The sequence below is a fragment of the Hylobates moloch genome, unplaced genomic scaffold (genome assembly GCF_009828535.3).
Source record: "Hylobates moloch isolate HMO894 unplaced genomic scaffold, HMol_V3 SCAFFOLD_2, whole genome shotgun sequence".
Classification (NCBI taxonomy): Eukaryota; Metazoa; Chordata; class Mammalia; order Primates; family Hylobatidae; genus Hylobates; species Hylobates moloch.
The window spans coordinates 38,365,133-38,653,490 of record NW_026652277.1 but is presented as its reverse complement, the minus strand read 5'-3'; the positions used below and the strand labels follow the sequence as shown (position 1 = coordinate 38,653,490).

The 288,358-nt window shown below is 37.7% G+C and overlaps 3 protein-coding genes, 1 long non-coding RNA gene and 1 pseudogene across 7 annotated transcripts; 1 reads left to right on the top strand and 4 right to left on the bottom strand.

Annotated features, from left to right (window-relative positions):
- Window positions 1-63,738: 63,738 nt before the first annotated feature.
- Window positions 63,739-105,883, bottom strand: LOC116474904 (uncharacterized). The gene is made up of 8 exons (XR_004249770.1): window positions 105,798-105,883; window positions 105,090-105,150; window positions 103,943-103,974; window positions 102,932-103,056; window positions 83,514-83,649; window positions 71,557-71,699; window positions 64,682-64,812; window positions 63,739-64,020 (listed from the first exon to the last, which is right to left on the bottom strand). It is a non-coding gene; the product is annotated as an uncharacterized LOC116474904 (long non-coding RNA).
- A 27,367-nt stretch (window positions 105,884-133,250) lies between these two features.
- On the bottom strand, window positions 133,251-133,920 carry LOC116476465 (high mobility group protein B3-like; annotated as a pseudogene).
- A 10,706-nt stretch (window positions 133,921-144,626) lies between these two features.
- Window positions 144,627-230,506, top strand: SMARCAD1 (SWI/SNF-related, matrix-associated actin-dependent regulator of chromatin, subfamily a, containing DEAD/H box 1). 4 transcript variants are annotated; one of them, XM_032138527.2, is made up of 24 exons: window positions 144,627-144,759; window positions 145,367-145,605; window positions 163,449-163,626; window positions 171,903-172,071; window positions 174,919-174,985; window positions 179,174-179,274; window positions 187,978-188,079; window positions 189,072-189,153; window positions 190,938-191,329; window positions 203,273-203,472; window positions 209,242-209,332; window positions 212,459-212,558; window positions 213,563-213,622; window positions 213,720-213,795; window positions 215,172-215,307; window positions 215,859-215,996; window positions 217,293-217,388; window positions 217,488-217,605; window positions 218,114-218,235; window positions 219,783-219,971; window positions 220,663-220,781; window positions 221,994-222,176; window positions 224,012-224,121; window positions 229,160-230,506. In XM_032138527.2, the coding sequence occupies exons 2-24, from the start codon at window positions 145,416-145,418 to the stop codon at window positions 229,219-229,221; spliced, it is 3,081 nt and encodes a 1,026-aa protein (XP_031994418.1). In that variant the 5' UTR covers window positions 144,627-144,759; window positions 145,367-145,415; the 3' UTR covers window positions 229,222-230,506. The 4 variants fall into 4 exon arrangements, with proteins under 4 accessions (XP_031994418.1, XP_031994501.1, XP_058288877.1 ...); XM_032138610.2 differs by lacking the exon at window positions 144,627-144,759 and adding an exon at window positions 144,889-145,094; XM_058432894.1 differs by lacking the exons at window positions 144,627-144,759; window positions 145,367-145,605; window positions 163,449-163,626; ... (1 more) ...; window positions 174,919-174,985; window positions 179,174-179,274 and adding an exon at window positions 184,742-184,758.
- Window positions 224,590-225,130, bottom strand: LOC116458876 (large ribosomal subunit protein eL21-like). Its single transcript, XM_032753814.2, has one exon. The coding sequence runs from the start codon at window positions 225,102-225,104 to the stop codon at window positions 224,622-224,624; it is 483 nt and encodes a 160-aa protein (XP_032609705.1). The 5' UTR covers window positions 225,105-225,130; the 3' UTR covers window positions 224,590-224,621.
- Window positions 230,507-233,268: 2,762 nt separating the features above from the next.
- On the bottom strand, window positions 233,269-280,010 carry HPGDS (hematopoietic prostaglandin D synthase). Its single transcript, XM_032138410.2, has 7 exons — window positions 279,979-280,010; window positions 277,058-277,241; window positions 268,789-268,930; window positions 252,202-252,294; window positions 242,998-243,107; window positions 236,522-236,620; window positions 233,269-234,007 (listed from the first exon to the last, which is right to left on the bottom strand). Exons 3-7 carry the CDS (start codon window positions 268,919-268,921, stop codon window positions 233,843-233,845), a joined length of 600 nt encoding a protein of 199 aa, XP_031994301.1. The 5' UTR covers window positions 268,922-268,930; window positions 277,058-277,241; window positions 279,979-280,010; the 3' UTR covers window positions 233,269-233,842.
- Window positions 280,011-288,358: the final 8,348 nt, after the last annotated feature.

The window sequence follows — 288,358 nt, the reverse complement described above, 5'->3', positions numbered from 1 at the left end:
TCAGGTTCTACTTCTAATTTTAGTTCTCTTGCTATTTCACCACATCTCAGTTACTTCCTCCACTGAAGTACTGAATCCCTCTAAATCATTCATGGGGGTTGGAATCAACTCTGTCCAAATCTCTGCTAATGTTGACATTTTGACCTCCTCCCATAAATCACGAATTTTTTTTTTTTTTTTGAGGCGGAGTCTCGCTCTGCCGCCCAGGCTGGAGTGCAGTGGCGCGATCTCGGCTCACTGCAAGCTCCGCCTCCTGGGTTCACGCCATTCTCCTGCCTCAGCCTCTCCGAGTAGCTGGGACTACAGGCGCCCGCCACCACGCCCGGCTGATTTTTTTTATATTTTTAGTAGAGACAGGGTTTCACCGTGGTCTCGATCTCCTGACCTCGTGATCCGCCCGCCTCGGCCTCCCAAAGTGCTGGGATTACAAGCGTGAGCCACCGCGCCCGGCCACGAATGTTTTTAATGGTAAATCCTTTCCAAAAAGTTTTCGATTTACTTTTCCCAGATCCATAACAGAAATCGCTATCAATGGCAGCTATAGCCTAAAGAAATGTATTTCTTAAATGTTAAGAGTTGAAAATCAAAATTATTCTTTGATCATGGGCTGCAGAATGGATGCTGTGTTAGCAAGCATGAAAACATCATTACTCACCCTGTATATTTTCATCAGAGCTCTTGGGTGACTAGGTGCATTGTCAACGAGTAGTAATATTTTTAAAAGAATCTTTTTTTGAGGAGTGTGGATCAAGAGCGGGCTTAAAATGTTCAGTAAGCCAAGCCATGAACAGATTTGCTGTCCCCCCCAGGCTTTGTTTTCCTTTATAGAGCATAACTAGAGTAGATTTAGCTTAATATGTATGGGTTTTGGGATTTTCAGAATGGTAAATGAACACTGGCTTCAACTGAAAGTCACCAGCTACATTAACCCCTGACAAGAGAGTCAGCCTATCCTTTGAAGATTTCAAGCTAAATGTTGACTTCTCTCTAGCTATAAAAGCTAATGGATGGCATTTTATTTCGATAGAAGGCTATATTGTTTACATAGCTATTCTTCGTTTAGTGTAACCACCTTTATCCATTATCTTAGCTAGACCTTCTGGATAACTTGCAATGACTTCTGCATCAGCTCTTGCTGTTTCACCTTGTACTTTTATGTTATGGAGACGGCTTCTTTCCTTCAACCTCATGAACCAACCTCTGCTAGCTTCTAACTTTTCTTCCGCAGCTTCCTCATCTCTGTCGGCCTTCCTAGAATTGAAAAGAATTCAGTCTTTACTCTGGATTAGATTTTGACTTAAGGGAATGCTGTGGCTGGTTAGATCATCTATCCAGACCACTCAAACTTTCTTCATATCAGCAATAAAACTGTTTTATTTTCTTATCATTCGTGTGTTCATTGGAGTAGCACTTTAAATTTCTTTCAAGAACTCTTCTTTTACATTTACAACATGGCTATTTGTTTGGTGCAAGGGGCCTAGCTTTGGTCCTACCTAGTTTTCAACATGCCTTCCTCACTAAGCTAAATCATTTTCAGCTTTTGATTTCAGGTGAAAGGTGCGTGAATCTTTTTTTCACTTGAAGACTTAGAGGCCATTATAGAGTTATTAAGTGGCCTAATTTCAGTATTGTGTCTCAGGGAATATGGAGGCCCCAAAAGAGGGAGAGAAACTGGGGTATAGCTGATTGGTGGAGCAGTCAGAGTACACACATTTATCAGTTAAGTTTGCTGTTCTGTATGGACAGAATTCATGGTGCTCCAAAACAATTACAATAGTAACATCACATATCACTGATTACAGATAGCCATAACAGATATATAATAGTGAAAAAGTTTGAAATAGTGTAAGAATTACCAAAATGTGACACAGACACAATGTGAGATAAGCTGTTGGAAAAATGGTGCCAATAGACTTGCTCAACGCAGGGTTGCCACGAATCCTCAATTTGTAAAAAGGTCAGTATCTGCCAAATTCAATAAAGCAAAGCACCATAAAATGAGTTATGCCTGTACTTGGGGATTGGAAGCCATCAAATCTTTATACCACCACACACAACGACTGCTTGATTTTACATTTGTGCAAAAGGTAAGCTGCTGCAGCACAATGCAAACCATGGAGCATGAGGGAGTCGTGTGTGTCTGTGTTCAGACAACACAGAGAATGGGTGCTTCACCTGATACAAAAGCTCCTACAGCAGCCTCTCCATCAGTGCAGCTCCCTCTCACTCCACTGCCTAGATGGAGACAGAGACTGGAGATTGGGAGTACCAGACAGAGAAGGAAGTTCTCGTGTCATGTCACTCAACCACAAAACCTTGATTGCTTTTCCTCATTCTTCACCACTCTCCCCTGTTCATACAGCTCTTAATTCTCCAGCTTGAAGGAGATATTGGAAAGGCTGTGAATAAGTGTGTGTGTGTGTGTGTTTGTGTTTATGTGTGTGTGTGTAATAAAAACACAAGAAGCCTCCATTAATTTCCACAATCTCATATTGAGAATACATGAAAATAGAAAAGTCTGAAATTAAACTCCCATGCAGCAGTTAGTACATATATAAATACCTAGCTCTAGTAACAAGGTCTTGGAACTGGAAACTTTGAAAAGTCATGCAAGGCCCTTTTTTGCGCAGATAGGTTACATACCTTATCCTGATGAGAAGGTGGACAATGTCCATGCTGTCATGGAGAAAAGAAATGTGAAAAATGAACATGCAACTATAATTTACACGTGCTTCCATGATTTGGTTTAAAATATACAGAACCTATTATGTGTTGGTCATTGTACTGAGTGCCAGGGATCTAGAAGTGATGGAGACAAATACCTGCGTTCAAGAAGCTTACTGTCTAACAGGAAAGGTAAAAATATAATAGGACGTTTCAATAGATAGCATTAACCTCATAAAAGTGGCAAGAACTAAGTACCAAAATATCGCATAATGACCCTGAAGAGGGAGGCTGGACCAGAGAATGCTTCACATTCTAAGACTAGGTCTTGAAGATAAATGTTTCCCAGGTAGACAGGAAGACAAAGTTAATCTAGAAACAGAGAATATGTAGAAAAACAGAGAAATGAACCCACATGGAACTTTCAAGGAACAGAAAATACTTCTATAATATCTGAGCATGTATTTGACCAGATGAAACTAAGCATACTACGGGATGTTGTAGAATAGTGAAATAAGCCCTAGAAGTTTGGGATTTAGGAATTAGCTCTGCTACTTTGTAGCTGTGAGCCACTGGGCAAGTCAGTCTCTCAGAGTTTCTGTTTTCTCTGTTGTGGAGACAATAATTCCTGCACAAGACATATGGAAGTAAATATGGGCTACTCAATTGAATTTTAGGCAAGGGTACCTTTTGGGGAAGTGTGTGAGTCTGAGACCAGAAGGATGAGAAGGTGGGATAAAATGTTGAGGCTGAGACATAAGGCAAAGCTGAGAAGTGAAATAGAAAACATGGCACTTTCAAAGGGTTAAAAGTTTAATATGGCTGGGTACAGTGGTTCACACCTGTAATCTCAGCACTTTGGGAGGCCAAGGAGGGTGGATCACCTGAGGTCAGGAGTTCGAGACCAGCCTGGCCAACCTGGTGAAACCCCATCTCTACTAAAAATACAAAAATTAGCTGGGTGTGGTGCTGGGTGCCTGTAATCACAGCTACTCAGGAGGCTGAGGCAGGAAAATCACTTGAACCCAGGAGGCAGAGGTTGCAGTGAGCCGAGATCACACCTGGGTGACAGAGTGAGACTCTGTCTCAAAAAAAAAAAAATAAAATAAATAAGTTTGATATGCCTGGAGCATGAAGTAGCAATAGTGAAAATTGAAGCTGTAGTGGTTAACATGGAAAACCATGAGTTGGGACTTCAATCAATAGGCTAGTGGTAAAGTACTGAAGTTTTTTTGTTTGTTTAGTTTTGTTTGGTTATGTTTTGCTTTGACTTTACAGCAGAAAAGTGATTGAATAAGATGATCCCTTTAAGGCCAACAGGTTCCAAGATGGCAGAATAGGAACAGCTCCAGTCTGCAGCTCCCAGCATGATCCATGCAGAAGACGGGTGATTTCTGCATTTCCAACTGAGGTACCTGGTTCATCTCACTGGGACTGGTTGGACAGTGGGTGCAGCCCATGGAGGCCGAGACGAAGCAGGGCAGGGCATCACTTCACCCGGGAAGCACGAGGGTCAGGGGACTTACTGTACCTGGAAAAAACGGGACACTCCTGCCTAAATACTGAGCTTTTCCAACAGTGTTAGCAAACGGCACACCAGGAGATTATATCCCGTGCCTTTCTCAGTGGGTCCCACTCCCATGGAGCCTTGCTCACTGCTAGCGCAGCAGTCTGAGATCAACCTGCGAGGCAGCAGCCTGGCTGGGGGAGGGGCATCCTCCATTGCTGAGGCTTGAGTAGGTAAACAAAGTAGCCAGGGAAGCTTAAACTGGGGAACTGGGCAGAACCCACTGCAGGTCAGCAAGGCCTACTGCCTCTGTTGACTCCAACTCTGGGAGCTGGGCCTAGCTGAACAAAAGGCAGCAGAAACTTCTGCAGACTTAAACGTCCCTGTCTGACAGCTCTGAAGTGAGCAGTGGTTCTCCCACCAAGGCATTTGAGCTCTGAAAATGGACAGACTGCCTCCTCAAGTGGGTCCCTCACCCCCTATGTAGCCTAACTGGGAGAACCTCCCAGTAGGGGCCGACTGACACCTCATACAGGTGGGTGTCCCTCTGGGATGAAGCTTCCAGAGGAAGGATCAGGCAGCAATATTTGCTGTTCTGCAGCCTCCACTAATGATACCCAGGCAAACAGGGTCTGGAATGGACCTCCAGCAAACTCCAAAAGACCTGCAACTGAGGGACCTGACTGTTTGAAGGAAAACTAACAAACAGAAAGGAATAGCGTCAACATCAACAAAAAGGACATCCACACCAAAACCCAATCTGTAGGTCACCATCAAAGACCAAAGGTAGATAAAACCACAAAGATGGGGAGAAACCAGAGCAGAAAGCTGAAAATTCTAAACACTAGTGTGCCTCTTCTCCTCCAAAGTATCACAGCTCCTCACCAGCAACAGAAGAAAGATGGATGGAGAATGACTTTGACAAGGTGACAGAAGTAGGCTTCAGAAGATCGATAATAACAAACTTCTCCGAGCTAAAAGAGGATGTTCAAACCCATCGCAAGGAGGCTAAAAACCTTGAAAAAAGATTAGATGAATAACTAACTAGAATAAACAGTGTAGAGAAGACCTTAAATGACCTGATGGAGCTGAAAACCATGACATGAGAACTACGTGATGCATGCACAAGCTTCAGTAGCTGATTCGATCAAGTGGAAGAAAGAGTATCAGTGATTGAAGATAAAATTAATGAAATAGTCTCGGCGCAGTCGCTCACGTCTGTAATCCCATCACTTTCAGAGGCCAAGGTGGGCGGATCACAAGGTCAGGATATTGAGACAATCCTGGCTAACATGGTGAAACCCCATCTCTACTAAAAATACAAAAATTAGCCAGGCGTGGTGGCGAGCACCTGTAGTCCCAGCTACTCGGGAGGCTGAGGAAGGAGAATGGCGTGAACCTGGGAGGCGGAGCTTGCAGTGAGCCAATATCGCGCCACTGCACTCCAGCCTGGGCAACAGAGCGAGACTCCATCTCAAAAAAAAAAAAAAATTAATGAAATAAAGAGATAAGTTTAGAGAAAAAAGAGTAAAAAGAAACAAACAATGCCTCCAAGAAATATGGGACTATGTGAAAATACCAAATCTACATGTGATTGGTGTACCTGAAAGTGATGGGGAGAATGGAACCAAGTTAGAAAACACTCTTCAGGATATTATTCAGAACTTCCCCAACATAGCAAGGCAGGCCAACATTCAAATTCAGGAAATACAGAGAACACCACAAAGATACTCCTTGAGAAGAGCAACCCCCAAGACACATAATTGTCAGATTCACCAAGGTTGAAACAAAGGAAAAAATGTTAAGGGTAGTCAGAGAGAAAGGTCAATACTCACAAAGGGAAGCCCATTAGACTAACAGAGGATCTCTCAGCAGAAACTCTACAAGCCAGAAGAGAGTGGGGGCCAATATTCAACATTCTTAAAGAAAAGAATTTTCAACACAGAATTTCATATCCAGCTAAACTAAGTTTCATAATTGAAGGAGAAATAAAATCCTTTACAGACAAGCAAATGCTGAGAGATTTTGTAACCACCAGGTCTATCTTACAAGAGCTCCTGAAGGAAGCACTAAACATGGAAAGGAACAACCAGTACCAGCCACTGCACAAACGTGCCAAATTGTAAAGACCATCAATGCTAGAAAGAAACTGCATCAACTAACGAGCAAAATAACCAGCTAACATCATAATGACAGGATCAAATCCACACATAACAATATTAACCTTAAATGTAAATAGGCTAAATGCCCCAATTAAAAGAATAGACTGGCAAATTGGGTAAAGAGTCAAGACCCATCAGTGTGCTGTATTCAGGAGACCCATCTCACATGCAGAGACACATATAGGCTCAAAATAAAGGGATGGAGGAAGATCTACCAAGCAAATGAAAAGCAAAAAAAAAAAAAAAAAGCAGGGGTTGCAATCCTAGTCTCTGATAAAACAGACTTTAAATCAACAAAGATCAAAAGACAAAGAAGGCCACTACATAATGGTAAAGGGATCAATTCAACAAGAAGAGCAAACTACCCTAAATGTATATGCACCCAATACAGGAGCACCCAGATTCATAATAGCAAGTCCTTAGAGACCTGCAAAGAGACCTAGACTCCCACACATAGACACTTCTCAAAAGAAGACATTTATGCAGCCAACAGACACATGAAAAAATGCTCATCATCAGTGGTCATCAGAGAAATGCAAATCAAAACCACAATGAGATACCATCTCACATCAGTTAGAATGGCAATCATTAAGAAGTCAGGAAACAACAGATGCTGGAGAGGATATGGAGAAATAGGAGCACTTTTACACTGTTGGTGGGAGTACAAACTAGTTCAATCATTGTGGAAGACAGTGTGGCAATTCCTCAAGGATCTAGAACTAGAAATACCATTTGACCCAGCCATCCCATTACTGAGTATACACCTAAAGGATTATAAATCATGCTACTATAAAGACACATTCACACATATGTTTATTGTAGCACTGTTCACAATAGCAAAGACTTGGAACCAACCCAAATGTCCATCAGTGATAGACTGGATTAAGAAAATGTGGCACATATACACCATGGAATACTATGCAGCCATAAAAAAGGATGAGTTCATGTCTTTTGCAGGGACATGGATGAAGCTGTAAACCATCATTCTGAGCAAACTAACACAAGGACAGAAAACCAAACACTGCATGTTCTCACTCATAGATGGGAGTTGAACAATGAGAACACTTGGACACAGGGTGGGAATATCTCACACCAGGGCCTGTCAGGGGGTGGAGGGCTGGGGGAGGGATAGCATTAGGAGAAATAGCTAATGTAAATGACGAGTTAATGGGTGCAGCAAACCAACATGACAAATGTATACCTATGTAACAAATCTGCACGTTGTGCACATGTACCCTAGAACTTAAAGTATAATAATAATAATAATAATAGATTATCCCTTTAAAAAGGAATTTTCTCATAGGCTGGAGAATTAATTGGAGGAGAATCACACTGGAGTCCAACATACCAATGACAGCATAGTTTCAGTCAACCAGGTAAGACTTGAAGGTAGATTAAACTAAAGTAGCAGAAATGGAGATGTGAGTGGAGAAAACTAAAGGAATTTGAAAAGAATTTAGAAAACCTTGATAATTTGTTAAAGGCAAGTGTGAGGGAAAGAGAGAAACTAAGGATGAAAATCAGTTCTCTGGGCTTAGGCAGGTGGACGGATAGTATGCCATTTACTACCTAAGAAATGGAAAGCCGGAGGTGGAGCCAGTTAGGAAAGGAAAATGAAGAGTTCCATTTCAAACATATTGAGTATGAGATATCTGTAGGACTTCCAAGTAGCACTATCCAGGGGGCAATTGAATATATAAGTCTGAACCCAGCAGAGGGATCTAAGTTGAATGTAGATGTTCAAAACCTATTAAATATATATATTTGTATTTATATATATGACCCATATATATAAATATATATATAATTACATATGATATATATAAAAGAAATATATAAGGATATCTAAGGGCACAAATCCTTGTATGACTCTATACATATATTTATATTTTTATATATATTTATATTTATATATATATATGGAATCACACAAGGATTTGTGCCCTTAAGTATCCTTTACAGCTTTAGAGTACAATTACAATACAAAATAATCTTTACCTCCTTAAAGTATTGGGGCCACACATTTTGAGTCGTTTATCTATTGTTCATCATTATTTACTTTTAAAACATAATATAGGCTTCTTAAATATTAAACATCTAAGTTTACATCATATTTTCCTCAAAATAAAAGGTCAAGGTCTCCATGTAAATAGAATATAGAAGCCAGACTTTAATTAAGTACAGCTATAGTTAGTCTAATATTCTTACCTCTAAATTCTGGGTTAAAATTTTCCTGTTTGTTGTTGTGAAGTAACTTGGTTTGTGCATTTCTTTATCTTGAAAATTCATATTACTACTGTAACATTTATTCTTTCTAAAGATTTTCAAGTGGTAAAATCACAAAAGCTTAAGAAAAAATTTCATTCACATACTCCAATCAAGGCTCTTCTTTCTCCCTCCTTCCCTGCATACCATGATCACCTGCACTCCCAAAGTATAGTTGATCTGCACTTTGTGTCTGCTAAACTTCTCCTTGAACACTTTCAGTATGGGGCAACTCTCATACTCCTCCCATTTTTGGAGGATATCTTTAAATTGCAAAAAAATTCTTCCATATAGTGATCATAAATCTACTTCTCTATAATGGTGTTTCATCGGTTTTTCTCCTAGCAACATAAGGAACCATAAGGAATAAAGTTAGCCCCATTTATTTTAGACAGCCGTTGAAATGTGTGTGTGTGTGTGTGTGTGTGTGCATACAATATAATCCACTTTGTAGAGCTCACATTGCCTTGGGTTGTACTCATTTTTGTAATCAATCTTTTGTACTTTTTCATAACATTTAATTAATAATCAACAAAAAATCGTAAGCCCAAATTTCATTTGTTAAAAAAATTCATTTCAACAAGTATATGTTTCATATGAAAATTGCTAAGGGGTATATAGAGCATATAGAAATAAATGAGAAACTTCTTTTTCCAACCATGATGGAATAAAGGAGACCAGAAACAACTGAAACAACTAAAAATCTATATAAAACACAAAGAACATTTTCAGACACTGGACCAAAGACAGCACCAGATAGTTAATCCCTGAGAAAAGTGAAGCAAATAAGATTAGCTTGGCAATTACACTAGCTTACTGGCTGGAGAAAACTTCCAAGCCACAACACAAGGAGGAGAAAACCAAATAGACTCAATTGTCTCCCTAAGATGAAGAGAAAGAGTTGAGAATTGAGGGAAGTTAGGACAGCTAGAATTCACAGTACAGATATGAGATCTGCAGAATTCCCTTGAATCTTCAGCTGAGTGCTAATTAACAGATATAGAACCTAAGACCAGTGTAAAACCTTCAAAGAAGATCAAAGGAACTGTCACTGTGCTCACTAAGAACCAGGAATAGCTCATGTTCCACCAGATAAAGTTAGAACAAACCTTATAATACATGGAGCACTAGGCAGAGTGCTTAGTAGAATAGTGCCTCAATGGAGGGAAAAATTAGCCCTAGACTGAAATCAACTCTGAGACAACATGATAAAGTTTCAAAGTAAGCCTCAACATGATCAAACAGTTTCCAAATAACTTAATTGCATTTCAAAACAAAGCTCAACAATATTTAAGAAATATAAAAATATTCCTAGCACCCAACAGGGTGAAACTAATAATGGCTAGCACCCAGTCAGAAATTTCCAGGCATACTTCTACACAACATAGTATTGGAAGTCCTAGTCAAAGCAATTACGCAAGAAAAAGAAATAAAAGGCATCCGAACTGAAAAAGAAAAAGTAAAATTATCTCTGTTCACAGATGACATGATCTTAAATGCAGAAAACTCTTAAGGATTTTACAACAACAACAACAACAAAACCTGTTAGAACTAATAAACAAATTCAGTAAAGTTAAAGGTACAAAATCAACACAAAACTCAGTTGTATTTCTATACACTAACAATAAACAATCATTAAAAAATTAGGAAAATAATTATATCTATAATGACATTAAAAAGAATAAAATACTTACAAATAAACCTAAGTAGGTGAAAGACTTGTATACTGAAAATGACAAAACATTGTTGAAAGTAATTAAAGAAAACACAAATAAATGGGAAGATATTCCAAGTTTGTAGATTGGAAGACTTAATATTATTAAGATGTCAATACTATCCAAACCAATCTACAGATTTCATACAATTCTTCTTGAAATCCCAATTTTTTCACTGAAATAGAAAAAAAAAAAACCCTAAAATTCATGGAATCTCAAGAGACCCTGAATAACCAAAACATTTTGAAAAAATTAAAAAGTTGGAGATCACACACTTCCTGATTTCAAAACATATTTCAAAGTTACAGTAATCAGAACAGTGTGATACTGGAATAAACACAGACATATCAACCACTGGAATAGAACAGAAAGCCCAAAAATAAATTCTCACATGTACAGCCAGATGATCTTCAAGAAAGATCCTAACATCACTCAATGGAGAAAGGACAGTCTCTTCAACAAATGGTGAGAGGAAAATTAGATACCCACATGCAAAAGAAAAAAGTTGGACCCTTATATAACACCATATACAAAAATTAACTTGAAATGGATTAAAGATCTAAATATAAGGCCAAAAACTATAAAACTCTTAGAAGAAAACATAGATAATTAGGTCCATGACATTGTATTTAACAGTATTTCTTGGGTATGACACCAAAAGCACAGAAAACAAAAGCAAAAATAGATAAATAGAACTACATAAAACTTAAAAACTTTTATTTATCAAAGAACGCAATCAACAGAGTGAAAAGACAATCTGCAGAAGGCAAGAATATATTTCCAAATTATGTATCTCATAAGGAGTTAATATCTAAAATATATAAAGAACTCCTACAACTCAATAACAGAAGATCAAATAACCTGGTTAAGAAATAGGCAAAAGACTCAAATAGACATTTCTCCAAAGAAGACATACGAATGACCAGATAGGCGTTGTGGCTCATGCCCATAATCCCAGCTCTTTGGGAAGCTGAGGCGGGCAGATCACTTGAGGTCAGGAGTTCAAGACCCAGTCTGTCCAACAAGGTGAAACCCTGTCTCTACCAAAAAAATACAAAAATTAGCTAGGCATGGTGGCACACGCCTGTGTTCCCAGCTACTTGGGAGGCTGAGGTGGGAGAATTGCTTGAACTCGAGAGGTGCAGGTTGCAGTAAGCCAAGATTGTGCCACTGCACTTCAGCCTGGGTGACAGAGTGAGACCCTGTCTCAAAAAAACAAAAAAACAAAAAACAAGATATAGAAATGACCAACAAGCATATGGAAAGATGGTCACCATCACTAATCATTACAGATGTGCAAATAAAAATCACAATGAGATAGTACCTCACACCCATTAGGATGGTTACCATCAAAAAAACAAAAAATAACAAATGCTATGTGAGAAGTAGAAAAAGATTGGAATCCTTGTTCAGTATTGGTGTGATCATAAAATGGTGCAGCCACTATGGAAAATGGTATGACAGCTCTTTAAAAAAATTAAAAATAGAACTAACTACCATATGATTCAGCAATCCCACTTCTGGGTATGTATTCAAAACAATTTAAAGCAGTATCTCAAAGGGACATCTGTAAACCTATGTTCATAACAGCATTATTCACAACAACCAAAAGGTGGAAGCAACTCAAATGTCCATCAAATGATAAATGAATAAAGAAAATGTGGTATATACATACAATGGAATTCTATGCAGCTTTAACAAGGACGGAGATCCTGTCATGTACTGCAACATGGATGAATTTTGGGGACATTACATTACATAAAATAAGCCAGTAACAAAAAGACAAATACTATATAATTCCACTTATATGAGTATCTAAAGTAGGTATATGCTTAAATGTGGAAGGTAACCAGTAGTGGTTACCAGGGATTGGAGGAGGCAGGACAAAAGAGAGCTGCTTTCTCATGGATATTGAGTTTCAGTTCTGTAAGATTAAAAAGTTCTGGAGATCTATTCCACAGCAATTGAATTATACAATTAAAATGAGAAAAATGGCAAATTTTTATGAGACGTTTCTTACCACAATAAAAAAAATTATCAGGCATGTAAATAAGCAGAAAAGTACAACCCATAATGGTGAAAAAACATCAATAAATAGAAACAAAGCTTGTAACACAGATTAACCAACTTTAATAGAAGAGCACACTTATGATAACTATATTCCATCTGTTCAAAAAGGTAGAAAAACAATGAGCATATTAAAAAGAGATATGAAAAATGTTAAAAAGACCCAAACTGAACTTCTAGAAATGAAAAATGCAGTGGCTGTGATACAATAGACATGAACAAAGCTACACCAAAACACCTTTTTGTCATATTGCTTAAAATTAGTGATTAAAAGAAAAATTATTATTATTTTTTTTTTTTTTTTTTTTTTTTTTTTTTTTTTTGAGACAGAGTCTTGCTGTCGCCCAGGCTGGAGTGCAATGGTGCGATCTCGGCTCACTGCAGGCTCTGCCTCCCCGGGGTTCACGCCATTCTCCTGCCTCAGCCTCCCGAGTAGCTGGGACTACAGGCGCCCGCCACTTCGCCCGGCTAATTTTTTGTATTTTTAGTAGAGACGGGGTTTCACTGTGTTAGCCAGGATGGTCTCGATCTCCTGACCTCGTGATCCGCCTGCCTCGGCCTCCCAAAGTGCTGGGATTACAGGCGTGAGCCACCGCGCCCGGTGAAAAATTTTTTAAGTAGCTAGAAAATATACATTGCATACAAAGGAACAAAGTAGAGAAGGAATGAACTTCTTGCCTTAAAGGATGCAAGTCAGAAGACGGAAGAACGTCTTTTTTTTTTTTCGAGATGGAGTCTCGCTGTCACCCAGGCTGGAGTGCAGTGGCGTGATCTCGGCTCACTGCAAGCTCCGTCCCCCGAGTTCACGCCATTCTCCTGCCTCAGCCTCCAGGTTAGCTGGGACTACAGGTGCCTGCCACCAAGCCCGGCTAATTTTTTTTTTTTTTTTTTTTTTTTTTTAGTAGAGACGGGGTTTCACCGTGTTCGCCAGCATGGTCTCGATCTCCCGACCTCGTGATTCGCCCGCCTTGGCCTGTCAAAGTGCTGGGAGGAAGAACGTCTTTAAAGAACTGAAAAAAAAGTCAGCCTAGAATATCATATCATATCATATCCAGCAAAATTATGTTTCAAAACTGAAGGCAAATATAAATGTTTTCAGATATACAAAAACTGAAACAATTCATCACCTGCAGACCTGAATAATGCTTTACCTATTTTTAAAAATGAATTCATAATAAATATCCTCCCAGCTTTGAGATAAATGAGACATATTATCTACCTTCCACAAATGAACGAGCTAAGACTCTAGTTTGAGAGACAAACATGCATAAACACTTCCAATACATGAGAAATTTTTTATAAAACTTAGAACACAGGTAGAATCTTGAGAATATGGGCAATAAAAATAATAACTCCAACTGAGAGAAAGCTTTTTTTATTTAGCCACTACTAACCAAGATCACCCAAGCCTATCTGCATTTATCCCCATCTTTGGAAAGTTTAAAAGGCGAGAGTCCAGAGGAATTACTAATAGATTTATGATTTTTACAAAAGACAAATTTGGTTCAGAGCAGCTTTCTAATCTCAGAAACTTGTATCTTAAACGAATTTAAAGGCCCTGCCTGATTCAGACCATCTGTATTTTCTTTAACATAAAAAAGAACATCTTATTTTCCTCTTTTTAGAGAAATCTTGTTGATTTCTATTAGTACAAAGTGTTCTAACCTTTTTAATCCTGTAGCTGGATCTCATTTGTTGGCAACCTGCTATGATAAGTTTGAGGCTTCTCCAGACTTGATAAACTCAACATTAATGATTTCATCTAAATCACTGATTTTGAGCAGTAGACCTGGACATATCACTGGAGATATCACTGAACATATTACTGGAGAATGTAAAGAAATGTTTATTTCCTATTGGTGAACTGCACTCACACTCTGCTTGCTGTCTGCAGAAAGTTAAACCCAAATCCCTACTTAAAATTAATGATTTTTGGAGTTCTAGTAACAAATGCAGGATATTCCTGTCATTAGAAAAAGTAGACAAATGAAATTCTCTCACAACTACCACAGAAGGAAAAAGTATAGTAAGAAGCATTTTAAATGATAAAAATATGATGTGAAAATGTGTTAGGCCTGGGTGGTTGCACTGGAAATGTAAAGGAAAAGATTAAGTATGCAAAATTAAGAAGGCTTGAAGGCTGAGGCAGATGGATCACCTGAGGTCAGGAATTCAAGACCAGCCTGGTCAACATGGTGAAACCCCGTCTCTACTAAAAATACAAAAAATTAGTTGGGAGTGGTGGTGCACACCTGTAGTCCCAGCTATTCAGGAGTCTGAGGCAGGAGAATCACTTGAACCAGGGAGGTGGAGGTTGCAGTGAGCCGAGATCACACGACTGCACTCCAGCCTGGGTGACAGAGTGAAACGCTGTCGCGAAAAAAAAAAAAAAAAAGAAGGATGATTGAATTCTCAGAGTATGGTGACTCGTTATCTATGGGAATCACTCATATACAGTTATCAAGGAGGATATGAAAGAAGCAGCATGCCTTCCACCTGGCCTCTCTGAAATGTGGTTTGTCATGGACAGGCTTACTGCAGGCCCTTGAAAGTACTAACAAATGGATGTGGAACATGGAACTGCAATACAACAACTGTTTTTTTAAGCATTAATATAGAGAACACATCAATACTGATGTAATGCCTCAAGTTTTAGAGTTCTGGGCTCCTCAGTTCCTGTGAGTGCATCCTTCTCTGGCCTTGGAACTGAATTCACTCACTTTATATTCTTAATCTTGTGTATCTCCTTTATACTTCCCACCAGCTGGTTTAAAATAAAATAACCTAAACAACCTAGTCAGCATCATCAACCAGGCCAACTGGTCTTCAAACCCATAACAGCCTGTGTTCTGTCCCAGCTTACTAGGTTCCCCCTTCTCCAATCATGGTGCATGCTACTATTAGACTAATAAATTTAACACTATTTACGTGACACTCCCTAGTCAATCATTAGCACTTCCCAACTTATAGAATCCAACCTAAAGCCTCTGCTTGTTAAACACCATACTCATTCAAAATTATTTCCCACTGGTTCCAGATAAAGATCCTTTACTCTATTCTGTACAGGTCCCTATCTGTTACTGTAATTGGGTCTTGCTCAGTCTTACCTCTGCTCCTGTAGTCACGCTCACCATCTTGAAGGCCTTTCCCTATTCTCATCCTTCCAGATCCAGTTTAACTTCCACCTTATTTAGAAAGACTTTCCCTGGCAACCAGAGTGTGATTGATATCTTGTCTCAAAAATGTCTACAATATTTGAAAATATTCATAATAAAGAAAAGAATATTTTTAAAAATTTACCTTTATCTAAACCATGTAACTTGATCTTGTGTTCTTGCTCTTTCATATGTGCTACTCAGGTCTCACTAACTAGACCATACATTTCTTTTTTTTTTTTTTTTTTTTTTGAGACAGAGTTTCGCTCTTGATGCCCAGGCTGGAGTGCAATGGCGTGATCTCGGCTCACTGCAACCTCCACCTCCTGGATTCAAGCAATTCTCCTGTCTCAGCCTCCCAAGTAGCTGGGATTACAGGCGCCACCACACCCAGCTAATTTTGTATTTTTAGTAGAGATGGGGTTTCCCCATGTTGGTCGGGCTTTTCTCGAACTCTTGACCTCAACTGATCCACCTGCCTCAGCCTCCCAAAGTGCTGGGATTGCAGGCGTGAGTCACTGTGCCCAGCCTAGACCAAACACTTCTATATGTGTAAGTATATGTCTTCCTTCTCCGCCTCCTATAATTCTAACCATAAAACAAAAGCTCAGCAAATATATGTTGGTTGATTGATTGATAGATTTATTATGTCACTAAAAATAACGATGTTCCAAATTGGTGAGAGGGAAATTTTGGCTTTGTAATGGAATGTGACTCCCTTGGATCATGGTTCATTTCTGAGTTTGCCACACCATTCTTGAACATTGCATTATGTCTACTGGAAATTGGTTTCTTGACTTTCTCTTTGTGACTTTCTCTCCTTAACATATTCGTTCCTCTGAATATGACTTTTCTTTCCTAATACCTTGACCTGTCACTTACATTCCAAGCATCCCTCATAAGTTGGACTAACATACAATAGGTAAATAGTTTCATTATTATTAACAATGTTTAAAGGTTTAGCCATCAGTACAAAACTACAAAAGTGTGATTTCTAATAGTAGATTCTATATGCACTCCTTTATAATATTATAGATTTTATATATTATGAAATCTTTTTCCAGTCCTCATGATGTCTTTTCAATAAGATTTGAACACTACAAAGGCAGACATTTTTCAGCTATCTCTTTTCTATTTTGTAGCACTTCATTATATTTTTCTGCTCCTTGTGGATTCTTTGCAAGTAGAAATAAACTGCTAAAATATTTTAAACCACCAATATTCTAAGGACCAGGAGTAGGACATGGGTTTATTGTATAGTTAAAACTTTTACTCTTGATCACTCTCCCTTCTATTTCTATCTCTTTCTCTCTCTCTCTCTCCCTCCTTTCCTCCCCTCCCTCTTTTTTCTTTCTCTTTTTTTCTGGAATTTTAATTATAACTACCTCATCTCATTGTTTACTTATCACATAGTAAACTTTTTATTCCTTGGCTTGATTCTTGTTTCTTTCCTTTACTTAATTCAACCTAGATTCATTGTTTTAATTTTCTTTAAAAGTCTTTCACATTAAAGTGGAAAATGATTATAAGTATTGTGCAGCTACAAGTATATTCAAAGATATACAAGAGTGTATTGGCAACCAAGAGAAATATACAGCATATGCCCTCACTTGCAAGTTGCAATATCTGGTTGATTAGCTTAGAAAAGTTGTTCTCAATGTCTGTACACTTCAACAGTTATTATGCAAATTTTGCCCAAAGCAACATTTTCATATAAATCCTCCTTCATTTATAGGACTAACTTATATTTTGCATTTTTATTGCTCTTTAGGGTATAAGTCTTTACACAGTAAATGCAAATTTTTCAAAACAGTAGCTGTACCAGGTTTATACTTGCTCTGGAAGAGCAGGGTCATCAAGGTTATACCAAATTGCTTGATGATGGATTATCCTAGACAGCATTTCCCAAAATCTTTATACAGTATGTCACAAGCAGGTCAAAGATCATGTCACTCTTCTGCTGAGACCTCCTTCTAGAGATGCTCACTCTCACTCTGAGTTATGTACCAGAAGAAGGCAGGAGGGTTTACAAAGGTTTCATATAAGTCACAGGAAAAGTCCTAAGAATGCAGGCAATTAGATTGCAATTGTAATGTTCCCTACGAACCTAGCAACATACAGCAAGTCAAAGGCAAACTAAGACATAAAATAATGGAATGGCAAATATTAAACAAGGTGGGCCTCCTTGATTCAGCAAAGTGACAAGTGCTTTTAAATTGACTCATTATTTAAAGAAAGCAAAATAGTTATTTTATCAAATGAGAAAATACTGCTAATATAAACTTTCCTTCATTTCTAAGAATCAATACTCTTTCTATGGTGCACTATTTTACTGTGATATAGTATGCTGTTTCCCTCCTAACAATTCCACATGATTTAAAGCACTCCCATATCAAAGTTTATGCCTTGATGTTACATAAAGTGTTTTGAAATTGAAAAATAATAATTTGACATTTATTAATTTTATGTCATTTCAAAGTTTAAAAAGGTGTCCTATTTTGAAACTATTTTGGTGAACTATTTTCAATATACTTCTAATAGCAGCTATTTTGGTCATACACATTGGAAAAAAAATTCCTTGAATTATTCCAGGTAACACTTCACATATACCTACTGAATCTCATATACCTCCGAAATACAAAGAATGCTTTGTTCACTTCTCAGTGACACTGCATCAAACAGGGCCAAAAATTGCTCCTTTATCTCATTTCGGGAGAAAGTAAGTTTATCTTACTTATGTTCCTAAATAATCAGCATAGTTTGCTCATAAAAACGTTTTAAAATTCTTAAATATATGTTCATATGGATTCTATTTTTCTATCATCAAAATGAAACATAGCATTAGAAAAACTTTTATTTTTATTTTATTATATTTTTATGCCAAAACTGAAAACACTAGATATTTTATAAACACTATGTTAGTTTTGCCAGTACAGAAACAGTCTTTGTGCTTTCAAATTATGAGATTAAGTGTCATCCCTGACTTTTTAATTGTCTATAAAGCCATTTAAGTGTTTACTTATTTATGTATTATTAGTCTTCACTCTATTCTTCTTAAAAAATTAAAACCACACTTCAAAAGATATAAGAAATAACTCATGTTATATATTTTATCTATAGTATTTCATATTACAATCAAAATTTAAATATGTATGTGTTTTCAAGAGTAAGGAATCTCATCTTCAAGTTACTATTAGAACAGTGGTTCTAAAGAAGTTGATGCCCCTGCGGTATGCCCAAGGCTGATCAGCCTCCCCTAAGCTTTATACTACTGTGAGTCGACCTGCTGGTATTGACTAGACACTGTCCAGAACACTATACAGAGCCTGTACTGAGGTGGGTGGAGGGGTGCAGATACTATAAAGTAGTCAGAAGCACAGACCTGAAGTGACTACCACCTTTTCTATCGCTGCTCTACCGTTTGCCATACATATGATCTACAGCATGTTACCTAACCTCTCTAACATTCAGTGCCCTCAACCATCAGTCAGAGTTAATCATTGCACTTTCATCTTAGGCTTATTGTAAAGATTTAATAAGATAATCCATGTGCCACACACTTGGTATAGTGCTTAGCACAAATTATAAATAGCCCAAGTAGGGAAGATGCTAATTAAACATGAAGTCCAAAGTCCTTTGTGGCTGTAAAGTTCTGAAAGCTACTCACTTTTATCTTTCAGGGAATATTAATTCTGTAGGCATAAAATTAGTAGTGCATACTGTCCTTAGTGCAGCATCTGAATATATACATGCAAATTAAAAGTCTAGTTGTAATCAAAACATGCTTTTCTCTATTGCTTTATGGAGAAATAGAGCTGACCCACTTCAATAATGTAGCAAGTGAAGAGAGAAAGAAAGTAGTCAAAATCTCAGCAGATTAATGGCAAGACTGCTCCCCTAGTAATCTACAATTACTACACTGTTCTTTGGAGATATACTATATAAATTCAAGTAAACAAATAATAACCCAAGAGTAGGAAACTTGTTTTATTCAAATTTCGTTTCTGTGGGAGGATTTGGCATTTTATTCTTTATACTTGGGAGTGAAGATAGTAATGGTAAATAATTGCAACTATTTATTGTGAAGTTACTATGTCTCAGGAACTATGTTAATCACTTGGCATACATTATCTAGTACAATTTTCATTAAAATCCTACGATGAAGGCTCAAAAAAACTAAGTAATTTTTTTTTAATTCGCAGTTATTAAAAGGTAGAACTGGGATTCAAAGTCAGATGTGATGAATTCCAAAACCAGGCTTTTTCCACTATGCCACTTAACTCCCCAGTAATAACTGAACAACTTGCATCTGTCACATGACAAGATACTATCACGGCATTGAAGACCAAATGAGACAGGAGGTGGCATTGGGACTGCCAATGTTGTCAGCTCTGGACACATTTATGGAAGCTATTTTAAGACTTTTATTTTTTCTTTCTTATGATGGAGAAAAAAATTACATCAAAGGGAAGATCTGTCTTCATTTACAAAACAGAAACAAGGGAAATTTAGCTAATACCAGAAAATTATTCAGCTTCATTCTTTTCACCCCAATTGTGAAGACAGAAATGATTTTTAAATGAAACAGAAATTTTGTTTCCAAGCTTGACTTACTCTCTCAAGTTTCTATGTTTACAATATCAATTGTCTTCATCTATCTTGTCATTCCTCACCACATGTACTATAACAAATAATTTCCTTCAAACAAAGTGCTCTAAAGCAAGAGTTACTAAAAAGACTGGTCATTTTTACTATTTACTGGCATTTGAGATAATAAAGTAGATAGATTCCTAGTCTGTGTCCAGTCTTCCTGTATCATTCACCACTTGCCTGTATACTTCAGGATAAACAGAACTAGGGTGACTCATTGAAATTCAAAAATGTCAAAGATTGTCTCAACTCATTTACAAATAACACAGTTATCATTCTGATCCAAAACAGTTAAGAAGTGCAACTCAATTTACATTTCCTCTTATCACATGAGGGCCAGCCCACAGAATCTTCAGCTTATTCTTAATCTCCAAAGTGTCATTTACTTTGAAGTGTCTTGGTTTCTAAAACTAAGTGGAATTGCAACCTACAAACAGCAACCAAAATTTCATAACTTAATTCAATTATTCCTGCATGTGTTTAGGTGTCATCTTTTTAAACAATAAACTAAATGTTTATGCAATTATAGCTGATAAAAAAATAAAGCTGTATTAATAAACGTGTTAATGCCTATGAAGAAAAAAATTATATCAAAGTTTATACAAGCAAATATCAAAATATTTGATTGCATTTGCCTTCCTATTTATTTGACACATATTTATAGAGCCTCTAATATGTGTCAGGCATTGAACTTGGCACTAAAGATACAGAAACGAACAAAGCTGATGTTATCTCTGCCCTCCTATTGGCCTCTTCTCTGAATGATAAAAGAGAAAGGGTACTATAAGTAAATTCTTTTGTCATAATAAAAATGATGAAAAGAATGATAATCATAAAGATGTGAACTTCTTGCCAGAAAACTGGAAATAAAAATCCAATGGGTCTTCATACACTAGTATTTGTACTCATACAGCAAGGTTTAATAGATTTTTTTTATTTTAGGGTAGAAGACATGTCAAATCAGTTTACATTTCTCAGACAGTAATTATATTTTCTTACGAGTGGCTATTACATTTTTAGAGACAGACACAACAAATAATAAGAGGTTTTATTTGAAAGGAGAAACAAGCATGTGGGGTTTTTTTTAGATGAAAGGGGTATAATAAATTTATGAGACCTCACATACAGCCATAATATAATAAATTAGAAGGATTAATAGAATTGTGAGCTACAGTAACCTGCACTAGTAGAATGCCTATTTTATGGAGCTCGATAATACAGTTTATCATTGACTCCATGGAATTCCCACAATATATTAGCTGTGGTGTAACAATAAAGTACACACAGTAAGGGGCATGTCCCTTTTGACACACATTCTCTTCCCACACTTATTTTACCAGGGAAACAACTCCAGTGCAGTTTAATTAAACTGCAGTGCAATGAATTAGTCCAGGTCTTAGCCCTCTGACAGAGAAGGGCCTGGCAGTACCACAGGGGTTTGTCCCCTTGTGACACCAAAGAGACTTCAGAAAACCTGGGAAAAAAAAAGTGTAGGTTCCCTCAAATGACAGTGTCACTGGGCAAGCCTAGAGCTGTCAATCAGGTCATCTAAGGAAGCACTAACCCCTTTGGAGTTTTTATATTTTGCCATTTGCTGACTATGCGTCAGTGTTTTGAGGAACATCTAAATGCCTTAGGAAAGCTCTGTTATATTTCCGTACTTGGGGACAACACCATCCTTGCTCACTTTAAACAAAAATAGCCTTGCTATTTTAAAGTCCACTATGTATTCATAGCTAGCTTTGGAAAGTCAATCCAGAAAGTAATAACTTGAAATAAACTTAGGATGATGATGAGTTCAAATAATCTCTATTGGAAAGAACATAAAAATAAAAACATTTTGTTCAAAATAAAAATTATCCAGCTAAACATGGTCTAGAATATCCAACATGGAAGTGTATTACAGAAGAAATGTTATTTCCCCAGAGTTTGTGATCGACAATGCAGTAAGGTTATATCCCCACCCCACAATGACACAGAAAATCTTGCATTATTGATGAATATTCTTATTTTATCTGAATGCTGTTTATTAATTCATGAGAGTGTTTTGGAATTGAAAAATAAAAATTTACAAAACAATTACATTTTTAATAACTGCTTCTAGCCTTCATACATTGAATACTTAAGTGAACCAATACACAAAGACCTCAAAAGAATTTATTAGACAATGGCAATTAGATCTCTAATAACTCAGCTCCGCTGGAATTACTGAGCCCCATTTAAATGCCAGACATGGCACCTTAGTGATGGGTACACCATGTCGCCACCCTGCCTTTGGCTGGGGACCCTGAGAAATGACAGTCCCATTAGGTGTCATGTAAAGCAGCTGACCTCACACTCTCAGTACTTGATCTTTGCACTGCAAGTGACCATTTGTCACTGTTGCCCAGAGATGGAACTCAGGTGATTCAGTGTAACCATTGCCTTTTCAAAAGGATAGAATAATCATTATAATTTTCTTCCTAGCACAGATGTAAATTCGCTTAGAAAAAAAATGGATAGGCAAATTAATAGCAAAAAATATAAATTTTTATTAATAAGAAATATACTTTTAATCATTACAAAAATTATCTGGACCTGTAAATTCTGTCCAAATGAAAGAAAGAAGATGTATCATTGCCTGAAAACTTTCTCCTATTGCAATCTTTTTTGTGAATAGGTAAAAGTATTTCTGTATTAAAAGTATTTTTACTAGGGCAAACACATTAACAAGGCAACCATGGAGACTAATTCATAAAAAGTAATGTTTCTCTTTCCTTTTCAAACAATGCTTAGTTTTCTGTAAATTGAGGATCACATAATATAAAAACACCTACCACAATATTTTTAAGCTATAAGGATAATATTATTTCCTCCATTTTTTTTTTGTACTTTAGAAATCCCAGAATTTGGACTAGTTAGTTCAAAGAGATGAATTTTTTACATTTCCAGTCTTTTGAAGCCTTTTTCTCTTCAAGTGATTTCTATAAAACTCTGTGTTGATTTCATAATAGTAGCTATTACATATTAGTGATCATTATATGCAGGCACCATGCTAAGTGCTTTATAGAGTATATATGGTTGTTTCATTTTTATTCTCACTAGACTCATGGAATTTTTTTATTATTATCATTTTATGAGTAAGCGAACTGAGGGTAAGTGAATTTAAATGATTTGCTCAAAGGCAACAGAGCTAATAGGCAGTAGAGCTCAGATTCAAACCGAGTGATTCTAATATAAAAACAAATGCTGTTAAGTTCTTAGCTACACCATATTTTGAAGTTAAAAGTTTGTAGGTATTTTAGCACCAGTAAATATTTTCTTACCGTATTTTCTTTGAAAAAAATCACACAATTTTTTCAACAGGATTCTTAAGAGATTGAGTTTATCTCTTGTTTCTCTAGACCCATCCTATTATGTAGTGACAAGGCTAAAATATTGTCCTTGTTGATGAAGCCACTTCTTTAGTCTGAACTCACTTCTCTTTAGAAATAAGGTTTTTCACATACATTGTGCTCTTGCCCCTTCCTTATGCACCTGGGCCTCCACAGGAAGGGAGAAGTAGAAAAATTTCTTTCCGCTGGACATGCATCTCTAGCACCGAAGAAAAAGTATTGTCTTCATTGTTGCTGGAAGAAATCTAACTCAAATTCAAAGTTTTGACAAGCTACCTATAACTAACTTCCTCCCCATCATTCCCTTCCACCTTCCAAAACAACCTTCGATTATACAAATTAGGATTGATTTACAGTGGGAATGTATTATTTAATCATTTTTTAATTTATTGGAATTATTATACAATATCAAGAATCATGTGTCGGTGAATTCAGCATCTTGGTTTTAATATCCATGGCCCTTGTTTTCCCCATTTTTTGTATTCCCTTCTTTGCTCACTTTACAGTATTTATGAAACAGTGTTTTGTATCATTCCTTGAATTTTTTATTCTGAAATGCCAAGTATGTTAATGAAAAATAAACATTTTGACAATGTCAAAGTTTTCATATATTTAGAACTGACATTCCGCTGATTTTGCTACATAGTGACCTATACAAAAACTTTTTCTAAAATAAAATATAACTTAAAAATATATTAAATGCTAAGAACAAATATAGCAGGAAGACAATATATAGCTGATGTCCAGTGAAAGAAAGAAAAACATTCAGGGGTCAAAGAGGAGCCAAAGCAGGCAGCTTACAAGATAACCTGAATCAGTCAGAGAAATGTGGGCAAGTTATATGACCTAGATAGAGGCCAGAGGCCAAGGTTTTAATTTCCATACAGAGACAAGAGATGTGGCCTTGACCTCATGCACCCTAAAGGGGTAGAAATGAGACCCTTTCATGAAGTTAAGATCCTAAACAGGCTGCCTCTTAGGGAGAGATAAGGACTCCATCCACTAGTTCAAAAGACACAAAAGGAAATTGTCTTTCCAAGAACACTTTCCAAGGTTTTTAAAAAACAAAAATTTTAGTAAAGATTCAGCCTGTGTTGTTTTATGGCATACAAATCCCTAAGCCAGAAAGTTAGCACAAAAATTCATTCCCAACTATTCAATTTTTGAAATACATGGTAGAAGAAAATGTAGGACTACCCTGCATTCGTATATAGAGGTCTAAATTGACAATTATTTTCCTTCAGCATTATTATCTGGATTTAGACACACACACACACACACACATACACACACACAGTCATCAATAAAGCTGATCTGATCTTCAAAAAGTGCAAATCAAAAGAGGAAATACTCCAAAATGAATGAATGATAATAAGCAATATAACAACAGGGTAATTAGAACCCAAAAGCTTCAGATAATAGGACAATATGAAAGAAACTATAAAACAGGTAAATTTTAAACTATTGAGACAAAAACTATAAGGAAAGAACAGATATTATTTTTAAAATCAAGACAGAAAACTGAACTTCAGGAAAAAGAAAAATGTGAGGATTCAATATTCAAATTAAAAACATAAAGGATGAGTTAAATAGCAGAGTGGATGGAGCTCTAGGGGGTTTAGATCAAAGAATTGGAAGATAGTTCTGAGGAAATTATCCAGGAAAAATGTAGTGAGAGAAGTGAAGGGATGGGAAATTTGGAAGAGAAGAATCACGGAAAATGAAAATGTCCAACATATAGAATATAGGAGCTCCAAAAGGAAATAATAGAAAGAATAGAGTAGAAACATATTCAGTGTGACAATGTTTGATAATTTTTATAATTGATGAATCATAAGAATCCTGGTTTAAAGTTTATTATTGTTATCTTCCCTTTGGAAAAGACCAAGGCATACTAACAAACATAAATCTACTCCAAACACCTTTTGCTGCAACTACAAAATACCAAGACTAGAAATAAAATATTAAAAACAATCAGAGTGAAAAGATAGATAGTCTGCAAAGGAACAATAATTAGTCTCTCAATAGACTCATAATCAGTCAAAAATAGAGGTCAGAGAATAATGCTCAAGAAAAAACACTGTCAACTTAGAATTCTGTAACTAGTTAAAATATCATTCAAAGGTAAGATGAAAAAGTTACAGGAAACACAAAGAATAGCTTAAAAGATTCTATGAAGAAGTAATCAAACAAATCCAGTAAATGGATCATTTTCAAAACAACTGGTCTGATATCTTCAAGAACTCAATGTCATGAAAATAATAGAGGGAAGATCTTTTGCTGGATTTAAAAAATTTCTGATATATAACAAATAAAGATAGTGTGTAGTTTTGGTTGGATCCCGGTTTTAAAAAAGAGGTTAAAAAACTATTTTGGAACAATTTAAAATATGAATATATAGTGAGTGTTAGTTGATATTAGAGAATTGTTGCTTATATTTTATAATAAAATTAGAACTATCCCAAGTTTATAGAGGCACATTGAACTGTTTTCATTTCAGGGTATGGCAGCATGATAGCTGTACATTTATTTATTTCTTTATTTATTATGAGACAGTCTCGCACTGTCTCCCAGGCTGGAGTGCAGTGGTGTGATCTCGGCTCACTGCAACCTCTGTCTCCCAGGTTCAAGCCATTCTCCTGCCTCAGCCTCCCCAGTTTCTGGGTTACAGACATGTGCCATCACGCCCAGCTAATTTTTATGGGGGTTTTTTGGTAGAGATGGGGTTTCACCATGCTAGCTAGGCTAGTCTCAAACTCCTGACCTCAGGTGACCCACCCGCCTCAGCCTCTCAAAGTGCTGGGATTACAGGCATGACCCACCGTGCCCGGCCTATTTTTAAGTGTTTTAGTTAAAGGGTGTGTGTGTTTGTGTCTATAGAGAATGCATGCATGGCAAAAAGTCAAGTAATCTGAGTCTATTATCTAGACTCAAATTGTTGTTAAAATCTAGACTCAACAGTCTGAATCTAGATAATACAACCACGGGTGTACATGGTTCTAATTTTTTCTACTCTTCTATATGTTTGAACATCCTCATAATAAAAAAATGTAAGAGAAAGTGTGATGTAAAGATATTCTCATTCAAAGATTGAGACAGCTTTTTGCCAGTTACAAACTGCACCAATAGATTTATTAATAAGTGAACTTTGGTAAGAAGGAAACTGAACTCAGGAAACAATGGAGAACAAAAAAATTAGTAAATGTAAAATATCAGCAATGACAGTAATGACTACTAGAAGGTAGTAGGGAAAACAAAGATGGAAATAAAACATTCACTTGGAAGTTTGAGGGGTGACGCAAATAATGTATGCTAAAATTCTGAAAGTTTCTTACAAGAAATGTAAAGATGCTTATTAACTTAAAGATTTTTTAAACATGTATGAATATTTAAAAGTTGAGGTATTCGTTAGAATGAAAAAAATATAACCACAAAATAAAGGAGAAAAAAGGAAATAAAAATATCCAATTATTCAAAAATCCAAAGCAGGAGGAGAGAAACAAGCAAGAAAAAAGTAAATGAAAAATTAAATATAAAATAGTATAAATTAATAAAAATACTTCAGTTATGGTAATAAGACTTAAATAAGGAGCTAAAGAATTCTCAGATTGAATGTTTACAACTAGATGCTATTTATGAAATAGGTAACAACTATCAAAAACTTAACATTGAGTTTTCTAAAAGTTGCAAGAGAATAAAATAGTATAATACAACATATAAACTTTTTCTTTCTTAGAAAGGAGACTCCAGGAGAGATACAAACTTTTAATACGCACATAAAAGCAACACTAACCACATAATATTATTCAGCCATCAAAAGGAACAAACTTCTGGTCATTTTTGAAAAGATAAAATTACAGATTAGCAGTTGCCAAGGGCTAGGGATAAAGGATAAAGGGTGAAGCTGTAAAGGAGTAGCAAGAAGGAGATCTCTGTGATGATGGAATAGTTCTGCATCTTGATTGCTTGCACAAATCTACACATGTGATTAAAGTAACAGAACTATACACATATGTAGTACCAATGCCATTTTCCCAGTTTTTATATTGTATTATAAGTATATAAGAAGTAAACGATAGAGGAAACTGGGTGAAAGGTACACAAGCCCTCTCTGTTCTATCCTTTTCAATTTCCTGTAGATTATGAATCTATAATTATTTCAAAACAAATGTTTTTTTAAATACTCTATGTTGCTTTAACTAAAGATGTATGTAGTGAAAGTATTAAAATGTCTTGGTACTGTTTGAATATTTCTGAAAGTTATGTGTTTGATACTTAAAATTTACAAAATAATAACAGCAGTGATGCAGGAAATAGAAACTGTAAATAGCTTACAAACAAATAAAAATGTTGGGCCCTGATATTGTGTCAAAAATTGCATGCATGTACAAATTAAACACATATTTAGACATTCTCTTTGTTTTGTGATCATTCTTCATTCATTTCACTCCAGTCTCAAACTCAGAGGGAATTGTGGTATTCCAGTTTAAGCAGGGAATACAGGCATTCCTGACTCAGCATGGTTCCCATATACATGAACTTCAGTTACCATGGATTAGTTAAATAACAACTGTCCCCCAACAACATGATTCAAATTTCAGTTACCACGGTATATTAAATGTGAGTAATTGCATAAAGTATAAACTTCGCTGCCAGCTCTTCAGTCCACAAATCACTACATAAATAACAGATGTGTACCATGATCAGTGAACAATCACATCACTTCTTTCAAAGTCCGTTGGTGATCGATCACTGAGCATTTGTTATTCAGGTCACACACAATCATGTCGTGTCCTTGTCTCACAGCGACAAACAGGTGACTCTTTACAAAAATGGATAATCAAAAGAAGGAATTAGCCAACAAAGATGCAAGTGCTGGAATTATTTAAAAAACAAAACCATAAAGCTGGAAGTGAAATTAGAATCACACATAATGGAGTTATAGAAGAAACAGTTAATTGTGTGTGTAGACAGTTGCCATTAGAGAGACTCTAGCAAGAGGCCTTAGTGAAGGCAAACAAATGAGAAAAACGATTGTAGTGAAAAGGATGAAGATGTTCATATCCCAGAGGAAGTCACTCCAGCAAAAAGTTTCACATGAAAGGAATTCTCAGAGATAATTTACGACATCAAAAGTGAATAGAATAAAATGTTGAAAGCTGAACCATCTACTTAAAAAAGGTGTTTGGAAATTTGCCAAGGCAACTGTAAGTTATGCAACAAGAGGACAAGCACTGGTCAACTACAAACACATGAGAAGCTTTTACAAACAAATAATTGATTCTCAGTATTTTTAATGTTTTAAGCTTCAGTGCACAAAATATTAGTTTTACTCTTTTTTAATTTCCCTATACATGTATAACCATGTATATATATAACTTTATGCATCATAACCCTATATATACATATATAACCAATAGTAAGACAGTTTTTAATGTTTTGAGGAAAATAAAGATGACAGAACAATTTTCGTTTTTCCTATTGATTATTAAAATCATTTTGCACAGTTATTTTTATTGCCCCCATACTCCTGTGTAAAACAAAGACTGCCTGTATACAAAGGGGAGAATCTAGTTGTGCAAAAATTGAGTAAGGACTCCCTTCTCCTTTTTAAAAACATATTTTCTTTCTGACTTGTGAGGAAAGTAACACAAATAGGACCTACTTATGCTTCTATATTAACCCTTGATGGTGTCATTTGCCAGTCATATCCCCTTTTTAATGGTCCTTCAAATATTTTAAGGAATAGAGCCCTTATATCAAGCGAAACCTGAAGCGGAAGAATTTATTGGATTATACTTAAGGTTTTTGGTTTATGAAGCTAATTAATGAGAATTTTGATGAACTGATGACTATACATGAGTACTGTAGTCCATTTCTCACGTATAGTCATCAGCATCCATTTTTTCCCTGCATTTTATCTTCATTATTTAAAGCTATATAGGCACAGCTGCAAATGCTACCAGTTCAAGTTACCCTTGAAATCTCTGAGTACTCAATTAAGCTGAGATGGCTAGTCTACCTATTTGAGCACATGTATGAAACTTTTCATAATCATAATCATAATAAAATCTTCCCTGGCAGCTTTAATCCATAATATGCACAAAAAAGTTAACTTAGCAGCACAATTCACACATTGTAGCTATTAGTGTTAAACAATTTATAGCATACATGAATTTGTGTCTCTTTTATAATTTTTAAGTAAGCTAAAAAATTTTGTTAAAAGAAAACATTCTAAGAACTGCTGAAGCATTGAGGAACTTTAAGGAACAAAATTCAGAATTCATTATGCATACCTCTGATAAATGCACTTGGTGTCAAAAGTAAATTTTTACATAATGGTAAAGAAGTATTCTTAATTTTTATTTCACTTGATACTTCTTTCACAAGCTTCAATCCCTGTATTGCAATGTTATTCATTTCTGATTGACTACATAATATCTAGCCATCAAGGAGAAACTGGTTTCACCTTGCTGTGAAAGAAATCATGGTTTGTTTTTAGAGGATCTACATATAATTCATTATTAAACTTTTTAAGTATATAATTTGAGATTCAATTATTAAAATTAAAGAAAATATTATAAAGAAGCTATGTTATAAGGAAAGTAAATTTGTGTAACTGTTCCAGAAGCAGTTTGACAACATGAATCTAAGGTCTTTAAAATCTTCAGTCCAATGACCAATGTTAGCATGAGGCATTTATCCTGAGGAAAGAATCTGATATATGTAAAGACATGGACATATAAGGTTCATTGTTGTGAAATAATTTATAAAAATCGGTCACTACCTAAATTACCTAATATTAAGGAACTGTTTAACTAAGCCATGGCATTTATATACAACGGAATGGTATATTGATAAGAACAGATGTTCACAAAACATATATACCGTCATATAAAAACAGAATGATAAGTAGTATTAAACTTTAAGTGTATTTACCTGCAGGTGATGTAATAATGAATGATTTTTCTTTCTGCCTGTCTATATTTTATATTTTTCTGTAGAAAACTAGAACATATTGTGTTAAAATTGTGTTTAAAATAAGTAATAAATGGATTTGTTTGTTCATTTGTTTTTAATGAAAAAGAAAACTAAAGGAAATAGCAGTAACTCTATATAGGCAGAACCAAGCCCTGTTCTACATAATCTCCTTATCCACAGGAGATATGATTGAGGGTAAGGGGAAAGCAGGAAATTGTGCAGTTCAGTTTAAAGATGTGTGGTGATTCTAACATGTCTTTAAAATACCGGCCAACTCTCATGGAAATGACATTTGAAAGGTAAGATGTAATATTATACTTTAGATGTTCAATGAACAATAAATAAATGAAGGTTTAATTCCAAAATGGGTAGGACTAAGACTGTTAGTATCAAACTCTTTTTTTTTTTTTTTTGAGACGGAGTCTCGCTCTGTCGCCCAGGTTGGAGTGCAGTGGCGCAATCTCGGCTCACTGCAAGCTCCGCCTCCCGGGTTCACGCCATTCTCCTGCCTCAGCCTCTCCAAGTAGCTGGGACTACAGGCGCCCGCCACCACGCCCGGCTAACTTTTTGTATTCTTAATAGAGATGGGGTTTCACCGTGGTCTCGATCTCCTGACCTCGTGATCCGCCCGCCTCGGCCTCCCAAAGTGCTGGGATTACAAGCGTGAGCCACCGCGCCCGGCCCAAACTCTTTTTTAAAGTGAGTAAAACAAAAAAAAAAAGAAAGAAAGAAAAAAAGTGAGTAAAACACTAACAACAGAAATTAAAGATAATGTCACAAGGCTTGCCAAATTTTGAGTATTACAGAAGTACCAATTATAAAATATAAGCTTCCTAAAAAGCCAAAGAGCTGCTAATATTGGTTTTAATAAAAGTATAGGCTGGGTGCGGTGGCTCATGCCTGTAATCCCAGCACTTTGGGAACCCGAAGTGGGCGGATCACCTGAGGTCAGGAGCTCAAGACCAGCCTGGCCAACGTGGTGAAACCCCATCTCTACTAAAAACACAAAAATTAGCTGGGCATGGTGGCACACACCCGTATTCCCAGCTAGGTGGGAAGCTGAGGCAGGAGAATCGCTTGAATCCAGGAGACAGAGATAGCGCCACTGCTCTCCAGCCTGGGCGATAGAATGAGACTCCATCTCAAAAAAAAACAAACAAATAAAAATTAAAAAGAAAATAAAAAATAAAAGTATAGATGGCCTCTCTCTCTTTTGTTGAGGGTGTAACAGTCATCTGTGTAACTCAAAGGACCATCCATTTAACTTAAAATTGATTCCAAATTTGCTCTTTATATATTAGTCCCAATATAATTTTTAATGGCTCTTAATATCTAATTATAATAGCTCTAAATGCCATAACACCACTTGAGGTGGTGTTATGACTTTTCCTCTTATTTGTTCATTTTCCATCTGAGGGAAAGATTGTGTGACCCAGGAATTTAAAAGCTGAAGATACCACTTTTCTTCCAACTCTGCCTTTTATAAGTCACTGGTGACTAAAAAAGAACAACTGATTTCCCTACATTCATCAGGGGATGAAATCAGAAAGACTAGATTAAGAGAATAAATATAATTTAAAAATTAATTGTTTTTTTAAAGATTAATCTTATTAAAATGAAAAATAACATTTCTGCTTATACATTTAACAAAACCATTATTGATAATTTCATTGGTAAATTAATACATTAATACATTTATATTGGGAGTGAATTTGTAGACAGAAGACAGATACATATACAGAGGCAGATGCTGTTTATTTATTTGATTTATATATTTTGATATTGAGGTGTGTATATAGAGACAGATATATACAGATTTATAGGTATTTATCTTAGAGTTTCTCGAACTCAGCACCATCGCTATTTCTGGAGTGGATAATTCTTTGTTGTGGGAAGCTGAGTGGTTAGTAGCTTCCCTGGCTTCGACCCATTAGGCAGGAGCAGCAGTAGAACCCCCAAGTCATGACAATCAAAAATGTCTCCAGGTAATGCCACATGCCTCTTGGGGAGGAGGGGAGGACAGAGGAGCAAAATTGTCTCTGGTTGAGAACCACTGATATAGATACATAATGTATAAATATATACATATATATATATTCAGACCATTTCAAATGCTCATGCACTTTAACCCTAGTTATTCTAAAACTAAAACTACTAAACATTCTTTTCAAAATTAAAAAAGGTAAGCAAAATAAATAAAAATGATAATCAGGATTATAAATAAAAATTATTAATAAAAAGGGCTTGTGGTGGCATTCTTTATAATGGCTAAATTGTTTTAAATGAAATTGATTTAAATATCCAAATTTAGATGAATGATTACCCAAATTATGATAAATTCATAGTGAAATAGTAAAAATCCATGAAAAATGTGTAGGAAAAAGATTTTAACAATAATAGGAATGCATATGATAATTTAAGCACTAAGATGATGCATGTAATATAGGATTTTTAAAAATGCACTAAAATACTGAATGGTTATATCATGAAATAGTAACACTTGCCTCTGGATGGTAGGATTGTATTTGACTAAGATTGATGAACAGGATTGCCTTTTGCTCCCTTATGCTTTTCAGCACTTTCCAAAATATAAATTACAATAGAAGTATTTTAAAATATTTCTCTAATAGAAATTTCATAAAACAAATAAGCTTCTTCTAGACTAGAAGTGGTTCTCAAAGGACCCACGTAACTTGGATGGCAAAGCAGGACCCTTCTTGGTGAGGAATTTTCTGAGACAATTTACTTACATTATTGTTAGGCTACATCTTCAGAGCCTAAGTACAATAAGGAAAGACAGAAGCCCATCATGCCCACCAAGACCACTGTCAACAAATCGCAAGGTAACTCTATGGCCCCCCTATCGTTGTACTCACAATGGAGAATATGCCAGAATGGAATTTGCCTGTGGCTTTTTTTTGTTATTTACTGTTTTATAACAACTTAACATAATGGAAAAATGCAAACACATTTCTGCTAAATTTGGTTATATTTTATATAAGACTTCTTTAGTAAAATAGTATAATTTTATAAAGAAAGGATCAGGACAAATCTCTACAAAACAAAACTAAATAATCAAACCAAACCGAATGAAAAGAAATAAAATTAGAAAGAATAGAAAATTATCAAGTATAGGTTTACCTAAGTCTTTTCTTAGGGAAGTTAAATAATATTAGTGTATCAATGAGCTTCTGTTTCTGTGTTTCTCCATATTCCCTTTATTAATAAGTTGGTGGTCTATAAAAATAGCTGTTTTTCAAAACATGTAACTGTTTATTTTTTTAATGCACATGATTTTTTAAAAATAAATTCAAATAGACTGAAGGCAGCAAAATAAAAATAAAGAGCTCACTCTACTTCAACCTCCAGTCTCAGTCTCTGAATATTAATAGTTTCTTGGGTCTCATTACAGAAATGTTGGGTACATATACAAATTACAAATATGCAGACTCACAAACACACATATACTTATTTTATACATGTGGAAATATAACGTGCTTGTTGTTCTGCATCATCTTTTCTCCCTTAAAAATACATATTGGAAAGCCTTTCATGTTGGCACAAAAAACTAGACTTCATTCTTTGCAATGGTGAAATGTTATTGCACGTATGGTTTTACCATAATTTACTCAACAGTTTCCTACTGATGTATACTTGAGTTGCTTCAAGTTTTCATATTATAATTTGCTGAAATGAGCATCCATGTACAAACATTTTTGTACTTTTTTGTAATACAATGTTTTGTAATATTTTGTATTATTGATTCAAGTAGGATAAAGTTGCAGATTGCTGGGCCAAATACATTTTATTTTAATTTTGAGAGATATTACCAAATTACTCTATATGTAAATTTACACCAACTGATACTCCCATAAACAGTGTATAGAAATAACTCTTCCCACAACTTTATCTTGCAGGATATTCTATAGTTATAAAGTATTTATGCTGAAAGCAAACACCAACACCATTTTATTTAGAGTTAGCTATCACACTTTGATCATGTATTCTTCCATGTTATTCTTGCCATTAGAAGTGTTTACCTTAGTTATATAGTTGATATTTAAATGTTCAATATTTAAGGAATAATGGGCATTAAGGCATGGCTTGGGCATTAGCTACAAAATCTAGTAGTAACGGATTTTGTCACTCCCATTGTAATGGAGGAAATAACTATATAATCTAGTTTCCAGAATCTTAGGTGGTATGTTAAAACTAGTTCTGATGGTACTTCCAAATGCAGTAATCAGAGAATTCTTTTCAAAAAAATAAGAAAGCGGTCATTCATTTTTAATGGGATTCTTTGGTTTCCATTTATATCCTTTTTTCTAAAAATAATTTCAAAATATTTTTGGCATTTCCTCATGTCCCTCTGAAATAACTTTGCGATGTTTACCAGATCTTTTACTAATATCTCCCAAAATGTGTATTTTTCAAGTGTTAGTAAGAAAAAATTAGCCTCCTAATTGTTAGCAATGTAAGGATAAATAATTTCTTACCTGAAATTCTTGAACTTCTCCAATACCTCTCTTAAAAGCTCTACAGAGTAGAAGCTGTTAAACATATGCTACGTCCGAGAAAGACATCTTTAAATTTTGGATGCAAGCACAAAGTTGTTGCTCTTTTAGGAGACAATTTTCTCCACTGCAAACCAGCAGTGGGCACAGTCTAGTTATAGCCCTCAGAAAAGCTGTGCTGTGATATATTAATTTACACCTACTGTGCCCTTAAATGAGAAGTCAAAGGCCACATACTGAGCACATAACTTTTACTCCAACATGAAACAGATTTTATGTTTACTAGGACAAATATTTGAGGTATGATGCCTGGGAATTTGCAGTATGACCAAAAAAACAAAAAATTTAAAAAAATAAAACAGAGAATTTATGGTACAATTAGCTAATCCATGAGGCCAGAATGTCCAAAATAAACAGTGGAAGAAATCATCAACTAGACCTTGAAAATTTAACCAAATAATGAAACAATTGTTAATTACTTAATTACAGCCATGAGTCAAAGTTTTCACATTAAATTTTTGAAGTTAATGTAAATAAATCAAGACTTTGTGGCTAAAAAACTACTATGCTTATTCTTATTCCATAAAGTAGTATTCTTCATTCTGTACATACCTTAAAAAGATGGAGTCCCGTGGCGGGCGCCTGTAGTCCCAGCTACTCGGAAGGCTGAGGCAGGAGAATGGTGTGAACCCCGGGGGGCGGAGCCTGCAGTGAGCCGAGATCGCGCCACTGCACTCCAGCCTGGGCTATAGCGAGACTCCGTCTCAAAAAAAAAAAAAAGAAAAAAAAGATGGAGTCCCATATCTCAGGAACAAAACAATAAAAATTATAATTTCCTTATTAGAAGCAGTCAATTTTAATTACAATAGCTGCGCTATTTTTACTTGAGAAAACATACTTCCAAGAATAATATGCTATTACTAAAGCACCATTTATGCCACCCATAACACTGACTACTTCACCTGCAGCAGCACATGATGATAGTTTCCAGAATGCTGACAATTTTAGGTAGCAAATACCCTGAGGAGGAGACACCCTCATCCAGTGGGTAAGAGTCAGTTGATAAATGTCTCCACATCCCCGCCTACTGATGGGTGATTTTAAGAGGAGCTTCTTGGAGGATCCACAATGGGATGTGACCATAGCAGTTACCCACACATTACTGCATTCTTTATTACCTTATCTCTCCTGCCTTTGCTTCGTAAGATGACTTCCCCCAAAAACTAACTGCATGCAAGTCCTTGCCTCAAAGTATGCTTTACAGGTAACCCAAATCAAGAAAAACAGCTTAAATGTGATAGAAGCATATTACTCATTCTTTGAACAGTTCAGAGGCATATAGTCAAAGGCTAATAGGGTGGCTCTGCCATTCTTGACCTGTAGCTTCTGTACCCAATTACAGGATGGCCCAAGTTGACCGGTCCACTTCTCACCAGCTCCCAAACTGTGGAAAAGGAAGAAAAGCAGAGCCCCCAAGACAATTTCTTTTAAGTGCACAGCCCATCCTAGAAATGGTACATAACACTCCTGGATCTTTGGTAAGGACCTAATCACATGGCTACACTTGGCTACAAGGGTGGCTGGGAAATGTAGTCTCTGTTTGGCAATCATGTACACAGGTAAAACTTAGGAGTTCTATTTTGTAAGAAAGGGATAAAGGATATCAGTGACAAATACCTGCACCCGTATAATGCCCTGTATTACCTTAGACCATTTATATTTCATGTGATTATTGGTAGGATTAGGTTTAAATTACCAACTTTAAGTTTGTTTTCTATTTGTCCCCTTTATTCTTTGTTCTCTTTTTCTCTGACTTCTTTTGGATAATTATTTTCTATGATTCCGTTTTTTTCTTTTTTGTTTTGTGAGCTTATTAGCTATACATCCTTGTCTTATTATTTTAGTAGTAGCATAAGGGCTTATAGAATCTATCTTAAACTTACCACATTTTGCCCTCAAGCAATATTATGCTACTTGACATACAGTGTACTACCATTTCTCCCCTTCCAGCCTTTGTGCTATTTTTGGTATACACATTAATTCTATAGACATATAATCCCCACACTACATTAGTATTTTTTGTTTAGACGATTATGTTTTTAAAATTTAAGTAATAAGAAAAAAGTCTTATATATTTACCTCTGCAATTGGCATTTCCATTCCATATTTCTGTCTAGTGTCATTTTCCTTCTTTTTTGTTTTTTATTTTTTACATTTTTATTCTCATAATTTACATTCTTTTTTGCTATTTCTTGTTAATCTTGTGGTTTTACCACATTTTCCTTCTTTATAAAGTACTCCTTTAGCATTTCTTGCACTGCAATCTAGTGATAATAAATAGTTTCAGCTTTTGTGTATCTGAAAAACTAACTCACTGTCATGTTTGAAAGACATTTTTGCTAGGTACAGAATTCTAATTTTGTCTTCCAGTACCTCAAAAGTGTTCTTAACTGTATTCTTCCTGGCATTGTTTTTTGAAAAGAAATCTGCTATCACTCATTTTTTTTCTCTGTCTATAATGTCTTTTTATTCTGGCTGCTTTTAAGATTTTATCACTGGTTTTCAGCAATTCGATAATGCGCCTTTGAGTCATTTTCTTCATGTTTCTTGTGATTAGGATTATTGAGCTTCTTAGATCTACAGTTTTATGGTTTTTATCAAATATTTAAAATTTCATCCATTATTTTTTCAAATATTTTTATACACCCCTTTTCTTCAGGGACTTAAATTACGTGTATATTAGGTGTCTTGAAGTTGTCCCATAACTCACTGACTCATTGATGCTCTTTTACTTTTTCTTAAAGTATTTTCTGTATGTTTCATTTTGGACAATTTTTTAAAGTTGTATTTTATCTTTAATTGACATATAGTAATTGTACAAACTTATGGGATACAGTATGATGTTTTAAAACATGTATGCATTGTATAACGATCAAACAAAAGTGTTTAGCATATTCATCATCTGAAATATTTATCATTTCTTCGTGGTGAGAACATTCAAAATTTTTTCTTGTAGTTATTTTGAAGTATATTATATTGTTAATTATAGTCACCCTACTAGGCACTACCACACCAGAACTTATTTGTCCTATCTAACTGTAATTTGGACCCATTAACCAATTTCTTCCCATCCTCTCCTCCCCACTATCCTCCTTAGCCTCTGGTAAACACTATTCTACTCTGTACTTCTATGAAATCAGCTTTTGTAGATTCCACAAATGAGTGAGATAGTGCAATATTTGTCTTTCTGTGTCTGGTTTATTCTACTTATCAAAATGTCCTGTAGGTTTATCCACATTGCCACAAATAACAAGATTTTATTATTTTATGGCTGAATAATATTCTACTGTGGATATATATCAATTATTTTTATCCATTCACCTGTTGATGGACGCTTAGGTTGGTTCCATACCTTGGTTATTGCAAATAGTGCCACTGTAAACATGAGAAAGCAGATATCTCTTTGACAGATGGTTTTCATTTTCTTTGAATAAATACCCAGTAGTGAGATTGCTAGATCATATGGCCATTCTATTTTTAATTTTTTGAGGAACTATCATAGTTTTCTATAATGGCTATACTAGTTTACATTCCCACCAACAGTATATAAAGGTTCAGATTTCTCCACATCCACACCAGCATTTGTTATTTTTTGTCTTTTTGATAATAACCATTCCAATGGGGTAAGGGGTGATACATCATTGTGGTTTTGAATTGTATTACCCTGATGATTAGTAATGTTTGGCATTGTCTAATATATCTGTTAGCCATTTGTATGTCCTTTTTGGAGAAATGTTTATTTAGGTCTTTTGCCCATTTTTAAATCAGATTATTGATTTTTTTTGCTATTGATTTTTTTCTTCTGTATAACAGAATAAAGTTGTTTGTTCTCACATATTCTAGATATTAACCCCTTGGCAAATGCACAGTTTGCAAATATTTTCTCCCATACTATAGGTTTTCTCATCATTCTGTTGATTGTTTCCTTTCTTATGCAGAAGCATTTTAGTTTGATGTAGTTCCATTTGGTTATTTTTGCTTTTGTTGTCTGTGCTTTAGAGTTCGTATACAAAAAATCCTTGCTCAAACAAATGCCATTAAGTACTTCCCCTATGTTTTCTTCTAATAGTTTTACAGTTTGGGCTTTTACATTTAAGTCTTTAATTCATTTTGAGTTGATTTTTAAATATGGTGAGAGATAGGGATCTAGTTTCATCCTTCTACATGTGGATATCTGGTTTCCCCAGCACCATTTATTAAGGAGGCAGTCCTTTACCTCATGTGTGTTCTAGGTGCCTTTCTTACTAATAAGTTGGCTATAAGTGCATGGATTTATTCTTGTGTTCTCTATTCTGTTCCATTGGTCTACATGTCTATTTTTATGTCAATACCATGCTGTTTTGGTTGCTATTGTTTTGTAATATATTTTGAAGTCAGGTAGTGTGATGCTTCCAACTTTATTCCAATTGCTGAAAATTGCTTTAGCTATTTTTATGGTTTCATACAAAATTTAGGATTGTTTTCTCTATTTCTGTGAAGAATGTCATTGGCATTTTGATAGAGATTACATTGAATCTGTAGTTATTTTGGGTAGTATGGACATTTTAACAATATTAATTCTACTAATACATGAACAAAGAATATTTTTCCATTATTTTTGCCCATTAGCTGGGTGGGGACATAACCAAACCATATGATTCCACCCCTAGCCCCTACCAAATCTCAAATCCTCACATTTCAAAAAAATCATGCCTTCCCAACAGCCCCCCAAAGTCTTAACTCATTCCGGTATTAACTCAAAAGTCCACAGTCCAACGTCTTATCTGAGACAAGGCAAGTCCCTTCCACCTATGAGCCTATAAAATCAAAAACAAGTTAGTTACTTCCTAGATACAATGAGGGTAGAGGCATTGTGTAAATACAGCCATTCCAAATGAGGGAAATTACCAAAACAAAGGGGCTACAGGCCCCATGCAAGTCCAAAATCCAGTGGGTAGTAAAATTTTAAAGCTTCAAAATAATCTCCTTTGACTCCATGTCTCACATTATGGTCACGCTGATACAAGAGGTGGGTTCCCATGGTTTTGAGCAGCTCTGCCTCTGTGGCTTTGCAGAACACACCCCTCCTCCTGGCTGCTTTCACAGACTGGCATTGAGTGTCTTCAGATTTTCCAGGAGCACCGTGCAAGCTGTCAGTGTATCTACCATTCTGGGATCTGGAGGACGATGGCCCTCTTCTCACAGCTCCATTAGGTGGAGTCCCATTTGGGACTCTGTGTGAGGGCTTCAACCCCACATTTCCCTTCCACGCTGCCCTAGTAGAGGTTCTCCTTGAAGGCTCCACCCCTGCAGCAAACTTCTGCCTGGACATCCAGGCATTTCTCTACATTATCTAAAATGTAGGTGGAGGTTCCCAAACTTTAATTTTTGACTTCTGTGCACCCACAGGTGCAACATCACGTGTAAGCCATCAAGGCTTGGGGCTTGCACCCTCTGAAGCAATAGCCTGAGCTGTACATTGGCCCCTTTTAGCCACAGCTGGAGCTGAAGCAGCTGGGATGCCGGGCACCATGTCCTGAGGCTGCATAGAGCAGGGGGTCCCTGGGCCATGCCCAGGAATTTTTCCCTCCTAGGCCTCCAGACCTGTAATGGGAGGGGCTGCTATGAAGGTCCCTGACATGCCCTGGAGACATTTTCCCCATTGTCTTGGTGATTAACATTTGGCTCCTCATTACTTATGTAAATTTATGCAGCCAGCTTGAATTTCTCCTCAGAAAATGGGGTTTTCATTTCTATTGCATTGTCAGGCTGCATATTTTCCAAACTTATATGTACTCCTTCCTCTTGAACACTTCACCACTTAGAAATTTCTTCCCCAGATACCCTAAATCATCTCTCTGAAGTCAAAGTTCAACAAATGTCTAGGGCTGGGGCAAAATGCTGCCAGTCTCTTTGCATAGCAAGAGTGACATTTACTCCAGTTCCCAAAAAGTTCCTCATCTCCATCTGAAACCACCTCAGCCTGGACCTTATTGTTCATATCATTATCAGCATTTTGGTCAAAGCTGTTCAACAAGTCTCTAGGAAGTTCTAATCTTTCCCACATTTTTCTCTTTTTCTGAACCCTCCAAGTTGTTCAAACCTCTGCCTATCACCCAGTTCCAAAGTCATTTCCACATTTTTGGGTATCTTTACAGCAGCACTCCACTCTACCCTTTACCAGTACCAATGTACTGTATTAGTTCATTCTCATGCTACTATAAGGACATACCCAAGTCTGGGTAATTTATAAAGAAAAGAGGTTTAATGGACTCACAGTTCCACATGGCTGAGGAGGCCTCACAATTATAGAGGAAAGCAAAGAAGGAGCAAAGGCACATCTTACATGGTGGCAGGCAAGAGAGCTTTTGCAGGGGAACTGCCCTTTTATAAAACCATCAGATCTCATGAGACTTACTCACTATCCTGAGAACATTATGGGAAAAAGCCCACCCCATGATTCAATTACCTCTCACCAGGTCCCTCCCACAACATGTGGAGTTTATGGGAACCATAATTAAAGACAAAATTTGGGTGGGGACACAGCCAAACCATATCCATAATCTCAATAGATGCAGAAAAGCATTTGATAAAATCCAGCATCCCTTCACAATAAAAACCTTATACAAACTAGGCATAGAAGAAACTACCTCAAAATTATAGAAGCCATATATGACAAACCCACAGCCAATGTCACACTGAATAAGAAAAAGTTGAAAGCATTTCCCCTAAAAACTGGAACAATAGAATACCACTTCTATTCATTATAGTACTGGAAGTCCTAGCCAGAACAATCAGGCAAGAGAAAGAAATAAAGGGCATCTGTATTAGTCCATTTTCATGCTGCTGATAAAGGCATACCCTAGACTGAGCAATTTACAAAATAAAGAGATTTATTGGACTCAGTTCCATGTGGCTGGGAAGGCCTTCATCATGGCAGAAGGTGAAAGGCATGTCCCACATGGCAGCAGACAAGAGAAGACAGCTTCTCCAGCCTGGCCAACATAAGTGAAACCCCATCTCTACTGAAAATACAAAAATTAGACAGGCATGGTGGCGCATACTTGTAGTCCCAGTTACTTGGGAGGCTCAGGCAAAAGAATCACCTGAACCCAGGAGGCAGAGGTTGCAGTGAGCTGAGACCACACCACTGCACTCCAGCCTGGGTGACAGAGCAAGACTCCATCTCAAAAAAAAAAAAAAAAAAATGAGAGAGAGAGAGCTTGTGCAGGAAAACTCCCCCTTAAAATAACCATCAGATCTTGTGAGACTTACTCACTATCACGAGAACAACATAGGAAAGACCTGCCCCCATGATTCAATTACCTCCCACCAGGTCCCTCCCACAACACATGGGAATTCAAAATGAGATTTGGGTGGGGACATAGCCAAACTACATAATTCCACTCCTGGACCCTCCCAAATCACATGTCCTCACATTTCAAAACCAATCATGACTTCCCAACCATCCCCCAAAGTCTTAACACATTCCAGCATTAGCTCAAAAGTCCACAGTCCAAAGTCTCATCTGAGACAAAGCAAGTCCCTTCTCCCTATGAGCCTGTAAATTCCAAGCAAGTTAGTTACTTCCTAGATACAATAGGCATACAGGCATTGAATAAATACAGCTATTCCAAATGGGAGACATTGGCCAAAACAAAGGGGCTTGCAAGTCCAAAACCCAGTGGGGCAGTCAAATCTTAAAACTCCAAAATGATCTCCTTTGAGTCCATGTCTGTCATCCAGGTCAGGCTGATGCAAGTGGTGGCTTCCCATGGTCTTGGGCAGCTCTGCCCCTGTGGCTTTGCAGGGTATAGCCCCCATCCGGCTGCTTTCACAGCCTGGCATTGAGTGCCTGTGGTTTTTCCAGACGAATGGTGCAAACTGTCAGTGGATCTACCATTCTGGGGTCTGAAGGATGGTGGCCCTCTTCTCACAGCTCCACTAGGTGGTGCCCCCATAAGGACTCTGTGTAGGGGCTCTGAGCCCACATTTTCCTTCCACACTGCCCTAGCAGAGGTTCTCCATGAGGACCCCACCCCTGCAGCAAACTTTTGTCCAGGCATCCAGGTGTTTTCATACATCTTCTGAAATCTAGGCAGAGGTTCCCAAACCCCAATTCTTGACTTCTATGCACCTGCATGCTCAACACCACTTGGAAGCTGCCAAGGCTTGAGGATTGCACCCACTGAAGCAACAGACTGAGCTGTACCTTGGCCCCTTTTAGTCACGAGTGGAGTGGCTGAGATGCAGGGTACAAGTCCCTAGACTGCAAACAGCATGGGGACTCTGGGCCCTTCCCACAAAACCATTTTCTCCTAGGCCTCTGGGTCTGTGATGGGAGGGGCTGCCGTGAAGACCTCTGACATGCCCTGGAGACATTTCCCCATTGTCTTGGGGATGAACATTCAGCTCCTTGTTACTTATGCAAATTTCTGCAGCCAGCTTGAATTTCTCCTTAGAAAATGATTTTTTCTTTTCTGTCACAGTGTCAGCCTGCAAATTTTTTGAACTTTTATTCTCTGCTTCCCTTATAAAACTGAATGCCTTTAACAGCACCCAAGTCACATCTTGAATGTTTTGCTGCTCAGAAATTTCTTCCACCAGTTACCCTAAATCATCTCTCTCAGTTCAAAGTTCCACAAATCTCTAGGGCAGGGGCAAAATGCCACCAGTCTCTTTGCTAAAACATACCATGAGTCACCTTTGCTCCAGTTCCCAACAAGTTCCTCATCTCCATCTGGGACCACTTCAGCCTGGACCTTATTGTCCATATCACTACCAGGCTTTTGATCAAAGTCATTCAACAAGTATCTATTGAGTTCCAAAGTTTCCCACATTTTTCTCTCTTCCTCTGAGCCCTCCAAACTGTTCCAACATCTCCCTGTTACCCATTTCCAAAGTCACTTTCACATTTTCAGCTATCTTTTCAGGAACACCGCACTCTAGTGGTATCGATTTACTGTATTAGTCCATTTTCATGCTGCCGATAAAGACATACCCAAGACTGGGCAATTTACAAAAGAAAGAGGATTACTAGACTCACAGTTTCACTTGGCCGGGGAGGCCTCACAGTCATGGCAGAAAGTGAAAGGCCCATCTCACATGGCAGCAGACAAGAGAAGAGAGCTTGTGCAGGAAAACGCCCCCTTATAATAACCATCAGATCTCATGAGACTTACTCTCACAAGAACAGCACAGGAAAGACCCGCCCCCATGATTCAATTACCTCCCACCAGGTGCCTCCCACAACACATGAGAATTCAAGATGAGATTTGGGTGGGTCATTGCCAAACCATATCAGCATCCATATTGGAAAAAAGGAAGTCAAACTACCTCTGTCTGTTGATGATATGACCTTATACCTAGAAAATCCTAAAGACTCCTAGATTTTGTGAATGAATTCAGTACAGTATCAGGTTATAAAATCAATGTACACAAATAAGTAGCACTGCTATACAACAATGACCGATCTGTGAATCAAATCAATAACTCAATCCCTTTTACAATAGCGCCAAAAAAAAATAAAATACTTACAAATACACTTAACCAAGGAGGTAAGATATCTCTACAAGGAGAACTATAACACACTGTTAAAAGAAATCATAGATGACACAAACAAATGGAAATATGTCTTTTGCAGAAACTTCAATGGAACTGGAGCTCATTATTCTAAGTAAAGTAACTCAGGAATGGAAAACCGAATACCACATGTTCTCACTCATAAGTGAGAACTAAGCTAAGACAGGTATATTGGACATTGGAGACTCAGAAGGAGGGAGGGTAGGAGGGTGTTGAAGAATGAAAAACAATCTATTAATGTATAATGTACACTACTCAGGTGACAGGTACACTAAAATCCCAGAATTCGCCATTATATAATTCATCCCTGTAACCAAAAAACACTTGTACCCATAAAGCTATTGAAATTTCTTTTTAAATTTGTTAAAGAAATGCCACTGATTGCTTGTATGTTGATTTTGTATCCTAAAACTTGACTAAATTTGTTTATTAGTACTAACAGGTTTTTTGGTGGAATCAATAGGGTTTTACACATAGACATCACACCATCTGCAAACAGGGACAATTTGACCTTGTCCTTTCCAATTTGGATGCTCTATTTCTTTCTCTTGCCTTATTGCTTTGGCTAGGACTTAGATCTTGGAGGAAAATCTTTCCATTTTCTCCCATTCAGTATCATTTTAGCTATGGGTTTGTCATATAGGACCTTTATTGTGTGGAGATGCCTTCCTTCTATGCCTAATTTGTTAAGCTTTTATCATGGAGAGATGTTGAATTTTATCAAATGCTTTTTCTGTATCTATTCAAATGGTAATATGGTTTTTGCCCTAAATTCTGTTAATGTAATGTATCATATACATTAATTTGCATATGTTGAACCATCCTTGCCTACTTGGGATGAATCCCATTTGATCATGGTGAATGATCTTTTTAATATGCTGTTGAATTTGTTTTGCTAGTATTTTATATCCATGTTCACCACAGATATTGACCTGTAGATTTTTTGTTGTGTCCCTGTCTGGTTTTGGTATAAGGGTAATGTTGGCCTTGTAGAATGAATTTGGAAAAATTCCCTCCTCTCCAATTTTTAGAATAGTTTGCAAAAGATTCATATTAGCTTTTCATTAAATGTTTGTTAGAATTCAGCAATGAAGCCATCAGGTCCTGGGCTTTTCTTCGGTGGGAGACTTCTTATTACTGATTCAATCTTATTAGTCATTATTGGTCTGTTTAAATTTTCTAGTACTTCATGATTCAATTTTGGTAGGTGGTATGTGCCCAGGAACTTATCCATTTCTTCTAGGTTTTCCAATTTATTGGTGTACAGTTGTTCAAAATAGTCTATCATAATGATCCTTTTGATTTTTGTAGTATTAGTTGTAATGTTGCCTTTTTCATCTCTGATTTTATTTATTTGGATCCTCTTTCTTTTTTCTTAATCTAGCTAAGTGTTTGTCAGGTTTATTTATCATTTCAAAAACTCAACTCTTTTTCTTTGGCCTTTTATACTGTTTCTTTAATCTCTATTTTGGTTTTTTTCTGCTCTGATCATTTTTATTTCCTTCTACTACTTTTGGGTTTCATTTATTCTCATTTCTCTAATTTCTTAAGGTGCAATATTAGGCTGAGATCTTTCTAATTCTTTGAAGGAGGCATTTATTGTTATAAACTCTCCTCTTAAGACGACTTTTGCTGTATCCCATAAATTTTGGTATGTTGTTTTTTTCACTTTCATTTGTCTCAAGACATTGCTTTTAATCTCAGAAATCTTTAAAGAATATGGTATATCTTCAAGATTATAAACATTTGTTTAACTTTTATTTTAAGTTTGGGGTACATGTGCAGGTTTGTTGTATAGGTAAACTTACATCATGGGGGTTTGTTGTACAGATTATTTCATCACCCAAGTATTAAGCCCAGTACCCATTAGTTATTTTTCCTGATCCTCTCCCTCCTCCCACCCTTTACCCTCCAATAAACCTGTGTTTCATTTCCCTCTATGTGTACATACGTTCTCATGTTTTAGCTCCCACTTATAAGTGAGAATATGCAGTGTTTGGTTTTCTGTTCCTGCGTTATTTTGCTAAAGATAATGACCTACAACTACATCCATGTTTCTGCAAAGGACATGATCTTGTTCTTTTTTATGGCAACATAGTATTCCATGGTGTATATGTACCCCATTTTCTTTATCCAGTTTACTATTGATGGGCATTTAGGTTGATTCCATGTCTTTGCCATTGTGAATAGTGCTGCAATAAACATACACATGTGTGTGTCTTTATGATAGATTGGTTTCTATTCCTTTGAGTATATACCCAGTAATAGGACTGCTGGATTGAATAGTAGTTCTGTTTTTAGTCTTTGAGGAATTGCCACAGTGTCTTCCACAATGGTTGAACTAATTTATACCCCAACCAACAGCATATAAGCATTTCTTTTTCTCTACAACCTCACCAGCAAGTTACTTTTTGGCTTTTTAGTAATAGCCATTCTGAATGGTGTGAGATGGTATCTCATTGCAGTTTTCATTTGCATTTCTCTACTGATCAGTGAGGTTGAGCTTTTTTCATATGATTGCTGGCCACACATATGTCTTCTTTTGAAAAGTGTCTGTTCATGTATTTTTCCCACTTTTTAATGGGGTTGTGGGATTTTTCCTATAAATTTGTTTAAGTTCCTTATAAATGCTGGATATTAGACCTTTGTCAGATGCATAGTTTGCAAATGTTTTCTCCTATTCTATAGGTTGTCTGTTTACTCTGTCGATAGTTTCTTTCGCTGTGCAGAAACTCTTCAGTTTCATTAAATCCCGTTTGTCAACTTTTGCTTTTATTGTGATTGCTTTTGGCGTTTTCATCATGAAATCTTGGCCTATTCCTATGTCCAGAATGGTATTGCCTACATTGTCTTCCAGGTTTTTAGTTTTACATTTAAGTCTTTAATCCATTTTAAGTTAATTTTTGTAGATGGTGTAAGAAAGAGGTACCGTTTCAATCTTCTGTGTATGGCTAGCCAGTTATCCCAGCACCATTTATTGAATAGGGAGTCCTTTCCCTGTTGCTTGTTTTTGTCAGCTTTGTGGAAGATCAGATAGTTGTAGGTGTGTGGCCTTATTTCTGGGCCCTCTATTCTGTTCCATCCGTCTGTATGTCTGTTTTTGTACTGGTACCATGGTGTTTTGGTTACTGTAGCTGTAGTATAGTTTAAAATTGGGTAGTGTGATGCCCCAGCTTTGTTCTTTTTGCTTAGGATTTCCTTGGCTATTCAGGATTTTTTGGTTGTTCTTTCATATAATTTTAAAGTAGTTTTTTTCTAGTTCTGTGAAGAATGTCATTGGTAGTTTAATAGGAATACCCTTGAATCTATAAATTGCTTAGGGCAGTACAACCATCTTAATGATATTGATTCTTCCTCTCCAAGAGCATAGAAAGTTTTTCCATTTGTTTATGTCATCTCTGACTTCTTTGAGCAATGTTTTGTAGTTCTCTTTGTAGAGATCTTTCACCTCCTTGGTTAGCTGTGTTCCTAAGTATTTTATTCTTTTTATGGCAGTTGCGAATGGGATAGTGTCCCTGATTTGGCTTTCAGCTTGATTGTTGCTGGTGTATAGGAATGTTAGTGATTTTTGCCATTGATTTTGTATCCTGAGACTTTTCTCAAGTTGTTTATCAACTTAAGGATCTTTTGGGCTTAGACTATGGGGTTTTCTAGATATAAGATCATGTCGTCTGCAAACAGGGATAGTTTGACGTCCGCTCTTCCTATTTGGATGCCCTTTATTTCTTTCTCTTGCCTGACTGCCCTGACCAGGATTTCCAATACTATGTTTAATAGGAGTAGAGTTTCCAAAGTTATTTCTGCTATTGATTTCTACTTTCAGTCCATTATGGCCAGAAAAGATGCTTGACATAATTTCTATTTTTGTAAATTTGTTGAGACTTGTTTTGTACCTAACATGTTATCTATCTTAGAGAAAGTTTAATGTATTGATGAGTGGAATGTGTATTGTGCAGCTGTTGGATGGAATGTTCTGTAAATGACTGTTAGAACCATTTTATCTAAAATGCAATTTTTTTTTTTTTTTTTGAGACAGAGTCTTGCTCTGTCACACAGACTGGAGTGCAGTCGCATGATCTCAGCTCGCTGTAGCCTCTGCCTCCTGGGTTCCAGTGATTCTCCTGCTAGAGTGCAATTTAAATCCACTGTTTGTTTGGTGATTTTCTGTCTGGCTGATCTGTCCATTGCTGAAAGTGAGGTGGTGAATTTCCCTACTATTAGATTGAAGTCTATGTCTCTCTTTAGATCTAATGATATTTACTTTACATATTTTAGTGCTCTGGTGTTGGGTGCAGCTTATTTGTTTCTTTTTTCTTTTTTTTCTTTCTTTACTTTTTTTAAATTTTTTAATTTTTTTATTTTTTTGAGACAAGGTCTCACTCCATTGCCCAGGCTTTTTACAGTTTTTGACTTAAAGTTTATTTTATGTAACATAAATATAGCTACTCCTGCTCCTTTTGGCTTCCATCTTCATAGAATATTATTTTCCATCCCTTTACTTTCAGTCTATGTATGTCCTTACAGGTGAAGTAAGTCTCTTGTAGGCAACATATACTTGGGTGGGTTTTTTTTTTGTAAATCCATTCAGCCACTCTATTTTAACTGCAGAATTTAATTCATTTACATTTAAGGCTATTATTGATAAAGACAGACTTATTCCTACAATTCTGTTAATTTTTTTCTGGTTATTTTGTAGATCTTTTGTTTCTTTCTTCCTCTCTTGTTTACCTTTGTGGTTTGGTTTGTTTCTATAGTGATAAGCTTTGATTCCTTTCTCTTTCTCATTTGTGTATCTGCTGTAAATTTTTTCCTTGTGGGTACTCTGGGGTTTACAAAAAAATCTTATAGTAATAAAAGACTACTTTAAGCTGATAACAATTGAACTTTGGTCACATACAAATATTCTAGACTTTTACTCTCTTCCCCACAATTTGTAATTTTGTTATCTTAGTTTATATCTTCTCATATTGTATATTCCGTAACAATTTATTGTAGCTATGGTTATCAATGACCACTTTAACACTTAACCTTCACTCTAGAGATTTGAAAGATTATATACTATCATTAAAGTAATGGATTATTCTGAACTTGATTATGAGTTTACTTCTACCACTGAGTTTTATACTTTTATATGATTTTATAGTGATTAACATCTCTTCACTTCTGTTTGAAGCTCTTCTACAACACTCAGTCTTCCATTATTCCCAGCTCTGCCCCCCCTTCCCACTGCTTGCTGCTTCCAGTGTATTTTTTGTCTTAGAAATTATAATTTTCTTCTCTCAAAATTTGGAGAAATTTTCATCTCTTTTATGTCACAACACATCCTATCTTTCCTTTAGCTTTTTTAATTTATGGCATATAGTTCTAATAACTGTCCTTAGCTGCTAATGCTAATAGCTGTGTCATTCTGGATGAGTTTTGATTGATCTTTCTCCTCATTATGCATGATATTTTCTTGCTTCTTGGTGTGCCTGGTAATTTTTTATTCAGCCCCAGCACTGTGAAATTTATCTTATTGGTCACTCGATATTTTTTGTGTTCTTATAAACATTTTTAGTTTTATTTAAACTTTTGGGTCTTGCTTTTAAATTTGTTAGGTGGGGCTAGAGCTATGTGTAATCTAGAACTAAACTACTTTATCCAAGACCCTATAAATTAGGAGCTTTCCTAGTCTCACTGAGGTAGCAGGCCCTATTCCTACCCTTACGTGAGCCCTGGGTATTGTTACCTCTAATCCTTTTGATAGATTATTTCCCCAGCTTCAGGCAGTTTCCTCACATGCCTGTGCTGATCAATACTCAGCTGAGGATTTTAGAATGACCCTCTGCAGATATCTGGAGGTCACTGTGCAGCTTTAATCTGGTCAGATTTCTCTCCTGCAAACTAGCCACTTCGATCTCTCTGACCTTTTAATTCCATTTCCTTAACTCTAGGAACATGCTAGGTACCACCTGAGTTCTCCCATCCTGTGCCACAGCCTGGCAATTCTCTCACAGCAATAAGCTGAAGCAGTCCTAGGGCTTACCTCTTGTTCCCTCAGGTATCATTGTCTTTTGTGGCCTTATGTCCAATGTCTTGCAAATCATCGTTTCATGTATTTGTCTATTTGGGATTTTTATTTTAATTACTTCCAGCAGAAGGAAGTATCCAGTCCCTATTTATACATCTTGATCAAAGGTGGGAAAAACACTGTACAGTGTTGTAAAATAAACTATAGAGTTTATTTCAAAATGATATAATTTTATGTTTATTCTTACTAATGGGATTTTAAAGATACCATCTATTACCCATCCAGAAGGAAAGAAATGAATCTCTAAGAAGGAGTACCCAAACCCCCATATAGTGCTATAATTAGGAAAAGGAAAAAAATGTCTATTTTAATTATATGGAAAGATAATTGCATCATCTCAAGTTGTATGGCCTACTAGTGAGAGGAAGAATATATTGCTACTCTTTAGCTCCTACACATGAAAGGTGGTAATGAATGCCTGCTGCTTATGATAATGGTAGATAAGATCAAAAGAGATCTCTTTCAGTTTTCTTAATAATAAGATACATATTCAGGTTTTCAAACTGAAAATATTGAGATTTAATAAGCTTAAGGATAAATACGTGAGATACATGTAGGTATTTGTTTGGTAATATCACATACCCTCTCTACCTAGATGACTAGTACCCCATAGCAGTTTGTCACTTAAAGGACTTGCCCCTTGCCAAGGACCATATGACAACATGCAAAGGTTCCTGTAGTTTCTAAAATCTCCTCTCAAGGGAAACTAGGATTCTGTTTCCAGGCTGGCATAAACTACTAATGATTTATGAGATACTTTTCCTATGCAAGGGCAATGGAAACAACTAGCTTTGCCACAAGACTACTGTCTCATTTTTCTGAGAATTATAACATCCGGAGAAAGAACAGTAAACCTAATATAAGACTTATTGTTTTTAGCAGAATTTTTTTTGAAGGAAGCAGCTGGCTAGGATAGCCAGCAATGTCATAGCAAATGAAAAACTTGTTCCTGCTTTATTTTTTTAAGTCAATAACAAAATCATCAAGTAACTATTGTTGAAATAAGACCAAAAATCCAGAAATTTTGGCACATACTTTTTGTTGTTTACTTAAGTCTTCCATGCAGGAAGAAATGAGAGGGCTTGACTACCAAGTAGAAGTTGGTGACTATGGCACTTAGTTCTAACACAGCAGTTTCACGGGTTTTCTTTTATACTGAGTACAACCCTACATCCCCCACATATAGATTTCCAAGAATTGTTTGTTTTGGAACCCACAGGAGAGAAAGGCTCTTGTATTCACATGTAAACCAACTTCAGAAGATTGATATTACATGTTTGAAAACTGATGAGGTATATATTTTGAAAGCAAGAAGAGTCACAGTATATGAGGGAAAATACACATCTGAATATAGATTCAGATATTCATATGAAAAAACATACAGGATTTGCAGTGTTTGTTTAGAAGATATTGAAAATATCTAAAGGATTCAAGAGATTTGTTCATGGAAGTATAATATATATTATAGATTCCTTTGGTTATTAAAATCTACTTTTTAAGAATACCTCTGGTAATTTCTTATGGCTGCTGTAACAAAGTACCACAGACTGAGTGGTTTAAAACCAAAGAAGTTCATTCTCCCACTGTTCTGGAGGCTTGATCAAAATCATCATGTTGGCAGGACCAAGCTTGTTCTAAATGCTCTAGGGAAGGAGTCTTCCCTGACTCTCATCTTCTGATAGCTTCAGGTATTTCTTTCCTTGCAGCAGCAGAGTCCCACTCTCAGCCTCCATCTTCACATGGCCATATTCCCTGTGTCTCTGTCCTCACATGGTGTTCTTCTCCTTCCAGTGTGTCTGTAATCTCTTTTGGTTTTTGTTTTGTTTTGTTTTGTTTTTTGAAACAGGGTCTTGCTCTGTCACCCAGGCCAGAGTTCAGTGGCACGATCTCAGCTCACTGCAACCTCCACCTCCCAGTTCAAGCAATTCTCCTGCCTCAGCCTCCCACCAAGTAACTGGGATTACAGGTGCCTACCACCACACCCAACTACATTTTGTATTCTTAGTAGAGACGGGGTTTCACTGTGCTGGCCAGGCTGGTCTCGAAGTCCTGACCTCAAGTGATTCACCTGTCTCAACCTCCCAAAGTACTGGGATTACAAGAGTGAGCCACGGTGCCCAGCCTGTTTTCTTTTTGTAATAAGCACCCCAGTTATACTGGATTAGGGCCCACTCTAATTGAGGATGGCCTCGCTTACATCTCAAAGATGCTATTTCCAAACAAAGTCACAGTCACAGAGAAAACATGTTAGGACATCAACATGTCTTTTTAGAGGACAAAATCCAACCCTCAACAATACTTAACATAATTCTTTTGATTATGAAGAGGTAATTTTTTTCTTCATTATTGCATATCAGCATTCAATGCAGTGCATTCCCTGAGTTACTGTGCCCATAGTTTTATTTTCTTTATAAACAGATAGTCAAGAACAAACTTTATTAGAAAAATTGAGGGAAGATTCAATGGAATCAGCATTAATATTTCAGATACAAATCTATAACACAATGATAAATGATCCCACTGGATTTGGCCTCTATTTTTAAAAATTTATAAGGAAAACAGAAATGTCCCATTGGAGTAAATGAGGAATGTGAATATTTGGATAACCTTCTAAGAAATAAATTATAACCACTAAGGCAGCGGGCATTAAGGCAGTCTGGAAGGCAATTTTCTAGAGTTGCAGGAAGGACACTGATGACTGAAAATGGTCACTACATGTATATAAAACACAGGCCAAAAGTGAACAAAACAAATCAAGGCAACTGGCTGAAATAATTAAAGCCAGAAGTTACCTGTTGAAAAAAGCTCCCTCTCCATTCCTTAGTCCAGTGCATAGGTATCATAGCTAGATGAAGAGAAAGAATTCTGGGACAGAATCCAAGGCTTTATTCCTGATCTTCTTTGAAACTGACTCAGAGAGTAAGGACCAGACAACCCAGCAACCAGGGATATCCCGACCCATTCTCATCTCTGAAACACTCTATTACCACCTTTGTAAAGGCTGAGCCACCCAGGGGGAAGAAAGGGATATCCTACCTCTAAAACAGGAGGAAATATTCACCTGTTAGAAGGGGAGAAGGAATTAATGTGGGTGACTGAGATGTTAAAAGTTCCCTTTATTCATGCTCTGATCACATGTGTCTGGAGTTCTAGATACTAAGTGCAGGTACAGGAACCATGAAGCCTCAGAAGAGATGGTAAATCATATGTGGGAGTCACTGCCCTTTGACAAAGTGTCACAGCACACACATGCCCTGTTACCCCGCCATGCAGCCCCAAACTCTGAAGATGAATTCTTTGACTATAATGGACACTTCTGCAGGAGTCCACAAAAATTTAAATAGAAAAGTAGGAGGTGCACAATGGACCTTTTACCAGATTAACTGACACCAGGGATTATTAGTAAAAATAGTATTTTTCAACCTCCATCCCCAAAACCTACTTAAATCAATTGATGTGTCTAGGAGGTTATTTCCTTTTTGGTTGTTGTTGTTGTTGTTGTTAATAGAAACATAGAGTTTGATATTGGAGCAAAGCCCAGGGAACAGATGAGGAGACAAAAAGGAAGGGTTCAGTCTGTCTCCTACTGAGACTCAAAGGCTAGGTGTTTTTGCCCTCTGTGGAGTGGGCTTCCAGAAAGAAATTATCAAAATTTGCTTTAAAAGATTTAGAATACAATTAAAGCTACTTTAAGGCAAAAAGAAATATATTCTATCTGACTCTTTTTCCAACAGAAGGACAATTTTTAACAATTGTAACAGTAAGTGTTCACAGGAATGTAAGGAAACAAACTCCCATGCAATGTTGGGAACATGGTAAATGAATGTTTTTGGGAAGACCATTTAGCAGAATATTCTAAAACATTTAAGGTACTTACTATCTGACCGAACAATTCCTCCTAGGAGCCTCTACCTGAAGACTGTCATACCCATACACAAAGATGTACACATAAGTATTTTCATTGTGTTAATGCCTAAAGTAGCAAAAACTGAGAAAGGCACTGTTATAGGCTAATGTGTGTCCCCCAAAAAAGATGTGTCAAAACCCTAACCCATAGTACTTCAAAATGGGTCCTTGGTTGGAAATAGGCTCATTGCAGAGTAGTTCAGATAAGGTCATACTAGAGTAGGATGGGTCCTTAATCCAATATGGCTGGTATCCTTATAAAAGAGAATACCTTGTAAACACAGGCATGCACAGAGGGATGACAATGTGAAGATACACACTGAGAAGATGGTCATGTGACTAGAGTGATGCATCTACAACCCAAGGAAAACAAAGGATTACTGGCAAACACCAGAAGCTAGAAGAGACAAGGAAGAATTCTCCCCTAGACCTGTCAGAGAGACCATGATCCATTGGGCACCAGGATTTCAGGCTTCTAGCCTCCAGAGTACGTGACAAATTTCTCTGTTTGAAGTGATTCAGTGTATGGTATTTTGTTACAACAACCCTAGAAAATGAATACAGTCACTTACTGTATAAGGAAACAAGTAAATACACAATGGTACAATTATACCAAAAAATAACACCCTTAAAAGTAGACCAACATGCAGGCACAGCAATCATAGCACTTAATTATTTTCAAAAAAGGCAAGCCACTGAAAAACACATATAAATCAGACAAATATATATACACTACTTGCATATATCTGTGTGTGCATGTGTGTGTGTGTATATATATATATACCTATTCATATATATGGATTATACACAAACATGCACACACATGCATACACACACACACATACACACACATATGTATATTTGTAAGTGGATTAGAAGGATCTAAACCAAATTTTTAGCTGTGTTTCATGCTATCATCTACATTGTTTCAAACTTTAACAATAATAATGTAGTTGAGCTGGGTGCGGTGGCTCACACCTGTAATCCCAGCAGTTTGGGAGACCAAGGTAGGCAGATTACTGAGAGTCAGGATTTCGAGACAGCCTGGCCAACATGGTGAAACCCTGTCTCTATTAAAAATACAAAAAAAAAAAAAAATAGCTGAGCATGCTGGCGCACGTCTGTAGTCCCAGCTACTTAAGAAGCTGAGGCTTGAGAATCACTTGAGCCCAGGAGGCAGAGGCTGCGGTGAGCTGAGATCACACCACTTCACTCTAGCCTGGATGACTGGGTGAGACTCTGTCTCACATAAATAAAGAAATAAATAATGTAGCCGTAAAATATTCATATAACTTTAAAAATAAAAGTATTTTCTTGAAACTTTTTAAACAATTTTATATATTGTTGACTAGATTGACTGGCTACTGTAAAACTAAAGTCAAAAGAACCGTACATAAACATTACACCTAGATGGTAAAGTCATTTCTCACGGGAATACGGGTTAATAATTCTGAACTGCTCCATATGTATACTGGTTGAACAAATAAGTAAAAAGTAGCTGACAGTAGAAGCCAAGCTTCTGCTTGTTAGAAAAGAAGGAAATAAAAATGCAAGAGGCAAAGGCAAGAATGAACTACATGGTACTAGGTTAGATTTGAAGACATCAGTATGAACTCGTCTTAAGTTAACAGGATAAATAATTATAGATATGTATGTATACACAGATTAGTATACATATACACATTTTCCAGTTCTGTTCACTGAAGAGGGCCTAGAAACAATGACACCCCAGTTGCAACAAACATATCCAGTACCCAGAATTTGGTTTCTACTACTACTTGTCAATAAAAGGAGCCAGGGATCCATTTGTTGAGGAGACTGTCCTTTCCTGCTTGAACGGTCTTGGTATCTGGGTTAAAAATCATTTGATCATACATGCGAGGGTGTATTTCTGGGCTCTCTATTCTATTCCATTGGTCTATATGCCTTGTCTTTATGCCAGTACCACACTGTTTTGATTACTTTTGCTTTGTAATAAGTTTTCAAATCAGGAAGTGTGAGACATCTAATTTTGTTCTTTTTTTTTTCAAGAATTTTTTGATTATTCAGAGTCCCTGAAATTCCATAAGAATTTTAGCACAATTTTTTATAAATCTAAAAGTATTCTAAAACAAAAGTATTCTAAAACAAAAGTTTTATTTGTAAAATAATCTATTATTTGTAAAATATTTTATTATTATTTGTTAAATAATTTATTATTAATGTTTTTTCTGTCAACAAATAGATATTGCTATTTCTTTTAACAACTACAAAACGCACTATTGTACGTATGCACTATTTACACAATTTTTTATTGATGGAATTGGGTGTTCGCCAATGTTGTGCTCTTTAAACTGCTTCAGTGAACATCCTTATACATACACCTTTTCTAACAAGTGTAATTATCTTTTCAGAAGTCAGTGCTTGAAGTAGGATTACTAAATCAAAGGATATGCTCATTTTAAATGTTGATTTACACTACCAAACTGCAGTATAAATTACTATTATCAGTTTATATCCCACCAACAGTTCATAAGAGAGATTGCCCTTCTCTCCATGTAAGTTTCATCTTTTTCATCCTTGCAAATTTGATAGGCTAAAATTTGATATCTCTTTCTTGCTTTAACCCTCTTCATTTAAAATCAACTAAAACCTTAAAGTTGAGCATTACATCCTCAGATTGTCATATGAACTTAAAGCTTTAACTTTTTCCATTTTCTCCAGTAGAAATGTTTTCAGAGACTAGCTCTTGATCTAGCATAAAGTTATAATTTTATAGAAATCACAATGAGGATTCTTTGCTACATGCCTTAGAAAGCAACTGTGATTAACTTTAGCAGAAGATAACATATTGAAAGCATATCATAAGGGTCACAGAAGTGACAGAAGGCTGGAGAATTAGTTTTCTTAAAAAGAGGGGCAAGGACTCCTAAGAGTAAAGCCACAAGAACCCTTAAGCAAGGAGAATGTGACCAGCATATTGCCACAGATGTAATGAATAAACTTCTGCAATCCTTTGTATCTTTCACTCAATACTCAAAAGTCCTGAGAGAAAGTCTGTAATTGGTCAGGTCTAAATCACATGGCTATCCCTGGACTGCACCAAAGAGAGGGAAAACTGACCCCTTCAGTTTCCACAGTGTCATTGGTGTAAGTACATTATTAAACTAACTTATTTGATGGGCAAAATAAATAACCAACAAATCTATTTAAATATACTAACAGGCTGGGCACGGTGGCTCATGCCTGTAATCCCAGCACTTTGGGAGGCCGAAGTGGGTGGATCGCCTGAGCTCAGGAGTTTGAGACAAGCCTGGCCAATATGGTGAAACCCTATCTCTACTAAAAATACAAAAATTAGCCAGGCGTGGTTGCACATGCCTGTAATCCCAGCTACTCGAGAGGCTGAGACAGGAGAATTGCTTGAACTCGGGAAGCAGAGGTTGCAGTGAGCCAAGATCACACCACTGCACTCCAGCCTGGGTGACAGAGCAAGACTCTGTCTCAAAAAAAAAAAAAAAAAAAAAAAACCTAATAAAAAATTAATTATATTTGACTTTATCAATAATCATGAAATATAAATTAAAATATTTCTAATTGGCAAAGTATATTTTTAGCTCTGAATAAGTAATTCAAAATAGGTGAATATGTGCCTGTTATATATAACTCAAAAAGAATAAATTCAATGTGAATCTCTCCAAATCATTTATGTAGTATTATTACCAAAAATAATTAACCTGAATTTAATTATGAGATAATCAGAAAAAACCCAGATTGTGTAACTTTACATAAGACAATTGACTGGACCCTTCATAAACACAAAGATCATGATAAAACAATAAATAGTGGGAGCAGGAATATTCTAGACTAGAGGAGACCAAGTAGTGTCCTTTAACCTAACTATATGCAATGCACTATCCTTGATTGGACCTTGGATAGGAAAGAAGGAAGGAAGGAAGAAAGGAAAGAAGGGAGGAAGGAAGGAAGGAAGGAAGGAAGGAAGGAAGGAAGGAAGGAAGGAGGAAGGAAGGAAGGAAGGAAGGAAGGAAGGAAGGAAGGAAGGAAGGAAGGAAGGAAAGAAGGAAGGGAGAAAGAGAGGGAGGGAAGGAGGGGAAGGAAGGAAGGAAGGAAGGAGAAGGAAGGAAAGGAGGGAGAACGGGAGGGGAGAGGAAAAAGGGAGAAGGAAAAGGGGAAAGAAAGGATGGAAAAGAGGGAGGGGGAGGGAAGAAAGAAAGAGGGAAGAAAGGAAGTTATAGCTACATAAAAGGCATTTGGGGGACAACTGAAGAAATCTGAATATGGACTATATATCTATAACTATTATTATGTTACTGTTGAATTCTTTTAAAAATAGCATTAAGATTTTGTAGAAGAGTTTCTTTGCTTTTAGGAGACACAGGCCAAAATAGTTGAGAATGAAATATCATGATATCTGCAACTTACTTTCAAAAGGTTCAGCAGCAAAAGCAACAACATGAGATTCCAATACGAGGCATTAATCACATTAATACTTATAATACAAAAATAATGGTTACAGTCCAAATGTCGTTAGTGGAAATGTCTATGTAATGGGATTACAGACATTAAAATAATTTTATGATTTTGGTTATTTTGCCTCCAAATAAAATGTATTATTTAAGGGGATCTTTTACAAAAGGTTGCTTTTTCAAAAGGAAATATTTTTAATGTGATTTCTTTGAAATACAATAAGCACAAAAGAATCACCAAGCCTAATGCAAAGAATAATACATTTTTGAAGTAGCATTCCAATATTTTATTCATCAATTCTTTCAGATTTAAGGATTGCATACAAACAAATCCATTGGCAAGAATGTGATTTTCAAAACTTATATGGTTTCTTCTAACTTTGGTTTCTGTAGTCCAAACAAGAACTAAGTAGGAAAGACAGAAATGAGAGAGTGAACAGCCAGTTATGTACTATGCAGGTTAGGATGGCTGAAATCATAGATTTAAACACCCTTTAAGATATTTTGGAATAGGTCAGACACTAACCATTTATCAGCTAACATTTTACTCCTAAAGGGCAAGAAATATTCAAGAAGGGAAACCATATGGAAGAGTGCTGAGGCATAAAAAGTCATAAAGATAAACTTTACCTACCACGCTTTTTTCCTAGGTTCAGTCCTGGTATTTACATAAAACCCTCCCTAAACTCCTTTCCACTGTACACTTAACGATGATCTCATGTTATCTTTGGTATATGTGCATAAGTTACTGATTTGTTCTATCTCCCTGTTGCCAGACAATAGGAAGAGTAGAGAGTTGAGTTGCAATGTCTTAGGTCTACAGATGAGACCATTTGGAAAGGCATTTTTCCTGTGGAACCTGTCTTCTCTGACTGAAACTTATTCAGTAAGATTGTTCATTCCTGACCTCCTGGCCCCTTGACACTGATCTGTCCTAAAAAGGATGGCAATATATTGCCTGTCAAATTTATATTAGAAAGCCACAGCATAAGGTCCTTATTTTTATATTGCACACAATGCTTTATGTCAAAGTTTGATAAACATGAAATCACATTTTCAAAGGCTAAAAAAAAATGTCAGTCAGTCAAAAATAGTTGACCACTGTGAGTGTCTCACTGGTTGACCTTGAACTCCTCCATGACTCGGAGGTCAATAATATGCCATTAAAGAAGAAATTTCTTATAGGTTTGTGATAAGCTCATTTCTTAGACTAAGATCTTGACATTAGAAACAATTTTAAGTTGTCCATCTTTAAACACCTACCTAGTAAATTAAAACATAAACCTATAAAGGGATCAATCTTCCTTTCAATTGTGTAATGAACTAACAATTTTCATGCAATGAAATTGATGTTAGTAGGAGTTAAACATGCGTATCTACTACACAAAGAACACTAAGATTTCAATAGAAGTTCAGACCCAATAAGAGAGGCAATAAAGTAGAAGAAAAATAAAGAATGTCCGACATTTCGCTTCTATTTTATTTATGCATGATAGAAGAAAGTTAGCAGGTAGTATTATGCAAGCATCTTCAAAAGTCTGAAAGAATTGTGAAGTTTACCATTTATGATATTATGTCTATTATATACCATTTAAATATTGTTCTTAGGTTTATAATATATCACACAAATAGATTAATTAATGCCATTCGAAGATTTTCAGGATCAGTTTTTAATATCAGATATTAGGGAATTAAATGTAACCCAAGGCAGGCTTACTCTGTTTAGATAGTAGAAAGTATCATGTACAATCCTTAATTACTTTCAAAGTGCACTTCTTTCCTAGAAATAATGAGTTTTGTTTGCTAGTTTTTTGTTTATTTGCCTGTTTGGTTTTGCCTTTCTGAAAAAAAAAAAAAAAAAACAGACAAAAGGAATTAATTTGTATTTCCCTTTCTTCAGTTTCTCCTAATATCAAAGTCATGAGCAGAGATTTTAAATGAATAGCACAGATCTGTTACAGACATTTACAGATTATTATAATGACCATCCTTTTGTGTTTTTCATCCTCTGAAGGCTAAAAGTTAGCTTACCATCCTCCCAGGTATGTACAATGGACACAAAACATATCTTATAATTTCTCAACTATGATTTTTTAAGAAGTTATATCCACCTGAATATTCTGCAGAAGTACAAGGGTATGGATATAGGTTACTGTCCCTAAATATTTGTTGAGTATGTTTTGCAAATGTTTTCAACCATGTGATATTCTGTACTGTGTCTTCCATATCAGATGAACTGTGACTGAAAATGCTGGGCAGCTTTATGATTATTTAGCAATCAGAATTCTTTATCCTACTTGAGTTTCCAATTCAGATAATCAAGTTCACTACACTTTAGTATCTATGTACATTTCCTTACTCCCATTTGTTTAGACTTAAGTAAAGACAGTCACTGAGGGGAAAACAGCCCTTAAACCTTATACTCAGTAACTTTAGACTCACATCCACTTTCAGGAGAAATACATGACAGATCTATTGTTCTGTATTAGCAGGACATTGTCCCAGTATATGAACACATGCAAACTACTCAGGAAGGCCTTTGAATATTTAAGGCAAGACACTAGTGGCTCATCCCAGTGGGAACCACAGAAAAGGGGAACCTGATTAAATTTAATGTCATTGTCACTTTTTTTTTCATTGGGAAGAATTATATAGGTAGCCATAGCTACCACACTGTTCAGACAGCATGACCACAATATTCCCCCTCAGAGGTTGGCGTCAAGGACTGAATTATTCACTCAAAGAATGTGATTCATTGCTGGATCTGGTTCTTACAAGATTAAAAGAGTCATCAGTACATAAAATGCATATACATACTCTAGAGTAGAAGTAAAACAAACCATCGCAACCTTTTGATCACTGATTAGGCCTTTAAAGAATAACATGTTAAAAATTATAAATAGCTATTTTATAATTTAGACTGTGAGCTCAAGTATTTCCTTTTTTCCCATTTAAAATCAATTTAAAGTTAAAAAGTTTTCATACAAACTATTGGAGGAGTTTAGAATGAGATCCTTTTCTTATTCTAGTCCTTCTAAAAGGAAAGTTATTGACTCGATACTTAATAATGCTCTTCTATGGTATCCAGTATCTCTGGGTAAAACCTAATTCATAAAATTGTTTGTTCAGCAACACCAAGAAGCATTATAATAACAGTGTTTATCATATACATTATCCTTTATTGAAATGTAATTTCTCTTATGTCCCTAAATTTACAATTTTCCTTTGCTTGGATATGTATTTCTAAATGTGCAGTCATTTCTAAACATTAACACTTCACCTGGATAAACCAAATAAATATGTTTTTTAAAGTAAAACTGTTAAAAATTAAAACTTCAGAGAGTTTTTATTTATTCATCTTATCTAATCAAATAGTATTATCTCTTACAGAAGAAAACATGCTATTATTTAGCTGTCTATGTTAAATTTCTTAGGTGTCATGCCAAATTTCATATTATTTTTTATAAATATCAGGCCCTGCTCTTTAAAAGGTGATATAAAAGTGAATGCTAGCTGCTGCATAAGGTAGTCCACCAAGGAAGTAATTGATGGCTTTTGATAAACTCAAGGGACTAATAAGAAGCTTCTCTTGCAGAATGTCAGTTCATCAGTTTAAACCCAGTCTATGTGGGCCTGAGTGAAAGCTACATCACCTGAGTGTCACTCGCTGGAGTTTATAATGTGAACTGGAGGCAGACCCAGTCTGATTAATCATGGACACAAGTCTACAACCCAGCACCCACCATCATAATTGGCTCCCTCGTTTGAAGTCTCAGGAGACTGAATGGGCTATGGAATTTGAACTACCAACTCATTCTGGTCTCACCAGGGATAGATGAAGGCTCCCTGGTGGGAATACTTGGAGAAGCTAGTAATGCTGCTATTGTGCCTTAAACCTGTCCTATAGATAGAGAGCTTCCTCTGTACAAGTACACACTTAAGCACCTTTAAAATACCAAATAATTCGCTCTGCATACATAGGCTTAAAGCAATATTATTTTATGGTTGCCTAAATAAAAATGTATGTGAGCTCCTTTATTTTTTTAATCTGCTTGGTAACAATTTTTTAAGATATTAATTATATAATGAAGACCTTAATTTGTACTCTAAAACATAATCACAGTATCATCCAGTAAAATTTTATTTCCTGAGATTGACCTCACATCTAGAATTTTTTAATACAATCTTATTCCACAGTATAAAAATATGCTAATGTCAAATTCAGAGACTATAATTATTATTTAAATTAGATGCCTATAGAGAAATCACCTTATGGAGAGTAGGTTGTTTACCATGGAATTTATGAGAAGACAACTGTAAACAGAGAAAGCTTTGCAGATGCAACTTTGCCCCTGAAATACCAAGGGATATTTTCCTCGGTGAAATGTTAAACAATGTGCCTTCAACAATAAACTGACAATGCCTTTCCTGAGGCTTGTGGTGTGGTCACGGTGTTGATCTTGCCTTTTCTTCTTAATGTGCTCCCATACCAGAGACATTACAATGGTCATTCACAAAAACTACAGTACGGAGAAGTTTAAGATGCTTTTTCTGTAATGTTTCTTTCTTCCATCTGCAGCTGGAGATTTACAGCTGGTGTCTTTTTTTTGTTTGTGTTTTGGTTACCTGAATGGCTTTCCGTTTAACTGTACCAGCTTGCCATTCATTGCGGCAATAAGTCCAATCAGAATATTTTAGTGTCTTCTGGCTTCTGAGTTACCTTTTACTCTTCAAACAGTTTTAAGGCTAGTTTTGCTAATGTGAATATTTTGTTCTTTAATGTCTTAGTAATATTCCTTTATAATTATCTGAAACCCATATAATAACTAATACTTGCAAACAAAAATGATTGAGTAAATTTTAACTAGGGTCTATGTGTAGGAAAATTTTCTTTTCAAATTGGCTATAAACAGAAAAGAGATTATTAAAAACAGAATTAACCACAGATAGCTTCCTAATATTGCAGCTGTAAATGTTTATGATAGTTACAGAAATTGGAAAAAAAACGAGGCATAAAATAACTAAAATTAGGCTCTCTGCTTCTTAGTCTATATTCTATCTGGGACTAGCGATGCAAATGACAGTCCAAGGCCACTACTAGGATTGTCCAAAACCAAATACTAAAACACCATAAACAAGTGTTTTAATGACTCTATAACATGCATATTCATAAAAACAATCGCTACCATTTATGAAGTTTTTCCTATGTGCCAGGCATTATATATAATACTTTAGATTATTGTATTAAATTAATTCACACATTATAAAACCTATTGGTGTATATATAAATATGCCCATTTCACACTGAGGAAACTACTGATTAAGCAGGCTGGGTAAATTGTCTAAGATCTGAAATGATCAAGTAGAATTTGAATTCACATCTTCCTAACTTCAAAACCCTTGCTTTTGTATGCTGTATTATACAGCTTCTCCATATGTACATAATTGGGTAGTCATCACCTGTGGATTTTTTATATACTACTATCCAAATATTTTCCCTTGGAAGATTTCCCCTGGCATTTGTTAACATTGGCTTTGATTTACTTGACAAACTTAATACTTACCTGATAAGTGACCTTGGGTATCATTTTATCTCTGAATTTCAATATCTCTCTGATCTCCAAAACAAGGTAAATGAACTGGATAGGTCTCTAAAAGTCTGTATCAGTTAGCTTCTACATCATAACAAACTATGCTAGAAAAAAAAAAACTTATGTATGTATTCACTCATGATTTGGGGGTAAGAAAACTGGGTTGAACTCAGACAATGGCTCTTGTGCTAGTCTTGGCTGGGCTCAATCATGTGTCTGGGGTAATTGACCATCTCAGTTTTCCTGCCAAATGAAGATGAGTTGGACACCCTACATGTGTCTCTGATCAGCTGGTATTCAAAGTTTTACTCTCATGTAGGGAGATCAGTTGGTTGTCTACTGAAACAACATGGTAAGTGAGCCATGAACCTGATCACCCTGCCAGGCTTGCCAGGCTCATTGATATTGTAGTAGATATAGGATTCACAAGACCAGCAAGAGAGGCAAGCCCCCAAAAGCCAAGTTCCCTATCTCTATTACATTTGCTACTCTCCTACAGTTCAAAGCAAGTCACATGGCCCAGATTCAAGTCATTAAGAAATAGATTCCACTCTTTGTGGGAGGAAATGCAACGTTACACTCTAAAAAAAAAGGTGGGGGGAGAGTATAAAAAAAAGCGGGGGAGAGTATATAAATGGATGGAAAGAATTTGTAGCCATTTTTGTAATCTACTACAAGATCATTTCCCGCCCTAAAATCAGGATTTCTATGTTCATCTACAAGCTCTATGTCAAAACACCCATGTGAGTAACAGAATTTAAATAACAGCAATTATAGTTCACTTCAGCCAGTTCCAGCTGCTATAATAGAATACCACAGATTGGCTAGTTCAGACAACAGAAATTAATTTATCACAGTTCTGGAGGCTGGAAAGTCCAAAATCATGGTGCCAGTATGGTCAGATTCTGGTGGGGGTCCCTTTTCGGATTTGCAAATGGCCTTCTTTTTGTTGTATTCTCACACAGTGGGGAACAGAGAGAGGGGGGAAGCTCTCCTGTTTCTTCTTGTGATGGCACTAATCCCATTCATAAGGCCTCCATCCTCCTGATGTACTCACCTTCCAAAGGCCCCACCTCCTCATTCCATCACATTGTGGGTGATTTCCACATATTTCAACGTACGAGTTTAAGAGAAACACAAACATTCAGTCCATAACATAATCTGTCTGTGGCTATACTGCTCTAAATAATAAGTAAACAATGTAGCTAGTTAACTTGTCCCAAAACTGGTTATTCCATTTGATGAGTTTGTTTGGACCCCTTATGTGGGAACTGGACAAGGGTTAAGTTTGCAATTATGATCTTAACATCATCTTTCTTCTTTTAACTTCTGTTAAGACTAAGTATGAAAATATATTCAAAACCAGGATATGTACACTGAGTAGCATTTTTTATGTAGTTTACAGTGTGATCTAAAGGGGCCCCAAAAGGCTCAGGGACCCCAGGCTCATAACTGAGGGCAACACAACAATAATTGCTTCCCCAATTAGAAAGTTCTTTGCAACATGAAAGGAAAAAAATGCTAAAAAGGGAGTTTTTCGTAAAGTGAAATGGATTGGATTATATTTATAAATAATGTATAAGTATACAAGTACCATATATCTACACATACAAAAATTTATGTATATTGCATATATAACATATGTTTCTTTTTATATGGTGCTTATAATTTATCTCACTTGTTATACAGCCATCAGGCAGATAATGCAAATGAGTGAAATGAGAGAAGTATCTTGGTGCAATTTTTAAAAACAGCGTAGGGGGATATAGCAAAATGGAAGCAGAAGTTTCATTTAAAGGAAGAAACTAAGTCCTTGGTCTAGGTCATTATTTCCAAATAGAATCAAGGCTCATTGTTCCTTTTTGTTTTTAAAGAGTAGCCAGAGCCGGGCAAGGTGACTCACACCTGTAATCCCAGAACTTTGGGAGGCCGAAGCGGGTGGATCACCTGTGGTTGGGAGTTGGAGACCAGCCTGACCAACTTGGAGAAACCCCATCTCTACTAAAAATACAAAATTAGCCGGGCGTGGTGGTGCGCACCTGTAATCCCAGCTACTCAGGAGGCTGAGGCAGGAGAATCACTTGAACCTGGGAGGCAGAGGTTGCAATGAGACGAGATCCTGCCGTCACACTCCAGCCTGGGCAACAAGAGCAAAACTCCAGCTCAAAAAAAAAAAAAGAGAAACCAGAAGTAGACATTTTTTGTGCCAGGAATAATTTCTCAATTTTAAGATACTGAAAACTGAATTTTTTAAACATGTTTTTAACAGTGCAAGCTAAACAGTATACATCTAGTGCTGAATTCAGGCCACGGGCACCAGTTTTCAACTTCTATAATAGTTGTTACTGTGGATTATTTCCTTACTTGTCAATGTAGAAAGTTGGGACAAATATTTTGAGGAGATTTATTGGTCTGTGTAGGTTTTCCAAGCACAGTATATTTGTTATCTCTTGCTATGTTATGTATTAGTACAAATTTAACAACTTAAAACACCCATTTTTCTTACCTGAATCCGTAGTTTAGAAGTCCAGCATGGCACTGCTGGTTCTCTGTTCAGTGTCCTACAAGGCTGAAGTCAAGGCATTAATCGGACTGCAATCTTACCCAAGTTTCAGGCTCCTTTACTAAGCTCACTTGTTACTAGCAGAATTCAGTTCCTTGCAGTTGTAAGCCTGAGGTTCTCCTTTCTTGGAGGCTGCCAAGTGGTGGCCCTTCTCAGCTGTCACCCAGGCTGGAGTGCAGCGGCACGATCTCGGCTCACTGCAACCTCCACCTCTGAGGTTCAAGTGATTCTCCTGCCTTAGCCTCCCAAATAGCTGGGATTACAGGTGCCTACCACCACACCTGGCTAATTTTTGTATTTTTAGTAGAGATGGGGTTTCACTATCTTGGCCAGGCTGGTCTTGAACTCCTGACCTCGTGATCCACCCATCTCAGCCTCCCAAAGTGCTGGGATTACAGGCACGAGCCACCACGCCTGGCCTCCTTCTCAGCTTTCAGAGGCATCCCACAGTTACCTGTCACGTGGCCCTCTCCACACCATGACAGCATGCTCCTGTAAGGCCAGGAGAAAAATCTCTCCACCTTATTTAAGCACTTAACTTCATTAGGTCAGGCCTACCCTCAATCAACTGACTAGGGACCTTGATTACATCTGCAAAATCCCTTTTGCCGGGTAACAAAACATAATCAAGGAGTGACATCCCATTATATCCACAATCAAGGAGTGACATCCCATTATATCCTCATTATATCCTGAGTCCCAGCCTCAGGCAAGCAGAGGGATTATTCAGAACGTGTGCACCAGAAGATGGGAATCTTGAAGGACATCTTAGAATCCTGCCTACCACATATGGCAAACACTAGTTTATAATTCTCTTGTATAAGAATTTCTATTCTTCTGTTTTGTCATTAGCTTTTAGTGAAAAATGATCTAAGATACAGTCTAAAAAAGATACAGTCTTTTTTTTTCCCCTTGAGATGGAGTTTCACTCTTGTCTCCCAGGCTGGAGTGCAATGGCACGATCTCTGCTAACTGCAACCTCCCTGGTTCAAGTAATTCTCCTGCCTCAGCCTCCCGAGTAGCTGGGATACAGGCACGTGCCACCACATCTGGCTAATTTTTGTATTTTTAATAGAGATGGGGTCTCACCATGTTGGTCAGGCTGGTCTCGAACTCCTGACCTCAGGTGATCCACCTGCCTTGGCCTCCCAAAGTGCTGGGATTACAGGCATGAGCCACCATGCCTGGCCTAATCTAAGATACAGTCTTTTAAAAAACTGTTTCTTGGCCGGGTGCGGTGGCTCACACCTATAATCCCAGCACTTTGGGAGGCTGAGGCGGGTGGATCATGAGGTCAGCAGATCGAGACCACGGTGAAACCCCGTCTCTACTAAAAATACAAAAAATTAGCCGGGCGTGGTGGCGGGCGCCTGTAGTCCCAGCTACTCGGAGAGACTGAGGCAGGAGAATGGCGTGAACCCGGGAGGCGGAGCTTGCAGTGAGCCGAGATCGCGCTACTGCACTCCAGCCTGGGCAACAGAGCGAGACTCCGTCTCAAAAAAAAAAAAAAAAAACTGTTTCTTGGGACAGGTGCAGTGGCTTACGCCTGTAATCTCAGCACTTTGGGAGGCCGAAGCAGGTCACGAGGTTAGGAGATTGAGACCATCCTGGCTAACATGGTGAAACCCCATCTCTACTAAAAATACAAAAAAATTAGCCAAGTGTGGTGGCACATGCCTGTAGTCCCAGCTATTTGGGAGGCTGAGGCAGGAAAATTGCTTGAACCTGGGAGGCAAGGGTTGCAGTGAGCTGAGATGGCACCACTGCACTCTAGCCTGGCAGAGTAAGACTCCATCTCAAAAAAAAAAAACACTGTTTCTTTATGTTTTGTTGCAATAAGAAAAAGATTGCCCAAACTATATTCTGTTGTCCCTTTATGGAGCTCTATGTGAGAAATTTCTTGTAAAGCTTACTAGGAGACGTCTTGCTTTTCCTGAAAAAATAAGATTTTTTTTCTCTCTTACACTAGAAATATATAATGGACTTTATCTCTTTTCCCTTTGGCTGCCTTGAAGCTCAAAGCCAAAGGTCTAAATGGACCTTTTTTGTCTGTATATGGTGGAGGAAAATTCCTCTCTATTCTTAAATTCTTATTCATATTTTTATAGTGCTGGCTTTAGTTCTTGATTTTACATATATGTTTTCTCTGTGCTCATCTCAAATAAAAAAGAAGAAACATGACAAATATATAGATTAGATAGATAAAAGAGGGATAGAAAAATAATAAAGATAAATGAAATAAGGCCGGGCGCAGTGGCTCACGCCTGTAATCCCAGCACTTTGGGAGGCCGAGGCGGGCGGATCACGAGGTCAGGAGATCGAGACCATCCTGGCTAACACGGTGAAACCCCGTCTCTACTAAAAATACAAAAAATTAGCCGGGCGTGGTGGTGGGCGCCTGTAGTCCCAGCTACGCGGGAGGCTGAGGCAGGAGAATGGCGTGAACCTGGGAGGCGGAGCCTGCAGTGAGCCGAGATCGCGCCACTGCACTCCAGCCTGGGCGACAGCGAGACTCTGTCTCAAAAAAAAAAAAAAAAAAAAAAAAAAAAAAAAAAAGATAAATGAAATAAGTAAGTAGTGATAAGAGAAAGAGACAAAGTAATGATCATGTATTCTTCCCATTTTATAGGCTACCTATTCAATTCCATAAATGTGTATACCTGTCCTTGTACCAATATCCCACCATTTTATTTTCATAGTGCTATAAGACTTTATTGTCTAGAGGGCCTTGTTTTCACATTGCAAAATTTTTCACAAAAAAAAAATCAGTGATAAAATCAACAATAATCAATGACTTTAAATATTAATTTTAGCATTTAATATTCACTAATAAATTATTTTTACTTTGAGCTCTCAATCAATTTTGTACTCTTTTGGAATATATTGGGTCTGATGCCTTATAGATATGACTTGGCCAAAATTTTGGAGGTATGATCCTGTCCTTGCTACATTCATATGTCTCTAGATGCATTAGGCCAATTTTAAATCCACAGAGCTTATATCTTTTTCAGACTATTTCTACCTTGCACTTATATTACCATATTCATTTGGCATCAGACTCCAGCCTTTTATTGTATGTGAACTGTTCACCTCATACAAGGTCTCAGAAGAATTTAAGCATTAGAACTGGGATGGAGAGAGACAGAATGGACTTGAAGGAATTAATGGTGATCCCATAATGAAAGTGGAGCATTTCACACAAATTTGGGTTCATCTATATACTTCTTGGAGAACCCGGTGAGAATGCCAACTCACAACAAGACATTGTTTGGGACAAATATGTTCTGGGAAACAACTAAGCTCAAACTTGTTTGCCATCAGTTTAGTGATGATCTTGGAAGGAAGAGTAATTTTTCCTTTAGGGTAATTTTGAGGACCAGCCAAATCTTAAACCTAACAGGTAACCTGCTAAAGATTTAACTTCTATTTTCTCACCATTTTTATAGATAGTTGGTTGAGTCTGCTGACTGTTGGGCAGGGTAGTGGCGAGGGACAATAGGCACAGAAGAGCAAATACAGATAATAGTATTTCCTGACCCAGGGAAACCAAAAAGGCAATTTGAGTGCCCAAGATCTAGGCCCTTCTTGTCTTTAAGAAAGATGTAAAGAACTTTATGACTTTCTAAGTCCTCCTTTTGTACTCAAAGACCTGGAGGAGATGTGTATACATAGTAAGGAGGTAATGAATATTATTATTATAAAAAATATAATTATTCAAATCACTCTTCTATAATATACACATACCTATAGAAAAAGTATCAACACTAACTTACTGTACTCCAACTTGAGACCTTACTTAAATATCCTATTAATACTTCTGTATTGTTAGAAGAGTTGAACAGTGAAGTGTTCTACTATTAGGGTTTTCTATTTTTTTTTTTTTTTTTTTTTTTTTAGACGGAGTTTTGCTCTGTAGCCCAGGCTGGAGTGCAGTGGCGCCATCTCGGCTCACTGCAACCTCCGCCTCCCAGGTTCAAGCAATTCTCTGCCTCAGCCTCCCGAGTAGCTGGGATTACAGGCACCCACCACTACGCCCAGCTGATTTTGAACTCCTGACCTCGTGATCCACCCGCCTCGGCCTCCCAAAGTGCTGGGATTACAGGCGTGAGCCACCGCGCCCGGCCAGGGTTTTAAATTTTTAAGATATTACTGATTGCTTAAGGAGAGCATCCCCCCTGACAAGACATACACCAGGCTGCTGCCCTGCACCCTTGACCTAATTTTTTAGCAGGATCCAGATCTAAACACATTCTAACTTTCATCAACGTGCAGCAGTGTATCTTACCTCTAACTTTTAAAAAGAATTGTGAGGACTTCATTTATTATTCTCCTCAATGCCTAGAATGATGCAAACCATATTCTTGCTGCTCAGTTACATTGACTGCCAGCAATTTTTTTTCTGGATGATTTCTGATACAGATACATTTCCTAGAAAATGAGAGGGTTAAAGGTAAAGTCTATCAGTAAGGCAGAATCCACTTAACTCTTAGAATTCAATGGAAATAAGTTATAGGACAAATTATAGTATCTCTACCACACTTTCATCTTTCAGATGAGGGGAAAAAGTGTTTTTTGAGGACTCCAAGTCCCCAAGATTTCTTCATTTCTAAATGGCCCTTTGGGCTTTTTAGTGTATACTATTAAATAGTTAATAGTGTATACTATTAAATAGTTAATAGTGTATACTATTAAATAGTTAATAGTGTATACTATTAAATAGTTAATAGTGTATACTATTAAAGATACTCATAGAGACGCTAGAATTTACAGACAAAATCTGTTCTTAGATCAGCTTTTAGGAGGTGTCAGAATTATCTCGCTTTGTTTACTTGAGCCCTTTAAACAGAGCCATGTTTGGATTAATATATTTCTTCAAGTTTCCTTGGGAAAATTATCACAAATTGTTTAACTTTCCCACTTAATGAAGTATTTAACAATAGATGCTACATTTGTGGGAAAAAATTACTAGGAATGAAAAACAGTAATTTATTTTGATAACCTCCTGTTGTATATATACAGATTATCTAGATTTACTAATCAAAGTAATTGCATTGATTTGTTTGTTTTTTGTTTGCTGTTGTCATTGTTGTTTTAGATTGAAGATCTGTTTGATATTTTCCTCCTCTCTAGAATTGATTGGCCAATAGTTTAGTTTAGTTTATGTCAGTTACAGAGAGAAACAGGGGCGAAGAAGAGTCTTCCATACAGGTTACAAAGAAAGGGGTTGATCTGAAAATTAATTTTCAAAACATTAATTTAGAAAAAAATACACACTGGCCAGGCGAGGTGGCTCACGCTTGTAATCCCAGCACTTTGGGAGGCCGAGGCAGGCGGATCACGAGGTCAGGAGATCGAGACCACAGTGAAACCCCGTCTCTACTAAAAATACAAAAAATTAGCCGGGCGTGGTGGCGGGCGCCTGTAGTCCCAGCTACTAGGAGAGGCTGAGGCAGGAGAATGGGGTGAACCCGGGAGGCGGAGCTTGCAGTGAGCCGAGATCGCGCCACTGCACTCCAGACTGGGTGAGAGCGCGAGACTCCGCCTCAAAAAAAAAAAAAAAAGAAAAAGAAAAAAATACACACTAAGAGGTAAAATTCACTAGCTACTTCAACAACTGAAATCAGATTAGGTGCAGTTTTTTAAATTCACTGCAGATTTCTTAGTGATTAGATATAGTGATCAAATCCTCAAAAGATTTTGGAAGTAGGGAAAACACAGTGCCATAAAGTTGTAATTCTTCTAGGGAAAAATTGCTTAGGTGACTGGTAATCTGGAGGAAGACAGAGAACTGGCCTCACACTATCACATGATTAAGATACATTATTTATTTTATATTATCAAATGCTAATCTCAGATTACATTTCCATGGAGATGTCATAAATGACAATTCACAGCTACATCAAATACTTGTGGTTCAAGTTCACTGTAAATATTCTCAATACTTAGTAGTCCTGTTAGCCTTGTTTCATAACATGGAGTGGGAGCTTGTGGGATAATGCCTTGTACTTCTCCTATTTCTGTCATTTTTTTTCCATTTTAATGATCTCTGAAAACTTCAGGTTACAAGTGCTGTAATCTCAGCACTTTGGGAGGCCAAAGCAGGTGGATCACGAGGTCAGGAGATCGAGACCATCCTGGCTAACATGGTGAAACCCCATCTCTACTAAAAATACAAAAAAATTAGCCACTGACATTAATCTGAAAAAATAAATGTCAGTGTCTCTAAAGACAATTTAGTCAGTTTCATTCAACGTAGTTTTCCAAAAAGTTAAGTTACTTCTCCTTATTATATTTTTTAAAAATTGGCCTTTCTATGTTTTTCTTGAGAGAGGAAACAGAGAATATATATACAAAATGAAAAAAAATGTAAATTTAAAAATGAAATGGTGGGAAGAAAAAAGTCTTTAGCTGTCATCACAGCACACACACACACACACACACACACACAGTGCTCCAAAATGAGGGATGTTAACTCTGACTTGATCTTTAAAGTCAGCAAATATAACTCTCTGTACTTGTGCCTAAGAATCTCAGCAGAACTTTATAACGTACCACTACTAAGCAAATTTTGGATGATTAGGCATATCATAGTAGGAGCGAAAGAATGTAAGGGAAAAGACAATTGAGTTGGGGTCCTGTTACCAGATACAGTAGCATCTGCATAAAGCTTGTCAGGAGTCAAAGTACTGCTTAACTCAGCAAAGGAAGTGTGGCATCTAGTGGACATTTAGTTTCTGCAATATTTTTCTGTATTTTGCAGAGAAATAGATCGGACACATGATAGATCTTTGTGGTTTAATGGTTTTGTTGTGATTGTTTTTGTTGTTTTAAACAAGTCATGTTTTTATTTTCCACATTAAGTCTGATATTTTTAAACTAATTTGGCAGTAAAATTCAAGCTGCTCATATAAAAATAAATTGTTTAGGACCTATAGTTCTACACAGTGATACTTTTCTGTGTGCTTACTTTTTATTTTGAAAATTATTGCAATCTAAGTTTCTTAAATTATACTTACATGACATAAAATCTTTTTATTTTTCTTAGAATATTTTCACAAAATATGAAAATGCTTTCACATTTGTTAGAACATTTTGTGAACTACGCAAAATGTACTGCTTCATATCATGAAAATCTTACAAATCAGAGATTTCAAGTAATAACAGAGATAGTGAACTTGAAATTCACAGAGTCCTAAGATACACATGAACTTTATTTTGGAAAACAATATTTTCAAACCATGGCATTTTAAATTACAGAATTACAAAAATGTTGTAGGCTTTATTAATTTTAAGTTATTCACTGATAAAATTGTCCCAATAAACAACATTGTTCCAATAAAATCTCATGTATAGTTATCATGACCCCAAATACATTCATATACTACATTATGGAGTCATATTTCAAAATTCACCTTCATCTTCTTGTCAAATAAGTCAAGTGTTTTTTAAAAACATATAAATGTGGTATTTATTAAAAGTTGAGCAATCTCAAAATAGTTTATTGTTTTTGTAAGAATTGATAAACTTTCAAGTTATCAAAGACTCTTGGCAAGCTTTAGCTTTACTCTAAAATATTATGTCTAATATTGACTCCCCAATGTTTTCATACATTTGCTTGTATATCCTGATAGAGTTAGCCTTTTAGAAATAGGAAACACTGAAGACTAACTTGTGATTTCAAGTGGGCCATATGAAATGGCTTGGGTTTTTCACCACTTGGAGGAATAATAGAAGCATATATTCTGTTCGTGGTTTGGTCCCCTCTAGTGGACATCAAGTAACACTGTAAATTAAAATTCTTACATAATAATCCAGTGGTCAAAGTAATAGAGACTAGTTGTAGGTTAAACTGAGGAACTAAAATGGTCATGTACCTGTGATACGTGTGAATTTTACAGTTCACACATAACTTAGTATCTAACCATTTATTGTTCAAAATGTGGAGGAAAGACCCTTAAATAATCTGTAAACCCATGAAGAAAATTATATACTCCCAAAGTTAATGTCTTAATGACTTGAGAAAATTTGAAATAAGACACTTATTTATTTGGAAACCCTCTTGTTTATTTCCAAGGTAGATAAATAATCACCTATACATTGTTCCATGAGACTTTCGTAAATTTGGAAATCTCTCTTCTACTTCCTAAAAGACACCTCACTCTAAAAATTTTGCAATGGCTTTTAAGTGCACAATAGTATTTCTTAAAGGGAAAGCTCTTTGTTCCCTTATAATAATATCCCTTTGCACATAATCTTCCACATCTTTCTGAAATAAATGAATAAATGAGAAAATTTAATGGAAAGACTCAGTGAATGTTTAAGGTAATATTTGTGTTTAACAAAATTTGCTGTTAATCTACCATTTCTAAAAAAATACGTTATTCCTGACCTTAGGGACATACAGTAAACTAAATGAATAGTACTTTTATCTCTTTAAATTTAGCAGCCAGGCGCGGTGGCTCATGCCTGTAATCCCAGCACTTTGGGAGGCCAAGGAGGGCAGATCGCCTGAGGTCAGGAGTTCGAGACTAGCTTAACCAACATGGTGAAACACTGTCTCTACTAAAAATACAAAAATTAGCCAGGTGTGGTGGCAGGCGCCTGTAATCCCAGCTACTTGTGAGGCTGAGGCAGGAGAATCGCTTGAACCCAGAAGGCAGAGGTTGCAGTAAGCCGAGATTGCTCCACTGCACTCCAGCCTGGGTGACAGAGCAAGACTACATCTCAAAAAAAAAAAAAAAAAAAAAAAAAAAAATTAAATTTAGCAAACATTCTAGCTAATTTTCACAACTCCTTACCAAAAAAAAAGCAGAAATAGGTTTTTTAATGATTTCAAACTTTCTGAATATTCAATTTACCTTAGAAAAGACAATAAAAGGGCTGGGCGCGGTGGCTCACGCCTGTAATCCCAGCACTTTGGGAGGCTGAAGCGGGCAGATCACGAGGTCAGGAGATCGAGACCACGGTGAAACCTCGTCTCTACTAAAAATACAAAAAATTAGCCGGGCACGGTGGCGGGTGCCTGTAGTCCCAGCTACTCGGGAGGCTGAGGCAGGAGAATGGAAATGGCGTGAACCCAGGAGGTGGAGCTTGCAGTGAGCTGAGATCGCGCCACTGCACTCCAGCCTGGGTGACAGAGCAAGACTCCGTCTCAAAAAAAAAAAGAAAAGACAATAAAAATAGTCAAAAAGTTTACAGTGGTAAGCCTGCACATTAGGGTCTTGGAAAGGTCATCTTCATAGAGCAAAAGAATTCCTAGAAACAAGACTTTAGGACAATTAAAATTAGCAAAATTTAGTTATAATGACTATAATGTTAGCAAAGGTATACTTTGAAAAAAGGTGATGGTCTCAAGCTATGAAAATATTCATACACTTTTTCTTAAGAATTGTTGTCTTGGAAATTTGTCCCAACAGAAAGAAAATTAGAGAGAATGCTGTAAACATCAAAATATTGCTCACAGCATTATAAAGTAAGAAATTAGAAACAACCTAAACAACAAAAGAAAAATGATTATGTGATTATGAAACTAGGTGAAATTTACTAAAATATCTATTATTATGAAAACTAAATAGCATTATAAATAAACACATTAAAAATAAAATTAGGCTATTTCTTGGGAATTAATTTTAGAGTTTTTTTTTTTTCATTTCTTTCACCTTCAGAAAGAAAAAGTTAAAAAAAAAAGCAGGAAAAAAAGACTATAAAATACTTAGGTTAAGTAGGGTTTTTGTAGGTAGTAGGAAAAAAGTGATGAACTGCCAGAGCTTGTGTTTTCTTCAGCATCCAAGAAACATCCTCTGCACCAGAAAGTCAATGTTTCTGTAGCTGATGGAGTGATAATGAAAATGAGCACACAGGGCCAGGTGCAGTGGCTCATGCCTGTAATCCCAGCACTTTGGGAGGCTGAGGCGGGCAGATCACTTGAGGTCAGGAGTTTGAGACCAGCCTGGCCAACGTGGTGAAACCCCCTCTGTACCAAAAAATACAAAAATTAGCTGTGCATGGTGATGCATGCCTGTAGTCTCAGCTACTAGGGAGGCTGAGGCAGGAGAATCCCTTGAACCCGGGAGGCAGAGGTTACAGTGAGCCCAGATGGCACTACTGCACTCCAGCCTGGGTGACAGAGTAAGACAACATCTCAAAAAAAAAAAAAAAGAAAGAAAAGAAAAAAGAAAAGTGAGCACACAGCACATGGTTGTCATATAGCTAGACTATGCTCATGAGTTCAAGGCCTGCATACCCTTAGTTCACGATGAGATCCCCCAAGTATATAAGATGTTGAAGGATGAAAAGAGAAGGAAAGAGGAAGGGAGGGCGGGAAGGAGTGAATGGAGTTGCTCTGTGACATTGGGAATGGGAGGGATTGCTCTACTTTGGCCATTTCAGCACTCTCCTATGCAAGCAGCCATCGCAAAATGCTGTAACATAACACAAATGCATTTTATACACATAGCTACAAATTATTTTAGTATTTAGTATTAGCTGGGGCTCAGAAAATACTACCCCAACAACTTTGAGCTGAAAGAGATTGGGAGGGCCTCAGAAGCAAGATGGTCACCCTGACCTTCCCCTACCTTTCTGTGTGAGAGCTGGCCATAAAGAAAAGAAAAGAAAAGAAATTCTCTGACCTACCTTCTGTGAAAGAAGGTCATAAGACCCTCCTTCCAGGGAGGTCCTGCCCCATACTTTTTTTTTTTTTTTAAGACAGGGTCTCACTCTAGAGTGCAATGGTGCCATCACAGCTCACTGCAGCCTCAACCTGCCTGCCCCATACTTTTTTTTTTTTTTTAAGACAGGGTCTCACTCTAGAGTGCAATGGTGCCATCACAGCTCACTGCAGCCTCGACCTGCCTGCCCCATACTTTAGGGAAAGGAATCCTACACAGAGAGGCCAAGAAGATTCTGAACAGACAGGCCTTCCTGAGTTTCCCGTGCTCAATCTATTACCATTAAATCATACCCTTTTATCCAATCACATTTCTACACTGCTGTTTATTCTTCATCAAACCTAACCATAGAAATAAACAGTTTTCCCTGGGTCTTTGGGTCTTCATTTCTGAAGGCACCTGTGTCACATAAAACTTTGATAAAGTAAATGTGTTATGCTTTTCCCTTGTTAACCTGTCTTTTGTTATAGGAGTTTCAGCTGTTACCCTTATGGTGAATTAGGAAAGGTGTCCCACATTGGGGCCCCTACACCACAGGATTTCTTTAGGCCTCAAGTATGAGAGCCTTATGCAATGTCTAAAGCACTACACAAACATGGTAGCAGTATTAGTAGAGTAGTACCCACTTCTTCATGGAGGATATATTCCAAGACTCCCGGTGGATGCCTGAAACCATAGATAGTACTGAATCCTATATAGACCATGTTTTTCCTATGCATACATACCTATGAAAAAGTTTAATATCTAAATTAGACACAGTAAGAGATTAACAATAACTAATAATAAAATAGAACAATTCTAATAATATTCCAGCATCACTTCTCCTGCACTGCAGGGCCATTATTAAGCAAAATAAGAGTTGCTTGAATACAACAACTGTGATACTGTGTCAGTCAATCTGCTAACTGAGAGGGCTAAAGCAAATAACAGGCAGGCAGCCGATCGCATCTGCAGTGTGGATATGCTGGAGAAAGGAATGATTCACATCCTGGGAGGGAGATAGCAGGATAGCAAAAGATTTCATCACACTATTCAGAACAGTGTGCAATTGAAGACCAAAGAATTTATTATTTCTACAATTTTTCATTTAATATTTTCAGACTGCAATTGATCACAGATAACAAATAGCAGAAAGCAAAACCGCACAGAGGGGGAACTACCGTATTGCTGTTTTTGCAGCAGCAATAATAGCTGGGACTTAGAGAGTGCTTACAAAAAAATATAGATACAGTTTTAAGTGGTATACATACCTAAATTAGTTCATTTAATCCTTACAACAACCTTACAACGTGGGTTCTATTTTATCCTTATTTTACATATAGGAAAATGAGGCACAGAGAGAGGTTAACTGCCCAAAGCCACACAATTAGGAAATGGTAGAGTAAGGTTTTAGCCAGTAATCCTAACTCATAAATCTGTGTGCTTCACCGCTGAGTCTCTTGAAAATAATATTAGTAATACAGGAATAGTAATAAGAATCTGATACAGAAATGCAGTCACTGGCTACAGAATGACATTTCAGTCAATGATGAACCGCATATACGACAGTGGTCTCATAAGATTATAATGGAGCTGAAAAATTCCTATCACCTAGTGACGTCTAGCTGTCATAAAGTTGTAGCACAGTTACTAGTTTTACAAATTTAGCGTAGCTTAGGTGTACAGTGTTTCTAAAGTCTATGCTAATGTACAGTGATGTCCTAGGCCCTTACATTCACACACCACTCACTCACTGACTCACCCAGTGATACAATCTGGATGTTTTCCCCTCTAAATCTCATGTTGAATTGTAATCCCCAATGTTGGAGGTGAGGCCTGGTAGGAAGTGATTGGATCTTGGAGGCAGATCTCTCATGATGTGGTGCTGTCCTCACAATAGTGAGTGAGTTTTCATGAGATCTGGTTGTTGAAAAGTGTGTGGCTGCAGGGAGCTATGGCTGACGCCTGTAATTGCAACACTTTGGGAGGCTGAGTTGGGCAGATGGCTTGAGCTCAGGAGTTTGATACCAGCCTGAGCAACATGGCAATACCTTGTTTCTACAAAAATAAAACAAAATAGCCGGTCTTGGTGCTGCACACCTGTAGTCCCAGCTACTCAGGAGGCTGAGGTGGGAGGATTATTTGAGCCTGGAAGTTCATGACTTCAGTGAGCCAAGATCATCCCACTGCACTTCAGCCTGGGCAACCAAGCAAGACCCTGTCTCAAAATAAATAAATAAATAAAATGTAAAAAACATAAAAAGTGTGTGGCACATTTTCCCCCCACCCCCCACCACTGTCTCTTGCTCCCACTCTTGCCATATAATACACTGGCTCCCTCTTTGCCTTCCACCATGATTGTAAGCTTCCTGAGGCCTCACCCAAAGCCAAGCAGATGCCCGGCACCATGCTTCCTGTATAGCCTGCAGAACTGAGAGCCAATTAAACCTCTTTTCTTTATAAATTACCCAGTCTCAGATTTTGGGGGTTGTTTTGTTTTATTTTGTTTTGTTTTGTTTTGAGATGGAGTTTCCCTCTGTCGCCCAGGCTGGAGTGCAGTGGCGTGATCTCAGCTCACTGCAACCTCAGCCTTCCAGGTTCCAGCAATTCACCTGCCTCAGCCTCCCAAGTAGCTGGGATTACAGACACATGCCACCACATCCAGTTAACTTTTTGTATTTTTTGGGGGGGAGATGGCGTCTTGCTCTGTCGCCCAGGCTGGAGTGCAATGGTGCAATCTCGGCTCACTGTAAGCTCTGCCTCCCAGGTTCACGCCATTCTCCTACCTCAGCCTCCCGAGTAGCTGGGACTACAGGCGCCCGCCACCACACCCAGCTAATTTTTTTGTACTTTTAGTAGAGACAGGGTTTCACTGTGTTAGCCAGGATGGTCTCGATCTCCTGACCTCGTGATCCACCTGCCTCAGCCCCCCAAAGTGCTGGGATTACAGGCGTGAGCCACCGCACCCAGCCAATTTTTTGTATTTTTAGTAGAGACAGGGTTTCACCATGTTGGCCAAGCTGGTCTCGAATTCCCGACGTCAGGTGATCTACCTGCCTTGGCCTCCCAAAGTGCTGAGATTACAGCCATAAGCCACTGCGCCCTGCCTCAGGTATTTCTTTATGGCAATGCAATAATGGCCTAACACACCCAGCAACTTCCAGTCTAGTAAGCTCCATTTATGGTAAGTGCCCTATACAGTTCTACCATCTTTAAACTTTTATATCATATTTTTACTGTACCCTTTCTGTGTTTAGATACACAAATACTTACCATTATGTTATCATTGCCTATAGTATTCAGTTCAGTGACATACTGTACAGATTTGTAGCCTAGGAGCAATAGGCTATGCCATGTAGCCTAGGTGTGTAATGGACTATGCCATCAAAGTTCGTGTAAGTACACCCTATGATTGATGTCCACATGACAAAATCACCTAACAACACAATTCTCAGGATGTATCCCTGTCATTCAGCAACACATGACTGCTTCTTAAGTGTATACAGTAGAACTAATTATTATAACCCAATTTTGGATAAATTCTACTTTAAAATAACAAATATCACTAACATACATTGTAGACACTGATATTATGTTTTAGATTCATTTTCACATTTGAGAAACCAACCAGCAAAAAAATGCCCTCTTGCAGAATCACTGTTTCTATATATTAATATTTAAAATGAAACAAAAAATATGAAAAGGCTCTGCACCAACTTGTAACAAGAAAATAATGTATTTAATCGAAGATCTTCATTTATTTATTTTTTAAACTGGTTTTTTTAAGTCGTGAACCCCTTATAACCTTTCAAAGACATTGGATTAAAGGGAGATTTATCTTTTTCTTTAAAAACAGCTTGCATGTAAAAGTTTGGAAATTCCCCAGCTCTGGGTGATAAAAGTTCAAGTTTATATAAATGTATCATCCTATGAATGTGAATTAATTACATCAAACATTAAATAATATGAATTTCAATGTATTTTCAAAGTAAAAGTATCAAATCTGCATATTAACACCATTGAAACAATTTAGCACCAATCTATGTTGTATTTGCTATCAATATTTTCCCTTCAATTAAAATGTTTCCCTATTTTATGATTAATTGATTTAGATTTATCTACTATAAGAACATTAATTTTAGTTATATGTTCTTATATAGAGCTCAAGTTACATGAATGTCTTATACCAGAAAGGATAAAAATTGATCTTTTATAAATTTTATCTTTTGCAATTGTTGTGTTTCTAATTTCTTTATACACAGGCTTGTTTTTAATAAACCTCAAAAATATCAATATAAACATTAGCGCCAACACCAAAACTATGACAACAGAGTATGTTTTTCAAAGAATGAATGACTTTTGAGTAATAGAATAGAAGCAATAGAATAGAAGCAACAATTATGAGGTACCTAGAACTGCATTAGATATTTTAATGTATCATCTTATTTCCATGATCCTCAAAGTGTGGCTACTAGTGCACCTACATAATCAGCAGGCTACTTGTTAGAAATGAAAATTCTCAGACTTACTCAATCTGAAATGCTGGAGGTGAAGCCCAGCAATCACTGTTTTAACAAGCCTTCTAGAAAACAATTCAATTTAGTCTTCACAATGACTCTTCGAAATTAATAATTTCTGCACTTTATAAACAAAAGTTAACCAACATTGCAATGGTACAAAATGACAGAGAGAGAGAGAGAGAGATCCAATTGTATGCTGCCTATAAGGGACACATTTTAGATTTAAAGACGCAAACAGGTTAAAAGTAAAAGGATGGACCTGGCAAAGTGGCTCATGCCTGTAATTCCAGCACTTTGGGTGGCCTAGGCGGGTGGATCACCTGAGGCCAGGAATTCGAGACCAGTCTGGCCAACCTGGTGAAACCCCATCTCTATTAAAAATACCAAAAAAAAAAAAAAAAAAAAATAGTTGGGTGTGGTGGCGCATACTGGTAATCCCAGTTGCTCGGGAGGCTGAGGCAGGAGAAATGATTTAACCCAGGAGGTGGAGGTTGCAGTGAGTGGAGACTGTGCCACTGCACTCCAGCCTGGACAACAGAGTCAAACTCCATCTCAAAAAAAAAAAGTAAAAGGATGAAAAAGATGCTATACATGCTATACGATTAATAGCCACAAGAGAAGTGGAGTGGGTATGCTAATACCACACAGAACAGAATTTAAGACAAAAGGTATTACTGAAGACAAAGAGTCGCATTTTATAATGATAAAAGCATGAATTCATCAGAAAGATATAACAATTATAAACATACACATCTAACAACTGAGCCCCAAAGTATATGAATTTAAAGAATTAAAGGGAGAAAGAGACACTTCAAAAGTAATAATGGAGGACTCAAAATCCCATTCAAAAATGGATAGAGCAACTAGATAGAAAAATCAACATGAATATAGAAGATCAGGATAATACTGCCAACAATCTTGACCTGACATTTACAGCAAACTCCAGCCAACAACAGCAGAATAATGCTCAAGCGCACATGGAACATTTCCCAGGACAGACCATATGTTAGTTCACAAAGCAAGTCTCAGTTAATTTAAAAGAATTGATATCAGCCAGGCACAGTGGCACACACCTGTAGTCCCAGCTACTCAAGAGACTGATGTGGGAGGATCACTTGAGACCAGAAGTTCAAGGCTGTAGTGCACTATGATGATCGTACCTATGAACAGCCATTGCACTCCAGCCTGGGCAATTCAGCAAGACATCATCTGTAAAAATAAAAATAAGAATAGAAAAAATTGATATCATACAAAATATATTATCTGACCATAAGGGAGTTAAGTAAGTCAAAAACAGGAGAAAATATGGGAAATCTACAGATATTTAGAAATTTTAAAATGTACCTCTGAATAACCTATGAATCAAAGAAGAAACCACAAGAGAAATTAGAAAATATTTTGAGCTAAATAAAAATGAAAACCTGGGCAGGCATGGTGGCTCTTGCCTGTAATCCCAGCACTTTGAGAGGCTGAGGTGGGAGGATCACTAGAGCCCAGGAGTTTGAGACCAGCCCTGGCAACATAGTGAGACTCCAACTCCACAAAAAATTAAAAAATTAGCCAGGCATGGTGGCTTACACCTGCAGTCCCAGCAACTCAGGAGGCTGAGGTGGGAAGATTGTTTGAGCCTGGGAAGGTGAGGCTGCAGTGAGCCATGATCACATGACTGCACTCTAGCCTGAGCAACAGAGTGAGAAGAAAGAAAGAAATCAAAAGAAATAAAAGGAGAGAAAGAAAGGAAAGAGAGAAAGAGAGAAAGAAAGAATGGAAGAAAGGAAGTAGGGAGGGAGGGAAAGAGGGGGAGGAGGGGGAAGGGGGAGGGGGGGGAGGGGGGGAGGAAAGGAAAATAAGGAAAGAAAGGAAGGAGGGAAGGAAAGCAAGCACTATATATCACAATTTATGAGACAATAATTTAATTTATCACAGCTTAAATCAGGAATAACTAAAATGTGTAGAAAAGCTAAATAAACCTAAGAAGTAAGGAAATTGAACTAGTAATTAAAAATCTTTACACAATGAAAAGCCCAGGTCCAAGAGGCCTCACTGATAAATTCTACCAAACGTTTAAAATACGACATCAAGGGCCGGGCGCGGTGGCTCACGCTTGTAATCCCAGCACTTTGGGAGGCCGAGGCGGGTGGATCACGAGGTCAGGAGATCGAGACCATCCTAACACGGTGAAACCCCGTCTCTACTAAAAAATACAAAAAATTAGCCAGGCATCGTGGCGGGCGCCTGTAGTCCCAGCTACTCGGGAGGCTAAGGCAGGAGAATGGCACGAACCCGGGAGGTGGAGCTTGCAGTGAGCCAAGATTGCACTACTACACTCCAGCCTGGGCAACAGAGCGAGACTCCGTCTCAAAAAAAAATAAAATAAAATAAAATACAACATCAATTCTTAACAAAATTCTTCTAGAAAATAAAAAAGGAGGTCAAACAGTTCAATCTGTGTGGTACTATCTTCATAGTCAAAGAGAAGAAAAAGTGACCAAGAAAAAGGAAGATACAAATGACCAAATCAGAAAAGAAAGAGGAGACATCACTAATGATGATAGGGAAATACTGTGAATGATTTTATGGCAACAAATTAACTTAGACCAGGTGCAGTGGCTCACAACTGTAATCCCAGCACTTTGGGAATTCAAGGTGGGTAGATCATTTGAGGCCACGAGTTCAAGACCAGGCTGGGCAACATGGTGAAACCCTGTCTCCACCAAAAATACAAAAATTAGCTGGGTGTGGTGGTGCATGCCTGTAATCCCAGCTCCTCGGGAGGCTGAGGCATGAGAATTGCTTGAGCCTGGGAGGTGGAGGTTGCAGTGAGCTGGGATTGCACCACTGCACTCCAGACTAGGAGACAGACTAACACGCTGTCTCAAAATAAAAATAAGAAAAAGAAAAAGAAAAGAAAAGAAATAACTTAGAGGAAAAAAATTTTTTGAAAAAAGAAAAATATTACTAAAATTGACTCAATAGAAAATATGAATATACCCACAGTAAAAAAGAAATTGAATTTGTAGTTTAAAACCTTCCCACAAAAATAAAGCTCAAGCATAGATAACCTCACCGGTGAATTCTACCAGACATTTAAAGAAGAAAGCATATCAATCCCTCATAAACTCTTTCTCAAGATAGAGGAGAAACTTTGCAACATATTGTATGAAGTCAATACTACTTTCATAGCAAAGCCAGACAAAAATATCACGAGAACACTACAGACCAATATTCTTCATGAATATACATACAAAATCTTCAACAAAATATTAGTAAATCAAATCCAAGAACACAAAAAAAAGAGAATGTACCATGACCAAGTGGTATTTAAACCCAAATGCAAGATTGGTTTAACATCCAAATATTAATTCGTATGATACCTTACTAATTAGAATTAAAAATGCACTCACACAATCCTCTTAATAAATGCATGAACATCACTTGGCAAAATCCAAGATCCACCCGTGATTTTAAAAGAAAACTATCAACAAATAAGAAATAAAAAGAAACTTCCTTGCTCTGATAAAAGAAATCCACGAAAAACCTAAAGCTTTCCCCCTACTGAACTATAGGGAATAAGGCAAAGATGTCTGCTCTCATCACTCCTATTTATCATTGTACTGGAAATTCTAGCCCAGGTAATCTGGCAAGAAAAAAATAAATAAATGAATGAATGAATAAATAAAATACATAAAGATTGGGTTAAATCTTTATTTAACAAAACCAATAAGTTCAGCAAAGTTGCAGGACAAAATTTCAATATACAAAAATTAATTGTACTTCTAAATATTAGTTATAAACCCAAAAATAAATTTTTTTAAAAACTTCCATTCACAGTGGCATAAAAAAACAAATAAGAATACATTTGGCCAGGCATGGTGGCTCATGCCTGTAATCCCAACACTTTGGGAGGCCAAGGTGGGTAGATCACTTGAGGCCAGGAGTTCGAAGCCAGCCTGACCAACATGGTGAAACCCCGTTCCTACTAAAAATACAAAAATTAGCCGGGCGTGATGGTGCCCACCTGGAATCCCAGCAACTCGGGCGGCTGAGGCGGGAGAATTGCTTGAACCCAAGAGGCAGGGGTTGCAGTGAGCTGAGATTGTGGCAGTGAGCTGAGATTGTGCTACTGCACTCCAGCCTGGGTGACAGAATGAGGCTCTGTCTCAAAAACAAACAAAAAAAAGAATACATTTAACAAAAGATGTGCAAGACTTGTACACACAAAATGTAAAACATTGCTGAAAAAAATTAAATATCTACATAAATGGAGAGATATGCCATGTTTATCAATTGGAAGACAAGATTATCAACATGGCTATTCTCCTCAAATTGATCTAAATATTCAACACAATCCCTATCAAAATTCCAGCAAGCTATTTTACAGATGTTGACAAGCTGATCCCAAAATGTATGCAAAAATGCAAAGGATTCAGTATAGCAAAATAATCTTGAAAACAAAGCAAAGCTCATACTACCGCATTCCAAAACTCTCTATAAAACTACTGTAATCCAGGCAGTGTGGTTGGCATGCAGAGAGACATTTAGGTCAATTAAACTAAGTTGAGAGTCCAACCATAAATATTTTTGGTCTATTGGTTAAAACTAAGACAAAGGTGCCAAGACAATTCAATAGGGAAAGGATAATCTTTTTAACAATTGAAATGTACATACAAAACAGTGAATTTAGACTGTTAGCTCACACAATAACACAAAAATTAACTCAAAACTTATCTTAGCCCTCAACACAAGACTAATTAAACATAAACTAAAAATTCTTGGAATAAAATATTTTAAGAAAATTTGCATGGCTTTGAGCTATTCAAACTTTTTAAGCTACATCAAGAGCATGATCCATAAGAAAAAAAAACTGGAGACAGATTCAAGATGACTGACTAGAAATATTATTTGCCAGTTCTCCTCAGAAATAAGAACCAAAATTACAAACAGATTATCATAACTTGAATAGAATATCAAGGAGAGAGTACTAGAACCCAATGGAGAGCTCATGGGGAAAAATAAACTGAGGCCCAAAAAAAAGAAGGAAGGAAGAGGCCAAGTCGGGCCATCAGACATTGTCTGGAATCCCTGAGGGACCTGGCATTGGGTGGAAAGGGTAAGTGGGAGGGTTTGGGCTCCCCTCACCTCTATGGCAGACTGCTGGTATATAAACAGGAGAGCTCCTCTGCACTCATGATCCCAGACACTAGTCAGGGCGGTGATTTGGAGACTTCTTGAGGGCATTACACTAGACAGTGATCTTTTGCAGGGGCACTTGCCTTTTGCCCAGACTCGAGTATCTGCAGCGAGGCACCATTGTAGGGGCGCAGCTGTTGGGGGACTGAATTCTGCCCAAGGAACCTCAGCCCTTGTGTTTCCATGTCCTGGAAGCTCCCATAGACATTCGCTAGCACTCGCTAGGAGGGTGATAATGGCACAGTAGTGTCTGGACCCAAGGGAGCTTCAGAGTTCCCAGTCAGCTTGAGAGGTGACAGCATGCTGGCAGTCCTCACAGCCCTCGCTCACTCTCCGTGCCTCCTCTGCCTGGGCTCTCACTTTGGTGGCACTTGAGGGCCCTTCAGCCCACCGCTGCCCTGTAGGAGCCCCTTTCTGGGCTGGCCAAGGCGGGAGCCGGCTCCCTCAGCTTGCAGGGAGTGTGGCGGGAGAGGCGCGAGCGGGAACTGGGGCTGCGCGCGGCGCTTGCGGGCCGGCTGGAGTTCCGGGTGGGCGTGGGCTTGGCGGGCCCCCCCCACTCGGAGCAGCCGGCCGGCCCTGCCGGCCCTGGGCAATGAGGGGCTTAGCACCCAGGCCAGCGGCTGTGGAGGGTGTACTGGGTCCCCCAGCAGTGCCGACCCACTGGCACTGCGCTGGATTTCTCACCGGACCTTAGCTGCCTTCCCGCAGGGCAGGGCTCAGGACCTGCAGCCCGCCATGCCTGAGCCTCCCACCCCCTCCATGGGCTCCTGTGCGGCCCGAGCCTCCCCGACAAGTGCCACCCTCTGCTCCACGGCGCCCAGTCCCTTCAACCACCCAAGGGCTGAGGAGTGCCAGCGCACGGCGCGGGACTGGCGGGCAGCTCCACCTGCAGCCCCGGTGCGGGATCCACTGGGTGAAGCCAGCTGGGCTCCTGAGTCTGGTGGAGATGTGGAGAACCTTTATGTCTAGCTCAAGGATTGTAAATACACCAATCAGCACCGTGTCTAGCTCGAGGTTTGTGGATGCACCAATCAACACTCTGTGTCTGATTGCTCCAGTGGGGCCTTGGAGAACCTCGGTGGGTGTGTATCTCTGTATCTAACTGATCTGATGGGGACGTGGAGGACTTTTATGTCTAGCTCAGGGATGGTAAATGCACCGATCAAAACAGACCACTCGGCTCTACCAATCAGCAGGACGTGGGTGGGGCCAGATAAGAGAATAAAAGCAGGCTGCCCGAGCCAGCAGTGGCAACCTGCTCGGGTCCCCTTCCACACTGTGGAAGCTTTGTTCTTTCGCTGTTTGCAATAAATCTTGCTACTGCTCACTCTTTGGGTCCATGCTGCTTTTGTGAGCTGTAACACTCACCGCGAAGGTCTGCAGCTTCACTCCTGAAGCCAGCGAGACCACGAGCCCACCAGGAGGAACGAACAACCCCAGACGTGCCACCTTAAGAGCTGTAACACTCGCTGCGAAGGTCTGCAACTTCACTCCTGAGCCAGCGAGACCACGAACCCACCAGAAGGAAGAAACTCCCAACACATCCGAACATCAGAAGGAACGAACAACTCCAGATGCGCCACCTTAAGAGCTGTAACACTCACCGCGCAGGTCCGTGGCTTCATTCTTGAAGTCAATGAGACCAAGAACCCACCAATTCCGGACACAATCTAACCCTCCGTGGAGCGCTGCTCTTAATGGAAGGGAAAGTACACCACACCAATGGGACAGCTCTTGGGACAAAGGAAACCAAAGTATATGTTTCCCAGTACCCAAAAGCTCTCTGCTTGGGGCTGTGATTGGCAGCCCTCCTTCCAACAGACACACTCTATGCTGGGCTCTGCAAGTGAGGAATGAAATCCCATTTCACCAGCTGAGCAGCCTCAGTACTTGAGCCTGACATAGAGAAGGAGATTTCTCCTCTCTCTCTGCTCACAACTGCTGATGCGACTGTCGCTGCCAACAAGAAGTTAGCACAAGCAAGCAGAGGGGGCAGCCTGCCTGGGCCTGTGAGGGGAGACTGCATCCCCACGGGCAATGTGACCTCTGGGCCCAGATTAGCAAGAAAGGCAGAACCCCTTCCTCTCTCTGCACAGAACTGTGAAGGACAATAGGAGGGCCAAGGAGCTGTGTGTTTGGGACTCTGGGGGAAGACTGCACTGCAACCATTTCCAGACAGCACAGAGGCTTAGTGTTGAGCCACAAGGTAGGCATCGCCTACAGTTCTGGGCTACATTGCAGCCTAGTAATAAACAGCTGTGTCTGACCAAACTGAATATCCAGAGCATCTGGATGGAAACATGACAGAGAAATAAATCGCCGGGCGCGGTGGCTCACGCTTGTAATCCCAGCACTTTGGGAGGCCGAGGCGGGCGGATCACGAGGTCAGGAGATCGCGACCACGGTGAAACCCCGTCTCTACTAAAAATACAAAAAAAAATTAGCCGGGCGTGGTGGCGGGCGCCTGTAGTCCCAGCTACTCGGAGAGGCTGAGGCAGGAGAATGGCGTGAACCCGGGAGGCAGAGCTTGCAGTGAGCTGAGATTGCGCCACTGCACTCCAGCCTGGGAGACAGAGCGAGACTCTGTCTCAAAAAAAAAAAAAAAAATCACATTAATGCATGCTGAGGCCATGGTACTGGGACAGCCCCTAACTGCCCTGCAGAGAGCTCAATGTTTCACCAGGGGTCCGATGACTCCTCTGCCACCTTTGTCAGGGCCGCTGCTTGCACCCACCATTGGAGGACCAGAGGGCAGGCCTGCCTGGTCCAGCTCTACCCAGCTTCACCGTCACCTCCCTGAGGATGAGCATGGAGCCCAGGCCACTGTGCTTTCACAGACCAGTCCATTACCAGAAGCATCAGAGAGCTTCTCCCAGTAAATAAAGATCTTCCCGTTAACAAAGCAAAGTTCCTACTGCTACTGCTGCAGATAGCTGTTACCTGCAGGTATCAGTAACTGACCTGGAGGTTGAACTACACAATCCAATACAAAATACGCTGACACAAGTGCACAGTGCTTGGGAATGAGATAAGCTTCTCAAAACCTCTGCAACTCCAGTTCTTCAGGAGGTCATGAGCCTGCTCACATGCCCAGTACACAACTACTACAACCAACATTTGATAAAGTCACCACACTGAGGCTATCTATAAAGAAGGAATTTATACAGTATTTTTGCCACTGAAAGCACCCAGAAGCAAAGCCAAACAACCCTACTTAATGTACATTGCAGTCACGTACTCAAGGGGAATAAAAAGGAGTCATGTCCAAATGACAGTAAATTCAAAAATAACAAGAAATGAATTTCTTCAGCTGAGAAGCAACCAGCATAACAATTCTGGAAGTATGAAAAAACAGGATGTTACAGCACCCACAAAGTATCACAATAACTCTCCAACAGTATATTCTAACCAAAATGAAAATTTTTTGTTTTGTTTTATACTTTTTCATTTTTTATTTTTCCAAATGAAATTTTGGAAATACAAAATAAAGACTTCAAAATACTTATTTTAAAGATGATCAGTGAGATCCAAGAGAAACCTGAAAACCAATACAAAAAAAAATTAGAAAGTCAATTCAGGATATGAATGTGAAATTTACCGAAGTGATAGATTAAAAGAAAAGTACTTCTGGAAATGAAAAATTCATAGAAGGAATAACAAAATATAGTTGAAAACTTCAACAATAAGCCAGGTGCAGTGACTCACGCCTGTAATCCCAACTCTTTGGGAGGCTGAGGCAGATGGATCACTTGAGGCCAGGTGTTCAAGACCAGCCTGGCCAACACAGCGAAACCCCATCTCTACTAAAAATACAAAAATAAGCCGAGCATGGTGGCACATGCCTGTAGTCCCAGCTACTTGGGAGGCTAAGGCAGGAGAATCACTTGAACCCAGGAGAAAGGAGTTGCAGCAAGCCAAGATCAGGTTGCTGCACTGCAGCTTGGGTGACAGAGCAAGACTCCATCTCAAAAAAAAAAAAACACAAAAACCTTCAACAGTAGACTAGACCAAGCAGAAGAAAGAATTTCAGAACTCGAAAACAGATCTTTCAAATTAATTCAGTCAGACAAAAATAAAGCAAAAGAGGATTTTTAAAAATGAACAAGGCTTCCAGGAACAATGAGACTATGTAAAACATCTGAACCTACAAATCAAAGGTATTCCTGAGAGAGAAGAAAAAGCCAGAAGTTTGGAAAATCTATTTGAGGATATAATTGAGGAAAACTTCCCTAGTCTAGAAAGAGATCTAGATACGGAGATATAAAAGCCTCAGACAACTCCAGGAAAATACATTGCAAGAAGGACTTCACCATGACATTTAGTCATCAGACTGTCTAAGTTCAACATGAAGGAAAAATTTTTCATATCAGCAAAAGAAAAGCATCTAATCACCTATAAAGGAAACCCTATCAGACTAACAGCAGACTTCCCAGCAGAAACCCTACAAGCCAGAAAAGATTGAGATTCTATTTTCAAAATACTTAAAGAAAAAAATTGTCAAGCCCAAATTTTATATACTGCTAGAATAAGCTTCATAAGAGAAGGAGAAATGGTCTTTTCCAAACAAGCAAATACTGAGGGAATTTGTCACCACTACACCAGTCCTACAAGAAAGGCTCAAAAAGTTCTAAACATGGAAACAAAAGGTCAATAATCACCATCATAAAAACACATGGAAGTATAAAACTCATATGTCTTATACAGCAATTACACAAATGAAGAAAAGAAAGAAATCAAATGGCAATATGACAGAACACCAGACCACAAAGACAAGACAAAGAGAGGAAAAGTAAATAAAGAATCTGCAAAGCAACTAGATAGCAATTAACATTATGACAGGGACAAAACTTCACATACCAATATTAACCTTGAATTTAAATGGATAAACCGCTCTATTTAAAACATTCAGTTTGGCAGAATGGATATAAAAACATGAATCAACTATAGGTGGCTTGTAAGAAACTCACCTTACTCATAAAGACACTTACAGACTGAAGGTAATAGGATGGGAAAAGATATTCCACACAAATGGAAACCAAAAGTAAGCAGAAGTAGCTATACTTATATTAGATAAAACAGATTTTAAATCAGAAACAGTAAAAAAAAAAAACAAAAAAAAGACAAAGAAGGTCATTATATAATGACAAGAAGACATAATAATCCTAAGTATATATTTAGCCAACACTGGAGCACCCAGATTCATAAAACAAATATTACTAGACTATTGTACTTTAGACCAAATAGACCCAACAGACATTTACAGAGCATTCTATCTAACAACTGCAGAATATAAATTCTTCTCATCAGTACACTAAACATTCTCCAAGAAGACTATATATGTTAGGCCACAAAAAAGTTTCAATAAATTTTTAAAAATCAAAATCACATCAAGTATCAACGACGATCAAGTTGGCTTCATCCCTGGGATGCAAGGCTGGTTCAACATTCACAAATCAATGAATGTAATCCATCACATAAACAGAACCAATGACAAAAACCACATGAATAGCTCAATAGATGCGGAAAAGGCCTTTGACGAAAGTCAACATCCCTTCATGTTAAAAACTCTCAATAAACTAGGTATTGATGGAACATATCTCAAAATAATAAGAGTTTTTTATGACAAACCCATAGCCAATATCATACTGAATGGGCAAAAGCTGGAAGCATTCCCTTTGAAAACCAGCACAAGACAAAAATGCCCTCTCTCACCACTCCTATTCAACATAGTATTGGAGGTTCTGGCCAGGGCAATCAGGCAAGAGAAAGAAATGGAGGGTATTCAAATAGGAAGAGAGGAAGTCAAATTGTCTCTGTTTGCAGATGACATGATTGTATGTTTAGAAAACCCCATTGTCTCAGCCCAAAAACTCCTTAAGCTGATAAGCAACTTCAGCAAAGTCTCAGGATGCAAAATCAATGTGCAAAAATCACGAGCATTCCTATACATCAATAATAGATAAGCATAGAGCCAAATCATGAGTGAATCCCCATTCATAACTGCTACAAAGAGAATAAAATACCTAGGAATCCAACTTACAAGGGATGCGAAGGACCTCTTCAAGGAGAAATACAAACCACTGCTCAAGAAAATAAGAGAGGACACAAACAGATGGAAAAAAAGGACTCTAGGAGTACGTAGAACACTGGTAGCCCTTGGCATGCATTGTTTAGAGAGCTCTGCAAAATAAATGCATTTGATACTCCTGATTCACCACTACTGAGAGGGGAGGAGTTTAGCGACTCTATACATGATACCTTTGAATGTTTACAGAGAACCAAGGAACATAGTGAAGTTGGTTGGCTGCTCCTAAATTTGCTGGACAAAGTGATGAAATAAAAAGATAAGCTCAGAGATTATATATCCCAGCTCCAGAATTGCATACTTAACCTCAAATCTTCTAAGATTGCCCTGGGTTTTTGTCAGGTTTGTTTGTCTTGTCTTCTGTAGACAAAGGCTGAAATTGCTGAAAATAAGACAAAGCTCTTATCATGTGAGTGACTGGCATACAATGAAAGGTGCATGCTCAGCCTCACCAAGTGTCTACTGATAAAGTGAGACCATTGATTGGGAAATAATGGAACTCTACAACCTGAGATGGGGATGTGTGGAAGGACCCTGATGAAGCTGGAGACACGAAGTTCCTGAATTCCAATGAGTTTTTTTTCCAGAGGAAATGGCCTTCACCTCCCTCACAACCCACTCCCCTGTGGGGGCAACATCCCCTCTCTCACCCAAGCTGCTGTCAGCCTTTTCACCTTTGTCTGAGATTAACCCTGCACTGGCTGAGGCAACAGTGATGGCCTCCCCTGAGGCAGTTGCCAGGCAAGACAATGCTGATTCTCCTCAGGACCCACCCCAACACCTCTCTTTGCTTCTAGACCTGTAACTAGACTCAAGTCCCAGCAGACACTTAAACGTGAAGCACAAAGTGTGACCCATGAGGAGGTGCACTATACTCCAAAAGAACTACTTGAGTTTTCTAATTTATATAAGCAGAAGCTTGGAGTACAGGTATGGGAATGGATATGAAGGGTGTGAAATAACGGTAGTAGGAGCATAAAGTTGGATCAGGCTAAATCTATTGATATGGACCTACTAGGCAGAGATTCTGCATTTAATGTTGCAGCTCAGGGAGTTGTGTTTTTGTTTTTGTTTTTGAAATGATTTCTCACTCGGACACCCAGGTTAAAGTGCAGTGGTGTGATCTCGGCTGATTGCAACCTCCACCACCCAGAATCAAGCAATTCTCCTGCCTCAGCCTCCTAAGTAGTTGGGGTTACAGGTACCCGCCACAACGCTGAGCTATTTTTTTTTTTTTTTAATTTTTTAGTAGAGACGGGGTTTCACCATGTTGGCCAGGCTGGTCTCAAACTCCTGACCTCAAATGATCCACTCACCTCAGCCTCCCAAAGTGCTGGGATCACAGGCTTGAGCCACTGAGCCCAGCCAGCTAAGGGAGTTTTAAAAGGTTCTAATAATTTATTTCTCAGTTAGTTGAGACATGGATCAAAAGATGGCCAACTGTGAGTGAGCTGTAAATGCCTGATCTCCCTTGGTTTAATGTAGAGGAAGGGATTCAAAGGCTTTGGGAGACTGGAATGCTAGAGTGGATTTTTTCACTTTGGACCTACTCACCCCAAACGGGAGGGTTCAGAAGACATACCCTTCACCGATACCTTGTGAAATAGATTTGTGAGGGGAGCACCAGCATCTTTAAAGAGTTCTGTGATTGCTCTTCTCTGTATGCTAGATCTTACGGTAGAAACTACAGTCACTCAACTGGAAAACTTAAACACAATGGGAATGATCAGATCCCAAGTGGCAGGAGCCAAGTGGTAGAACTCAATGATCAAGGCAACATGGGAGTAGTTACCGTAATGGACAGCACAGGCAAAGCCACAATCAGAATATTCTGACCCATGTAGAGCTCTGGTATTGGCTAATTAATCATGGCATTCCTAGAAGTGAAATCGATAGGAAGCCTACTATGTTTTTACTTGATCTGTAAAAAGAAAACTTCCAGGTCAAGTAGACAAAAGTCTAATTTCAATTATAAAAGCAGATAATCGTGGCCTTCAATCAGTTTCCAGACTTGAGCCAGTTTACACACCCAGAACCCCTTGAATGAAGAGGAGGCTAGGTCCCTTTGAGGAAGGACCCCACTATACTACTAAAAATTTATACTGTTAATCTTTCTTCCATCCTTTCCCAAAGAGACCTCTGGCCTTTCACCAGGGTAACTGTGCACTGGGAAAAGGGGAATAATCAGACCTTTGGGAATTACTAGACATGCTCTGAACTGACATTGATTCCAGGGGATCCTTGGCCTTCCAGTTACAGTAGGGGCTTATGGAGGTCAGGTAATTAATGGCATTTTGGCTCAGATCTGACTTACAGTGGGTCCAGGACCTGTCCTGTGGTCATTTACCCAGTACCAGAATTCATAAATAAATAGACATACTTACCAGGTGGCAGAATTCCCACATTGGTTCCCTGATCTGTGGAGTGACAGCTATTATGGTGAGAAAGGCCAAAGGGAAACCATTATAGCTGCCTCTGCCTAAAAAAATAGTAAATAAAAAAACAATATTGCATCCCTGGAAGGATTGCAGAGACTAGTGCCACCATCAAAGACCTGAAAGGTGCAGGGGTGATGATCCCTACCACATCCCCAGTCAACTCTCCTATTTGGCCTGTTCAGAAGACAGATGGATCTTGGAGAATGATAGTGGATTATTGTAAGCTTAACCAAGTGGTGACTACAATTGCAACTGCTGTACCAGATGTGGTTTCATTGCTTGAGCAAATTTACACATCTCCTGGTACCTGGTATGTAGCTATTGATTGGGCAAATGCCTTTTTCTCCATTCCTGGCCGGGCACGGTGGCTCATGCCTGTAATTCCAGTGATTTGGGAGGCAGAGGCGGGCGGATTACGAGGTCAGGAGATCGAGACCATTCTGGCTAACACAGTGAAACCCCATCTCTACTGAACAAAATACACAAAAAATTAGCTGGGCATGGTGGCGGGTGCCTGTAGTCCCAGCTACTTGGGAGGCTGAGGCAGGAGAATGGCATGAACCTGGGAGGCAGAGCTTGCAGTGAGTCGAGAACACACCACTGCACTCCAGCCTGGGCGACAGAGCAAGACTCCATCTCAAAAAAAAAAAAACAAAAAAAAACCCCAAAACAAAGTAGCAACTGGGGAGACATTTGCATGTCAGGGGATGAGAAGTAAATCCGCCTAGAATTCAGGGGGCTTCTACCTCTGTGAAATTTCCAGGGTTCCAGTGATGTGGGGCATGTTGAGATAGTCCTTCCAAGGTGAAGGATAAGTTGTTGCGTTTGGCCCTTCCTACAACCAAGAAAGAGGCACAATGCCTAGTGGCCCTATTAGGATTTTGGAGACAACACATTCCTCATTTGGGTGTGTTACTCCATTCCATTTATCAAGTGACGTGAAAGGCTGCTAGTTTTGACTGGGGTCCAAAACAGGAGAAGGCTCTGCAACAGGTCCAGGCTGCTGTGCAAGCTGCTCTGCCACTTGGGCCATATGACTCAGCAGATCCAATGGTGCTTGAGGTGTCAGTGGCAGATAAGGATGCTGTTTGCAGTGTTTGGCAGGCCTCAATAGGTGAATCACAGTGGAGGCCTCTAGGATGTTGGAGCAAGGCCCTGTCATCTTCTGCAGATAACTATTCTCCTTTTGAGAGACAGCTCTTGGCCTGTTACTGGGCTTTAGTGGAAACTGAACATTTGACTATGGGTCATCAAGTCACTATGCGACCTTAACTGTCTATCACAGCAGCATTCCATCATCAAATGGAACTGGTATACACGTGATTGGGCTCAAGCAGATCCTGAAGGCATAAGTAAGTTACATGAAGAGGTGGCTCAAATGCCCTTGGTCCCCACTCCTGCCACCCTGCCTTCTCTCCTCCAGCCTGTGCTGATGGCCTTATGGAGAATTCCCTATGGCCACTTGACAGAGGAAGAGAAGACTAGGGCCTGGTTTACAGATGGTTCAGCATGATATGCAGGCACCACCCGAAAGTGGACAGCTGCAGCACTACAGCCCCTTTCTGAGATGTCCCTAAAAGACAGTGATGAAGGGAACTCTTCCCAGTGGACAGAACTTTGAGCAGTACACCTGGTTGTGCACTTTTCTTGGAAGGAGAAATGGCCAGACATGCATTTATATAAACTCATGTGCTGTAGCCAATGGTTTGGCTGAATGATCAGGAACCTGGAAGGAGCATGATTGGAAATTGATGACAAAGAAATCTGGGGAAGAGGTATGTAAATGGGCCTCTCTGAGTGGTCAAAAACTTTGAAGACATTTGTGTCCCATGTGAATGCTCACCAAAGGGTGACCTCAGCAAAGGAGGATTTTAATAATCAGGAGGATAGGATGACCTGCTCTGTGAACACCACTCAGCCTCTTTCCCCAGCCATCCCTATCATTGCCCAATGGGCTCATGAACAAAGTGGCCATGGTGGCAGGGATGGAGGTTATGCATGAGTGAGAAGCATGGACTTCCACTCACCAAGGCTGACCTGGCTATGGCCACCATTGAGTGCCCAATCTGCTAGCAGCAGGGACTGGCACTGAGCCCTTGATGCGGCACCATTCCTCGGGGTGATCAGCCAGCTATCTGGTGGCAGTTTGATTACATTGGACCTCTTCCATCATGGAAGGGGCAGCAGTTTGTCCTTACTGGAATAGACACTTACTCCAGATATGGATTTCCCTTTCCTGCACCCAATGCTTCTGCCAAGACTAAAATTCATGGGCTCGTTGAATGCCTTATCCACCTCCATGGTATTCCACACAGCATTGCCTCTGACCAAGGCACTTCGCGCCAAAGTAATATGGCAGTGGGCTTATGCTCATGGAATTCACTGGTCTTACTATGTTCCCCATTATCCTGAAGCAGCTGGCTTGATATAGAACGGTGGAATGGCCTTTTGGCGTTTCAGTTACAATACCAACTTGGTGACAATACTTTGCAGGGCTGGGGCAAAGTTCTCCCAAAGGCTGTGTATATACGAAAGGGAGTTTATTAGGGAGAATTGGTTCACACAATCACAAGGCAAAGTCCCACAACAGGTCACCTGCATGCCGGGGAAGAAAGAAGCCAGTAGTGGCTCAGTCTGAGTCCAAAAGCCTCAAAACCAGGGAAGCTGACAGTGCAGCCTTTAGTCTGTGGCTGAAGGCCCAAGACCCCCTGGCAAACCACTGGTGTAAGTCCAAGAGTTCAAAGGCCAAAGAACCTGGAGTGTGATGTCCAAGGGCAGGAGGAGCAGGAAGAAGCATCCAGCAGGTAAACTTATCCCAGCTTCTTCCTCCTGCTTTGTCTTTGCTGTGCTGGCAGCTGATTGGATGGTGTCCACCCACACTGAGGACGGGTCTTATTCTCCCAGCCCACTGACTCAAATGTCAATCTCCTCTGGCAACACCCACACAGACACACCCAGGAACAATACTTTACCAGCCATCTGGGCACCCCTTCATCCAATCAAGTTGGCAACTAATATTAACCATCACAGTACTGTTTCTTTCAGAGCCAGTATTCATGCGTCCAGGAATCAAGGGGTGGAAGTGGAAGTGGCACCACTCACAATTACCCCTAGTGACCTGGCTAGCAAAATTTTTGCTTCCTGTTCCTGCCACATTATGTTCTGCTGGCCTAGAAGTCTTATTTCCAGAGGGAGGAATGCTGCTACCAGGGGACACAACAATGACTCTACGGAACTGGGAAGTTAAAATTGCCCTCTGGCCATGCTCCTCCTACCTCTAAGTATACAGGTTAAGCAGGGAAGTACAATGTTAATTGAGGTGATTGACCCAGACTATCAAGATGAAATCAGTCTACTACTCCACAGTGCAGATAAGGAATACAGAGTATGTCTGGAATACAGGCGATTACTTAGGGCATCTCTTACTATTACCCTGCCCTGTAACTAAGATCAATAGAAAACTACAACAGGCAGGCCTACAAATGGCCCAGACCCTTCAGGAATGAAAGTTTGGGTCACTCCATCAGGTAAAAAACTATGACCAGCTGAGATGCTTGCTGAGGGGAAAGGGAATACAGAATGGGTAGTAGAAGAAGGTAGTTATCAATCCCAACTATGGCCATGTAACCAGTTACAGACATGAGGACTGACTGTCGAGAGTATTTCCTCCTTATTTCATTAAAAATATGCTTGTGTATATATACCTATACTAAGGAAATATCTAAGTACAGGTATATATGCCTGTACTAAGAAAAAATCTTAATGATTTCACAGTAAGTGATGGACCTGGCATTTAAATTCAGGCCCACTTGCCTTCAAATATGTGTTCTCCTTTGTGATGACTTAATTGCCTAAAAATAGACCTTCTGGATTTGGAGGTAGCTGAAAGGTGAAATATTTTAGCAAAAGGTACCCTCCAACACAATTACTTTGTGAGGCTTTTTTCACATTTTCTTGCCCAAGTATTTTTCTTTAAAATTGTGATTAGTCAATGATTACTTGCAGGTTATTATCCTTTATTTGCTAACTTTACTAACAGAAAGTCATTAAAAAAATTTTAAATTCAAAACATAACACATTTTAAAGTGACAGGTTTTCTTTTATTCAACAAAAGTAACAGATTATATCAGCAGCCTAGTCATCCTGATTTCTACCCTCTATATTGTCTATAACTTCTCGGAGCCAGAACATCACAGGCTGAAAAGTGAGTCACCTTATCCAACACCTGCATATAACAGGATCACCTCAATACTAATTCCACTGAGATTTTTATCTAGCACATTTTTCTACACCTCTAATGATCCTGGCTTAATAACTAAACACAGTAATATATCAGAAAAACACAATTCCTTTACAAAAAAAAAAACAAAAGTTTCCTGTATTTCACAAAGCAGAGCAAAGCAAATTTCTAATCTCACAATTGTGACACTCATTCCAGATGGCCTTTCCCTCCTTTAAAAACTTCCAAAAGTTCCTTGCAGAAAAGTCTTCCCAATGCTTCCCTCCTACACACAACCTTTGCCTAGCTAAGTCCTAGTCATCACCCTTCTGGTCTTAGTTTAAATGTTACTTTATTTATATACCCAGGTTTTTTGGGGGGGGGGTTTTGTTTTATTTGGTTTTTAAGTATAAGTACCATGTGCATACTAGAGGCAAGGCACTGCTTTGTGCTGGATTTTGAGGGGTGAGAGAACAAGCATGGATATAATGTTACTTTATTTATATATTCAGGTTTTTTGGATTTTTGTTTTTGTTTTAAGTACCATGTGCATACTAAAGGCAAGGCACTGCGTTGTGCTGGATTTTGAGGGGTGAGGGAACAAGCATGGGTATCTATGCTTTGAAAGCTTCCGGGAAGTTGGGGGCAGGGACAGAGAAACATTACAATTTAAAACCTATTTATAATGATACAATCACTAAAGGATAAGTGCTATGAAGGAAAGGTTCAGGTTACAAAGAGAAAGTAAAACTAGGGAATCTAATTTAAAATGAGACGTCTCTGAAGTCCTCTTGGTAAGTGACATTTAAACTGAAGCCTGAAGTATAAAGAACAATTATTGTGAAGGGTGAGGAGAAGTGTTGACTAAACCAAAAAAGTGAGGAGACACTAAAGCTTGGGAGGGCCTGAAAGCAGCCTAATGTGACTCTAGGACAGTGAGCAAAATGGAGAAAGGCATGCATGAAAGTGAAAAGACAGGCCAGGTGCTCGGTGGCTCACACCTGTAATCTCAACACTTTGTGAGGCTGAGGGGGGTGAATCACTTGAGGTCAGGAGTTCGAGACCAGCCTGATCAACATGGTGAAACCCCATAACTACTAAAAATACAAAAAAATTAGCCGGGCATGCTGGTGGGCACCTGTAATCCCAGCTACTCGGGAGGCTGAGGCAGGAGAATCACTTGAACCTGGGAGGTGGAAGTTGCAATGAGTTGAGATCGCACCGTTGCAGTTCAGCCTGGGTGACAGAGCGAGACTCTGTCTCAAAAAAAAGAAAAAAAAAAAAGTGAAAAGATAGACCAGGCTTGTAGGCCTCCTTGAGGATATTTAAATTTTATTTTAGTACAATGGTAAGCCTGTGACTGGTTTCAAACTGATAAATAACAAAATCTGATTAACATTTCAAAAAGATCTCTACTGCTATTGTGTGAAGATTGGATTAGGCCAATTAAATTCAGAATGTTTAATCCCCAGATTCTTTTTTTTTTTTTTTTTTTTTTACTTTAAGTTCCAGGATACAAGTGCAGAATGTGAAGGTTTGTTACATAGGTATACATGTGCCATGGTGGTTTGCTGTACCTATTAACCCATCATCTAGGTTTTAAGCTCCACATGCATGAGGTTTTTGTCCTAATGCTCTCCCTCCCCTTGCCCCCGATCCCCGGATAGGTCCCACTGTGTGTTGTTCTCCTCCCTGTGTCCATGTGTTCTCACTGTTCAACTCCCACTTATGAGTGAGAACATACAGTGTTTGGTTTTCTGTTCCTGTGTTACTTTGCTGAGAATGATGGTTTCCAGCTTCATCTATGTCCCTGCAAAGGACATGAACTCATCCTTTTTTATGGCTGCAAAGTATTCCATGGTGTGTATGTGCCACATTTTCTTTATCCAGTCTAACGTTGATGTGCATTTGGGTTGGTTCCAAGTCTTTGCTATTGTAAACAGTGCTGCAATAAACATACATGTGCATGTGTCTTTATAGTAGAATGATTTATAATCCTTTGGGTAAATACCCAGTAATGGGATCGTTGGGTCAAATGGTGTTTCTGGTTCTACATCCTTGAGGAATCACCACACTGTCTTCCACAATGGTTGAACTAATTTACACTCCCAACAGTGTAAAAGCATTCCTGTTTCTCCACAGCCTCGTGAGAAATGAGAGAATCACTTGAGCTCAGGAAATCGAGACCAGCCTGGTCAACATAGTGAGACCCCATCTCTATTTAAAAAAAAAAAAAACAGGGGCAGTCTGCATCGGGACCCTTTTCCATTAACATCTTTCTGTTGAACCACTGAAGGGACAATATTAACTCTGGGTAGGTGCTGGGGTCTGGGAACATCTTTCTTTCTTCCAAATTTCTGGTGCCCTCTACTATCTCCCACTTGATGGAAAAACAAGTAATCTCTGGATCACTTCCCTCGGGATGGGATGACCTGTGATGGCTGTCATGCTAACAAACGTTTTGTTTGTTTGTTATTATGGATGATGGTTTTGTTACTCGTGGACCCCAGATGGTTTTATGAGCATGGAGCAGTATCAACAAGCTAGCAGGATGCATACCTCACCACAGCATCCTCAGGGCACTGTCCTTCAGTAGGAGTTCTGTCACCAAAACCAGGGGGCTGCTCCTCAGTGATGCATCTCATCTTAGAGCGGGAGCTTATTTCTCATTCAATAAACAGTTTCTACATTAACGAGAACAGCAGCATAAATAAATAGCCACATCAGAAACTAGTATGTGTTGAAAGCCAGTGATTACTAATACTTCAAAATAATCCTGGGAGTAAAAGTAAAATGTGTTCAACCTTTCATATCTTCCCTGAAGCCTTACAGGAAGCTTTTAGTGTTCTGTTTTTCATTTTCTCACACTGAGAGATAAGAACAGGAGAAGAACAATCATCATGTTTATATATTGTTAGAAGAAAGCAGAATTAGAATAATCGAAGATATAAAATATCTACTTTGCTTGGGAAAATGTCATGTCTAATATCTGCTTTAAAATAATTCAACAAGAAGGAATAAAAATAAAGTTGATAATTATTGAAATGGGATGTTGGGTTTATGGGAGCTCATTAGACTATTTCCTATTTTTGCTGTATTTAAAATTTTTCGTAACAATAAAGGGCGAAAAAGAATTCATATGGATTGAAGAAGTGAGGAAGAAGACATTCTCTGATATATTACTGAGAGCATAAATTAGTACAACCTTTTTTTTTTTTTTTTTTTTTTTGATACCGTGTCTTACTTTGTCACCCAGGCTGGAGTGCAGTGGGGCAATCTCGGCTCACTGCAACCTCGACCTCCCGAGTTCAAGCAATGCTCCCACCTCAGCCTCTCAAGTAGCTGAGAAAACAGTCATGTAACACCACACCCTGCTAATTTTTGTATATTTTTTAGAGACAGGGTTTCACCATGTTGCCCAGGCTGGTCTCAAACTCATGAACTCAAGCAATCTGCCTGCCTCAGCCTCCTGAAGTGCTAGTATTACAGGCGTGAGCCACTATGCCCGGCCTTGCACAATCTTTTAAAAAGTAATGTGGAAGTATCTATTAGAATTTAAAATGTGCATACCTTTTGATTTATCATCCCAGTTGAAATTTAACCTACAGAAATAATAACATTAATATTTATGTACAAGGACATTCACTTTACTATCATAATAGCAAAATAATAGACACACAAATGTTTATTAAACTACAGCAACTCCATCTTGAATAGGGGCTTGGTAAAATGAGGCTGAGACCTCCTGGGCTGCATTCCCAAATGGTTAAGGCGTTCTAAGTCACAGGATGAGATAGGAGGTTGGCACAAGATGCAGGTCAAAAAGACACTGCTGATTAAACAGTTGCAGTAAATAAGCTGGCTAAAACCCACCAAAACAAAGGTTGAGAGTGACTCTGTTCATCCTCACTGCTACACTCCCACCAGTGACGTGACACTTTACAAATGCCATGGCAACATCAAGCAGTTACCCTATATGGTTTAAAAAGGGGAAGCTTGAATAACCCACCCCTCGTTTAGCATATGATAAAGAAATAACCATAAAAACAGACAACCAGCAGGCTTCAGGGTTTCTCTGCCTATGGAGTAGCCATTCTTTATTACTTTACTTTCCTAATGAACTTGCTTTCACTTTAGGGACTCTTCCTGAGTTCTTTCTTGCATGAGATCCAAGAACCCTCTCTTGGGGTCTGGATTGGGACCCCTATCCAGTAACACAAGATGATTAGTACATACAAGATGAATATGTATGTACTACATGGCTCATGTTAGATCACTGAATGATGTTTTTAATTCCAAACCAGTATTATTGGCATTATGCATGTGTCCATTATATACTGATGTGTATAACTTTTGGGGAAAAGTTGAGAAGGATACATACTAAATGTAGAATGGTTAATGGAGTATGGGTTTGCTTTCATACTTTACTGTAAATACTTTGTATTTTTTTAAGTAGTAAGATTACAGGTGGTTTTGTTTGTTTACCCAAGTGGCAAAGCTGAGCGATAAACCCAGACAGCCTGGCTCCAGATGCCTGGCTTTTAACAACTCACTAAATTGCCTTTAACTGGAGCAGTATATAAAGTGTGAACTTAATATTCTTAGAATTTATTTTTATTTAGTTCTTCATATCATATCTTCATCTCTCCTATCATACTCAGAGTGACTATATGTTTCTGATTCCAAATATCCCTTACCATCCTTGCATCAAGAGTACCTTCTGTTTCATGAAGTATTGACCCATAATATGGCAGGCCCTGGGTGTGTCCCTTAGAGATCTGTTTACAAGAAAGAAAGAACAAAGAACTGCTTAACAGAACTTTAACATAAATCCCTGTTAATTGTGGTGCCCTTGAAATTACAACTGGTTTGATAGTGTAGTTAAGCCAATTATTTTGAAAATGCTACCGAAATGTTCAGTAAGCAACAACCCCTCTGGCCCCCTTTGCCTGGTTTCTTTGTCATTGTTTGGAGCTTCTGCTTTGAAGCACAATAGCCTCTTTGTTGCGGAGCCACAGGTAAAAAGTACTCATGCTCAAAGGTGACAGATTCCTTTCATCATTAATCCCAGGATGACCCCACCCCACCCTCCAGAAGTTCTTAGTCTATAAAGGTTCTCATGTATATGCCTGTTAAAACCAAGTTCTTTTAGCCTTGTTCTTGTCTTTCTTCCTACCTCCTTTGCAACTGCTTTTTCCTTAAGGCATTTTATTTAAGTGGAGACACTAAGTTATATAAGAGAGGCAAGGAACATTTTCTTGCCTAGCCAACTAAAGGAATCTTCTTGAAGTAAATTGAGATAGGATTAGTGAAAAAAGGCAAATTTTCTGCCAAAAAAAGCAAAAAATTATTGTTAATATATTACCCAGAATTAATTAGATGGGCAGTTTAGCAACAGCATTACATTACTAATTTTTTTCCTTACCTCCAGCAGCTTTTAGAAGACTGATTTACCAAGCGTATTTTCTGTCCAAGCTTTCTTTCATGGAAAAATTTGCTTTACCTAGACAAATCACATGAAAGCAAATTAAAGCACATGTAAGATTAAGGAGGTTCTTGTTTGCTTTCAGAGCATATTCTTTTTTTTTTTTTTTTTTTTTTTTTTGAGACGGAGTCTCGCTCTGTCGCCCAGGCTAGAGTGCAGTGGCACGATTGGGCTCACTGCAAGCTCCGCCTCCCGGGTTCACGCCATTCTCCCGCCTCAGCCTCCCCAGTAGCTGAGACTACAGGCGCCCGCCACCACGCCCGGCTAACTTTTCTGTATTTTTAGTAGAGACGGGGTTTCACCATGTTAGCCAGGATGGTCCCGATCTCCCGACCTCGTGATCCGCCTGCCTCGGCCTCCCAAAGTGCTGGGATTACAGGCGTGAGCCACCGTGCCCGGCCTCAAAGCATATTCTTAAATTATCCTGGTCTTTTCTATTCAGAAGCTTTGTGCACCAGGTATGTTTACTAACATGAATATGAAAATATTTCTGCTCGTAAACTTCAGTGTAAAACTCCAGAGCAAATATGATGAATTTTTTAAGACTGATATTGGTCTTATTTGTAATTTGTAGAATTAACTCTGCAGCAATAGATAAGCCCATGCACATCAGTATGCAAATGAAAATGGTGGCTATCTTAAAATCTTCCCTAAAAGAAATATGCCCTGAGTTAGCACATACAGTGATAGATACCATGATGCCCAATAATACTTACCAGGTTCTTTCATCCACTAAAATTATTTAGAATATTTCCACCAGGGCAAAATGAATAAACAAACTTTTATCTGATCTTCATATTAAATAGTTGAGAAAAACTGCCTACCATGGCAGCTACTCCCAATAAGGACTGTGATGATAATTTCACCTCAAAAGAGTACCCCATCAACCCCACTTGTACCCCACTTGTTCCCCACCTGTTCCCTGAAATGGTCACTTTCACGCGCGTCCGTGTGAAGAGACCACCAAACAGTCTTTGTGTGAGCAATAAAGCTTTTAATCACCTGGGTGCAGGCTGGCTGAGTCCGAAAAGAGAGTCAGTGAAGGGAGATAGGGATGGGGCCGTTTTATAGGATTTGGGTAGGCAAACGAAAATTACAGTCAAAGGGGGTTTGTTCTCTGGAGGGCAGGAGTTGCAAGGTGCTCAGTGGGGGCGCTTTTTGAGCCAGGATGAGCCAGGAAAAGGACTTTCACAAGGTAATGTCATCACTTGAGGCAAGAACCAGCCATTTTCACTTCTTTTGTGGTGGAATGTCATCAGTTAAGGCGGGGCAGGGCATTTTCACTTCTTTTGTGATTCTTCAGTTACTTCAGGCCAGGCCATCTGGGCGTATACGTGCAAGTCACAGGGGATGTGATGGCTTGGCTTGGGCTCAGAGGCCTGACAGTCACCATGGAAAACTTTCCACCTCTAACATTGAACAATTCTTCCTGTTTTGAAATGATCCCAACTGCTTGCCCCTTTACAGCCTGCCAGCTATTGCCAGATGAACCCAATGACCACTCAATAAAATTCTCCCTTGCTTCTAAATTCCTACCTTAATAAATACTTGCCAATCAGAGGCTTAGTATTTTCTTTACACACTATAAACTCATACTTGTCCAATACCATTGAAAACCTGCTGAAATAAAACATTGCCAAGGGCTTTCTTGCTACAAGTTTATGAATAAATAGACTTTGTTAATTTTGCCTCATGCTTAGTTTTGTCTTTAAACATAATTGTATATGGTATGTTAAACTATCTCCTAAGTATCTCTGAATCCATCTTTTTCTCCCCATCCCCACTAATATTCTTTTTTTTTTTTTTTTTTGAGACAGAGTTTCACTCTCGTTGCCCAGACTGGAGTGCAATCGCACTATGTCAGCTCACTGCAACCTCTGCCTCTTGGGTTCAAGCGATTCTCCTGCCTCAGCCTCCCAAGTAGATGGGATTACAGACATGCACCACCATGCCGGACTAATTTTTTTTTTTTTTTTTTTTTTTTTGAGACGGAGTCTCGCTCTGTCGCCCAGGCTGGAGTGCGGTGGCGCAATCTCGGCTCACTGCAAGCTCCGCCTCCTGGGTTCACGCCATTCTCCTGCCTCAGCCTCTCCGAGTAGCTGGGACTACAGGCGCCTGCCACCACGCCCGGCTAATTTTTTGTATTTTTAGTAGAGACGGGGTTTCACCGTGGTCTCGAACTCCTGACCTCGTGATCCGCCCGCCTCGGCCTCCCAAAGTGCTGGGATTACAAGCGTGAGCCACCGCGCCCGGCCTAATATTGTATTTTTTAGTAGAGGGGGGTTTCACCATGTTGGTCAGGCTGGTCTCGAACCCTGACCTCAAGTGACCCACCTGCCTCAGCCTCCCAAAGTGCTGGGATTACAGGCGTGAGCCACCTCGCCCAGCCAGTACTAATATTCTTATTATGCATCATCTAGAATGAGAATTAGTCCAGGAAGTGATCTCTTTGCCTCCAATGTCCTCGGATTCATCCTTGTCTTGCTGACAAAGTATTATTGGTAGAAGGCAAATGCATTCACACCCTTCTCTTATTTTAATGGCATCCCCAAAGCTAACTAACGTAATAATGCCCAAATGCTTTCCAAAAGACTTGCAATAATAGTAATAGTAGTAGAATATTCTAATGAAAATAAATTAATACGTTTTAATTTATAATAAGAGTTTCCATTAACCTTGACAAATACTCTGATAGGTAGAAAGGCTTTGTTATCCTAGCTGAGAAATCAATTCAAGGAAGCTAAGTGAAATTGCTCAAGGTAACTTAGCTAGTAAGTAGCGGATCCAGAATCTAAAACTGTGTTTATCAGATTCCAAAGCCCATGCTTTCCTGAATGCCCTCCCCAACAGCCATACTGAATTCTTTGCATTCTTTCAGTATGCTGTGCTGGCTCATACGTCCTTCCCTCTGTACATACTTCTATCATTCTCATCTTCTGTGAAACTTTCCCACACCTTCACTCTTCCCAGGCAGAGATGACTATTTCCTCTCCCTACTGCTGCTTTAGCTGAAACTTGCCTCTTTCATAGTCTTCATCACACTTTAATATTATATAAATAATTCCTTACATTGGCATTTCACAAAACTGTAAGCTCTTTGAGGACAAGGCGCTCTACTTCATTTTCCATTTTTAAAAAAAGTGCTAGGCCAGGCGCAGTGGCTCATGCCTGTAATCCTAGCACTTTGGGAGGCCGAGGCGGGCAGATCACAAGGTCAGGAGATCAAGACCATGGTGAAACCCCGTCTCTACTAAAAAAAAAATACAAAAAATTAGCCAGGCATGGTGGCAGGCGCCTGTAGTCCGAGCTATTCTGGAGGCTGAGGCAGGAGAATTGCTTGAACCCAGGAGGCAGAGGTTGCAGTGAGCCGAGATTGCACCACTGCACTCCAGCCTGGGCCACAGAGCAAGATTCTGTCTCAAAAAAACAACAACAACAAGAAAACAAAAACATTGAGTGGAATACCTAAAATGTTTCTGATTTTTGTCAGATGATGTACAAATTTTTTGTTTGTTTTTTGAGACGGAGTCTCACTCTGTTGCCCAGGCTGGAGTGCAGTGGGGTGATCTCAACTCACTGCAAGCTCCGCCTCCTGGGTTCACGCCATTCTCCTACCTCAGCCTCCCGAGTAGCTGGGACTACAAGTGCCCGCCACCACGCCTGGCTAATTTTTTTGTATTTTTAGTAGAGACAGGGTTTCACCGTGTTAGCCTGGATGGTCTGGATCTCTTGACCTTGTGATCAGCCCGCCTCAGCCTCCCAAAGTGCTGTGATTACAGGCTTGAGCCACCACGCCCGGCCTGATGTGCAAATTTAATCAAAATTTATAATTAGGTGAACACAAATTTCATTCACGAAATTATTTTAATTTTATTCCTGATCACCTTATATTCCTTTAAAAGAAAAAAAAAAGGAAGGAAGGAAGCAGGGAGGAAGGAGGGAGGGAAAGGATAAAAGAAGGAAAGAAGGGAGGAAGGAAGGAAGGGAGGGAGGGAAGGAGGGAGGGAGGGAGGGAGGGAGGGAGGGAGGAAAGGTTGGGAGGGAGGGAGGGAGGGAGGGAGGAAGGGAAAAAGGCAAAATTCCTACATTTCAGAGTGCTATGATCTGAATGTGTCCCCCCAGAGTTTTGTATTGAAACTTAATTAACAATGTGATAGTGTTAAGAGGTGAGGTCTTTAGGAGGTGAATAAGTCAAGAGGGCAGAGCCCTCATAAATGATTAGTGACCTATAAAAGAGCTGTGAGGGAGCTATTCATCCCTTCCACCCCCTTTTTTTTTTTAACCCCTTCTCCATGTGAGAATGGAGCAACAAGTTGCCATCATGGAAGCAGAGAGCAGCCCTCACCAGGCACCAAACCTGCCAGCACCTTGATCTTGTACTCCCCAGCCTCCAGAACTGTAAGAAATAAATTTCTATTATATATAAATTACCATCTGGGGTATTTTGTTTGAGCAGCGCAAATAATCTAAGACACAGAGGTATTCAAAATGTAATCCTTTTACTCTTTTCTCTTTTGGAAATATTCAGTCATTCACCAAATATTTTTCAGGTGCCCAAGTGCCACATCCTGTGTTAGATGCTAAAGATGCACTCCTGAGTAATACAGGCATGGCCCATACCTGTGTAGAATTTAAACAGAACTTCATAAGGTACAATAGAATAGACTAAAAAACTACAAAAGACAAGTAGATTTTAATTTTCTAATTAACTTGAAATATCTCTAAAGCATATTTTAATTCATCACTTTATCAATATTTACTATACCAATAGATATATTGAATTTAAAGGGTAGATGTGGAAAAGAAATGTTCTATTACACCAAATGCCCCGTAGGTGGATTTTTAAGATAAATATTTTCATATTTCAATCTTTCAAACTAGTTATTGTTATTAAGCAAGGGACAAATATAACAGACTAATTATGCTGTTTGGGGCAATGGTTTTAAAAATGGTCACAATTGAGGCTGGGCACGGTGGCTCAAGCCTGTAATTCCAGCACTTTCGGAGGCCGAGGTCAGGAGATCGAGACCATCCTGGCTAACACAGTGAAACCCCATCTCTACTAAAAATACAAAAATTTAGCCGGGCATAGTGGCGGGCGCCTGTAGTCCCAGCTACTCGGGAGGCTGAGGCAGGAGAATGGCATGAACCCGGGAGGCAAAGCCTGCAGTGAGCCAAGATTGCGCCTCTGCACTCCAGCCTGGGCGACAGAGCCAGACTCCGTCTCAAAAAAATAATAATAAAAAAAAATAATAAAAATGGTCACAATTGGCTGGGCATGGTGGCTCATGCCTGTAATCCCAGCACTTTCACTTTGGGAGGCTGAGGTGGGTGGATCACCTGAGGTCAGAAGTTCAAGACCAGCCTGGCCAACATGGTGAAACCTTGTCTCTACTAAAAAATACAAAATTAGCTGGGTGTGGTGGCATGTACCTATAGTCCCAGCTACTTGGGAAGCTGAGAGGCAGGAGAATCGCTTGAACCCAAGAGGCAGAGGTTGCAGTGAGCCGAGATCACACCATTGCCCCCCAGCCTGGGTGACAGAGCTAGACTCTGTCTCAAAAAAAGTCACAATTAGTATAGTATATTAATTGTTTTATAAGCTTAGACAATCCCTTACAACAAAAATCTTTACTTCTAATCCATGGAAATTAAGTCTGAAATTATTTTTAGCCTATTAATACAATTTTGAAATGCCTTCTAAAGGAATTATGTAACAGACAGGAATCATTGAAATTCAAGTTAATTAAGAAAATCTCTTTATAATTAAAAAAAATCTCCTATAGTCTATAAGATTTTATAGGAAATAAATGCAAATAAGAAAGCCATCTCAATATGAATTTTGCTGGCTCTTGAGAATATATTTTAATTTTAAAAACCACTTCATACACTTGTTCTTTTCTAAGTGTTTCATCCATTTCCATGAACTGAAAAGTATAATTTAGATTTAGGTCTTCCCTGCAAGAATTGGTCAGAAGCATTCCTACACAAAACACAAAATTCAGAAGGTGAGCACAAAAGGCTAAGTCTACTCTCTTTCTATAAGAACAAACAAGCTAACATTGCACTTTCTCAGTCTTTGAGTCCTATCTGATTTCTTCATTCTTGTCTGATTACTTCTCTGGCCTCTTAGCACACTGAAGTTGTACTGACAATTTACATCTTTTGACATTATGGTTTAGTGTTTCTCATACTGTGCTATACATTTCCTTTTACTTTGTTCAAGCAATAGAAATGATTTTGTCATAAATTTTGACCCCAGCCCTTGTTCAAAAATGGGCACATTAAAAATTTGTGCTTACCTTTTAGATGCCTCTCAAATAATCTTATTGTTTCATTCAAATCCAAAGATCTAATTTAGTTTCCGTGGAGCTGAAATGCTTACTGGTTGCCTCCTCACTGGCTCTACAACCTGCAGGCTGCCTCCCACTTATCAAATCATTCCTTAATCTTGTTTTCGAAGACAACGGCAGTGGTGACTATCAGCTGGTGATAACATTTGGTGCCTTCCAGATTTCAGTATTTCATGTCCCTTGTCTGGGACACATGCATACCACCAAGCTCACCCTATTTCTGGGTTTCCTACAGCTTGGTAAAGCTATTACGGCTTCTCAATTTCTTACTTAATGCTTAGAGGACATCTACTGGAGTTTGGATTGGGTTGTCTGTCTTGCTGGAATCAGACATTAAATAGTGCCAGTCCTTAGAACCACAGACTCAGCACCTGCATCTGGCTCTGATTCACATCTGCTGTCTACTGTCTAGTTCAAAATCATACAAGTTTTTTTTGTTCATGGTCACGTGATCAGAAATCCACATAAAAGCAGGCAGCATGAATTATTTTATTGATTTATTACAATGGTGAGGCAAGAAGGTCTGTGTGGCAGCTCTTGGGGTGATCAAGTGCATGTAGAGGTTCTAGCTATACTTGTTTACCTCCGTTCGTGGTTCTTCAAAACACTCCACTTCAAAGTGGACTTTTAGTGGAATTTAAGTTGAACATCTCAAAATTGATTAATTCAACTTCAATTATAGTGTCTAATATAACACCTTATAGCAGGCAATTATCCAACATAGCACAGAATTAGTTGGGACACACTGGCACCCAGTTTGTGCTTGGGTTTTTTGTTGTTATTGTTTGTTTGTTAATCTCAGGGAATATATGCAGCATTTTAGATGCTCAGGGTCTACTTTAATTTTAGAAACACAATATTGTGTTCTTACTGCCACTCCTCCTTGTTTGGTACAGATCCTATAACCCAAAAAGTGTTCAAAAATGTGAATTTAATACAGGTGAATTAACATTTTCTAAGCTAGTGGCCTGTCTTTCTGGTGAAGCAGAGCTATAATTTTCCTATTCTTTAAAGCCACAGTGGGGTGCAGTGGCTCACATCTGTATCCCAGCACCTTGAGAAGCTGAGGCAGGCAGATCACTTGAGCTCAGGAATTCAAGACCAGCCTGGCCAACATGGAGAAACCCTGTCTCTACAAAAAACACAAAAAACTAGCCAGGCATAGTGGTGCGTGCCTGTAGTCCTAACTACTCCAGAGGCTGAGGCAAGAGAATCGCTTGAACCCGGGAGGCAAAGGTTGTAGTAAACTGAGATTGTGCCACTGCCCTCCAGCCTGGCCACAGAGCAAGACTCTGTCTACCACAATTTGGATCGCAAATGCATACAATCAACCCTATCATGAAAGACAAAAGGCATCTGACAATTAAAGAGATTATTATTATTTGGGCTGTATTGGGAGATTATTCATTGATGAGGAACATCTCAAGGAAAAGAGGAGGTAGGGTTTTAAAGAGGTGGATAAACAGGGAGGTCATTGAGGAAGGATGGAGATGGGTTTTTTGTTTGCTTGCTTGCTCTGTTTTTTGTTTGTTTGTTTGTTTGTTTGTTTGTTTGTTTGTTTGAGACAGAGTCTCACTCTGTCGCCCAGGCTGGAGTGCAGGGTCATGATCTCGGCTCACTGCAACCTCTGCCTCCCAGGTTCAAGTGATTCTCATGCCTCAGCCTCCCGAGTAGCTGGGATTACAGGCACATGCCACCATGCCTGCCTAATTTGTGTATTTTCAGTGGAGACAGGGTTCCACCATGTTGGCCAGGCTGATCTCGAATTCCTGACCTCAAGTGATCCACTGGCCACCACCCCTTGCCAAAATGGGTCTTATCTAAGAGCACACGACAGACAGCAGGGTAGTTGTTTGTGGTTAGCCATTTCTTGGAGCACAAAAGAGTCGGAGGAGGGATCCTGACTGTCCGGCTTTCCAGGTACACAGGGTTCAGATAAAATTCAACATTGTCAATTGTCCTTTTGTTCAAGATAAATGAATATCACTCATTGCTGTACAACTTGGAGCTGATTATAAACTTCCCAAATGTTGACGAAGGGTCTAAGAAGTCTCTCAAGGATTATTGTTGGTATTTTTCCTAGAAAATCAGTTAAATTATCTATTAAGAGGTGGAAAAAATGTTGATTGTTTTAGGATCCTGGAGACCCTAAAGGCTTGGGTATTGCAAGAGAGAGATGCCTAAAAGGAAACAGAGAAATATTAGTATAAAAAGTTGTATTATAGTAAAGAGCTAGGAGTTGAACTCTGAGGGTACTAGTTCAGTGGATTCTAAGAGGTTGTCAAAAATCTTTTGGGTATATAGCATTGCTTGTTGCATTTCATGCTCTTAAGATAGCTTGTCAGTGCTATTGATGTTGTCCACAGTCTTGGTTGTATCTCATCTAAGGGTATGCTTGACCCAGGAATTCCTGGAATTCACTGGAATTCCTTAGTGGTCCAGACAATGGCTTGTCCAGGGAGAAATCCAGCTCACTCATGGGTTGCTGCAGTGGTGGGTTCTTCCAAGTTTATATCAGATCATTGTTTAACTTGAGGGACTTCTTCAGATTCTGTGGAAAGGGTCAGCTGCAAGGCGGCCTAAAGTCCCAGAGATTGGGCAGTCAGGTTTAGTTCTCCATGACTCTGAGTCAGGCAAAAGGAAGAAAAATTGGAAACATTAGTTTGGAATACTGTAGCCAGATATTGAAGGAAACCAGAAGAATTAAAAATTTGGTAAGGATTAACTGTTTGAGCAAGGTAACCAAATTCAATCCAATTTGTGGGTAGGTACCAGAACTGTTTTTTTCACAGGGTGAGGGTTGGAAGTCACTTAAATCTCTGACAGACAAGACAGAGTTTGCATGTCTATCAGTTATCTGAAATTCACAAAGAGACATGAAAAAGACTTCAAAGATCATGAACTGGGCTGGAATCTAATAACCAGGAAGGATGTGCTGTAAATGATGCATAGTTTTCCATTGAAACACAAAATTTGTCTCTATAGTCACCCATCTTTAGATCAAAAATATTCCCAAAAAGAAGATCTTTCTTTTTTTTTTTTTTTGAGAAAGAGTCTCGCTGTTGCCCAGGCTGGAGTGCAGTGGCACAATCTTGGCTCACTACAACCTCCGCCTCACAGGTTCAAGCAATTCTCATGCTTCAGCCTCCCCAGTAGCTGGGAGTACAGGCACATGCCACCATGCCCAGCTAATTTTTATATTTTTAGTAGAGACGGAGTTTCGCCATGTTGGCTAGGCTAGTCTCAAACTCCTGGCCTCAAGTGATCTGCCCAATTCGGCCTCCCAAAGTGCTGGGATTACAGGCACGAGCCACCACATCTGACCCCCTCACCTTTTTTTTTTTTTTTTTTTTTTTTTTGAGACAGGGCCTCACTATATTGCCCAGGCTGGTCTCAAATTCTTGGACTTAAGTGATCTTCCCAGTTCAGCCTCCTGAGTAGTTAGGACTACAGGCATGCACCACCACTGTGCCTGCTAAGATTCTAGATTATTATTTTTATTTTTATTTTTATTTATTTTTATTTTTTGAGACAGGCTTTTACACCCAGGCTGGAGTACCAAGGCACGATCTTGGCTCACTGCAGCCTCTGCCTCTTGGGATCAAGTGAGCCTCCCACCTCAGCTTCCTGAGTAGCTGAGACTACAGGCATGCACCACCATGCCCAGCTAATTTTTACGTTTTTTATAGAGACAGGTTTCACCATGTTGCCAGGTCAGTCTCGAACTCCTGGGCTCAAGCAATCCACCTGCCTCAGCCCCTGAAAATAATAAGATTATTCTTGATTACAAAATAAAACTGGTCTAACTAGATTTGACTTGATTATTTATATAGGTGTAGTCATAACAATAACTTACCATTAAGACCTTTCTAAATTTGCTTTACTGAATGTTTTCAATAAGGATTTAAGAATTAGGTTAGATTTTTAAAAGCTTATTGAAGCTAGAAAGCTAAGCCAAGAAGCTAGATTTCACCTGCAGAGGCTATAAATTTGGGAGAACTCTTCTCTTCTTGGGGTTCCCAAATTATCTTCAGGCTCCTTGGCTTGCTAGGAAATAACTTTTCTCTCTCATCTGTAAGGCTAGAATCACTATAAGCCATGAACCAGGCCAGTTTCCCAGGAGGGCTGTGTAAGCACTGGGTCCACAAAGTCAACCTTAGTTCCTTAAAAGTGCCTAGTGATATTAATAAAAATAGCATCATTCTCAAATATGATGTTCCAGGCCAAGATCTTGGTTGCATAACCAATGCTTCTAGTTATGTCCTGGTAACAAGGAGGACAGACTCATTTTCAACATATCCAGATAACTGTATTGCCATTAGAATAAGAATACTCAGTAATAGTTTCTGAATTTTGGAGTGGTTGAAATGGAAAAAAAGATCATTTATAAATGTTTTATATTGTTTTATAAAGCAGAGTCTATTAAATTGTTATGAGTTATAGATAGCTTAAGAGAAAAGAGCAACTGGTTTCTTATATTTCCAAAAACTAGAACATTAAAGCATCAACAATACTCCAAACAAAAATCATAATCATCTCTCATCAGTTCATTCCTTTCAGTGTAATTCATTCATTCCAGTGTAATTAATTCCAGTGTAAGAATTAATGCCCAATCTTAGATTAGTAGCCTTATGAGTCCACCTGCTTCTTGAGTGGCTTCTGGAAATACCTGAACATACCTGACTCAGTTTACTGGTATGGTCTGAAAGTTGTTTAAGTGATGCCATCAAAAGTCTGTACCTTAAAACATTTGGCATCATCCTTTTCCACAGCACATGAGACAGTCCTTCTTTGCTGAAGATGAAGTATTCAGGCCTGCAGTTAATTATAAGAGCTTTCAGAGCAGCATTAGAGAAAAACCAAAAAACTGTCTATTGATGTCCAAAGATTAAAAATGATCGTGGTTAAATTATTACTGATAATTTTCAAAAGTGGAAGGTCTGATGATGAGTGTTTTTAACAAGAATAGTGCAACTGAGAAGAACATTTGGGTATTTCTGTGTTATATAAAACAAGATAATAAAGTCAATCCAAAAAAGTGTTTTAGACAAAATATAAGCATAATGATGAAGCCTACTTTCCAAAAAGAGTGGCTATTACATTTAATTTATACATATGGATATGCATGATCTTTATGAAGAAAAAACTCCAGATATAATAATCCTGACATATACTATACCATGACTATATGCCAAGCACATATTTAGAATATATCAAGAATATCAAGTAAAAGGATTCTGTAAGTCTGGAGTATGTCCTAATCAGATGCTAGATTCAAATTAAAGAAGTACAGTTGTAGCCAATATTTTTTATTTTTATTTTATTTATTTATTTATTTATTTTGAGACGGAGTCTCGCTCTTTTGCCCCAGGCCGGAGTGCAGTGGCGCTATCTCGGCTCACTGCAAGCTCCGCCTCCTGGGTTCAGGCCATTCTCCTGCCTCAGCCTCCAGAGTAGCTGGGACTACAGGCACCTGCCACCGCGCCCGGCTAACTTTTTGTATTTTTAGTAGAGACGGGGTTTCACCGTGTTAGCCAGGATGGTCTCGATCTCCTGACCTCGTGATCTGCCCGCCTCAGCCTCCCAAAGTGCTGGGATTACAGGCGTGAGCCACCGCACCCGGCCCGTAGCCAATATTTTTTAAATAACCGAAATTATGACTAATAACACTATACTGTTGCTTTTTTAATATGAGGCAAAGCAGCACCAGGACTCTGATAAATAGAAACATATCATGGCAGCAAATGTACTGACAATTCTCCAGCAACTTCCCATACAGCTTATAATTTCTGAAATATTTGTATTAATAACATTTTACCATTTAATCTAGGGAAAACTAATCATAACTTCCTACTTAACAATTGCCCCACCCCAAGTTCCATTTAGCAACTATGGACCAAGAATGAATAAGGGATCTAGGGACTCAAAGGTGAACAAGACACAATTCCTTTCTCCAGAGATCTTTGTCTCACAGTGTAGTGGGGAAAATACAGTAATAGGAGTTACAAGAAGCACAGACTAGCCACTCTGTGCCCAAACTCGGAGTAGTGAGTAGAGTGAGAAAAGGAAAGGTAATGAAGGTGGATTATGTATGGCTTTTGGAGGAATGATCCCTAAATGATTTTATGTGGTTTGAAGAATGAACCTGAAGAGTAAACGAAAGGGTATCTATGTAGACTTTTCTTAAAAGAGTTTAATGGAGTGAGTAGACAGGAAGGCGATGAAGGTATAGACAAGAGATGAACAAGATCCTTAAAAGGACAGAAATCAAGAGCACAAATTAAGAACACTGAAATACAGGCCAGGCACGGTGGCTTATGCACTTTGGGAGGCCGAAGCAGGTGGATCACTTGAGGTCAGGAGTTCGTGAGCAGCCTGGCCAACATGCTGGAACCCCATCTTTACAAAAAACACAAAAATTAGCCGGGTGTGGTGGTGGGTGCCTGTAATCTCAGCTACTCAGGTGGCTGAGGCAGGAGAATCTCTTGAACCCAGTAGGCAGAGGTTGCAGTGAGCAGAGATTGTGCCATTGCACTCCAGCTTGGGTGACAGAATGAGATTCCATCTCAAAAAAAAATAAATAAATAAAAATAAAAAGTAAAATAAATAAATAAATAATAAAAAGCAGCTCTGAAATACAAACGTGAATTTAAATGTAAAGTGATAGGTAAATTCCTCCCTAATCTGTAGAATTTTCCCAATAATGGTGTCCTCTGCCAAGTGTAATTCATATAGTAATTAGAGCTTTTGAATATTGGCTATAAATGTTTGAAATAGTTGCCAAAGAAAACAGGAATGAAAAGAACAGTGTCCAAAGACTGTAAAAGCACTTTCCATTGGCACTGATCCCCACCATGTATTGTAGAGATAATATTTCTGGAGGCACGAATCAGGTTCCACATTGGAACCTTCTCTAGCAGGGCCAAAAAGCCATTGTGTTGAGTGGAGAAGGCAGATTATGGAGGAGTAAAGATGTGAGACCTGGAGTGGACTAAAAAGACACAAATCTAAAGAGGAATCAAAGGAATGGAGGGCTCTGTGCAATTAATAGTAGGAATAATGGGACAGCCTAAAATAGCTGGAAAGATAGGACAGCCCTAGCTCCTAATCTGAACCTAAACTATTAAACAGCTCATTCATTATATTAAATCACTTAATCCTCACATCAACCCTCTGAGATGAAGTGACATATTTTAGAAGCCACAGCATCCCAGATCTTGTACAGAAAATATTCTTCCAGAAATTTTTATTACATAAGCTCTTTTGAACCAATTCAAATTAAAAGATATTTTGGTAATTAACTGATTTTATTTTAATTTTTTTTTCTTTTTTGAGACAGAGTCTCACTCTGTCGCCCAGGCTGGTGTGCAGTGGCATGATCTCAGCTCACTACAACCTCCACCTCCTAGGTTCAAGTGATTCTCCTGTCTCAGCCTCCTGAGTAGCTGGGATTACAGGCACCCACCACCACATCCAGCTAATTTTTATATTTTTAGTAGAGATGGGGTTTCACCATGTTGGCCAGTCTGGGCTCGATCTCCTGACCTCAGGTGATCTGCCCACCTCAGCCTCCCAAAGTGCTGGGATTACACGCGTGAGCCACCGTGCCCGGCCTTATTTTAATTTCGTATTGTAGATGAGTCTGCTTCTATAGTAAACTCTTTTATAGCTAAGGATTAGGGTAATTTACTCAAACGTGCTTTAAAAAGTTTATTCATTCCCCAGCAAAGTCTTGGTAGAAAAAAAAGTTTATTCAGTCCAACAACTGATGAATAAATAAATAAAATGTGGTATAACCAATGAAATATTATTTGGGGATAAAAAATAGCAAAGTACTGATGCATGCTGTAGCATGGAAAAACTTTGGGAAAAAAGCAGCATGTGAAGTAAAAGAAGCCAGACACAAAAGGCAACATATTATATGATTCCATTTGTATGAAATGTCCAGAACAGGCAAAACTATAAAGACACAAAGTAGAAGATGGCGCCTAGGGCTAGGGGAGAGAGGGAGGGGAATGAAGAGTGACCAGGTTTCTTTCAGGGGAGAAGAAAATGTTCTACAATTAAATTGTAGTGATAGTTGCACAACCTTGTGAATATACTAAAAAATATTGAATTGTATACCTTAAATGTGTAAATTATATGGTATGTGAATTATATCTCGAAGTTGTTTTTTGAAAATTTACTCATTTCATGTTTAAGAGACCTAAAATGTACTAACAATTCAAAACATGATAGTTATTAACAATTTAGTAACCCGCTAGAAAATATTTCAGAACCTATATCTGTTATTCCAAATAATTGGAAGATGGTACATCAGTCATGTACCTAATTGATGGATAATTTATTTTTTAAAAAACTATGATATTTTGGTATAATGTAGAATGGCGTTTTTTCTTGGAATTGTATTATTGTAGGATTATCTTATAATTTATTTATTTTATGGTGCTTATACTTCCAATAATTTAAATGATTTAAACCCAATTGTATTGAATTTTGCTCTATACTCATATTTTAATGTGACATTGATATTTTGGTCCTCTATTTGATCCATACTTATAAAATCATGCAGTTATTGGTATTTTAATTATAAAATTGCTGAATCATTTAATCAAATATTAGCAAATTTCTTGGATTAAGAAAATGTGGCACATATACACCATGGAATACCATGCAGCCATAAAAAATGATGAGTTCATGTCCTTTGTAGGGACATGGATGAAGCTAGAAACCATCATTCTCAGCAAACTATCGCAAGGACAAAAAACCAGACACCGCATGTTCTCACTCATAGGTGGGAATTGAACAATGAGAACACATGGACACAGGAAGGGGAACATCACACACCGGGGACAGTTGTGGGGTGGGAGGCAGGGGGGAGGGGGAAGGAGATATACCTAATGCTAAACGACGAGTTAATGGGTGCAGCACACCAACATGGCACATGTATACTTATGTAACAAACCTGCACGTTGTGCACATGTACCCTAAAACTTAAAGTATAGTAACAATAAAAAAAAGTCTTCACCGTGGATTGCTAAACATTAAATTCAATGTATGGCACCCTTACCTGTTTGGATAGGTTATCTCCTTAGTTCCCAAATCAGCCTTACATTCTTCTTAGCAGCCTTTTTTTGTCATTCATTCATTCGACAGCTTGTATTGAGCACCTCTTATGTGCCAGGCACCAGGGATATGCAGCAAACAGACACTCTCTCTAGGATGTAGGAGTCCAGGAAAGATGTATAATTGAATAAATAATTGCAATGATAGGCATTGTGGCAGCACTTAGTAAAGAGTCCTTAACAGGTATAGAAATCAATCCAAGGCATTTCAAGGAAGGTGATGGCAAGGTCAAGACTTGAAAAATCCATAAAAATTAGGAAGACAATGAGTAGGGTAGTTCAAAGGGATAAGAAGCATATTAAAAAGTGCAGAAATCAGTTACATAATCAAGCTTCAAAGGTAACGCTCAATAGTTCAGAGTGGTGTAAGAATTGAGTGCAAAGGAGGAGATATGGCTACAGAGAACTAGACAGGTTTTGAAATGCCTAATAAGCTGGTTTAAGGAATTTGGATCGTCTAAGGGGAATGGAAGTCTCGAAGAGTCTTAAGCTTTAAAACAAGATTAAGATCTGTGATTTTAGAAAGACTAAATATCTTTAAGTACTCTTCAAATCAAGCCACCTGACAAATCCTTATAATCATGATTCCTATGAACCTCAGCTATTATTTCCAAATATTTGGCATTTTTTCCCACTTGAAAAAGAGTTATCACAAAGGGATAATCTGTCCCTTCCAGTAGCAACCAATCAATTTGCAAGTGGAGCTCCCTTGGCTGAGAGCTTCCAGGTGCACTAGATCAAGAAGAGTAAGAACAACCATTTTTAAAGCTCCTTTTCATTACACAATGTTCCCTCTGAAGAGATAATGGTACGTTTGCACCATGAAATATTATGTAATCATTAAAAATAAATAATTAGAGCTATTGACAGAAAGGTTTCCAGGAAGTATTTCTAACAAGAAATGCAAGATGCAGGAAAGTGTCTCCACAATCTTGCAACCATAACATCCCACTATATATGTATATGTATATTAGCATATGTATTGTACATGTTTATATTTGAGTATGATGAACATTTATCACAGTATCCAAGCTGAGTAAAGTTTCTCATTTCCATTTGTTTTATATGCATGTATAAAACATTTATTTATATATATTTTGCGTATATATATTTTATGTATATATATGTTTTATATATACATAATACATATATACGTATATGTATATGTACATATATATACATACATATATATATGTATATATATGTACATACATATATATATGTATATATATGTTTTAGATAGGGTCTGGCTCTGTCACCCAAGCTGGAGTGCGGTGTGGTGCAGTCTCCACTCACTGCAACCTCTGCTTCCCAGGCTCAAGTGGTTCTCCCACCTCAGCCTCCTGAGTAGCTGGGACTTACAGGTGTGTGCCACCACACCCGGCTATTTTTTCTTTTTCTTTTCTTTTCTTCTTCTTCTTCTTTTTTTTTTTTTTTTTTTTTTTGAGACAGCGTCTCACTCTCTAGCCCAGGCTGTAGTGCGGTGGCGCAACATCAGCTCACTGCAACCTCTGTCTCCCAGGTTCAAACCATTCTCGTGCCTCAGCCTCCTGAGTAGCTGGGATTACAGGCTGGGATTTACAGGCGCACACCACAACGCACAGCCAATTTTTTGTATTTTTAGTAGAGGCTGGGTTTCCGCATGTTGCCCAGGCTGGTCTCGAACTCCTGAGCTCAGGCAATCCGCCTGCCTCGGCCTCCCAAAGTGCTGGAATTACAGGCGTGAGCCACCACGCTGGCCCTGTTACATTGTTATATAAGAGCACGTGTAATTGCACAAAGCAAAACAAAAAGAACCTAGTAAAAAGAACCCCATCAACCAAATCCCACTAGGAACCTCAGCTTAGTCTTGATTTTTAATGAATATACATAGACACCGAAGTTTTCTCAGTGTTGCAATTTGGCCTCCCTGGGAAGCTGACTCTGAGTTGGAGAGTGCAGGGAGTTCATTGAGAAATGCTTTGGGGATCAACCACTGTGGAATATTTTTGCAGAACTGTGCTGAACTGAAACAAAAGGATATTTATATTCACACAGTAATCAGTCATCGATGTGGGCTTCCTCCTCCCCACACACTTCGACTTTGTAGACGGCAGGTCTACAGTCTTTTGAAAGAGAATGCAGCTGGGATGGGAACTGTAAGTTACCAGCAGTCAGAAGGACTTAGTGCTTCAGTCGTGAAGTAGGGAATGAACAGAACATGTATCACAGCATCTACTACAAGTCATTAGCATTTTTTTTTTTTTTTTGAGATGGAGTCTCGCTCTGTCACCCAGGCTGGAGTGCGGTGGCACGACATTAGCATTTTATAAGGAATCATGATTTAATATACTTATTTATCCTATTTAGTGCTTTCATCTTAAATTCCAGCTTGTTTCATATTAATCACGTTTATTACTAAGATTCAGGTCATTTTATAGACCAAGTAGTTAAATATATATTGTGGTAGTCAGCCTCCATGATGGCCCCCAATGATCTCTGTCTCCCAGTTCTCTCACCCATGTATAGTTCCTACCCACACTGCACTAGGAGTAGTCTCTGTGACCACTGGAATACAGCAGAAGTGATGGCATGTCAGTAGTGACATTCAGTTATAAAAGACATTGCAGCTGTCATCACCCTCTGTTCAGATCCCTTGTTCTGGGTGATGATGCTAGCTATGATAGGCAGGCTCACTGCTGAGGACCTATGGCTTGCAAATAACATTAATAAGTTTGGAAGTCGATACTCCAGTCCTACTTGAGTCTTGAGATGACTGCAGCCTCAGCTAAAAACTTGAGAATCCCTTATGCAGAACCACACAGCTAAGTCACTCCCAGATTCCTGATTCTCAGAAATGAGGTGAAATAATAAACATTTGTTGCTTTAACCTGCCTGATTTGATGGGTAACTTGTTGTGTGGCAATAGATAACTAATAGATATATATTTTTAATTATTGAAATATTTCTACCAAATTTCTGGAACTCATGAAGGTATAATTTAAACCAGCTAAAATAAATAAAAGAGGATAAACAATGGAAGATAATTAGGATAGTAGAACATTTAGGACTATCATACATTTTGCTTTGCTAGAATCTAGGTACCTGTGCAGGCAAAGGAATAGTAAGATTGCTATAGAAACAACATGCATTATATACACCCTTTCTATGTCCTCTATTAACGCAAGATGATTAAGTTGGTTTAAACATTTGAGGGCTTCTCCTTTTTTTCTCTTTTCTTTAATTTTTTAAAAAATTAATACTCATGTAGAAACTCAACTGGGGCTGACAGTCTGTCTTCTAGCTTACAATTTATAGCAACACAGAACGTCTACTTTTATGATGCTCAACAGTCTTTGGGAATCAGTCTTAACAGGTGTGCTGCAAATGTCTATTTCCAAGACGACGACGATAACTACATCAATTTCAAACACGAATGTGTTAGAATAGGACTGTGTGTCAATATTTGTTGAAAACTTAAAATAATCATGAATCAATGACCAAAAAGACAAGATTTAAAGGAAACAGGCCTAACAGATACTATCTAATACTATTACATAATTTTTCCAAAGCACACTAAAAATTGTATTTGGAGTTTATATCACTTAAAAATTAATTTTTAAAATTATTTGATTATTCTTACATCATTGGAGGACAGACACTTTCACAGAAATCACAAGGAACATGAAAACAAAAAACTTTTAAGCAACAAATAGAAGTATAATAACTTTATAAAACTTGGAATAACTCTAAAGAGTTTGCAATAGAGCCCACTAGAACACAACTTTTTTCAAGTTCTAAGAATTATTCAACCTAATGTTTCTATTTACATATGAGAAACCCAAAGTAATAATAATGATAATATTTTACTGATGGCTCATATATGTCAAGCAAAGCACTCACCTAAGCATATACCCCCGCTCTTGATCTTTTCAATTTTGCTTATCCTTTTCTTTCCAAAAGCAATGATCACTTTCTAATATACCACATAATCTATATCATTTATTAGTCTACTGTTAGGTTAAGTAATTTACCTACTCCCATGGAGCTTGAGCTGGGTTTAGATTCTAGATTTCCTTATACCTATTTGAGCCTATTTGAGACTGTCAACAAATTTCTGCCTACTACGCACCACAACACAATCTATCCACAGGCCAAACTGCTGCTTCTTTTTTTTTTTTTTGTGACGGAGTCTTGGTCTGTCACGCAATCCTCCTGGGTTCAAGCAATTCTGCCTCAGCTTCCCAAGTAGCTGGGATTACAGGCACCCACCACCATACCCAGCTAATCTTTGTATTCTTAGTAGAAATGGGGTTTCACCATGTTGGCCAGGCTGGTCTCGAACTCCTGACCTTAAGTGATCCACCTGCCTCGGCCTCCCAAAGTGCTGGGATTATAGGCATGAACCACTGGGCCCCGCCTCCAATTGCTCCATCTTACTGGAAATACAAAAAATTTTGAGGAGGAAAGTGCTCTAGAAATGATTCTAAATTTTTTTTATTTCCTTAAAGAGAGTGTATTTAGAATATGAACCCATATTAACTATGAACTATTTCATGATTAAAATACATATGTTATTGTTTGGCTACTCTAGATATACAGAAATGTGTGAAATAAATGTCCCTTGTAGGATTAGTTCTTTTATCTTAAAATATTAGGTTCACAGTTAACTTGTGATTAGGGACTGGAATTCAGGCAGAGTAAAGACCTGTTTGGTTTGTGACTCATACTATATAGATTTTGGGTGGTTTGGTGCCTGTGGCACTTCAGGCCTGTAATGGCAAATCATTGCTGGAATGATGATTTTTTTCCCCTCACTTTTGAAATCCTTCATCCAATGGATAAATGCACTTAAATAACATAACTTACGTAGGCTAAATATTGCAAAAATAGATATGGGGTTATGCTGTTAATATGCATTTCCCAGAATTTTTACAAAAGACTTACATTTAACCAATTACATTTTGATCTCTATTCTTCCTTACAATTTAATCCCCAAACTCAGCCCTAAATATCAAAGGTGTTTGTATACCAAATTGTTCAAAGAACGTTTATACATTTCCAAATTATTTCTCATTTAATCCAGTTAAATTGGGTGAATTTAAGTCTGAACTCAAGTTATTCATTCCTTTGTTCCCAGAATATTTACAGAGCATCTATTTCAAAAAGGATTTCAATAGGCTGTCAAAGAGCTTAGAGTCTATGGGGGGTGACAGAGAATTATACAAGCAATTATGACACAGTGATAAGGACACAATAGGAAAATACTGTATTCTCTGAACACTGAGAATGGCTGAGGAAGGGCATGAAAGACAATCAGCTGGGTGAAGGTGGGTGGAGATAACCTACCTTCAAGGAAGAGTGTCCAGGACAAGAGAATGGCATATATTTAAAGGCTAGGAAGGGTGAGAATGTTGCATGGAAGGAGCAAAAGTTCAGTATGGATGGAGTTGGGTGGGGAGGGTCATAACTGAATATGAGACTAGAGAGAACCCAATAAATTTTCCCCAATACAAAAGCTTCTTATCTATTTGTCAATGCTTCAAATTCCATTACTTTGCTCACTGTTTGCTGATGATTCAAACTTGAGCCTTTCATTATGTAATTAAAAATTAAACTACAAGGACCAGGCGCGGTGGCTCACGCCTGTAATCCCAGCACTTTGGGAGGCCGAGGCGGGCGGATCACGAGGTCAGGAAATCAAGACCATCCTGGCGAACATGGTGAAACCCCGTCTCTACTAAAAATACAAAAAATTAGCCGGGCGTGGTGGCGGGCGCCTGTAGTCCCAGCTACTCTGGAGGCTGAGGCAGGAGAATGGCGTGAACCCAGGAGGCGGAGCTTGCAGTGAGCCGAGATAGCGCCACTGCACTCTGGCCTGGGTGACAGAGCAAGACTCCGTCTCAAAAAAAAAAAAAAAATTAAAAATTAAACTACAAAGACACATGGCAGAAATAGCTGCTGAAGCATTAATAACAGAGTATGCCTTTAGCTCAGGCATACAGGTGAGTCTAGAAGCTTAAAATTGGGTGCAAATTTATGAGGGCCAGAATATTAGCCTTTTATTACTTACACCTTGGACAGATAGATTTCACACTTATCTTCACCTCCTTTTCAGAAGACACAGAAACATTCATAACTGAATGTCTATGTGCAGATACTGGTTCCAGCTGGAAAGTCTTATCCCACCTTCTTTGTTTGCCCTATTTCAACTCATCCTTTCAGGACCCAACTGAATAGCCATCTCCTTAATGAGGCATTCTCAATTTACACAGTTAGTCGTATGCCTTTTGTGCTACCAAAGTATGTCATTCATACCTTTGTAATAGCATTTACTCTGTGGTAATATTCTGTTAACAAGTTCATCTCCTCACTTAATGACAAACTCCTTCTCTACAGGGACTAGATCTTATTGTCTTGGTATCCCTAGCACCCAGCATGGTAACTAGCCTATCAGACATAAAACTGTTGACGTGGTGATGAGTGCCTGTATTCCCACCTACTCAGGAGGCTGAGTCAGGAGGATCATTGGAGGCCACAGTCTGCTATGATGGAGCCTGTGAATAGTCACTGCACACCAGCCTGGGCAATAAAGTGAGGCCATATCTCAATCAATCTATTGAAACATAAATCAAATCAGTGGCTAGCAGGGACTGGGGAAGGAGGGGAGAAGACTGATAATAAGACAAGAGGATGATATATTACTCTCTTGATATAGATATATGTCTCGGGATATATCTCAGGGGTGATATATCTCGGAGTGGTGGTGGTTATATGACCATATATATTTTTCAAAACTCATCAAACCATTCACCTAAAAAATGTAAATTTTACTGTATGTATATTATACTCCAAAAAACATATGTTATAAAAAAACTCCATAGGAATAAGGGAATAAACGTGAATGAATGAAAGACACAATGAAGCATTACCTGAGACTTAATTTCCTTGCTAGGAGCGCTTACTTTTTTTAAGGTAACATCTGAAACCAGGGCAATGCTTAGCAGCAACAGAACTTTAATGGTGGGTATTTTAGGTACATTAGTGAGCTTTCTGAACAGACGCACTTCGACTAATTATTTACATTATTCTAACTTGCCTAAGTATAAAAGTTACTGGCCAATATCTATCATTCTGAGACAACTTTGGTATTATTTCTGATACAGTACAAGTCATTTATAATTCACAAAAATAAAGTATTCCTTTTGATATAGTTAACTCAAAAGTGCTTTTCCAGTAAGTCTCAGAGATATATTAAGAGAAGACAACAAGTGTGCTACAGAAATTTCAAATGAAACCAAACTCTGAACATGTAGAACTTATAAAATATTTTGGACCCGGTGCATGGTAGCTCACATCTGTAATCCCGGCACTTTGGGAGGCAGTGGCGGGTGGATCACTCGATCTCAGGAGTTTGAGACCAGCTTAGCCAACATGGTGAAACCCTGACTCTACTAAAAATACAAAAATTAACCGCCTATACTCTCAGCTACTGGGGAGGCTGAGGCACAAGAATCTCTTGAACCCAGGAGACAGAGGTTCCAGTGAGCCAAGATAGCGCCACTGCACTCCAGCCTTGGTGAGGAAGTGAGATTCTATCTCAAAAAAAAAAAAAGGAAAAAAATTGCATTAAATTTGTGATCTTTTTACATGTGCCTTAAGATGATCTATTTATCAAGTTATCCTTAGACACCTTTAAAATTGTGATAATCTGACAACAAATTAAACCAATGTTGAGTTAGAGTTGTGATGGGTTACTAACCTGTTTCCCCCTCTCTAAAGACTTAGGTTTAAATTTGTCTTCGGACATAAATTTAAATGTTTACTATTCTAATTTAATCACCAGTGAAAGGTGGTGTCTATGCAGGCGTGCACATACAGCACCCTCACCTCTCATGAATTTCAATCTCTGCTCAGCGATGTAAGGATATTCTCCTACATAAATATAGTACCATTGTTACACCTAAGCATATGAACAATAATTCCATAATATCACCTAACATATAAACTATATTTCAATTCCTCCAATTGTCCCAAAAATGTTTTTTACATTATAAAAATATTCCTAAAATAAAAAGTGAAACTTGAGGCCTGTGTCGAGCATCATGGTACATTACTTGAAGCAATGTCTAGTATTGCATATAATTCACAGTTGTTTCATTTCTTCTTCTGTAATTTTCAAACCCAGCATTTTCTACAGCACCCCGGGGTAGTTGGAAACAGCTTATGTCTGTTTTCCGGTCTTAGTTCCACTTCTTACCAGCTAAAAGATGGGCTAAGTCACTGCCATGTAAACTTTCCAAGAGTCAATTCCTTCGTTTATAACTGAAGAAGTAACATTGTCATGACTATAGTCAGGATTTAAAGAAATTATAGATGTCTTTTATAAACTTAATATACTCCATTATATTATCCTGGATTCTTATCTTAGGACATGGACAAATCAATAGGTTTGTTGTAACTAGTCATAGCACAAGCCTGTCTACTGGTAAAATGAAGGGTGAATATGGGGAAATTTCAGAAACTGTTGTAGCTAAATCAACATATATTTATTAAGCACTTACTATATACAAAGATAGAATAGTAGGCATCTGGGAAACAATGCAATTCCTGCTTTCCTGAACTAATTATAACAAGTATTTATGTAAGTATTATCCCTGTTTTACAGTGAGGAACCAGGGCTCAGAGAAAAACAAATATGCCAAGTAGCTATTTCAATGGACTCTATTAGGACCATATATGCAATGTATTTGTAAGTGCCCAGCATAGTTCTTGGTCTTACAAAACTGCATTAAGGCCAGGCACAGTGGCTCATGCCTGTAATTCCAGCACTTTGGGAGGCTGAGGCAGGTGGATCACCTGAGGTCAGGAGTTTGAGACCAGCCTGGCCAATATGGTGAAATCCCATCTCTAATAAAAATACACACACAAAAAAAATTAGACGGGAGTGGTGGCAGTCGCCTGTAACCCCAGCTACTTCGGAGGCTGAGGCAGAAGAATCACTTGAACCTGGGAGGCAGAGGCTGCAGTGAGCTGAGATCGCAACACCGCACTCCAGCCTGGGTGACAGAGTGAGACAGAGTGAGACTGGGTTTAAAAAAAACTACATTAAAACATCATCTAGGGAAAAATCAGTGACCTTCCAAGCAGGTCCTCACCACAATGTGGTTATCATGACAGCTTTGTAGGTCTAGAAATCCTGTTTGATGGTTATCGTTGCCCAAAGTTTATTTCATCATCTCCCCCAAAGTAGCTCCTCCTCCTCCACCTTTATTTCCTACGTCAGGAGAACCATCATCCATCTACATCATTGTCCATTCCAGAATTCTCCTCTCCTCATAATCAATGTCCCCTACCACATCTCAAACTATCAGCAAATCCTGTCAATTCTATTTTAAGAATTTGTTTCCAAATTCATCTTCTTCTCTCCATCTCCATTAGCACTACCCTAGTCTAGATAACTGTCATGTTTCCCTTGGAATATTACAATGGCATTCTCTCTGAACTTTAGGTGGCCTTTGGTCTTTTGTTGTTTGTTTGTTTTTTTCAATAAAATTCTTTGAAAAGTTGAAAAATAATGTGATTGGCTCCCGCATATCTCTCAGATTCACCATTTAACATTTTGCTAAATGTGTTTTCTGCCGCTTTTTCTCTATATATACATCTATAATTTTTTTTCCCTAAACATCTTCGGGTTTTTTTGTGGGGGAGGGTGGTTTTGTTGTTGCTGTTGTTTATTTGTTTGTTGAGTCAGAAGCTCACTCTGTCACCCAGGCTGGAGTGCAGTGGCGCGATCTCAGCTCACTGCAACCTCCCCCTCCTGGGTTCAAGCAATTCTCAAGCCACAGCCTCCCATGTAGCTGGGATTACAGGCGCATGCCACCATGCCCAGCTAGTTTTTTTTCTATTTTTAGTAGAGATGGGGTTTCACCGTGTTGACCAGGCTGGTCTCCAACTCCTGACCTCAAGTAATCCACCCGCCTTGGCCTCCCAAAGTGCTGGGATTACAGGTGTGAGCCACCGCGCCCAGCCCCCTAAACTCTTTGAAAGTAACTTTGGCAACATCTCTACCCCTAAATGTTTCAGCATGAATATCTAGATAAGGACGTTCTCCTACATAAACATAGTACCATCATTACACCTGCGCATATGAACAATAATTCCATAATATCACCTAACATACAAACTATATTTAAATTTCTCCAGTTGTCCCAAAAATGTTTTTACACTATAAAAATATCTTCCTTCTCCCATGTAGACTCCAGTAAATGTCTACACATGGTGTTTGGTTATTAGATTTCTTTAATGTCTTTTCATTTTGAATAGCCATTCCTTCCAACATTGATTTGTTTATGTTTTTCAAACTTTGCCTTGTTTGACAAGTTCAGATTAGTTGTTGTAAAATGTTCCATATTCTGATTTTGTCTCGTTGCTTTTTTTTTTTTCTTTTTGAGACAGGTTCTGGCTCCATCATGCAGGCTGGAGTGCAGTGGCACAATCTTAGCTCACTGCAACCTCTGCCTCCTGTGCTCAAGCGATCTTCCCAGCTCAGCCTCCCAAGTAGCTAGGACTACAGGCACACACCACCAAGCCCAGCTAATTTTTGTAATCTTTTTGTAGAGACAGGGTCTTGCTGTGTTGCCTAGGTTGGCCCTGAGTTCCTGGGCTCAAGCGATCTGATAGCCTCGGCCTCGCAAAGTGCTCGGATTACAGGCTCAAGCCACTACACCTGGCCTGATTTCTTCTTTATTGTTATTTAACTTACACTTATATCTCCTGTATTTCCTGTAGATTGGAAGTAAGGTAGAGACCTAACTAGATTATTCAAAATACTTTTGGCAAAAATATTGACAAAAGTCTGTACTTCTGTAGTAGTTTGGTAGAGCTGCCCTAACAAAGATCCACAGACTGGGTGGCTTAAAAAGCAAAAATTTACTGTCTCACAATTCTGGAGGCCAGAAGCCTAAGATCAAGGGGTCGTCTGGGTTGGCATCTTCTGAGGGCTTCTCTTTGGCTTATAGATGGAGATCTTCTCCTGGTGGCTTCACATGATCTTTCCTCTGGGTAAGTCTGTGTCCTAATCGCCTCTTCTTTTTTTTTTTCTTCCGAGATGGAGTCTTGCTGCACTGCCCAGGCTGGAGTGCAGTGGCGTGATCTTGGCTTACTGCAACCTCCACCTCCCGGGTTCAAGCGATTCTCCTGCCTCAGCCTGCCAAGTAGCTGGGACTACAGGTGGGTATCACCATGCCCGGCTAAGTTTTGAATTTTTATTAGAAACGGGGTTTCACCATGTTGGCCAGGCTGGTCTTGAACTCCTGACCTTAAGTGATCTGCCCACCTTGGCCTCTCAAAGTGTTAGGATTACAGGCATGAGCCACCATGCCCGTCCCCTAATCTCCTCTTCTTATAAGGACACCAATCATATTGAATTAGGGTCTACCCATATGACCTTATTTTTTCTTCATCACCTCTTTAAAGGCACTGCCTCCAAATATAGTCACATTCTGAGGAACTGGATTAGGACTTCAACATATAGATTTTGGAGACACACACTTTATCCCATAACAACTTGTTGCTGCATTGCATCAGGGGACATATAATGTCAAGTTTGCCAGATCTCTCCATGGTAAGGATTCTCTTTGTAATTAGTAAATCATCTGTGGGATAAAAATTTGAAGATCTTCATGTGACTGTCTTGTTCCCCACCATCCTTTCACCCATGAATTTTGCCATCCATTAATGATTCTTGCCCAAATTATTATTTTAAAGCTGCAAAGCAGTGGTTTGCCAATCATTTCTCTCTATATTTATTAACTGTCATTTTTCTGTAAAAAGAGGCCTCCAGTCTTTCTGCATTCCAAATTAATATTTGTACAACATTAGTCGACTTAACTATAGCTGCCTAAAAAATGATTGGTATTTCCCTGCCCCGAGGATTAAGTACAAACTCCTTTACCTAACCTCTCTTTTGTTGTTGTTCTTGTTGCTGTTTTACAGATAAACAGGTTTTTTTATTCCTCCTCCTCCTCTTCTTCCTCCTTGTCTTCTTCATCTTCCTCTTCCACTTCTTTCCGGGCAACTTTAGCAGGACCCTTTGCACCATCAAACTTTCCTGTAGACTTATAGTCAGCAACATCCTTCTCACATACTTCTCTTTCAGCTTTGCCGCCTTAGTGATGTAACGCTGCTTTTCACTGTCATTTGAGTTATTCTACATCTCACCCAGCTTTTTTGCCACATCTCCAATAGAGATGCCAAGGTTTGTGGATTTGACTGTGGGGCGGAATTCTGAACAGAATAGGAAGAACCCAGATGGTGGCCTTTGGGAGCATTAGGATCCTTCTTCTTGCCTCTCTGAGCTGGTCCATAATCCTTCATTTTCCGATCATAGCGTTCTTTATCCACTTTGGCCATTTCATCAAATTTAGACTTTTCTTTCCCAGATGTTGTCTTCCACCTCTCAGAGCACTTCGTGGGAAATTCTGCAAAATTGACAGGGACCTCTGGGTTTTTCTTCTTATGTTATTCTCTGCACGTCTGCCCAAAGAAGGCATAAGCAGAGATCTTGCCCTTTGGTTTCTTTGGGTTAAGAAACCAAGAATGCATTGTTTGCTAGTCTACATAACCTCTTAAGGACTTCAGCCTCTTCTCTCCTTGTCTCTGTTTTACCTTCTTTACTGGTTTGCTTCTACTCACCTTTCATAACTCAGCTGTCACTTTTCCCTGGCTGCTTCTACAAAAATTGTAAGAGCGCTCTAGCACTATACTTTCACTATCATAGCATATTTTGCGCTATTTTGTAATTTAAGGTCTTCTCACTGACTGAGCTATCTGAGGAGAGGAATCTCATCAATCTTGTTTATTCTTACATGTCTCAGCATCTATTATAGTTCTTGGAACAGAGTAGGCCTGGAATAAAGATTAATTAAATTAATTAATGGGAGTTATGCACCATATACAAATCTATGTACACTGTAATTTATAATTGATTTATGAAATTTACAAGGGTAACTTTTAGTTTTTTTAAAAACTAAAAAAACTTTAGTTTTTAAATTGACAAAAATTGTATATATTCATGGTATACAACATGATGTTTTGACATATTTATATATTGTGGAATGGCTCATCAAGCTAATTAACATATGCATCACTTCACATATTTATCATTGTTTTGTGGCAAAAACACTTAAAAATCTACTCTCAACAATTTTCAAGTATACAATACAAGGAGAATTTTAATTAAAAGTGTTTTTTTTTTCACTTTATTTGCTTTCTGGGAGCTTAATTCCTAAGTACAATAAAATTCCATTCTAAAAATAAGAAATATTTAGGTAGTCTTGACTATATGCCAGTCCCGGCCCTAAGCAGGAATTATTTCAAATTTAATTCACAGAAATCCTTTAGCATGGGTACTATTTTCCCCATATTACAGATGAGGGAATTGAGAGAACGTCACACAGCTAGTAAACAGAAGACACGGGATTTGCACTCAGGTGTCTCTAATTTCATAATGACTTTGTAATTTTGAAATTACTTTTTTTTTTTTTGGTAGAGGTGCCAGAGAATGAACCTGGGACCTCATACTGAAATTACTTTCTTAAGAGTTCATTTTCCTCATTATATTTATATATATATATATTTCCTTTATGTATATATAATTATATGTATTTCCTTTATATATAATTATATATATATTTAAATATATATAATAATATATATAATTATATATATATTTAAATATATATAATAATGTGTAATTATATATATAATTATATATATATTTCCTCATTATATATTGCACTCCAGCCTGGGTAACAGAGCAAGACTGTTTAAAAAAAAAACAAAATAGTGACTAAATAATGTAATGAGGAAACTGAATTGCAAGGCCACTAGAAGAAAAAATGTAAAAACTTGTGTATATGTGAGCATGAACTCAACTTGCCACTTGAGGGTATCCTGAAAATTTAAGATATACATAAGCAGAAAAAGGAAGGGAAAAAGTAGGATTTTAAAAATCAAGTGAAAAAGAGATACAGGCCAGGCGCAGTGGCTCACACCTGTAATCCCAGCACTTTGAGAGGCCGAGGCGGGCAGATGACAAGGTTGGGAGCTCTAGACAAGCCTGGCCAATATGGTGAAACCCTGTCTCTACTAAAAATACAAAAAGAATTAGCTGGGTGTGGTGGCACATGCCTGTAATCCCAGCTACTCAGGAGGCTGAGGCAGGAGAACTGCTTGAACCTGGGAGGTGGAGGTTGCAGTGAGCCAAGATCGTGCCACTGCACTCCAGCCTGGGTGACAGAGCAAGACTCCGTCTCGAAAAAAAAAAGACTTACAATACGGAATTTGTTCTTCAAGTTCTAAAAAATCAAGTATTATGTAATTTATTTAGAATTTAAATCCTACTTTTTTTTTAAGAAAATAAATTATGTTAGTTAGCAAAACATGGCAGATAGTTACCAAAACAAAAGTATGAAAATTTTCAATATTTTTTAGTTTCCTAAATTGGTAATGATAGTTGCTAGAAGTTTTAAGTTTAAGAAGGCACATATATGGATGTAATCACCATGAATTCTACCAGAGTTATGAGGATTGTGGACATCTTTGTCAGAATTTCTTAATGTGAAGCTCACAGAGCACTAAGGGTTCCATGAGCCCCCTGAAATTATGTGCCACCTGTCATGTGCGTATGTAGTTTTTTTTGGAAGGGGTTTGTGACTTTTTAAAATTTGGATTCCTAAAATAGGTTTATAACCATGCCCTCTACCTTCCCAAATTAAGAATCATTACTCAAAGAAGTATTTGCTTACAAATCGGTAATATTTAGCTTACTTTCTTGTTACCAAGGAAGAAAATTTTTTTTTTGTTTTATGACTTGGTATCTTGTCTTTTCCATTTTATATTCATGTGTGGGAGGTAAGATTAGTTTACACAAGTTTCCATTACCAACCAGGTGTGGTTTACATTTCTAAGATATCAAGAAAGGATCCAAGTTTACAAATCTCATTTTTAATCTCTGTTGCTGTTCGTTTTTTTGTTTGGTTTCTTAATCAATTCAGTTCAATTTTGGAAGGGCTGCTCCTTCCTTGAATTGCTTCATGGTTTTATTTTGGTAAGTATGAAGCGAAAAGAAATAACAATAAAATTCCCACAGTCTTTTCTCTGATTTAAGAAATTTGAGGATTCTATCAAACATTTTCACTGAGCCCATTTAAAACTAACAGATAATTAAAATGATTCTTGCAGCCATACACAAGTATTTTAATTTAAAAAGTGAATTCTGTGGGGCGTGGTGGCTCACGCCTGTAATCCCAACACTTTGGGAGGCTGGGGTAGGAGGATTGCTTGAGTCCAGGAGTTCAAAGCCAACCTGGGCAACATAGCGAGACACCATCTCCAGAAAAAATACAAAAATTAGCTGGGTGTGGTGGTGTGCAACATTAGTCCCAGCTACTCAGGGGGCTGAGATGGGAGGATCTCCTGAGTCTGGGAAGGTCGAGGCTACAGTGAGTCATGATCACTGTACTCCAGCCTGGGTGACAGAGTGAGACCCTGTCTAAAATAATAATAATAATAAAAGAACAGAAAAAGAAAAAAAGAAAGGTGAATTCTATCCCCATAGGGACCCTTGAAGCAATATCTTATTCTAACCACATTTGAGTTGCCCTGCTGACAAAATTCTATTTTATGGTCTATATTCTAGGAAGTTTCTCTTAATTGCCATGTTTAATCCCATAAAGCCCTTTAACAAAAATTAGAAATAATGATGCTTTTCTATGATTCAGTAGCTATTTCTAAAGAAGAGATGCCTTTAATCTCATTAACACTCTTGAGAAAGAAGAATTAGACACTATTGTGGGAAATAATTATTCTGTAAAAGAAGATAGAGAAAGTATGAGGACACAAAGTATATTAAAAGGTGATTTTTAGACTGAACTACTCAAAACTTGACAAAAAGAGCATAAGATTTTCAGGCAGTTTTTGAGTATAGAGATTTAAAGATAGAAAAAAAGAAAACATTTTAATTTTAACTGGAAGAATCGGTACACTCAAGACAAAAATGTAGAAAATATTTGGATATGTTTCAATTATCTAATACTGCATGACAAACTACTCCCAAAATTTAGTGGCTTAGAACAAAAGCCATTTTATTCCATCTCATGATTTTGTAAATGAGCCAGGCTTGCTAAATAATTCCAATTTGTAGTTTTTTCTCATTTTCTAGTTGGAATACTTTTATAAAGAGACACTTTCCCCTACCTCTTCTTCAATTATCTAGTAGAAGACTTCGAAGAGTAAAGACAGGATAAAGCTTAATTCTTTCCATCTGTTTTTCAGTTTTCATGATAATAAATTGTGTTCCTTTCATCCTCCAAAGTCAACCGGTTTAAAAAAAAATCAGTAAGAACTCCTGGATTTCAACATATATGATGGCTTTCAAATCACTGCAATTTTTAATCACATTGAAGCTCAAACTGCCCCATCTTTGACCAGTAGAAACCTCAAGTTGACCTCTGAATCTTTTTGACATGGTATTAGAGGTCTTTGATAATTTCCTTGCTTTTTGGTATAGGAAGATATTTCAGTCTCACCTTGTGCATTTTCCATTGCATACTGTAATCTGCTCCTTTTCAAAGAAGTCCAGGTTTCTGTTAGCAGTAAATGATATTCAAAGATTATGATCATGGTGCTAGGGCTGTGTACTGGGATAGTCACTTCCTAGGCCTTTTCAGTGGACAAAGATGGGAAACAAACACACATTGTGTCTGTGTGTGTATCACATCTCATAAGTTCATACTGATATTTCCAATTCAAATAAAAGACCATTCCACTCGCACTCTAGGGTTTGTACTATAACCTCTATTACATCTCTATTTCCTTTCTTCTACTCTGAGAATTGTGGTTCTCAAAAAAAAAAAAAGAAATAATTAGAATATAATTATTAATTTGTTTTATCCAACAATATACACATTGGTCTCAGAATAGCAACACTAAATACACTTCAACTGTTTTACTGAAAACCACTTAAACATTTTTTCGTATGTTCCTATCATTCTTTGCCTTTTAGGAGGTGAAACTTGACAGATCATATAACCATTATAAACTGTACTCTCTTTCTTTTAAACATCGAACTATCTTTGTTCTGCAATAGTTAATACTCAATACATATCCTTACAACATTGTCTCTATAGACACTTTGGTTTTGTGAAGCTTATTCTCTGATAGATACCTCAGTAGTACTCATGGAAACAATACCCACAGAATTCTTACCTGATGTTAGTAGTGTGTTTGTGACTTTATATTTGGAAGGCACTTTTGCTTGATATAAAATTCTTGGATCACATTTTATTATCTTAAATGCTAGATGTCCAAGAAATTTTTTTATTTTCCTTTAAAATCTAAATTTTAATAGAATATGTCTTAGGGTTGGCCATCTGTGTTGGTATGCTTAGCTAAATGACGTGTTCTTTCAAGATATAGTTTTAAATCCTTATAGTTTTCAGGAAATGTTTTTTTGAATGATAGTTTTTAGTTATTCTACTCCTTTGGTTTTCTTCTGTAACAACTCCTATTATAATTATATTGGATCTTCTTTATCTTCAATAATTATTTTTTAAAAATCTATTTACCTTTCTATTTTTATTCTTAAAGTATTTTCCCTTTCCACCCTATATTTCTCTAAAGGCATTATCTGTTATGTTTGCCTATCTATCTGTTAGGTCTACTTTAATCTCCATTTCTAAAATATATATATTTTTTCTCTTCCTTTCTTGAGATCTGTCACCTCTTTTCTGAGATTTATGAACTCTGATTTATGTTGTACTTTTGTGACATATATCACTTGAATGGTAGTTTGCCTTACATTTTATTTGTGGTTATCTGTATGCTTATACAATTTATCTAGTTATTAATATCATTAATTCACTCAACAAATATTCATTGATCCTCTACTATGTGCAGGCATTATAGTCTGAAGTTGAGCCACAGTAGCCAATTACTAGACACATGAAAGAGAGATAAAAGCTTATTGCTTTATGCAACTAAAATTTTGTAGTTTGTTATACAGCAATAGCTAACACAACATATTTACAATCATTAAGTCACGTGTTTAGTCTCAACAGAATGCTTTTACACCATGAATTCACCATATTGAAATTCTCATTTTGACATTGTCAGCTGGATTTATGTCTTTAGGAATATTTTAAGGAAGATATATTTTCAGGAAATTAGAAGTTTGAATTTTTTTCTTCCACAAATGAATATTTGTGATCTAGGAAATTATTGAGTCACAATCCTTTTCCCCAAATCATTATAAATATTGCATCATTACTTTCTGACATTTAACAAAAAAGCTTTTGCTTGATTTCTTTCCCTTTGTAGGCTGTAGATTTTTTCTGAAAAATGCTTGCAAGACATTTTTTAAATTCTTGAAATTAAAACAAATTCTGCAGGATATTTTTACTGTATAGTCTCTTTCAATTGATTCTGCCTGAATTCACTAAGCTCTTTCACGTGCAGACTAAATGAAAGCCAATGAACATTTTCTATTATGTTTTTCATTATTTCTTTTTTTTGGGTATGTGTGGGTATGTATGATTGTTTACACCTATTATTCAAAGCTTCATTCTCACTTCTCTGAATCTTATATTTGTCATTTCTTTACATTTCATTGATTTCTTTTTTTTTTTTTTTTTTTTTTTTTGAGATGGAGTCTTGCTCTGTCACCCTTTAAGGCAGTGGCGTGATAGGGCTCACTGCAACCTTTGCCTCCTGGGTTCAGGGAATTCTCCTGCCTCAGCCTCCTGAGTAGCTGGGGCTACAGGCGCATGCCACCATGCCTGGCTAATTCATTGATTTCATCTATTGTCTTCAACAGACCTTTCCTTCATGGCTCTCAGAATAAACTAACTCTACCAAAACCTTGAGAGTGGAAATCTAGCCTCCGGAACCAAGAGAAAATAAATTTCTGTTGTTTCAGTCATCCAGGCTGTTACTATACCAGCCCTAGCAAACTAATACATCCCCTTAAACTTCTACTTCACTTTCAAAGAGAACCCCGATCATGAATCATTATAATTCTCCCAGGTCAATGAAGGCTGCAGAAAAATCCTACCCTTAGAACTGGTCAAAAGGAGTCCCTATCCTGGTCTAGTGCTTTAAAGGGCAAAATCTAGTTCTTTCCAGCTATGCCCTGCCCTAAAGGAATCTTTGGGGCCAAGAAGACATGTTCATTCAGAACTTGTGCCTTCACTTTTAGACAACAATTTGAGTACCTGGTCCCTAAAATTCTTTGCTCACACAGCCCCAAGAAGTCTAACAGTGATTTTTCCCGAGGTCCTTCCTATTGAGGGCAAACAGTGCTTTCAGTATCTATAACCCTAGGCCAAAAATGTAGCTAAAAGGCCCCAAGGTCCAAAAGGTGACAAAGGAGTGGGAGAGCAGTAAGTTTGCCAAATAAAATACAAGACAACTTGTAAAATTTGAGTTTGAGATAAACAACAAATAATGTCTTAGTATCAGTTCCAAGTATTTCATCAGACAAATTTATACTAAGAATGTATTCATTGTTTATTTAAAATTCAAATTTAACTGTACATCCCTTTTTTAAAAAAACAAACATGGTAACCCTAGTTGCGGGCCAGAGTTGGGTGTCCATATGCTGGGCGTCTATATGCATAAGCACATGGCCCATTATGGTATCATTATTGAAACCATTAGTATCAAATTGAGTATGAAAAGGTGACACTAAAAAGGCAGGATATATGAGCCAACCAATTCTCTTTCATTAACCCACATTCTGACACAATAGAAATTCTAAATTCAACCTGGCTTCCCTGGTATTTTCAAAATAGGAAGAACATATTTAACTTTTACATTTTGTTGGCTATATTTAAAATGTTTAAATATTTAGACATTTTTGATTTATGTGGTTCATTTGCAATCTTGTCCCAGCTATAACTTCAAGAGGTGGTACTGTTGCAGAAAAGCACTCTAAGCGTCAATATTATCGTTAATCACATTTACAGAATGATGAAACTAAGACTTAGAAAGATCATTCAGCTAGAGGAGTCCATTTTCAATTTCAGATCTCTCTAAATAGAAATCAAATTGTCTTCATCACCAAAAATAATTTACTACTTATAAGTAAATATATTATTTTTTTCTTTTCTTTTTCTTTCAATCATGGCTCACTGCAGCCTTGATGCCCCCAACCCGCCTCCCCCCACCCTCACTGCCAGGCCAACATGGCAAAACCCCGTCTCTACAAAAAATGCAAAAATTAGCCAGGCATAGAGACAAGTACCTGTATTCCAGCTACTTGGGAGGCTGAGATGGGAGGATCACTTGAGCCTTGGAGGTCAAGGCTACAGTGAGCCGCAATTGAACCATTGAACTCCAGCCTGGGTGACAGAGTGAGACCCTGTGTCAAAACAAAAAAAAAGAGAGATAATGTCTCCCTTTGTTGCCCAGGCTGGTCTTGAACTCCTGGCCACAAGTGATCCTCCCACCTCAGCCTCCCAAAGTGCTAGAATTATAGGCATGAGCCGCTGTGCCTGGCCATAAGTAAATATATTCTTTGATCATATAATTTAATATGCATGCATAAAACTAATGCAATTCATGGGATATTAAAGATAGGTATAAAGGAAGTCCTAACTGTTCAGGCTTTGCTCTTGAGTTTTATGGGCCCAAACACCTGATTTTATAAATGTGCCCACATTTGATAAAACTGTGGGTATGTGTTGTAAATATACAATTCACAACACTGACTTATAAAACAAACTGCCAATTTAAGTTTACAATGGCTAATGTATCTGGCAGAATGATCATTTGTAGCAATTCCTCTTTATGGGAAATGCCAACCAGAAGATCAAATTATAACTCAGAAAATTGCTTGTCTAATGCTGGAACAAAGGGAGTATATCTTAGTTTTTTGTTTTTTCTTTTGAGACAGGGTCTCGCTCTGTCACCCAGGCCAGAGGGCAGTGGTGCAAACATGGCTCACTGCAGCCTCGACCTCCCAGGCTCAAGTGATCCTCCTGCCCCAGCCCCCAAAGTAGCTGGGACTACAGACGTGTGCCATCATGCCTAGATAACTTTGTCTTTTTTTTAGAGATGTGGTCTCACTATGTTGCCCCGGCTCTGCCTTGGTCTCCCAAAGTGCTGGGATTACAGACGTGAGCCACTGCTCCTAGCCCGGGAGTATATATTCTTTTTTTTTTTTTTTTTTTGAGACGGAGTCGCCCAGGCTGGAGTGCAATGGCGTGATCTCGGCTCACTGCAAGCTCCACCTCCCGGGTTCATGCCATTCTCCTGCCTCAGCCTTCCGAGTAGGTAGGACTACAGGCGCCTGCCACCACGCCTGGCTAATTTTTTGTATTTTTAGTAGAGATGGGGTTTCACCGTGTTACCCAGGATGGTCTCGATCTCCTGACCTCATGATCCGCCCGCCTCCACCTCCCAAAGTGCTGGGATTACAGGGGTGAGCCACTGCGCCTGGCCAGGAGTATATTCTTAAGGTAATATTTCCATCAAGATCGGTGAATTATATGCAAAAGAAAGGAAATCAGTATATCGAAATGATATCTGCATTCTCATGTTTGTTGCAGCACTATTCACAACAGCCAAGATTTGGAAGCAACTCAAGTGTCCATTAACAGGTGAATGAGTAAGAAAAATGCGTTGCATATACACAGTGGAGTACTATTTCGCCATAAAAAAAAAATGCGATCCTGTCATTTGCAATATGGATGGAACTGGAGGTCATTATATTAAAGGAAATAAGACAGGCACAGAAAAACAAACTTGCTATGTTCTCATTTATTATATTTGTGGGAGCTAAAAAATTAAAACAATCAAACGCATGAGAAATGGTAGAACGATGGCTACCAGAGGCTGGGAAGGGTAGTGTGGGGCGGGGGAGGGCCCCGGTGGTCGGTGAGCATCGTTAATGGGTACAAAAATACAGTTAGAATGAATAAGATCTAGTATTTGATAGCACAATAGCATGACTACAGTCAACAACAATTTATTGTACTTTTTTTTTTTTTTTTTTGAGACGGAGTCTTGCTTTGTTGCCCAGGCTGGAGTGCAGTGGAGTGATCTCGGCTCACTGCAACCTCCGCATCCCAGGTTCAAGCTATTCTCCTGCCTCAGCCTCTCGACTAGCTGAGATTACAGGCGCCCGCCACTAATCCTGGCTAATTTTTTGTATATTTAGTAGAGACGGGGTTTCACCATGTTGGCTAGGCTGGTCTCAAACTCCTGACCTTGTGATTCGCCTGCCTCAGCCCCCCAAAGTGCTGGGATTACAGGCATGAGCCACCGCTCCCAGCTTAGTGTACATTTTTAAATGACTAAAATAACTGGATTGTTTGAAACACAAACGATACATGCTTGTTATGGATACCCCACTTACCCTGATATGATTATTACACATTGTATGCCTGTATCAAAATATCTCACGTACCCTATAAATATGTACACCTACTATGTACCCGCAAACATTAAAAATTAAAATCTTTTTTTTTTTTTTGAGACGGAGTCTCGCTCTGTCGCCCAGGCTGGAGTGCAGTGGCGCAATCTTGGCTCACTGCAAGCTCCGCCTCCCGGGTTCACGCCATTCTCCTGCCTCAGCCTCTCCGAGTAGCTGGGACTACAGGGGCCCGCCACCACGCCCGGCTAATTTTTTGTATTTTTAGTAGAGACGGGGTTTCACCGTGGTCTCGATCTTCTGACCTCGTGATCAGCCCGCCTCGGCCTCCCAAAGTGCTGGGATTACAAGCGTGAGCCACCGCGCCCGGCATTAAAATCTTTTTTAAAATAAATTAATTAATCAAATTCCACTCTAAGAACAACCAAGCTGAAAGTGAGGAATTACTGCAAATGCTTTGAAGCTCAGCATCCCGGGGTTCTTATCCCTCACTAATTACCTATATATTTGCAGGTCTCAGTTTCTTTGCTTTGTAAACATAGGCTTCTTGTAAGGATTGGGATTATACACTTAAAAAGCTTAGCACAGTATTATTACTATTATGCTATCTACATTATATTATAGATGAAACACTACAGATTATAATACATACAATATATACTAATTGTATTATATATTGTTATATTTTGTCATTACGCTATTTACTATTGTTCTATTTAATAACTCTCTAGCTAATTTAACAGGACAAAGGTACAGAACGATCTGGCCCTTACAAGCCGGCAGAGACGGGTACGAATTACCATGACAACAGCGCGCGCCTCGACATTGTCCGCTCGCGCGTTGTTTGGTAGAAAAAGCCTAGGCTGCGTGTTGCGTCATCATTACGCGCTCGTAAGGTTTCTCCGTGCTGTTGTGGAAGGTCCCGGCACGGCTACCGTCGCCCCACGCCAGGAATTTTTTTCATTTTTTTATTTTCAGCCTTTGTTACATAGCACTGAGGCTACAAGATCGTAAGTACTGAGGGAAGAAAGAACAAGTGAGGGATTGAACGTTAAAAAGATGCCTTAGCATACACTCCACCTCTGAACCTTCCTGTGTGTTCTTAATCCTATCAGCTTCCTCTCAGCTGGGATCGCGCCGCGTCAACTTCCGGGCGGGTGCCCGCCAGCACGGCCTCCGCCGCTCCCCTTCTTTGGCCCCTTTGTGTCCCCGCAGTGTCGAGGCGCGGGCCCTGGCAGGTCCTTTCTCGAGGCAGGGGGCACGGTAGCACAGGGAGCTTCTCTTTGTGGGCGGGCGCGAGGCCCGCTAGGGGGTTATACTGGGGAACGTGCCTGCGCGTGCTGGGGTAAGAGGAGGTTGCACGAGGGTCAGCTCGTGGTTTCAGTGAGGGGCGGGCGGGGGAGGCGGACGAAGGAGAGTGAAAAGCAATGGAAAATTTTAAAAGATACCCCCATCCACCTTCTAATCGTTGCGGCCTAACAATGAAGCGCAGCCATAATAGTCCTGAGCCACTGGCATGTTTGCGGGCCCTTTATTGCCTTGGGAATAAACTGCTGTGGCATTGTATTGTATGTTGTTTTCATGGCCTCTTTTCCTCTCTTTATTTTTCCCCTGCAGATAGTTCATTTAAAGCCCCCATCCCTGCAAGGTGGTGGTTTCTACCAATATGAATCTTTTCAACCTGGACCGTTTTCGCTTTGAGAAAAGGAATAAGATTGAGGAAGCGCCCGAAGCAACCCCTCAACCCTCCCAGCCTGGCCCTTCTTCACCAATTTCTCTTAGTGCTGAAGAGGAGAATGCTGAAGGGGAAGTTAGCAGGGCAAACACTCCTGATTCAGATATAACTGAAAAAACAGGTGAGTTACAATGTTAAAATTGATGTAACATCAAGGACAGTTTTTAAAAGATGAAAGGCAGAAGGGATTCTCATTTTTATTCTTGATGTCATATGTATTGATGCATTGTCCTGCGGTGTGCCCTTTTAAATACAGCTTTGGGACTGCCATAAGCACCATGTACCCTCAACTGAGCATCCATCCATTGTCGCTTCACTTTTATATGAGTTCTTGGAATATGGCCCCATGGTGGAAGTTGAAATTAGAATTTAGGGCATCCATAGATCAGAACGGTTGCTATTGCAAGAGCAATGGAAGTGATTCAGTCCTATGATAAACTTTGAGGCTATTTGGCTAGACATTTTCATTCATTCCAGTATTCCCTCAAAATATTGATCATCTACTATGAGCTAGACATTGAGCAAGGTGCCTAAAGACAACCTCTGTACACAAGGGAAGATCAGATCACATCAAGTTATTGTATCCACCTGACTTCCTAGATGTCCTCAGAATGCAAATGAGTAATTGGTATTCTTCATGGTGAATGAACATTTTTAACCTCATCAGCAGATTGTCAGAGACAGAAGTATTTGAGGATAAGCCAAAAATTAAGATTTCCTCTCGAATCTATGTTCATTGAACAGTTAACTATTAGAGGAATATATTTGAGCTCTTGTTGTATTATAGGAATAGTGGGAAGTGCTTCACATTCTGTCATTTAATTTGCACAATAATCCTACAAGATATTACTGACATTGAGGTTAATGTGAAATGAGATTCAGAGAGGTTATTAGGAACTTGGTAGAGCTTGAACTCAAGTCCTGGCAGTATGATTCCTGAGCATAAACTCATTAGTTATATAGTTTCTTATGAAAGGTGAAAGGAATGTTGGAAGTTATATTTTAATGTTTATTTCAGTAATATCTTTTTTTATGCAAAACTGTTTCGTAAACAGCTTTTAATGTAGCCTGAAAGATTGGTAACACACACGTTTATCCTTGGCATCTTTTTGTTTGCCACTCTTCTACTTAAATGTAATAATGATGGCAGATCCTCTACAAGTTATCATTAGAATAACATTTTAAATACTTTGGTGTAATTGGAACTTGGCACAATGATTTGGTAGATTGGATTAGGAGTCAGATTTACAAAGGCTTTGTCTAAGTAGTTTTGAATTTAAAGGCTATAGGGAACAACTGAAGGATTTTAAGCACCAGGATTTTAATCCTTGTGTTCACTCTTTGAATAGATATTTGACATCCAGGTATTTTAATGCTTTTCCAATGAATATATTCATCTGTTTCCTCTGTGGTTAGATAGTTCAGGAAAGCCAGGGTATAGACATGGGATTTCGAGTCCATAGAAGCTTCTGCTTCTTCATTTTTGTTAAATGTGGGACATTGGACAAGTCACTTGAAATCTGTGATCCACAATTTTTTCATCTCTGAAAGTGAAAGCAGTTTGTAAACTGGATTTCAGTGGAACGTTTTAGTTATTTATCAGTATTGGCCATGTGAAATCTTTAATTTCCTTTATTGATCAGAAGATATTTTTCTGTTTTTATTTCTTTTTAATGATACCACTCATTTTCTCTTTATTGGGACTTTTTTCCGTATATAAATTCTGCTTAGAAACTGAGATTGCTTCAGGAATTACATGATCAGCCCTGATGGCTTTGGGAAATAAGAAAACTAAGTTTGTTCTAGGAATGTTGAGAATTAATCCTTGTAGGAGTGGAGCACTTTGCTTTAATAAAAGATTGTTTTAAATGATACTGTGAATTTTGGAGAATCTTGAAAACTGAGAAGTTTAGATTTTACATTATAAGTATTAGGTATCCATTGAAGACCTTGCAGAGTGAATGGGAAAATGGTGAAAGAAAGCTTTAAAAGTCAGTTTAGCAGTAGTGACTAGTACACACTGATTGAGGGTAGGGATTGAAGGGAAAGAAATCATTTAGGCAACTCCTATAATTGAGCTTAATGATAGCTGTAGAAATGGAGAAGAAAGAGATATGAGAGGTTTCAAAGTAATGAAGGGCAGGGTTTTTAGATCCCTGATAGGAATGAGATAAGATGAATGGTGAGATTTTTATGCGCGGTGGCTGAAGCCTGTAATCCCAGCACTTTGGGATGCAAAGGTGGGCAGATCACCTGAGATCAGGAGTTCAAGACCAGCCTGGCCAACATAGTGAAACCCCGTCTGTACTAAAAATACAAAAATTACCCAGGTATGGTGGAGTGTGCCCGTAATCCCTGTTGCTCAGGAGGCTGAGGCACAAGAATTGCTTGAACCTGGGAGGCAGAGGTTGCAGTGAGCCTAGATTACGCCACTGCACTCCAGCCTGGGGGACAGAGACTGTATCTCAAAAAAAAAAAAAAAAAGGTAAAAGTACATGTCTTTAAGAATTCAAATAAGAATCAAAGGTCTGGCGGGGCACAGTGGCTCACCCCTGTAATCCCAGCACTTTGGGAAGGCCGAGGCGGGCTGATCACCTGAGGTCGGGAGTTCAAGACCAGCCTGACCAACATGGAGAAACCCCATTTCTACTAAAAATACAAAATTAGCCGGGCATGGTGGTACATGCCTGTAATCCCAGCTACTCGGGAGGCTGAGGCAGGAGAATCACTTGAACCCTGGAGGTGGAGGTTGCAGTGAGCCGAGATCGTGCCATTGCACTGCAGCCTGGCCAACAAGAGCAAAACTCCATCTCAAATAAATAAAAATCAAAGGTCCTGCCCCCAAGTGCTAATTTAGTCTAGGGTCTAGGGGGAGCTAAGGAAGCGGGGATTCAGAATTGAGTGTCGGATCTCTGGAGAAGACAAGATACTGAAGTTAGATTTTAAGGTCAGGACTGGAGATGAACATTAGTGAATTATAAATAGGATGTGACTATTGACCTTACTTCTTTATCATGTGGTAACTTTTCATACTCCCATTGTGGGATAATGCTATGTTAGTTTATTTACAGTAAAGTGTCAGGTCAAACTAAGTCAGCTTACAGGACAGAAATTGTAGGTAGTCAAAATTACCTGTAATCACTCTTTTTGACTAATCCTGTTATTTTATCTAGTGAGTTGACTTCATTTCCTATGACCCTCCTTCAGTTACTGTGCCACCGCCACATTGTTTCTTGAATCTTTCAAGCAAGGTCCCATCTTTGCTTCTTCCAAATTGCTCTTTTGCCTGGAAGACTCTTCCTCCTGATATCTGCATATGACTCAGATGCTTTGTTTCATTAAATCTCAGTAAAATGTCACCTTTTTAAGAAGACCTTCCTTGATCACCCTGTGAAATAGCCACCCACCCCAGCCCACCCTACCCCAGCTTTACTGTTATTTTTCTTCATAGTATTTATCACTAGCTAATCTTTCATTGTGTAGTTGTGTATCACTAGCTAACATTACATTATATAGTTGTGTCTCCCTTGTTAGAACATATGATTCATGAAAGCAGGACCTTATCTGTTGTGTTCACCTATTTATCTCCATTGTTCAGGGCAATGACTGGCTTGTAGTAGGCCCTCAATAAGTGCATTGAAGTAAATATTATTGCATGATGAGTGGGCGTTATTAGTACTTTATACATTTTTAAAAATTTATTATTTATTTGTTTTTAGACAGTCTCACTGTGTTGCCCAGGCTAGAGTGCAGTGGCAGAATCTCGGCTCGCTGCAACCTCCACCTCCTGGGTTCAAGTGATTTTCATGCCTCAGCCTCCCGAGGAGCTGCGACTACAGGCTCATGCCACCATGCCCAGCTAATTTTTGTATTTTTTGTAGAGACGGAGTTTCACTATGTTGGCCAGGCTAGTGTCAAACTCCTGACTTCAAGTGATCCACATACCTTGGCCTCTCAAAGTGCTAGGATTATAGGCATGAGCCACCACGCCCAGCCCTATACATATTTATTTATTATTACTTTTTTGAGATGGAGTTTTGCTCTGTTACCTAGGCTGGAGTGCAGTGGCAAGATCTCGGCTCACTGCAACCTCTGCCTCCTGGGTTCAAGCAATTCTCCTGCCTTAGCCTCCCAAATAGCTGGGATTACAGGTGCACACCACCACACCCAGCTAATTTTTGTATTTTTAGTAGAGACAGGGTTTCACCATGTTAGCCAGGCTAGTCTCGAACTCCTGACTTCAGGCAATCTGCCCGCCTCAGCCTCCCAAAGTGCTAGGATTACAGCACTTTTATTTAAAATAAAGGTGTGAGCCACCACACCTTTATTTTAAAATACGACCTTAAAATAGTCACTTCAGCCATCAGGTGTTCTTTGGCCATGGTTGCTTGACGCTTCTTTTGGTACAGGACATCCTCCCTAATGCCCCTCTAAATCCCAGCCAGCCTTTGGATTTGAGGGCATACACTTAACCTCTGCCCCCTGATTTATTTTACTCTTCTCGGTGCCCAGAGTTGTCAATGATTGTTATTTACACGTTATTTCTCCTTTTTTTCTTTGACTTTTGGGAGTACAGTGAGTTTGGAGGGATTGAAATAATGGCAGGTGAAAGGGAAGAGAGATCCTACTATATTTTATGAATAAAGAATAAAAATGAGTGAAGCCTGATCCTCCAAGAGCACCAGGAGAAAATGGTATGTAAATATATAGTTAAAATAGTATGGTGTGATAAAACCATATAATAGGGCAAAATACTAAGCAAAGTAGAATCACTATCTGTAATTCACAAATGATTAAATTATCCATTCTTCAGGGGAGGATCACAAAAAGTCACAGAGATACAACCTTTGGAGTGGACTCTAAACAATGAAATCATTGTTTACTGGGTGAACAAACGATGAGAGAGTTGAAAATATATGTTGCCTCAAAGAATCTAATATGTGTGTGGAGGGTTGAAGGTGGATTATAGAGCAGGAGGTTTTAGACAATATAGATGAAACTGAAAAGATAAAAGTGTAAACCATTGGGTTGTGAGGGGCCTTTATATCCTGTGTCAGGGAAGATAGATCTTACTTGGTACACATCATAGAGCATTTCATTATGGAAAGGCTATTAGTGAAGCTGTTGTATTCATTGAATCCTCAATGTAGGGAAATGACTGTAGAGATGGCAGAGGAGGCAACTGAGGGGAGTTGTAAATGATATGCATTTGATGATATTAGGTGATCAGTTGAATGTGGAGGATTTACAGATAACTCAAATGTTCCTTGCTTGGACAGCTGGAGGATTGACACCATGGACTGAATTAAGAGGTGAGTTTAGGAGAAAGATACTAAAAATTATATTGTGTTTGCATTACCCATCCTATTTTAGTACCAAGGTAGTAGATGGTTGAATATTAGAGCTCAGAGAGTGGTCTAAACCCTAGAACTTGGGAGTCATCATTGTGGTAGTTAACAAAAAATGTCCTAAGCAGGGTGTACAACAAAAAACATCATTTGACAATGGACAAAGGCAGGAAAACCAATGAAAAATTTGAAGGATGACTAGAATAGTCATAGAAAATGATAGTGTCCTGGATACCTAAATACCTAGTTTGGTATTTAGTTGTCTAGTAACAAATCCTGTGGAGAAGTCAAGTTGAGTGGGGACTGATCAGTGACCAGTTTCCTTGGAATTAAAAGTAACTACTAACCTTTAACAGTTTCAGTAGAATGGTGATGAGATAGAGATTATTCATTCAGGAAAGGAAAGAGAGAAGTAGGTAACCTGATTGGGAAGTAACGTCAAGAAAATATGTTTCAGGATTATTGAAAATTGAGCATTTTTTTTTTTTTTTTTTTTTTGAGACAGAGTTTCGCTCTGTCACCCAGGCTGGAGTGCAGTGGCGCAATCTCAACTCACTGCGATCTCTGCCTCTCGGGTTCACGCCATTCTCCTGCTTCAGCCTTCCGAGTAGCTGGGACTACAGGCACCCGCCACCACGCCCGGCTAATTTTTTTTTTGTATTTTTAGTAGAGACCCGGTTTCACCGTGTTAGCCAGGATGGTCTCAATCTCCTGACCTTGAGATCTGCCTGCCTCAGCCTCCTAAAGTGCTAGGATTACAGGCATGAGCCACCGCACCCGGCCGAGCGTTTGTAACCAAGGACAAGAAGCTAGTGGAGAGGGAAGGACTGAGGGAGGGAGGTATCTGAAGAGAGGCATCAAGTGATGGGAACTGAAGAACAGTTGAACTGTTTAACTGTGCAAAAAGACATATTTTCCCTGGGGGAGATAATTGAAGGAGATAAAAATAGATGGGTTCATAGATTATTTTGGCATTGGAGGAATGGAGAAAAGTTTTAGTATATGTTTGATGAATTTATTTTTTTTTTGCTGAAATAGATTTTGTCCTCTAGAGTAGTTGCCTCTTCAAGGTGGTTGTCATATTGAAAGTAGGACTTGTTGATAAGTGAGAGACATTTTTAAAACTATACCAGTCGTCAGAAAGTTCCTGAGAGTATTGCTCTGCCACGTACAGATTGTATGATCTTGAGTAAAAAGTCAACTGTTTGGGTCTTACTGTCTTTTCCTGGCTTTGCTTAGTTTTCTGTATTCCTTGCCCACATTAAAATGGTTATTATCCTTTGAATGATGATACTGAATGTATCATTTTAGCTTCATAATTCCGTGACCATTGCGCAATACTCAGTCTTTTTGTAGGTGTCTATGGCCAAAATGTGAATCACTGTTAAACCTGAAGATAGTCATTGTGGTTTTTTAATGTCTGTTAATGTTAATTGAAAAGCAATACTTGGTTAAAGGGTTAGTGCTGAATTGTTGTAACAGAAAGTACAGTAAGTACTCAAACGTAAGTAGGAATCTTAAGTGCATTTTAAATATACATGTATTTGGCCAAGTGCAGTGGCTTATGCCTATAGAGTCCCAGCACTTTGGGAGGCCAAGGTAGGAGGATTGCTTGACACCAGGAGTTCAAGACCAGCCTGGGCAATGTAGTGAGACCCTGTCTCTACAAAAAATGAAAAAATTAGGTGTGGTGGTGTGCACCTGTAGTCCTAGCCACTTGGGAGGCTGAGACAGGAGAAGTGCTTGAGCCCAGAAGTTTGAGGTTACAGTAAGCTATGATCACTACACTGCATTCCAGCCTGGGCAACACAGTGAGATTCTGTCCCAAAAAGGGGGGCGGAGGGGAGGAGGGGGATAGAAGTATTATTTTAGTCATTGCCACTTTACCCTACACAAAAATTTCACTATTTTGTATCAGACCACATCTTGGTTTTGAAGTCTGCTTTTTCATACCTGTCTAAAATATTGCAGACCTTTATTATCTTTAATAAGCTAATAGGCAAAAGTATGTTATTGTTGCTTTTTCTTTATTTTTTAGTTTAAGTATGTTTTCATAAATTCACTAGCCATTTGGATTTTTTGTGTTTCTTTATGCTTTTCTGTTTTTCTAATACATGTCTCTTTCCGATAAATTATTTGTAAGTATATTTTAAATTCCACATGTCTTAGTCTGTTAGAACTGCTGTAACTACCACGGACTGGGTAGCTTATAAGCAATAGAAATCTACTCTTGACAATTCTGGAGGCTGGGAAGTCCAAAATCAAGGTGCTGCAAGATTAGGTATCTGAGGGCCTTATTCTTAGACCACAATCTTTTTGCTGTAACCCCATGTGGCTGAATGAGTAAGGGGTCTCTTGGGCCTCTTTTATAAGGGCACTAATCCCATTCATGAGTGCTCTGCCCCCATCACCTAATATCCCTTCCTCCCTCCAGCAGATGTCACCTCCTAATACCATTACCATAATGGTTAAGATTTCAACATACCGTTTTGGGGAGTGGGGCACAAACAGACCATAGCACCCCCTTTGTTGTTTGCCATAGAAAAATTTTAGATTTTTATGTGGTCATCGTTTCCTCTAAGTCTTCTGCATTCCCCATTACCACACTGTAAATATACTCATTCGTATTTTCCTCTAGTATGTCTGTTAATTTTAAAAATTATGATGAAATACACATAAGAAAATTTACCATCTCAACCTTTTTTAAGTGTACAGTTCAGTACATTCAGTTCAATACATATACATTGTCATGCAACTATTCTCCAGAACTCTTTTCATCTTGTGAAACTGAAACTCTTTATGCATTGAACAACTACTCCTCATTTCTGATTCCCCCAGCCCCTGGCAACCACCGTTTACGTTGTCTTTTTATGAATTTGACTATTCTAAGTATCTCATTAAAGTGGAATCATCACTTAGCACAACATCCCCAGGATCCATCCATGTTGTAGCATATATCAATTTCCTTCCTTTTTAAGACTGAATAATATTTCACTGTGTGTATATACACATTTTGTTTATCATTCATCCATCAGTGGACACTTGGATTGCTTCCACATCTTGGCTGTTGTGAATTGTATTGCAGTGAACATGAATGTATAAATATCTCTTTGAAACTCTGCTTTCAATTCTTTTGGTTGTATACCCAGAAGTGGTATTGCTGGATCATGTAGTAATTCTATTTTTAATTTTTTGTGGAACCTCCATACCGTTTTCCATAGTTGCTCCTCCATTTTACATTTCTGCCAACAGTGTAGTGGGTTCCAGTTTCTCCACATCCTCTCCAACCTTGTTATTTCCTGTGTTTTTGATAATAGCCAGCATAATGGGCATGAGTTTGTATCTCACTTTGGGCTTCGTGTTGATTTTTAACTTTAAATCTCCTCTGAATTTTATTTCATTATAGGGACTAAAGAAAGGGTGATATCGTTTTCTCCTTTGTTCATTATTCACCAGTTACTAGTCAGTTTTTCATTTATTGAAAAATCCTTTATCTTACATTAAAATGTCGTCATTATAGTCTAAAATTCCCATGTCTGTTTGCATCTTTGGGTCTGTTAATCTGTTCCTCTAATCTTAATTTACCAGATTATTTTAATTTTTGTAGTGTCATATATATGATGTATCCTAGATTTTGATGTGTTTTTGTTGTTGTTGTTTTCTCTTTGACCTGAAAGTTGTTTAGAAGCCATTTTTATGGGGTTTTGTCCCTCTTTAAAAAATTCCCAACTGGCAGAAATTTTGCTTGCATATTTTTGTTAACATTTACTTCTAATTTCACTGTTTTGTGACCAGAGAATGTGGTCTGTAGTATTTCTTCTTTGGGGGAGATTAACTCAGATTTTCTTTGTGGCCTAATATTTAATTAATTTCTGTAAAAATTCAAAGGTGCTTGGAAAGAAGACATAATCTAAGTACAGATTTAATTATATGTCAAATAATAGATGAGTTTTATTATATCTTTGTTTTTCAAACTGGATCATAAACATTTATTGTGTCATAAAATCAATTTCTTGGGTCCTGACTAAATATGTATAACTACAATTTTTAATGGAGTAGAACAAATAGAAAATTACCAAAGTGTATCGCTTATAGTAAGAGCTGCTCACATTTTCTTTCAGTTAACTTGCAAATCTAATAATCTGTGTGCTTAGGATCATAATCTGAAATATGTCTCTTACAGTGGGTTTGAGTCAAAAATGTTTGAAAAACACTGTTCTACATCTTGTTTATTTTTGTGCTCTTGCTTTATTAAGAGCATAAAGAAAAGTTAATGCCTCGTATTTGTCTCTTGACTCTTTGCCTTATATATCCTGCAATGTTTATGCATTTCATTATTAGTATGGAGTTGGGATATGTCAGTTATATTTTTATTGTAGGTATAAAGTCTGTTATTTAGAAGTCCCTCCTTTAGGTTTAACGCTTTTGCCTTGTTCAGTGTTAATTGCATGACTTTCTTTTCCTTTATGTTTTAATTAATTAATTGTTTTATTTTATTTTATTTTTTTGAGACAGAGTCTCACTCTGTCCCCCAGACTGGAGTGCAGTGGCGTGATCTCCCTCACTGCAACCCCCACCTCCTGGGCTCCTGAGTAGCTGGGACTTCCTCCTGACTCAGTCTCCTGAGTAGCTGGGACCATAGGCGTGCATCACCACTCCCAGCTAATATTTGTATTTTTGGTGGAGACAGGGTTTCACCATGTTGCCCAGGCTGGTCTCAAACTCCTGACCTCAAGTGATCCACCTGCCTTGGCCTCCCAAAGTGTTAGGATTACCGCACCCAGACTCCTTTATGTTTCACCCTTTCTTTTGGCTTAAATTTGAAATGGGTTTTTTTCCCTCATTTCGTCTTAGAATGATGTATTAGAAACTACTCTTTAATCTTATATTTAGTGTATTGTTTGTCTTTTCTAGAGTATTTATTAGAGAGTTTGATTCATCTTTTGTTAACATACTAAAGGTATTTTCCTGTCTACCATGATGTGCAAATTAAGACTACAGATTTTATAGTCTATTGTTTTGGTAATAACTCTTTTGAGACAGAGTCTCGCTCTGTCACCCAGGCTGGAGTGTGGTGGTGGAATCATGGCTCACTGCAACCTCTGTCTCCTGGGTTCAAGCAGTTCTCGTGCCTCAGCCTCCCAAGTAGCTGGGATTACAGATGTGCACCACCATGCCCAGCTAATCTTTGTGTTTTTAATAGAGACAGGGTTTCACCATGTTGGCCAGGCTAGTCTCGAACTCCTGACCTCAAGTGATCTGCCCACGTTGGCCTCTCAGAGTGCTGGGATTACAGGTGTGAGCCACTGTGCCTGGCCATATTTTGGTAATCTTCTAAGAGGGCAAATATATGATGTGTTTTAGTTGGTATTTGAAGGAACTGCCTTGAAAATCAGTTGCCATCTAAAGGATTGAACAGTATAGAGCAATACATGATTTGAATATCAGAAATGGCAGGGATTTATAATTCTGCAGGACAGGTATAAAAGTTTAGGTGTTTTTATTCTATTTTGGGAGATCGCCTTTGTTTATGGATTATCAAATTAATTTAAAGTATTTCGATGTGAATTCATAATCTCCCACTAGTGATTTTTCTGTTCGAACGAGCCTTAATCTCCCACTAGTGATTTTTTATTTGAAGGAGCCTTGATCTTGGACCACCAAAAAGGTAAAACCAGTGGCAAGCTTGAATGCTTGTTTTATGGTAGACTTAGATACGAGAATGGGTAAAGGGTACTGGATAAACTTGGGATATAAGATTGTCTTCTTGGCCGGGTGTGGTGGCTCCCACCTGTAATCCCAGCACTTTGGGAGGCTGAGGTGGGTGGATCACGAGGTCAGGAGATCGAGACCATCCTGGCTAACACGGTGAAACCCCGTCTCTCCTAAAAATACAAAAAATTAGCCGGGCGTGGTGGCAGGCGCTTGTAGTCTCAGCTACTCGGGAGGCTGAGGCAGGAGAATGGCGTGAACCTGGGAGGTGGAGCTTGCAGTGAGCTGAGATCGCACCACTGCACTCCAGCCTGGGTGACAGAGGGAGACTTCATCTCAAAAAAAAAAAAAAAAAAAAAAAAAGATTGTCTTGTTTTATGCATACCACTCATACCACTGGTGGGAAATTTCATTTGGTATTACTCCCTAGGGCCATGGAGTCTTCCTGCATATGCTGATAATGTAGGTTCCCATTACCTTTGGTAATAAGAAAATATCTTTAAAACAAGTTAGCCTTTCCTATTGTTTTTATATGGAAGGACAGGCTGTTTTCCCTCCTGTTCATTTAGCATTTTGTGTATTCTCTCATTGCACAAATTATGCTTATAACATAGTTACTCATGTACATGGCTACTTCACTCCTATTTCAAAAGGGCAAGTTGAACTGTAACTTGCCATTATTTTGCTTTAATATCCACCACCTCCTGGTACAATGCCTTAAACACAGACAATATTCAGCATATGTCAGAATTGAATAGTAGCAGATGTCTTTTCTTTATAACTATTTCTGCTTTTCACTATTCTTCCTCTGTTTTTGTAGTTTTCTTTTTTGCTTCCTGTCTCTTTTATGGTACTACTTAAAAGTGCTTATTTGCTTTGAATTAAAAAGCATCATTGTGGCAGCAATATCTTTTTAGCCATTGGCTGTTAGGTATTTTGCTGTTGCTTACTTCTAAAAATAGTCCAGATAAACAAATCGTAAGTATTCAGCACTATTCTAATTCTGATTATTGACTATACCAGTACGTTGATATATTATAAACAGCTTTTACTGATTTTATTTATTATTATTATTATTTTTGAGACGGAGTTTTGCTCTGTTGCCCAGGCCGGAGTGCAATGGCATGATCTCGGCTCGCTGCAACCTCTGCCTCCTGGGTTGAAGCAATTCTCCCATCTCAGCCTCCCTAGTAGCTGGGATTACAGGCGTGTGCCACCACACTTGGCTAATTTTTGTATTTTTAGTAGACACGGGGTTTCACCACATTAGCCAGATTGCTCTCGAACTCCTGACCTCAAGTGATCCGCCCGTCTCGGCCTCCCAAAGTGCTGGGATTACAGGCATGAGCCACCGTGCCCAGCCCCCATCAGTTTTCAAAGTGTGGTCTGTGAACTTTTTGAATGTTCCCTGAGGCCTTCTGAGGGTGTCTACAAGATCAAAACTATTGTCATAATAATATTAAGACACTACTTGCCTTTTTCACGATATTGATATTTGCACTCATGGTGCAAAAGCAATCATAGGTAAAATTGCTGGTGCCTTAGCACCACGGATCAAGGCCAAGGCTCTAGACGGTTCTAGTAGTCAATGTATTCTTAAAATTGTGTAAATGCCAGTATCACTTAAAGAGTCTTGAAGCAGTAAAAATTAGTAGTTTTATTAAATCTCAACTTAGGAGATGTCTTTTTAATACTTTGTGAAACAAAATGTGAAGTACGCGTTACTGCATACTGTGCAACAGTGATCTCAAAGGAAGGCATTTGAGCAATTGCTTTGTGCTAACCAGTCACTTTTCTTTCCCAGAACACCACTGATTCACAAAGTATGGTTATACAAACTTAGGAATTTGGCAGATGTTTTCTCAAAATGAACAAAGTAATACAAAGAAAACAACACAGTATGTATTTCCAGTGATAAAACCCCAGTTTTCAAAGGAAAGTTTGAATTTTGGAAAACTAATGTCCACGACTGTGAGTTTGACAGCTTCCAGATACTTAGACATTTCTGAGAAGATCAATGGTGATATTAACAAAAGTAATTTTTTAACATATCATGAAATATGTCAACATTTGGAAGATGTGTATTACTCAGTGAACCAGTATTTTCCAAATGACCAAAGCACAGTATTAGGAAATAATACATGGTTAACGGTTTTAATGTAATAGAATGCAAAATGTTTTTTCATATGGTTCCAGATTCCACATTGCAAATAACTCTAAGAAATTACCACCTGTCAAGTTTGGGTTTGGTATCAAAGAAAAATATTCACAATAATCTAAAAAGGCTATGAAAGTAACCCTCCCTTCTCCAACTACATAACTTTGTGAGGCATAATTTTTTCACAAAATGAAATGAAAACAATGTATTGCAACAGATTAAAGGTAGAAGCAGATATGAGAATCCAGCTATCTTGTATTAAACCAGAGATTTTGACAAATATAAAACAGTGTCACTCATCTGACTAAATAAATTACTTGTGGCGTGGATATATAGTTTTCATGAAGATACTGTAGGGGAGCCAGAGATCACTTCCAACTCCCCTTTAGCTCTTATGTGGGTTCTTTTGGCTGAATCTAGAAACCAGATCAACACCAGGAAGATTACAGAAGAAAAGCATACCATTTTATTAGGTCTGTATGTACATGGAGATCTACCCGAGAGAAATCAGAAGAACTGACCAAAGCAAGATGCTTTTTTACTTTTTAGACAAAGAACAATAGATTTGAGAAGAAATGATAGGACAAAGGGGATCTGGCAATGGGCAGCAAACTTTTAGGGGAGTCACTAGGAGACATATGGGGAGTGTAAAACTGGCAGAAGATAAGTGTTACTTTGTTAAGTATATTTAATCAGGTCTGTGCGACCCTCAATTCTCAGTCACTGGTGATAAGGGCTATATTTTCGCCCTGGTATGGAGAGGGTACCCTCCCAGAGGAGCCTTCATGACTTGCTGCATGCAAGAAGAGATGAGTCAGCTACCCATTTCTGAAACTACAATTTCTCCAGTGTTGTCAACTCATATCAGTGGTTTGGCATATTTTGAAATGACATGTCTTTCATTACTTCAGTATATTATGTTAATATGTGAAATGTTTGGTTTTAAATAAATAAATATTTAAACATTCACTTTTTTATTTTCGAGTATGGTAAGTATCAGAGATACAACTGACATAAGGAAAAACTCTTTGGGACTTAAAGAATACGAAGGGGTTCTGAATTGGAGAAATGTTGTATCGTAGCTTTTCCTCACCCACCCCCCACCCCCAGCATTATACTATTTCCTCTGTTAATCACTTGTCAAGCAGGCTGTGAGGATGCCACTTGGTTCAGTACAGTCTACATGTTTAATGTATATATTTTGAGAGTATATATTACATATCTGATAAGTGCTAAGTAATTGAGTACACAATGGGAAGTAAGCCAAATTTTATTTTTTTTTCTGTATTCTTTTTCTGTTCTGTTAACTAAGCATATTAAAGGTTAATTTTAAAAATTGGGGCTGGGCTTGGTGGCTCACGCCTGTAATCCCAACATTTCAGGAGGCCGAGGCAGGCGGATCACCTGATGTCAGGAGTTTGACACTAGCCTGGCAAACATGGTGAAACCCAGTCTCTACAAAAAAAATACAACAATTAGCGGGTGTGGGGGCAGGCACCTGTAATCCCAGCTACGAGGGAGGCTGAAGCGGGAGAATCACTTGAACCCGGGAGGCGGAGGTTGCAGGGAGCTGAGATCGTGCCACTGCACTCCAGCCTGGGCGACAGAGCAAGACTCCGTCTCAAAAAAAATAAATAAAATAAAAATTGGTATGTCTTCACCATGTATTTTGTACTACAGTCTGTATAAGGGAGAAAAACAAAGAAAAGGTCAATAAAAAGTCATGTTCAGAAAGTTCTAGTTCTCCTAATCCTCACTAATTAAACTTTTAGACCCCCCTACAGGTGAAAAGATTATTCATTTTTTATCTGCAGTCCAATGCTCTGCCTCTGAGCTGTAACCCCTCCTGTCTTCATTTTTAATAAAGAAGGTCGGGTGTGGTAGCTCATATCTGCAATCCCAGCACTTTGGGAGGCCGAGGCAGGTGGATCACGAGGTCAGGAGTTTGAGACCAGCCTGGCAGATATGGTGAAACTCCATCTCTACTAAAAATACAAAAATTAGCCAGGCGTGGTGGAGGGCGCCTGTAGTCCCAGCTACTCAGGAGGCTAAGGCAGAAGAATCACTGGAGTCCAGGAGGCAGAGGTTGCAATGAGCTGAGATCACACCACTGTACTCCAGCCTGGGCGACAGAGCGAGAGTCCGTCTCAAAAATAAATAAATAACAATAAAGAGAGTTTTTAAGGAAAACTGGACAATTCATTTTCTCATAGCCTTTCCTTGTTTTTTTTTTTTTTGAGACAGAGTTAGGCTTTTGTTTCCCAGGCTGGAATGCAGTGGCGTGATCCTGGCTCACTGCAGTCTCTGCCTCCCAGGTTCAGGCGAGTCTCCTGCCTCACCTCCCGAGTAGCTGGAACTACAGGTGTGCACCACCACTCCCAGCTAATTTTTTTTTTTTTTTAAAGTAGAGACAAGGTTTCACCACCTTGGCCAGGCTGATGTCGAACTCCTGACCTTGTGATCCGCCCACCTCGGCCTCCCAAAGTTCTGGGATTACAGGTGTGAGCCACCCCACCTGGCCTCTCATAGTCTTTCTGAAGTGTCAGAAAGTAGGACTTTATTGTTAAAGTGTTCAATTGACATGCATTACCTTTAGTTCTCATTTTTAATACAGTAAAGATCTAAATTTTTAGTTATGTATTTTTAGATTTGTGATACATCAGCAAAACTGTAAAATCAGAGTCTAAAGTACCTCTATACTTACTATATAGGAGTTTGGACTGTTTTATTACTTTGTGTTTGATGATAATATGTAGGTTTCTTCATGTTTATGGCAATTAACATGGCTGTGATTTATTCCACTACAGAGTTGTTTGCTCAACTTGCATGCAATGTTTATAAAATTGTTCTTTTGGAAAAAAGTATGATTTGCTTTTTACTGTTGTTCCTAGGACTGCATTGTAGGAAATAGAGAAATGTTTGTGTTTTGGTGCTCTCCAGAGCAAATAGTAGTTGTGTAGTACTTGGTTGTTGTTACAGGTTAAGTATCCCTTATCTGAAGTTCTTGGGACCAGAAATGTTTCTCATTTTAGATTTTGGAATATTTGCATATACATAATGAGATTGGGAATGGAACCCAAGTCTAAACACAACTGATCTGTATTTCACGTACACCAGGTTTGTTTGTGCGTGTGACAAAGTTTTTACAGCATTTTTGATCACATGAGATCAGATGTGGAATTTTCCACTCTTGGAGTCATGTCAGTGCTCAAAAGATTTCAGATTTTAGAACATTTTTTATTTTGGGTTTTTGGATCAGGATGTTCAGTCTGTGTTTACAGATATGGCTCGTGATCCCCAATGATGATTGTTATAATTTAGTGTTACGATTTAATGGAGGTGGCTAAGAGTTATAGGGTATAACAGTTTAGACTTTTGGACTTGGATTTCAGATCTACTTTCTCCTATATGACTTTGGGCAAATTGCTTTTTCTCTCAGGGTTTATTTCTCTCTTTCATGAGGGATATGTGTCCCTCATGATTATTGTGAGGATTAAATGTTTATTATATTTGAAGACTTGATAATGACCCATGAGAGAGTTAATGACAGCTATCATTTTTAAACTTTGAACTAAAGATTCAACTGGTCATTGCTTTTTAAAATTAATTTCCTAGACCAGGCACTGTGTTTACTTTAATATGACTCCCTTCAAACTGATCCTCTCCTCCTAAAATATGTAAGGGTAAATGGTGGTTTTATTGGCAAAAGGAAAAATAATATTGGAATGTACCCCTTGGAGAGAAGAGATCTTGGCATAATATTTTATTGACCTGTTTTGAACAGACAGATGATACCAATCATACCAGTTTTCTAGAACTGCCATAACAAAATGCTACAGATTTGGTGACTTAAGAAATTTATTTTTCGCAATTCTGGAGCTTTGAAGTCCAAGATCAAGTTGGCATGTGTTTTCTTCTTAGGCCTCTTTCCTTGGCTTGTAAGGTGATCTCCTTCCTGCCTTGTCTTCAAATGGCCTTTCCTTCTTTTGCATCCTGGTGTGTCTCCCTTTTCTTATAAGGACATCAGTCATATTGGACTCAGAGCCCATCCTGTAGGCCTCATTTTAACATAATTTGAGAGTCCAGTCTCCAAATATAGACACAAAGAGTAGGGTCCACACACATGACCTCAATTACCTTTTTAGAGGCCTCATCTCCAAATACAATTACATTTTGAGGTATTGGTGATTGGGACTTATGAATGATGGGGAGGAGTACACAGTTCAGCCCATACACCACATATTCATAAGAGCTAATGTTTATGGGATGCTGGCTATGTGCCAATTACTGAACTAAATGCTTTACATATATAATCTGATTTTATATGCATATTAACTTTGTAATTATTAGTGTCTGTATTTAGAGAGGAGGAAATTAAGGCTTAGAGAAATTAATAAGATGAAGAGGTGGGATTGGAATCTTTTGGGCTATGGTGTTCATGCTGTCTCATGTAAAACCTAAGTGCTACAAAGTAAAAGCACAAGAGAAAAGGATTAGACTATAAAACACAAACCTATGTTATTTTGCAGTTTCCACTAAAGTCTTGTTAGTAAACAACCTGTGAAACAGAAAATGTAACACCAGCCCTGGTTGATGATTAATTTTTTCTTTAAAAAGTGGTGCGAATTTTAGTTTTTAGATTGGAAACAATGAATGAAATTTGAGATTTTAGCACATGATTGTAATTAACAACAGATTCATTTTCCAGTTGCTCAAAATATCTTTCTCCTTTTTATTCTCTTGCAGAAGATTCTAGTGTTCCAGAAACTCCAGATAATGAAAGAAAAGCAAGTATATCATATTTCAAAAATCAAAGAGGAATACAGTATATTGATTTGTCTTCTGATAGTGAAGATGTCGTTTCCCCAAATTGCTCCAATACAGTTCAAGAGAAAACATTCAACAAAGATACAGTGATTATAGTGTAAGCCGATTAATAGATTTATTATATTTGCATGTGTGTGAGATTTTCCGAGAAAAAACCTACCTAATTTGAGATATTTTGATGACTTCCTTTTTTTTTTTTTTGCGCCACCTGCCTTTCTTGGCCACATCTTGGTTATTTTCTCTAACTTATAGTCATGGAGAGGTACAATGTGTATTTTCTGGGTAACAGTGTTTTTTTTTTTTTTTTTTGATAACTGATTTCGAGAGCAGGTACTTAATTTCCTTATTATGGAAGTTTAAAAGAATTATTTAGCTAGTACCTTTGATCACGTATAACTGCTTTATGATTTATTCTTCAGTCCATGAATCAAGTCATTTTAACATGTTTATTGGAAACACTCCGAGCTAGGCACTGTTTTATGATTAGAAATATAATAGTGAACAAACCATCCCCAGCTTCCTTTTTGCCCTCACACAGCTTGTATTCTAGTCAGGTAGAAAAGTAATAAATAAAAGATGTAGTGTGTCAAAAGATAAGTGTTATGGGCAAAGGGAAGAGGAATAGGGAGTTAGGGTCAGGGAATGGTTTCTTTTTTTCTTGTTTTTTCTAGAGATGGGGTCTTGTTGTGTTGTCCAGGCTGCTCTAGACTCCTGGCCTCAAGCAGTCCTGCTATCTCGGCCTCCCAAAGTGCTGGGATTACAGGCGTTGGATACCACACCTGGCTCGAGGGTCAGGGAATGGTTTCTAAAGAGCATGGTCAGAAAAGCCTCAACTGAGAAGACAGTGCTTAATTGAGAAGACAGTGCTGGAACAAAGACATAAAGGAGGTGAGAAAGTAAACCATGTAGATGTGGAGGAAAGAGTATTCCAGGCATTGGGAATATCATGTTCAGTGACTGTATTATGCCTGGTGTTTTTGAGGAAAGTGGGAGGGACATGATGCAGAGTGAAGGATCTGAAGCCATAGTGTAAAGGATGAGATGAAGGAGGGGCTTCATCACATTAGTTCCATAGGCTGTTTGGTTTTTATTCTGACTGGGATGGGAATTCCTGGGAGAATATTGAACAGAAAGGTAAAATTATCTGAGTTAGATGTTTAAAAGGTCTTAATGACTGTAAGGGAGCAGTAGTAAAAGCATCAATATTGTTGTAATAACCCATCAAAAAATGATGGAGACTTAGATGAGGCTAGTGCCTGTGGGAGGGATAATAAGTGGTTAGATTCTGGAATATACTTTGATGATGGAGCAAGAGATGATTTGTTGCAGGATTTCATGTGGGTTGGGAGATAAAGGAGTCAAGGATCACCCTAAGATTTTTGGCCTGAGCAAACTGGAAGGATGGAGTTACTAGGTACTGAGATAAAGGTGACTGTTTCTGCTGTGGGTGGGCAAACACCTTTTGAAGTGAAGTCAGCAATTCATTCTTGAACATGCTATGATTGAGAACACTCCTAGACATCTAAATGGAGATGTCAAGTACGTATAAATTAGATTTGGGACATTTGAGTTCTGAGGAGAGATTACATGTCTGAATTTACTAGTTGACAGAGTATTGGTTTGCTATTTAAAGCCATATGATCAGATGAAATCAGTGTAAGGGACACTAGTACAGTATAGCTGAAGAAGGGACGTCCTCTTGGTTGAAATACTGAGGCTAGGAACTCTGGATTTTTAGGATCAGGGAGATGAGAAGAAACCTGTAGAAGGTTCTAAGGAGGAGCAGCCATTGAGGTAAAAGGCTACACGGTCTTCTAGAAGCTAAGTGAAGATAAAGTGTTGTAAGAAAGAGCAAGAGATCGGACTGTCTACTTCTGATAAGATGAGGACTTCATCTTAAAATGAACTTTTCACATGAAGCTGTGATAAACATGCCTCATTCTGAAATTTACTCCAAGATAAAATGTAGTGAAGATCCTGCATGGTTAATCCTGAGGAAAATTGGCATATTTTGGAAAAACTGTAGAAAAGTTGCAAAAATATAATGCATTATCAACTCTCACAATCTTTTCAGAATTACCCTTGTTAGTGTTTTCCCACAATTGCATTATCACTCTTCGTAAACAGCAATTACAATTATTACTGAACACTTTGCCTGCAGTATTTTCTCATTTATCTCCTAAAAACAAGGTCATTCATTCATTTGCATATTAACAGTAATATTTCAAACCCAGAAATACCAATTAACACTAGTACAATCCTGTTATCTGATATACTTTTCATATTCTGATTTTGCCAGTTATACCAATAATGTCCTTTAGAGCATTGCTACTCAAAATACTGATTTATAAATAAGGAATATGTCTTAGAATGCAAATCAGGGTACTGATTCCTTCACCAAGAATATCTTGCAGTAAAAAAAAAAAAAACAGCTGAACTAAGCAATGTGCTCAGTAATGTTGTTTACGTTCTGTTGCTAGTTCCTTAGGTTGTCATGGACAGACTACAGTTGGAGAACTAGCAGTCAGTCCCTGGACCATATTTTCAGTAGTACTTTATGGTAATTTTTTTTTTACAGTGGATTTAGTTTGTCATATCTCTTTAAACTCATTTAATCTGAAACTATTTCTCAGTCTTTTTTTGTTTCTCGGGATGCTGACCTTTGAAGATTATAGGCCAGGTTTTTTTAGAATTTTTCTAAATTTGGATGTAACTAATGTTTCTTCATGGTTAAATTTAGGTTAAGTGGAAAGAGTACTACATACTACTACCTAAATGATCTTGTGTCTTTCTCAGTGTGTCATATCACCCTGAGGCATGTGTCAGGAGGCACATGATATCCATTTCTCCCATTATTGCTGAACTTTGATGACTCAGTTAACGCGGCGCCTGCTAGGTTTTGTCTGTCAAGTTACCATTTTTCCCTTTGTAGTAAATAAGTTATCTGTGGAGAGATAATTCGAGACTGGGTAACAGTCCTATTCGCTAGCCAGCTTTCACTCAGTAGTTTTAGTATCTATTGATTTTTGCCTGATTAATTTATGATAATGATGGTGGCAAAATGGTGGTATACTAACCAGTGTTATAGAACTTACACTTGTATTTGGTAGTCTGTAATGTTCCCTTTTCTCCCCATTTGTGCATTTATTTATGTGGTACAATAAATATCAAAATGAAATTATAGATGTGTACTTATTCAGTGGGTTTTAATTTATTACTATTATTATTCATTTTGGTGCACAAATTTCTCAGTTTTGGCAGCTGAGGGCCCCTTCAAACAGGCTGTTGTGTTTGTTTGAGGGATTCCTATCATTTTCCTTTCTGGAACAAGGTATCCCAGACTTGTACGTCTCCTACCTCAAGCCTGAAATTAAGATTAGCAATTTCTCCAAGTAGTTCTGGTTCTTTTTAGTAGGAAATGATACTTGGAAATCTAGAAACTTGTTTTGTGTTCTTTCTTTGCTGCTGGTGAGGTAGGAATTAATGTCATTGCCCTTTCAGCAGAAGGACCTAGGAAATACTGGGGTGTAGGGGGTTGGAGTTAGGGAGAGAGAGAAGGAAAAATGTGAAAATGTGTGGTTTTTTTTTTTTAATCATTTGTTTATAATGATACTGATATTTCTAAATCTCTCACTACAGGGCTTTTCTTTGCCTCTCATTCTGTGTTTTCTTCTGACAGTGAGAACCCTGACTTCTACCAGTATCAGTATATTTACTAATCTGCTCAGTCATCGAGTATGCATAAAATAGTTTTAGAATAGCTACACCCATACTACTTGACCATTGAGGGTATATAGTCAATGCACTTGGATTATTAATTAATCAATTTAAATGTTTTGTTATTCATTTGAAATACCATTAATTATTTTGTATTCCTTTTAGGGTTTTTCCCTTGTTCTTTTCTTTTAAATTTTACTTTCAAATATTTAAAATATGAACAAGATTCCAAAAATCAAAACTCTACAAAGGATATGCTCAGAAAAATATCACTCCCTCACTCTTTCTATCCTTTCTCCATTCAAACCTTAGAACTAACCAGTTTGTTTAGTTTATTGTCATACTTTTGTGTATTTTTTTCTTGTTTCTTACACAAAAGATAGCATACTACATGTGTGTATATTCATTTGTTCTTTGTTTTATTTACTTAGCATGTGTGTATATATCTCCTGGAAATCGTATCAGTTCTAGAAATTTTTATTATTTTTTGCAACTCCATAGTACTACATTGTGTGAACGTTCCTTACTTTATTCATTCATTCCCCATGTATGGGCATTTTGGGTATCACAGTTTCTTAAGCTTGACATTTATTGACATTTGGGGCCAGATAATTCTTTGTTGTGAGGTGCTGCCCTGTACATTTAGGTTGGTTAGTTAAGTATCTCTGACCTCACCCCAGCAGATGCCAGTAGCATTTCCCTAGTCAAGACAATCAGAAATATCTCCAGACATTGCCAAATATCTGCTTGCAGCAAAACTACCCCCTACCCCCAACTTTGAGAACCCACTGATGTAGATGCTAGAAACTCTGGCAGTAGATAAAATCTCCTAGGAAGCACTCATAGACAAGAAAGAACGGAAGACAGAATCCTAGGTAGCTTCAGCAGTTGAAGAAGGTGAACAAAGGAAGAAGAGCCTGTTACAGAGATTCAGAAGGACAGGCTGAAAGGTAAAAGGAAAATCAGAAGTAATGTTGCAGAACCCATGAGGTGAGGGTGGGGCCAAATTTTCAAGGATATATTTGTCAACAATGTACAGGGCAACACAGGAAAACTTAGATAAGCAATGAAAAGTTTTTATTCCATTCAGCAGTTTAAAAGACATTATTGTCCTTAGAGCAGTTTCACTGAGTGGTTGTGCGAAAGTTATAAAAACAGTAAGTTTGAGAACTCCATAAGAAAGGATGTAGAAAATCAGTCTAATAAAATCTGTGAAATAGAGGAGAATTGGTTTTTTTTGTTTTGTTTTGTTTTGTTTTTCTTGCTGCTGTGTCCACAGTGCCTGGAAACTCTGGCACATGGAATTAATTGAATTAATTAATGCAGTCTTGAGCACATTGCCGGCTGGGGAGGAGGAGCTTATGAAGAGAGAAAAGATTCAGGAGAAACATAGTAGATAGTTAAAGCAGAGTCTTGTAGATGTAGAAAGGGCTAGAATGCCTTAGCAGTGAGAGGGGACTTTGTCTTTAACAGGAAGGAACTTCTTTATCTGAGACTGGAAAAAAGAGCAAGTGGTCAACTCTCTTGTTCTTACAGGTTTTTTTCTTTTGTTTTTTTTTTTGTTTTTGTTTTGAGACGGAGTCTCGCTCTGTCGCCCAGGCTGGAGTGCAGTGGCGCAATCTCGGCTCACTGCAAGCTCCGCCTCCCGGGTTCATGCCATTCTCCTGCCTCAGCCTCTCCGAGTAGCTGGTACTACAGGCGGCTGCCACCACGCCCGGCTAATTTTTTGTATTTTTTAGTAGAGACGGGGTTTCACCGTGGTCTCGATCTCCTGACCTCGTGATCCGCCCGCCTCAGCCTCCCAAAGTGCTGGGATTACAAGCCTGAGCCACCGCGCCCGGCCTTTTCTTTTGTTTTTAAAGTTTCAAGCATACAAGAAAATGAAATAGTATATAATGAACACCGGTATACCTTCCACCTAGATTTACCAGTTGTTTTCCATATTTGTTTATTGTGTCATCTATTACTATTTTTAGCTGAAGTGTTTTAAATTACGGACATCGCAGCGTTTCTCCCCTTAATACTGGTTATGTATCTGCCATCTATCAATGAACAATTCTCTAATATCATTTAATTTGTACCTTAGGTTCAGATTTCATGTATTTTATAGCTGATTTTTTTTTAAACCAAGATCTAAATTACATTTGGCTATTAGGCTTCAACTGTGTTAATCTAGAATGGGCCACTCCCCTTTTCTGCTTCTCTAAAGAGATCAAGTCTTTTCTCAGAAAAAATAGGTTTTTCTTTTTCTTTCCTTTTTTTTTTTAGACGGAGTCTTGCTCTGTTGCCCAGGCTGGAGTGCAGTGGTGTGATCTCAGCTCACTGCAACCTCTGCTTCCCGGATTCAAGTGATTCTCATGTCTCAGACTCCCTAGTAGCTGGGATTACAGGCACCTGCCACCGTGCCGAGCTAATTTTTTTAATTTTTAGTGGAGATGGGGTTTCACCATGTCGGCCAGGCTGGTCTTGAACTCCTGACCTCAGGTAATCCACCCGCGTTGGCCCCCCAGAGTGCTGGGATTACAGGTGTGAGCCACCGCACCCGTCTGGTTTTTCTTTTTCTTCATGACATTATTTATTTTCTATCACTCGTATTTCCTGTAGTCTGAAAGATAAATCCAAGCCATGGTGATATTTCATGGTCAGCATCAGTATTTATTACATCATGAGGCACATGAATTTGTTAGATCATTGAGTCTGATCACTGGATAAAGGTTGTGACAGCCAGAAGAGTAAATATCTTTGAAAGTGGTTATCCAGGGCAGGAATTATAAAAGGATTTTAACCTGAATGCTTTCATTTTCTCAGTCACCTAAGAGACAAAGTCAAGTAGGGAGCAGGGAATATAGAGAGGCATAATGAAAATTCAAAGTTGAATACATCAGGAATGAGAAGTCTGGTATAATAATGCAAAGGAAATGCATGTGATTGTCTTCAAATATTTGAAGGACAGGCATAGTGATAAAGGAAGAGGTGTATTTGCCTCATTACTTTAGAGCGGTTTCTCAGAGCTGATCTCAGGAAGTCAACCTAGAAGCTTTTGAAATACATACTCTGGCTAGGCACGGTGGCTCACACCTGTTATCCCAGCACTTTGGAAGGCCAAGGCGGGCGGATCGCTTGAGCCTAGGAGTTCAAGACAAGCCTGGCAGAAACTGGCAGTAGATAAAATCTCCTGGGAAACATGGCAAAACCCTTGTCTGTACAAAAAACACAACAGTAGCCAGGTGTGGTGGCAAGCACCTGTGGTCTCAGCTACTCAAGAGGCTGAGGTGGGAGGATTGCTAGAGCCTGTGAGGCAAAGGTTGCCGTGAGCCAAGATGGCACCACTGCACACCAGCCTGCGTGACAGAGTGGAATGCTGTCTCAAAAAAAAAAAAAACACACATATTCCTGATCTTTGGAAATTTGCTTTTAGATGTTCTTAGGCATCACATGTTGTGCCATAAAGGACACAACAGAAATAACATGAGTACATACAGAGAAATTGCATATTCTAGATATGTGTCTAAGAGAGCTATTCAAAAATAGAATTAGCAGCATAGCAAAGTCTGAGTTCGCTAATGTTAAGAATATACCTAAGTATAGTCCCATCTTGCTTTCGTTCTCTGATCTCTATAACTTACATTCATTTGTTACAGTTCTAGTTCTGATCTCTAGAGTGCCTACCATGTTTGAAAACCAAAACTTCAAAATGAGATTTTTTTGTTTAGGGAATAAATGAGTAAAATTTGACTCAAAATGCCTTTTATAAAGGATAAACATATGAAGTTAAGTAGAACAGGAATAAATTTAGTTGTTAGAGAATAAACCCTCATATGAAATAAATGTTTCCTGTTTGCTGAGGAAATGTTTTATTTCTGGCAGAGATTCCTATATTGAATGGGAGCATTCTGATTTTAGCAGTTAGATCCTGATCACACCTAGGTAGGCCTGAAAATTATCTTTGTATCCATTTAATCTTCATAATTTCTTAGGATTAGCGTAACTTCATCTGATATGGAGAGTATTGGTGAAAGAAGATGAGTAAAGAGGAAGTGGGCATGCAATAAATGCGTGTGAATCCTAACAAAATAAGTGCTAGGAAGTTCCTTTTGTTCTTCTCCATCCCAGCTCAGGGTTGAGATTTTTTCAGTGTATACTGATGTTGGTAATGTCGATTTTTCTTTTTTTTAAAAAAAAAATTTTTTTTTTTTTGAGACGGAGTCTTGCTCTGTCGCCCAGGCTGGAGTGCAGTGGCGCAATCTTGGCTCACTGCAAGCTCCACCTCCCAGGTTCACGCCATTCTCCTGCCTCAGCCTCTCCAAGTAGCTGGGACTACAGGCGCCCGCCACCACGCCCGGCTAATTTTTTGTATTTTTTAGTAGAGACGGGGTTTCACCGTGGTCTCGATCTCCTGACCTTGTGATCCACCCACCTTGGCCTCCCAAAGTGCTGGGATTACAAGCGTGAGCCACCGCGCCTGGCGGTAATGTAGATTTTTCACGTAACTACACTGAAATGGAAAAAAAAGTTCTCTTTCTGACAAGTATAGATTGCATTTACTATTGAAAAGAACTGCAGATGTGTTGTACTATGTATACACATAGACACTGTAATGAAATAACATTAGTAATACATTAAAAATGTTTTTTCCTCCTCTAAAAATATTTTTAGTTCTGAGCCATCTGAAGATGAAGAGTCCCAAGGCCTTCCTACCATGGCACGTAGAAATGATGATATTTCAGAATTGGAAGACCTTTCAGAATTGGAAGACCTTAAAGATGCTAAACTTCAGACTTTGAAGGAACTTTTTCCACAAAGAAGTGACAATGATTTACTTAAGGTTATATTCTTTTATAGTAATTGGTTATTGTAGCTGTAATACTGATAAAATCTCTCCTGCATTCAGTGCTATAGTTAGTAGTGGATAGTCATTTTTCTAAAGATGTCTTATGTTTGAAGATATTAACTATTAAATCTAAAGGAAGTAAATGCCAGAAATTTATTAATTGAAAGTCTTAACTTTTTAATAGATGACGTTATTTATTTGTAAATATTGCAGTAATTAAAGCCTAGTGAACATAGGTTGTGAGTTTTTTTGTGTTTGAGTGTTTCTAAAATGCATAACCTCCCCATTTCCATTAGAAATACTCAGAAACGTCAGGAACCACCTCACACAACTGTGACAAGGGTTTGCAGTGGCATTTAGTGCCCTGAAGCCAGTGATGCTAAACACCCTGCAGTACTAAGGACATAACTAAGGATATCCATAACTAAGGATAGTCCTGCCAGTAGCACTCTTGCTGAGAAATACTGATTTAACTACAGAAACAAAGGAGTATAGTTGAACTGTAAAGTGATGTTTAGGTATCTCTAATTATAAGAGTAAATAAAAATTGACCAATTTAGTTTAGGTAGAGAATAAATTTCTGAAGATTAATAAACAGTCTATTCCTAGCTCTGCCACTTATTAGTTGAATTATCTTAAGGGAATCATTTAATTGCAGGTCCTTTGTATTTTCACCTTTGTATCTTGTCATCACTGCTACCACTACCAGTTCTCCTCCTCACTATATGAGGCTTAGGAGTTACCATATCTGTGTGGACTAGGCAGGTAACCTTGAAGTGGTAGATACTAGTATACTATAGAGTACATACTCTTTTTAAAAGGGGTAGCTGCTGTCTAGCTTCAGTGGGACATGGCCATATGAGCTGTCAGTGATAGCCCATTTTTACTGGATACTGAGATTTTTCAAATAAAGCCATAAGACTGGATTTTTATTGAGGGTTGGTCACCACTTTAACAGCTATATTCCTATGCCTAAAATCACCCATTTAAAATGTACAATTTAGTGGTTTTTACTATATTTATGAAATAATGCAACTGTCATAATCTTAGTACATTTCAATGACACCCAAAAGAAACCTTATATCCATTAGCAGTCACTCTCTAGTTTCGTCCCTCTCCCAGTCCCAGGCAACCACCAGTCTTTTTTTTTTTTTTTTTTTGCCTATTGTGTATATTTCATATAAATGGGATCAGATATGTGATATTTTGTGACTGGCTGCTTTCACCTAGTGGAAGAGATTCATCGCTGTTGCAGCATGTCCTTTGTTCCTTTTAATGCTAACTAATTTAAAGAAAGATAAAAATAAACATGCTGTTCAAGCCAAACAAAACATGTCTGTGAACCATAGGTGGTCGTGTGCCTGCCAATTTAGGTGTAGATTACGTTATTTTTAATCTATGTTATTTTTGACATGAATCCACTGGATTTTTTCCGCCCAGATCATTTAGATACCGTCTTACTATTAGCTAAATGAAACTTTAGTGATATCTTGAGTCTACATTTTCTCTGACAGCAGTGTTACTTGTCTGCTAATGTGATTTTTTTTTTTTTTATGGAAACAAATGTAGACACGAGGGCTAAAGTATTTTAAAGCAGTAATAAGGAAAGAGCTTCCTATAGAATAAACATGGAGTATTAAAATATTCAACATAAAGGGCCAAATCTCAGTTTAAAAATACTTTCACTTGATTGCCAATTTTTAATGTAGTTCAAAGAGTTTTTTTCTTGTAAAAGTATCTTTCTAATTTTGTAATTTTATTGGAAAAATAAGATTGAGATGCATAATTTCCCTGAACGTTTCATTAACCAGTATCTGAAATTGTGTAATTTAGTATATCACACACTCCAGAGCACTGTCTTGAAGTAATCTGTATTTCAAGTGATCCCCTTCAGTTCTAGAGATTTAAAGGTAATGTTTATAAATTACTCAACAAAAGGTTTTAAATCCATATAAAAGAATTCAAGAGGTTGTGAAATAGTTCTAGGCTCGCTAAGAATATGCTTTGGTTATTTTGAAAATGAAGAGGACCAATAGGATATATCTTAGCATCCAAGATTAGGAAAAATTAGTGTGGAAGAGAGCACTTTGATTTGAGGCTACTTGATTTAATACAAAAAGTAGCTTATTTAAAAGTAAGATCTTTTTAAAACAAGTAACTCATTTGAAATATGGGAAGCTGTAATAGGAGAAAAATAGGGGATTTTAGTTTCTTCTGAAATCTAAAATTACTGAGCAGTGTAAAAACAGTATATTAGAATGATGTCATGCAAGTAATATATGCATGTGTTCTTGAAAAAATTCAGACAATTCAGAAATAGAGTAAAAATTAAGAGCCCTTATCCCATTTATCTCGAGCAGTATTAGATTTTTTTAAAGGAGTAGAATTATCCTTTTTCCCCTAGAAATTAAAAAAAAAAAGTAAATAGATGTCTGTCAGTCTCCTCTTTCCCCTTTCTCTCTCCATCTGACACACACACATACACAAACGTGAGCATGCACACACAGGCACAGAGTGGCCTGGACATGTTAAGTAGGAAGTTTTGTGTAAAACTTTGTAATTAAAATAGCAAAAACCTGGAATATACTGTATATATGTGATTGGGTTTTAATTTTTCCTTTATAGTAAGGATGGGTCAACCTGATACATTTTAAAATATGCTTAAAGTTCAGACCTTTTACATAAAACAGATTTCCTGAAAATTTTTCATGGGACTTAATGAACTTAAACTATGACACACAAACTTTCATGTTTATATTTAATATGTTCTTAAATATTTCAATAACTGAAATAATTCTTAAAGTGCTAATTTAAAACATTAATCTTTTCTCGTTCTGTTAGTTGATTGAATCAACAAGCACTATGGATGGAGCAATTGCTGCTGCCTTGCTGATGTTTGGTGATGCAGGTATGCCTGACTTAATTTTAAGCCATGTCGATTTATTGTTACATCATAATAATAGTACCTTCTCATTAATATTGCTCCACAGTTTATCAAACACCTTTATGAATTCTTACAGGAATCTATGAGGTATTAATAGTTTCAGTTTTTTTCCCTAAAAAGGGAAGAAGTTTCTCATTGATAATTTTACTGCTTTTCTACCAATCAAATCTTATAACAGTGAAGTTTTGTAGGATATATTTTCTCTCTTTTTAAAGTATAATTTCTAGTTGCATTGTAGTTTTATTATAGGTTTACAAATCTTAGTAGGAACATAATGTCTTAGGGAAAGTCATAGCTGGTAATCAGCATTCCTTCATTTAGTAAATATTTTTTCATATTTCAGGGGCTTGGGATGCAAAAATAAATGCATTTGAATGAGCTTGCAATATAGAAGCGTGTCCAGTTTTTTAATAAATGCTGACTTGATTTTTTTAACTTACACATACAAAAGAAAAAAATGTAAAAATCACCTGACCCTACTACTAAAAAAGTATTTAAAGTAAATAGTGAAAGCAAACCCACACTTCATTAACCACCCTTAAAATAACCACCTTTTATGTCCTTCTCAACTTTTTTCCTGCTTATATACACTGGCATTCAACACACATACATTAGGTTACAAAATGTAAATATATTGGTTTGCATCTTTTAAAAAATCATTTAATAATTTGTCATGGATAGCTTCACATTCCTCTGTGACTACCCACAGGATTAGTTTATTAACTGTTTCCCTGTTAATTAGCACTTATGTTTTCATTATTTCATTATTATAGCACTAAAGTAAATGTCCTTATACATAAATAGCAAAAATTTATGTTATTTATATAGGCTAAATTTCAAACTAGGATGCTCAAGCAAAGTGTACGCACATTTTAAATTTTAATATGTATTTCCATGTCCTTTTGTTAAAGGTTATGCCAGTTTATGCTTTTATCAACAGTATGTTTCTGAATGCTCATTTTTCTAAGTGGATTCTTACTACTTTTAATTTTTTCGAGGTTTAAAATATGTACAAAAATATAAAACAATGTGTTCCCATGGACCCATCATTCTTCAATAATTATCCACCTCATTTTTCTTTCACTAAGTGGACTGTATTCGAGTAGATTCTACATAAGATTTTTATTTCATCCGTATGAAATATTTTAAACCTTTAGTTTCCTCCAGTTTGAGCAAGGAGACAGTATTTTGTGGGTGCTATTCTATTTATTAATAGCTGTGTGACCTTGAGCAGTGTTGCCTGACTCTTCTTTGTTTCCTTAGCAGTAAAGTAGTATAATAGTGCCAAACTCAAAGGTCGTTGTGAAGAACTAATAATGTATACTACTTCTTATGGTGCCTGGTACATAGTGAGTGCATACCAAATGTTAGCAGCTCTTTGTTTAAGGGTCATCTGATGGTTTAAAAAAAAAGTTAGAGGTGAATGTTAGCTGTGTCTTCCTCATTATTGCATCCCTAGCACTTACTTTAAAAGCTTCTGAGCTAGGATTGTGCCACTGCACTCCAGCCTTAATGACAGAGCAAGACCCTGTCTCAAAAAAAAAAAAAAAAAAAAGAAAGAAAGAAAAAAAACCTCCTGAAAAATGATAGGCTCAGTGAACATTTGTTGAGCTGCCAAATAGCTTGGGAAGTTTTGCAGCTTCCCAATACATTCTTGCTCTCATATTATCTCATTTATCTCATTAGTCCATAAACATTTCATTAAAAACAGGTTGTGGAATTACTTTATTCCACGGTAGTATCTAATCTTTTTTCTCTTGAGCAATTCATCTTATTCAGCTTATTCATTAATTTCACAAATATATATATATATTTATTTATTTATTTATTGAGACAGAGTCTCGCTCTGTCGCCCAGGCCTGGAGTGCAGTGGCGCAATCTCGGCTCACTGCAAGCTCCGCCTCCCGGGTTCACGCCATTCTCCTGCCTCAGCCTCTCCGAGTAGCTGGGACTACAGGCGCCCGCCACCACGCCCGGCTAATTTTTTGTATTTTTTAGTAGAGACGGGGTTTCACCGTGGTCTCGATCTCCTGACCTTGTGATCCGCCCGCCTCGGCCTCCCAAAGTGCTGGGATTACAAGCGTGAGCCATCGCGCCCGGCCCACAAATATTTATTACATTGCTTTTACTAGGTAGCACAGGCTGTGGCTTAGGTACTGAGGTTACATGAGGAAACAAAGTGGATACAACCTCTGCCATCATAGAGTTTACAATCATTAAATTTATTTAACTTCAGCTGAGTTTTTTCTTACTCCATTGTACTTCAGATTATTTCATTTAAAAAATGTTAAATGGCAAATTACAAGGAAATAAAAAATTAGGATTTTCTGGTTTTTTAATTAAACTTCCATGCTGCATCATGGAACGGACATAACAGTCTTATCAGACATCTTCATTTTTAGTGTAGTGCACTTTGAGGTAGTATATAGAATGACAGGTTTGTCTAACCTTGAAGATAAGGTTAATCTTCAATTATACTATGTCATTAAGACAGGAAACTATACTTGCCATTTTAGGACAGTTTTCAACAAAAGACCTTTTTAAATACCTGTAAGTGATCTTTAACAGATCCAGAAATTGTGACAGTTCACATTGTTTCTTTTAACCACAAATTGCAGTCTTACAGACAGTATCAGCCTGCATATTAAACACTAGGGATGTTTTTATGCTGTTTGTTTTGAAAGTTTTTGTTTTTGAGTATGAAATTACAGAAACAAAAAAAATGTATATCCAAAGTTTTTACTCTACTTCAGAAGGTAAGAGTACGAATTTATTGATGTTGTCCAGAGTCTCTCTAGCTGTTCTATTGTGTTCTTTTTTTTTATTTTTTATTTTGAGACAGGGCCTCACTCTGTCACCTAGGCTGGAGTGCAGTGGTGCAGTCCCAGCTCACTATGACCTCTGCCTCCCAGGCTCAAGTGATCCTCACGCCTCAGTCTTCCAAGTAGCTGGGACTACAGGCGTGCACCACCACGCCTAGCTAATTTTTGTAGTTTTAGTAGAGATGGGGGTTTCACCATATTGCCAAGGCTGATCTCGAACTCCTGAGCCCCAGAGATCTGCTCACCTCAGCCTCCCAAAGTGCTGGGATTACAGGCATGAGCTCTGCACCTGGCTTCTGTTCTGTTCTTTTTAGGAAGGAATTCAGCATGTCTAGGTGATGTGGCAAAATTATCTGGTTTGAAGGTTTTTTTTCAGACTTAAAATATTACATTTAGAATATTGTGGTTAGTGTTTGTACTGACACGAATACTGTGCTTTAAAATGTTAATAACATTCCATTTTTATTTTGTAATAGCCATGTTAATGAAATTTTTAAGCTGACGTGTATGTATTTATTTGAGCTGCATAGTTAGGGCTCTGATATAATTAATGCTGAAATCTTAAACCTTTGTAGTCTTTAGCAGGTGCTTTCATAGTAACACAGCAATATGTCTGACAAACTTGTTCTCTGAAAGCAAAAGTATTTAAGAAGTACGTAAATGTATACATAATGTATACAAGCATACATAAGTAGCATATGTAGCTCAAGTTTGTTTTCTTCCAGTCACGACAATATGCAGATTTCCTGTTACTGCTGTACTCTGTGTTATATTCTCTTGTTTTTACATTAAAAACATTTGTTGCTTAAGCTCTCTGTATCTGTATCCTCCTCATTTGTGAAATAAAAATGTTACCTACTTTGTAGGTTTGTTTGTGAAAAGTAAATGAAACAATAGTTTATAAAAGACCTTGTGCAAGGCCTGGTACATAGTAGACTCAGAAATTACTGGTTCCTGTGATGGTATTCAGATAACTTACACTTGGTGGGGGTCAGCTTTATTTCACTGCTCAACACTCAGCCACTTGGAAGAACCCCTCCCTCCTAATGTTGCTCTGTAGAATTACTCATCAATTTAGAGATGTGTATTTTTAGATTAAATAATGTGATGGTTTATGAATGTAGTATTACAGTGATTTCTACTTCTGAAAGACTGCAAAGAATGTTTACTTTTTTTTTCAATTCAGTCATATGTAGAACAACAAACACTGGGCCTGATATCAAGAGAACTGTCTAGTATTCATTATAATACATTTTTGCCTTTGTTTTACATTAAATTGATTTTTTGCTATTTCTATGCCAAGTTTGAGTGTGCTGCTCTGCTTTAAAAGGTGGTGGGCCCAGGAAAAGAAAATTATCTTCTTCTTCAGAGCCATATGAGGAAGATGAATTTAATGATGATCAATCTATAAAAAAGACAAGACTGGATCATGTAAGTTTACATTTGAATTACAGTATCAAAATTGGCTGCTTAAGGTTAGAATATGTGGAGTTTGTGGATATTATTAGACCTGAAAATCCACCTAAATGAATTCCTTTCTATCACAACTAAGGGAATTTACATCTACATTTAATTTGTGACTGTTTTTGCTTTTTAATTTATCTAGTATGAAGCCTGCTTAAGCACAGACTATTTTGTGTCTGTGGATATCAGACCTGAAAATTGTCTCTATGAATCATTCTTTCTTTTCTTTCACAACTAAGCCAGATAATTTGTGCTTGCATATAATTTGTGACTGTTTTTGCTTTCTTTTAAATTTATCCAGTATTAATTGCTTATCTCTGCCCTCTTCATTACATTGGGTTCTCTGAACTGTGTGCATGTTCATCTCCAAATTTCCCCTTTTTATAAGGACAACAGTTAGATTAGGTCCCACTCTAATGACCTCATTTTAACTTGAGTATCTTACTAATGACCCTGTCTCCAATAAGGTCACATTCTGAGGTACTGGGCATTAGGACTTCAGCATTTGAATTTGGAGGGGACACAATTAACCCATAATAGTGGTGTTTCCAGAAGCAGTTTCCAAAAGCATGTGGATAGGGAAGGCAAATTCATGCTCAGAGCAGGTTATCTGTTACTGTATCTTTCATGATGAATCATGAAGGTGTAATCATCCTGCCACCAGACAGTTTACGGAATCTCCCAAGTAATGATGCTATAATGGGGCCTCATTGTTGGCCTCTGTTCCTTGCAGTTTGAGCACTGACCGTGACAATAGCCAGATTGATGTTGGTATAGAAAGTCTTACCTTGTTGACTTGCATGCACAGACTCAAGCCCAGTTGCCATGGCCACTTGTAAATGGGCCTATTCTGCAGGCATTCAAGTGGCTGTGGACTTAACTGGTGTTCACGAAATGGATGATCTTGTATACCTGATCTTTAAAAATTTTCTCTGCCACGTGTGCACGCTTGGCTGAACATTCACATGAACACCGTTATCCTTGTTTTCTATTCTCAGGATAACTTCTTTTTTTTGTTTTGTTTTGTTTTGTTTTGTTTTTGAGACAGAGTCTCACTGTGTCCCAGGCTGGAGTACAGTGGTGTGACCTTGGCTCACTGTAACCTCGGCTCACTGTAACCTCCACTTCCCTGGTTCAAGCAATTCTCGTGCCTCAGCCTCCAGAGTAGCTGGGATTACAGGCGTGCAGCACCACGCCCAGCTATTTTTTTTTTTTTTTTTAATTTTTTGTAGAGATGGGGTTACACCATGTTGGCCAGGCTGGTCTCGAACTCCTGACCTCATGTGATCCACCCACCTCGGCTTCCCAAAGTGCTGAGATTACAGGCGTGAGCCACTACGTCCGGCTGTATCCTCAGAATAACTTATATTCTGAGATGTTTAACAATGTACGTCTTCCCCAGACTTCCTGGTCACCAGTTTTTTAAGTCTTCATCTTAGCCTCTGTACCTGATATATTGCTGATCTCTACCTCTGGCCATCTCTTGGTACACAAAATGGGCAACAAGGTGTACTGCCCAAAGTTGTACACAGGGCTACTCTCTGAGTTGGGTTTATATTATAGCAGTTGTTCACTTGGCTGGTTCTAAAATTATGCATATCCTTTGTAAAGTCAAGCTGGTTCAGGCCGGGTGCAGTAGCTTATGCCTATAATCCCAGCACCTTGGAATGCCGAGGCAGGAGGATTGCTTGAGCCCAGGAGTTCAAGACCAGCCTGAGCAATATAGTGGGACTCCTGTCTCTGCAAAAAAAAAAAAAATTTTTTTTAATTAACTGGGCGTGCTTACATGCAGCTATAATCTCAGCTACTCAGAGGCTGAGGAGGGAGGATTACTTGAGCCCAGAAGGTTGAGGCTTCAGTGAGCCATAATTATGCCACTGCACTTCAGCCTGGGTGACACAGTGAGACCTGTCTCACAACAGACAAATGAAGTTTAAGGATTTCTTCCCTCTTTATCAGGTCATAAAGAATTTTCTCTTTTTCTTTCTTTTGGAGACAGAGTCTCACCCTGTCGCCCAGGCATGATCTCGGCTCACTGAAACCTCTGCCTCCCGGGTTCAAGCGATTCTCCTGTCAGCCTCCCACGTAGCTGGGATTACAGGCGTGTGCCACCATGCTCAGTTAATTTTTGTGTTTCACCATATTAGCCAGGCTGGTCTCAAACTCCTGACCTCAGGTGATCCGCCTGCCTTGGCCTCCCTAAGTGCTGGGATTACAGGCGGGAGCCACTGTGCCCAACCTATCAGGTCATAAAGAATTTTTTATAATGCCTCAGGTACTGGTTAGAAGGGGCAGCAGTGATGCAGAAGCAGGTGCCATGAGAGTCTGAGACACCTGCACATGCAATTTATTTGTGTCTCTTGAACCTACTCAAGTCCAGTCTCAAGTATACCATTTCTACTTGATGATGGGTTGCTGCTGCCAATGCTTCATTTTAGGCTAGGTAGATCAGATACTCAGATCACATAACAGCTCAAGTCTCATGGTCATTTGATGTTCTGTGGTCAACCATTCTGCTTTTATCAGGATTTATTGTCAAGTCAATAACTGTTTCACAAAAATACATCAGTCAGTTCTGTTTTTAAAATGTGAATTTATTCCAGTGTTAATACATTAGAGAACGATTTGAGCATAATCCACAATTTGCATGTGTTTATGTGCAGTTTTGTCCATGAGAAATAGTAGATGATCATAGAAAATTGCTTCCAGCTGAACCAAGCCACATAAGAATGCATAAAACACACACGTTTCCAGTATCCACTGGCTGCCTCTTTTTACCATATATATTATCCTGTTAGGTGGTAATAGGCTATTCTTTGACATTTGTGATCTTTTCTATTTGAAAAAAGCACTCATTCAACATCTCAAACCTATCTAAGCATTCTGGTTTAAAAATGCCACACAGTGCATGCAGAGGGAATGTTTTGAGTATTAAGGAGAAGCTTGAAACAAGAAAACATTTGGAAAGATAAGAACATACGATAGATCCCAAGCAACAGATATAAAGGAATCCACATTATGGACCATCAAAGATAATGCCACAAAAATAAAAGGGTATGTATGACTGGACCAGGTTCAAGTGCTGGAAAGTCCATAAGAACAAGGCATAAAGAAATAGAAGAAGATGAAAGATTGTCAAATATTTGGATTCAAGACCAAAGGGTGAAAAACTTAAGGAACAGCCTTTCTCATATAGATCTTTGTAATTATATACACAGACCTAAAATAGAAGTCACTGTACCCTGCATAAGTGGCTCCTTTTAGTGCTAGTAGTGGTTGCTTTAATGATTTCAAACAGTGCTACAGTTTCCTACAAACAATGCTACAGTTTTCCTAAGCCTTTGGCTGTCAGACCTAACTACTAGTGTAGATAGGAAAGCTGTGAAAGAATTTTTCAGCAGTGATACAGAAGTAAATTGAAGAAGGCAGCTGTGCATGGTGTTAAATTCTTGGTTTTGATTAAACAAATATCTGTTATGAATGCATGCCTCGAATAACACAAATATGAAAGACAGAAAACATGCTCTAGGATTTAAGACTCCTAAAGGTAACATAACTGTGATATTCGGCACCAGTGCCAAATGGAGATTTGAAGCTGAAGCCAGTAATGTCACTCACCAAACTTTGAGCCTTTTAAAAGAAATTGTTAACGTCAGCCTTTGAGGTTCATGTCAGGTATAGCAAAAGTGTATGGATGGCTGCCCACATTTGCATTTATAATTTTACTTAGTTCTTCTCTGTTAAAGAGGATGAATGCCCCAAAACGTTAAAAAAAAAAAACTTAACTTTAAAAATTCTTACAGTATATCAAGCTCTTTCTCTACAAAAGCAGAATTCAACCTATGTCACATTCTTCCTTTTGCCTCCAAAAACCACCTCTCTGATAACAGCCCCTTTTTAAATGTGTGACAGCAGTGTTTATAGCTTACTATTTAAAGTGAACATTTAAGATATTAATTGCTGTTATCTAAGGCAGGGATGCAGAAGTGGTTACAGAATGTTGGAAGAGGTTTAACATTGCAATGTCATTGTTGAAACCTGGAGTAATATACCAATAGTATTTGTGTTATGTGTGGCAGAAAATTGCCTTTGACTTGATTCTTTATTTTGAAGAATTTGATACTTCAGAGAAATTTTAAAAGTTTAAAACAAGCTGTATTGATCTAAGAAAACAGTTTGGACTTGGAGCAATCAAAAATGAGGATATTGAAAAGTTTCTAGGGTCCTGTCCTGATGATTTAACCACAGAAAACATTCAGCAACTTGCTGCTGATGGCTGTATGGATGCAGAAGATAATGATGACAGTGATGATGAAAGTCAGAAGTCTATGTATGCCATGACAATGTAATACAAATGATCAGATGTTTTAAATGCTGTGAAAATAATTGGACTGCCTTGAAGATAATGGCTTTACTGCCGAAGATATTAGGATAGTCTTGTATGGCATCCGGATGAATTTGGATCCGTACAGGCAGTTTTAGTGTAAAAGGAGGAGGCTGGCAACACCACAGAAATTTTATTTATTCTTTATATTTTAAGTTAGTACAGCAGACATAACACAAGGACAGTGAGCTACAACCTTCTGTATCTGGTGTTAAAAATTTCCATTCATTTTCAGATAACCTGTCTTCTACCACTTCACAATAACTCATAAGCTGTAACCCTTCCAATGTCCACAAGCAAACTTCAGCTCATATTTATTGTAGTATTTAGGTATTAACTATTTAATGTGTGTAAAATTGTGGTATCATTTTTATTAGATTGCCTTCTCTTTTTATGTGTCACTGATGAAGTTTTTGACATTGTATCTCTAACAGTTTTTCTCTTAAAGGCTGCAATTTTTACTTTAACGATTTTGCATAATGCAGTAATTTTTGGAAATGCATGTGTCACAGCAAAACTGACTGGTCAATAGAAGAGGACATGATGACCTTTCTTTAAAACTCTCTGCAACGATTTTCCCACTGGGGCTTACCAGAGACTTCATACGATATCCTTACCTGTGACAGATTCTTGGAGAATCATTGCATCTGCTGGTCATGAAACCCAAGTGGCAGAGTACCTTGTATTGCACTCTGGACCTGGTACAGAGCCATCTCTTAACCTGGGCCCCATTCATAACTGACAATCTTTTTTTTTTTTTTTCTTTTGAGTTGGAGTCTCGCACTGTTGCCTGGGCTGGAGTGCAATAGCATGATCCTGGCTCACCGCAACCTCCGCCTCCAGGGTTCAAGCAATTCTCCCACCTCAGCCTCCCAAGTAGCTGGGATTACAGGTGCCTGCCACCACACCTGGCTAATTTTTTGTATTTTTAGTAGAAACGTGTTTCACTGTGTTGGCCAAGATAGTCTCAAACTCCTGACCTCGTGATCCACCAGCCTCAGCCTCCCAAAGTGCTGGGATTACAAGCGTGAGTCAGCATGCCCAGCCATAACTGACAGTCTTAAGAGGTATTTTATAAAATGAATCAAGCAGTACACACCCTAATGAAGTATATCTTGCCTCCAGTATGCAGTGAGCTCCCAATGTCCAAACAGTCTTAAGAGGCAGATAGGTGTGGCCTTTCTTTTTTCTTAAGAATGGAGTTCGCAACATGCTCCAGACTACACTCCCATAAAAGTGGTGGGCCTCAGAGTGAGGATGATTATTCCTTCACCCTGATATGTGGCATGTACGTGTTTGACCAGTACCATTGAAAATACTCACTACCTGTATCAAGTCCAGTCAACATGATGTCAGTATAGTGGATCAAGTGATACTCTCTGGACTGTGCAAAACCATCTAAGTCCATGAGTACTGTATTATTTGAGAGAGCCAGGAAAGTTACTCTAACTCTGAAGACTGAAGGTGTATCATTAAACCTGCCAAGATAAAAACAGATTGCTTCTGTTTGATCTAATTGGGAAAGGGGAAAAAGCAAGTGTTGGATTGATAACTGCATAGCCATATTGATTTGCTCCAGCAAAAATACCACATCCTGTAAAACAGCTGCAGTTGGAGTTTGATTGTTTATGATACTCTTAAATAATTCTCCCAAGAGCCGTCTACTTTTTGTATAGGTCAAGGAGGCATCTTACATTGGGATGGGATGGTGGTGTCAATATCTGCAGTTCCTTTAGGACTGTAGTAATTGCTTATTATTGTTTTGATTGAGAGGGACAATTCTAGGGACTTGGATTTGGTGTTTCCTATAATAGTAGCCCATACATCATGGGTCAGGGAACTAATATAGTATGGGATTTCCGCCAGTGCCAAATATGTCTGTTCCGACTATGATTCTGGAGATGGAAAAATGAGCACTGGGTCGAATCATATCCCTTGGGCCCGCTGAGACAGATAGGGGCCCAAACTTTATCAGCTAGCTTTTGTAAAGTGTCTGTGTAACCTCCTGGACCACATGAGTATATTCAGTCACCAGGGATTAGCAGAGCTGGCAGAAGTGTGGGACCCAAGAGCAAACAGCACATGATAGGCACACCATCTACTAAATATTGTGCTATCATATATTTGATTCCCAACAGCTGTTCACTGTTTTCCAAATATTTTATCTATTTTTTTATTGAGGTGAACTTCACACAGCATAAAAGTAACCATTTTAGAGTCAACTATTTAATGCTATTTGGTACATTCACAGTGTTGTATACCATCGTTCCTGTCTAGTTCCAAACGCTGTCATCACTTCGTAATAGCATGCTATACCCATTAAGCAATTTCTCCCCATTCCCTCCTCCCCCTAACCCCTGGCAACCACCAATCTGCCTTCAGTCTCTGGATTTACCTATTCTGAACATTTCATTTAAGTGGAATTATATAATATGTAACCTTTTATGTCTAGCCTCTTATTTTTAAATTTCAGAAAAATGTGTTTTATTTGTTTTTTCTTTTTTCAACTTTTATGTTAGAATTGGGGTACATGTGCAGGTTTGTTACAAAGGTATATTGTGTGATGCTGAAGTTTGAAGTATGGATGAATCTGTCACCCAGACAGTAAGGATAGTACTCCATAGGTAGTTTTCCTTAACTCTTCCCCCACATCCTCCCTCCGCCTTCTTGTGTTCCCCAGTGTCTGTTGTTCTCATTTTTATGAACATGTGTACCCAATGTTTAGCTCCCATTTATAAGTGAGAAATGTGGTATTTGATTTTCTGATTTCACAGTAGCTTGCTTAGGACAATGGTTTCCAGCTACATCCGTGTTGCTATGAAGAATATGATTTTGTTCTTTTTTATTAGCCTCTTACATAGCATAATGCTTTCAAATACACTACAGTGTTCATGTTGTAGTGTGTATCAGTATTTCATTCTTTTTTATGACTTAGTGATATTCCATTTTATGTGTTTACCACAATTTGTCGATGATGCACATTTGATATATTAACAAATGAACAACTGAAGTTTAGGAAACACGTAGTGAAAAAGCAGTGGTCTAAGTTAGATACTTGGATCTGTTCCCTCCTCAGCTGGTTGTTATCCATCTGTGAGCTTTAAAATACTGTTCTTGGAATTTTAGTGTACCTGGGCTGTAAAGGTGGCAGTATGAATTTCTGAAGATTTTGAAATGTTTTCTCCAGATGTGTTTCACCAGTATGTCTTATTATTCCCCTGCTCAAAATCCTGTTGCTTCTGAAAAAAAGACTAACTTTAGGCTTTATTCCATGTTAGCTCTGGTTTAATTCTTCATCCTTGTAACCTATGGACATTCTCTGCATTTGAGCCCAAGTAGACCACTTACTATTATGAAACACATGCAATTTTCTTCTTTAGTCCAGATATCCATAGCATTTTATTGGTCTCTGTTTTATGAAATTTTATTTTACTCCATTGTGCAGAAGAGGTATCAGAATTTAGTTATTTCTATCTAAGGTATTGAAAGAGAAAAATAGCAATTCAGTTGTTGGATAATAAAGGAGGTTGAAGAAGAAGATTGTATTTTTCTCCATCTTGTGTGTATAGCATGTGGTGCAGTTCTAAGCAGAGTAGAAAAATGCTTTTTGATTGACTAGAATTTTTCCTATGCATGAACACAAGGAGTCTTCTTTTTGCTTAAGTGTGGACTTTAACCAGTTTCTTCAAGTGAAGTTAAGTGACAGAGAAAAGGAAAAGTGAGACTATAGCCACAATTCTCATATTAATCTGTTTGGTTTATACATTATTTAGTTCCACTTAAATTCCTTTTATCATTGTTTCGTTTTTATGTTGTGACTGAGCAATTAATATTTAAGCCATTCTGTGAATCAAGAGTGAAGTAAAAGTAAACTCTTCTCAGAATTTGAAATTTATAGGTGGGTATATAATAGTGAACATAGATGAGATATTTGTATCCTTTTAAAATTTACCATTGTCTTGGAGAAGGCATCAGTATACTTGAGTTATATTGAATTAATTTGAGGATCATTCTAGTTTTTTAGCAGATTTATCTCATTTTAAGCACTGAGAATAAAGTTTGAGTTACCGGATATGCAATCAGGGTCTTTCAGTGATCTTAAGTCAGCAATATTTTTCATCCTTAAAGACTAAATTTGTCAGTGTTCACAGAAACAAAAAGAAACATTTTGGATTCTTCTGATTGATGATGACAATTTTCAGATCAAGTCAAAATACAATGATAATTGCCTTAAGACCATTGTTATTATATCTCTTAAATTGTTTTCTTTTTTTTCTCCCCATCAGGGAGAGGAATCAAATGAGTCTGCAGAATCTAGCAGTAATTGGGAAAAGCAGGAAAGCATTGTACTGAAATTGCAAAAGGAATTTCCCAATTTTGATAAACAGGTGAGTAGTCGTGTATGAAAATTTAATCAGTGTGTACTAAGTGTTTTTATTATAAAATAGTGTTAGAGTTCAACCACATAAAAGCTTAGGGTGAGTTTTGCATTCTTCTAATTAAATGTTCTCCTTTTATCAGTGTTATAAAGTATTTTCATACTTTTCATTTGTGTTGTTTATTTACCTTGTTCACTATAGTATCTATACTGTATCCCTAACTCATTAAAAAATAACCATAATAAAAATTGTGAACTCATTTATAACATGTAAGTCATCTAGAAAGTCATCTGTAACCCTGCCCCCATCGAGTAACTGCTTAGTTTTTTTCATGTTCTCATTCTTGAAATTTCTTATAAGAATTTAAAAAGTATTCCATTTCAGTGTCTTCATATTTCATAAGCTTTCTACCACTTCCCAGATAGTAAGAATATTTTCAGAGTCATTAAAGACTCATGCCATGCATCCTGTTGCTAAAAGGCCCTCTGTTTAATCCCATGATCATATACAGATGCACATATTTGTTTAGCATTTAGAGTACATTTACACTTGCATTGATTTATTTGAGTATATATGTTCAGATAGTACATCTACTAAATACTGATGAGCTGAATGCAAAATCTTGTTGCAATATTGGTTCTTTACCTATGTTGAAACTACATGTTTTGAAGTTGGCAGTTTGTAAAAGCCTAGCTGCATATTGAAATTTCATTTTTAATTGAGAAAACATTTCTTGATCCTCTTGTGTTCACAGTACTTCATAGTGAGAGTTAGAAATGCAAAAAAAAAGTCAAGTTTTCTTTCCTTTGAAGACTATTGTGTATTTGTGGAGGTGAAATTACACAGAAAGCATTTGTAAAGCAGCATAAAAACAAGTACAAAATAATCAGATATGAATTCTCTGTTTTCAGGTGATTAACTTATTTTTAAAAGAGCATAGACGTTTTCTGCAAGTTGCTAATTTGAGATTTTTAACAAAAAGATAAATGACTTATTTCTAGGAACTTAGAGAAGTACTCAAGGAACATGAATGGATGTACACAGAAGCTTTAGAATCTCTAAAAGTATTTGCAGAAGACCAAGGTAATTATTCTGGGTCATAGAAAATACATACTTCTCATTATAGTGTATATTTTAGTATATAAGAAAATGGTGTATAAGAAAACCTATTAGCTGTTAATCAGAGGGTGGGATTGCAAAAGATGTTGAAAGTAATGATGTAAAAACATTCTTTAACAACCAGTTTTTAAATGTTTTGACCTGCCTGTTCTTCATCATAGTGTAAAACAAAACAATAAATATCTTTTTCTATTTGTTCAGTCTTTCTTGATAGTTAAAGCTACTTTTAAATTGCCATGTTTTATTGAGTGTAAAATAAACTTTTTAACAACTGTCAGGATGGATCTTGTGATTGGTGATATCATGTCATTACTATAATGTAGATGTCTTAACCTATACTTGCACAGATATCAAAAGCACTAGCATCAAAAACTTAAGGGTATCATAAGCATGAACACATTTTGGAACATTCTTAATTCTAGGAACCAAATGATAGAGGAGAGGTGGTAAGGTGGAGTTGAGTCATACATGTTTAGTAACATACCTAAGAAAGAGTCAAGTAGACTAGCTCTTCATCATTGCAAAGCCAGCTTTAAAAGCCCAGCATGGTAGCTTTAGGTGTTTTGGTTTGGTTTTTTTGTTTTTTTTGTTTTTAAATAAATTGTTTTAAAAGAAAGGCTATACTACCAATACTGTTGATGGCACAGAAAATGATATTCTGTGGCAAAAAGAAAGCCACCAAGTCTGAGTTTGAAAAATGAGTCAGAAGAGCCATGTTATGAATGTGAAAACATTTGAGGAATACTTTAGCCAATTTATTTTGCTTATTTTTTTATAAATGCACAAAAGTAAAGGTGTGATAATCTGTGTAAGTCTAATAGCTTTCTGAGTAAGTAAAAATTTCTGAATAAAGTATTGTATTATAGATTGGTGCATGTTTTCTTACTGGTACATAAAATAATGGTGTACCTTCATTCACAGGCATCTTAGAGTTCTGTAAACTGATAATCAGTGATAAAGTAGTGGGGATTTTTGATAATACTGTATTTGAATAATATTTTTTTATTTTTTTTGAGACGGAGTCTTGCTCTGTCACCCAGGCTGGAGTTCAATGGCATGATCTCGGCTCACTGCAACCTCCACCTCCTGGGTTCAAGCGATTCTCCTGCCTCAGCCTCCTGAGTAGCTGGGATTACAGGCATGCACCACCATGCCTGGCTAATTTTTATATTTTTAGTGGAGACAGGGTTTCACCATGTTGGTCAGGCTGGTCTCGAACTCCTGACCTTGTGATCTGCCCGTGTCAGCCTCCCAAAGTGCTGAGATTACAGGCGTGAGCCACCATGCCCAGCCTATTTGAATAATTTTTTAAGTAACAATGAAACTTAGAATATTGAAGATAGTATTGGAAAATTATGGATAGTTGAAACATACACACTTTTTATTAGTAAGCTTTATAGTAGTGTAAGCATCGTTCTGCTATATTCTTCAGTGTTGGCATAGTTGAGTGGGGCTGCTAGGAATATCTGAGACATCATACAGATATGCAGCTGCCATTTGTGTTCTCAGGACCTTTGTTAGAAAATAGAGATTTATATTTAATTCATTTTAAAAACAAGTTATCACCTGCTTTTGAAACAATTTTTTAACTTCAAATTCTACTTAAGTATTTTTGAAGTGTATCAAATTTAACAATAAATTGTGGTTGAATTCTAAGGAATAGGTAAATGTTTTAAGTTTTTATTTGAAGTCTATATTTATATTTATGTATTTCTAATTTAGTTACTGTTTTTGTCTTTTATATACAGATATGCAATATGCATCACAAAGTGAGGTTCCAAATGGAAAAGAAGTTTCTTCAAGAAGTCAGAATTACCCTAAAAATGCAACTAAAACAAAACTAAAACAGAAATTTTCATTGAAAGCACAAAATGGCTTTAACAAGAAACGTAAAAAAAATGTATTTAATCCAAAGAGAGTTGTTGAAGACTCTGAATATGATTCAGGTTCTGATGTCGGTAGTTCACTAGATGAGGACTATAGTAGTGGTGAAGAAGTGATGGAGGATGGCTATAAGGGTAAAATTCTTCACTTCCTTCAAGATGCTTCAATTGGTGAACTTACTTTGATTCCTCAGTGTTCTCAGAAAAAGGCTCAGAAGATAACAGAACTCCGGCCCTTTAATAGTTGGGAGGCTCTGGTAAGGCTTTATTTTTTTTTTCCCCCTGTATGTGTGTGTGTATTTAATTCACAGTACCGGTTATAGTCAAGTTGTCTTCAGCCCAGGGAAGCATAGATGGGTGGCCTTATCCTGTGTAAAGTCAAACATTACTTTCATTGTAAGCCAATAGTATTTCAAATAGTGTCATATGACCTAATTTTGAATGAATTAAGGGGTGATTTTCCTGAAAAAACCCAAGCTGATTGGCTGGGAATACTGTCACTCATTCTTTTGCATAGAAACTTGGTTCATTTCACTGCAGAAGAAGAAATTAGAGCTTACATTTAGGAAGGAGTTGTTTGCTAGCCTGTTCTGATCTGTTGCTGCTGAGACACCATGCAGAAAGCAAGAATGTGGCAGAAATTTTACTACAACTACTTGAAGAGCAATAGCAACGGCCAGGGGAGCTCCATGATTCAAAATGCCAGCCTAAGTGTTTTATGCTTCACCACAAAAGAAGCAATTGTTTATTTTCTTTTTTTCTTATAAAAGTAACAGCTCAGTCTCTAACATGTTTTTGTTGGTTAAACAACGCGGCCATTTTATGGAGTGTAGCAGGCTGCAGCGTTTTTAATTGGAAAGATAGATTTCTAATTTCTGGAAGCCTAGAATTCAAGCGTTAGGTGAAGGGAAGGCATAAGCACTGGTAAGTACACTTTGCATAATCATTTTCTGGAATTTGACTTTCTATAAACAGGTTTTATACAGAATACCTGCATTTTGAGTTTTATGAATGCCAACAGTCATCAAATCTTATTCATACAGATAAATATAAGAACTCTTAAATTTTGCTTCAACCCTTACGTGGGCTTTTATAGCAGGAATTGTATATAGGCCTGTTGTAAAAGCAATATGGATGATTTTTTACAGCTTTAAAAGATGCAGCGACTCTTGATGCTTTATAAAATTTTTTAGGAAGTTTTATTCCCTAAGTTAGGGAGCAAAGTTGCTTTTGTGATTAATTTTATACTTGTAACAAATCTAAATGAGCATTAAATGCCCTGATAAGTGTCTTGAAGTGGCGGTAGAGGAGAGTCCCTGAACAATGGTTGTAAATGCATTTTTTTAATTAAAATATTTGAAAAATACAGAAACAACATTAATAATATTCCATAGCTTTAAAAAATAATAATAAAACCATTCGTTTTGCCTGAAGCCTTTGCTTTTCCAGAGAACATCTGTCAAAGCAGGCCCTTTCAAAACTTGTTTGGCTTTGCCTGAGTGATTTATTTGTTAAAGTATTTGCTGAAGGGCTTTCTTGTTCTTCTTTTCTTCCTTTTCTTCTTTCTTTTAATCCTTAATGGTCTCTTATGTTGTTGCTGAGTTGGGTTGCTCAGGCTTGTTGATTCTAATTTATTTAATAAGATATGCAATTATCTGCACTAATTTGTTTAGTTGCTGTAAATACTTGCCCAAATATCTTACAGTAAAAGTAAATTATACAATTTTACCAGAGGTATATGTGCCAGATGCTTTTAAAAAATATTCAGCAACTTAACATGTAGAAAGCATATTTCCCCTACTAATTAATCAGCAGAGTTTAAATTAGTCTTGACATGAATTTGGAGATTATGCATTACTAACTTAAACCTCCTAACATCTTGCCCCTTTCTAAAAGTTGAACATAAAGACTATATTGTTTGTTCTAACCATCCATCCAAATGTGAAATATTTTATGTAACAGTCTAAACATATCTGAAAAGTAAACTTTCTACTTGAGTTCGTTGAATACAGTGCTTTGCTGTCCTTAGCAAAGTAGGTGAATGAGCTTTTTCAAATTAATAGTGTAAATTAGCAAGTAAATATATATATGCTTTAAATTTTAATTTGCTTAGAACTTTGAGCTTCTACTTTAAAAATCTTTAGAATTTTAAATGTGACTTATTTATAGAGTACTTTTTTAGCCCAAACCCCACCCTAGAGCAGATTTAATATCTTAATAAAATTATCAAAAGTCAATATTATACATATTTTTTAGTTAAAAGCTATATAATTTGCTTCTTCCCTGTTAATCAGTAAGGTTTGATAATGTACCTCTAAACAACTTCAAAAGGAAACAAAAGCCAAAAAAATTGTTTTGTGTTGATAGCTGCCATATTTAGAAATTGCTATGAGAATTAGTTGAGGTTTTAATCATATTGCTGTCATATTTTAATGAAAATTACAAGGTATTAAATATATTAAGAACAACTTGCTAACAACTAGTTTGCTCTTTCTTGAAATCATTGTTTAATCTTATTTAGTCTTAAGAATTGGGGAATTTCTATTTACAAACTGTAAAGTTCATAAATAGTTCATTAAAAAATGCATACTTGAGCCCATGAATAAAGTACATATATACAATAGTAATTTTTGTTAAAAGTGAGGTTTCTTTAACATTGGTGATTATTAAATGATTAAATATAATCATTAGTATTTCATTGTCTTATTATAAAAGTAATTTGAATGTGAAAATTATATTGTGCCTTTTAAAACATTTGAAAAGTTGTAGATCATTGGGTTGTTTTCAAGGTAGTAGACATATAAATGTAATATAAGTGTAGTAGATATGATATATAAAATGTAAGTATAATATACTTATTAATATCACTTGGTAATCTAATTACAGTAAGTTTAAATCTAGAGGTTACTACCTTTCTATACTACTATGACTTATCAGATAATTATGCTTTTTGAAACTAAAATACTCAAGATATTTTAGTCACCCTCATTTTACATGAGGAAAATTTGATGTTTTTTTAAAGTATATTACCTAAGAGGATATTTATGCTTCAGCTTTATAATCATTTCTTCTATGAGTCAAAATTTAAATATTGTTTTTAAATTTTTCTTCATAATTTTTTCCATTTTACTTAACAGTTTTTCTGCATGATAGCAGTAATGTAGGTGCCTATTGTGAGAAAACCTTATCATTAAATCAAGTAGGCTTCAGAAATATAGCAAGCCAAAAATGTCATTAGTTTAAAAACTTGTACTGTTATTGTGGTAAAATTGGAATTTTTCGCCACATTGCACACATTTGATGGCATCAGTTCATCCACTTACTGGATTTTTGTCTAGCCTTGCACACAGTAGGGAGGGGATATTATGTCTGTGAAAAATATTACTCTGTTGCATCTTTATATGTTAATCAGAGTAGTAATGTTTTTATGCTGGCCAATGCAACATCCATCAGTAACTCAACCTGAAAACTTTCATATATGCATCTACTTTGTTAACACTTAGATCAGTGTAGATCCAATTTTCTTTGGCTGATAACCAAGCAACTCAGGTTTAGTCCATGTCACACACTATGCTCCTCATTGTGTTACTCTCATCTACTAGACCGTGGATTTTCTTTTTTGGTTTTTGTTTTGTTTTGTTTTGAGACGGAGTTTCGCTCTTGTCACTTAGGCTGGAGTGCAACGGCATGATCTCAGCTCACTGCAACCTCCACCTCCTGGGTTCAAGCGATTCTCCTCCCTCAGCCTTCCTAGTAGCTGGGATTACAGGTGCTCGCCACCACACCTGGCCAATTTTTGTATTTTTAGTAGAGATGGAGTTTCACCATGTTGGCCAGGCTGGGCTGGAACTGCTGACCTCAGGTGATCCACCTGTTGTGGCCTCTCCAAGTGCCGGGGTTACAGGCGTGAGCCACTGTATCTGGCCCTTTGCTTTGTTTAACTGGTGATTTCTGCAAAATACCTGGCCTAAATTGGCCACTTAAAGCATGGTAATACGTATTTCTTCCTTCTGAATAAGGTGGCACCAGTGAATTTATTTGTAAGATTACTATATATTCAGGCTTTGTTTTAATTTGTATAAGTTTGATAAGTTTGTATTAAAAAAAACTACAAGTACATTTTGAGTACTTTGTAGGCTGCTGCCAGGTATTTATAATAGTGAATAAGCTTGGGACTCTGTCCTCAGGGCTGTCTTTTGGTAAGTGGGGATTTAATAACTTGAAAATTAAATCTGCTTTTAAACAGTTTCCTCCTTCCTATGGAAATTCAAAAATATCTGTACAGTAAGAGTGACACACTGTGGCAAGAGAGTGATACTTCAGATGCTGACTATTTTTAAAGAAAAAAGTCCTTTGTGTAGTCACTTGAGTTTTTAATGATTGGGGCCATATTGATGAGTTTTTTTTCATGTAATCATTCAGGAAGTAGCAATTAGCTTTTTTACTTTCTTCCTCCTGAAAAAAGATTTATCATTTTTTGAAAATGATTTGTTTTACCTAAAATTGAAACAGGATGTGCAGAAATGAAAAAGTAAAGTTTGCCCCAAATTCTACCAAAGATACCCACCATTTAAGATTTTTTTTTTTTTTTTTGAGACAGAGTCTTGCTGTCGCCCAGGCTGGAGTGCAGTGGCGCCATCTCGGCTCACTGCAGGCTCCACCCCCCCCGGGGTTCACACTATTCTCCTGCCTCAGCCTCCCGAGTAGCTGGGACTACAGGCGCCCGCCACCTTGCCCGGCTAATTTTTTGTATTTTTTAGTAGAGTCGGGGTTTCACTGTGTTAGCCAGAATGGTCTCGATCTCCTGACCTTGTGATCCGCCCGCCTCGGCCTCCCAAAGTGCTGGGATTACAGGCATGAGCCACCGCGCCCGGCCTCATTTAAGATGTTTTGAGCATCATCTATCTATGTATACATTTGTATACTTCATACCATGTAAGCAGGATCATCTTTTCTGTGCTTTTCAATAACTTCAGATTTACTAATCCCACATTTATAGGGTACTTTGTATTTCTTAAATCTTTTTTGAGGGAAAGTTAAGTAACTTACAGGATTAAGTGATTTTTGTGTTCAGAAAACAGTAACATGGTGACAGTTGAGTGTTCTTACATCTTTCCTTAAGTGAGAGCCCCTCTTTCCCCCTCCCCAAATTGTTTCTTTACTTTCTGTTAATGTTTATACTTTTATTATTTACACATATACTTAGATTAACAAATAATTCTATAGGCTTGTTCCCCCCCCCCCCCCAAAAAAAATCTATATCCACCCTTTTCCCCAGCCTGTTGCCCGTGCTGCAGATAACGTCTTTCATGACTTTTTGTCTAATTGTTCTGATCACGTCCATATCTTTATGTAATATAATTATAATGCACTTTTTGTCATTTGTAGGTCTTATCTATCAACTTAATGTTATAGACAATAGGATTTAGCTCTCGCTATCTACCTCACTTCACATGCCCATTTTCTGTTCCCCAGTTCTATTAATATATGTTAATATGGTAATTGTGAAGATATTTTTAGTGTCTGCTATGCAAATGCCTTTCATAGATGAACCATGTAGTATAGTATACTACATGATTTTTTAAATTTTTTTCTCATTTTTTTTCTAGTTGTTATTTGTCTCAGTTTTTCTCTTTGTTTATTTTCCTATATACTTGTCATTATGTCAACTCTAAAGTCTTTTCCAGTTGCCTAAATTTCCCATCAGATTTTTTTTTTTTTCTTTTTTCAGTCAGTCTCGCCATGTCACCCAGGCTGGAGTGCAGTGATGCGATCTCAGCTCACAGCAATCTCTGCCTCCCAGGTTCAAGCGATTCTCCTGCCTCACCCTCCTGAGTAGTTGGGATTACAGGCGTCTACCACCATGCCCGGTTAATTTTTGTATTTTTAGTAGAGACGGAGTTTCATCATGTTGGCCAGGCTGGTCTTGAACTCCTGACTTCAAGTGATCCGCTCACCTCCACCTCCCAGAGTGCTGGGATTACCTGGGCCTGTCAGATTTTAGACACTTCTGGTAATCTGTCAGTTTCATCTTTTTTAGAAAATCAGGAATCTTATCACCTGCTCTGATTTGGAAGTGGCCTTAGCATTTCATTTTCCTGTCATCCTGGAGAATCCTTTTGTCTCTCTCATTTTGAGTCTCTTGTTTCTGAATTCAGTGCATGCCACTTTTTTTATTCCATTGGTTTTGTAAGTGCATACTAGGTTATAGATGAATAACATAGTGAAGCTAGATGACCTGATTTTGAATTCATGTCTGTCATTTTCTAACAGCTTACATATCTGTAAGCAAATACCTGTAAGTGGGGTGTAGTTATAGTGCCTACCTATGGGAAAGTCTAAAAATTAAATGCCATCAGTTGCCTGGCTCTTTAAAAACATTAACTGCAGATATTCACAATAATTTGCATTGCAAATGTTGTGTATATTATTAATGAAATGCTAAGAAACTATTTGTTGTTTTCTGTTTGTCCACTAAGTTCTAGCTGTATTGAATCAAACTTTCTAAAGTCAAACCATTCTTCTTTTTTTGTTGTGGTTAAATATCCATGCCTACCCTATAGCTTTTTAAATCAGATTTATGGCTGGGCTTATGGGCACATTACCCACAATATATTAAGACTGTTTTAGCCTCCCTTGAGATAGTTTGACAAAGTTCATTCCAATGGGATGTGAGCAGTGGTATGTTACAACTTTTGGAAAGCGTTGTTTCTTCCTGCCGGTAGAAGGGTCAATATGATGGTGGATGTTGAGGTTATTGAAGCAACAGAGTTAGAAGAATCGTTAATTTTGGAACCATCATACCAAATCTGAATCAGTTCCTCAGATTTTTATTTACATGAGAGATTAATAACTTTCTTTTATTTAAACCCGTGATATTTGGGTTTACTGTCACAGCAGAATCTAATCACAGTAAATTCATTCAATTAAACTCTTTTTCCTTTAAAAAACTGTCTACTGCTGTTTTACATTTGTGGTTAGTGGGTTGTTATTAGATAGATCTAAATTCTAAATCAGCAACAGTCATTTTGATCATCTCTAAAGTTGGTTTACTTGTGTGGGAGGGGAGAGGTAGGGAGTGTTAGGGGGTCCTAAGGAGTTGTTCTGAAATTTCAACTTCAGAATAACCAAAAAGTGAAGTTCAGTTAAAAATCTCATAACCAACCCTTGACTGTTGAAGCATCCTGAAGTAAGAAAGACCTTGTACTCCCCTTCATTGCCTTCCCCATTTTGTTATTACAAGAAATTTAAGCACACAGTGTTATAATGAACCCCCATGTGTTTCTTCCATACTCTTGTCCACTTCCATCATATTGTTTTGAAGCACCTCTCAGACATCATTTTATCCTTATGATTTTAAATATGTATCTCCTGAAGAAACCATAACATTCTTATGTCTAATAAAAATCATCAATAATTTCTTAATATCAAAATATTCAGAGTTCAGATTTCCAGTTGTCTCATAAATGCCATAGTATTTGTTCATTTGTTTTATAGTTAGTTTGAATTAGGATCCAAGTAAGGTCCACTTACTGAGATTGCTTGTTAGGTCTTTTAATCTGTAGATTCCTCATCCCTCTCTCTCTCCCCTTCTCTTTTTCCAGTTTTTGGTAAAGAAACTGGGTCATTTGTTCTATAACTCTCCTGTCTAAACTTTTCTGATTATACCTCCCCAGTGTAGTTTAACATGTTCCACTGGACTAGTACTTTCTGTAAAATGATCATTAGAAGGTTAAATGCACCCACCAATATTATTACATAGTTAGTGATGTGTTCTTTCATCACAAGACAGTAATATCTGATTGTTACTTTTTGTAACACTAGCATCTGTTGATGCTACATGTCTGGATCCATAATTCATTAGCCATTGCGAAATTAATACTTTTTATTATTTTGAGACAGTCTCTCGCTCTGTCGCTCAGGCTGGAGTGCAGTGGCGTGATCTTGGCTCATTGCAACCTCTGCCTCCTGGGTTCAAGAAATTCTTGTGCCTCAGCCTCCCGAATAGTGGGATTACAGGCCCAGTTAATTTTTGTATTTTTAGTAGAGACAGGGTTCCACTGTGTTGGACTTGAACTCCTGGGGCCTCAAGTGATCCACCCGTCTCGGCCCCAAATGTGCTGGGATTACAGGCGTGAGCCACTATGCTGGCCTGCAAAAATAATATTTTAATACTGTTATTGCTGCTTCTTAAGGAACTATCTATAAAAGAACTTCCTTATATCTACCACTCTAAATGTTGCCGTTCATATACAAAATTCAGAATAAATGTTTATTCTTTCCTTTAGTTTTCCAGCTCTCAAAATAGTGGTCACCCCCACCTTTTAACCCTTTCTTGTGGCTTCCAAATGACCATATAATTTATGCTCTTAAAAAATAAGTAAAAGGAAGAAAATTTTTTTTATAAATAAAAAGACATCAAACTTAAATGTGTAAATTGGGACAGCTTAAGTGACTTTGTGATTTATGTCTGCTGTAATTTTTTTATATTAGGAAGTTTCAGCTATGAAGGAAATTTGACATTTCAAAAAGCTGTTCAATGGCAGAAAATATAATGACAGATTAGATCACAATATGCTAATTTTTTCAGTTACCTCTTGTATAACACAGCTTTTGAAAATATTTGAAGAATAGTACCATATTCTTTTTTAAGTGAAAAAAAAAATGAAGCCTGTAATTGCTTTATAAGGATTCAGTGTGCTTCAGCTTCACTTTGAATATATTCACTTAGTATAATCTAACATTGGTTTTCTTAATAATGGTTATGTGACTTACATGTTAGCAATCTTCACAGTACACATTTTACTTTTTATTTCTCAGAAAATATTGACTGTTATCACTAAACTCATACTATGCTTAAGCACTAACCTTCAACAATACACTAATGTCTTTAGATTTCTACCAAATTGTGAATATGTTATTAGATGAATACCTCTCCATGTGCTTCTAGCACATATCTCTTCAAAGCATAACTATTAGTGAATAAAATTATACATTTATAACCACTGTGAATAGCTACATATTTAATTACTCAGAACTGTCCATGAGAAATACTATAGAAATTATTTACCATGTGGTGTATTTTATATAAATTCATTATAATTGGTGAAAGATTAAGTTTGTTTGTTTGTTTGTTTTTGAGACGGGTCTCCCTCTATCACCCAGGCTGGAGTGCAGTGGTGTCTTGGCTCACTGCAACCTCTGACTCCCAGGCTCAAGCCATCGTCCCACCTCAGCCTCCTGAGTAGCTGGCACCACAGGCATGTGCCACCATACCGGCTAATTTTTTGTATTTTTGGTAGAGATGGAATTCTGCCATGTTGCCCAGGCAGGTCTTGAAATCCTGGGCTCAAACGATGCTCTTGCCTTGGCCTCCCAACATGCTGGGATTATAGGTGTGAGCCACCACAGCTGGCCAGTTTATTGTTTTTTTGGCAGTTAAAACTTACACTTTACTTTTTGAAATTATTTCTTCCTTGGCTTCTCTGATACCACATCCTACATTTGTTCTTGCTCTTTCTGTCTATTTTTAAATGCTTCTAAATGTTGATGTTCTTCAAGGTTTTGCTCTCAGTCTTCTATTCTCCAATTTCATGTGCTTTTCCTTAGGTAATCTCATCAGCATCTTTGACTTTGATAGTCACCTGTGTGGCATCTTTTTCTGCAGCTTACATCTCTTCCCTAAGATATAGATCTCTATTTAACTAACCACTGGCTCTCCAAAATTTGGTAGCTACCCCAAATTTAATATATCCAGAAACAGACTTCCCTTGCCATCTTGGTAAATTTTAGTCTCAATAGAGGGTACCACTAATCTGTTAGCATTGAAGCCAGAAGTCTGTTAGTCAGGCTTAACTCTTTGTTCATCTCCCCACACTTAATGGGTTCTACCTCCTAAAGATCATGAATCTATCAGTTTCTCTGTGTCCAACACAGGCCACTATTATCTCTCAACTCAAAGCCTTCTTAATAGTTTTTTGCTCTCAAGCCTTCTTCATGTTACTTTTGTAGAGTTCTTTCTAAACAGGAACTCTCTAAAACCCTTCAGTAGCTTTTTAATGCCCGTAAGTTCAGTTTAGAACGCATCAAAATTATTCATACCCTTACTGCCTTCCTGTTGAGACTTGTCTGTTGCTTCTGTAGGTTCTGACATGTGAATTTATCTTTCCATTAAAACAGGTCTTTTATTATTTCTGGCTTCTTAATCCATAAGGAATTACTAGGTCTTAGATTTTATTAGTCTTTTTGTGATGAGTGCCCATGAACTTTTGTTGTTTCCCTTGTTTATACCAGAGGTTATGCTTGAAATTGTTACTTGTGTTTCCCAATGTTCATAGACCACAAGGACAGGGGCTGTGTCTATCTCCCAGATAATTCAACAGTTAGAGTAATTTCTGTTAAACAACAAAAAAAAAAGAACTTAATAAATGGTACTTGGTTACAGAAAAAAAAGGTTACTTTGAACTTTTAAGGTCTTAAATTATTTTATTTAGGGAGGTACTAGTTACACAGTGAAAAAAGCGTGTACTTTTTCTCTTACCCAGCTTTGTGATGTTGGAAATTGAACCTTAGTTTTTTCATCTAGATTTGGTAGACTAATCTTGGTAGTTGTTATGAGGATTTGATGAGTTACTGAATAAAAGGTATCTAATAGTTCCTAGCACCTAATGTATGTTCATTCCTTATTTCTTGATTAATTTGTTGGGTTTCTCTCACATTTACATATATTACACTCACATACTATAATCAGCATGAGATTGGTTTATGGCCTATAATTTTTGGTGGCATTTAAAAATAAAAGTATTTTAGCTAAAAGTTCTAATAGAACCTCCTTAAGACACTGATTGTTATCTATACTGCTGCTTATGAATAGATCTTTCCCCTGAAAAGCACAAAGTAGAGGGAGTAGGAGATCATATTGTGATTATGAATTTTGTCCTGTGAAAAATACAGAGTAGTATGCAAATAAGCTTAGTATTTTACAGTGCCATTTTTGAAGTGCTAAGAATAGATTGGATATTTTGTATATTTCCAAGTTATTCTAGGATAAATATGGAAAATGTATATTGCTATAAGCTGTATTTTATTTAATTATCTTAGTACATCCCAAAAGCACTAATTACTATTGCTTGAGCTTTTTGCTGAACTTAGAAATACTGTGATCACAGTGATTACTTACAGTTGTTAATGTGATTCTTGTTATAACTTGGAAAAATATGCTAAATGGGATGACATGAATAAAAATCATGTGTGGTATTTTCCTAATAGATGGTTTTATTTTAGTTTCCTAGATTTAGTTCTGGCTTATGGGATTTTCATTTTTGCCCCAAGTATTTCAAATAGATTTTGGGCTTTCTCATCCTTTCCACTAAAAATATTTTTTGTCATGTTTTATAGAGTATATATTTTCAGCTATCTATCTGAAAAATTCTAGTTCTGATACAGCTTTTACATATGAAGTATTCAGTGCCTCCTTTTGAAAAATAAATACAACTGTATTTTGAAAGAAGTTCTGTGAGTTTTCACAGAGAACCATTTATAGTATTATGTTGAAATTGGTTTTTAAAAACCTTATCTGATTATTGAATTGGTCATAGTTAACTTTTGATTCATGTGATATCTCTCCATGTAATAGTCTCTGTTTAGAAGTAAAGTATCAAGTGACAAATAATTAGAGTTTTGAAAACTTGAGGGGCTACACTTTGATGATAGATGTGGAAAAATATCTTTTAAGAAGATTAACCTTAATACGTAATAGTCATAGGAAATGACAGATAGAGGGGAGAGATCAGATTTGCAGTGACTACATTTGATACTATTACCTTTGGTATTAGGGAAAAGTGAATTTAAGATTTTGAAATGTTTTTAAAAACTTGATAGGAGATAGTAACAATTACTTGTTGTTTCTCTTATAAGAGAATAACTGCCAGGGTCAAAGTAACAAGTTTGGGATTATGCATTTTTTGAGGTAAGATATATTTTACTTTAACATAATGAGTTTGATGTGTGACAGTAGAATATAAAAGTGAAACATGTAGCAACTCAAATATAAACATGAAGAATCAGATTCTCTTAGTTGACTATAAGCTCATTAAGTAAAAGTTTAAATTAGCAAACTTGTTTTTCTCATAAAGAAATCAGGATTGCCTTTGTCTTTCCTAGATCTGAACTATTCAATTATTTTTCTTTTTATGCCATAGTTCACAAAGATGTCCAAAACTAATGGCTTATCAGAAGATTTGATATGGCACTGTAAAACACTGATCCAAGAAAGAGATGTAGTTATAAGGCTTATGAACAAATGTGAAGACATTTCAAATAAATTGACCAAACAAGTTACCATGCTTACTGGAAATGGAGGTGGATGGAACATAGAACAACCTTCCATTCTAAACCAAAGGTAATCTTTGTTGAATATATTTATTCGTATTTTATCTCAATTGTACAAAATATCTGAACTTATTTCTGTATCATGCCTAGAAAGTGATATGGCAACTAGTGGTAGGAGAGAACCCCCAGGTTTTCTGTAATGGCATATAAGTGGACTATGTACTGTTTTTCATTGATTTCCCCCACCCCCAAGTAGGGAATTTTATTCTGTCATATCATTATAAATTAAACGGGGGGATGGTATACTATATGACCAGTGTCTGTTTTGCCTGATAACAGGTAATTGTTTATATAATCACAGAAACTGAAAAAGTGGTTTTAGTTACTCCTATACACAAATTTGATGTCCTAAAAAAATGTCAGCTGCTTAATTGCATCAGCATAAAAACTCCTTTCCTAGACCATTTTCTTTTTAATCATAAATAAAATGAAATGATATCCCATACTGTGATGAAATGTTTTAAATGATAAGGCCAGCTTTTAAAATCTCCTTTTGGGGTAGAAATACATCAGCAAGGGAAAGGACAGGTACTTTGATTAAACAGATCATATAAGTCTACATATTTCTCCAATTTGCTACTTTCAATAAAATACTTGCCAGAATTCATGCAAAAAAAAAAAAATACTGTCTAGTGGCCAGTACATATTAAAATGGTTTTTGTAATTGTGATCACCCACATTTTGCATGTTGTTGGCGGATTGGGGTGGGGGAAATTGTGTTGAACTTCCTTTAAAAGTTTGTATATTTTTAAGTAGTTTGGAGACTCAGAACTGTTCAGAATACTTCCCTTTTAAAAAAAAAATATAAAACTGTTCATAGTATGATATTTATAGTGGCAAAACCATGGAAACAAATGGAGTTCCTAAAATTAGGGAATAATTGAAATGAATTATGGTATATCCATACTTTGCAATGTTACACAACTTTCAAAATGAGTTACATCTGTTCAAAGTATTTCTGATAGGTTAAGATTAGCAGTAGGATCTCATTAAAATTAATTGCCTTAGTTGCTGATTTTATTTACTTCTGATATTTTTCTAAGTTAATGATCAAAGCATATTTGCTGATCATTGGTTAATAATTTAAAATCAAGGTATGGAAAAAAAAAACAAGATGATTACTGGCCTTTAATAGTAAGCTACAATCTTTTCTGTGCCCTTCTAGGGTGCTATGGGATGGTGTAGGGAAACGTGATGCAGTTCCCACAAAGAAGCTCTTTTCTCTGTTGCATAGAAAGAACTATATCAGCAAATTTCATCTCCTAAAAGTGTAGTTGGAGCTGCTGCTTCTTGTTCTCCAGCATTGGATATGGGGAGTTCTTCACTCTACAAGACTTACCCAGTTGAGTCTACTTTATCATAATTTGGATTTTTAAAAATCAAGTGCTTTATTGCATCACTAAAAATTTCTCTCTCAAAACCACATTCACAAAGTCCTGTTACTTGTAAATAGTTTGATCAGGTAATAAACTATCCTTTCCATTAGACTGAGGATTTTTTAAATGAAATACTTAATAGATGAGAAAAATAGTTGTTGTTGTTGTTTTTTTAAGTGCTTGTTGGATCTTACCCAAAGTACAACTTCTAAAACCTATATGGATAGTCTCTTTAGAGTTTATTTAAGTGCACTTTTAGGGGTTAGAATTTGTTGTCTTGATTTTTGTTCTTCAGCCAAGGTAAGAGTTGCATAAGCAATTTTTACTTGGTGTACTGGCCAGGCATTGTGGGTACTTAGTATGTAGACATTTAAAGTTGTCTCCTTGCTTTAGTAAAGGATTTATTAGCACAGAGGAAAATATTAGACTATCCTGATGAATAACCTGTCATGCTTGCATTTTTCTCTAAACAGAACAAGTTCTTCATGACGAAGTTTACTTTGCTACAAACTGTTGCAAATTTATGTGAATTGTAGGAGAAGAAAGTTTGCCTTTTAGAAATACAGACATTCCGGAATTCCTTGTGAAAAATGAAATCTTTATAGGGAAAAGCTAAAGTTTTCATATGTACTTCAAAACCATTACATTCATAATCTTTCTTTTAAAATGTCAAAATTTAAGTTGCTTAAAATATAATACAATGAGGAAAACAAATCCTTAGTATTTCTCCTGTTTTATTCTTACTATAGGTATAGCCATCTCTAAAGCTTTAGTTAATCTATAATTTATCAGCCTTAAACTAAAAAGATTTCTCACATGTTCAGAATACAATATATTTAATCAAGCGTGTCTTGCCTTTTGAGCTAAATCTGCCAAGGTTCTTCTGATCTTGTTCATCTGAACTTGACAGCATGGTTCCTACCCTGTTCTTACACAGGAGCTCTGAGACCATTTGACAGTGATGTGAATGCAAATTAACACTGCAGATGTGGTTTCACTAACTCAAAAGTAGTAGGATGTGAATGTTTTAGCTTGAACATTTCTGTCACTACAAACTAATGTTGTGGTAGTATTTGCAGCAGCCATGTCATACTTAACGGGGCATAAACTTTTGGTCGGATAGCATCCCTAACCTGTTTTCTATGAACTGCTTTAAACAAGTCTCTGTAGCCCTGTATTTCTGTATTCTAAACTCAAATTTATCACATCATACGTACCCCTGTCGTTTCTATTTTACGCCTTTCTCACCTTTGAAAATAATTTTGAAACTAGTTTCTCTGGCAGATTTAAACCCAATTGAATTTTCAGACTGTGGAGAAATCATAGTAATTCTGGAGGGAATTTTTTTTCCCCCTAACAAAACAATAACTTCAAAATAGCCTGTTGCCTCATTTTCTTTCATTATCTCAGAAAATCTTTAAATCACTTTTTTCCTTAGTGAGAGATAAAAAATCTTCAGTTCAGAGATATTTTAATACTCTGTTGAGAAGAAAGCACTTAACTTATTCAGAAGACCTGAGCAAATCCCCATGTTCTTAACAGTAAATTGGTGGTTCAGATTTATATTTAGTCATGAAAATTCTTAGAAAACTGTGAAGCGTCAAAATAAATGGGAAATATGATTATATGGCATGTAAATATTAGAACCAACTAGAAAAGAATATAGGTATCCTATTTTTAAATGTTGTTATAATAAATGGGTTCAGAGTCTATCAAAATTGCATTTTCTTTGGTCCTTTTACATGCTGAGAAAGGATCTGTAATTGGCAGCAATTCCATGATAGTAAGCAACAAAGCTACTTGTAATTTAGACAAATCTAACAGAACAGCAAACATATATACACACTAATACTTTATATTTTTATAACAAATATTTCAATATAATAAAACCATTTCATGTCCTGATCAAAACACCTTACCATAATTTCTTTGTCATTTTGAATAAAGCAATTTTATTTAAATTTTAAAAATCTGTGTAGTAGTTTTTTAAATTTCCTCATCACTTTTTAAAATTTGATGTTATAATGAGTATTTTGACAGTTAAATAGACTCTTTTCCCAATGTGTGTTGGTGATGAAGAATTTCAGTAATTTTTGTTTATTAAGAGTATTTCGTGGCTATTTGTGATAGGTTGTATGTTGGGATGGCATGTGGGTCCTTGGCTGCATTTATAAGTGATGTATGCCTACCTTATCAAGTTTCATTAGTCGTAAATTGTGAGCCTTATGTGAATAGGATGACTAAAGAATTGGGAAGGATGCATAAAAATAATGGAAAACTCAGTGTTGTGTTGACCGTAGGATGGGTGCGTCAGGATGAAAGAGAATTTTTTCATTTCTACTATTTACTGGTTAAGTGCTGAGCTCTGGATCACACCTGGATTGGATACTGGCACTACCATTGCAGATACAGATTTGGTTAGCTACATGACCTTGGGCAAGTTACTTAACTTCTGTGAGCCCCAGTGAACTTCTCATCTGTAAAATGCAGATAATTAATATTTCCTATTTTTAATATGGATTAAATGAAATAATAATGTATATTTAAGCCCATAGCATAGTCTGAAATATGGTAAATATTCCAGGTTTAGCATTTACTCTCACCATTATAGTAGAAATAATTGTTTTGGATCTGGAAATTAAAATGTCTATGATAACATGTTCTATTTATTACTACTTTTATAGTAGTAGCATAGAAATTATATTGATTGGGAAAGCAAAGACCTTTTTTAAAATTCAGCAAAAGAATTATAAAGACCTTAGAAATACTGCTTTTTCTCCTAGCTATACTTTTAGTTGTATTAAATGGGAAATGTTTTATAAGTCGCATACCCCACAGTTAAAACGTACATTCTGATTTAAGAGGACATCATTCAACTACCTGTTCTTCACTCAGTTCTAATTATGTCTTGATTTCAGAGTTTGATCCTTCAACAATTTATTATACTATAGCTGTGTCCAGACCCTTCCCTGTGTACAAACAGGATATATGCAAGAGGAAATTAAGGGGGCAGGATAAAAGCTGGAGAATGGGAGGCATGGCCTTGTCCTATGTTTTCACATTAATGTAAGGTGTTTTAGTGAATATGAGAATAGGCTTTGGAGTGAGATCAACATCCTGAATTAAAATCTTAGTCTTAACACTTTGTAGCTATGCAACCTCAGGCAAATTAAGTTTTTTTTTAATCTGTTAAAGTGATGATAGTAACTACTTTATGGGATTTTTAAAGGGTTAAATGAGGTGATGTTTGAAAAATGATATCTGTGCCTATGTATAATAGATGTTCAATAAGTGATAGCTGTTAATAGTTTTTAACCATTTGAACTATTGTTTTCCTTCTTTTTTGTTGTTGTTGTTGTTGTAATTGAGACAGAGTCTGGCTCTTGTCACCCAGGCTGAAGTGCAATGGCATGATCTCAGCTCACTATAACTTCTGCCTCCCAGGCTCAGGTGATCCTTCCACCTCAGTCTCCTGAATAGCTGGGACTACAAGCATACGTCACCATGCCCGGCTAATGTTTTTTGTATTTTTGGTACAGACAGCGTTTTGTCATGTTGCCCAGGCTGGTCGCAAACTCCTGAGCTCAAGCAGTCTGCCTACCACAGCCTCGCAAAGTGCTGGGATTATGGGCATAAGCCACTGTTTTCATTCCTTATAACTGCCATATTACCTTCCAAACAATTCATTCTCAGGGATTAGTCTGTTTATGTGTTTCCAAATTAAATAAGGTTTTTGACACTTGCATGCTACTTTCTACTCACTGATGTTCACTGTCTTTTAGCATTTGCTAAAACATCAGTGAACATCAGTGAGTAGAAAGTAGCATGCAAGTGTCAAAACAAATAATTTTGCTAAACATGTGCTGTGTACATTTGCATGTAGTACACACATAATACACACATACATGCGTGCTTCATAATTACACATACCACTGATATTAGGAGTGATTGACACACATTCAGAAGGTGTTTATTAAACCTACCTGGCCAAAGTAGCAAATTATGTGTGCTTTTTTTTGTCCTAATACTTTTAAGTTCTTTAATGTGCTAAAAATCAAATCAACACAATTCAATTTTCTAGTATAAATACTAGCTTAGTAATGTATTATCATAGTTAATATTCTAATCATTTGTGGGATTAATTTGGAGGTTCTATATTATGACCAAATATGGAAATGCTTGATTCTTATTGCTGGAAGAAATAAGAGAATAAAGTTTGAGAAGATCCGAAGAATCATTTATGTCTTGGGCTCATTTTTTTAAGTAGGTGTACATAGCATCTAACAATTAGTTAAAAGGTAAGATTAGACCTAGGCATTTTAGTTTTTATGTGCATTGTAATAACTAATAGAAAATTAATAGAAATATAAATATGTAATATTTGCTAACTCTCTCTTTACCAGTTTGTCACTCAAGCCCTATCAGAAGGTTGGTTTGAATTGGCTGGCATTGGTACATAAACATGGACTTAATGGCATTTTGGCAGATGAAATGGTAAGTGTACTTTGTTTCTAAGATTTGTTGTACAAAGTGTCATTAAAAGGTATTCTTGCTGTCATTTAAAACATGAAATTTTTTTTGCTACTGTAGTTAACTACTGCCCCCTCAGTATCTTATATTTTATCTCATCTTTGTTTTTGATAGAGTTAGTTCTATCCTCCTCACTCCTCCCCAAGATGAAGATAGATGTAGTCTTTCTGATTATCAAATTAGTAAATACATGTTACAAACATAAAAATACAAATTAAAAAATTAAAATCAAAGTCACCTATAATTCCACCACTTAAACAAGAACTAGTTTGGTGTCTTCTTTTCTAGATACTACCTTCAGATGTTGTGTATGTACATGTGTACGTACATACATATATGTAATATATGTGCTTTTTCTACAGCTGCCTTTAAAATTATAACTTAGATCCCTGTCCTTGTCAGTGAATAAATCCACATATATATCAGCAACATCATTTCAGCTATTTTATTTTTATTAGAGGTCTCTCCGGGTCTCTGTTCTTTCTCAAATCACATTTCCTTAAAGCTAAGCTCACGAAGTTTATTATAGCCAGTAGTCCAGGTGTTGTCATGTGGAAACTTGACCTTTAATCTAACATCTCTATTCCTCCAGCTATACTTTTTTGAAGTATATATTTAAAAGGAGTCATGTTCAGCAAAGAAAATGTTACACTGTGTGTTGGATTCCTAAAATAAAAGTTAACACAGATAATGATATTTGTTCCCTAATTAGCCTCTAGGAAAGTAATCTTTAGCATTGTAAGATATTTTCCCATATATATTTCATACTGTCATTAAAACAAAGACACTGCTTATCTAATAGAAAAGTGAATAATATACACAGGATTTCAAAATACTTACAGAAATTACAGAATATATATCATTTCATTTGTGTGACTGCACTTGGAAATCAGACCTGGGTTTGGGGTCCCCAGCTTTGCCTTTCAGGAGCTATCTGATCCTTGCCAGTTGACCTAATCTCTCAAAACCAATAATAAAATGTAGATAGTCTTTATATCATAAGATTGCATTTGCTATTAAATGAGGTATATATTATGTGAAACTATTTTTGTGACCTGTAAAGCGCAACACAATATTTATAAGTTGATGGCTTAGTCAGTTAGCATTGTCATAACAAAATGCCACAGACTAAGTGGCTTAAACAACAGAAATTTGTTCTTCACAGTTCTGGAGATGGACAGTCCAAGATCAGTGTATCGGTAGCTTGGGTTTCTCCTGAGTCCTCTTTGACTTGAAGACAGCCACTTTCTTACTCTATCCTTATGTGGCCTTTTCTGTGTATGTACACATGCCTGATATTTCTTCTTACAAGGACAGTCATGTTGGGTTCAGGCCCCACGCTTATGAACTCATTTAGCCTTAATTTCCTCCTGAAAAGCCCTGCCTCTAAATACAATGGCATTGGGGGTTATGACTTCAACGTATGTGTTGTCAGTGGGAAGGAGGTGGACACAATTCAGTCCACAACAGTTGGTAGCATTCAGTTCCCCTGAGGAGCTGTATCTCCTAAGTAACTTTTTAAAACCAGTATTTTAATGATGTCTCATTTAGTTGCAGTAAAATGTACAAATATACAGCTTAGTGACTTTTTACATATATGTATACCCATGTGACTACTACCCAGAGCAGCTTTTCCATCATCCCAGAAAGTTTTTCTTTTTTTTTTTTTTTTTTTTTTTTTGTGAGACGGAGTCTCGCTCTTTCACCCAGGCTGGAGTGCAGTGGCGCGATCTCGGCTCACTGCAGGCTCCGCCCCCCGGGGTTCACGCCATTCTCCTGCCTCAGCCTCCCGAGTAGCTGGGACTACAGCCGCCTGCCACCTCGCCCGGCTAATTTTTTGTATTTTTAGTAGAGACGGGGTTTCACCGTGTTAGCCAGGGTGGTCTCGATCTCTTGACCTTGTGATCCGCCCACCTCGGCCTCCCAAAGTGCTGGGATTACAGGCGTGAGCCACCGCGCCCGGCCGAAAGTTTTTCATGCTTTTTTTCCAGTTGCTGCTACCATTATTCTTATACCTATTGCCGTGGATTTTTTCTGGTTATGCGGTATATGCAGTATACTCTATACTATTTGTTTTTGGTTCATTTGGTGCAACATAATGTTACTGAGATCCATCTGTGTTCTTACATGTATCAGTAGTTTTTTTGGTTTTGTTTTTGTTTTTTTGTTTTTTTAAATTGCCATGTGGTATGGTAGTCCATGGCATAAATACAGTGCAATTTGTTGATCATCTTCTATTGGATATGAATATTTAGGTTATTTCTTTTCTTTTCTTTTTTCTTTCTTTCCTTTTTCTTTTTAAGCAGGTGCTTGCTGTCACCCAGGCTGGAGTGCAGTGGCGCACTCTCAGCTCACTGCAGCCTCAACCTCTTGAGCTTAGGCAATCCACGCACCTCAGCCCTCCCGAGTATCTGGGATCACAGACATGCGCCACCACACCCGGCTAATTTTGTAATTTTTTGTAGAGATGGAGTTTTCCCATGTTGCCCAGGCTTGTCTAAACTTCTGGGCTCAAGTGATCCATCCGCCTCAGCATCCCCAAGTTCTGGGATTACAGGCATGCACCACGGCACCTAACCTATTTAGGTTATTTCCAGTGTTTGGCTATTAAGATAAAACTATGAACATTCTTACCCAAGTCCTTTTGCCGACATAAGCGCTCGTATCTCATGATTATATTCTTAAGGGTAGAATTGCTGGGATAGATTAGGCATATGTTTCCTCCATTTAGTCATGGGACATTGCCCTCAAATCATTCAGTGGATATTAAACATTCACTGTGTATAAGCAATAACCAAAATTATATCCTTTCCATGCAATGCAAAAAGTCTTCCATATTAATGTGTATTGTATATAGACTAGCAATGAAGATCTATCCACTGCTCAGTAAAGTAAGTTATAGCATCATTTGGAGATTATAATCAATTCTGTCATTTGAGAACTAAGAACATAGTAGAAATTCCTTTAGAGTTGCATTATGGGAAATCAAAAGTGAATACAGCACAGAATTATTGCTTTTTCTTTTGTATTTTTATGTATTTATTTTTTGTTTGTTTTAAAATGTTATATATTGTCTTTTAAACTTTTTAGGGCCTAGGAAAAACTATTCAAGCCATTGCATTTCTGGCATACCTCTATCAGGAGGGTAATAATGGTCCTCATTTGATCGTTGTTCCAGCTTCAACTATAGGTTTGTAATACTGGAGACAACTGTATTTAACTTTATCCTGTTTTATATAGGTAGAAGAGAGTGTGTGTAAGGGTGTGTGTCGGAGGGGTGTTGTAGTTTCTTAGTTTGTAGAGATGAATATTTTATGGTCTCCTTATACTTTTCTCCTTTGTTTATATATGTGTGTTTGATTATATTGGCAGTCTTTTAAAAAGAACTCAAATGTAAGTCAGTTTTAAAATTATAGACCAAGGACGATTTATATTGGTTTCATAATACTTTTAAAAGTGACTAAGAGAAAATGAGTACTTTTAAATGTAAAATTAAACAGATATGTAATTAATTCCTACACATGTAACTGTTCCATTCTTTCTCAGTTTGTTGGATGCAGAAGTTAGAATAAGAGAATATTTGTATATGTGAATATAACAAAGAAAACCCCCTTCTCTTTAATTTGGAGGTTAATAATCAACTGTAAATATAATATTTGGTTGTCTGCCCTTCATTTTGATGCCTCACAAAACCTCAAGATTATTTTACATAGGTTTCCTAAGGAGTAATATTGTAAAGGGTCTGTGATAAAAACAATCACCATGGTATTTATATTTTAATTTTTAATTTTTTTTTTTTTTTAAGACAGTCTTGCTGTGTCACCCAGGTTGGAGTGTGGTGGCTCAATCTTGGCTCACCGCAACCTCTGCATCCCAGGTTCTCGTGCCTCAGCCTCCCAAGTAGCTGGGATTACAGGCGCCCGCCACCATGCCTGGCTAATTTTTGTATTTTTAGTGGAGATGGGGTTTCACTATGTTGGCCAGGCTGGTATCAAACTCCTGACCTCAGGTGATCCACCTGCCTCAGCTTCCCAAAGTGTTGGGATTACAGGCATGAGCCACCTTGCTGGGCCAGTATTTACATTTTATAAAAGACGAATTTCTAAGTAGCACTTGTCAAAGTTTAGTGTTCATTTAACCGTGTGAACGTACCCTATTGTAGCAGATGCAAATAATGTCTCTTCTGTTCCATAGATAACTGGTTAAGGGAAGTTAATTTATGGTGCCCTACTTTGAAGGTGCTCTGTTACTATGGTAAGAATATGTCATTCTGCTTTTAACTTTGGAAATTAAAAATAAAGTACAGCACAATAAATACAATCAAAATGTGTTTGTTGTTTTTAAATTCTAGGTTCTCAAGAAGAACGTAAACAAATTAGATTTAACATTCATAGTAGATATGAAGATTACAATGTAATTGTGACCACGTAAGTATTGAGAAATTTGGGGAGGATGGATATTTATGCGGCCCCCAAATTTAAAAAAGAAATTGTAGTAGTACTATGTAGGAAAGTTTATGCTGTTAACTGTGATACGAAAGTAATGGAATGACTAATGTTGAGGATTCAGGCATTTTTTAGTTTGGTGTGTAACACCCATATAGGAGGTTTTTGTTAGTGCATCACCTCATTAATGGTGACTATAAAAAGGTTTTGCCTACTTACTGAAACAAGTCGTCTCGTAATAGTAATTTCTCAGTTAAGCTTAAAGTAAAATTTGAGATATCCCACCAAAATTATTTATATTTTTAACTTACAAATAAGTATCAATAATAAATACAATGAAATTTCATTTTCTCAATGAAAAATTTGAGCTAGGGCAGAAATAAAAATGAAAAATAATACTAATAATACTACTTGGTAGTAATTGATGTAAATATCTTGCACAGAACTTAATGCTCTTGTGTTACGTTTATTATTGATTTATTTAAAGTTCTATTTTAACTGTAATTATTATTTCTCACTACTGGCTTCTTGTGTAGGAGTCTGTCCTTTAAAAATTCGTGCAGAATTTTGTTTTTTCTTAATAAAACAGGCTCCATATGCAGTCTCAAGCTGCTAGCTATTAACTATTATTTCTTGGATCTACTCTGCTAGTTTAATAAAATATTATGTTTTAAAGAGAAACATGTTTTAGCTTCATGTTCTTTTTTGTGCTTATTAAAATATAACGCTTCATGGAGCAGATTACTTATAAATTATACCCAAACTGACCTCCTCCTGGGTATGTAGAAGTTGTCCGATTGTAACATTAACATTTTCTTTTTTTTTTTTTTTTTTGAGAGGGAGTCTCACTCTGTCCCCCAGGCTGGAGTGCAGTGGCACGATTGTCAGCCCACTGCAACCTCTGCCTCCCGGGTTCACACCATTCTCCTGCCTCAGCCTCCCGAATAGCTGGGACTACAGGTGCCCACCAGCACGCCCAGCTAATTTTTTATATTTTTAGTAGAGACGGGGTTTCACCGTGTTAGCCAGGATGGTCTCGATCTCCTGACCTCGTGATCCGCCCGCCTCGGCCTCCAAAAGTGCTGGGATTACAGGTGTGAGCCACCACGCCTAGCCTTTTAATATTTTCTTTCAATTATGTATTGCAGCTTTCATAACTTGGTTACAATGTACATCAATAATTATTAAATACAAATACGTCAGTGTTTATTTGAGTATCACTCGTGTCTAGTGCTGTGCTTTAAGTATTGGCTATTAGAAATGTGTAAATAAAATATGATTTTATAAGACATTAAATTTCACTGGACTCCAAGCTCTTAAAGGTATAACCTTAGAGATGTTTTTTCTTTTGGTGACAGATACAACTGTGCGATCAGCAGTTCTGATGACCGTAGTCTGTTTCGACGGCTGAAACTTAATTACGCAATTTTTGATGAGGGCCATATGCTGAAGAATATGGGCTCCATTCGCTACCAGCATCTTATGACAATTAATGTAAGAGAATGCTTGTAAAGTTTTCCAAATTACCGTAAAATTTAGATTACATAATTTAATATATGTAGTATTCTTTATTAGCAGAATCTGTATTATGTAATTTAATTCATGCAGTATTCTGTGTTAGCAAGTTTTTTCTGTAAAAGGGAAGATAGTAAATATTTCACACTTCATGGACTAGATGGCCTCTGTCATATATTCTTTGATTTTGTTTTTTAAGAACCCTTCAAAAAAATTATTAGGTCATAAGCCATAATTTACCTGTTAAATATGTTAAACTGTTTATAAATAATCTTTCATCGCCTCATAAAGGTGATATGAGGACACAAGTTACCTACTTATAAAATAAGACCAATGGTTTTCGTATTCATTGCTATTGATAATAGCAGACATCCATTATTTAAATTACGATATCATTTATCACAGATTGTTAAATTATTAGTAATGGTTTTAATTTCTCTCTCCTCCCTTCACCTTTCACTGGGGAGGATAGACATGAAAGGAGTGGCTCTTTAAGAAAAAGCTAATATAAATTTTACCTTCATTCACAGGCAAATAACCGTTTGCTGCTCACAGGCACACCTGTACAGAATAATCTGTTAGAACTCATGTCGCTGTTGAATTTTGTTATGCCACACATGTTTAGTAGTAGCACCAGTGAAATACGAAGAATGTTTTCCTCTAAGACAGTAAGCATAAATGCATATTTTCTCCCAAATATGTTATTTGTGTTTTATCTGGGCCAGTCTTCTGTTAGGTCTCTTTTGTTGTTTTCATAGTGCATATGCTCTATGAAGTAACTTTAAGTAGGTGATAACTCTATATTTGGATTGGTTTGGAAACCAGCCAAAATATAATGGGAAAAAAATAGCGATTTCCCTAATCGATGGCCAGAAGTCTAATTTTCTGAAAGATGACAATTTTAAATTGATGAAGAGCTCAGATATATAGTATATGCGGAAAGTTTGATCATTACATCATCTGTATCAGAATTGGCTAGGTAAATTAGTAACATTTCTTTATGGGTAAACTATAAAACTAGACAAAGCTAGAATATCCAGAAAATGCCTATGCTGAGAAATATATTTTGAAATAAAAGTTCATAAAACCAAAGTCACAACTAAAAGCGACAGTAAGGAAATCCTCTTCACAATAAAAGTTTCGTTACTTCTTTATCGTTTAGGAAAAGTAAGGTATAGTCTTCAGGAACTCCCAGATTTTTCAATACCGCAGTGTTTACACTGATTCTTGGCTCTCTTCCACATCACTAATCTTTTGCAAGAATTTTCTGTGATATTTGTGCACTGCAAATTAACTGCCTTTTAAACATTTACTAATTTGAATTTCCTCCCACTTAATGTACAGTGTTTTAAACGGCCTAGCAGATTTTATGAACCACTTTGTATCTTTAGTTCGTAATATATGGGGGACTCCTTCACATCCTAGAATAAAATTCTACTTCTTAATTCTCCAGAATCACCAGTTTTGACTAAGTACTATTCCCCATTTTTAGACCAAGTGATTTGCATCAGCCTGCACTAGCTTCCTTTTGGGGCCATTTTCCACAAAGAAATAAAGGATTTTCTACCTCCCACGCTCCTCCTTACCCACACTTAGACACATTATTAAATGAGAGTTATCTGGGTAATCGATTCATGACTCATCAGTTGATGACTTCTGAACACCCATCTAGTACAGTTCAAATTGATTACTTCAGTAGAGAACATGATTACATATCATGAAACTTCAAAATACATATGGAGCTTCAAGAAGTACATGGCAGCCCAGAATTCAGATGTGAAGTGCCATCTAGAATGAATCAAGTTTCTACAGAAAATAACTCAGACTCTAGTGAGGGAGATTTTTATGTTGTGTAATAATACTGTTATTGCATAAATAACAATAATATTGTTATTTATGTTGTGTAATAATATTATTAATTTAAATGAATAATTCCTAAAAGGATATGTTTTTATTTTGCTCAGAAATCAGCAGATGAGCAAAGTATATATGAAAAGGAGAGAATAGCACATGCAAAACAAATTATAAAGCCATTTATTCTCAGAAGAGTAAAAGAAGAGGTAATGCTTATCTACATGTTTTTTATTTTTTATTGTTTTTAAAACTTATGTTTTTCTCTTTACTGGAATGATTATCTTAAACTGTTTTTTCTGTCTCAGGTTCTCAAGCAGTTACCCCCCAAGAAAGATCGAATTGAGTTGTGTGCAATGTCAGAGAAGCAGGAGCAACTCTATTTGGGTCTTTTCAACAGATTGAAAAAATCTATCAATAACTTGGGTATAATCTGATTTTCACTCTTTTATGTGAAAAAGAATCTTGTACTGGGGCTGTATTTTGTTTAGTCATATAATGGGATTTGTGCATGTTTTTTTTTTTTTTTTTTTTTTTTTTTTTTTTTTTTGAGACGGAGTCTCGCTCTGTCTCCCAGGCTGGAGTGCAGTGGCGCGATCTCGGCTCACTGCAAACTCCACCTCCCGGGTTCACGCCATTCTCCTGCCTCAGCCTCTCCGAGTAGCTGGGACTACAGGCGCCCGCCACCACGCCCGGCTAATTTTTTTGTATTTTTAGTAGAGACGGGGTTTCACAGTGGTCTCGATCTCCTGACCTCGTGATCCGCCCGCCTCGGCCTCCCAAAGTGCTGGGATTACAAGCGTGAGCCACCGCGCCCGGCCTGCATTTTTAAAAATTATCTGGAATTTGAGGAAATAATTTAAAAACTTAGTTGATATGTTTCAACAGTTATCCACTTGGTTTTATTTTTTGCTGTGTTCTCTTTGGGTCCCAGAGAAAAACACAGAAATGTGCAATGTCATGATGCAGTTGAGGAAAATGGCCAATCATCCTTTATTACATCGCCAATATTACACAGCTGAAAAACTCAAGGAAATGTCTCAGCTTATGCTAAAGGTAAGGATTTCATATTATGTTAACACTAAGCTTTAATAAGAGGTTAAGTTGTTAGGCTATAAGATTGGTGAACTCAATGGGCATACTAAACCTTTAACTACATATTTAAGAAAAACCTTTTTTTTTTTTCAGACCAAGTCTGGCTCTGTTGCCAAGGCAGGCAGTCTTGGCTCACTGCAACTTCTGCCTCCTGGGCTTAAGCCATCCTCCTGCCTTGGCCTGCTGAATAGCTGGGACTACAGGTACGCACCACCATGCCCAGCTAATTTTTTTGTACGGATGGGGTTTTGCCATGTTGCCCAGGCTGGTCTTGAACTCCTGAGCTCAAGCGATTCGCCCTCCTTGGCCTCCCAAAGTGCTGGAATTATAGGCATCAGTCACTGCGCTGAAACATGAAAAACACATTTTAGACTAAGTTCAAAATGATTTGGGGGACATAAGAACAAAGAAGGACTGATAATCTACATCGTAGGTCAGCAAACTATGGCCTCACAGCAGTGACTATTTTTATAAATAACGTTTTACTATAACACAGTCATGCCTGTTTTTGTTTTCTGGGACTGCTTTCTCACTACAGGGGCACAGTTGAGTACTTGCCGTACAGGTCATTTGCCTACAAAGCCTAAAATATGATCTGGCCCTTTACAGGAACAGTTTGCTAACTCCTAGTCTAGACTTCCAAAATGCACTTCTTTTTCATTTTATTTCTTTATAATTTTAGCAATTACTCTTTGTTTTTGCCTCTTTCTCCTTTAACATTTTATCCTTATTTATCCTCACTGATCTTTGTGTTGAAAGCAACCCATTTTCTTCCTTTTCTTTTCTTTTTTTTTGAGATAGACTTTTGCTCTTGTCGCCCAGGCTGGAGTGCGACGGCATGATCTCTGCTCACTGCACCCTCCGCCTCCCAGGTTCAAGTGATTGTCCTGCCTCAGCCTCCTGAGTAGCTGGGATTACAGGCGCCCACCAATACGCCCAGCTAATTTTTGTATTTTTAGTAGAGATGGGGTTTCACCATGTTGGCCAGGCTGGTCTCAAACTCCTGAGCTCAGGTGGTTTACCCACCTCAGCTTCCCAAAGTGCTGGGATTATAGGCGTGAGCCACCGCGCCTGGCCAACCCATTTCTTTTTAAATTTTTTTTTTATTATTTTAAACTTACGGAGAATTTCAAACATTTATAAAAGTGGAATTGCATAATGAAACTGTCTGCCCATATGTTACTTCACCCCTTCGAAAGTTACCATTTGATAATGACACCACTCTTGTTTCATCTATACCCCAGACTTCTCCCCAGGGTTATTTTGAACCAAATTCTAGATGTTATTTCATCTGTAAATATTTTAGTATGTTATCTCTCAAACAGTAAGGACTTCCCCCCCTTTATTATACCTAAAAGATTAATATTAATTTTCCTTGATAAGTCTGTTACACTAAAAGGTTCTGTGATTTAGCTATTTTATCAGGTGTAAACAATTCTTTAAACTTTTCTGATCATATTATAAATTATTTTTATTTTGAAGTATACTGTGTTTTGTTTTGTTTTAAGGAACCTACACATTGTGAGGCTAACCCTGACCTGATCTTTGAAGATATGGAAGTTATGACAGACTTTGAACTACATGTACTTTGTAAACAGTACCGACACATTAATAACTTTCAGTTAGACATGGACTTGATTTTAGATTCTGGAAAATTTCGAGTTTTAGGATGCATCTTGTCTGAATTGAAACAGAAGGTATTAAAGAAGAATGGCATTTCTTTTGTATTTTCTCAATTACTTAAACCTCTTAAAGCAATTCTGGCACACTGACTTGCTTGAATTAGCCTATGTCTGTTCTGCATTCTTCTAGAACTTAGTGTTTTGAACATTTTCTTGACGTATTTTCTTGATTACCTCCTTTCCTCTGTTGAACCTCAGACAAAAACAATAGAAAGTTAGTAGACTGTATCTGTATTGATGTTTTAAAAAAATCTTAATTGTCATTATTTCATAGGTGACAATCTGTGTGCTTCAAAATTAGTTTTTAAAGACACTATTTGTTAAATAGTTATTTAAGTAATACTGCCATTTATGTGCGAAATAGACTAAATTTGTAAAATCACAGTCCAGATTGTACATACATAAGCAGTTGTCCACATTTTCCGACGTTTTTCTTATGAAAAGGAAGTAATTTAACTGTTCTTAAAATCAAAACTGAGAGCTAGCTTGTAGCCCTAAAGTTAAGGCAGTTTATTCATATATAGGCTACAATAAGATATATATCTTAGGTACTACTGATTTGTATTAAAGAAGCAGTTGATCATAGAGAATTTTCTGCAAATTTATCAACATGATATAAGTAACACTTCTAACTGTTTAAACCTATCAAGGCTTTGAGTAGTAAAACGATTTTTTCTATTTCTAATTCATGTATGTATTTTCACAGGGTGATAGAGTTGTGTTATTTAGCCAATTTACCATGATGCTGGATATCTTAGAGGTTCTATTAAAACATCATCAGCATAGGTACCTCAGATTAGATGGAAAGACTCAGATTTCTGAAAGGTTGGTATACTTCATGTTAGTTACAAAAAAAAAAAACTCATTTATTATTGTTAGAATTTTAATTGTCTAACAATTAAACAATTGATAGAATTTTGTTGTTTTTATGTTTACTTCAAATCATTACCTTAAAATAAGAGTAATTTCAGTGGTCAGGCATGGTGGCTCACACCTGTAATCCCAACACTTCGGGAGGCTGATGCAGGTGGATTGCTTGGGCTCAGGAGTTCAAGACTACCCTGGACAACATGACAAAACCCTGTCTCTACTAAAAACACCAATGGCAACAACAACAAGAAAAATAGCCAGGTGTGGTGGTACACACCTATGGTCCCAACTAGGGAGGCTGAGGTGGGAGGATTGTTTGAGCCCCAGGGGGCAGAGGTTGCAGTGAGCCAAGATCACACCACTGCACTGCAGCCTGGGTGACAGAGCGGGACCCTGTCTCAAAAAATAAATAATTTTCTTTTAAATTTTCTTTCTGAATTACATACAAATATATTTTGAAACAGCTGTTAGAATTGTATTTTTTTATGGTTTTCACCTTTAAATTTTTTTCAAAGTCTAAAATACCTTATCTTTCATCAAGATTGTTTTAAAATCTTTCATATTTTAAGGGTAATTAAAGTTTTTTTAATTCCCAAAGGTTGTAAAGATTGACCTTAGTAAAGAGGGGATTGTCTTAATAAGGAATTGTGTAGTATGTTTAAATTGCATTATATATTTTGATTTATTTTTTTTCTGTTGGCCAGAGTGATTCTTTTTTCCCCCCGCATTAGACTGAAGGTAAAAATAATTTTTTTTTTTTAAAGAAGAGAATCCACTTATACAATTTGATCGTGAGGTCCTTGATTCATTAGAAATGTTGTCTGCCAGTAGGAGCTGATACACTTCTGAGAAGGTTAAAAATTGAAAAGCCATACACAGAATTTAGCTAAGCCACAAGTTTAAAAAGGACAAAATAGTCATTTAGGAATTAATTGAATCTGAATGGTTGAATTGAAGTAAGAGTTGGTAGGGGTAGCAATATTGTAGAAAAGAAGCTGGGGAATTGAGGAGGCTCTTCAGTGATATAGCCAGAGGAGAAGTAACTGCAATACTAAGAGATGTACATACATCTTCAGGTTTCTTTTTCGTGTGATAATGATTGTTTTCCATTTTAATTATATTATACAACTTTTTAGTGAGATTTAACCTCATTTGTTTATCTTACAGGATTCATCTAATTGATGAGTTTAATACCGATATGGATATCTTTGTGTTTCTGCTATCAACAAAAGCTGGTGGATTGGGAATAAATCTGACTTCAGCAAATGTTGTTATACTTCACGATATTGACTGTAATCCTTATAATGACAAACAAGCAGAAGATAGATGCCATAGAGTAGGCCAGACTAAGTAAGTGTTTTTAGTTGAAATGTATTTTTAATTCAGTGCCACTTGAATTTGTGTAGACCATTAGAATATAGTGTTGGCATGGACACAGGAAGGGGAACATCACACTCCGGGGACTGTTGTGGGGTGGGGGGAGGGACAGCATTAGGAGATATACCTAATGCTAAATGACGAGTTAATGGGTGCAGCACACCAACATGGCACATGGATACATATGTAACAAACCTGCACATTGTGCACATGTACCCTACAACTTAAAAGTATAATAATAATAATTTTAAAAAAAAAGAATATAGTGTTGGATGTCCTGCCTTAGTTTTTATTTTTTCAGCAAAGCATGGCTACTGATGTATTTTATACCAGCAGTGTTGAACATCAGCTGCACTATGTAACCCTTCCATTTTCTAGTAATTATCCATCCACATTCCAAATAGTTCTGCAGTTCATGAAGTATTAACAATTGACGGCCGGGTGCAGTGGCTCACGCCTGTAATCCCAGCACTTTGGGAGGCTGAGGCGGGCGGATCACAAGGTCAGGAGATCGAGACCATCCTGGTTAACATGGTGAAACCCCCGTCTCTAGTAAAAATACAAAAATTAGCCGGGCATGGTAGCGGGTGCCTGTAGTCCCATCTACTAGGGAGGCTGAGGCAGGAGAATGGCGTGAACCTGGGAGGCGGAGCTTGCAGTGAGCTGAGATCGCCACCACTGCACTCCAGCCTGGGTAACAGAGCAAGACTCCATCTCAAAACAAACAAACAAACAAAAAAATCGTCTACCCCTTTGAAAAAGATGAGTAATTAAAAAAACTTGCTTGTTAGATCACTTAAGACCCAGACAAACTTGGTAATACACAAACTTGCTGGGCTGTCCTGTTACCCTTTAGGAAGTAAATTGAGTTGTAAATTATTTTAGATGAATGGTACATTTTGACATTGGTCACAGCACTGTAAAGAGGTGAAGATAGCCAGGCGCGGTGGCTCACGCCTGTAATCCTAGCACTTTGGGAGGCCGAGGCGGGTGGATCATGAAATCAGGAGATCGAGGCCATCCTGGCTAACACGGTGAAACCCCGTCTCTACCAAAAATACAAAAAAAAAAAAATTAGCCAGGCGTGGTGGCAGGTGCCTGTAGTCCCAGCTACTCGGAAGCTGAGGCAGGAGAATGACGTGAAGCCGAGAGGCGGAGCTTGCAGTGAGCCGAGATCGCACCACTGCACTCAAGCCTGGGCGACCGAGCAAGACTCTGTCTCAAAAAAAAAAAAAAAAAAAAAAGAAAAAAGTAATTTCCATCTGAACACAGAACTGTTTGTTGTAATGTAATGTTTTGTTTTGTTTTTGAGACAGAGCCTTACTCTGGCTGGAGTGCAGTGGCACCATCTCTGCTCACTGCAACCTCCACCTCCCAGATTCAAGCAATTCCCATGCCTTAGCCTCCCAACCGCTAGGATTACAGGTGTGTGCCACCACACCCAGCTAATTTTTGTATTTTTTTTTTTTTAAGGGAAGATGGGGTTTTGCCGTGTTGGCCAGGCTGATCTTGAACTGCTGGCCTCAAGCAATCCACCTGCCTCAGCCTCCCAAAGTGCTGGGATTAGAGGCATGAGCCACTAATAATTTACTTTAAATACAAATATCTTTCTCTTTTCTTCCATCTTTAGGAGTGTCTAAAAGTTAAAATAGTCAGAAAATGTCAGTCTCAAGTGGCCCGAATAAAAGAATTTAAAGATATGTTTGTCTTAATTTTCAAAGTATTCTTTTTGAACTCTTAAATATAGTTTACATATATCCAAATAATTATATTTAGTAACCAATGGACATATTTTATATTTTTTTTAGAGAAGTACTAGTTATAAAACTAATAAGCCAAGGGACGATTGAAGAATCCATGCTAAAAATTAACCAACAGAAATTGAAACTAGAACAGGATATGACTACAGTAGATGAAGGTGAGTTGTTTGTAAGAAGAAACTTCAATATTTATCTGTATGACCATGCATCTAATTAGTCAGTGCAAGAGGATGACAAAGGTGGCTAAAGTCCTTAACTAGCTTACAGTTTAGGGATGATATGTGGGAGAAGGTAAGCATGTTTATTTCAAAAGTACTAAAATAATTTTTTTGAAGTTTCTTAAGTTCAAAATTTTTATTTTTGTATATGTTTTTGAAAAGAATATGTTCAAAACTCAGAAATGAAAGAACAGACGCCTCCTAGTCGCCACATCTCCCAACTTCCCCAGTAGAGGTGGCAAGTGTTAGCCTTTTGTTTTTGTGTTTGTGTGACCAGTTATTTTATGTGTGTAAAAATAAACACTCATTCTTTATTTTATGGGAGAAAGGGTGCATGTCAACTTAAGATACACTCTTCTGCACCTTTTCTTATTTAATGTTTTTTTTTTTTTTTTTTACAGCCCAGAGGTCCTTTATTTATTTATTTTTTTAAACACCTATTATGCCATGAATTCATAGGGAATAGGTTCCAGCAGCTCAGGCTCCTTCCCATTGGTTCTCACAAAGTGTGCTTCTCTGGGTGGAGCAGGCTGGCGCTTTAGTTGAACCCAGGTACCTTTCTCTTTGGCTTCTTTCTTTTTCTGATCATTTTCCTTCACGCGTTTCAGGAAGCTATCTCGGCTCTTAGAGTGCTTAATGTGCTCAATACGCACATTAATTCTCTTGGCAAGAATCTTGCCCTTACCTTGTTTGTTTACAACAATGCCAACAGCATGCTGGGTAACATTGTAGACTCTTCCAGTTTTGCCATGGTAACACTTGTGGGGCATTCCTTTTTGAACAGTACCCATACCCTTGATGTCTACAATATCACCTTTCTTATAGATTCGCATATACGTGGCCAAAGGAACAACTCCATGTTTTCTAAAAGGCCTAGAGAACATATATTGGGTGCCTCTCCTCTTTCCCTTTGTGTTTGTCATTTTGGTGAATTACTGGAAGATGGCGGTTCCGGCCGAAAGGCTTAATGTTAAATTAATTGGAAATAAGCAAGTTTTTTCATTCTAATTCCTAATATTGATAATTGTTCATTTTAATTTAGCAAATTTCTGTTCATGACAGACACTGTTATGTCTGTGTTATATTAGGCACCCTGTGCTATAAAAATCAATACACTTTAATCTGTCTACAGCGAGAGAGAAATGCATATGATCAAATAATTACTTGTCTTTCTTGCATAGCATTTATTTCAGGGTGCTGTGGAAGCTTGAGGGGAGGTGGGCAGTAGAGAAAGTTTGAGTTAAAAGCAACTGAGATCTTTAAGAGTAAGGATAAGTAGGGTGATCATAGGTAAACAATTAGCAGTCATTACTAGGCTTTGTGTGCATGTGGCAACTTGCCAGTTTCAGGTTGTCCAGCACATACAGTAAAATGAATGCATAAGGCAGATTCTCTTTGGGCAATGTTTTCCTTATTGTTTTGGTAGGCAGCTTTTAGAATTTAGTAAAGCATTTAAATTCTTTTTCAGCAATACTAGCAAATATCCAGATATATGGATTTTATTCTAACAGTAAGTTTCTAAATATGATAGAACCATAATAGTTGATAAAATTAACTATACGTCTTTTCTTATGGGCTAGTTCATTTCCTCAGAGGGAAATTTTTCAACCTCCTGTGAAGTGAAGAGAGAGGTGGGGAGAGGTGGCATGAGCCAATGGCCCTGAGAAGTGAAGGAGGGAGGTTTGTTCTCTTATTTAAATATTAATAGTTAATCTGCCTGTTTTCAGCAGCCTCTCTCTTCTCTTTTATGACAAGTCTAGAGTTCCTCAGACTCATGTTCTCCAAAGAGAATAAACCTTCAGTTTTATACATTTGGGGCAAATGGCTGGCTCTCTTGGGCAAGCTTTAGACATCTTACCTGTTCAAGCTGATTGTAACTTCATGTTTCCCATTTACCCCCATTTCCTGAGCTTTGAAGGTAGAAGGGTAAGGATTCTGGGTATGAACTAGCCTTGCATTTCCCGCCTGCAGTCACTTAAGCTTTTACTTTATTGTGCGAAAATCAGTTTCCATTCTTTCATCGTTTTCTTTCAAAAATTGTGGACAACTCTCTCTCTGCTGTTGTCTTTTTCTCCTATTCTTTCTCCTTTGTCTAATTCTCTTACACTTCTTTCTCCAATCGTATTTTAATGGTATTATGGATGATGGGAACAGAGGTGATGTGTGTGTTTGATCATTTTCAGTCACAATTAATGTAAATTATTTGTATTTGTATAAATTTGGTCAGTCTAAACTTTTGCCTGTTATGTTCACCTACGTTGTCTGTTAAAATAGCAGTGTATTTTTAGCTGTGCTCTCAAGCCAATAGCTTTGAAATGTTTAGTTATGAAGAATCCTGCCCTCTCATTATCACATTTTTCGGAGTCTTGCTCTGTCGCCCAGACTGGAGTGCAGAGGTGTAGTCTCCGCTCATTGCAAGCTCCGCCTCCCGGGTTCACGCCGCCGTTCTCCTGCCTCAGGCTCCTGAGTAGCTGGGACTATAGGCGTCCGCCACCATGCCCAGCTAATTGTTCGTATTTTTAGTAGAGACGGGGTTTGACCGTGTTAGCCAGGATGGTCTTGATCTCCTGACCTTGTGAGCCACCACGCCTGGCCTCTCCTTACCACTTTTCCTAGAAGTTTTCCTCTATCTTGTTAGAGCTGTTTATATGTGTTTTTCCCAGTGTGTATTTTATTTGCTAGAATAAGGATGTAATGGTGTCTCTTATTTACTCATTTAGCTGTAATCATTTGTCTTCAGCTGTGTCCCGGGTTTCATTTAGGTAATTTTGACACTGGACTGATGACAATACATGTATGCCCTTCTTTCCATCTCTCACAGTGAGGTCCTTTTCCTCTATAAACAAAAAGTGTATTTGTAATTGAGTATGTATTGCTTTTTGTTACCAATCTGTTTGCCCCTTCTTACATGAAACTATGAAAGGTAGAGACTATGATTCCTCTCAAATATGCTTATCAGATTTTTGTGTTCCTAGAGCTTGCCTTAGTGGTTATCAAAGTACCAACAGCAGGAACTGCGTCTCCTAAGAAATTGGCAATTTGAAATGCAAATTCCCAAGCCCCATTCTATACCTACTTGGTCAAAAACTCTGGTGATGGCACCTAATAATATTTGGTTTAACAGGCTATCGAGCTGATTCTGATAAAGCTAAAATCAGAGAACCACTGCTTTAAAATAAAGATTATGTTTGTTTTTTTTTCCATTAACTTCCCTTAATGTGATTAATTGTATTAATACATTTTTTACCTTTTTGAACTTTAAAAAAGAATACATATTACCACAATCATGACTACATACTTTTTTAATTTTTTTATTACAGAAATAGTCATACAAAAATGAAAGCAGTGGCTGGGCGTGTGGTTCATGCTTATAATGCCAGCACTTGGGGAGGCAGGCGGGAGGATCGTTTGAGCCCAGGAGTTCAAAACCAGCCTGGGCAACATAGCAAGACTCCATCTCTATTTTAAAAAAAAAAAATATATATATATATATATATATTTTTTTAGATATATATATATATATATATTTTTTTTAGTTGTTGAAAGTATAGTATGAATGAAAAATACAGTGATTTAACAGTTGTGACATTTGCAGCGTTTGTTTTGCTACTTCTTTTTTCCCATTGATCCATAATAAAGTCAATTGTAAACATGGCAGTTTATTTTCAATATCACAGCATATTCCTCTAAGTTGGTATAATACCATTGTAGCATCTAAGAAAACAATTTTCAGACATTATCATATATTATTCATATCCAGATTTCTCTCATTTGTCCCCTTAATGTCTTTTATAGCTTTCCTTAAAACACCAGGGTCCAAAGTTCACACACAGCATTTTATTGTATTTTATCTTTAGTATCTTTAAGTTTAAAAGAATCTCCTTATTCTTTTCCTTCTTTTCTCTTCTCCCTGCATTCTTCCTAACATAGTATCAGTTTATATAGTAATTTATGAAGTGTCAATTTGGATTTTATGGGCTATTTTCAAGTCTGTGGATGAGCTTGGGAGCAAGGATGTCAGTGAACTCCCTAAGAGTTGATGCACTATTTTGTGTTCCTGTCGATATATGTGTTTTGTTTTGTTTTGTTTTTTTAACAGAGAAAAGAAGAGTGGATGAAAGTACTCATAATTTTAGATTATAGCTGAGGTGTATATTTGTGAGAGAGGGGAGGAAGAGAGAAGTGGTTAGTTTTGCTACGTTTCAGCCACATCTAATTTAAAAAATTATTCATAGTTACAGATCTATCACAGATCAGCAAATATTTGAATTGCCAGCTGTGTTGTTGTCACTAACTAGTAAATTAATAAATCAACTCATCTCAAAATATTCTCAGTGCTGAATTGAATTAATCAGGGATGGCTAGATTATCTGCCACTGTGACACAAAGAGATTTAGAAAGTCTCAATTCCTGTAAGTGCTTATAGATACTGGGGCCTCATTTAATTAAAATATAGGGCAAACATGGATAAACAAGGTAATTTAAAGTGGCTAATTTAATCATCAGCTGGTATGCTGTGCTCAGAATGTTGTTTATATGTATACAGTGTGGGTCTGAGTCAGTGATTATATCTTTAGATGAAAAATAAGAATATAGATTAGTTTTTGTTAGTTTAGGTTTGGGTTTGTTATCCTTGTTTTCCCTACTCCATTTCTTACATAAATGTTTTTTATTTAGCAAATGTGACAAGTTAAGTACCATGAATTAGATACGATCCAGTGTATTACCGTGTATCTTTATATAGCTTTATAAAATTGGAAAAATAACCTTAGATTGCTATGTTGGCAATATGAACACGAACATAGAGGAAATAGCCCTAATTTAAGTAGAGCTTAGGAAAGTTTTTAACAGGGATGCCACTGAAGCAAACTAGCCCTTGAAAGATGAGTAAGAATTCACCAAAGAAAAAAATAATTGAGACAATTTTTTTAAATAAAATATTTTTATAAAGCTTTTAATGCTACTTTCTGACCTACAGGTGATGAAGGGAGTATGCCAGCAGATATAGCCACATTACTAAAAACATCAATGGGCCTGTGAAATAAGAACTGTGAACTCTCAATTGATGAGGAAATATCAACTTGGTGCACTCAAGGACATTTACATTATGATGACCATGGGGTTTATGAACATTTATAACTTTTTATAATTTCCATATTACATTTCTCATAGTATGGACAACTTTTTGCCACTAACTGAATTCTCCAAATACTCACACGTGAAATTTCAAAAAAGAAGCCACAAATATGTAGTCCTGAAGATGTCGAATAATCATTTTACAAAGCAGTTTTCTGAATGGGGATTAGTTGGTGATTGTTTGTAACAAATATGCTAATGCTTTAGAAATGTCAGTATTTTTGTAATTATTTCTACCTCCAAATATATATATATTGTCTTTCACTGGATAATGTGTGTAGATTTTTACATGTGCCTTATTTGACAATGCTTATGTCTTGTTTTTGCTTGTCTCATTTGAAGTTCTTTTTTATTATGTTAAAGAATGCAGCTGTATAGATTATATAGCTTTCATTTTATTGCTATTTGAAGCAGATGTTCACCAATGTCAGCAAGAACTCAACCTGAATTTAAAGGTGGCATTCCATATACTAACATCCCCCAGGTCCTCTCAAGTACTTCTGCTGAAACAAATTTGTTTGGCTAGGCACTAAGTTGTTTTCCAGTGAATAGTAACTAAAGAAGCCCCTACCTTGCTCCATGGATTAATTCCTTCTGTTCATTTTCCAACTGCACTAATTGTGCATATTACTCTGGCTAATCTTGTGCATGTTTTCATTGATTTCCCTCTCCTGGCTTTTGCTTCTCTTGAAACTGTTGCCCAGTCACTTCTGCTCCAATTCTCTTCCTCTAAATAGTAGTTTATTACTGCCACATCTCCATGCATCAGCAAAATGTTGATGACATTTTTCTAGCCTGGCAGAACAGATTACTTAAAGCTATTTCACTTCAAAGCAGACTGAATGTGACTTCATCTAAAGGCAGCATTAGGTACTGCATGGAAATAGGTCATTAACCTGAAACTCTTATCAAAATATATTTTACCAGTTTCCAGAATTTCCAGTACAGGACCGCCTGAAGAGAGAGCCATTGTTCAATTCCAATTCAGTGTGAGTGACAAAGTGAAATTTAGAAGTGAAGTTGTCTATTTGATATTTAACTCTTTATTAAATCTTTCTTTAAATTTCTGCCTGTCAGTCTATATTGCTGTTTTTATTATACATCAGTTTCTTTGTATAACTTGTGAGTTCCATGTGTTTTGTTTTTATTATGTAAATATCATTATAAATAAACTTATTTATAAATCAAAGATTTGTTAATTTTTGGAAATCATGCTTTTCAAAGCATCCTAACTTGCTAAGATGCTAGGTAATACGACCCTCTGGATTTGGAAGGCAAATAAAACTCTTATAGTGATTATTTAGATATTAAAGACTGAGAACTCATGGCTTAACCCCAGTCTTGATGGTATATTGAACAGACTGAATATATTTTACCATTACAGGGCTAAAAGGAGTCTTCATGTGTTAATACTACCTCCTTGTACATCACCATACCCAAATCAGTTACTCAAATTGTTAGGAATTTTATCTTTTAAAATCTCATAATGGATTTCTCATAAGTTTTCTGTATTAATGTATTTTCAATGATAGGCTGTTTCTTTTTTTGTTGTTGTTGTTGTTGTTGTTATATCCATACTTTTATCTCTAATGAAATGTAGTTGGGTTCTTCCTGTAATGCGCTATTATGTCTTGGGCTTAATAAAAATATTTGTGATCATAAGTTGTATTTTCACACCCTTTCTAATAGTTTCTAACCCATCCTCCTCCTACCCTTAAAAACATATAATATTGGGCACAAATGAGATTATCTTATGTGCTTAATATTGCCTGTTTGTCAGTAAATTGGAACTTACTACTTAAGATGTATTCTTATTGGTTCCTTCATTGGACTGATGTCAGTAAATACTGTAACCCATTATCACTACAGAGCAAATGAAGCGAGAGTTGGAGTAATATCTTGACCAACTGAAGCATTTTTTAAATGCAAGCCACACAAAGAAGACATGCCTTAAGCATTTTTGTAACTGTTTGGGACCCCCATAGACTTTTAACTTTATGCCAGTAGATACTTTATTTCGAAACATTACAGTTTTTCCTAACAGTTGGTATTATCGTGTAGTGGAGAGACGGGGGTATGAGGAGATTTGGTTTCCATTTGTGTGACCTTATGTGTGGTACTTCACAGTCCATAAATTTAAGGAATTGATTGTTTTAACTCTTAACCAAAAATATATTTTTGAAATTATAAATTCAATATGCAGTTCACTTTCTGCTTGACTTCACTCTCGCTTAGCCACCCTCTCTTTGTATAGAAGCAAGGAGACATTTAATTTGGATACACAATGGGATAGTGGAATATATTGTCCTTCAGTGCAAAAAGATTACCTAAAGGTTATGATAATGCTAAATATTTCCTTATGAAACTTGCTGTGGTTATACTTTATACTTGAATTATGATTTGTATAAATAGGACTGATGCTTTTATTTTGAATTTTCATAATTTTGTATAAGCATTGGATTATCACTTTTACTTAGTTCTGTCTTCATTAAAGATTAATGTGGGAGAAATTTAGCTATGTAGAAGAGTGAAGAAAAGTTAACTACTTTCATTATCTAGAACATTATTTGCATTTCTTTTGTTAAAGGTAATATTTTTTCTTCAGATTGCTTGGATTACATGTTGGAGGATTTTGAATGAGATTCACATACAACCTATTATCATTTACTTAATAGCAACTAATAAGAAAATTTGATCCAAAGAATTAAGGTACTTAGAAAATACACTTTTTATGTGTAATCCTTAATAATTTATGTTTGTTGTTGTTGTTGTTGTTGTTTTGAGACAGAGTCCCTCTGTCACACAGGCTGGAGTGCAGTGGCGCAATCTCAGCGCACTGCAGCCTGTGCCTCCCAGTTCAAGTGATTCTACTGTCTCAGCCTCCTGAGTAGCTGGGATTACAGGTGCCTGCCACCACGCCCGGCTTATTTTTGTATTTTTAGTAGAGACGAGGTTTCACTATGTTGGCCAAGTTGGTCTCGAACTCCTGACCTCAAGTGATCCGCCCGCCTCAGCCTCCCAAAGTGCTGGGATTACAGGCGTGAGCTACTGCGCCTGGCCTAAAGTATTAGGTAACTTTTTTTTCAATTTCATAAAACATTATTGAGAGGAAAGAAATACCTTAAATAAGATCATACCTATCTGGGCTTTTCTTTTCCTCCTCTTTCTTTTTCCCTGACATCCTCCTCTCTTTTGACTTCTTAATTGTGAATAAAGCTTCTGTAAATATATGTGGACAGATTTTTATATGGACATGTTTTCAGGTCCTTGAAATAAATATCAGGGAGCACAATTGCTGGATTGTATGATAAGCATATGTTTAGTTTTATAAGAAATTGTCAATGTCTTCCAAGGTAGCTGTACCATTTGTATTCTCATCAGCAACAAATGAGAGTTACCCGTGCTCCACATCCTCGTCAGCGTTTGGTGTTGTCTGCTGTTTTGGATTTTTGCCATCGTGACAGTCATATAGTGGTATCTTGTTTTAATTTGCAGTTCCCTAATGACATTTTGTTGGGCACCTCTTCATATGCTTACTGCTACCTGTATCTTTGTTGAGGTGTCTGTTGAGGTCTTTTGCCCATTTTTTGATCAGCTTGTTTGTTGTCTTATTGTTGAGTTTTATGAGTTCTATATAATTTTGGATAACAGTCTTTTGTCAGATACATGTTTTAAAAGTATTTTCTCCAAGTCTGTGGCTTGTCTTCTCAGTCTCTTGATCTCTGGGGTATCTACATTTTTCTCATCACAACTTTATTCATGTCAGTAAATTCATCTTTACAAGTTTCTCTGGCTGCATATCTAGAGCCTTTTGAGCCGTGTCAGATTCCCATAGTCAGGTCTTTTCTCGATAACTCCCTTTATATTCAGTTTGAATTTCATTCCAGGATTATCAGTTTTTGTTCCTTTGCTGCACTTTCATCTTTGTTGGGGAGTTCCCTCTTTTGATTCTTCATTTTTGTAAAATGTCAAAGAGATTTATCACTGGGCCACAAGCAGGCAATAGCAATACAACTACACACTTTGCTATCTATGCAGGAATAACAGATGTGCAGTGACCTCTGGCGTCTTTGATAGAAGTGACTGGTCATTGTTCATGATGTACATAGGTTATTTACACAGGGATATGTGAACTGGAGAGCTACTAGCAAAGTTTGTGTTTTATGCAATTACAGGTAATTGTGGTAGCTGAAGTCCAAACCATTTTGGGGGAGGGGAAGAATGGTGTTGCTAAACAATTATGACTGCAATTCGTGCATGTTAGAACCTGTGCAAAGTAAGGTCTGCCTGTATTACATACTATTTTTCTGTAATTGTAAATGATGTGAAGCTATTCTGAAAGAAAAAGATACTGAAGAAATATTTGTTTTTGTTTTCCTTTTTAAAAATCAGAATATGGCTAAAGTGAAAATCTTAGTGGAGCTGGGGAGGGAGCATGTGGATTATCTGGCAGGCTGATGTAGCTGTCTTATCTGATGAGAGAGATGCCCCTGAGAAAAATAAACTTAAAGGCAACATGGATCAGCTAGAGTTTGGTTTGGGGTCTTCGTTTTATCCAGTTAGCGATGGCAGGAATGGCTTGGACTTTCTTCCGTAAAGTCACCAGCCTTGGATGGATGTCTAACAGGTCAGGCTTAAAGACCAAAAGTGTGGTACTGCAAATCTCCCAGTAGAAGTCTGCCCAAGTTACCTAGTTTAAAGGAAACAAACTTTTCATTTGAACATAGAAAATATAGCTGTATCAGCATTCCAAAATTAAAATTAGTTTCTTAATCTAAAAGATTCAAAACAATCTTGTTATTACAAAAGCAGAATGTTTATATGATAGAAGTTCAGAAAATTACTGATATACTCCAGCAATCAGGTTACTACTATTAAACATTTTCATGTATAAGATATTTTTCTATGCTGATAGATGTTGTTTTACTAACATGAGATCTTAATGGTACATACTCTTGTAACCTTGTCCAGTCTCCACCTCTCTGTGACAGTACATTTTCCTTATCCAATAACCAATACGTATTTTTCCATCTGTTCTAAAATTGCCCTTTACAGGACAAAGCAGGATCTATTCCAGGTCTATGCATTTGATCTGCTTATGTCCATTAACTCTTCAAAACAGTACCCTTTTTTTCACATCACCAAATTATTGAAGATTTCACAGTAGTCCTACAGAATGTTCTATCTTCAGGACCTTTGTATTTCATCTTACCTTGTTCCTTTGTACTACGTAGTATAAAGGAAGGGGGGGTGCAGGTTATTCTTAGAGGGTATATAGTTTCAAGTGAGATATTTGTGGCTAAAATACATTATATTGTATCACATAAAAAGAATATATGGATGTCTGACCATTAGGGGTATGCCAAGATTGGCCACTGGATTAGTGATGACAGCCTGGTCCTACCATTGTACAGTTGTATGTTTTTACCTTTGTGACTAGAAACCAATCTGTATGCTGTTACTTTGGCTCCATATGATTATCAAAGAGTGAAGTTTAAATGTGGACCACTCTTTTTTCTTTTTGTATAGAATTTAATAAAGCTGATTGCTAGTGTTTCCGGAACTTATTAAACATCTGTCAGCCAAGAGAAGCTACTGGCTGGAAGACTCAGAATTCAGAATAAATCCAGAATTCATTCAAATATTTATCAAGCACCTACTGTGTGCCATGCCCAGGTCTAGGTGCTGGAGAGCAAGGTAGGATGCAAGCCCCTTCTCTCTTGTAGCTTTTATTTTAGAAGGGAAAAACATGCAAAATGATGGGAGTTACAAAAAAAAAAAAAGTGAGGTCATGTGATGGACTATGACATGGTCAGGGAAGACTTTTAAGAGGTGACACGTAAGCCCAGGCTTAAATATAAAAAAGGATTGAGACCTGCAGTGAGCAATCTGGGGATTAAGCGTTCCAGGTATAGGGAAATGCGTAAAGGCCCTTAGGTGGGAGTGTGAGTTAGGTCTGAGGAACACACACACCAGTGTGTTTGGAGCACTGTGAAGAAGGGAGAGAGTACCCAGAGATGAGATCAGAACATGATTTACAAAGGAATTTTAATAGAAAATGGAAAATAAATTCTTAGAAATTTTTCAATAAATAAATAGGACAGGGAGAGAAGCATTTTAGGAAAGGCTATGAGGGGAGTCAGAAGAAATTAAGGGGTATGTGAAGAGGTTGAAAGTTGAGAATAAAGATATGGCAAGTTTACTTCTGTATCACCCAGAAGGGCTGAACAGGGCAGACAGCAGAGTGTCAGCATGCTACAAAAAAGCAATCTTATCTCCCAGAATGCAGTCTCCCTGAAGGCTGGGACCGCCACCTACCACAACTTGTAAATCAGGTTTAGATTTGATTTTTTTGGCAAGACTACTTATAGGTGGTAGTGTGTCTAGTATCTGGTTGTCTTAACTTTTTTGTGATTATTGATGGTCCATGACTATGCCAATTCATTTTTCTGGGGTTGGAAAGTGGTGATAGTTTATTTCAGTCTTTTTTTCTTATCTATTAACTGGAATACTTTCATGAAGAGAAACTTTTTCCAATTGAGACATAAAATGCTTCGTAATTTATCCTGATACAAAATACATATGAGTTTATACTGTTAGCTGTAGTTCAAGTTCAGGAATAGGATATTTACTTGACCTTACTCACCTTACATCTCTATCTCCTTTCTCCCACATTGAAGATCCTGGTTCTCAGTAACATCAACACAATTTATTTTTGTACCCACAATATAAGTATAATAATACCAGAAAAAAATACAAATAGTTTCTAGTACCACCAACAAAATGATTACTGAAAATAGTATATGATTTTTTGTTGTTCTAAGCTAAGAGATATCTGTCTTAGATGTATAATCAAATTAGTGTGTTTTACAAATGATACTTCTTGAAATAGTTCTTCTCTAATAGAGTACATATGTCTTCTGTGTGTTCTCTATGCATCTCTTTTGCATAGTTAGGTTCATTTACTTCACTTTGGTTTTTAGGATAGCTTTTTAAGTTTTTGCTGCTAATATATAATTATATAAAATATGGTTCCAAAGTCAAATCTATTTTTTTAAAAGGTTTATTTAAAGAAGTTTAACCTTTGTTCTTGCTGTAAATTCTGTTCCCTCCCTATAGGTAACTTTTTTTCAATAAGTTTTTATACTTCTTTTGGTTTGTCCTTTTATTTGCTTGAATTTTTTAAGATATAAAACATACTCACAGAGTTACCAATAAGCCACTCTCTCCCCCCTAAATATGTGTCCAAGTCTTGCATAAGATGAGGCGCATTATATGTGAGCAGCTCATTGAACATCTGCTCCTAGGAGGAGAAAATATCACTTTAAGAATAATGAGAAGAAAAGTAACATGATCTGAGGAGGAAGTAGATTTCTCCATCTTTATTCTCCCACATGAATTCAAGAAAAAAGAGAAGTAGCTAGATTTTTTATTCAAATTTATGCCATGGAGATTTAGGTCTGATTCTCTATAGGTGTGAGTCATCTCTTTATTGCTCATGGATTAAAAAAATAGTTTTCTGTCACCAGTTCTTACAGTTTATGTTTAAGAAAGAAACTTATTTTTTAATTTTACCCACAAAATCTTATTTTTTCTTAAATTTACTAAAGCAAAATGATTCTATTGTCCTTTTAGATTTCTAAAATTTCCCTCTTAACCTAGCTTTTTTAAAGCTAAATAATATAACTGAAGGTAAAGAAATTTATTTTATTTCATAAAGCTAGACTTTTCTAGTTTGGCAGTTCTTGGTTTCACTATTGCATTTATAATGAATCATGATCTTGGGCCTTTATGTATTTTCTCATTGGACTATACCATTGTGCCTTATTATCAGATTTGTCTATCTTGAATATCATCTACGAAATGCATCATCCAGTTATCCCCTCTTGATATATAAACTAATATTATTTAAAAATTAACATCCTTAGGAAAATATATATAAAACATCCATTTTTTAAATTGTCATTATTTTTCTACTTGAAGCTCTGAAGACCAAATAATTTACTCAAGGCCTCTTTCTTGATAAGAGATGTTTGTTTATACATAAGAATTCTGCCTGTTTGAGTCTTGGTTATGAAATAGAAGCCAAACTCAAAAACATAAAAGGTATGGATCATTTATTAATGTGTCTAAATGATCTGTAATGAAATCCAACCTTTATTAAGTCAGATAGTGGATACCATACCAATTTGCTGATTGACTTGCTGTTATGATTATGACTTAGCTAGATGATATATACTACCACAATATAATGCCTTATATTTGTAGAGTACAATTTGCAAAAGCATCCTTACATACAGGTTGAGCCTCCCTAGTCCAAAAATCCAAAATGCTCCAAAATCCAAAACGTTTTGAGCATGGGCATGATACCCAAAGGAAATGCTCAGGGGAACATCTCAGATGTCGGCTCTCGAGATTTGGTATGCTCAACCAGTAAGTATAATGCAAATATTCCAAAATCTGAAGAAAACCCCAATTCTGAAATACTTCTGGTCCCAAGAATTTCAGATAAGGGATACTCAACATGTACTTACATACGTTTGCCAGATTTAAAAACCGAAGCTTATAAAGCTTGTTATTATTTTGACTTTATGTTCTTTCCCTTGTTCTTTAAAGTGCTCTGTGGTCAGTATGTTCATAGTTTTAAAGAAAACATTAGGTATGAGTCTTTCTGCTGCTTACACAGAATTTGTAATCCCATTGAAGGGCAGTGAGTCGAGAACCATGTGGTGCTTGCCACAGGTCTGCTCACCTCAGTTGGCATCAGTCAGAAAAGTAATGGCCAATTTGGTTGTTGGACAACTTTCTAAAAACTGTGTACATTCCTGGCGAATTCTGTTCTTCTAACGTGCATTTCCAGAGCTTCAGGTGCACCAATGTTTGTGTATATGCAGAGTCAAATAAAACTCTTAGATCTGTGCAATTGACTTCTCCTTGAGCCCAGATTCTCTTTGTAAGTTTGGTGAATTATTTCAGTCTAATGAAATGTAAATTAATAAACAGTATAATTAGTATTTAAGTTTCATTTTAAAGTACAATCAATATAAAGAAGATAAGATTTGATTACACCTCTTTTTTTTCCAGATATATTTAAAAAAAATACATTTCCTGATCCATCCTAGATAGCCACTCCTATACTTGATGGATTCAGAAATTTCTAGCCTCCCTTTCCAGAGAGTTATAAAGGAGGTTTTTTCACCCTGAGAAGTTGTTGCTATGAAAGTTTAACAAATGACTTTTAGGGAGATTCGTATATTTCTCAAAAGCATTTTGATATATGCACTACCAATATTATTTTGTGTTGGAACCAGGACATCAGAATTCCTCAGGCCTTCTCATTCTTCTTCCCCATCCTGTTCTTTAGATGAGGAAATGGAAACACAGATACATAAATAACCAAAGTAACACTAATGGTAAGTTCAAGGATTGTCATGGTGACCAATATCCAAAGACATCTTTTGCTTTTAATTATTTTTTAATTGGAAATGGAATTTTTAGTAATAAATACTGTAAAATTGTGTGTATTTGGTAGATTTTTAAGGTGTATATGACAAGAATATATTCACTATCCATCTTGAGTGCATCAATATTCTGCCTTTGAAATTTTCACCTGACCACAAGGTGGCAGCAATGTAACCCACTACCAACAGTCTATGAAATACAGAACGGTGCATTTTTCATTATGTATTAGCCAAGTCCTGCTTGTTAATTAGATAGTCTATAGCTATCAGCAATGTTTCTGCAATGTGTCCTGCCTTTGTATGATTTAATCATGAACTTGGATTGCTGTGTCCTTTGAAATTGTTTTATTGAAATAGGTGGTACGTAAGAGTTGTTATTCTAATTCAAAGGTAGAGTGTTACTCTTATCATAAATGTTCGAAGAATATTTTCCTCTGGGAGGTGGCCTCTGTTATGGAGCCTCAGCTACAGAAAGGTAGAAAATAGAAAAGTAGAGAAGAACAATCTGATAAATTGATAGACTGCACATCAGGGGGGTCTTTGGTACATGGAACAAAAATCTTTAGACACTTCTAAATTGGAGAGCATCTGTTTCTACATTTATAATGATATGCAAAATACAGATGCCATGTCTGACAAATAGTAAAAACAATTAACACCAAAGTATATAACACTATTAATTATAATAGTTAATATTTAACACTTCCTACCTAGCCATAGGCACATATGCTAACATTTAATCCTGCCAACATACTTCAAAGTAGAGCCTGTTGTATCCCCACTTTACAAAGAGTTTGAACTATGAATAGGGAGTTAAGTGACAGCTAGTAAGAAGGGAATCAGGATTCAAGCCTGGCAGTTTGACTCCAGAGCCTAAATGTACTTATGTCAAAAAGTTGTACTTCTATCATCAAAGCTGAGCTTTATTATTTCCTGGCTAGGCCTATATATATACGTGTGTGTGTGTGCAGACCCTACACACCTTACGTTTATATCATGGAGTCAGTCAATGTAAATACTTTTGTGTCCAGATATCTCTATTCAAATCAGAAGGTGCTAATTAAATAGTATTTACAATAAATACTAAGTAGATAGTATGTGCTTAAGTAAATTGATAAGACTGCCTGCTATTTGTGCTGTGGCTTTCGGCTACAGGCTTTAGCTTTAACATGTACATAAATATTCATGCACAGCTGTTTTGTACAGCTGCTTGCACTGTGGTATTATACCCAGTGGTTAAGAACCTGGGGTTTGAGTCAGTGACGATTTGAATTCCTTCTGCACCACTTCTAGCTGAACAATTTTGGGTAAGTTGTTTACACTATGTGAAACTCTTGTTCTCTTACCTGGAAGATGAGGATAACAACAGTTTCATTCTAAAGGGATGCTTAAATTAGTTACTAATTTAAGCAATTGTATACCTAGGTGATGAGGCTATGGGATCTAAATTCAGCTGTCTGGGCTCAGTTCACAGTTCTGTCAGTTGTGTGACTTTGGGCAACTCTGTAACTTCTGTTTCTCAGTGTCTTCATCTGGAAAGTGAGCATGATAATAAAAAGCACTTATCTTGAAGGGGGAGAAGGAGGGCTGACTGAGATAACACATAGAGCTGAGAGTAACACAGGCACACGGTGTGCATTTGATGAGTGTGGTTCTGATGACTTATTCAACAAGTGTGTAATGCCTACTATGTAAAAGGCACTGTGATGGCAGTGGGGGATCAGTTGAATAATACAGACATGATTCCTACCGCCCGATGCATCCAGCTTGAGGAGACAAACACAAAAAAGTAATCACACACCACCTGCCAGTCTCTTTAAAATAGAGACTGTGATGAGCGTCCTAAAGGAAACCACTAGAAGCTGTAATAAAGACGTCTATTTAGAATTCTGCATAAAGATGAATAATTTGACAAATACATATCATTTTGCATTCATCTCTAAACAACAGTAATGAATATTTTTAAAAAGATAGAACCCACGAGGAAGTGGAAAGAGAGGAGATAAGAGCAAACAAAATTTGAAGCTAGTAAGCAGATGGGTGAATGGCACCTGCAAAGGGAAAGCCAAGAACCAATCCCATCAGTAACACGAAATCCTTAAATGGCTCAGGAAATGACCGGATATGTCTAGAACTGGGGTTAAGGAGGTTTGGAAGGGGATAAAATGAGGATTGGTGGAAAACTATTAAGCGGGTTTAGCATGGGATGTTCTTCATTTTACATTACTAGACAGCTGTCCCTTCCCCATTCTTAGTGGAAAACAGCCTAAGAATTTTTATAAATTTAGAAGCACAATATCAGAAATTTAGAACTCAAGGACTGATGAAGTTGAGAAATGCTTTCTAAAAGTAACGCAGAAAAGCCAAGAAATGGGAAATAGGAAAAGAGCCAACATCTGAATTACTGGAATTCTACTATAAGGAACAAAGAAAATAAAGGGGGAGGTAATCGTTAATGAAAGAATTAAAGGAAATTTCCTTAAACTAAAGGACATGGGTCCCAGATTGAACGGACTCACCAAGGAAACAGCACAATGGATGAAAACAAGATCATACCAAGACTCATCATTGCAAAATTTTAGAACTCTAAGGGCATGTGTTTTATAATCTTTCAGAGTGAAAAAAAATAGGTCACATACAAAAGGTCAGTAATTAAATTGAATTCAAATTTCTCAACAGCCTTTCAAATACTAATGAAAAATTAACTTTCATCAGAATTCTACACCCAGCCAAACTATAAAACAAGTTTGAGAATAAAATAAAAACATCTTTAGACAAACGAGGCCCCAAAAGCCCCAAACTTTTATTCCCTATGATCAGTAAGTTCTTAGAGGATTGTTCCACAAAAGCAAGGAAAGAAAACAGGAGAATGAACCCAGGAAAATATTAAAAAAAAAAAAAAATCCAGGGTAATAATAAAGATCTCAGGATGACAACGGTGACCAAGTATCTAGGACAACCATACCAGAGTGAAGCATTGTGGCTCACAAGATAGACATATCCATACCATCTGTCATAATCATATCTGCTGTCATCAAACCTTCATTTTAACTTTTGGAATACTAGAGGATGTGCCTCCAAATAAACAATGGAGTAAACAAAGAAAGAAGGCAGCATCCAGGAACAGGACTCCAGCTCCATAGAATGGCATCACTGGAATAACAGCAAAGGGAATTCCAATGATGACAGCTGTGCAGAAAACCTAGTGAACTCCGCAGAGAATGGAAGTCTCCTAGACAGAAAGCGCTCCAAGAAATATTGGAAATAACAGATGAACTGATACTACATTGACCATGTGGAAAATCGTATTGGCAGGCTATTGGATACTGTGGAAAGTCAGCAGTAAAAGTAAAAAGAAGCAAAAGAAAGCAATTACTAATTTTGAGGAAGAAAAGTGAGAAAGGAAATATAAAAGCATACTACAGTGCACAGTTCTGTGCATTATTTGCATAGCATACTAATCACAGGATATTTAACCAAAAAATTTTCACATCACAATATTGGGAGCTTGGTGAAAGGGAAGCAGAAAGGATGACTATGTAAGAGAAAAATTGTTATTACAGGTTGAGATCCCTTAATCCAACATGCTTGGAAACAGAATTGTCTTGAATTCCAGACTTTTTCAGATTTTGGAATATTTGCATATACATAATGAGATATATAGGGGATGGGGCCTAAATCTAAACACCAAATTCATTTATGTTTCATTTACACCTTATACACATAGCCTGAAGGTAATTTTATACAGTATTTTCAATAATTTTGCACATTTGCCAAAGTTTGTGTTAAGTACTTACATGTGGAATTTTCCACTTGTGCTGTCATCTTGGTGTTTAAAACGTTTTGGAGTTTGGGGCATTTTGGATTTCAGATTTTCAGGTTAGGAATGCTTAACCTGTACTATCATAAGTCCTGAGAAATCATTTACAATTGGTCAATGAGAGGAAGTCATATTTACATATCCTATAGAAATATGGAAATGTGTAAATCCTAAAGAAACTGCTAAACAAATTTTTAACAGGGTTGCATCTGGGGAGGAGTTAATGTGAAGGGGTACAATAGGGAATTGCTGTACTTTATTTTAAACTTTTAAAATATAATTTGATATTTTAAAATTATACATATTGTTTTGATATTAAGGAACTTTCTAAGGCACCTAACACAATGTCTGGCAGGTGGTGTGTAATTAATGCTAGGAATAGCAAATGGATCACATTACTTTCACATCTTGCTTTTTCTCTGCCCAAGGAAAACATGACATGAAATCATCCAGTGTGTCCACAATAGCATCAACATGACATTGTTCCATTTCTGTGTTTCCAGCCAAATCTATGGAATAGAGAGAGGCCCATCAATATGTTTGATTTACTATATTAAAAAGTTTGTTTTTAACAGATAGTATATTCATATGGTTGAAAATTCAAAAGAGTATAAAACAATATCCACTGAAGACTAGCTTCCATCCACCACATTTTGCTCCCTTACCTACCTACCTTACCAGTACCACTGTAATTAGTATTCTTACATTATTTCTTTATGAAAATACAAGCAAATAGAAATATATATCCCACTAGATATGCTTCCTCATCCCATGTCCCCTACATATCTTTCTTTACAAGTACCCAAAAGGTGTACTTGCTCTTTTTTTTTTTGGCTACATAGGGATTCCTTGAGGTAGATGTGCCACAATATATATATATATTTAATTATACTTTAAGTTTTAGGGTACAGGTGCACAACATGCAGGTTTGTTACATATGTATACATGTGCCATGTTGGTGTGCTGCACCCATTAACTCGTCATTTACATTAGGTATATCTCCTAATGCTATCCCTCCTGCCTCCCCCCACCCCACAACAGGCCCTGGTGTGTGATGTTCCCCTTCCTGTGTCCATGTGTTCTAATTGTTCAATTCCCACCTATGAGTGAGAAGAGTGAGAACATGCAGTGTTTGGTTTTTTGTCCTTGCGAAAGTTTGCTGAGAATGATGGTTTCCAGCTTCATCCATGTCCCTACAAAGGACATGAACTCATCATTTTTTATGGCTGCATAGTATTCCATGCTGTATATGTGCCACATTTTCTTAATCCGTCTATCATTGTTGGACATTTGACTTGGTTCCAAGTCTTTGCTATTGTGAATAGTGCTGCAATAAACATACGTGTGCATGTGTCTTTATAGCAGCATGATTTATAATCCTTTGGGTATATACCCAGTAATGGGATGGCTAGGTCAAATGGTATTTCTAGTTCTAGATCCCTGAGGAATCGCCACACTGACTTCCACAATGGTTGAACTAGTTTACAGTCCCACCAACAATGTAAAAGTGTTCCTATTTCTCCACATCCTCTCCAGCACCTATTGTTTCCTGACTTTTTAATGATGGCCATTCTAACTGGTGTGAGATGGTATCTCATTGTGGTTTTGATTTGCATTTCACTGATGGCCAGTGATGATGAGCATTTTTTCATGTGTCTTTTGGCTGTGTAAATGTCTTCTTTTGAGAAGTGTGTTCATATCCTTCGCCCACTTGTTGATGGGGTTGTTTTTTTTCATGTAAATGTGTTTGAGTTCTTTATAGATTCTGGATATTAGCCCTTTGTCAGATGAGTAGATTGCAAAAATTTTCTCCCATTCTGTAGGTTGCCTGTTCACTCTGATGGTAGTTTCTTTTGCTGTGCAGAAGCTCTTTAGTTTAATTAGATCCCATTTGTCAATTTTGGCTTTTGTTGCCATTGCTTTTGGTGTTTTAGACATGAAGTCCCTGCCCATGCCTATGTCCTGAATGGTATTGCCTAGGTTTTCTTCTAGGGTTTTTACGGTTTTAGGTCTAACATGTAAGTCTTTAATCCATCTTGAATTAATTTTTGTATAAGGTGTAAGGAAGGGATCCAGTTTCAGCTTTCTACATATAGCTAGCCAGTTTTCCCAGCACCATTTATTAAATAGGGAATCCTTTCCCCATTTCTTGTTTTTGTCAGGTTTGTCAAAGATCCGATGGTTGTAGATGTGTGGCATTATTTCTGAGGGCTCTGTTCTGTTCCATTGGTCTATATCTCTGTTTTGGTACCAGTACCATGCTGTTTTGGTTACTGTAGCCTTGTAGTATAGTTTGAAGTCAGGTAGCATGATGCCTCCAGCTTTGTTCTTTTTGCTTAGGATTGACTTGGCCATGCGAGCTCTTTTTTGGTTCCATATGAACTTTAAAGTAGTTTTTTCCAATTCTGTGAAGAAAGTCAGTGGTAGGTGGATGGGGATAGCATTGAATCTATAAATTACCTTGGGCAGTATGGCCATTTTCACGATATTGATTCTTCCTACCCATGAGCACGGAATGTTCTTCTGTTTGTTTGTATCCTCTTTTATTTCATTGAGCAGTGGTTTGTAGTTCTCCTTGAAGAGGTCCTTCACATTCCTTGTAAGTTGGATTCCTAGGTATTTTATTCTCTTTGAAGCAATTGTGAATGGGAATTCACTCATGATTTGGGTCTCTGTTTGTCTGTTATTGGTATATAAGAATGCTCGTGATTTTTGCACATTGATTTTGTATCCTGAGACTTTGCTGAAGTTGCTTATCAGCTTAAGGAGATTTTGGGCTGAGATGATGGGGTTTTCTAGATATACAATCATGTCATCTTCAAACAGGGACAATTTGACTTCCTCTTTTCCTAATTGAATACCCTTTATTTCCTTCTCCTGCCTGATTGCCCTGGCCAGAACTTCCAACACTATGTTGAATAGGAGTGGTGAGAGAGGGCATCCCTGTCTTGTGCTCATTTTCAAAGGGAATGCTTCCAGTTTTTGCCCATTCAGTATGATATTGGCTGTGGATTTGTCATAAATAGCTCTTATTATTTTGAGATACGTCCCATCAATACCTAATTTATTGAGTTTTTAGCATGAAGGGCTGTTGAATTTTGTCAAAGGCCTTTTCTGCATCTATTGAGATAATCATGTGGCTTTTGTCTTTGGTTCTGTTTATATGCTGGATTACGTTTATTGATTTGCATATGTTGAACCAGCCTTGCATCCCAGGGATGAAGCCCACTTGATCATGGTGGATAAGCTTTTTGATGTGTTGCTGGATTCAGTTTGCCAGTATTTTATTGAGGATTTTCCCATCGATGTTCACAGGGGTATTGGTTTAAACTTCTCTTTTTTTGTTGTGTCTCTGCCAGGCTTTGGTATCAGGATGATACTGGCCTCATAAAATGAGTTAGGGAGGATTCCCTCTTTTTCTATTGATTGGAATAGTTTCAGAAGGAATGGTACCAGCTCCTCCTTGTATCTCTGGTAGAATTCGGCTGTGAGTCCATCTGGTCCTGGACTTTTTTTGGTTGGTAAGCTATTAATTATTGCCTCAATTTCAGAGCCTGTTATTGGTCTCTTCAGAGATTCAACTTCTTCCTGGTTTAGTCTTGGGAGGGTGTATGTGTCAAGGAATTTATCCATTTCTTCTAGATTTTCTAGTTTATTTGCATAGACATGTTTATAGTATTCTCTGATGGTAGTTTGTATTTCTGTGGGATTGGTGGTGATATCCCCTTTATCATTTTTTATTGCATCTATTTGATTCTTCTCTCTTTTCTTCTTTTTTAGTCTTGCTAGCGGTCTGTCAATTTTGTTGATCTTTTCAAAAAATCAGCTCCTGAATTCATTGATTTTTTGAAGGGTTTTTTATGTCTCTATCTCCTTCAGTTCTGCTCTGATATTAGTTATTTCTTGCCTTCTGCTAGCTTTTGAATGTGTTTGCTCTTGCTTCTCTAGTTCTTTTAATTGTGATGTTAGGGTGTCAATTTTAGACCTTTCCTGCTTTCTCTAGTGGGTATTTAATGCTATAAATTTCCCTCTACACACTGCTTTAAATGTGTCCCAGAGATTCTGGTATGTTGTGGCTTTGTTCTCATTGGTTTCAAAGAACATCTTTATTTCTGCCTTCATTTCGTTATGTACCCAGTAGTCATTCAGGAGCAGGTTGTTCAGTTTCCATGTAGTTGAGCGGTTTTGAGTGAGTTTCTTAATCCTGAGTTCTAGTTTGATTGCACTGTGGTCTGAGAGACAGTTTGTTATAATATTTGTTCTTTCACATTTGCTAAGGAGTGCTTTACTTCCAACTATGTGGTCAATTTTGCAATAAGTGCGGTGTGGTGCTGAGAAGAATGTATATTCTGTTGATTTGGGGTGGAGAGTTCTGTAGATGTCTATTAGGTCCACTTGGTGCAGAGCTGAGTTCAATTCCTGGATATCCTTGTTAACTTTCTGTCTTGTTGATCTGTCTAATGTTGACAGTGGGGTGTTAAAGTCTCCCATTATTATTGTGTGGGAGTCTAAGTCTCTTTGTAGGTCTCTAAGGACTTGTTTTATGAATCTGGCTGCTCCTGTATTGGGTGCATATATATTTAGGATAGGTAGCTCTTCTTGTTGAATTGATCCCTTTACCATTATGTAATGGCCTTGTCTGTTTTGATCTTTGTTGGTTTAAAGTCTGTTTTATCAGAGACTAGGATTGCAACCCCTGCTTTTTTCTGTTTTCCATTTGCTTGGTAGATCTTCCTCCATCCCTTTATTTTGAGCCCATGTGTGTCTCTGCACATGAGATGTGTTTCCTGAATACAGCACACTGATGGGTCTTGACTCTTTATCCAATTTGCCAGTCTGTGTCTTTTAATTGGAGCATTTAGCCCATTTACATTTAAGGTTAATATTGTTATGTGTGAATTTGATCCTGTCATTATGATGTTAGCTGGTTATTTTGCTCATTAGTTGATGCAGTTTCTTCCTAACCTCGATGGTCTTTACAATTTGGCATGTTTTTGCAGTGGCTAGTACTGGTTGTTCCTTTCCATGTTTAGTGCTTCCTTCAGGAGCTCTTGTAGGGCAGGCCTAATGGTGACAAAATCTCTCAGCATTTCCTTGTCTGTAAAGGGTTTTATTTCTCCTTCTCTTATGAAGCTTAGTTTGGCTGGAAATGAAATTCTGGGTTGAAAATTCTTTCCTTTAAGAATGTTGAATATTGGCCCCCACTCTCTTCTGGCTTTTAGAGTTTCTGCGGAGAGATCAGCTGTTAGTCTTACGGGCTTTCTTTTGTGAGTAACCTGACCTTTCTCTTTGGCTGCCCTTAACATTTTTTCCTTCATTTCAACTTTGGTGAATCTGACAATTATGTGTCTTGGAGTTGCTCTTCTCAAGGAGTATCTTTGTGGCGTTCTCTGTGTTTCCTGAATTTGAATGTTGGCCTGCCTTGCTGGATTGGGGAAGTTCTCCTGGATAATATCCTGCAGAGTGTTTTCCAACTTGGTTCCATTCTCCCCGTCACTTTCGGGTACACCAATCAGATGTAGATTTGGTCTTTTCACGTAGTCCCATATTTCTTAGAGGCTTTGTTCATTTCTTTTTATTCTTTTTTCTCTAAACTGCTCACTTCATTTCATTCATTTGATCTTCCGTCACTGATACCCCTTCTTCCAGTTGATCGAATCAGCTACTGAAGCTTGTGCATTCGTCATGTAGTTCTCATGCCATGGTTTTCAGCTCCATCAGGTCCTTTAAGGAGTTCTCTGCATTGGTTATTCTAGTTAGCCATTTGTCTAATCTTTTTTCAAGGTTTTTAAACTTCTTTTCATGGGTTCAAACTTCCTCCTTTAGCTAGGAGAAGTTTGATCGTCTGAAGCCTTCTTCTCTCAACTCGTCAAAGTCATTCTCCATCCAGCTTTGTTCCATTCCTGGTGAGGAGCTGTGTTCCTTTGGAGGAGGAGAGGCACTCTGATTTTTAGAATTTTCGGTTTTTCTGCTCTGTTTTTTCCCCATCTTTGTGGTTTTATCTACCTTTGGTCTTTGATGATGGTGACGTACAAATGTGGTTTTGGTGTGGATGTCCTTTCTGTTTGTTAGTTTTCCTTCTAACAGTCAGGACCCTCAGCTGCAGGTCTTTTGGAGTTTGCTGGAGGTCCACTCCAGACCCTGTTTGCCTGGGTGTCAGCAGCAGAAGCTGCAGAACAGCAAATATTGGTCAACAGCAAATGTTGCTGCTTGATCGTTCCTCTGGAAGTTTTGTCTCAGAGGGGTACCTGGCCGTGTGAGGTATCAGTCTGCCCCTACTTGGGGGTGCCTCCCAGTTAGGCTACTCAGGGGTCAGGGACCCACTTGAGGAGGCAGTCTGTCTGTTCTCAGATCTCAAGCTTCATGCTGGGAAAACCACTACTGTCTCCCAAGCTGTCAGACAGGGATATTTAAGTCTGCAGAGGTTTCTGCTGCCTTTTGTTTGTCTATGCCCTGCCCCCAGAGGTGGAGTCTACGGAGGCAGGCAGACCTCCTTGAGCTGTGGTGGGCTTCACCCAGTTCGAGCTTCCTGGCAGCTTTGTTTACCTACTCAAGACTCAGCAATGGTGGGCACCCCTCCCCCAGCCTCGCTGCTGCCTTGCAGTTTGATCTCAGACTGCTGTGCTAGCAAAGAGCGAGGCTCCCTGAGCATAGGACCCTCTTAGCCAGGCATGGGATATAATCTCCTGGTGTGCCATTTGCTAAGACCGTTGGAAAAGCGCAGTATTAGGGTAGGAGTGACCCGATTTTCCAGGTGCCATCTGTCACCCTTTTCCTTGGCTAGGAAAGGGAGTTCCCTGATCCCTTGCGCTTCCCGGGTGAGGCAATGCCTCACCCTGTTTTGGCTCATGCTCGGTGCACTGCACCCACTGCTATGCACCTACTGTCTGACAATCCCCAGTGAGACAATCTCAGTACCTCAGTTGGAAATGAAGAAATCATTCGTTTTCTTCATCGCTCATGCTGGGAGCTGTAGACTGGAGCTGTTCCTATGTGGTCATCTTGGAACCGCCTCTCCCACAATTTATTTAACTAGCATCAACTGATTAGGTTTGTTTCCAGTCTTTTGTTAATACAAGCAACACTGCAATAAATAACCTGTACCTACATTATAATTTATTTTGTAAAAAGAATTGTTTTTATTTTTGCATACAGTTTTTGTCAGGAGCATTTGTTTTCTGACTGGAGACTAAAATTTTTAAATAATAGAGGGTTTTTTTTCTTTTGTCTCATTTGTTAATCATTATTTTTGGTAATAAATCATTGGTCTTCCTGCAAGTTTTCTCAATGGTGCCAATTTAAAATGCTTCTGTGTAGGAGCTTTCTAAAATGGATTGCTTTTGTAAAACTGTATAAATTTATTAAAAATTAAGAAACTGTATACTGACAGTGGATGAACTGTATGTAAATTATACCTCAATGAAGGTGTTAAAATTGAAAGAAAATTCTTGAGCGATTTAGAGTTCCTCTGTAAACTATATTTTTGTGTGTGTGATATTCAAAGGCTGATTATTTGTCTTTCTGACCTTAAATAGTCTTCAGAATTCTTCACTCATTTGCATCCCTACTTTGACTTCCACCTCAAGGCTTCAGCTAAAAATTTATGGAGGTGACTCCTTATTCAATATTTTTAGTCCTAAACCACAGGCTCATTTTTTGAGCCTCCTTTTGGATATATCTCTGATTACTCTTTTGGCCCCTGAACATTCTTCCACAAATCCTCAAATGCAGTCATCACAACTTTTCTCAAACCAGCTCTCCTTTTTTTTACCCAACAAATAATTACGGGCCTCAACTGTGACTCAGCCCCAAGTAGTGGCTGTATATAGTAGCATTGAATAGAAGAGGTAAATTCCTTGCCTGCATGGCACATATGGTCAGCTGGAGAAGGGAGACATTGAGGAGGGTATTGCAAGTTGAAAAAAGTATTTTAAACAGAAAAGAGAAAGAGACGAAAGAGAAGAGGAGAAGGAAGAAGAAAAGGAGGAAGTAGCAGTACACAGCGCATTGAGAACGGCAAACTCTGTCTATGCTATTCCTCTCCTGGTTAAATAGACTGCCTTCCACATGGCAACATCTATCTACTGTCTCTAAGATGATTCTACATCCACAAATTTTTCATATTTTTCTTGGTCTCTCTTCTTTGCCATCTGGACCATTTCAATGATCTCCTAATATGCTTCCCTGCAGTAGCCACAAATACAAAGTAACCACAATAATCTTCCCAAAATGCATAGCTTTAGTTATGCTGCTTTTCTAGATAAAAACCTACAGTTGCATAAGAAAAAAAGTCCATACTCTAGATCCTTCTGGATCTTTCTAATCAGATCCAATCTACTAAGCATTTCTCTAATTCTCTTCCACCTGCAAATTTGAAGTTCATTCTTCTTCTCATGCCATTGTCTCTCTGCTTAGAATGTTCTAGCCCAGAGATTCTCAAAGTGAGATCCACGGACCACCTGCATCATCTGGGAAATTGTTGAGAATGCAAATTCTTGGGACCCACCCAAGGTCTACTGACTCAAAGTTGCACTAAGTATATTTTAATGAGCATCCAGGTGACCCTGATGCACATAAAGTTTGAAAAGCACTGCCCAGGTCCAAGTCTTCCTTTTGAAATTCTAGCTATCTTTGAGCCTAAACTTAAATTTCATTTTCACTTTAAAGCCTAATTTCCTTGGTCATAAATAATTTCCATTTCTTCTAAACTTTCAAAATAACTTTATTTGTTGAAACGTTAGTGTAACACAAAACTTTGTATTTTTAAAATACACTATTTCATTCCAAAATGAGGTTTAGTATTCGTGGCCCATTTTATTTGTGAGCTAACTATGTATGTGTCTATGGCTTGGATCATAGCAGTGGCAGTGGTGGTGGGGAGATAGGTTTGAGAGAATGGTGGTTCTACAGATTGATTGAAAGAAACGAGCTTTAAAAGAAGCGAAAAGTAGCTTTTGGCTCAAAAAGAGTGTGAGAATAGTTTGAGGGAAGAGAGAAGAAGACAGTGGAGCATAGGATGGGAGAAAGTGTGTCAGGCAAAAACAAGAACAGTTTCTGTTGTTTCTTTTCTAATATCATGGGTGTGGGCACTAATGCAACAATCCAGAAGCCAACTGTCCCCTTCAAGTTTCCTCAGATGGCACTGAGTGGAAGCAAAGAAACTCCCTATTTTTTTCAGCATGATTAGGATGAAGGACATTACTGAGTATATAATTTTAATAGTCTAAGAAATTTCAACCTCCATATGCCATATGTATTTTCTGCTAAGTAATTTTCTCTAATAACTTACAATATGCATACTAGCCAAAGTTTGGAATGAAACATGCTTGTCCAATTTTTCAGCTAAACTCCAAAAAGGGCTTGGAGAGCAAACAGATGTAAGGCATGAAAAGCAGGAGGCGATATAAAATAAAATTGTCTAATTGTCCAGGGAACTCATAGAAAGTTAAACTGATACAGGTGGTATATTTATACTTTTCTCTTATTTAATTCCATTCTTATTTGTACTATAGTATGCTATGCTAAAGTCATTTAATGAATATTGCATATATATCATGTGTTTGTTTCAGTTATCAAAAATCTTAAGCAAAATAAACACGTTACCTGTGTTTTTGGTCAAATATCTTGCTATCGCTAGGCTCTGGTGAAGGGTAAGTCCATTAACTTCCAAAATGGGGATTTTTCCAAATGGGAGAGCTTAAAATAAAATGAGCAAAGAATTAACTTCATAACAAAACCAGAAGTTATATTACTTCCATTTTTACTGATCATTGTGAAAACAAAGCATGATTTTATGAAATCATGAAATTCTTAAATATTTTTAAAGGAACACTTGACAACCTGTAGTGGAATATTTACATTTTATAAGTTTTGTTTAAGTTGTTAGAAAACCTGATTTAAAATTAGTGACAGAATTGGTTCTTAAGCCCAGGTTTATAGTGACACCATATACTATACTGTATTTTACATGCTTATTGTTAAAAAAATTAATTGTAAAGCTTCATTATTTTTTGTAGCCTCAACTGCAGATTATTAAAATAGTAGTCTGAGGATTATGGAGAGTTTGATATACATATTGAGTTATGGTAAGAACTTAGCCATAGCCTTTTTAAAATTAATACATAATAATTGTACATACTATGGGGTACATGATACATGCACGCAATGTAATGATCAGGAAATTTTTTATTTCTTATTTAATTTCTTCATTGACCTAGTGATCATTCAGGACCATGTTGTTTAATTTCCTTATATTTGTATAGTTTCCAAAGCTCTTTTTATTATTGATTTCTAGTTTTATTCCATTGTGGTCTGAGAAAATACTTGATATAATTTCAATTTTTAAAGATTTATTAAAAAAAATTTGTTGAGATGTGTTTTGTGGCTTAACATATGGCCCATCCTGTGTGCTGCTAAGAAGAATGTGCGGTCTGTAGCTTATGGATAAAAAAAATTTTTTTTGAGATGGAGTCTTGCTCTGTCGCTGAGGCTGGAGTGCAGTGGTGCGATCTTGGCTCACTGCAACTTCCACCTCCCAGGTTCAAGCGATTCTCCTGCCTCAGCCTCCTGAGTAGCCGGGACTACAGGTTTGTGCCACCACACCCAGATAAGTTTTGTATTTTCAGTAGAGATGGGGTTTTGCTATGTTGGCCAGGCCGATCTTGAATTCCTGACCTCAAGTGATCCACCTACCTCAGCCTCCCAAAGTGCTAGGATTACAGGCGTGAGCAACCATGCCCAGCCTGTGGATGAAATGTTCTGTAAATGTCTGTTAGGTCCATTTGGTCTATAGCACAGATTCAGCCCAGTGTTTCTTTGTTGGTTTTCTGGCTAGATTATCTGTCCAGTGCTGACAGGGAAGTGTTGACATCCCCAACTCTTATTATATTAGGATCTATCTCTAACTTTAGTTCTAACAATATTTGCTTCATATATTTGGGTGCACATATACTTACAATTATTATATCTTCTTGCTGAATTGACCACTTTATTATTATATAATGACTTTTCCTCTTTTTACATTTTTTACTTAAAGTCTATTTTGTCTGCTATAAACATTGCTACTCCTGCATGCTTTTGGTTTCTGTTTGTATGGAATATTTTTTCCATTCCTTCATTTTTAGTCTATGTGTATCTTTTCAGGTGAATGGAATTAATTGTAAGCAGCAGATAGTTGGCTTTTATTTTGTTTTGGATTCAGCCAGTTTGTATCTTTTTAATTGGGGAATTTAAATCATTTATATTCATTGATAGATAAGGGCTTATTTATCTTTGTGATTTAGTGGTTATCTATAGTAATAACTTTTTATTTATTTCTCTTTCTCATTTATGTATCTGCTCTACCAGTTAGTTTTATACTTTCATGTGTTTTCATGATGGTAGATATCATCCTTTCACTTCCAGATGTAGGGCTTCCTTAAGCATTTCTTGTAGGAACAGTCTATTGGTGATACATTTCCTCAGTTTTCTGCTTGTGTGAGAAAGACTATTTCTCCTTCATTTTTTTATTATACCTTAAGTTCTAGGGTACATGTGCACAACATGCAGGTTTGTTACATAGGTATACATGTGCCATGTTGGTGTGCTGCACCCATTAACTCGTCATTTACATTAGGTATATCTCCTAATGCTATCCCTCCCAATACCCCCACCCCCCAACAGGCCCCAGTGTGTGATGTTCCCCATTCTGTGTCCAAGTGTTCTCATTGTTCAGTTCCCACCTATGAGTGAGAACATGCAGTGTTTGGTTTTCTGTCCTTGCGATAGTTTGCTCAGAATGATGGTTTCCAGCTTCATCCATATCCCTACAAAGGACATGAACTCATCCTTTTTTATGGCTGCATAGTATTCCATGGTATGTATGTACCACATTTTCTTAATCCAGTCTATCATTGATGGACATTTGGGTTGGTTCTAAGTCTTTACTATTGTTAATAGTGCTGCAGTAAACATACATGTGCATGTGTCTTTATGGTAGCATGATTTTTAATCCTTTGGGTATATACCCAGTAATGGGATCACTGGGTCAAATGGTATTTCTATATCTAGATCCTTGAGGAATCGCCACACTGTCTTCCACAATGGTTGAACTAGTTAACACTCCCACCAACAGTGTAAAACTGTTCCTATTTCTCTACATCCTCTCCACCACCTGTTGTTTCCTGACTTTTTAATGATCACCATTTTAACTGGTGTGAGATGGTAACTCATTGTGGTTTTGATTTGCATTTCTCTGATGACCAGTGATGATGAGCATTTTTTCATGTGTCTGTTGACTGCATAAATGTCTTTTTTTGAGAAGTGTCTGTTCATATCCTTTGCCTACTTTTTGATGGGGTTGTTTGATTTTTTCTTGTAAATTTGTTTATGTTCTTTGTAGATTCTGGATATTAGCCCTTTGTCAGATGGATAGAATGCAAAATTTTTCTCCCATTCTGTAGGTTGCCTGTTCACTCTGATGGTAGTTTCTTTTGCTGTGCAGAAGTTCTTTAGTTTAATTAGATCCCATTTGTCAATTTTGGCTTTTGTTGCCATTGCTTTTGGTGTTTTAGACATGAAGTCCCTGCCCATGCCTATGTCCTGAATGGTATTGCCTAGGTTTTCTTCTAGGGTTTTTACGGTTTTAGGTCTAACATTGAAGTCTTTAATCCATCTTGAATTAATTTTTGTATAAGGTGTAAGGAAGGGATCCAGTTTCAGCTTTCTACATATGGCTAGCCAGTTTTCCCAGCACCATTTATTAAATAGGGAATCCTTTCCCCATTTCTTGTTTTTGTCAGGTTTGTCAAAGATCAGATGGTTGTAGATGTGTGGCATTATTTCTGAGGGCTCTGTTCTGTTCCATTGGTCTATATCTCTGTTTTGGTACCAGTACCATGCTGTTTTGGTTACTGTAGCCTTGTAGTATAGTTTGAAGTCAGATAGCGTGATGCCTCCAGCTTTGTTCTTTTTGCTTAGGATTGACTTGGTCATGCGAGCTCTTTTTTGGTTCCATATGAACTTTAAAGTAGTTTTTTCCAATTCTGTGAAGAAAGTCAGTGGTAGGTGGATGGGGATGGCATTGAATCTATAAATTACCTTGGGCAGTATGGCCATTTTCACGATATTGATTCTTCCTACCCATGAGCACGGAATGTTCTTCTGTTTGTTTGTATCCTCTTTTATTTCATTGAGCAGTGGTTTGTAGTTCTCCTTGAAGAGGTCCTTCACATTCCTTGTAAGTTGGATTCCTAGGTATTTTATTCTCTTTGAAGCAATTGTGAATGGGAATTCACTCGTGATTTGGCTCTCTGTTTGTCTCTTATTGTTGTATAGAAATGCTTGTGATTTTTTGTACATTGATTTTGTATCCTGATACTTTGCTGAAGTTGCTTATCAACTTAAGGAGATTTTGGGCTGAGATGATGGGGTTTTCTAAATATACAATCATGTCATCTTCAAACAGGGACAATTTGACTTCCTCTTTTCCTAATTGAATACCCTTTATTTCTTTCTCTTGCCTGATTGCCCTGGCCAGAACTTCCAACACTATGTTGAATAGGAGTGGTGTGAGAGGGCATCCCTGTTTTGTGCTCATTTTCAAAGGGAATGCTTCCAGTTTTTGCCCATTCAGTATGATATTGGCTGTGGGTTTGTCATAAATAGCTCTTATTATTTTGAGATATGTCCCATCAATACCTAATTTATTGAGAGTTTTTAGCATGAAGGGCTGTTGAATTTTGTCAAAGGCCTTTTCTGCATCTATTGAGATGATCATGTGGTTTTTGTCTTAGGTTCTGTTTAGGTGATGGATTACATTTATTGATTTGCATATGTTGAACCAGCTTTGCATCCCAGGAATGAAGCCAACTTGATCTTCGTGGATAAGCCTTTTGATGTACTGCTGGATTCATTTTGCCAGTATTTTATTGAGGATTTTCCCATCAATGTTCATCAGGGATATTGGTCTAAAATTCTCTTTTTTTGTTGTGTCTCTGCCAGGCTTTCATATCAGGGTGATGCTGGCATCATAAAATGAGTTAGGGAGGATTCCCTCTTTTTCTATTGATTGGAATAGTTTCAGAAGGAATAGTACCATCTCCTCTATGTACCCCTGGTAGAATTTGGCTGTGAATTCATCTGGTCCTGGACTTTTTTTGGCTGGTGGGCTATTAATTATTGCCTCAATATCAGAGCCTGTTATGGGTCTATTCAGGGATTCAACTTCTTCCTGGGTTAGTCTTGGGAGATTGTATGTGTCCAGCAATTTATCCATTTCTTCTAGATTTTCTGGTTTATTTGTGTAGAGATGTTTATAGTATTCTCTGATGGTAGTTTGTATTTCTGTGGGATCGGTGGTGATATCCCCTTTATCATTTTTTATTGCATCTATTTGATTCTTCTCTCTTTTCTTCTTTATTAGTCTTGCTAGCAGTCTATCAATTTTGTTGATCTTTTCAAAAAACAAGCTCCTGGATTCACTGATTTTTTGAGGGTTTTTTTGTTTCTCTGTCTCCTTCAGTTCTTTTCTGGTCTTACTTATTTCTTGCCTTCTGCTAGCTTTTGAATGTGTTTGCTCTTGCTTCTCTAGTTCTCTTAATTGGGATGTTAGGGTGTCAATTTTAGGTCTTTCCTGCTTTCTCTTGTGGGCATTTAGTGCTATAAATTTCCCTCTACACACTGCTTTAAATGTGTCCCAGAGATTTTGGTACGTTGTGTCTTTGTTCTCATTGGTTTCAAAGAACATCTTTATTTCTGCCTTCATTTCGTTATGTACCCAGTAGTCATTCAGGAGCAGTTTGTTCAGTTTCCATGTATTGGTGTGGTTTTGAATGAGTTTCTTAATCCTGAGTTCAAATTTGATTGCACTGTGGTCTGAGAGACAGTTTCTTGTGATTTCCATTCTTTTACATTTGCTGAGGAGTGCTTTACTTCCAACTATGTGGTCAATTTTAGAATAAGTGTAGTGTGGTGCTGAGAAGAATGTATATTCTGTTGATTTAGGGTGGAGAGTTCTGTAGATGTCTATTAGGTCTGCTTGGTGCAGAGCTGACTTTAAGTCCTGGACATCATTGTTAACCTTCTTTCTCATTGATCTGTCTAATATTGACAGTGAGGTGTTAAAGTCTCCCATTATTATTGTGTGGGAGCCTAAGTCTCTTTGTAGGTCTCTAAGGACTTGCTTTATGAATCTAGATGCTCTTGTACTGGGTGCATATATATTTAGGATAGTTAGCTCTTCTTGTTGAATTGATCCCTTTACCATTATGTAATGGCCTTCTTTATCTCTTTTGATTTACGTTGGTTTAAAGTCTGTTTTATCAGAGAGTTGGATTGTAACCCCTGCTTTTTTTTGTTTTCCATTTGCTTGGTAGATATTCCTCCGTCCCTTTATTTTGAGCCTATGTGTGTCTCTGCACGTGAGATGGGTCTCCTGAATACAGCACACTGATGGGTCTTGACTCTTTATCCAGTTTGCCAGTCTGTGTCTTTTAATTGGAGCATTTAGGCCATTTACATTTAAGGTTAATATTGTTATGTGTGAATTTGATCCTGTCATTATATTAGCTGGTTATTTTGCCCATTAGTTGATGCAGTTTCTTCCTTGCATTGGTGGTCTTTACAATTTGGCAGGTTTTTGCAGTGGCTGGTATCGGTTGTTTCTTTCCATGTTTAGTTCTTCCTTCAGGAGCTCTTGTAAGCAGGCCTGGTATTGACAAAATCTCTCAGCATTTCCTTGGCTGTAAAGGATTTTATTTCTCCTTCTCTTATGAAGCTTATTTTGGCTAGATATGAAATTCTGGGTTGAAAATTCTTTTCTTTAAGAGTGTTGAATATTGTCCCCCACTCTCTTCTGGCTTGTAGAGTTTCTGCCGAGAGACCCACTGTTAGTCTTACGGGCTTCCCTTTGTGGGTAACCCGACCTTTCTCTCTGGCTGCCCTTAACATTTTTTCCTTCATTTCAACCTTGGTGAATCTGACAATTATGTGTCTTGGAGTTGTTCTTCTCAAGGAATATCTTTGTGGTATTCTCTGTATTTCCTGAATTTGAATGTTGGCCTGTCTTGCTAGGTTGGGGAAGTGCTCCTGGATAATATCCTGAAGAGTGTTTTCCGGCTTGGTTCCATTCTCCCCATCACGTTTAGGTACACCAATCAAATGTAGATCTGGTCTTTTCACATAGTCCCATGTTTCTTGGAGATTTTGTTCATTTCTTTTTACTCTTTTCTCTCTAAACTTCTCTTCTTGCTTCATTTCATTAATTTGATCTTCAATCACTGATACCCTTTCTTCCACTTGATCAAATCAGCTACTGAAGCTTGTGCATGCATCACAATGTTCTCATCCCATGGTTTTCAGCTCCATCAAGTCATTTAAGGTCTTCTCTACACTGTTTATTCGAGTTAATAATTAATTATTATCTAATTAATCTAGTTAATTAGATTCATCCAATCTTTTTTCAAGGTTTTTAGCTTCCTCATGATGGGTTCAAACATCCTCCTTTAGCTCGGAGAATTTTGTTACTGCCGACCTTCTGAAGCCTACTTCTGTCAACTCGTCATTCTCCATCCAGCTTTGTTCCGTCACCGGCAAGGAGCTGCGATCCTTTGGACAAGAAGAGGTGCTGTGATTATTAGAATTTTCAGCTTTTCTGCTCTGGTTTCTCCCCATCTTTGTGGTTTTATCTACTTTTGGTCTTTGATGATGGTGACCTACAGATTGGGTTTTGGCGTGGATGTCCTTTTTGTTGATGTTGATGCTATTCCTTTCTGTTTGTTAGTTTTCCTTCTAACAGTCAGGTCCCTCAGCTGCAGGTCTGTTGGAGTTTGCTGGAGGTCCACTTCAGACCCTGTTTGCCGGGATATCACCAGCGGAGGCTGCAGAACAGCAAATATTGCAGAACAGCAAATATTGCTGCCTGATCCTTCCTCTGGAAGCTTCGTCTCAGAGGGACATCCAGCTGTATGAGGTGTCAGTCAGTCCCTACTGGGAGCTGTCTCCCAGTTAGGCTACTCGGGGGTCAGGGACCCACTTGAAGAGGCACTCTGTCCATTCTCAGAACTCAAACACCATGCTGGGAGAACCACTGCTCTCTTCAGAGCTGTCAGACAGGGACGTTTAAGTCTGGAGAAGTTTCTGCTGCCTTTTGTTCAGCTATGCACTGTCCCCAGAGGTGGTGTCTACAGAGGCAGGCAGGCCTTCTTGAGCTGCGGTGGACTCCACCCAGTTCGTGTTTCCCAGCCGCTTTGTTTACCTACTCAAGCCTCAGCAATGGCAGACGCCCCTCCCCCAGCTAGGCTGCCGCCTTGCAGTTCAATCTCAAACTGCTGCACAAGCAGTGAGCAAGGCTCCGTGGGCGTGGGACCCCATGCCACAATACAGTCTGTCACAGCTTCCTTTGGCTAGGAAAGGGAAATCCCCCAACCTCTTGTGCTTCCTGGGTGAGGCAATGCCCCACCCTGCTTCAGCTTGTCCTCCATGGGCTGCACCCACTGACCAACCAGTCCCAGTGAGATGAACCAGGTACCTCAGTTGGAAATGCAGAAATCATCTGTCTTCTGCATCAGTCACGCTGGGAGCTGCAGACCAGAGCTGCTCCTATTCAGCCATCTTGGAATAGATCTCTCCTTCATTTTTGAAGGATAACTTTGCTGGCCATAGTATTCTTGGCTGGCAGGTTTTTTTTTTTTTTTTTTTTTTCAGCACTTTGAACATATCATTCCATTGTCTCCTGGCCTGTAAAATCTCTGCTGAGAAATCTGCTGTTAGTCTGATAGGGAGTCCTTTACATATGACTTGACACTTTTCTCTTGCTATTTTTGGAATTCTCTTTGTTCTTGAGGACAAAGTCAAATTTGACAACTTGACAAACTTGACAGTTTTGACTTTAATGTTTAATGACTTTAATGTTGAATCTGTACCTGAGCTTCATGTATCTGGATGTCTAAATCTCTTGCTAGACTTGAGAGAAGTTTTAACTATCATTTTGTTAATTGGTTTTCTATGCCTTTGTCCATCTCTTCTTCTGGAATTCCCAAAATCCCCAAATTCAAACATTTGGTTGCTTTATGGTTTCCCAAATGATGTAATGCAGGCTTTCTTCATCCTTTTTCATTCTCTTATTTTATTTTTTTTCTTTGGTCTGGCTGGGTTATTTCAAAAGACCTGTCTTCAAGTTCAGAAATTCTTCTGCTTGATCTAGTCTATTGTTGAAGCTCTAGTTGTATTTTTTTTATTTCATTCATTGAATTCTTTAGCTCCAGCATTCTGTTTGGATATTTTTTATATCTATCTGTTATACTGAATTTCTCATTCAGATCATTGTCTTCCTGATTTCTTTGTATTATCTGTATTCTTTTGTATCTCACTGAGTTTCTTTAATACCATTATTGTCCATTCTTTTTCAGGCATTTCATGTATTTCCTTTTTTATGGAATTGGTTACTGGAGAATTATTGGGTTCCTTTGGAGATGTCTTGTTTCCTTGCTTTTTCATATTTCTTGTGTCTTTATGTTGATTTCTGTGCATCTGGTATAATAGTCGCTCCTTTCAGTTTTATGGATTGATTTTTGTAGGGAAAGTCTTTTTCCTATAGATGTATCTATAGTGTTGGTTGAGTAGGGTACTTTAGCTTTGATTCTAAGTAGGTGCAATAATGTAGTCTTCATATGATTTCTTCAGCTATAGTCAGCGTCAGTGCTGTCTGTGAGTTTCTCAGTGGCTTAGGCTGTAGTTATTAGTGGAGGCTGTGGCAAGGCTTTGCTGGGCAGGGGGATGCCAAGTGGATTCATCCTCAGGCACTAGTGGTGGCTACAGTGGCCTGGGTGTGTGGATTTCTAGGCCCCTGAATGGGATGCACTGGTACCAGCAGTGCTGGGTAAGGCAGATCCAGCCCCCCAGACAATGCTTGTGAGTCCCAATGACAGTGGCAAGCAGAACAGGTGACCTCAAGCCCCTGGATGATGTGCACAAGCACTGGTGGTGGCTGGTGGAGTAGGTTGATCCTCAGGCCACTGGACAATGCATTCAGGAATTGGCAGCAGCAGTGACAGGCAAGATAGGCCTGTCCTCAGGTCTCCTGAGAATGCATGTTTGCACCAGTGGCAGCAGGCAGGGCACGTGGATCCCCAGACCCCTGGATAATGTGCTTGGGTGCCAATGGCAGTGGTAGTGGGTGGGGTGGACTGGTCCTCAGGCCCCCAGATGGTGCACATAAATGCTAGTGGTGATGAGTGTGGCAGTACTATCCTCAGGTCCTGGAATGGCATATCGGTGAGCTGGTCCCCAGGCTTCATAAAGGTGCATGAAGGTACACTGTGGCCCTGATACTAGAGAAGGTATGGTTGCTGTCTGTGGCAACAGCCCCAGGCAGGCAGCTCTCAGACTCTGGAGAGTGCATGCTTTAGCCTCCTGTGTTACAGCAGCAGCCACTCTGGTATGCAACACTGTCTATTCCCCAAGGTTTGGGACACTACATGGGCTAAAGTGCTGGGGACCCAGCCACAACACTAAGTGAAGCCAGCATTGCAATGCTGCAGCCCTCTGGGTTGTTGTGGGGGGATGTCAGCAGGGCTCCAGGGATGTGGAGATGCACGGGCTTTTGGGTTCCAGGGCAAGATATAGTCTTTCTTGTGGGGACTGGGCTCTCCAAGTGGCACCATGATGCAGCTACTTGGGTCTCAGGGGGTGTGTAGGACACAGCACAAACTTCCTCTCTGGAACAATGTTCTCACATGGACTCCAGGCACTCCCTACCCTAGTCTCAGGGCCCATAAGGCCCAAGGGGGCTCTCCCATGGCTAGAATTGCAGGAGTCTGCAGAGTAAATGTGGACCACTGGGGATATCTCTCTTACCTTTTCCCCACAATGGGGAGTCCCTCCTGGCTCCAAGCTGATTCCAGCTACGTCAGCTGCTTTGCTTCCTTTTCTTTCTGTGCCTCAGAGGTTTCCCATCACTTCCCAGCTGAATTCCAGTCTTCTCTCTTAGATGCTGTATTAGATGTGTGGTTATCTACTTGCTATTTTGATCCTTCTTTGAGGAGATGAGTGTCAGGTACCTCTAGTCATTAATTTTGAAGCCCCACTTCATTTTGATGAGGGACTATTTGAAATGTATAGCAAGGCAGCAAGCATTTTTGCATAAATATCGGACAGACTGATAGCAGATACCATATTAATATTTTATCTGTAAATCCTACTATTTTCTTATCTAAACTTACTATTATATTTTTATCACAAAGTAATATACATTTATTATAGAAAAATTATAAACTGATAAAAATAATTCAGCCACATAGTTTTAACCATTTTAATATTTTAATTGATTTCCCATATATATTTTAAAACAAATTGTAATGCATATAATGTTTTGTAAATCACTTTTCATTTCACAGTATCTTTTAAACATCTTTCTAAATCAATGAAACATCATCTTTTTTTAATGACTACATAATACTTTGCCATGTGTATTGATCACAATTTTCCCAACCAGTGCCTTAGTTTTGGACATAAAATTATTTTAAGAGAGAAAAGAATAAAGTGCCAGTCACAGTCTGATGACCCTCACACAACTACTAGAATCAACTTTGTGTATCTCCTTCAAGTATCTTTCATATGCACACCTAAATAAGTATAAGAGAACTGTACTTCACATACAGAATAAAAATACCTTTAAGTACTTACCTTTAAGTAATGAGTGTCCCAACTACTATTTTTGGTGCCTGAGATACTTCAGTGAGCAAAACAAAGTCTCAAATGAAATTGACATGAGTTGGGATGCCTTATTTGAAGCAAAATATGTGAACAAGAAGGAATCAAAATGCCTAATTTTTTCGCAGGGAGGGTTTTTTTTGTGCTAGGCATTGTACTAAATATTTAGCATGCCCATTAGGTCTTCTTTTACTTACAACAACCCTATGAATGAAGTAGGTGATAACTATCTCATTTTATAAATGAAGGGATGAAGTTAAGAGGTTATATAAATTGCACTGGTCACACACCTGGTAAAGGTAAGCTTCACACTGAGGTCACTTGGAACCCTTGCCCAGCTGTTTTCTTAGTTCTATGAGCCATGTTTTGAGGAAGATATTAAAAATCAGAGCAAGCTCAGAGAATAGTCTCCAAATTAGTGAGAGATTTGAAAATCTTATTTTTTTGAGGATTGGTTGAAGAACCTTGGCACTCTTCACCTGGAGGAGATAAAACTAGCTAAGTGGAACATAACCACCTCAAATAGGACAGAACTATCAAATAGAAGAAAAATTTGACTTATTCTGACTACCTCTAAAATGTGAAACTAGAATCAAAGGGTAGTAGAATAAAGGGCAGATGAAGAATAATTTTGTTCTCATTAGAGCCATTGACAACTGAATGTGTTTTCTTGTGAGATAGTGAGCTTTTAGCTACTGAAAGTGTTTGAGCCAACCTTGGGATAACTGCCCACAACTGGAACATTGGGCTGCATCTAACACGAAGACATTTAAGAAGGCAAATGCTAAGTCCTTCATTTGATTCCAGAAAAAATAATAATAATTCCAGTGTTGTTGGAGGTGTCAATAGGAGTATTCTAAAGCCTTGAAAGCATTAAGGAGTTTTGTTACACTGAATATGAGGCCTCAATGTGATGTGGCTGGCAAAATAATTACAGTGATCTTGGTAAAATGTCTTACAATGATGTCTAGTCTTGTGACAGGGATGATGGTCCCATTTTGCTCTGTGCTGTTCTTGTGCCTTAAACACTGTGTTCTCCATAGGTATCACACCTTAAATGGCAGATGTACAGTAACAGGAACTTGTTTGGAGGATACCTACTTGAGTGGTGAAGAAATGCTAATTGGGGAATATAAATGAGCACTCAAGAAAGAAAAGTGAATTGTCCTTTGGACCCGGATGTGATTGTAAATCTCAGATAGTCCAGGGAAAAATGGCATCTAAATCAAGAAGTAGAGTCAGGGATGGGAAAGTTGGACTAAAATTCACAATGATTACCAGAGAAATTAACAAGGAAGTTCCAAAATTTGTTATGTAGGTAGAGGTACAGATGCATGAATTAAATGGGACCCAGTTACAAATTCTGCCAAAGACCTTTATCTTCACTCAGCACATTTGTATTGAACTAACCACTCAGCAATAGCTTTTTTCTATGATGTCTTTAAAGAAACTAGGTTTCTTTAAATATTTGGTTGTAAAAGGAGTAAACTGGTTCTCCATGGATTAAAATTATTAAGTACAAGACCAATCTATGAAAGCTATAAGGAGACAGATCTCAACTTTGTGTAAGGAATAGTCTTTCAAAATTAGTCTCCCTTCTATTTTCTGTTCTCTCTTTCCAGAATTTTATTTGAAAGTTGGACCTCCTAAACTGAGCCTCAAGTTTCCTTTCTTTCTTCTTTTATTTTTCATTTATTTGTCCTATTTTTGTACTTTTGGGAAAAATATCCTTATTTTTTGTCATTTTATTGATGTGTTTGTATCGTATTTTTAATTTTCAAGAACTGTTTGTCTCTGAATATTTCTTTTGACAGCACCCCTTTGTTAAAAGAAAAACTTCAGCCAAATTAAATTTAAAGGAGTTTAACTGAGCAATGAACGATTTGCAAATTGGGAAGTCCCCAGAATCACAGCAGAATCACAGGGGCTCCAGGGGAGGCCTCATGATCAGAACAAATTTATAGACAAAAAAAGTAAAGTGACATACAAAAATCAGAAGTGAGGTACAGAAACAACTGGATTGGTTACAGCCCAGAGTTTGCCTTATTTGAACACAGTTTGAACACTCAGCAGTATATGAGTGGTTGAAGTGTAGCTGCTGGGATTGGCCAAGACTCAGCTCTTCTTATAGGTGCATATTCCTAAGTTAGGTTTTAATCTTGTCTACTTATTAAGTTAGGTTAGAATTCATCTACAGGGACTCAAATATAGTAGTACAGAGTCCTTCTCAGGCCATATTTAGTTTGCTATTACAGTGTTCTTGTTTCATGGATAGAATATCTTCTCTTATTTCTCTGAGGATTTTAAAAAATATTTGAAGTGGTTTTTTTTTCTTGCTAAATCATCTTGGTTTCCTCAGAGTTGCTTTTTTTTTCTGCTTCTTTGTTTAGGTATGTTTTATGTTAGATTTTTCTCAAATATCTATTGATTTTTGATTGCCATTTATGTCTTAAAAGGCAAAGAAATAAAACCTACCTGTAAGCTCAGTGTGCATGGGAGGGGCTTGCCAACAGATTGGGCTGGGCTGTTTCATTAAGAAACTCTCATTCGTTCATTAACTTGGGCTGATCAGCTTCCCCAGAGAGAATTTCTCCAATTTCTGCTCGAGGAATATTAGCCTGGTTGTAGCCTTCTGATTGTAGAGCAGGGGAAAGGTGCTACAGAGCTCACCATTTAGTTTCTATACTTCCATGGAATCCCACCTTTACTATAGCGTTGTGTTCTCAGACATGTCTGTTGTCCCAGAAGCCTCTGGTCTATCCTCCCCTGAGAGTAACCTCCACGCTTATTCTAGGGACGAGAAGGGATATGGTGGTCACAGTGCTTCTTCACATTGATAGAGGCAGGAGGCAGAGAAATTCTAGGCAGACAGCAGCAGGTCCCCAGTGAAACCCCACCTTCAAGCCAAAAAGCCTGAAACCTGCGGCCCAACATAAGAAAATCTATTCCTGTTTGCTTGCTGTCTCCTGATTGGTTCTTTCTGAATAATGCTTTTTTACCAATTGAATGTTGCCTTTTCCAAAACTACCTATAGCCCACCCCGCCCCACAATCCTGTGCCTATAAATACCCCAGACTCAGTTGGTAGAGGAAAGAAAAGCGGCTCAGCTGGAGAGAGTTGACTTGACTTCAGAGAGATGGCTGGACTTCGGAGGAGAGATGACTTGACTTCAGGGGAAGACTACCTGCCCACCCTGTCCTCTCTCCAGCTCCCCTCTCTGCTGAGAGCCATTTCCATCACTTAATACAATTTTCTGCCTTCACCGTCTTTCAAGTGTCTGGACAACGTAGTTCTTCTTGGACGCTGGACAACAGCTTGGGACCCACCAAGTGCAGGGACCCACCAAGTACAGGGACCCAAAAAAGGCTGTCACACTGGCCCTTTGCCCTTGCTGGTGGGGGGCAGCCACCCCATGTGATGAGGCAAGAGGCCCACTGAGCTGATAATACACCGCTGTCCATGGATGGCAGGGCTAAGAGAGCATTGTAACGTGCCCTCTGGGGCTTCAGGGGTCACAGGCACCTCAACCTGGGTGCTGCTGCGGGGCCCGCACAGAGCTTGCTCCCGCCAGCGCCCAAAGTGGTCAGCTGGATCCCATGCTCACTTGCTCACGTGCTCCCTCCCACAAGGGATTGAGTGCAGTGGGCCAAGTAAATGGGGCACCCCATCACAAGTCCGACAAAGGGGTCAAGAAAAATTCTCCATCAACATTTTTCCAGTCAATCCTCTGTCAGCTCAACTTTTAGAGTTATCTGCTACTACAAATTCATGAGCCTTTTTCTGTATCTCTGGTGATTTAGCTTGCTTTCTCCTCCTCAAGGTTTATGTTCGAACTTTGGGCCTACTAAGTCACTTTACCATTCTTTGGCCTGCTTTTTAGCTTCCAGAATTGTGTGCTATCATGTCTACATTCAAGCTTTATTTCTTTGTCCTTATGGACTTCGGCCCTTTTTTAAAGTACTTCAGTGTTATTAAAGGACAGAAAAAACTTTTTAAAGAGAGAAAATATAAACTCATATGTGCAATTTACCAAGTTTGTCCAGGAGAACATTTTAATAAAAGTATCCAATGATGGAATGTGTTGACTGGAGATTTTCTAGGTTCTAGCAGAGGGAGTGTCATAGCAGGTTTCAACCACCAGAGAGCACTGCTAAATTGGACAGCAGATGAGACCAAATAACATCTGTAATAGAAACTGCTCCTTAGTAGTACCTATTCTTTCCTTTCTTCTTAGAGTAATAAAACTCTGGATTTTTAGCTGTGCAAATGATTATCCACAATTAAATCAGCATTTCTCAATTATCCTTGTAGTAATATGTGACCACTGGGCTTACCAAGTGACGTATGCAACTTTCCAGTCATGCTGTTAAAAGGAAGGGGTGTTCCCCTCTCTCTTTCGCACTTTCTCTGAGCTACAATGTGGAAGGAGCGTGAGCTATCTCACACTGTGTAAATAAGACACCAAGGGGTGGCAGATCAACAAGAAACCTAATCTTTGACAACTGTATGGAGCAAAATCATGATAACCACTTGGGGTTTTGTGTAAATGAAATTTCTATCCTTTTTAAGACAATTTTACATTGTGTCTTTGTCTATTAAAACATTTGAAACTATATCCTAACCATCATGAACTTTAAGATTCCTTTCAACTCTGAAAATCTATGGAAATATTAAGAAAATACAGAAATTCCATTTTCAATAACAATGAAAAGTTCAGGTAGAATAGGGAATGAGGCACTCAGTGAACTTATATTTCAAAGCTAACAGGCAAAATTTATTACATGTAATATCTGCACCTTTCTATCCATCTTGGTCTAATTAATTAGTGGATAAAAGTAATGTTCACCTATTATATATTCACTGTCTTAAAATCCCATGTGTAAATTCTGATATCGGAATAAACATTTGGATATTAATGGTAAAGTATCATGAGAATAAGAAATAAGATACACTATCTCACCAGAGAAGAGGTCTCTGCTAAGAAAAAGAATGGCTGTAGGGGCAATGACTTTTAAGGCGCTCGTGCTTCCAAAGGCTGTGGCAATTCATTGTTAATATGCCTATTATCATAGTAGTGTTGTTTTGGCATTGTCTAGTGCAAATAGCTTGAGCTTGATATTAAACTGACCTGGGTTTGAAACTCAGTTCTACTTTCTAGGGTCGTGAAACTGGAAAAATTACCTAAACTCTGTGCACTTCAGCTATCCCAGTGACAAAACAGAAAAACAAACAAACAATGTCTCATGTTTATTTCAGCTCATCTTTTCATCTGATAAAGCTTTATACTGGTTTACCTTTATATTCTCTTTCTGTAAGTTTTGTGTTTTCACCTCTAATAGGAGATTTGCTTGATTACACAGCATTTATTTAGTCTGAACTGCTGCTTCTCAATTTAAAGCTACATGAGCTTTGAAAACCTTGATTTTTTTTTTCATTTCCCTGAGGAAAAACAAAGGGTTTTGAAAGCATATTTTTCCTACATTTATCATTCGTGCTACTTACTTGATTTGATTTCAGGCCAGTCAGCTTGTTCTATTCTGTGGTCTTCATACTGTATGTCCAAATAAGCAAATATGTAACGAATAATTTCTGCTCTCCCCCTCATATTAAAATAAGTGAGTTTGTAGTTTGGCATGGTGCAATTCTGGAAAAAGAAAAAGGGAGGGATTATTTTAAAAGCCCTCTAGAGATGTCTCAATATTTTTCTTCAGAATTTTTTGGAAAACTTTATCGCATCTCTTGAGATAACTGGAGACATTAAAGGATACCAAAGGAATCCTTTAATTAAAGGAACCAAAATTATAAATCACTATCTAATTACATATGGGGAAACTTGGTTGAAATCAGATCATGACTCTCTCTTGGCACTAGTTAGAACATTACAGTGAAATAACCAAATTCAAACTTTATTTATAAAAATATTCAGATTAAGAGGGTAGCTACACACCAACCTTCAGAGCATGGAGCAAAAAACTTCCCACTTTAAGATGATTTTGCCCTGCTTTTAGTCACTGGCAATGTGTAATATTTGATATTTTCCCTGTTTTGTTTGCTCTTGTGACACAGCTCAGAGTTTATGAGGACATCTGGGTAAGGACAGCCAAGGGCTGGGCACACGCAAGAGGAATGTGAGTGCCATGCCAACCTGTCTTTGCCTCTCTTTCCTCACCTGTGGCTTTCCCTCTAGGCATCCAAGGCCTAGGGAAACACTGCCCTCTGGTTCCCTCTGACTACGTCCATGCTACTGGGTTTTACTGGGTTACTTGCACCACAAAACACACCCCATCTCGAGACCTCTGCGGAGATGGGACAATCTTCCTTCATTCCCTCTGTAGAGGAAGAAAGCCAACTACTCTTACATTTCAAAATATTTGCTAATACCGGCGAATTCAGTCATTATAATCTTATGAGTTTTCAGTGATTTGTATCTTTTCATTTTCATTGTTTATAAATGGTTAATGACTTTAAGCACTCGTAGTGGAATATATTTTAATTTTGTAAGATCAAACAACTGAGAAAGAAATGTTTTCATTTGAAATTCAATTCTTTGAATTTGGGCTTTGGCCAGTTAAAATCTCCCTGAATTTCAAAGACCACTTTTTATAAATAGTGATATTAACATGGATTTGTAAATTAATAAGGTAATACACATAAGGTACATAGCACAATGGCAAACAATCATTAGCATTAGTAATAATGACTTTGATCTCATTCTGTAGTCAAGAATAAACACTATGAATACAGCACACTAAAGATAAATAATAATTATGGTAACTAAATGAATAAAAGCATATAATGACGATTATTTATTTAAAATGGTGAGTTTAAATAGTTGATTCTCTACTAAGAAAGTTTTTAAAGAATATTAATGGAATACTAATTAGATAAAAAGGAAAATTGGGCTCAAGCCTCAAAACAAAGTTTCATCAAAAATCAAACCACAGACCAGGTGCGGCAGCTCATGCCTGTAATCCCAGCACTTTGGGAGGCCGAGGCAGGCAGATCACCTGAAGCCAGGAGTTCGAGACCAGCCCGGCCAACATGGTGAAACCCCGTCTCTACTAAAAATACAAACATTAGCTGGGTGTGGTGGTCCGTGCCTGTAATCCCAGCTATTCAGGAGGCTGAGGCAGGAGAATCACTTGAACCCCAGAGGCGGAGGTTGCAGTGACCCATGATCACGCCACTGCACTCCAGGCTGGGCAGCAGAGTAGACTCCATCTCAAAAAAAAAAAAAAAAGAAAGAAAGAAAGAAATCGCATCACATAAAAGGTTAAACGTGAATCATAAAAATCTAGCTTGCCAAGTCTTGACTTTAAGTTTATATATTCCTGGAGTCTAGTGGGAAGAGGATGACCTGGAAATAACTGGTTGCCTATCTAGAAGCTCCCAGGTTCAGAAAGTGACGGTGATGGTTAATTCCTAGCAAAACCATTTTTTCTGGCCCTGGCTTCTGTGTCCAGATTTTGTGGAGTGAGGCTGGTGCTCCTTGCTAAAATGGGAGAGCTACTGCCAATCATTCCTGCCCAGTTTGCATCAGCCAGTCCAGTCCCCACCCAACTGAGATGTAGCACTCACCACATGTATAGATATGTGGGAAAATGTCCTTGAAAGAGACAAGAATTGACTAAACTAATAAGAATTCCATGATTTACAGCCACGAATTTCTTTCAGGGAGAAATATACATATAAAGGAGTTCAAATTTGGGATACTAAATGAAATGCCCATCAGAACAATGGAACTGTTTTCCAGGTTACTTAAAAATGTTGAGCTTAGAAATAAATAGTGGAAAAGGTCTAAGAGCACCAAAATAGTAAATAAAAAATGTAATAATTAAGAGATTATTCTTATCCAGGAAAAGCATAATTGTTATAATTCCTGGACCTATTTGTTTTAAATATCAAAACAATTTTAAAAAGCCTACAGAGTGGAAAAAGTGTGATTATTAGTTGCAGTTTCTATTTGGTGTTTCGTTTTGTTTCGTTTCGTTTTGTTTTGTTTTGTTGCGGCACAGTCTCACTCTGTCCCCCAGTTTGGAGTGCAGTGGCTCAATCTGGGTTTACTGCAACCTCTGCCTCCTGGATTCAAGCAATTCTCCTGCCTCAGCCTCCTGAGTAGCTGGGATTACAGGCATGCACCATCACGCCTGGCTAATTTTTCTATTTCTAGTAGAGATGGGGTTTCACTTATGTTGGCCAGATTGTTCTCAGGTTGGTCTCCCAACCTCAGGTAATCCACCCCCACCTTGGCCTCCCAAAGTGCTGGGATTACAGGTGTGAGCCACTATGCCCAGCCTGCAGCTTCTATTTGAAAAGCATTCTATATAAAACTTTTTATTGGTTTTGTTGGCATGGTCAATGTTTCCACAGCATGAAGAAATTATATTTTCTCCCTATAACATTAAAAGTTAGCAGCACTACACGGGGCGCCATGGCTCACGCCTGTAATCCTAGCACTTTGGGAGGCCGAGGCAGGCGGATCACAAGGTCAGGAGTTTGAGACCAGCTTAGCCAACATGGTGAAACCCCGTCTCTACTAAAAGTACAAAAATTAGCTGGGGGTGGTGGCGGGCACCTGTAATCCCAGCTACTCAGGAGGCTGAGGCAAGAGAATCACTGAAACCTGGGAGGCAGAGGTTGCAGTGAGCCGAGATGGTGCCATTGCACTCCAGCCTGGGGGACAGGGCAAGACTCCATCTCAAAAAATGAAAAAAAAGTTAACAGCATTAAAAGTTAAACCTATAACATTTTCTCATTCAGTCAATTACCACATAAATACCAGTGTCCACCTGCTGAATTCTGCATGAAAGCAAAGTAATTATTTTTTATTTTTGTTAATTTTCAAAATCATGCTCTTTTATATTGTATTTCACTGAAGTAAAGAAGACATTTGAAAATTCTCAGCATAGGCTGGTAGCTATCTATATTTCTCTGCAAAAATATCTTGAAGTCTAAGATTTGGCAGAGGCCCAATAGCAGCTAACAAATGCTTATCTTTCCTTTTAAAATATTCTTTCAACAGTTGTAACTCATTAATGAGGCTGTACTTTTTACATGACATTTCTGTAGTTATTTGCATAATTATATTTTGTGTTTGTCTCAGGAATACAAGATGTTATATCAGAACATCCATCTGTATAATAAACTACATTGAAAGAGAAAAACCAGGCCAGGTGCAGTGGCTCACGTCTGTAATCCCAGCACTTTGGGAGGCCGAGGCAGGCAGATCACTTGAGGTCAGGAGTTTGAGACCAGCCTGACCAACACAGTGGAACCCCGTCTCTACAAAAAAATATACAAATTAGCTGGGTGTAGTGGTGTGAGCCTGTAATTCCAGCTACTCAGGTGGCTAAGGCACGAGAATTGCTTGAACCCGGGAGGCAGAGGTTGCAGTGAGCCAAGACCGTGCTACTTCACTCCAGCCTGGGAGACAGAGTGAGACTCTCTCTCTCAAAAAAAGGAAAGAGAATTATCATAAAACATACTATCATCTCAATAGATACTAAATGCTTTTAAAAAGCATTTATAACATTATCACTCATTTGTGATCAAAACTCTTAGCAAAATGAAAAAACAACAAAATAAAATACCTCTTATCAAACTAGTAATAAAAGAATACTTCCTTAACCATATAAAGAGTCTCTACTAAAAACTTACAGCAAACATCATACATAATGGTGAACCAATAAAAGCATTTTCTTTAATGTCAGGAATAACAAGAATCCCACTATAACATCTACTATTCAGCATAATGCTGGACAGCCTAGCTAATTCAGTAATGTAAGACAATAATAAATAACATTTGTAAGTAGTAGGAAGAGAGTGACACAGCTATCCATTTGCAATCAAAATGATTGTCTATATTTAAAATTCAAGAGATTCTACAGATAAACTGGATCCTAGATTTCAAATGGAAATGCTAAGGACCAAAATAGCCAAGACAAAAAAAGAGAACAGAAGAGGAAGACCTGATGTACCAGATAGCAAGACTTAGATAAAAAGCCTTGAAGACCTGATGTACCAGATAGCAAGACTTAGATAAACAGCCTTGAAGACCTGATGTACCAGATAGCAAGATAAAACGCCTTGTAATGCGGTATTTTTTCAGAGGTGCATTGTCTTAAAACAGAACCTCATATATAGGACAGACATGACATAGAGTGAGGACATAAAGAAACTAGACTAAATGGTTCTGAGACAACAGAGGGAAAATAAACATAATTAGACCCCAACTTTCTATTGTACACAGAAATAACATCTAGGTTATCTTGGTATGATTTGACTAGCACAGCAAAACTGCAATATCATTCTGGTCCCTTATTTCCTGTTAGCTTCATTTCTGAACCCTTCCACTGTCATTGTGTTAAGCATGTCATGTAGAGAAAACTGCATGTTTCCTGAAATGATACAGAAGCATGAAGTTTAAAAGCTGATTGTGTTTGAAGATCTTTACAGCTAAAGATCTTTCATCTAAAATTAACCACTGGCTTCCTTACACCCCAAAGCATATCGTGTAAAGTTACTAATTCAGCAGATAGATAAAAAGCTCATTTAGAATTCTGTTTGAAAAATAACCTATACGGTTTATCAAAGAACACATAAATAAATGACTAATAAATACCCTGGATAGAAACTTACATATATAAACTCATATGAACATAGCTATCCAGTGAAGAAGATTTAACTTTTAATATTAATATATGCATTAGGAAATGAGCTCTTTTACATGGGAAATAACAGTGTTTTTCTAAAGTACTCTCTTGGGTACTTCCTTTCTTTCCCTTTCTTTCTTAATAGCTTTTTTTTTTTTTTACTTTATGTAATGCTTGATATGGTTTGGCTATATTCCCACCAGAATCTCATCTTGAATTGTAGCTCCCGTAATTCCCACGTGTCGTGGGAGATAATTGAATCATGGGGGTGGTTTCCCCCATACTGACTTCATGGTAGTAAATAAGTCTCACGAGATCTGATGATTTTATAAGGGATTACCCCTTTAACTTGGCTCTGGTTCTCTCTTGCCTGCGGCCATGTAACACATCCCTTCCTCTTCCGCTATGATGGTGAGGCCTCCCCAGCCATGTGGAACTGTAGTGCAGTGGCGCAATCTGGGCTCACTGAAATCTCCACCTCGTGGGTTCAAGCGATTATCCTGCCTCAGTCTCCCAAGTAGCTAGGATTATAGGTGGGCGCCACCACATACAGCTAATTTTTGTATTTTATTTTTTAGTGGAGATGGGGTTTCACCATGTTGGCCAGGATGGTGTTGACCATCTGACCTTGTGATCCACCTGTCCGGGCCTCCCAAAGTGCTGGATTACAGGTGTGAGCCACTGTGCCCGGTCTAAACCTTTTTTCCTTTTTTTTTTTTTTTGAGACGGAGTCAGTCTCTGTCGCCCAGGCTGGAGGGCAGTGGCGTGATATCGACTCACTGCAAGCTCCATCTCCCGGGTTCACGCCATTCTCCTGCCTCAGCCTCCCGAGTAGCTGGGACTACAGGCACCCGCCACCACGCCCGGCCAATTTTTTTGTATATTTAGTAGAGATGGGGTTTCACCGTGTTAGCCAGGATGGTCTCGATCTCCTGACCTCGTGATCCACCCGCCTCAGCCTCCCAAAGTGCTGGGTTTACAGGCATCAGCCACTGCGCCCGGCCCCCTTTTTTTTTTTTTTTTTTTTTTGAGACGGAGTTTTGCTCTTGTCGCCCAGGCTGGAGTGCAATGGTGCGATCTCGTTTCACCGCAGCCTCTGCCTCCCGGGTTGAAGCGATTCTCCTGCCTCAGCCACCACAGTAGCTGGGATTACAGGCTCCAACCACCACACCCCGCTAATTTTTTTTTTTTTTTTTTTTTTGAGACTGAGTCTTGCTCTGTCGCCCAGGCTGGAGTGCAGTGGCGCAATCTCCACTCACTGCAGCATCTGCCTCCCGGGTTCAAGCGATTCTCCCTGCCTCAGCCTCCCGAGTAGCTGGGATTACAGGCGCCCACCAATGCGCCCAGCTAATTTTTGTATTTTTAGTAGAGACGTGGTTTCGCCATGTTGGCCAGGACCTCCTAACCTCCTAACCACGGCCTCCCAAAATGTTGGGATTGCAGGCGTGAGCCACCGCGCCTGGCCAAACCTTTTTTTCTTTATAAATTACCCAGTCTCCGGTATGTCTTTATCAGCAGCGTGAAAACTAACTAATACAATGCTGATTTATTTCATCTGATTAATTCAATCCCAGAGGCAATTTTAACATACTCATTGAAAAAATTACAAACTTTTATAATAAAACAATTTAACAATATACTATTCTGTATATTGCTGTAAAAGCACAGTAAAAAATAGTCTCAAAAATTCTAGTCTCTGTGCCAGACAGATGACAACAATCCAATTTCAACTCTCTGACAACACAGGCTAATCAATATCCAATGCCTATACTAAACATCTTAATAAAGACTTCAGCTGAAATATTTTTAGTTCAAAAAAGAGAACTTTTGGAATAATTTTGTTGGATAGAAAACTTACAAATAAGGAATTAAGTATTAACCATTCTACAATTCAATACAAAATGTTAGCCAACTTAAGCTCTTATTCTTAAATAAGAGACATCAAGAATTCAAACATATTTGGGCATTCCAGACACAGTTTTTTACATGCTTAGTAATTGTGCAATAATCTGAGTTTAAGGTATAAAAACAAAGATTACTTGTGAATTTGCTATAGCTTTTCTTTGAGTTTAAGATGTAGATCTTAACTTGCCCAGTAATAAACTTACACAAAATGTAATGGCCTAAGGCATGTTTACACTCCTGTTATATAGACCCTGGTGTTCTGAAATGTAAAAATTGGATTCAGACGGCAATCATGTGAGATACCATTGTCCACATGGGAACTTCTTGCATATACTGACATTAAATAACAGCTTTTTATTACCCCTAACATTTGATGGTAAGGAATGTTAATTTCACTCATTTCACAGTGTCCCTGGGCATTTCAAGTTCAGTTCTGGAAAAGTTGCCAGGTTGGAGTTAAATTATAGGACAGTAGAGAAATAGAAGAATTGTTGACTGAGTAAGATATTGATTTCAGTCAAGCACTGGATGTTTCACTTTGAATTAGCAAGCTGAAAGCTCTATTTTTTTTTTATCAAATATCAACTAAATATCATTTTAAGTGGCTGTTTCACATTAAAGCCAAAGCAAGAGGAATAACTGAAATATCCTTTGGGAGCTGGAGTTGAAATTCCTGGCCTGGGGTAAATCCCTTAAACTATCTCTGAAGCCAAAAGATGATAGGATGCAATTCTTATCAAAACATGGAGATGCTTCAACAAAATGTGCCTTAAAATAATATAAAATATTACCAGTAAAAGTCTTAAACTTTAAAGCAAAGGAAAGAAATCGAAGAGCCATGAGATAATATTCTCTACTCCATCAATCCAAGTGATTGAAGAATCACTTGGGAAAATTCTGGAAGTAATAACAAACCCTGATTAAGACAGGATTTTTCCTCTAGCATTGATTATATTTTCTATGTTAAAATCCACTTGAAGAGATCGTCTTTAATCTCCTGTACCTATATTTCTCTTAAAAATGACTATTTGATTTTCACATATTCACATATATGGAGAGGCTCTGGGTAAGACAAGGTCACAGTGAGCACCATCATGAAAGTAGCTCACAAGAGAGTTAGTCACAAACAGGATATGAGAATAATAAAAACTCTAAAGTAAAGAATAAAGCATATCTCATTTCTTATCTATGTGGAGTTCAATAATATGACTTACCTGTGTTGTGTCTCTCGGGAGTCTGTAGTGTCTCGTATCCCTGGGTACGTGACTGTGCCTTGGGTTTATATGATGAGTAAGTAATAATCACAAGCCAGTGAGAGGACAGGCAACTTCCTTCCACCTAACGCTCTTCCTTCTTTTCTTACATGTTCACTTATTTTTAGTCTTACACCATAGTCTCCTGGAGAGTAAGAAAACCTGAATGTAATGAAATCATCTTTGCAGATGTGCACAGGACTTGCTTCCCTGTTTTAGAAACAGTCACTCCTGTACCTGCTGTATGTTCCTTTGAGGCAGTGTCTAACAATGTCGTGTATTTCACTTGTTTGTTTTTGGTTTCTCCCAGTGGAATGTAAGCTCTGTAAAGGCAGGCACTTCACTGTCTTGTTAACTATTGTCTCCTCAGTTCTAAGAGGAGTGCCAGGCACATCATGACCACTAATATACATCTGATGGGAGAATGACCCTAATTTATAGTTCGCATTTTTGCAAGGACTGTAAATTTGCATTGCTGCTGGTTTATTTCATTTATTGTCATTTCTCAGAAAAGCCAAAGTGTTTAAAGTAAACCTGGTGTAGAAGTTTCCAATTCATCTTGTTTGTGACCCTTTTACGATTTAGTAACAAATGCCTAGACATTTTAGAAACTTATTTTTTCACTTCTTAGTGCAGGAATTATTTTCATCTAGAATATTAGGACAGCTCAGTGAAAAGATCCAATAAAATGCCTGCCTGGGCCTTACTGAGCCTGAGGGTTATCCATGAAACATTTCAATGACCGGCTGGCTTTTAACTTCTGGAAAATTACTCCCACAGGCAACAATAGCAACCTATCAATCATTTAATATTTCTTATTTCTAAAGTGCATTTAATTTTGAAAAATATGTTTACATCCACTTGGTATAAACATCAGAAATGAAAATAAATGTAAATACTAGTCTGTAAAAAGAGAAGACACAAGTGTAGCCCTTTACCCACCAAAAAAGGATACACGTGTGTCAAAATCAAGTGCAAATAGGATGGGAGTGGGAGCTATACAAAATTAACACAATGCATTTATTATCTTTGACAGCTTTAACTTATATTTTCAAAAAAAAATCTTTTTATCCTCACCTCAATGATTTTTAATCCCCATTTTTATAAATGAAGAAACTGAGGCATAGGGAAATTAGGTAAATTGCTTGCGAATTTTTGGTGGGACAAGCTAGGATTAAAATCTAGGCCTTCTGATGACACATTTAATATTTTTCCTTACATAATGCTGCCTATATATAATACGAGACTGCTTCAGTTAAAAAAAAATCAAGTATACAAAAAATAGCACTTTTCTCATTTTGTATTACAATTTTCTCTTTTACGACTAGTTGTTTTGGCTGGAGGAAAGCAGAGTAACACATCAAGGATTGGGGAAGGAGCAGCCACTTGATCCTTGGTCACCGATCAACAGAGGCTGCTCTAGAGGCATCCATTGTCCTTGTGTACATGGCCTCCACGCCAGGAGCTCTCTGCAGCTCCTGTAGCATTCTCATTTTGCTACCTTCTTGCCCCAGTGTGGCAGTTTAATCACAACGCTGCCTGAGATGCCACCTGCCCAGTACCCAACAGAGCCACTTCTTCTCTGTGGTCTCGTCACCTCCCTGGAGGCACAAGAGGGTCCCAGGGCTCCTCTACTCGGGAAGCACAGCTTTCCCATCCTCTTGTCTCTTCTCCCAGCCCAGGTGGGGATGCCCTAACTCTCCTAGTCTTCTACAGCTGTGGGCCTTTGGGCAGGTAACTTAATCTCTCTGTGCCTAAGTTCCTTCACCTTTAGATGGAGATTGATTCTACGATAAATATTTATTTGTTCCTAATCTTTGCCAGGTATTGTTCTGAACGCTAGAGATACAGCAGTAAATAAGCCTGGGTGCGGTGGCTCACTCCTGTAATCCCAGCACTTTGGGAGGCCGAGGCGGGTGGATCACAAGGTCGGGAGATGGAGACCATCCTGGCCAACATGGTGAAACCCCGTCTCTACTAAAAATACAAAAATTAGCCAGGCGTGGTGGTGGGTGCCTGTAATCCCAGCTACTTGGGAGGCTGAGGCAGGAGAATCTCTTGAACCCGGGAGGCAGAGATTGCAGTGAGCCCATTCGTGCCACTACACTCCAGCCTGGCGACAGAGCGAGACTCCATCTCAAAAATAAATAAGTAAATAAATAGAGATATAGCAGTAAATAAAATCAGACAAAAACAAATCTTCATAGAGCATTCTAACAATATTAGTAATAACTCCCTCTTAGGCTTTTAGAGAATTAAATGAGTACACAGATACACAGATACGTGCTTCAAAGTGTGCCTAATGCATAGTTAGGGATCCATGAGTGAGAGCAGTTGTTAATATTATTAGCAGTTCACCTGAAGGGAAAATCGTTTCCCTTCAAGAATCTATGCTCAAGAATTATTTCCTTTTCTGTGGTTGAGTTTGGGCACTAACAGCAGAAAGAGAAGTAGCCGTCAGGCAACTTTTATTTTTCACCCTGCTTCATCCTCTTTTGAGGAAATGAGCATGGAGCCAAGTGTCTACTGGAATAGGGAGGAGGAAAAGGGCAAGGGCAAAGTGAAAACCCCTCATGGATTGTTACCTCTCAGTTCCCTGCTCTCCAGGGCAGTGACTTCATGCCACACACCCTTCAGGAGCATGTCATGCATCCAGACTGGACTGCATGAGAAATACACGTGAATAAACGTGTCAAGTTGTATGATCATGTCCACACAGTCATTTAAAGGCCTATTATAATTTAATGAATATGTCTTCATTTTCTCCGGGGCTTCCTAGTTGGAAAACTTTTAATCCTGTGGTATTGATTTAGCAAATTCCTAACTGCTGTTAAAAATCCAACATTAAATCATAGTTTTCCATCCTTGTTTTATTTGCCCACCTGTGTAGTAACGTGACTATACAAGATAGTGATTAAAGAGTTTCATCCTGGAATCATGACCACTTAGAGGAATCTCCACTCCGTTATTTGCAACTTCTGGGACTTTAGGCAGCTCCCGTAGTTTCCTTATCTGTAAAATGTTGATGATAAAAATCATTCTACTCAGAGTTGAAAGGATTCAATTAGTTTGTGCATTTAAGTCACTTAGTGCCTTGCTTAGCAAGCAGTTGCTCGATAAGTAATGGAAAAATACATACAATTTTTAAAACGCAGCCCAAATATTTGTTCCTCTTTATTTATTTTGGTAAAAGAGAAGTGTTCAAACCAACCTATTTCTCCTTTTCTAGCTTGTCTGTTGATGGGGAAGGGGGGAAGTGTCCAGGAGAAGCCCACAAAACTTCCTTTGCTCAGATTCTAGAGTGGTCTGGTCTACTTTTGTATATTTTATTTAATAAAACAGTTTTCCTTTTTATAGTTAGTTATTTGAAAAACTAAAAACAGGTAAAACTGATGTATTTAAACCTGGTGTTGAAAATACAGGAAATAAAGAACATGTTTTTCTGCTTCTAACCTACTTGAGTAATTGAAGCATGCCTGCAAATATTTTAGTGTCTATGTTTTCCCAGATTTCAATAATGATAATGCTATTTTTCTTGTCTGCCTCTTCAGATACTGTGAAGGATGATATGGTAATTATATCCAAGATTATGAGCAAATCTTTCACTACCTAGCCTTTTGGCTAAAAGAGGATTCCTATATGTAGGCAAATAATAGTAATATAAATAGCTAAAACTCATTAAGTATTTCCTGTGGGCCAAGCATTGAACCAAGCGCTTGCCTTATATTACCTCATTGAATGCCCCCAAAACAACATCACAAATGGTGCATGCACCCTTGAATGTAGTTGCATAACTGACTGGGCCTTGTCATGAAAGCATTTATAGATAGAAAATTCCTCAGACATTTGAATCTCATTCACAAGATTTCATGTGTTTTCTTCTGTCAAGAATGAAGAAAATAAGCATTAAGTTAATTTGTTTTTCAAGATTTTTCCAGAATCAATTAATGTCACCTCTGTATCATTACAACTTGTACTGTAGGAGGAAGGACTGTGCAGTAAGTCCCACCTCTGCCTGTGCCCTGTCCTGTGTTCCCCAAAAGAGTCATGTCTCCTCTCTGAACCTCAGTTCTTAGAAAAGAAAAGAGATATCCTGGTGACCTCTGAAGTCACTTCCTACTCTATTATTTCATGACATAACTTTCCCCCTGAAGACATTTCTCTGTCTTACATGATAATTGAATGAAAACTAAGTCCAAAAAGGCACAGAGCTCATGGGCTGAGAGGTACAGGTGCACAAGTTATCTTTGTCCCCAAGTCTAGCAAGAAAGGCAAGATTCTCAGATCAAAGGAAGGCAACCCATTCTGATAATCCCAGGTCACAGGATGGACTTACTAGTTACAGGTACTAAGATAGTGCAAACAAAAATGTAATTTAGAGAGAATTTTTTTTTTTTGGCAAGATTAAAGTGTCTTCCTAGTAGTTATCAAGAAGAGGCAACCAAAATGTACCTATTAAAGGAATTTGTATATTTGGAATTTTCTTATATTTCAAAAACAGATTAAAGAGGTGTGTTTTCCTCATGAAGTCTAGAAAAAGGAAATTTTGGAGAATAAGAAGGTGTCAGAAAATTTCTAGGACTCCATAGAGGACTAACAATAGCAAACACGGACATTTGCGTTTATCGTGTACCTGGTACTCACTTAAGATTTTAATTTGCCAAGATCTCAAACCTAGCAAGCAGAAGATCCAATATTTGAACCCAGTAGTCAGCCTTCAGAGTCTGTGATTAATTACTGCATGAGACTGCCTCCAAAATAGAGATTACTAGAGTGAAAGAAAAGAAACAAGTTACAATCATTTGCTGACATTTTCTCAGGATTATCCAACTTTCTTTGGCCTAACTGTAAGAATCAAGCAAATTTCAGACCTAAATTCTTTCTCCTAAGTAGGTTTTTGCTCACCATTTTATTCTGAAAGTTGGTTTTGCATCATTCTGAGCAAACTATCACAAAGACAGAAAACCAAACACTGCATGTTCTCACTCACAGGTGGGAATTGAACAATGAGAACACTTGGACACAGAGCAGGGAACATCACACACTGGGGCCTGTCGTGGGGTGGGGGAATGGGGGAGGGATAGCATTAGGAGAAATACCTAATGTAAATGACGAGTTAATGGGGTGCAGCACACCAACATGGTACATGTATACCTATGTAACAAACCTGCACGTTGTGCACGTGTACCCTAGAACTTAAAAGTATAAAAAAAAAAAAAAAAGTTGGCTTTGCATGCCTTCGTATGAAACATACAGAATTTCTGGAAGAATACTTTCAGATTGGCCTGTGATACAAAGAAAGGAAGCTACCTAGAAGAAAGAAAATCAAGAAATCTTGGTTTCTGATAACACAGTTCACATTTGCTGCCCTGTTCCTAGGGAAAGGAGAATTCTACAGTGAAAGGAGAATTTTAAAAGACAACTGCAGTAATTAAATGAAGCTTCAATCCTTACAACACAAACTTATACAAGAATATAAAAAACATACAACTATGTAAGGAAAAAAACTGTTTTCATTTGAACCAACGTAACAAGAAGATCCAGAAAACAATGAACAAAATTATGCTAAAAATATTTTTCTGGCCTCCAAGATACAATTTTACTACATATACTTTGGCTCTTCATAAAGTGAGCCATTGAGAGAGAAAATACCAGCTGTTTCTAAAACTCTAGGATCCAGTCCATGAAAGGCTAGAAATGATCTGTTTTCTAGCATTATGTACAATTTGTTGGTGTTAACAGTTGAATAACTCATGGGAAGCTGCAGGCCTCAATTACAATATATCATCAAAATTTGGAGACAAGATCCAGAATTGCCACTAGGTCTGCGATTTGGAAGAACTTACATAAATGGCAAAATTTGTCCCCTGTGGACACCAACTGAAAGATGATGTGTAAATGTGATTCTGAAAACTTGAATGTTTCCTAAATTTTAGCACAGACCCTATGACTCATGTAACAAATATCAGACACATGGTTTTGAGATCGCGGCATCTTTCGTTTAATGACTTTAGATGGATTTGACCATTTGGCTATTCCGATGGTTGCAGACATTTTATTAGGCCCAATTTGAAAATACAGGCTTTCTTTTCTGCAAACAGATAGAAATTCACATGAAACTGTATGTCACATTGACTTACACTTCGTGCTAAAGTGCTGCTGTGTTTCTGTAAATGTTCAGAATAAAATCTTTGCCTTTTATATTATTTCTTTGGATATAGTGGTAATCACATATCAATTTTAAAATTTCATTTGTTTCTGTTTTATAACAGCAGATTACAAATACGTATGCTCTGAACTACACCAAAATCTCTTTAGTTACACAGCTTAAGCAAGATGATATTCTGATACAGATTAGCTACCAAAGTGAAGTGGCTGTTCATGACTCATTTTTCCAGTCTTAGCAAATGGAAAGTATTACATTCTTTTCAAAACATCAAAGTCAAAGGCATCTTTTAACACCACACAAATGTCAAAAAGTAAAGTTTGAGCTTAAGCCGATTGAGTATTTAGTTTTAGTTCTCATTCTTTGGATCATATTTACAAAGCCCTGTTTATAAACTCAAGGAATAAAATTACATAGCAATTTTCCTGGAAAATATGCTTTTTAAAAATAAATATTTAAAAATGTTCTGCTGTTATCTTAAGAGCTATATAATGGAAGTACACAAATTAAATGTATGTATTGATCTCTGGAAACAAGTCACAATTCTTATATATTTTACTTGAAGTTTTAAAGATTTTTTTCTCTTTTGTATTATTCATATCAAGTTTAAGATTTTTTTCTCTTTTGTATTATTCATATCAAGTTTAAATCCTATTATTTAAATTTCCAAACTTGCTCTTTTCAACGCATCTGGTTAAGCATGACATATTGACAATACATCTTAATCTCATTTCCCTCCCCAAGACCCATGAAAGGTCAGTAAAATTATACAAAAGGTATAGTCAACAAGGACAAAGAGAAAGGGTATTAAAGCTTGTAAGAAACATTAAAAAAAAAAAAAAAGGCTGAGTGCGGTGGCTCACACCTGTAATCCCAGCACTTTGGGAGGCCAAGGCGGGCAGATCGCCTGAGGTCAGGAGTTCGAGAAGAGCCTGGCCAACATGGTGAAATCCCGTCTCTACAAAAAATACAAAAACTAGCTGGGCATGGTGGCCAGCACCTGTAATCCCAGCTACCCAGGAAGCTGAGGCTGGAGAATCGCTTGAACCCGGGAGGTGGAGATTTCAGTGAGCCAAGATCACACCACTGCACTCTGGCCTGGGCAACAGAGATAGACTCCGTCAAAAAAAAAAAAAGCCCTTTATGAGGGGAACAATGCCATACCAAGTACCTCTGAAGGATCCATGAAATACCTGGGCCCCAAAATCCACATATGTGAATTTGATATTTGAGGTCAAAAATGAAAAGATTAGTTAAAAGTCAGCATAGAAAGCACTAGAACCTGGTTTCCCTACCTCTTCTCACCCGCTGCTGCCCACCAACCAATCCCTTGGTCTTAAAAAGAAAAGAAATAGGAGAATCTTCGGGAAGCAGAGAAAATACAGGCTCTAAGATAAAAATTAAAGTATCAGTCATTCATGCCATTTGAAAAACAATGACTGTTGGCGTCAGACCAAATTCCCATCAGACTCCACTCCAAAGCTCACTATAGAACGCATTCGCCTCTGGCTCGGATAATGAACCACACGGAAGGTAAGAGAGGACTTCCAAGGTTTCTGTCAACTCGGATTTTTATAGCCATCTCTACCTGCTGTTCACAGTTCATTTTTGCTTGGAAAAAACTTTGCCAAAAAAAGACTTAAAAATTCTTCACAATCACAATCGCAATAGGAATTGCAATTATTTTCATACTGAGAAAGTAAATGGAAAGCATTTTATGATGAATAGAGTAGTCTAATTTTTGAAGATTTTCTTATTTGAGAACATTGCAGTGAATTCAAATATTTAGTGTGCTTATTTCATAGTCATGATTGCTGTGGGGCTATTTAAGGCACACAGCAAATCTGTAATGCAGATATTATTAGGCCCATTTTTACAGATGAAAAATTAAGGCTTAGAGTGATTAAGTAACTTACGCAGAGTCATACAGCTGTGAAGTAGTGGTGGTATTAGTGATCAAACTCAGTTCTGTTAATTACAACTATCCCAAAATTCTTCACAAAGTTTTGGTTCACAGCAATTCTGCACCAAGGGGAGATTCTCCAGGGTAAAGAAATAAGTGTCAAGGAAACTTCCCTACAAGTTTAGAACTTCTAGTTATATGAGTGTTTATTAGACTGATGAACTTGAAATTTAAAGGCTGGGAAAAATACTTTCAAATATTACTTTTTTTTCTAAAATTGCAAGTACACAAAATCAAATTTAGGAATACAAATGAAACTGAATAACGTGGGTCAAAATTATCAAGTGTTTCTTATCTTGTTTCCATTAGTCATTTTCTCTGACACTTTTTCTCTCTGCCTAATGTGGTCTGGACTCATCTGCCTGATAAAAGTTTTGCCCTGGTTAATATTTGGTCCAAGTTGAATTAATATGATTTCTATTCATATAAATAGTAGCTGAATATTTTTTGAATTCTCTGTCACCCTTTGTCAGGTAGCCCAAAGAGCAGTTTGCATATTCACATTTTGATTTTAAGTTCCCATTTTCTTTATATGTAACAGTCAGGCAGAATCACCTTTCAGGACAGCTGGCTGAGGTGGGGGGTGGGGAATTGGGTGGAATGGGTAGAAGGATCAATTTGTGGGAAGATCTGGAAGGAAAAAACCTTACAGCAAGTCTTCTGCCCATTTGCCATACCCAGCATTTTTAGGCAGGTTAAATAAAATGAAAAGTGTATCAAGAACAGCATTAAAGAAGAGAAAAGGTATGAACAGCAAAATCCTTTGTGAGGATACTGTACAAATGGGGTAGGGGCAGCGCCATCTGATAATCTCTTTATGCCTAAATTGGGGAGGGGTGAGCTCTTGAACGTGTTCCATCCTCAATAGTCTGTTAGCACCAGTGCCAGCCGCCCCACCAAGTGCCTGCCCAACTGGGAGGATCTTCACAATTCTGAGCCTGGGCTGACCATCCCAGTTCATTCTTTATTAGAAAATGCCTGAAAACGCTCTGCATCAACTATGCTGCATGTGTTTTGTTCCAGTGCAATTTCATAAGATCTACTAAAGAAACTCCCGACAAAGTGTGCTAGGTCCAAAGGTTTACAATCTGTGTAAAAATGCTGTAAAATTCAACCTTTTTAAAGGTCTACAATGAAACCCAGAGAACATGTTAAAATGAATTGCCTGATAACCTTCCTCTTTTCATTTTTTTCCAGCTTTATCTTTCTATCTCATGTTATCCTTCCTGTAGAGATAGTTTTTAATGTTTCACAGTAAAGACACATTTTAGTTCTGAAAAGGAATTTATTATATTGGTGGTAAATCTGTTACTTTATTGGTAAGTTTAGTCTACTATGCACTACAAAATTTGTGATTATATGCAACAGATGAAATGATCAATTTAGCTCTGCCATGTATATAATGGTGATGTTCAGGAAAAAGCAAGAGAACAAAAAACTTTCCTTAATCTGGTCATTTTTTTCCCCAAGTAAATACCTTTGTACATAAGTCTTTGCACAATCACTTTTGTTGTCAATTCCTAGAAGAGGAATTGCTGAGTAATTGGCTATATGCATTTAAAAATGGTAATACCTATTGTCAGATTGATATCCAGAAAGATTGCAGAAATTAATCTCTAGCCAATGAGCTGATATTTATCATTTTATTATTTTCCAATCTCATGGGTTAAAAAGTGTCTCACAGTATTTTATATTGGCATTTCTCTGTTTACAGATAAGACTGAACATCCCATGTTTCTTTGTTTTTATACGTATACTTTTGTGAATGTCCTGCTATTGCCCTGGAGTATTTTTTCTATTGTGGTTTTCATCTTTTTTTCTTATAGATATTATAGGCAAGCCATAGAATATATATTCTATATATTTACCCATCCTTGCTGTGGATTCTCAGTAGGCAGAGTGTACTTTGTCATCATTTGGCTGAAACCTTGGCCATGCGATTTGCTGTGCCCAGAGTATAATACTAGATGTGATACAACCGGAGGCTTTAAATGTGCTTTCACAGTTTGGATTTTCCTCTTCCACTCCTGTGATGTGACATAAGAAGGGCATTCTTGTAAGAAGCCATCCCAGCTGCACTGTAGACTTGTGAATGAGGACACTAAAATGTTTGTTGTTATAAGCCACTGAGAATTTGTTATGCAGCATTATGGCAGCAACATAATGCTGCAAAGTTTTCCTCTAAATATCAATGTGCTCCTGTCAACTTACAAAAAGAGGAGACACTTTAAAATACAAGAAAGAAAAAGAAAATAACGTAGACAAAAAAAAATACTGCTTTTTTCAGGGAACGAGGTATACTAAGAACACTTTGCCCACAAATAGTTGCTAAGGTTGGCAAGAGAAGTAGCAGCTTCCACCGTTATCAGCCAGTGTAGCAGAGTGTACTAGGAGGCAAAGTCAGAACAGCCATTTCTTCATGAAATTTTTAATGGTCATTGTATTGGGTCAGGGTTCTCCAGAGAAACAGAACCAATAGATATAGAACCAACAGAACCAACGTGCATAGATATAAAAAGAGGTTTATTTTAAGGAATTGGTTTGCATGACTCTGAAAGGTGGCAAGTCCAGGAGACCCAGGAGAGCCAATGTTGTAGTTCCCAGTTAAGAGCAATGTGCTGTAGAGCCAGGAAGAGCCAATGTTGCAGGTGAAGCCTGGAGACCATCTGCTGGAGTGTTCCCACTTGCTCAGGAGAGGCTGGTCTTTTTGTTATACTGAGGCCTTCCACTGGTTAGATCAAGCCCAACCATATTATGGAGGGCAATCTGCTTTGCTCAAAGTACACCAATTTAAATGTTAATCTTCTCTAGAAGCATCCTCACAGAAACAGCTAGAATAATGTTTGGGCACCCCGTAGCCTAGCCAAGTTGACACATAAATTAACTACAACAGTCATTTTGAGATAATTGTTGACCATAAGGCTAAACTTGGAATTTTGAGGTCAACATGAATCCAGTGTAACCAGGTATGTGGCAAGAAAAGCCTGATATAAGGACACTGAAGCCATGGACAGTCTCCAAAGAACCATGGAGGAAGACAGGGTCAGTCAGAGTCCAATCAAGAGACCATGACCACACCAGTTATTTTAACCAAGAAAACTTAAGAAAAGGAAATACTAACTAAGTATTGAAG

What these genes read in the sequence shown, in the direction of transcription:
- SMARCAD1 (XM_032138527.2), top strand. Translation starts at nt 145,416, where the DNA reads ATGAATCTTTTCAACCTGGACCGTTTTCGCTTTGAGAAAAGGAATAAG. An exon ending in AAAGATACAGTGATTATAGT is followed by an intron (nt 163,627 to 171,902) that starts GTAAGCCGATTA and finishes AAATATTTTTAG; the next exon opens with TTCTGAGCCATCTGAAGATG. An exon ending in TGTCTGAATTGAAACAGAAG is followed by an intron (nt 219,972 to 220,662) that starts GTATTAAAGAAG and finishes GTATTTTCACAG; the next exon opens with GGTGATAGAGTTGTGTTATT.
- LOC116458876 (XM_032753814.2), bottom strand. Translation starts at nt 225,104, where the DNA reads ATGACAAACACAAAGGGAAAGAGGAGAGGCACCCAATATATGTTCTCT.
- HPGDS (XM_032138410.2), bottom strand. Translation starts at nt 268,921, where the DNA reads ATGCCAAACTACAAACTCACTTATTTTAATATGAGGGGGAGAGCAGAA. An exon ending in CTGGCCTGAAATCAAATCAA is followed by an intron (nt 252,295 to 268,788) that starts GTAAGTAGCACG and finishes TTTTATTTTAAG; the next exon opens with CTCTCCCATTTGGAAAAATC. An exon ending in AGTGGCTTATTGGTAACTCT is followed by an intron (nt 234,008 to 236,521) that starts GTGAGTATGTTT and finishes CCTTTAAACTAG; the next exon opens with GTAACTTGGGCAGACTTCTA.